Source organism: Glycine soja, chromosome 14 (genome assembly GCF_004193775.1).
Source record: "Glycine soja cultivar W05 chromosome 14, ASM419377v2, whole genome shotgun sequence".
Taxonomy (NCBI): domain Eukaryota; kingdom Viridiplantae; phylum Streptophyta; class Magnoliopsida; order Fabales; family Fabaceae; genus Glycine; species Glycine soja.
In genome coordinates this window covers 748,448-1,006,089 of record NC_041015.1, presented here as the reverse complement: position 1 = coordinate 1,006,089, position 257,642 = coordinate 748,448, and the positions used below count along the sequence as shown (strand labels likewise).

Here is a 257,642-nt window from a genome sequence, read left to right as displayed (position 1 = left end):
AAAATGAGATGTTGCTTCAAGCTGTTTTTCCAAGAAAACAGGTAACAAATTTACATTAAAGCACCATTGAATATATATTTTTCATTACATTAGATAATAAGATAATTTGACAAGGAAAGAAGAGGAACAACACACCCTCAGAATATCAAGTGAAAAATAATTTATTTGTAATAATAGGACAAAGACTAAGGAAAATTAAAATAAGATTATTGAAAATGATTTAGATTATAAATTCTTTGCATGTTTGGAAGACAAAACACATTGGTGTCATGTTTACCCTAGGGTTGAGCATGAGTTGGTTTAGGTCCAACTCTGACAATCTGGACCAATTTGATAAATTACAAAACAGGCTCAATTTTGAATGTTTTTTTGTCTTCAGGTTGGGCGGGTTATGGTTGAGTCCAAACAGGTTGGACCAATATTAGGCTAAGACACTTTGAGTTTTATTTTATTTTTCAAATTCCTACCTAATTTATTCATTAGCTTTGAGCCCATATTGTCAAGTCAAATTTTATCATCCAATTTTTTTTATTTTTTAATGTCCATTAAATTTTGTATTGGGCTCTTTAAATGGCCAAAATGCTAAAAAATTAAAATTAAACTCTTATGTCAGGTTGGATTAGGCATCGACAAATTAAAAATTTTGAACCCAAATTTGACCGTTAGAAATTATTTGGGACCGAATTTAAAACCCACTTATCCATTGACCCATCCAAATTCATTTTTTGTTCGGTTATGTTGGGTTCGGGTTGGGCCAAATCCATATTTAAATACAATAATACTCCTAAAAAAATTCAAATTTTTTATGCTATCTATCAAATACATAAGCTAATAAACCAAAAATAAAAAAATCATTATAATAAACATTTTTGTAAATCCTATTATTATAAATTGTTTCTCTTATAACAATTTTTTTATTTCTTTCTTTGCATGAAGATTGCAGTCAGTAATTTGTAGAAAACTCTACAGAATCCCCGAAATCAGTAGATCCAGGAATGCCGAAAGGTTTGGGCATTGGATTGGACCGTCATCAGTTGCCACCATCAAGAAAACAAAGAACCCATGAATGACACGTGTGACATAATTGATGCACGACCCGATTCCACCGAAAAATACTAGTCTCAACCTCACAGGAACGCACCCTCCTCCAACATCATCAAACCCCTCGAAATAGGAACACTACAGAATTAGAAGCACAGCAGAGACAGACTCACTCACACACACACAACGTTGTTACTTTGTGAGAGAGAGAGAGAAAGAGATTGGTTGTGTTCTGCTACTATGGCGAGCAACAGAGAGAGAGAAGAATCGCTGACATTCACAATCCCTTCTTCCTCTTCCCATTCTTCCCCCATCACCGTCTCCGACCAACTCGACAGTTACCTCGCCGACCCCAGAAGCGCCTCCGGAAGCTTCCAGAACGACGGCCTTCTCTCCTCCGGAGACGCCTCCGCCGCCGATCCCGACTTCGGTTTCTCCCGCCCCGATTTCCGGCAGAGCCCCCTCGTCGGCACCGTCGAGTTCTACCGACGCCACGTCTTCCTTTGCTACAAGAACCCCCGCGTCTGGCCACCGCGCATAGAAGCCGCCGAGTTTGATCGCTTGCCGAGGTTGCTCCATGCCGCCGTTGTCGCAAGGAAGAGTCACATGAAAAAGGAGGTACTATACTATACTCTACTGCCCCTTCCTTTTGAATTTTGTGCGTGTACGCTGTTTAAGGTAATTGATCTTAGCAAGCGTTGTGTCCACCTATATACACTATTTTGGCTATACCACTTTTCCATGTGGGATCTTCATCAAATGTATGTGTTAAGAGTTAGTTAATTGAATATCTGGTGAAAATGTTGCTTCGTCTTACATTGTGTTGGACTTATGAGTTCTCTCTTTACTAGACTCGGTTAACGATATGTGAGGGTCATGATGGGACTGAGACATCTAATGGGGATGTGTTGATCTTTCCTGACATGGTTAGATACAGGTGAGAGTATTGATCTTAAAGGTTCTCTGTTATTGTTTCCCTTTTTTTCCACTTCTTAGATCATTGTGGACAACAGGTTTTAGTGGAATTGCAGGAGATTAACACATTTTGATGTTGAAACGTTTGTTGAGGAGGTTCTTGTGAAGGATGGGGAATGGCTTCCCGGAACGCCTGAGGCATTGAGAGGTTCGTATGTTTTCGTGTGTTCGCATGGATCCCGTGATCGCAGATGTGGGGTTTGTGGACCTGTCTTGGTCAGTAGATTCAGCGAGGAGGTAGAGTTGCATGGTCTTCAAGGGAAAGTCTTTGTAAGCCCATGTTCACACATTGGAGCAAGTCAGTATGCTGGAAATGTCATTGTATTTGGACCTAGCATGAATGGAGAAGTCACTGGCCACTGGTAAGGAGAAGACCTGAATGGTTACTAAAACTGCTACTTTCAGTTACAGAAATTTTTATTTATTGTTTTAAATCTTGCAATACCATTGTACGATTGGTTATTATGTTTGATTATTTAACTAATTGATATTCTCCTCAATTAAAATATGCAGGTATGGCTATGTTACCCCGGATGATGTACCTTCATTGCTTCAACACCAAATCATAAAAGGGGAGATTTTAGATCCATTATGGAGGTAATTATTTCCTGTAATGCTTTATTTTTTAATGTTTTGGCTTAAAGGTTACGTCTTTAAGTTTCATCCTATAAAAGACTATATAGCTAGGCTTCTGTATATTTTCAAATTGAAATTGTGTTCAGGCAACAAGTGGCATCTTCATACCCTTTATCTGAAGATATGACAGCTTTGCTTCATATGCCTTTAAATGGCATCTGTGACCTACCAGTATGGTTGTTGACTGTTTAAGCTTTTTATTCACAAATTAAAATTATAAAGCATGTTTTCCAAACCAAGGACTTAGCCACATACAATTAACTCCTATTGTAATGTTATTTCCTTCTCCTTCTCCAAATTTTCAGAAACCTAGCTTCACCCATTACTTTTCAAGTACATTTCTTTCTGCCCCCTTTTTTGCGATGGAAAAAATTTGATGCATTGGGTGACAGATTCCCTCTTCGGAAATTGGCCTGCTGAAATTCTTTACATGGTTATGTATCAGGCTGATGGTTATGAAAACTTTGGAGCATAGTCGGTCCATGGAACATATGCTGACTTGTATGTTACTTTTTTTTATATTGCCTTCAGGGGTCAGATGGGTTTATCAGTAGATGAACAGAAGAAAAAGCAAGAACAGCGGCTTCTGTTGAATGACTTGAGAAACTTAGAAGACAGAACTCAAGGGTGTAGAGCTCAAGACAATTTTGTGAGCTGCTGCCAATCAAACGGAGTTAGCTGCTGCCAATCAAATGGAGTTGGCTGCTGCCAATCTAATGGAGACTCTTTTTTCTGTCAGAATCACGTGTTATTGGAAAGAAGAATGGACCCTGATGTCATTGAATCAGAGGCAAAGCTCTCAGCTGATGATAAGAGCAGTGAGACTGTGATTTCTCGGATCAATAGGATCAATAGTGGAAAAGGAGCTTCGCGCAAGTTTCCGTCCATTACAACTTGGCTCATTGGCTGGGAGCAAGAAGATACTTATGCAGCTCTTGCTGTTTTCTGTGCTGCTGTGTCAGTTGTCGTTGCCTATAACTGCTACAAACAATTGAGATAAGAGAAATCAACTTTGGCAGCATTATTAAGTGGTTTAGATACCTTAAGCCTTTACTATATCTGGATATTAGCTTCATGTCTGATATTAGTGCAGTTCTTCCTTGGACCAGTCCTTACTGAACTTGCAGGGAAACGATTGAGGATGTGTGTGCTTTAGTGCTTGCAGAGTATTATTGGCTGAGGCACTTGTAATATGCCAGTTAGCTTATTTTTGTACATATAAGAAACCTTAGCCACAGAATATTCAAATTTAATATTTTAACACTTTGTTTAGGTTAGGATTTGATTTGTAACCTTTTACAATTTAATGTAAAGCTTTTTGTGTTCCTCGAACTTGCTAGTTAATCCTAGAATTGTGTGGCGCATAGGTGACAAATGACGATAGTCTTGCCTGAACTTTCATACAAAAGAATGCAGCACCTTCAGAGAGTCTCTTACCCATATTGGGAACAGAAAATGAAATCATCTAGCACCTGATTGATGAATAATTTTCCAAAATGAATAGAAAATACCACCGTATGCAAAGATATTCAGGTTAATGCTAGCCCTAAGTTTTGTCAAGAAAAGGAGGAAGCATGAATATAATTGAGAAAATAAGTTGTAGTGTAGTTTATAACGGCATGGCCTTTTTTTATCCTAGGCTTGATATATTTGATATAAAAAGGAAAATTTTTGTTGCAGGATAAGAGTACTCATAAGTCACCACACTTGAGGAAAAAATATTTTCTCCAACTGTTCTATTGTTAGTTCCATGCATAATACTGTCTGGCAGACACGGTTCTGAACACTGTAGTTCTACATTTTTGTATAAATACCATACCATTAATTGTCCGGAAAAAAAAACTGTAACTTGATGTCATTCTTCCAAGACTGAACGAATTTACTTGCTCATCGTCCCAGGGGTTATAAAAATTAGATTAGAAGTTATTCACCCAGAAGGTTGTGGCAACTTGATGTAATCACTGTATATTACATTGCATCCAATAACTGAATATAACAACTGCAAAGAACAAGTAACTCGATAGGACCAGAATTCCCTGCAGTTTGAAAGTAACTGCAGGGCACTGCAGACATAATCCAATGCTCGCAAGTTTTTTTTTTTATCATATTTCATTTTGTTATTTAATCTATAATAATAATTTTGTGGAACTCAGTTTCTATAGTCTTGGCAATTTTGGCATCATCTGGGTCTGGGTCTGGCAAGTCTACATGGAAAGAATCCTGTCTGATTGGTAATAAGGACTCTATGAATATAGCTTGCTGCGTGATGTAATTATAGATTTGTTTATGGAAGACATGATCAAAGGAGAAACAATTTTCAGTATTTCCAGCTACATGATGTCGGGGCACCCTCGAATCCTTCTTTCTGCAAAAATGAGGGAGGGATGCATAGTCCATTACCTGTTCAAATTGATGAGTATGTCAAACCCTCGCAGTTGCAACAAATTCTAGGAAGAATGAAATAAATTCAATTTGGTAGTACTATTTTTCAAGTCTCCATCCATATCACAGGTTAATTATTAACAAGAACAATGGACAATATGACTTTAATTTAGTCAAGAGAACTAAAAGGAAAACTCATAAAAGATGTATACTATACGAGGGGTCATGCAGATAGTTAAGGGTAATGCTAATGTTTACCTTCAGTAATTCCTCCATGCCACAACCTTTCAGTACGTGAACTTTCCTCCTTGTTCTTTCTTGCAAAAGAGGCTTTACAACCTGCCATTGTCATTGAAGAGTTTAGCTGTAATTGTCAAGATTTTGATTGATCCGTATGAACTCCTTCAACATAAAATTGGCACAAACCTTCCAACACGCTGAGAATACATATGGAACATTAACGATGTAATATGCGTCTGTCTTTTCTGGATAGTTCAAGTCATCTATTGTAGATATAGCTGTCAAAAGCTGAAGGTGGCCAAACAGAAAGTGTCAACTAGGAAATAATCTAGTGGATAGATAGAGTGTGAAGAGAAAAACTTCAATAAATGCCCAATCAAGGAACGGTCATATGATTAAAAACATGAAGAGAAAGAGAAATAAGAAGTTTTTAAGTTACTGGCATACCTTCAACTGGCTCAGTGCCGAGAGTTTTAAACCAGTCATATCCAAGACTTTCACACAAGTGTCAATGTGTCGTCCATGATTCTTTGTAGCTGTTGGCTGCAATAAAAATTCCAATAAACAATCAGGGTGTCAGAGGATTTATGAGGGACAAAAAAAGACACTCTAGATACTCACCAACATCACTCGATCCCGATATTCGTTCATTTGGATGTGCGACTGTACATAATATTTGTCCTGAACAAAAACAACTGGCAATTTAACATCATGAAAAATAATTATGTAGTTCACATGCTACAAAGGAAAATGGACAGATAAGAAGCACTGAACACTGCAGCACCAATGTATTCATATGATTGTAAGGATAATATGGCTAAGAGATGGTATGTAGTCCTTACAAACACTTCATCAAATGTGCTGAGCCCAACACCAACAGCAATGACAGGTAGGCCCTGGCATAACTCAGCCAAAAATAAAATAAATTAGCAATCATGCATGTTACTTTATGTAAGGGATGACATCTTATTGATCATCTGCGATGTTTATACAGTCGCACACAAAGATGTCATCTCTTACACATCATTCATTCTTACAGGTTAGAGGCAGAGAAGAACCATGAGGGTAGCTGGGTAGGAGGAAAATAAAATAAATTTATGCCTGAGATGAAAACTTATACCTCCTTTGAGAAACCCGACATTCCTACAAGTTGAGAATCTCGCAAACGTCTGTACAAATCAGGGGGTATAGGCTTCTGTTAACACAAAAAAGAAGTAAAATTTAAACAATGATAGACATTTATGATCATGAATTCACAATGATTGAGAAATATGATAGACATCTAGTTTATGCTAGAAGTGTGATATGATCAAATAACTACAGAGACCATGTAAATTTCATTCTCGAGTGATAGTGATAACAAGGTTTATTTTATAATTTTTGCAATAACATGCATCTTTATCTCGTTATCTCTAAAGTTTGGTCCTTGACACACGATACTGTGAATTCACCCCCCTCCCCCCAAAAAATAAAAAGAAAAGAAAGCATGCATCCGTATCTCCATCTGTCACATAATGCTTAACTGCTTTAAGATATGTTTTTCCAAAATCAATAATATGCACAGTAAAGGAACTCACCGATAAAACATTATCAATCTCATTTTCCACTCTCCATTGTAAACAATCAATTAACTGTTATAGTTAAAACCGTCAGCAAAGTGTTCATATCCAATGATAACTCTATAAGCAATCAACTTGGGAAAATTTCCAACTTTTACTGCACACAATCTAACCATTTTATGTGCTTTGACAACATTCCCATCCCTTGCTTTGAGAAACCGTACTAATGTTTCTGTTGGATAGCCCCGGTGCATAATCTGAAATGTAAAGAGCAAGCTTTCATAACAGAATAAAGGAAACACTCATGATGATCAGCATCTATTATCATAATGTTCGCAGCTGTGCTTCAGTAAAGAATTCTTGCCAACGGTGAGGTACTGGTGATCAAGATCAATTTAGCAGCAAAATTTTAATTGTTTGGTTCAGAACTCCCACCCCAACTGAAATTTTTAAAATATAAATTGTGGCGACTTATTTTATCCAAGATGAACAGATACATTCATCAAGTTATAACTTCCACTGATTCTTTTTGTCATTATCTTTCTCAAAACCTAAGATCAAGTAAAACTAAGAGACTAAAGAGCCAAACCTGGAATGTGTTCTTCTGTTGCTCATCCACTACATTAAGAGAAAAGCGTATTAAAAAAAACATGGAAAGAATAGAAGATATTTGTCACTAACAAAACACTATTAGCAGAAAAGTGTATGCTAAATGCTTACAGTTTTCCATAAGGGACTGCAACTGCTTGATAGCTTCCTGATTAATAATACACATGTTGCTGTTTATCTCTGGTGACTCTAGATTGAAACTCTGAAACTAACTGGATGAGAAGTTTTGAGGACAACCTGTGACTCGGGTTTGAAATAATGATCTTTCAAACTCCTTTATGAAGCTACTGTCCACAAAAATTTAAAATGAACAATAGCATGTGAAATACAAAAAGGTATAGAATCTGGCTTTGTTTTGTCCACTTCACGAAGCCTGCAAGTTTCTTGGACTTAGTTGCAACTTCCCTATGAATTCTGAACTGAACTGAGTGATCGTCATTATAAAAAAAATAAAGAAACTGTTGAATAAATAACAAACACGGAAAGAAAATAAATGATTGTTTGGACTTTGGGGACGTTTCTATTTGTATAGGTAATAGCTTAATATATGTGCAACGGAATAATATAAAAACTTAATTTAAGCTAATATAAGGTACATATACGGAGATTAGGAAGTTTCATTTAAAATTTGAAAGTTTGGTAGTTGTTTTCCGAATCTTTAAAAGATGGAAAAGAATGTGGATTTATTTTATGAAAACGCACGTAGTGCTTAATTTTCATTAGATATATATACGATTACCTTTTTTCCTTTTGCTTGAAGTTTTCGGTGGTTAAGAATAGAGATGCTCACTAATAATGCAAAACGAAAGTAAGAGAGAAAAGAAAAACTCTGCAGAAGTAATTAAGACAGTGATAGATGATGCCAAATTGACAAGTTTTTTCCATGTTAAGGATCGATGCCTTGATATTTCAGAATTATCTAGTTCACTTGTTTAAAAAGGGAGATTCACTTCACTTTAATATATACCGAATAACGAAATGATACGGTGTGGCTGCCCAAAGAAGAACATCAGAATCTGTACTGTCTTAGTGTTATTCACACAGCCACTCATACATAAGTCTCACCTTGAATAAAAATGGATAAGTTAAAAAATCCGCAAATTAATGTGTTATTTGAAATTCACATAAAGAAAGAAAAAGGTGTATGTAACAATTATATGGAATTTACAATAAAGTTCAGGAAAAAATTTGTACCTCCAATTTGTGCTTATTACAACACATAATTTCAACCTATTATTTATTTATTTATTTGTAACATTGTCATGTCAAATGTTTACTACATTTGTTGAGGTGTCACTTTCAATCATATTATTTTATTATCTCATGTTTAAAAATCATGTCTCATTCTTTTATTACACTTCTAATTATCATAAGCAAAATTTACTCTAGTATAAGTAAATGGTTTCAAATTATCAATAAAGATTTGTTCAATCCATAAGGAATAAATTTCTATTTTAAAAGGATATGAGTTTAATTTTTGTTATTGGTGTAAGAACCTTACTAATGAATAATTTATAATTATCTTTGTAAGTGTTCTTTGATACTTCAAACATGTCATGACTATAGTGAATCTCGATATCTAATTCACCTAAACTAATAGCCAGCACAAAAAATAGTTTCAAACTCCTTTCTAACTAAAATTTGTTTGGTAGGGGAAAAGTTTTGAATTTTCTAGGAATTTTGGGTTGCGAATCTTAGGTGGTGCTTGGTTTAAGGGTTTATTTTATATTTTCATTTCTTTAGAAAAGATTGAAAATGTTGACATGTTATTATCAGTTGTGGGCTTATTTTTTAAAAATATTTCAAGAGAAAATGTTTTTTTTTTAAGTTTTAAACAAATATATTTACTCTTATTTTCTGTTTTCTTTAAAAATGAAAAAAAAATTCTCAAACTAAGTATCACCTTAGTTTCTCGTGCTTGGTATTTGTTTTAAGAGAATAAGATTTCTGGGAATTATTTCCTATTTTTTTAATAAGTTTCCCACAAATTTTTTTTCATAAGAGAGGTGATAACCTTACTTTCCTCGATTTAAGTTTTTTTTTATTACAATACAAATATTATGTTATTCTTATTAAATAGTAAATAATTAAAATAACTAATAAAAATATCACATAATTATCCATTCTTAAGAAACTTATTTAAATGTTTATGATGATGAATCAAATTTTACTCCTACAAAATATAATTCTCAAGATACATGGGAACCAATGTCTCGGAAGACCAAAATCATTTAAAGGATTAATTAATTGTTTTTCAATACACAAGACATTATGTTAAAAACCTCTAACCACATGCCAAAGTTATTACTTATTTGCCAATGGTTTCAAACTCTTAATCATCATAAACAAAAGGTTCGTGTCAGTTACAAAAATTGCTTGGTGCTAACAACATGTCACTCTTGACCAATCAAATTCAACCCAAGCCTTTGGGTGTTTGCATTTGAGAGGACATTTGAATAAGCATTACTTTTCTTTCTCTCATTCATAGCAACTAGAACCGTATATATGGCAACTTTACAAGAGCTTTTTCGTGCCTTCTGTTCCCATACACGTATTGCTGCCATGAAGTTCATTTTGGGCCTTTCTAATTGAAACTCTTTTCTCCAAGAGCAACCATTATCATATTACGTGTTTACGTTATTAATTTGAGATTTCGGTTCCTTAGGTATAAGATCACTAAGAATCCAATATCAAAAGAAAATTATATCACCAAGAATCATTAAAAGGCTTTTAATCTTTATATATGGTGAAAAAAATTGTGGAGTAGGTAAAGTGATTAGCTTTGAGCTAATTAACATGTGAGGAATCCTATTATACGCTGAAAATATAAGTCGTACATATAGTATATGATATTCACCACCTTATATATGTGCTTTACAGTATCTGATGCTGATCGTGAATCAAATATTGATGACCCTTCTTTCTTACTGTTTCTCAAAGTCAAAACTATGATGCCAGAATTTACTGTGTTTGAGCTAAAAAAAAATTAATAGGTGGTGCATAACATTTCTAGAATTAACGAGCCTAATAATTTTTATTATAAGTTGCCAGATGTACCTTTCTTTTTTATGATAAGCGAGGTGAATTAATGAAAATTTAAATTTTATGCATTTTCAACGAATTTAAACGCAAGTAAGCAATGTTAAAAATATGATGGCACTATGTGTCCAAATATTGGTTTAAAAAAATGGCACTAGCTACGTAAAAAATAGATCATAAGCAAGCCATATAACATTTCTTTTATAGAAATCATGTCGAATGGCACTTGACCTATTTTAGGTCCAGACTTCAGATTTCACCAGCTTCTCTCAACTCTCAAGCATGCTAAAATACTTCCAATTCAAGAATTTTCCTACTTGTTCAGGGAGTTAATCGTGGCGTTTGACAACTCTAGTCCTTCGAAGAGCTTGAAACTGAACCAGATGCAATTAGATAAGTGCTATTGTCATATGAATCATCCCTAGTAGCTATATATATAATACAAGCAGAGAACTGATTATTGATACACAGACAATAATGGGGGAGAAAGTAGAAACGATCATAATCATTTACAGATTTGATACTTGACTAGAGAGATTCAGAAAATACTGAGGCCTCATTAGATTACACAGCAAATTAGGTACATGTATGTAATACATAGAATATCCAACAATTCCAAATAAATTTGCATTTCAGACAGTAAAGTACTCCTTGATAGCTTCCAGTACCCGGTTTGCTACTTCTGGACCAAACAATCTGGGAAAGCTTGAACCAAGATCAATCTCAATGGTCTTGTTTCTAATGAGACCATCCCTTTTTTTCAGATAAGCTCTTTCTGCCTCTCCCACTTCTCGCTTGGCACAAGCACAATGATCCAACCAGATCCCCAACACTTGCTTGGAAATGGGGTCCAAATGGTCCCTGATGATCTCCTCCATGCGTTCCACTCCGCCATTTTCCGTCAGAACGCGAACCATTATGGCTGTAGGAGAGGAAACAGTGCGGATGTAAAGGGAAGAAGAAAAGTATGGTTGAACCTCTGGAACTCTCTCCAGAGTCTGCCTATGTTTGTCTAGTTGAGTGTCCTCATAGAAAGTTTTGAGGTCATCTGGCCAAAGCACAAGGTCTTTCCGGGGAGGCAAATCAAGAATGAGAAGTAGCATTGTTGGACTACTGCGGATCATTTCAAACACAAAATTTGGCGCATCAGTTGAGCTGTTAAGATAGGCTGAAAGACTTGTTATATCTAAGGACCCTCCTGTTGGTAGCTCTGAATGCACCCAGCTTCCCAACACAAAATCTATCTGAGACAAACACCAAAAAAAGACCAAATTCAGAACAAAACAAATGTCATCATTTTTCTCTAAACAAAATAAATCCATTAAAAGGGTGGAGAAAAAATGTCAGCAGTAGCTAACTAGCAAGAGAACGGAACCAAAACATTCACATCCCTAATCACATATATCACTTTCTCTTCCTTTTCTTTTTTCTGTTCGTGTTGGGCCTTTTCTCCCTACAACTATCCACCCCAAAATTCGAGTGTATGTTTATCCTTTTCCATTTTTTTTTATGTACAATGACAGCAATGAGATTTGATCTTAGGAACTCTTGCAAACTACTCAAACCCCTCATTGCTAGGCTGACCGAGTGGTTATGTTTACACTTTTCCATTGCTATTCAAATTAAAGCAAGAGTAAACCATCAATTTAGTCTCTCAACTCTCAAGTATTACCCTCTCTCCTAAATAGTTCTTAGAGTATTGGATATTCATCAATTTAAAGGAATTTTTCAATATTTGAAGGACTATTAAATATGATTTCTAATCATTTAGGGATCATTTATATAAATACTATAACTTTAGGGATAAATTTGATGGCTTACTCATTGAAGCACAGAAAAAGACAAAAGTTATACATTGCCCATTTGCTTCAGTATCTAATCCGGACATAGTAGCTTGAGTACCTAACTCTCAACCCAATACTCTGACAATGCCAATACTTGATCTAGAAACCCATATAAGCCACTAAAAAATAAGTCAAAACGAGATTGGCAACGGAACATGAACAATATAGGGGCTGGAAAAAAGAGAGAAAAAAAATGAAAACTTTGCATTGAAATTAAATGTGTTTGGTTTCACAAGAATTGATTCTTGGTCCACAATTGATTTTGGATCAATTTTTACATGTTTGATTTCTGAAGATTTCAAAATTGATTCCGGGTCCAGAATTGATTCAAGTATGAAGCGACTTTGCTTTTGCGTTGGAGCAAAAAAATTATATTAAGTTTTACTCATAACTTTCTATAATGAAAATCAATTTTGTTAACGCTAATCCAAACACGCGCTAAGGATTTTGGGAGGAGAAAGAAGAAGGGGAATTACCGGGGAGTCATTATGAGCTGCTCTAATATGAAGAGAAGCTTGGGCAGTGGCAGTTTGGCTTTGATAATACTGAACATCAGAGGGGAGTGTGCAAGGAAGAAGCTGAGTGTGAAAGCGATTCTCAAGCGTTGAGACGAGATCAACCATAAGATTCTTCTGGGCAGATGAAACGAACGGAAAGTCCATGAATTTGCTGCGGCCTTGGTTGTTGTGGGTCTCCTGATTCTCCATGAGAGAGCAAGACACAGAAAAGGAAGAAGAAGAAGAAGAAGGTATATAGAGATGGTAACGAGTTGAAGGAGGAGAAGAAAAAGATAAGAAGGAGAGTGGTGAATACCGGAAATGTTCACAGATCATCACTACAACAATGTCAAGTCCTTCTCCCCAACCTTTTAACTTTTAATCCTTCACGTCTTTCTTTTTCTTTTTGCTTCCCAATACATTTCTTTCTTCTTTTTTTAAACTCCTAACCAAAATTTGAATAAGTGATATTTAATATATAAAAAATAAATAGAGAGGGTAAATATAAAATAAAGAAAACTTGTAAATCGGTTCTAATTTAAATCTTCTTGTTTATATAGATAATAGAGTTTCCATTAAATAAAACATAAATATAAAGAAATTTTTGTAAATCGGTTCACATTTAAATTTTTTATTTTATATTACTTAAACATTTAAACAAATAATATTTTTATTAAAAATATCATGTTATCTTAGAACATCTCTCATAAGTGCAATTTAAGTAATTTGTTTTGAGTTGTATATAAGGGAGAGAAGGAACAACAGATAGAACAAGTTTTCATTGAGATTGATTGGCAGCATCCAGTGTTAGCAGTTTATAAGGGAGAGAAGGACTTCACAGAATTCGGAAGCTTAGTTCAACAAATAAAGCTTCGATTAGATTTGTCACCAAACTATGTTATTTGCTTTGTTACTTGTTAGGAAGATAAGCAAATTTTGTGGCTCATAGTCTTTTCTTTTCAGGGCCTCTAGTCTCAAATCTTGGTGACTTGGTTCGTGACCCCCTATCTCTACGTTTTAAGTTTTCAGAGGCATTGTGGGAGGGATTAGAGGTTGAGAAAAAGGGAGCATACGACCGGAGAAGGCCCTCGAAAGGATTGTTCACAATGAAACAATGTCGTCAATAAGGACGAAGAAGATCATTGATGGCGTCATTTGTGATGGAAGGAGCTCTTCTTTCCCTGGACAATGACGAGGTAATCGTCAGCTCAACATTGATGATGGTTTACTGATTACGGAGACAATAGGTTTCAGATCTCCAAGTGCTTTTGCGCTGTCACTGAACACGACTTTCATATCTACAATTATTTTGTGTATTTTTGTATTGATTTCCTAGATCTTAACAATGTAGACATTATTGTATAGATTTGTGACCAAAGATCTGAGTTAAATTGCACCCATGCATGCACAAAATCGCACATATGCACACACAATATTGCACACACACACAAGAAAACACTAGGGAGTGAGTTGTATTGTTATGGAGTTTTATGATGTATAGGAAGATAAATTAGGTTAGTTCTTCTGCCTTCAATTATTTCTTCTTGGAGAGCCTCATTTCCCTAGCATATGTTAAGCCCTCGACCAAACACTCTTTGAGATGAATGAGTCATCCCACATGGCCCCGCCATTTTCAAAGGCTATGGTTGTAAGACCCCAACCAAACCCAACTTACCCTAAGAAGATGAGGAAAGACAATTTGGCTAATATAGAACGGGACAAAAATGACCTTTTTGACAATTTATCCCTTACATCTAGCATCGGCATAAGGCTTCCTTCCTTAAGCATGCTCCCCTGAAAAAACATATGCTTGGAGACGAAAATGATGACTCTTTGGGATCTTATGTTCATAGCCTATGAAAATGGCGGTGGCCCTGCGAGATGACTCGTTTTTCTCTTATGTGTTTGGTCAGGCCCTTAAGGTAGGCTCAAGAAGTAGGGCTCTCTAGTAAGTTGTGTTTGGTTGGGGTCTTACGATAGTAACCTATGAAAACAGCGAGGCCCTATGGGATGACTCGTTTTGGTTGGGAGTTTAACGTAGACTAGGGAAATAGGATTCTCTTGTAAGTTGGGTTTGGTCCAGGTCAAATTGAAATATGTCATTGAATATTTGAAAATGACATTATCTAGACAATTGCTAATGGAAATTTAAGTAGACTCATAAATAAAATGGTTTTCAGTAGAATTCATATGTTCATGTAATAATCACACACTAATCAGCATGTGTTTATGAGTGTGTGTTATATAGATCATCTGGTGTACTATGATCTTGTTCGATGTACTATGACCTGTTTAATATAACTAGATATTAAAAAAATTATGACGCACCAACCTTCATTAAGGTATGTGTCTTCTTGTGCAAATCTTTCATATATTAATCTTTTTAACTTGTGTGAATTGTGATGTAAAGTATGAATCGTTATTTTATATATGTAAATGTATAGTTTACACTGATTTTGGTGCAGATAAAAGTAAGGGTGTTACGGCTCGGTTTGGTTTTTCATCAAAAAGTCATCTGACCAAACTTAAAAAATATGTGGTTTGATTTTGATTTAAAATAGAATCCGATCCAAACCAAATCCATATTTTATTATTTGGTTCGGTTTAGCTTTTGCATATTTTACAAAAATATCATTTCATTAAAATTTATATATTTTCTTTTCAACTTTTAAATTAAATTATATTAAAAATTGTTAATTAATAACAATATATAAGACTTATTAATATGTTAAACCTTCTATAATAAAAAATTGTCCAATTTTCATCAATTTTAAATCAAACATTTTAAAAAAAGTTGTCTAAAAAAAAGTGATATACACTATATAAATTTATATACATAACATTAGATAACATTGTGAAATTCAAGTGACATACACATAAAACACATAACACTAAAGTAATATAAGTGTTGTGGTTTGGTTGGTTTGAATCGATTTCAAAAACATAAATCGTAAATCAAACCAAACTGATCAGTTCGTGAAAAAAAATCATCCAAACAAATTTAAAAAGAATCAATTTCCTTCCGTACGTGATAGAATAGGCAATTTTTTTGTTTCAAGTGCATATAAAAGGATAATAATTTTCAATATTCAAATAATGGAGGCTTTGGGAGGAAAAAATGGAAGCTTAAATACCAAAAAAAAATGGTAGCTTCTAACTAGTGAGAGGGTCCGAGTGTTTATTTGGCAAACAGCTCATGCTAGATTGCCTACTAAGATGGGGATTGGGTTCTCCTTTTTGTTGTCATTGTCATTCCTTAGAAGAATATATTTTGCATGTTCTTTGCGATTGTCCGTCAGCCTTTAAACCTCCAAAGAAGAATAACAAATTAAAGAGGAATCAAACAATATTCAAAAAAAATATTATTAAGAAACAAATATAAAATTCACATATTGTTTAACAAATCACGTACATATTTTAACTCTTTTTTTGTCCATGACGGTTGAGAAACACTTATAGACCTATGCACATCGCGAGCGAAAGAAGGTACATATATAGCTTCTCCCCTCACTAAAATGGAAATTCCTTAGACAGACTTATCTCTGAACCCTGCATCTTAAAGTTCACTGCCACTAATGTTGGCATGGACCCCAATGGTGTTGAATGGAAATCTGATAAATGCAGCCAAGTGGGTACTTCTTTTCTAACTTTCTTTACCAGATTGTAATTCGATGCATTAATATTATACATTGTTGAATACGTCCACTTTCTTGCTTTCTTGTCCAACAGCTTTGCAATCCCTTAACAAACATCAAAGAGAATCACAAATTCCAGAAAGCTAGATGGCAAGGAAGGTCAGCGTGTAGAGGACTCAGCTTTGGGACTTCGTCATATTACCAATGAAATCAAACTATAGCATCATTTAAAGTATGCCATTTTTCATTTTATTGTTTCTATTTCTCCAGTAAGATATTCAGTTCACACATACTCATTTTATTGGTAATATAAAACTTAATTTAAGTTATGTATTTTATGTACCCCCTCGGCCTACTGATAGTTCACTCAAATTAAAAATTACATTCGGACAGGTACACTGTACATATACGGAGATTATAGCAAGTTTCATTTAAAATTTGAAAGTTAATATTAAAAAACTACAAGTTTGGCGGCTGTTTTCCAAATCTTTAAAAGAATTCGGATTAATTTTATGAAAATGCACCTAGTGCTTAATTTTCATTACATATACTTTAAACAGACATTAAAAATAAAACAAACTGTTTGAGATATCAAATTCTGAATCCTGCATGGTAGTACTAAGATTAAGATTGCTTTTTGTAAAGAATATTTATGGAGAAAATAAGAAATCAAAAAGGATATTTGTGGTATGTAAAAAAAATGTACTATTAAATTATGAAACCCTTCTTTACATTTTCCATCTCCTTAAATATTCTTATTTTTTTTTAGTATGATATCAATCATCAATCAATCTATCATATATATAATAAAATAAATAAATAAATTATTGAGAATAAAAACCATCACATTTAAAATATTTAAAATTACAATAAAAAGAAAAGGAAAATATTTCCAATTCATATTTGCTATATTGATATATTAATTAGGTTTAAATTGATTTTTCATTAAAAAAAAATCAGTCTTTTGTAAATTAAAAATAATAATATGTACAATACACGTACTAGTTAATCTTATTGAAGACTAATATATCAAATATCAAATGTGCATGAGTCCCTAATCAAAAAAATGTGCATGAGTATTTTTTCAAAAAAAATTATTTCAAACTGCCTTTATGCCAACTCATTCATAACAGACGGGCTAAAAAAAGTGAGAGAGAAGAAAGTCAAATTCTATTTACTCCTTAGAGCATATAGAATCAATTTTGGAGGTCAACTTAGAGTCATTAACAAGATTTGCTAAAATATAAGGATAGAACATTAAAATCCGCCTTATTTATCTCTTGTGATATTTAATGATGTAGTTGATTTGATCATGCTTACGTCAAACATGAATGAATTAACACCACTGAATGGTCCAGGAGGCACATGTGTACGTTTTCTGGAACGGCATGCTAGCTAGTGCACACGTCCCTATAAAATGATACCAACAACGTGAGGTCTTCGCGTGGGTGAACGAGGAAAGAGAGAGAGAGAGAGAGAGGGAGGGTTCAAGAACCAGATCCCGGTGCAATGGCTGGGGTCGTCGACAATCAGCACGACTCAAAACTTGGCATACCTGGTACTACTGTTACTACACCCCTTCATTTTTGCCAACATATTTCCTACGTTGTCTTGTCTGTCTTATATACTCAGTTAACATTCATTATAGTTTATTTTGATTATCATGCTGTAACATATATGCTATTTGGTGTTACTATCGTGCGTATGAGAATGAATTAATTGGTATGAAATTATTGAACCTTAAATAAAAAACTGCATTAAATGTTCGGAAAAAACATTATGGTCCATGATAATTCTATTCCGCTTGCGTGAAATTGTCTATTACCAACAAATAATTCTGTCTCCTCGGTTTTTTTGTGTTGTTGTTGTTGAAAGGGATCACCAACCAAGTGAAAGGGAGTGGTTTTTTAAGTTTGTTCAAGAAATTTGCAATAAAGAATTTTTCAAGTTCATCCACAGAAAACTTGTAATTTTATCGAAGTTGGTGAATATTTATTAAGATATTCTCTCTCTTGATCATAGACAAGAGTGCAGAGCCACGTTGAATTTGTATTTGTGGTGTTGTTTGTATATGCCTGTATCCTTTTTAGCGTGTACGTACGTGTGTGTTTTTCTTCTTCAACATTGCTATACGGTGAAGGTTGTATTGTATGTGTTGTTGTTGTAATTTTCTTTTATCGATAGATATTATTTTGTTTTTTGTTAACAGAAAAAGATAAAATTTGGAATCTTTTTCCTTTTCTCCTTATTTCATAATTATCTAAATAATCTTATATGTTGGTTTTGTTGTTGCAGATGAAAGTGAGGAGGTAGATGACTCTCCTATTGAGCAAGTGAGGCTCACCGTTCCAACAACCGACGACCCAACACAGCCAGCACTGACATTCAGAACATGGACTCTGGGGTTGGCCTCATGCATTATCCTCTCCTTTGTGAACCAATTCTTCGGCTACAGAACCAACCCTCTCTACATCTCCTCCGTCTCAGCACAGATTCTCTCTCTCCCAGTTGGGAAACTCATGGCAGCAACACTTCCCACCAAACCAATTCGTGTCCCGTTGACCAAATGGTCTTTCTCCCTGAACCCTGGCCCCTTCAATCTGAAGGAACATGCACTCATCACCATCTTTGCCAGCGCTGGATCTAGTGGTGTTTATGCCATCAACATTATCACTATTGTTAAGGCTTTCTACCACAGGAATATCCATCCACTTGCCGCTTTTCTCTTAGCACTTTCCACCCAGGTCAACATTCATTACTAATCATTATTCATTACTCTGCTCCTTCAATATATAGTAAAACATCTTTTGTTGGAAAAAAAGTTAATGGTATATATGGTGCATGGGTGGAAAGAGAGAGTGAGAAACCCATAAATGATGTGACGGGAGATGAAGAGAGAAATAGAGAAAAAAAAAAAGGTGAAAATGAAACAATAATGTTATTTAGTATGAAAAACACCTTAAAAAAATAGATTACGAAAAGTAGGGATATTCATAAAAAAAGATTTTTTACATTATCTTTGTTTTAAGTTTTTAATCAATCACGTCTGTTCTTAACTTTTTCACGAAATATTTTTGGCACTGAAGAGCATTTTCCAAAATGAAATATAAGAATATAAAAACTTGTTTTTTCTTTTTGTTTTTACTTTTAAGGCTATTAGTCAAAATAACAAGCATTTTTCAAAAATATGGTTAGTCAACTTTTTCCGATATTTCAGAAAACTCCATTTCATTCTTCTTCTTTAACCCCCTCTCTTAACTATATATTATATGTAATAAAATAGAAACTAACATATAGGATGTTTGAAGAAGGGTTAAAAAAGATTATTTTATCGATATTTTTAGAATATTTCTATTTCTACACAAACAAGAAAGAATAGGACTCGGACTCTAGCAAAAGACAAAAAATCCCCCCTAAAATAAGATTTTCATATTTAAATTAATTTTGTTTCAAATTATTTATCTTTATAGATATCTATTTTATTTTAGTATCGAATCCACTTTTCTTTGTATTTTACAATCAAAATTTCTATAATAGAGTTCTATTATAGAAAAATGAAATCTGCTAAACCGTGTCGTTGAATGTTTAGATGCTTGGTTATGGATGGGCTGGGATTTTCAGGAAATGTCTTGTAGATTCCCCGTACATGTGGTGGCCTTCAAACCTTGTCCAAGTGTCTCTATTCAGGTATTTAAATTTAACTATTCTTTCTTGTTTGGTGATTTTTGGCGTTTTTTTTTTTTTGGATATGTGAATGAAAAGGATTAATTACATGAAACTTTTAATTTTGGGATATTCTGTCTGTGATAATGACAGGGCATTTCATGAAAAGGAGAAAAGGCCTAAAGGAGGAAACACAAGGCTGCAATTCTTTTTCCTGGTCTTTGTAGCAAGCTTTGCTTATTACGTTATTCCAGGCTACTTTTTCCAAGCAATAACAACAATCTCCTTTGTTTGCTTGGTTTGGAAAAACTCCATCACTGCACAGCAAATTGGTTCGGGCATGAAAGGCCTTGGCATTGGTTCATTTGGCTTGGACTGGAACACTGTGGCTGGTTTCTTGGGGAGTCCTTTGGCTGTTCCTGGCTTTGCCATCATCAACATTCTGGTTGGATTTGTGCTGTTTATGTATGTTCTGGTTCCCATTTCCTATTGGAACAACCTATATGATGCCAAGAAGTTCCCCATCATCAGTTCTCACACATTTGATTCCTCTGGCGCAACATATAATGTCACTCGGGTTTTGAATGATAAAACTTTTGACATTGATATGGATAGTTATAACAATTACAGCAAGCTCTATCTCAGTATCACATTTGCATTCGACTATGGATTGAGCTTTGCAACTCTGACTGCTACTATTGCCCATGTTGCCCTCTTCCATGGAAAGTAAGCTTTGTTTAGTTAGTGATAAAATTTAAATATAGTACCATGGATAAAACTTAGATGGTATTCCATAGTTGTGTTGTTTTCTAATTGGATTTAGAGTTTCACCTCGACCATGTAATAAAAGATTTCATTAAAACACCTATAAAATTATTATCTATTGGTACTGATGATACTATTCTCCAATTCAAAGGTTGGCAGTGATTCTTAAGATAAAATACAACTTGGTCAACTTTGATTGGAGAACAATATGATTCACTAGTGTATCTAAATTTACATTCCATTTTTTTTTTATAATAAACCGTCTAACTTTATGCTTGTGACTATCTATTTGAAAGAACGATTTATCAGATGTGGAAGAAGACAACATCTGCACTAAAAGGACAACAACTTGGAGATGTGCACACGAGAATTATGAAGAGAAACTATGAACAAGTACCTGAATGGTGGTTTGTTAGCATTTTGCTTCTAATGATTGTTGTATCTTTGATAACTTGTGAAGGCTTTGGCAAGCAACTCCAATTGCCATGGTGGGGAGTCCTAATGTCTCTTGTAATAGCGTTAGTTTTCACTTTGCCAATTGGGGTCATTCAAGCAACAACAAACACGGTAACGTCCAATATTGTCCAAGTAGAGAAAAGTTTTTTGCATGCAAAATGCAACAATGCCTTGCTTGTTTTGTATGGCTTTCAAAAGGTTGTATTTTTCTTATTTTGCAGCAAGTCGGACTCAACGTGATTACAGAGTTAATAATTGGGTACATTTACCCAGGAAGGCCACTTGCTAATGTAGCCTTCAAGACTTATGGGTACATCAGCATGTCACAAGCACTCGGGTTCCTTCAAGACTTCAAATTAGGCCACTATATGAAAATTCCTCCAAAATCTATGTTCGTTGTGCAGGTAGGTATAGGATATGATAGGATGTAAATGCATGCAAATATGGTCTAAAACAACTTTTTTTTTAATCGCTGAGAAATCAAAATGGCGATCTTTTTCCATAAAAAAGGTGATCAGACAAATAAATAAATATTGTTAATTTTGTGTTCAGTTGGTAGGTACCATAGTGGCTTCAGGTGTGTACTTTGGCACAGCATGGTGGCTTCTGACAAGTATTCCACACATATGTGATGAAACAAGCTTGCCAGCTGGTAGTCCATGGACATGCCCTGGGGACGAAGTGTTTTACAATGCTTCAATCATTTGGGGAGTAGTGGGACCACAGAGAATGTTTACCAAGGATGGGATTTACCCTGGGATGAATTGGTTTTTCCTGATTGGCCTACTTGCTCCTGTTCCAGTGTGGCTGCTTGCTCGCAAATTCCCAAACCATAAGTGGATTGAGCTCATCAATATGCCCTTAATCATTGCTGGTGGTGGTGGCATCCCACCAGCCAGATCCGTCAACTACATAACTTGGGGATTTGTGGGAATCTTCTTCAATTTCTACGTTTACAGCAAGTTCAAGGCATGGTGGGCTAGACACACTTACATCCTCTCAGCTGCTTTAGATGCTGGTGTTGCTTTCATGGGTGTCATTCTCTATTTTGCCCTTCAAAATTATGGTGTTTTTGGTCCAATATGGTGGGGTCAAGATGCTGATGACCACTGTCCTTTGGCCAAATGCCCCACAGCTCCAGGCGTAATTGCTCATGGATGTCCTCTTCTCTGACCTCCATCTATTCTCTCACCTTCATCCATCCATTCATCTACTGTATATATACCTAACTTTTCATTTTATGGAATAATATTACGTGACATTTCATGTTCATTTAGTTCAAATAATTTAATTAATAACGATTTAATAGTTATTTTATTTTTAATAAAATTTTAAATCAACTATAATACCTGTGAATTATATAAATTATTTATTCACTAACATACATTTATAAAATTTAAACTGAATAATTAATAATATATTAAAATTTTAAATAATATAAAAAAATATAATTATAAATTTGTTCAAACACAACAAACTCACGGTGGCCACAAACATCTGAAATAGTGGGAAACCGATTTGATAAAAACATCCTCACCCTCATTGGCATTGTTACCTAATGCTACTACTTGCATATCACACGCTTACCAATCCTGCTCAAACTTGTACGCTTCATATTGATCAGAAAAGGAACATTTTTTCAGAAGATTAATCATTTGGTCCCGAGTAATCACTTATAACTGTTCCCCACTCCCTTTGTCATGTACACCCCAATTTTATTTTATCTTATGAATAAAAACATTACAAAACATAAATCTGAAAAGAAAACGCGTTGCAACCATAAAAACATAAGAAAACCATTGGATTAACAAAGATAATGGCCGTGATGGTTTGGTTGTTTCTACCAAGTAACAAAGTTCGTCACAACTCACAAACAAAGCAAAAAGAAAGTTTAAAAAAATCCACTTAAATATACCTACATCCAAGGAGGGAAAAAAAAAGGAGAGGCTCTGCAACCAAAATCCTTTACGGACTGGTGGTAAATATCCTGCTTATACAACTGAAAAAGCTTCATGAAGCAACTTTCCTAGGGTCAAAATATAGTCCCTAAATGTTCATCATTGAGAATCCAGCATATGCACCATAATAAGCCTCAATATCCTCCACTTGCAAAGTAAATAGGGCAAAAATGGAGACAAAGGGGCTGGGATCAGTTGAAAAGCCCTGGGTTTACCCAATCCCTGAAAACAACAGAATATGTATTATGTAAAGTCAGTTATAGCTGCACAGATAAATAAAATACTATGGAAAGAAAGAAATACTGCAAGCCAAAAGCACTTACTTGCTTATGTCATCGAGATGGTCATCAAAATCTACAATGTCATTCCACTTCTCAGATGCAATATAGTCCAACAAGACTAGATTTGCTGATGGCTCTTTGAGAGAGAATCGATTGTTCCCATCTGACTGAACCAACTTCCAGTTCTTAGATGTATCCCTAACATAAAGCTAAACCATAAGAAAAAGGCAATCTTGGTTAATGTAACTAACTAAAAAATGACTCTATATATGGGGGAACCATATATTATATATAGCATAAACCCTAGGAAGTTGGAACCATACTTATATAACAAGCAGATAACGAATTTCTTCTTTTATAACACCAAAAAAAAAGTGTTTTTGAAAGAACCATAAGATTTGTAACATTAAGAAACAAATGACAAGGAATCTTTATAATTAGTACGAATGTTGGATGAAGCCTTAAGAGCTAGCTGTTAAAAGGTTGGCAGGGGGAGAGAACCAAGCCACTTAAGTACAACAACAACAACAACAACAACGCCTTATCCCACTAGGTGGGGTCGGCTACATGGATCAACTTTCGCCATAATGTTCTATCAAGTATCATACTTCTATCCAAACCATTAATTTCGAGATCCTTTTTTATAACCTCTCTTATAGTCTTTTTGGGTCTTCCTCTGCCTCGAATTGTTTGTCTTCTCTCCATCTGGTCTACTCTCCTCACTACAGAGTCTACCGGTCTTCTCTCTACATGCCCAAACCACCTAAGTCTATTTTCCACCATCTTCTCTACAATAGGCGCTACTCCAACCCTCTCTCTAATAGCTTCGTTTCTAATTTTATCCTGTCGGGTCTTACCACACATCCACCGCAACATCCTCATCTCCGCTACACCTACTTTATTCTCATGTTGGCTCTTGACCGCCCAACATTCTGTTCCGTACAAAATCGCCGGTCTTACCGCAGTCCGATAAAACTTTCCCTTTAGCTTGATCGGTACCTTTGCATCACATAACACCCCCGATGCTTTTCTCCATTTCATCCATCCTGCTTGAATGCGATGATTCACATCCCCTTCAATTTCCCCATCATCCTGTATTACAGACCCAAGATATTTAAACCGTGTGACTTGAGGGATAATATGGTCTCCTATTTTCACCTCTGAGTTAGAAACCCTCCTTCTTTTGTTGAACTTACATTCCATATACTCCGATTTGCTTCTGCTTAGGCGAAAGCCATGTGTTTCTAGAGCTCGTCTCCAAGTTTCCAACCTCTCATTCAACTCCTCCCTCGACTCTCCAAGGAGGACTATGTCATCTGCAAAGAGCATGCATCTCGGCGCTATCTCTTGGATTTGTTCCGTGAGGACATCCAGAATTAAGGTAAAAAGGTAGGGGCTAAGGGTTGACCCTTGATGTAAACCAAGCCACTTAAGTACTTCACCGAATATCTCATACTACTTGAGGTGGGACTTAGGTACCTCATAATATCTGAGTCCCTATGAGAATATTCCTCTCTTTTGACTTATGAGCTATGATGAAAACAAGAGAAATTGAAGCATGACATTAAGCCTGAAATTTGAATTCTAGCCATCCAAGATGATACAAGTTACAACCAATGAAACCCCTCACATCTAAATCATATTCTAACGAGTCCACAGGTTTTCATGATTCTATTAAAAATAAGGGGTTATTTTAGTCCACTGACAAAAGCCCTTGAGGATTTCTATATTCATATAGATCAGAATGGTTTCAATTCTATACATTTGATGGTTTGATCAAATGTATCATCTAAAGAAGCCCAAATACAATTCATGGAGTGGATAAACACAATGATTATTGATCTTAATGAAAGCGGTATCCAGTACTGAAATTGCTAACCTGCATTATGGCACTACGGTCCTTGCTCTTTTTCAAAGCATCAAGCTTCTTGTTATCTAACTGCGAATAATTGAAGAAAAACAGAAAGACGATAAACAAAATAAGATAATTAAAAACAAAATTAGCAAAAAATAAAAATAAAAATTCAACAACAAACCAATAGAACGGCGGCTTCGGGAAAGTAGCGGCATATGTGGTCACCAATATTCTTCGCCACACCACCAAGCTCATTGTCATCGGATCTCTCATTCGCGTGAAAATAGCCCACTATGTTCAACCCTTTAGCAGAAAAATATTCCTCTATCTATCTCACAAAAAAAAATTGTGATTTAAAAAAAATCAGAAAACTACAGGCAACACAAAGCAAACAGAAAATCAATAGATGCCCAGAAGAAAAAAAGATAAACCCAGTTGATTAGGTTGCATGTTGATTAAGAAAGTATACATCTTTGTGCATAATTTTGTAAATTACAATATGGGGTCAGAATTGAATGAAAAATAATATATAATTGATAAAGCCCTATAGAAGAGAGAGAGGGAGAACCATGATGAGAGATATCTCCAACTGGGGAAGAAGAGGGATGTGAGAGTGGAAGAGAGGGACGGCATCGGCGATCTCGACGACGTCGTTGGAAGCGGAGATGCGACCGATCAAGACGCCGTTGACGGCGGAGGTTGGGTGTTTGAGGGAGTGAAGGATGAATTTGATGTAAGCGGTTTGTGCGATTTCGTACCTCAAACCGTTGCTACCCATGGCTAAGATTCTCGACACAAAGGTTTGAGGTTCCTGTTCTGTCGAACACAAACAGATGCAGATGCAATCAGCTACCACCAACTGTCGTGGACTTCGCACTTTGCCAATTCCCACAATTCTAACGATGTCGTATTGTCACTCATCCGAAACTACAGTTAACAGGCCTGGGTCAGTAGTTTTTGGACTTTAGCAGTTGAGCCCAATTACTTCAGAGCCCAACAATTATTTTCGCCAATTTTGTTTACTGTTTTAAAATTATTTAATAGGTTAAAGTTTTAAAATTTACGTTATAGTTAATAATCCTGCTTAATTTATGATAATATTATATTATACGTTATACGTGTCCTTTTTCTTTGTCTCACAATAATATTGAAAAAATGATTATTTTTTTGTCAATATTATCATAAAACACTTTTGATCAATACAAAAGAAATTATTATTAGAAGTATCCAAAGCTATTTTCCTTGTATTCTTAAATAAGGATTGAATAAATTCATTAATTTTTTTGTCATTCAGGTTCAATATTATTCTGAAAGAGAAATCTCAATATCATACAAACTTGAGTTATACACGATATCATATGAACCCAACTTATACAAATTGGTCAAATCACTTTAAACACATAAAAGTCAACAACTTCTACAAAAAAATAATCGACTTAAGGATAACTAATCTAGAAGTGGGACCTTAATTTCATGCAAATTATGATACAAACATAACTCGGACCATGAGAATCAAGTGTCCGTTCTCACCTATATCAGTCACTCTCAAGGATATCATAATCCCGTCGAGAGAGACAAGTTTCTCGACTAAACTAAGAAGGTATTCATGTTGAACGTGTGACACTCCTCTTTGGGTCACGCATCATATGTGTGATTACAATTGGATAATTGATTTTTCTGCCATAAACATGATATAAATCAGCAAACATTGGTATCATAACTAAGACAACATTCCATCTTAAGTCTTTATTAACTTTAACATCAAAGTCTATCAAGGCACTTAATTCGTCCATATGATCTCTTTCTCATCATCGTGCTTTGCTTCGAAATTACCATCACAATCCAATTATAGTTTATGGTCTCTCTCTAAATTGAATCTCTATCACCTAAATCGACACAAATATGTTTTTTCATAAGAAGTTGGTCATAAAAAATAACTTTTTATGATTTATGAACTTTTCTCTTTCACACCTTAATATTGTACAAATTTATGATTCTCATATATTTTCTCTAATTCTGATAATTGACATAGTTGATTTTTTAGTTCTAGTATTGTTGTATGGCGTTTCAAGAAGCCATGTTGGTTAGCCTGACCAAAATCCTTCATGATGATTGAAATATTGGTGTTACTAGGTCAACGAAACTATCCCAACGAAAAATATGAATACGTTAACAAAGAAAATCATAACACTTTTTATCCTATAATTAAATGAATTATATGTAAATTATGTTTAATAATTCAAGTTCATACAAGACTCATAAATTATTTGTTTTTATAAATTTTATTTAAATTAATGATAATAAGATAATTAAATAATTTATATTTTTATATATTTTAAACATATATAAATAAATATTGATGTACATAAATGAGCTATACAATAATTTGGTATTAATAAAAAATTTCCTAAATAAGATCCATGCGAAATGAATTTTTAATGAAACTTTCAATAAAATTGTACAATTTTAAATTATTAAATGATATAAGTTATACTAGTATAATTTGATTAATTCACATACACATGACTCTAATTTTAATACTTTGTTAATGCAATTTTCAGCCAATTAATTAAAAATTATATTAAATATGACACTTAAATTAAATATTAAGACTTTAATTTTTATTTATTATCACTAATTTTTTTTATATAAGAAACATAAAATAATATTTTTTTTATTCCAATTATAAGAAACATATGATTATCTTTTTAAATTTTACTGTCTAAAAATGTATTAATTGTTAATTTTTTTATTCTTAATCTTTCATGAGATCTGTTGATATATATTGAATTCTCATGAGAATGAATATATTTATTAGACTATTAAGAAAATAAGGTATATTAATTAGTTTGAAAACCTATCATTTTAAAAATAAGTATAACTTATAAGTTTTTGATACGAGTAATTTAAGAATAAAATTAAAATTTATGATGTTATTAATTAAAATCAATAAATTTAATCACTTTTATTGATACTATGAATTAGATTATTTGTCTTATTTTTAATTATTATTTTTGGTTTTTTTATAAAAAAAATCAATAAATAAATAAAAAAGAATATAAATTTTATAAAGTCAATGTACTTATTATTAATTATTTTTTTCTGGCTCATATCATTAATATTACAACAACTGATACAAATAAAAAAAATAATAAATATTACATTGAACAGATAAAATAAGAATTAGTTTTGGATAAATATATTCTTTTTTACAATAATTATAACAGGATGCAGAAAATATTTTATAGGACCTACTGTTATTTAAGCCTAAACAAATATAAAATAGATGAGATTTTGAAGCAGTTATTATTGAAATTTAAAATAAAAAAATAGGCATAGTAATGGAATTGGCGTATATTAATGATTCAAAGTGATTGAGTTGTGTTTTGATTGTAATAGTAAAAATATATAAGTTTGGGGAGCAGAGACAGTGTGTTCTTTGTTTCTTCGTTGGTGTGTTACAGAAAGATGAGCGGCGGTGGTGGATCTTCGAGTTGTGCTAGGGTTCCGATCCCAAACAATGTACGCAAAATCATCCAGGACATCCGTGAGATCACCGGCAAGCAGCACACCGACGACGAAATCTACGCCGTCCTCCGTGAATGTTCCATGGATCCCAATGAAACCGCTCAGAAGCTTCTCTATTTAGGTCTCTTATCTTCTTTGCGATCCGTTTCTTCTCTCTCTCTCTCTCCCCTACTTCCCCCACTTTTTAAGCTTCACTTTCACTGTCTCTGTTTGTTAGGGTTGCTGTTCAAACTTCACTTCATCTTTTCATGTTTTATTTATAAAAAAAATATATTTTAAGAAGCTGAGGTGAGGGGAGCTGCGTCTGTGTGTGCCTGTGGCTCTTTGGACATTGAAACTTTGTTCAATGTTTGGGAACAACAAGGAGATTGTGTATCAGTGCGCTTCGGGGAGATAAAAGCTAGTACCTTTGTAGGGTTTTGTTTATGTGACGAGGAATTAGCTATAATAGTTGAATATAATAATAATCTAATGATATTGTTGGTGTTTGATGGTATCTTATCTCTCAGGCTCTCTCGCTCACACGTGTTTCTTAACTAATGGCTTCAACACTCTATAATCATTTAGGATTTCTTGAAAAGAAATGTGTTATGGCATATTTGAGATTCTCTCTCTCTCTTTTTTTTAATGTTGAGTGTTTTTTTTTTTGTTCACAGATACTTTTCATGAGGTGAGAAGGAGACGTGACCGCAAGAAGGAGGTAAGATTCTCCCGTCCCTCCTTACTTGCTCTTGAAAGTTGAGTTGCTGAATCGGATTAATTTGGTACTTCTTCTGCCATTGAGGGGATCAATTGTAGTGGACGAATCTTTTATCTGTTTGTCCACTATATTGAAGTCTATTTATTATTTTGATTGTTGTGAGCTGCTAGGCAAGCTTTCATTGTGTCATGAGTTGCCATTGTGTCATCTTATGAGCACTGTGATTGGCAACTCCATGTTGAGATTCTATAAGAATCCTTGCTTTTTATGAATGTTTGAACAGTTGTGGTTGGTATAGGTTTCTACTTCCTGCCTATGATGAAGTGTGGGATCATGTGATATTATTGGCTGAGAGTAAAAGACTTGGGTCTTGTTTTATAATTGCATGTATATGGTTTTACTTTTTTCTGTGTGTTCTGTAGTTGTATATTTGCAGTTATAAGTAAATGTGCTTGCATTGTCCCATCTTTTTCTCCTTAATATTTTTTTATTAGCCTGAGAAATTTCTTTTATTTTTATTGTTGCAGGGATTGAGCAGCAGAGCTTCTGATGAGCCTAGGTTAAAGCAAGGCGGACAAGGGAGGGGGGGAAGGGGTGGTTCTGGAGGATATTCCTCTAACTTTCCTGGTACAATTTCCCCACCTTTTAGAGGTTTGACTTTGGGCTTTGTTATTAACTTACTTGTCTCTTCCATCTATGGAGTTTCGTTTCCACAAATGGTTACCTGGAAACCATCATTTCCCTGTCTCTTGAAAGAACAATACTTTTGGAATGCCATATTTTTTTAAAGATATTATCACTTGGTGATCCTTTCCTTCAATCACCTTCTTACTGAGTTTTTTTATCTGAATATTAAGAATTATGCTTTTATTTTGCTGCTTAATGAGCCCTATTACATTCCTTTTGAATCCAGCATGTCATGATAAAGTACCTTTCCGTTGCCACTATTTATCCTTTGATGTTGTTTTAGTTTTTTTTTTCATTGATTATTTTTATAAGATGAACTGCTTTAGTGCAGAGACCTGTCCTAAGCATCATCAAATTTCCTACTAGTTTATTAACTTGAAAGTTGTTACCCTGTCTTGATGTCTGTTGTTAGATGGTGGTGGTGGGAGGAACCAAGCTAATCGAAGGGAAAATGGAGTCAATCACATTGCAGAGAGAAGTCATGCTCCCTCTACTCAGCCATTTTCACAGAAAACTAAGACTAATACAACATCTCAAGCTACAAGGTAGCAATTTCGTTTCATATTTGCTTTAATTTGTTTATTTCACCAGATTAATTTTTTATTATGAGAAAATGTATGGTGGAAAGAAATGGCTTATTTATTCCTTATGTATTTGATAAAAAAGCAAAGCAAGACTCCAAAAGAAGTGACAGAAAGGTGAAAAATGACATCACTCTTATTTTCCTGTTTTGTGCCTAAAATTCTAGCCAAATCTCACATTGAAGTCATGCTTAAAATTTTATGTTGATTAAAAATCAAATTGTACTCTTTTTTTATTTCATAACTTCAATGTCTAATAATAATAACTACAATGAATAGAATAATTAAGAGCATACTTAATTTTTGATTATTTATTGATAATCAACTTGCTTGAAGTTTGACCTGCATGATCAACTTGATAACATCTTATATCTTATGATTGTACACCTGGATTGCTAAATGCATTTATATAAAGTTGTTTGTTGGTGTGATGAGAAATACACCAGTGTCACTATTGGCATGATTACTTATTCTTTTTTATAGTTAGATATATGTATCCTCTTCAAAATCATTTTTCTTAAATTGCAGAGTTTCAGCTGTTGCACCCCAAGGTGCTGCAAATCAATCCAATGGGAAGTCAGGTCATGATTCTGGTGGCCAATCTCCCATAGTTAGTGTACCTAAAAGTACTTCAGCTGCTAAGGACACTGGCCATCAAGAAAATGTCCAACCTCAAGCAGCTGTTGTTGCAGCAGCATCCTCCTCTACTCAAACCTTTGGCTCAGTTACCAGCTCTGACCAAGGAATGTCTGTGTCAAGTTCTGATCAACTTCAAACTTCTGTATCCGATGTTCATTCTTCTTTGGATCCTGTAGTGGCATCATCTGTCTCCCGGAGTCTTGGTGTGAGTGGTGCTATTAGTAGGGAAGTTGTGAGCAACCGAATATCTGCTGGACCAAATCATGTTAGAGGAAGTAAAGTTGTTCATGAAGTTAATGATTTATCGGCATCAAAGAATGAAAAATATGGGTCCATGAATTCAGCAAGCAAAACAAATTCCCCACAGAAGTTAAATGAAGTTGAAAATAATCATTTATCTGAACCCTCACAACTTCCATCTCCATCCCCAAATGATTCATTGAGGCCATCTTCCAGTTCTGGTAGCCAGTCACCTCTAGGTAAAGTTTTGTTTATATCTGTTTAATCTTATGAGTAACAGGGTTGCTTTATGTCCTGTTTCCCTCAATGTACTGGGTTGAAGTATTCCTTGAATTTTCCAATCAAACAATTCTACCATATGGATACTATCATTGCTCTCCCTACTAGAAAGGAGGACAATGTAAATTTTCAGAAGAGATAGTGAAGAAAAGCCCACAGAAATAGGAGGACTTAGGTCAGGAGAAGAACCTTAGAAACTATTTCTGAAGGTATTTTAAGTGAGAAGCAGCATGACTAAGCCTATAATTTAAATAAGCATGTCACTTGTATGGGTTCTGCTTTTGTGTGCTAACCCCCAAATTTACTTGCTTAGATACTCTTCCATGCTGGAAGGAATCATCCTGACAATCTAGAGTCACTTATTTATTTACTTACAATTTTTCTCTCATTTCTTTTCAATATATCTCTAATTATATCCCTTATAATGCCTTTTGGCGTGTTCATACATGTTTATAAAACAGCTAATACCACAGAGGTTTCAACTTCAGAAGCTTGTGTGCAATCTTCAGCAGAGTTGAGGCAACATGTTACTTTTCCAAACCATTTCCAAGTATCCAAGGCTTTAAAAAGTGGTCTGACATTTGGAAGCTTTGATACTTTAGGCCCAAGTGAAAAGTCCAACAGTGAAACTGATGGTGACAATAATGCTTCTCCTGCCCTTGAATTGAGTGACGAAGCTGCAACTTCAAGGTTTGTAATTCATTTGCTCCTTATGTGCTTTTGCCTTGCATATCAAATAACAGACGTCTCTCTCTTTATCTCCTTCCCTGTGTGTGTGTATGTTCCCTCTTGCTCTTTTTAATGGTTGTATTATCCTAGCTTTGTTCTCTTATATCAAACTTCTTAACAAAACAACTATAATCTGCCTAAAAGATAGTACTAGGAAAGTGGGAAGGTTCTATTTGGAGATAATATTATACCTTTTTCCGTGCTCTTTGTCAATCATAAGGCTGAGTTATTGTTTCTTTTATGAATTATTCTGGTTGAATTAATTGATTTTTCTTTGTTACCAAAGTTATTACTTGTGTCATGGTGTGCTCATGTAATTTTTGTTTTGATGGTATTTCTTGTCTGGATATAGCAATCAAAGTGCATCCTTGACTGCACAAGGAGATCATCTTGATTATCCACATTCTTCATCTTATTTGATTGAAAAGGCACCAGCTACAAATGGCAATCCTATAACTGGTACTGACACAAAGGTTGATCAGTCAAAGAAGGAGGTTTTGTTGGCTCCTGAAGGCCAACAAATTCCAACTGTTCAAACTGCTCAAAACTATGGTTTGAATTTCATTTCCTCCATGTTAGGCACTCAGCAAGTTCAATTTGAGGGAACTGAACCTCAGTCACAAGATACATCTCGCTTTCCTAACTTTGTTGTAAGTTTCTCCGTCTTTTACTTCTTAAGATCTTCCCCTGCTTAATATTTACTAAAACCGAATCTCCCTGTGTTTGAATGCTCTCTTTTCCGGTTTGATGTTTTGATATTGACCCTTTGTTCTTTTAAATTTATTTCCATTCATGAACTTGTAAAAAGTAAAAAGGTTAACATTTTTTTTTCCGAAGTTAATTTACTCATTCAAGTAGAAAGGATTAACATCTGTAAAAAGTAAATTATTCTTGGTATGACTTTTAAAGTAGTTATTATAAATGTCAACAAATTTATCATACATAGCTGTTTGTAATTGGATGACAATGTAAAATTCTTTGCCAAGTGCATATATTATTTATTATGACTATATTTTTTCCTTTTATATGATTCTATTTTTTTTTTTTTACTTTGTATTGCAGAATGCAAGTTCTCAGGCTGTGTCCCCTAGCCCAACTCCACCCCTGCAGAATTCTATACCTGTGACTCCACAGTCGGTTTCTATTTTCAGGCCACCATACCCTGCTAATTTCTTCCCATATGGCCACTATTACCCTCCAATTTATGTGTCTCCAATCCACCAATTTTTAAACCACAATGGTTTCCCTCAACAACCATCAGCTGGCAGCATGTATCTACCAGCAGCTGCTGGGATCAAATTCCCTCTCCCTCAATTCAAGGCTGGAGCCAACACAGGAAATGCAGCTCATATTGGAATTCCTTCTGGATCATTTATCACTCCACCTGTAGGATATGCGCCAGGTCAAACAGTTAATACTGGAAGCTCCACTGGAAATGAAGATCTGGTAGTGTCTCAGTTAAAGGAAAACCAGATCTATACAACAGGACAGCTGGTTGGTTTACTTCCTTTTTAATGTCCTTTTATTTCACCCATGCATATTTCTTGATAAAATAGGAAATTTTGTTCCATATTTTGGTCCCTGGTTTTCAATAGTATCAATCTTATTTTGTCAAGAGTTTATGTTTGCTTCATCAGCTTGAAATGAAATTCTTGGACTTTCTGGAGTTCCTAATCATATTATGTTTTTTTTTTGCTGCAGAGTGAAGGCTCTGCAGTGTGGATACCTGCTCCAGGCCAAGACATGTCCAGTTTGCAAGTTAATTCTCTGTATAACCTTGGCCCTCAGGGACAACATCTCACCTTCCCCCCAACACAGGCTGCTCAGGGGGCATTTGCTGGTATGTATCAAGCAGGGCAGACAATAGCTTCACCTTCAACCCTTTTGCAACAGTCTCAGGCTGTGGCTGGGCCCGTTGAAACTGTAGGCCCCCCTTCAGGATCTTATCAGCAGCCTCAGCCTGCACAGATCAATTGGAACTCTAATTTTTAGGCTGGAAAACATTTTCTTGATGCGATAATGTTCATATGCACACATGGTGTGCTCTGATGCAGAACGTATGAACACTGGCCTGATCTGAAGTGTAAATAAAAATGCGGCCAAAGAATGAGAAAGGAAAATTAGTAACTGTTTTCGGTGGGGATATTTGGTGCTAACGATTTTGAAGGGTGCTAGTTGCAGGTTTTCTTTTTCTATTTTTTTAATTAAATTTTTGAGCCTTAAGTTTTATTTATCCCTCACCTCTTTTACCCGAGAGAACATTTAGTTGTTGCTATATAAGAAACTTGGTAAGTCCCAGTGATAATATACTAAGCCAAGAATTGGTAGGTGAGATATACCAATTTTTCCGTTCTAAATTTCTCACCTGTATATTACATTTTGATATCAGAGAACATTGAATTATACAATTTTTTTTGGAGCATGAAAATTGTGATATTTGCTTTTCTTTAGCGCATTTCTAGTCTCATCTATAAGCCCTTCACAAGCCTTACCTGATTTTGCATGGAGGAACCAACATGCTTATGGATCTATTTTCTCTGATTCTTTTGTTTTGAAATTTTTAAATTCTATTTTCTATCCAGCATGATTCTAGTTTTTCTTTCAACACAACCAATTATTGAGAAAGTACTGTTTGCTACAGGTCTCGTGTGACAGCTTTCTTGAAACCTTAATAGTTCATATGCATTTAAAATTATCGGGAATCATAGAATTATATGCTTTTTTTGGAGCATGAAAATTGTGATATATGCTTTTCTTTAGCACATTTCTAGTCTCATCTATAAGCCCTTCACAAGCCTTACCTGATTTTGCATGGAGGAACCAACATGCTTATGGATCTATTTTCTCTGATTCTTTTGTTTTGAAATTTTTAAATTCTATTTTCTATCCAGCATGATTCTAGTTTTTCTTTCAACACAACCAATTATTGAGAAATTACTGTTTGCTACAGGTCTCGTGTGACAGCTTTCTTGAAACCTTAATAGTTCATATGCATTTAAAATTATCGGGAATCATAGAATTATATGCTTTTATTTTCTTCAATGTTAATTATTTATACTCTTAATAATTTGGGCTTAATTGTATTTTCGGTTCTGGTAGTATAGTTTTTAGGTGATTTTGGTTTTTCATATTTTATTTGTAAATTTTGGTTCATTTGTTAACATTCATAGATGTGGAGTTGGAATTCTGGCACAAGTTTGATGTGGGTCTTAATTTTTAATTATTCGATTTTAGTTTTATTTTTAATTGTACAATTTGGTGCCTGTATTAACTTGTTATCCATTATCATTATCCCTCATTTAAAAAAGGCAAAAAAAATAATATGTTAATTTGCATACTTGATCCCATGATTACGTGAGCGTGGACAATGACAATGATAAATTATAGTCTAATGTGTTTGGTATAAGTTAAAATTATTAGGTTTATTGCACTTTTGGTTTCTTTATTTTCTCAATTTTATGAATTGCATTTTTTTTTTGCAAATTTTATTTAATATTTTAATTATGTAATTTTGATCTATTAATTAACTTATGTATTTAATGATAATATTAATGTGATAGTATGGTATATGTGAATTTGTTGATGTGATATTGTCACATTAGTATTTTTTGTTGAATATTTAGATGTTAATAGATAACTTTTTTCCAAATCATATATGTTTAGTAACCCAAAAAATCCATATATTTAATCCAGAAAACTTCATCTTCTAATTTTTTTCCCACGAGTATTAGATGTTAAATATCATATCTAAATAATGTGACATTATATTTTCGGTTGATTATTAGATGTTAAATTAAAACAGTGAAGAATCATATTCATGTAGGAAATTTGGGAAATGAAATTTGCGAAATCAAGAAACTAGAGACATGAAATGTGTAATTAAGTCAAACTATTTCTTAAGAGAATTTGAGTACCATGGAGGGTGTGTAAGGATAAGTTAATTATGTTGCTCATACTTATTTGGTGTAACTTTATGCTAAATCTCAGATATTTTATTACATACTTGCATTTACGACACTGTTATTTCATAAATGTAATGGCTTTGTGTGTCAAAAGAAAAAAGAGCTTGAATACAATTACCAACCTGACTTGTGTTATTTAGATAACAATTTTCTATTAATGGCAATTTTTAATGTTATTTGAAATATTTTTATGCTTAATATTATACATAATTTTTTAAAGTATTCTTTAAATGAATTTAAAAAATAAAATAAAAATATTTTAATTGAATAATTAATCAAGGAAAAAATAATATTGATTTGAACTGTTAGTATTAGTTTGAATTATAATAATACTAACATTATTACTTATATTATGTATATACTTTATTTTAATAATTTAGTCATTCAATTTTTTTTTATTACAAAACTCTATAGTAATTTATCATTTGATATATGTGTGTCATTATTAAACAAAATATTAATATTTTAAAATTACTATACAAAATTTTAAAAAGTATTAAAAAATCTCCACATAATAGTTTTATGATGTTAATATTAATATCAAAAGAAAATTAGAGTTATACACCTGAGGTATTGTGTATTTATCCAAACATTTCTTATTTTTTAACCATTATATTTACCTTCCTCATAAAGTGTTAGTATAAGATTCGAGGTTATCGGAATGTAACATTTTCAAACAAAGTTGCTCTACCATCAAAAACATTAGATGGTGTAATGATTCTACTGCTTGTTCACTTTGTGAAAATGAGTTAAAGCTTCGAAATTAACGATTTGTTACATTCCCTAAATAACGAATACAATAGCGGCTAAATTTATCGTGGAAACTCCTCTGTTTTTTGTGGCTTTCATTTGCTAGACCGTGCTCGTTTCTTTTTTCTAACTTAACCAGACATCTCAGAGTTGTGTGTCAGTGGTGGTCGATGAACTTACATAAGATGTGTGCTAAAGCTAAAGCCCTTGAACATCATTTAGTTGATAATGCTTTTTTCATTTAAGAAATTAAAGAGACTGATGGAACTTTGTGAAAAGCAAGCTACCCTTAAAAAATCTCAACGAATTTCCATTACTGTCTATACATAAAGTTTCGCTAATTGCTAAAACCAAGGACTTAAGATGAGTGTCTGAAAAATGGGATGTTCTTGTATTCATGATTCATCATCTACTATATGACACAGACAATGGTGGTAGAGGTAGTGGTAGTGGTAGTAGTATTTACATTTGAATCTGTGGATTTGGTGTCTTCACTTGTTGATTTCGGCTTCGATGAAGGCTCCTGAGGCTCTTGCAAATTCAATGACGTGTAAACTGACATCCCAGAGAGAGCAACAACAGCACCACCAATACTCACAACCCCAGGATCTGACTCAAATAATAGATACCCTCCCAACAGAATCACACATGTTTTAAACTGTCCTAAAACAACATGGGTTGTAGCAGAAGTGGCCCTGCAATCATAGATTCATAGTGTCATGTTAGCTAGCAACATTAAAAGAAAACAACATTATGTGTCAAAAAATGGTGTTGGAAGAGGAATGTAGTCTCTGTACCCCAATGCCAATGCCCCTGACCACTGCAAGAGAAAACCAAGGAGAGCAGATACAAAAACTGCAGTTGAGTTGTTCACATCCCACTTGAAGGATAGGACTCCTGGTGGATCTATCCACGGCATCAATGCCCCGAGGAAGAAAACTGTGATCGGGGTTGTCTTCCACATCAATCTACAATCACAAAAGTTTTAAGTAAATAGTTTAATTAAGCACTTATTGAATAAATGTTGTATCGTGGTTATGTATAAAATCGAAGAGAAACCAAGGCTAAACAGTTTTTATATAAGTTGTAAGTTATTTTCATAAACTAAGTCAAATGCTAATACAAATATTTATGTTGTAAGATAAGTCCAAGTAAGTTTCAAATAAACTCTTCCAAATGCACTCTAATTAATATTACTTACGCCAGAGCTGTCCAGTTGCCTTGCTGTTGTAAAGTAGACCATAAAATCTTATTTATGGCACTTGGGATTATCCATGCAATTGCAATTAGAGCACCAAATAAGTTGAACTCTAAATCTGTTACAGTTGCAACAGCTACACCTGCTGACACGACAGCCAAAGCCAAAACCTGCATCATTGCAATGACATACATGATTAGTGCATTAAAAACAAAGAAAGGGGGTTGGAATAGTCCTTTTTAAGATATGTGAAATGGCTTATAAAAGAGTAGAAAAGAAAAAGAAGGGAAGAAGAGTAATTTCTCACCTTTTTAAAATCAATGGTGTTTCCAAAAAGAATGAACTCCGCAAGAACAATCGTTGGGGTAACAGCAATCTTAGCCATTTGGTAGAAACCAACACTGCAATAGCTGGATTGTCAGCAAAAAGTAAAGTTCCAAATCTTTTTATCATAAAGATGCTAAAGCAAGTGAATGAACCTGTTATACTTGAGGCTGGTGTTTGCAAGGCCAGAGGCAAAGGCCATAACAACACCAAGTGCAAATAAAGAAGAGAATGGAGTTGTTTTAGATGGAGGGGACACAGGAAGCACTGAGAGTGTCTTGAAAATGGCAAGGAGAAGCCATGCAGTGATGTAGTGTACAAATGTGAGGAAAATTGGAAAGTTGAAGCCAACTTTACCCATCACCTGTTAACAACATATACATGTAAGGGTGCTTGACAATCAATAGGCTTGTAATGACTAGTTGTGACATTCGGGTCATCACATTATATAATACATGATAGAAAAGAAGCAAATTGTACTGACCAATTTGTTTGCCATGATAATCCCAACAGAAACCATAAAATTGAAGGACAGTGCCACCACTGGTCCACAATATCTTTGCTGTTGGCGCTTGGCTCCTTCTGATGTTCGGATCTCATTGTAGAGAGAAGCTCTGAGTTCTTCCAGTGCTTTACCTGATATAGTTTCAATCAATAGCTGGATCGTACACCAAGTCTAGTTTATATTGGTATTGGGAACAAGGATATTGGAATCAATGGTAATGACTAATGAGTAATATCTTATAATCATTTCATTGCAAAAGGGAAACTTGTAAACATTGAATATGTCCCCAATATTACTCCAGGGCCCAAAATTAGCTTGTGTATAAAGTTAAAATCAACTTTTGAAAAAACTAATACTATAATTTTTACAAATTAATTAATGGAGAAACTTGTTTTTTTTTTCTTTTTCTTATTTTTTCTCTCCTACAAATACTTATGATAATTTTGTCTAAAGAAGACTCAAATAAATTGAGTTCTAATCAGCTGTGGAAATAAAAGAAGTGCATTATAGTTCAACACTCAACAGAAAAAGAAGACTGAAGCATAAGGGCAGATGCCAAAGAAGGAAGAATGAAAACAAGATGAATATTAGATCAAATTCATATACTTTCATTTCAAGTGTCATTTTTTTAATTGGCTACTGAGAACATCAATGCAAGTTGCAGAAAAATAAACAGAGAAGTGTCAGTTCAATTCAAAATCAAAATGGGTCTCAGAAAGTTTCTAGGATCAGTAAAACCATAACATAAACAACAGAGGTTATGAACGTAAAAAGAGAGAGAGAGAGAAAAGTAACGTAACAAACTTATAATTTACAACCGCCAAGGCCGGAGTATCCAATGATTCTTAAACGATAAATAGTATTTCACACAGAATGAGCAGGGGAAAATAATTATTAATGTAAGATTAAGATAGTTGAGCTCTATTCACCAAGAGTTGAACATGAAAAGTTCACAAGCCAATCCCAGAAAAAAGAAAAAAAAATACATGAACATAGGTAAAAACAAAAGTTGGATGTACATTATGCAAATTAGATATAAAACCACTCAGTTGCATGAAATAAAACTGAGTCACAATGAAATCAGCTAAGAAATTCAGAAAGACCTGCATCGCCAGCATCACTGTCTTTCCTTTTAATAAACTTTCGTCCTCTTCCCCACAGTGAATCCAACCACCCCATAACAATCTGGCCTATTCATGGACTTGGATCACATATTTATTCAAAATGCTAGACACTCTTTCTAAAACACTATTCTATACCAATTAGATTAAAGAAGCCAAAACAGAAAGGCAAAGAGAAAAAAAGGTCATATAAATATGAATTAATAGGCCATGTTGCTTAAAATACAATCAATGTATGTTAGGTGCTTCTGGGGAAACAGAAAATTGACATTCTTCAAGGAGGGATTTTTCAATTGCACGAAAATAAAAAAAGAAAAAGACAAAAGAGAAAAGTGAAGGGAATTTACTTTGTGTTCCAAGAGAACTTAGTATTTGATGAGAGTGCCAACAATTTGGCAACACGTGTCTCTCAATTCAAGCCTACTAGAACTGTAGGTGAAGAAGGTACTACTAGCATGCAACACCTGTCTATGATATCTGGTGTACTAGGAATTGATGTAACTGTTGATTTACGGGAAGTTAATGTAACATCATGAATTATTGTTATATCATTAGGAAATAGTCAAGACACTTGTAGCAACGACCACTATGCACTCTTTTAGTTTAGGTAAGATTGCCTAATCTTATGGATACAACGTTTGTGATAGGGTATATATCATCACTAAACTTGATGCAAAAGTTCCATCTTACTCTTACTGATCCAAATGCAGATTTGAAGATGTTCTAACAACCGGTTGGTAGCATTAACCGTTAAAGTGATGCAAACTCTGTTTTCTCTTTTGTAGATTAAACTAGTATTTTAGTCCATATATTATATGGGATAAAGTTTATTTTATTTAATTAAATCTATAAAAAAATGATTAATTTTGAAAATATAAATTATATTATTATTAGAATTTACACTAAATAAATATTGTTTAGTATATAAATTATAGTTTGTATTTATGATAAATATTTATATTGTAATATAAGATTATTTTGAATTTTTTATAATTTCTTTTGAAAGTTATAAATTTTAATTTAAAATAAAGATAGAAAATAAATTAAAAGAGATAAATAATTAATAAAACATGGATAAAGATAAAAAGAGAGTGTTTTGAGATGGTTGGCTTAATATCTTGTGAAAACAAATTCTTTTTTGACCATCTTAAATCACTTTCATTTTATTTTTATACATATAATTGACTTTTCTTAATCATTTATCTCTTTCAGTTTATTTTATTATCTTTATTTCTAAATTGAATTTCAATTTTTAATAGAAATTATCAGAAGTTAAAAGTAATCTTGTATCAGCATATAAATTGTTTATCATATAAATCTAAAATATAACTTATTTATTAAGTATATCTATTTAGTATGATTTGAATTACAATATAATTTATATATTTTAAAATGTTTATTTTTTGTAAATTTTACACACACACACACAAATTTATGATATAAGAATATACTAACAAGTTTAGTGTAATTTAGGTTTTATTTGCTACATTTGGATTGATGGTATAGATAGCCATCAGGGTTAGGTTGAATTCCTGAAATAGGAACCAAAATCTCTCATGGACATGGACAGTTATATCTTATTGTGATTCTGTGGCAAGGTCATTTTACTCCTAACAAGAAATGATTCACTATTCATGAGTATAAATTACTTTCCTACTACTAACACTTGTAATTTCATACTGTCCCATGAAAAAAATATTATACGAATTGGACTCAAACTACTTCGAAACACCTTTAATTTAAATTACAATTTTTTTATTTCCATTCAAAAGTTACACTCTCTTTGGTTGAATTGAAAAGAGAGGAGACAAAGAAACAAGAAATTTTTTGTTGAGACCACCACAAATTTGTTTTGCCCAAATTAGAGAAAAAAGGGCGAAAATAAACTTTCTATTATAAAAGGACTAAAATGATATTATGTTTATTTATTTGTCATGGTTCTCTCTATTTTAAGGTTATTTATGTCACTTTAGATACAACTTTTTTTTCTTAACACATAAAACTTTCTTTTCATTTTCTTTCTTATTAAACAATTAAAATATCATCCAACTTTAAAACAAAAAATTCATTCTCATTTTTTATTTATTTTCTTTTCTAAACTAAACAGAGTATTAATGTCTTTACGTTATACATTTCTTTTTCATTTTCCGAGGGTGGGGACAGGACAGGGTGCAAATTATACAATTTAGGTATCCAATTTATACTTTCAATTAACAAGTCCATGGATTCGTGTTGTGTGTGACAGTAGGTAGTTTTCATTCCGTTGTTCATATGAAAGGTTAAGGATGGTGTGTTGAGTCTTTGCTGAAATTATTTATTGACAAAGGGAGTCCACATGCCCCAAGTTTCCTTCAAGTATAAATTACTTCCACAAAATGTAAAGGGATCAATTAGTATTGCTAACCTTTTCTCAAACACACTTGGAGTTTTTAGTAGGTGCATTAGTGATGATATGATCATATTTTTAGTATGGTCAAATATTCTCTCTAGACTCATAAGTAAAATAATTGTTTGATATCTTAGGTTTAAGTATAAACAAATCTGATTAATTTAATCAATATTTAATGATATCATTCTTAAATTTTTTTTCATTTAAATGCAATTCTATTTTTAAGAACTTTATCTTATTTCTGATATCAAGTTCTAATAAAAAATATTATAGAAATGATTTTATTTTTTATTTGAGATTAATAAAATTAAATGATTTTAATTATCTTTCTTAATTAATATGAAAGTAATTATTTTTACTTATATACGAGATAAGAGAGAGGAAGTATAACTTAAGGATAATGGTTACAGTCTTACAGAAGTAATAATAAAAATTTTATTTGAGATGTGTTAAAAAAATTAAGATAAAGTGGGTTACTAGTAAACTTTTCCTTTTAAATTTCTTCAACGTCAAAGTGTATATTGTGGCATGACTGCATGAAGGATGACCCATGAAATGAAAAAACCAAATCACGACAGAAAACACAGATTTCGGGCCCAACACAACGGCTCTGCTATATAGTTTGTATAGCGTGTGCCACTGTGCCTGCTAACAAATTAGTTTGATTAATGCTACTTGCTTTCATTGTACTATCAGTTAGATACATATTATTCTTTTTCAGTTTTTCTATTCCTATCATATCTTAAATGTTTTTCACTTATATTTCTTTTCGAATCTTCTGAGAATTGATTGATAATATATTAATATGAAATGCCTTTAATCCTTTAATAAACACCTCTGTCTGTTAATTCTCTCAACAGTGCATTAAAGTTAATATTAATTATCTAAAATTAAAAATAGTTTTATTATCTATTGATCGTTAAAAAAGTTAATAAATGATAGACTTTCTACAAAATGACGGCACCAAAAATGTAATTGTAACATTTAATGTTACATTCTTTATAAATTTTTTAATTTCTAATTAACATTTCTAATTACATGTTAAATTTTTAATTTTTAATTTCTAATTAACTTATGCCTTGAAGTAATGGTTAACGAAATCAAACTTAGAATGTTTAGAAATATAATATTAAATTGTTTGCATCAATAACAAGACAATGACCATGATTAATTCAGACAATATTATCACACATTACTCAACCAAACATTAATGAGCATAATTAAAAAACAATAGATTGAACTTAAAACAAGGTGTCTACAAATTATACCCGTGACTCTGGTTGACCATCCCACAACATTAAAAGAGTCGTCAAATAGATTTACTGATTTACACATCAGTGTTTTGTGAGTAAAAAGTATACATGACAAATATTAGATGGCCTTCAAAGCACCAAACACTTGAAAAAGAGAAGTGAATCTACAAAATGGCATTGCCGTCACGGACATGACTGTTATCAATCACATAATTTAGCATATTATTCATTGTAAATGAACTATTTTTATTTTTTTGAATGAAACCAATTGCATCAATTTGATAGACCCGAGATTAAAGACATGCAGAAGTGTATTCCATAAATGTTCAATTACTTACCAAGCCAATTTATTCATGTTCTTGACATGTTCTTATGACGAATGATAATGGTTGAATTGAAAGGATATGTGAGAATAACATCCATGCCTTTCATGGACCAAGAACTTGTCATGAAAAGTACGTGGCCCACCAACTAAAATTCTGCCTCAATATATAGGCAAGGTCTTGGTCTGATGCAGTTGACTCACGGTATATATCTAAACTACATTATTAGACTACTTGGCTTCAACAAGTTCTCATAGAACCCAAGATCATGGAGAACAAAAGAGAAGATGAGATTGAGGACATGTCAATGTCACCTCCATCTATTGGCTCCATGCAGATTGCAGGGAGCAATGGCTTTGGTCACAGCATGGAGTTCATGTCTCAGGCATACCTTCCAAATATGTACACAGAGATTGACATAAAAGTTGAGGATTCAGGTTTCGACCAAGATCCCCCCCTCCCCATTTATCTCAAGGTAGAGAAAAATGGCTAAATTCTACAATTTCATTAGAATTTTCTTTCCACGTGCATTAGGAGAAATTATAGTATGGTTCAGGACCACCACATATAAATGGTTTCGGCCAATTTTCATGTGACATCTAATCGAGTTTTTCAATTTACAAGAGTCAATAAAATTCGGTTAGGTGTATTACATGAAAATGGGTCAGAACCATGGACATGTGATGGTCATGGACCATATGTTATTTTCTTCGATTGCATTAGAGCACAGTTTTTCTTTTTATGAGAATCATAGTTCTTCATGCAATGCTATTGAGGATCTTGATTATTTACCACTTAATATTGAAAATTGATTTCAATAAGAATATTCTCATCAACAGTGTTTTAATTGTGTAGTTATGATTACTGTCATTTGCTCTCAAAATTCTCATTAATTTGCAGTTTGAAGATGTAGAGTTCAAGGTGAGGGATAGCCAAGCGGCTCCCAATAACCCTGTGAAGACAATGATGTCAAAAGTAGGCACACAACACCACGTGGAGGAAGATAGATACAAGAAAATTTTGAAGAGTATCACAGGAAGCATTGGCCCTGGTGAAATTCTTGCTTTGATGGGTCCTTCTGGTAGTGGGAAAACAACCTTGTTGAGAGTTGTAGGTGGAAGATTAATTGACAATGTGAAGGGGAAGATAACTTATAATGATGTTCGATTTAATCCAGCTGTCAAGAGGAGGTTAGAAAGCTTCATAAACATCAGCATCCATGTCATGACATGTGCTTTGATATTTTAACAGAACATAAATATATGCTGATGTTGCACTCTTCTGTTTGTTTTGTTTTATTTTCTTCTTTTTCCGACTTATAGGATTGGATTTGTGACACAAGAGGATGTGCTTTTCCCACAACTTACAGTAGAGGAAACATTAATCTTCTCTGCATTCTTAAGACTGCCAAGCAATATGAGCAAGCAACAAAAATATGCTAGAGTGGAGAACACTGTCAAGGATCTTGGCCTTGAAAGGTGTGTTACATGTGATTATTGAATGCTCAAAATAGGTTCCGTAAACAAATATTGTATTTTAATTGATTCTTTGAATCTTCGACAGTTGACTAAAAATTAGTTACTATGATTTCGAGTAAGCTGCAACCAAAGAAAGAAATAAAACTGCTTCCCTAAATAATCTCTTGTATAACCATAGATGCCGCCACACAAAAATAGGTGGAGGATATCTGAAAGGCATATCTGGAGGAGAAAGGAAGCGAACCAACATAGGCTATGAAATCCTTGTTGACCCTTCACTGCTGCTACTTGATGAACCAACTTCAGGCCTTGATTCCACCTCAGCAAACAGACTCCTTCTAACTCTTCAGGGGCTTGCCAAGGTATCAGTAACTATATTTAACTGTCATTTTGATAACATGCTTCATTTCTATAACCCCACAATTTACTTTTGATTTGCCTAAAGGGTGGAAGGACCATAATCACAACAATTCACCAGCCATCCAGCAGAATCTTTCACATGTTTGACAAACTTCTTCTTATATCAGAAGGCTGTCCCATTTACTATGGGAAGGCTAAGGACTCAATGCAGTACTTTTCATCCTTGAGGTTCATCCCGGAAATACCAATGAATCCTGCAGAGTTCTTGCTTGACTTGGCAACTGGACAAGTGAATAACATAAGCGTTCCACAATATATTTTGAAAGATCAAGAATCTGTTGACTCTTCAAAAGCTGTTATTAACGTTAGATTTATGTATTATATAAGTCTTATATGCTTGTTCTATCTCATTCCTACTTAATAATTGTTCCTTTATTTTATGTTAGTATCTACAACTCAAGTACAAAGACACACTGGAGCCAAAAGAAAAAGAAGAGAATCATGGAGCAGCAAACACACCAGAACATCTTCAGCTAGCCATTCAGGTTAAAAGGGACTGGACAGTGAGTTGGTGCGACCAATTCGTTATTCTTTATAAGAGAACATTCAGAGCAAGAAGCAAGGACTATTTTGATAAATTAAGACTAGTTCAAGCACTTGGCATTGCACTTTTGTTGGGGTTACTTTGGTGGAAATCTTCTACCAATACAGAGGCTCAAGTTAGAGATCAGGTAGTTTCCATGATATTGATTTCAAATTTTTCAGGGCTGAGCTGCTCTACCTGTCTCTTCAACATTAACATTATAATGAACTACTATTTTTGGTGCAGGTTGGTTTAATGTTCTATATATGTATATTCTGGACATCTTCATGTATTTTTGGAGCAGTCTATGTCTTTCCATTTGAAAAGGTCTACTTGGTGAAAGAAAGAAAAGCAGACATGTATAGACTGAGTGTGTACTATGCAAGCAGCACTCTGTGTGACATGGTGGCACATGTTTTCTACCCTACTTTTTTCATGCTAATCTTGTACTTCATGGCCGGATTTAAGAGCACTGTTGCTTGCTTCTTCCTGACTTTGTTCGCGGTGCTTTTAATAGCTATAACAAGTCAAGTAAGCTATGTTGAGACTCATAATAAGTAGACGACGTGTCATCATTTTTGTTTGAAGCTTTAATGAATATAATGTTGTTAATAGGGGGCAGGAGAACTATTTGGAGCTGCAGTTATGAGCATTCAAAGAGCAGGGATGGTTGCTTCTTTGATACTAATGTTATTCCTTCTCACAGGTGGCTACTATGTCCAGGTATGTATGCTATGCACAAGGAGTAGCAACATTGTAATTTGTATGCTTAACTGCAACTTTGTCTCCCTACTTTCTCAATTTCACGAATTTTGCCTCTCAATCTTTTTTTTTTTCGTGAATTTCATCCCTACTATTTTAATTGTACAATTTTGGTTCATATGTTAACTTAATGCATTGTCACGTCAGCACATCCATGCCTTAACACACATAAACCAATAATTAGTTTGTTTTGGAAGTGACATATTCATGCATGATGATTTGGTAAGAGTTCAATTGTACTCGTTTTTTATTCAAAAGCTAGCTTTCCTTCACAGAATGCTTGATTGTGTTGCATGCAGCACGTACCGAAGATGATGCATTGGTTGAAGTATTTGTCGTTCGTGTACTATGGGTTCAGACTTCTTCTAAAAGTGCAGTATTCAGGAGAGCAACCATACGAGTGTGAAAGCGAAGGAGGGTGCAGGACACTGCAGAGTTCACCATCATTTGACACTGTAAACTTGGAAGGAGGCTTAACTGAAGCATGGGTTCTGGTAGCCATGGCTCTATGCTTCCGCGTGTTAGCTTACTTCTGTCTCCGCAGAAGAATTGACATTTGCAATTAGTCTCTCATGAAATGAACAACATGTCTTCTATGCTGTTGTTAACTAAACAGCAACATTTGAGAAAAAAAAGTGTGTCTCTGCTGGTGTCTACTGTCTAGTTGCCTTTTCAGGATAAGCAGTTGCTGAAAAAACACAATGCAAGAAAAAATTAATACTGTATTCAAGCTCTACCAAGTACCAACCATTTTAAAGAAATGTGCTTCATAACTGAGTTATGTTTTTTTACGGCTTATGCTTCAATCTACAAATGAAATTAATCTTTTTTTTTCTTCATTTCTTCTTTTGTAACAAAGATTAGTTGACCCATATACCATAAAGAAAAAGTTAAAATAAAATTTTGTTCACTTATTTACGTATTTTATTTCAGTTTGATCTCTTAAATTTAGAAAGCTATCACTTTAATCTCTTAAAATGTCTATGCTAAACTGAATTGGCCATTTTATTAGTTTATCATACTAATTTATTAACTTGCTAATATGTGGCAAACTGTAAAAAATGTAATGTCAACCAAAATTAACACTATTACTGACAAAAACCTAAGGATCAATTTGCTCTAACAAACATTTTAAAGGAAATAAAGTAATATTTTTAACTTTAGCAACCAAATTAAAAAAAAATGTAGATCAAAAAATAAAATTTTATTTAAAAAAGAAAAAAAAGTAGCTGCCCCATACTTTAACAACCTTTTAGTTAAAATACATTTTATTTGATCATTATGGTACATTAAATATTTTAATTCTTCTCCCCTTTCCGGTAAATTAAAAGGTAATTTTTCACATTTTGCTATAGAAGATATTAAAAAAACGATAAAATATTCCATAGGTTGATGGCAGAAATTCCACCCCCAAAAATTATATTTTGATTGTGCATAAGTTATATCAATTATGCTTTAAAAAAAAATTAGATAATCATAGTAGGTGATGACATTATTGTTACAATCTTTGTAATAGAATTGGACATAATTAAAGTTTTCACCTAATAAGACTCTTTTAAAGCCTTAAAAGAAATCTAACGATCGGGTCAATTATTTATCCCTTGATATATTTGTAAGATAGATAAGATTCAATTTTATAAATTAGTTATGGATTAGACCCATTGAATTTTGTCTCTTCTAATATTTTTTAAAATTAAATGCATTTTAGCATTTATTTAAATAAATAAATACTAAAAAGTACCTATTGATCTCATCCTTAAAAAAAATAAAATTTAAATTTATTGAGTAATAATTCAATTCTTCCCTAAAACACTCTTTTAAAATTATCAATAATTTCCTTATCATTTTCGATTAAAAGAAAAGAATTACATGCTTATTTTCTAAATCCCTTAATAACATTATATATATTTATTAATATGTTTTAGATTAATATTTATTCATATTTAGTATATTAAACTCTTCAGTAATATGGTGGTTAATTTTTCACTTTAACAAAAGAAAAACATATACACTTTACAGTAAGATTATACGCTATTGTTCGTGAGTAGAGTAATTTAAAGATATAAGATAAAACTATTAGTGATTACTTAATTAATTAATGGCTTACGAAAGCTCATACTAATTTAGTTATGAGGAAGATTAGGATGGCTTGTGAGGAACGTGAAGAATGCAATGCCGCAATGGAACACAAGACAAGACACGAACGAAGCCAAGTAGCAGTTCTTCCTCACTTTTTTTTCCAATCTTTTCACTTCATTTCATAGTTCGTACTATTAAAAAGCTGCAGTGTTCACTTTTTTACCACAAAACTTGGGAATCAAATGATACTGCTACTATTACTGTGTCTCTTTCTTTTATTAGCCATTCAATCCTGACTGACAGACACAACATCCTTAGCCAGCACACACATAACACAACACATTCATTCACTAACATTATTTGCACTTCACTTCTATTTCTTTTCTGTTCTGCGATGGAACTTGTCCCTTACTCTGACCCTAACTCTGCCACCACCACCCCACCGTGGCACGACATGTTCCGATCCGCATCCCTCCGAAAACCCACCTCCGATCCTCCTCCTCCTCCTCCGCCGCCGTCAAATGCCGACCAAAAAGTCAACCCCTCCTGCGACTCTCAGTCTCAGGCGCGCCTTGCCCTCTACATAGCCATGGCCCACGCCGGGCTCGCCATGGCCATTCTGATCCTCTTCTCTCTCTACAAACTCCTCCAACAGTACCTCAAACCCTTTCAATGGGCCGTTCTCTGTTCCATCCCTCTCAGACTCATTCACCAAACCATCGTTTGCTTTTGGTCTCACCCTCTCAAACTAGGCCTCCTTCACACCCTCCTCGCCCTTCCCCTCACCGTCTTCACGCTCTTCATTACAACCCTTGTTGAGATTCGTGAAGCTTCTCTCAGAACCCTTCTCAGGAAGCCGAAGCCTGAGAATGAGAATGACAACACAAATAAGCGTAGCGGCTTTTCCACCGTGCTTCGTTTGCTCTTGTCCTTTGGGGTGTTTGTTGCTGCTTATGAGAGGCTTGGTGCTGTTGGGTCTCTGTCACTTCTAGGATTAGGCTTTGTTTTCAGTTCCAAGAACATGGATTTCAGTTTCTCACTTTTCTTTCCCTCTGGTGCGTTTTTCACAAGAGGGGTATTGAAGAGGTTGAAAACCGTTGTGGCTGTTGGGTTGATTGTTGGCATGATTGTTGGGTTCTTGAGTGGGGTTATATTCTTCTCTTACAAGATTGGCGGCGAAGGGAAAGAGGCAGTGATTTCGCTGAAGGTTCGAGTGGAAGAGAACAATTACGCTGAGAGAATCGGTGTGAAGAAGTGGATGGAGGAGAATGATGTTGCTGGGATGGTGGATAAGTACACTAGTCAGTTTTATGAGACGGTTTCTGATCAGATTGATGGGTTGGCAATGCAGTACAATATGACTGAATTTGTGACGGTTATTAAGCAGTTTGTGATAACTGCTCCTGCTAGTGCTAGTGCTAACTCTTCTTCAACGAATTCGTTAATGGTGCCTTCACCATACACAGAAAAGCTCTTGAGTTTGAAGGGTAGGGTTAGGAATAAGGAGTGGGGCGAGATTTATGCAGAACTTGATACCCTTTTCCAAGAGCTTATAATTACTAGGGAGGATTTGGTTGAGAAGGCAAAAGGGTATGCGGTTAAAGGGATGGATGTTGGTCAGCGTGTTTTGGCTAGTGGTACAAGTGTGCTTGGAAGTGGTGCAAAGTTTGTGATCTCCATTTTGAATTCCATAGTCTCTGGTGCTGCGGAGGTTTTCAATTTTGTGTCTCAGGCAATGGTGTTTTTCTGGGTTTTGTATTATCTCATCACATCAGAGTCAGGTGGGGCAACAGAACAAGTGATGAACATGGTTCCGATGTCAAACTCGGCTAGGGTCAGGTGTGTTGAAGTGTTGGATAAGGCTATTTCAGGAGTCCTTTTGGCCACTGCTGAGATTGCATTCTTCCAAGGATGCCTGACTTGGCTTTTGTTTCGGCTATACAAAATACATTTCTTATATGTGTCAACTGTCATTGCCTTCCTTAGCCCTTTGCTACCAATATTTCCATCTTGGCTTGCAACAATTCCAGCAACACTACAGCTGGTACTAGAAGGCAGATACATAGTGGCCATTTTCTTGTCTGTTGCTCACCTTTTCCTCATGGATTATGGGGCAACTGAGATTCTGGAAGATGTGCCTGGACACAGTGCATATCTTACTGGACTGAGCATCATTGGGGGAATGGCTTTGTTTCCATCAGCTCTAGAGGTAAATTGTTACCCCTCCATGTTTTGATGTTCTGATATTTTTCTTTAGTGTTTAATTTTTATGCACTCTCATAGAGGTATGACTTTATTGTAAAAAAATTAATAAACTTATTTATCATATATGACAATGTAAAAACCCTTTATACTATGAGAGTACATAGACTATTTATTCTTTTCTTACTCAATTTGAACTAGTAATTGTCTTACATTGTCATTTTTTAGATTAACATAAAATTCCCAACCTATATTTGTTCTAGAATTTAGACTGGTTTGCCTGCACAACTTCGTTTCAAATGGTTATCTGCTTTTGTAACTTTTGTGTGTGAGCATGTGGGATCCAATGTATAGGTGTAGTAGCTCTAGTGTGGTTCGGCTTATTAGTGAACTTGTATGGATGCACTTTCCTTGTATTCCGTAACATTGCTGAAGGATTCTGTTGTTCCACAGGGAGCTATTTTGGGGCCATTGATAACTACAGTCATGATTGCTCTGAAGGATTTATATGCTGAATTTGTTTTGGGCGAACCTGATGACAAGGTAAAGGAGAAGGCAAATTAGGTTTCTATTTGTGTCTATGACTGTATATATTTGCGGTTGAAGATGTCTGCTAGAGTGCTACTACATTGTTCTTTGCCATTCTACCAGTGGAGCCTGTCTAGGCCGTCATTTGTTTGTAATTATTCTTTTCATCTATCATTTGATTATTGTGATTGATAAAATAGGACTTTGTTTTCCTCTTCTTCTTCTTCCTCCATTTTAAGGGTCTCAAATATTTTCACTTGGTGGCTATGTTTGATAGGTGCACCGATGCACCTGCGCATCTAGACCCACCAGCTCCATATATACAAATATATATCTTATTATTTCAAACATCTTATAATATCTTTTATTTTATTTTTTCTGTTTTATTTTATCACATCATAAATCTTATTAAACTTATATATTTCTTTTTCTCTCTAGGTGTTTAATGGGTGATAGGAGTATTCATGTAACATTTTTCCACTTTACCATATACGGCCTCTTGACTATATATAAACAAAAATGATTAATTTCTCACTAATTAAAAAAATTAATTGATATAATTTATATTTTCTAATCTCAAGTAAAAAATAAGGTTATTTTTAAAATAATTTTTATTGGAACTTGTTATCATGAATAAAAAGTAGTCATCGAAAATAAAATTAAAATTAAACGAAATGTGTTTTTAGAAATGATAGTATTAAATGTGAAAAAATTAGTTAGATTTACTTATATTTAAATTCAACATACAAGGTCTTTTTTTACTTATATATTAGTCAAATAAAAATATAATTTTGGAGACTATTTGCTTTTTTAGGTGTTTCATAGGAATTTGGGGGTCTTCATTAAACTTTTTCCATAATTTTGTCTGATATAGATGCACAACCTTCTATCAATATTGGTAACATAGTTTGTAGCGGAAGCTTTGCATTGCATATTATCCTCTTGTTGCATGTTCATAGCTTTAACAATTGAGCTATATCAAGGTATTTGCCATTCTCTCTCTAATCCGAATATTTGTAAAAGAGAAAAAAAAATCAACAATAGAATAGAATAGGCAAAGTGAACAAACAATTGAGCTATATAAAACGAATTGTAATTATTATTTGGTTACAAATATCAGCTCTATATTAATTGGATGTATTAATTATCATGCTTAAATATATTTTTAATTTCGAAAATATACTTGAATATCTTTTGGTTTCTAATAATTTTATTATTATTTTTGGTCTCTAAAAAAATTATTTTATATTTTCTTCTGTCATTACATTGACATGTTAATTGTAAACTCCACCATCTGATAGTAAACATACTGAGGACTTTAATAAAAAAAATATTCAGGGATCGAACGAAAAATTCAAAAATATTTTAAAAATCACTTACTAGAACCAAAATTCAGAAAAATCAAAGTATGCTTTGGACAAAAACTATTTTTGTCTAATTATTAAGAGCTACTATTACTGTCAGACATAAAGTCTAACTGTTCATACTTTTTCAATGGACCTAAGAAAATATGCACATAAGTACACAGAGTTTACGTTGGATCAGATATTCACAATTCACATGTTTAAAATGTCCAGAATAATTATTTTTAAGTTTGTTTTTACATGCAGGAAAAAATGTTTTTTTTTTACATAAAAGAATTTAATTTTGATACATTTTAGTCAAAAAAAATTTTACAAATTTAAATGATTAGGTTTGTTGTAACTAAATTAGTTACTACATTGGACTTTGTTGTAATTCCAATAAATGATGATATAAATGTAGCAATCAGTGAGGACATAATTACAAATAAGGATTAAATTGATTTTGTTTTTGCATAATAGCTAAATTGAATTTAAACTTGATATTTATCCATGTGTTGTGCGGGTTAAAAATATACGCTACAATCCTACAAAAATTAGGGATTATGTAAATAGGATATTTAAACATGTTTTCATTTAAAAACAATATAATATAAAAATTATAATTATATAAGTAGGATATATGTTATAATTTATACATGTTATAAATATGATATGTTTTGTAAGTGCTACGTGAGGTTAAATAATTAAGCATTATCCTGAATCGAAGGAGCACAGCACAAGAAACACATGGGATAGGAGTGAGGAGTCAAAATAACATCTACGGAATTTTTAAATGGAATTTTATAACAAGCAACATGTGTGTCAAGAACTTAATATCACGCATGTATATGTATGTACATCCCATGGCCTGCATAGACCCACCAAGTTCCTTTTAGAACAAAACCTTAAGTCCTGTCATAGTATTATTTGATGTATTATGCAGAAACTTTCCGTTGAAGTTATTTCTGATTTCTTTTGTTATCTCCAAGAGCTTAACTGGTTCTTAAGCATCACCTCATGATCCTACCTAAGGGACACAATATGATAGAACTTTCAAAAATCTTATTAAAAATATATGGAAAAGGGGAGAATAAATTATATTTCTATTATATAAAAAATGAAAATAGATAAATCAATATAATTATTGTAGTCAGTTTTGTAGTGGACCAATTGTTGTAATTCGTTGATCATTAACTTGAATTTTGAAAAAGAAGTTCAAATATATTCTAGCATTAATTAATTTTTTAGTCCTCAAACGGAGGTTTTCAATTTTTGATTTTTAAACTTTTTTTTAAATATTTGGTCCTTAAATAATTTTCTATTATTATAAATAGTTCTTCCCATTAATATTCTATGTTAAATGTTGAACTGTCTAATTAGTTACAAATATTATCATAGATTAGAATAAATTTTTACTCAATGTCAACAAAAATTAGGTGCATTCATGGCTGTTCGAAGCGTTAGACTCAACAAAAGTTCTTCTCTTTTCATTTTGTATTTAATAATATAATATTTTAATTATTTACCTAAATATAATAAAAATTATATAATATGTATGTGATATTTAATTGAAAATACTTCATCACTTAACAAAGAATATTAATGTCACAACAACAAATATTTTAGGGATCAAATTTTTAAAAAAATAATAATTTAAGAACCAAAAATTCAAAAAAAGCACAAGGACTAAAGAGTTAATTAATCATATACTTTATTATTCACAATATTATGATAGACGAAGCGGTAAGACCCGCGTTAGCAACAACTTTTTTTTTCCTTACTGTTTAATGAGGATACAATTAATTGAGAAGAGAAAACAAATTCGTGCTGTATAATTGTCTTGAAATCAGAAGCTGCATGTATGTGACTTTTACTCAATTATATTGAATATTTGTATGCGCGTACAAATCTAACCTACCCAACTCAAGCAATTCTTTAGTTACTATACAGAATTTGACATGCACCTTTTATTGGAGAACCATCCAAGTGTACTACTGTTCGAAGTTGGTCAAAGTCAAATAGTTTTTAATCGAGATGTTGGAGTTTTGTAATTTTTACAATAATTATTTTAAAAGTAAATTCTAATATAATTTTGTGACTGATTCACAGCATATAGTAACGTAATCAACCTTTTTGCTTTCACATGAAATTTATAGTTGGTACGAGGACAACCGGGGCAAGCACATGAAATTTTGAGGAAATTGGTTTGATTTCGCATACTTTTCTAATTAACATAATGAACCTTTTTGCTTCATTTTGTTGTTTAACTTTGAAGGCTTTTTGATTTGTCCGTGTATACATGAAGATAGAGTTTCGGGTTCAAATTCAATTGTTCCCATTTCTTATCCATTTTCCGAAAGTGATTGCAAGATACGTCAACACTAACACGTTGCATGTCTCACCGCCCAAATTGGGGTCAAATTTGATCCTAATACGTCACAACAAACTTAATCGACGTGTTTTATTTGTTAATTATGTGTTTTCTTTGGAATATAATCACTTCAGCAACACTTGCCAAATTCTTAATGGTTAACACATGGTTGAATTTTAGTCATTCAAGTAACAATATTAATTAACATGCTGATTAAACATCTCGCTGATTCCTTTTAGATTCCCTATCTGATTGATTTCCTTTTATGTAGCATTTAGTCGTGAGGGGTGAGCCACTTATTTTATGTTGATTTTAAACTTGACGGAACCTTTTTTCTTTTTTAAAAATTAAAAATTAATATTGATCCCAAAATGATTTTTCTCTGATTTAGAACTAAGGATCATATAAAATGTATATTTGAAATTTATACACTTTGCTCCATTAGTAAATTAACAACGCATGAATTTGACCTTTAATTTAGCCGTCAAAATTTTGGCCTCTAATTTAGGCTTTCCCACGTTTGATTTGGATTTATGGTAACCAAATAGAAAATTAGGTATAATTGATAGATTGGGTCGACAATTCTACGTTTTCATTTCTTTTTTCCTTTTAATTTTCCACCTATATACTTTAATTTTCCTTTTAAGGGCCAAGGTGTGCGTTGCAATGTTAATATTTTAGTGGTCTGATCAATGACCAATTCTACGTTGCAGTGTTTTTTTTTTTTGCAACAAAAAAACATGTAACCAAAAAAATCTCTTTGTTTTTTTTTTTAAACAATTTTAATCTCTTTAATTAGTTTATGCTTTTTGAATGACTAAAATAAATGGAGACTAACACTAGCTCTACATCAAGTGCATGTATGCACCAAAATGACCACATAGGAAGAAATACAAAAATCAATAGAAAAATTTAATTTAAGATGTTCAATGCATAGGTCCATATCTAGTTTCCAATAATTGCTTAGCAATATAATCAAATTTAGTTTTTACTTCTGCTAGCCCTACTTTGTCCTACATTAATTAGCGGATGGTGACCCGTTAGGCTTGCGTGATCCCACAAGTTAATTTGGAAACTAGAAGATTAGTTATGGGCTAATACGAATATAATTTATGAGTCAAATTAACGACTATAGAAATAATCGCAACTGATCGATGTTCTGTTAGCTAAACATATTTTTGACAAAGACCTATAATATTAAGTATAAATAAACTTATTCACTGTAGCACAAGAATATTGGTATTCATACAACTCTACATTCAATCATCTTTAGAAAACAACTAGTAGTTCCATCTTATTTCATCTGAAAAAAAATATTGGTGGGGCTGTTTAAACTTAGGTTAAGCCACTTATGAGGCCAGTGGCGGAATCAGGAAAAAGTGATAGAGAGGCAAAAATTTAACACATAAATCGACAATGATTTATAGAAAAAATTAATTTTTCTCATAATTAAATTATTTTATCTATCAAATTAAGAGTAATTTAAAATGGAATAAAAAAATAATTTAAAACCTAATAAATAAATGATAAAGCATATTCGAAAATAATTAACATAGTTGAGCCTGTACCAAAAAATTAATGTAATTAAAATCAATTAACGTATAATTGCTAAAAATTATTTATATCATATGAAATAAGTAGTTAATATTTGAAATCAAATTTTATTATTTTATACGCGTGTTGACTAGATAATACTGGAATATTTGGGGGGAAAAGATACAGATAATAACAAGAACTTATGGTAGAAATATAAAACTATAAACTGATCATCAACGTAAAAAAGAACAAATAGTAAAATTCATCGAAGGGGGGGGGGGGGGGGGTCAATATTAGAATTCATGGGAACGATAGTAAATTTTATTTACTCGGAAGGCGACTGTCCGTACTGCAGTGAACCTAGTTTGGCTCCTGTACAAAAGATTTAATCTTACTCTTAATTAACCGAAATTCAAAGATTTTTCTTCAATTATAACAATTTACAACAGGTAATAAAAAGAATAAACTTTGGAGTTGTGTGGTTAATACGTAAAACATAGAAATTATTCCTAGACACAAGGAGGGCCACACTACTCCAATGTGACACAAACTGTTGGTTGGATTAGGTGGCCAACCGTTTACCACATAATCCCAAAATATCAACTGTACCCGCCAGAATTCAAATCATGTTTTATGATTCATTTATCATATAAAGAATTAAAAGATTGAAATTTTGTTGGCCATAATATAAACAAATTCCCAGCGTATGTATCAGATAATAACTTCTAAGTCTTATCCACTTGATTTCAAAGAGAAATAGACTTCACTTTATTTTCACCCAAAAAAAATGTGTTTGTGATAATCTTCTGATATATAAAGAGACAAACAAACAATGTTAAAATAACTTTTTTGGGTCTCTCGTTTTATTTTTTTAGATTCAAGTTAAATTCCACTCAAACTAACAAAGTATTGGTAAGAAGGAAAAACATATAACAAACTTACGTGAACTAACAGATGCATTTTAAGGGAATAAATTAAATTGTTTTGAACTTATGTGAACAAAACTAAAACAAAAAATAAGATTACTGATCAAAATATTTTAGCCAACAAAGAAAGGGAGAGAAAAGAAGGGAAATTGGAGTCCAATTGCTTTCTGAGCTTGGCTTCATATAAAAATAAAGCCTAGAGGAAGTTGGCCAACGGTTAACTTCCCTCCAAACCTTGTGATTCCCTTCGAATCAAAGCAAAACTTAGCAGTTCGATTCTTGGTCACCCTCTGAGACACAACCTCACCTTCCTGACATATCCTTCACACCAATCTTCCCTTCCTCCTCTTCTATATACACTTCATCATCTCTATCCCCTCTTCATATTTTTTCTATTCTTAACCTTTCTCTACAGTATGTGTTTGCTGAAAGGATCATGTTATTGAAGCTTTTTGTGATATTTGTCTGATTATGTTGCTAGGAGTTAAAGGTGGTGCAGACCCAGAAAAGATCTTCCAATCAAGGTACTAGTTCCATCCATCAACAAAGTTGCCAATTGGGATGCTTCATTTTCAAGGTTCTTTTGATGCAAACCTGTGCTTTTAAGAAATTAATACTGCTGCTGGATTCAATTACTTGATCTTTGATACAAGTCTTTGACAAATTCTCAACACACGGGCAAAAGAGAACATTTCCAATGAATTCTAGGTGCTTCCTTGTTCATCCGCAACAAGAGTATAGCATGGTTCCATTTTCTTCAAATTCTGCCACAGAAGATAGAGTGGCTAGTGCTCGAAACAGGCCTCCACGTGTCACCCCTCCTTCCTTTATGGTTCGGATGGCCATGAGAATATCTAGAGCAAGATGGTTTACCTTTTTGAGAAGAGTTTTTCATTACCAAAATGGATCAAGGTCCAACCTTGGCTCCAACCCTTTCAATTCTAGCACTTGGATGATGCTGGAGTTTATTGCCTTGATTCTCCAAATAACAATTACAACGTTCACTTTGGCCATTTCCAAGAGGGAGAGACCTATTTGGCCGATGAGGATTTGGATTTCTGGATATGATATTGGCTGTGTTCTTAATCTGCTTCTACTTTATGGACGCTACCGTCAAATTTATCTAACTCAAGGAGATTCTCTCAGTCTTTCTGATATGGAACAGCAGAGAAACAATGAAGAAACCAGGTATCCTGTGCGCTTCAACAACTTTATTTCAGTCAATTTTATTATTAGTAATGGGTTATTGTACTCATTGGCTATATTATAGTGTACTAATGGCATGAGTATGCTCTAAAATTGGCTAGAAAAGCTTGATACCATCGTTTTGTTGGTTAAATATAACTGTTATATAAAAATAAATTGTTCTCCTTGAATTGATTATAAATAATATTTGGACAAAACAAGTTGGATTGTTGGAAGATAGGAAAATACCAAGTGTCAAGTAATCATAAAGTTATCGTAATTTTAATTTATTCTCTTAAAAAGAGCTTGGAGGAATCAAATACCCTCACATACCTTTGTCACTGCGATCAGTTCGTGGCATTTACTTTTGAAAGAGTAGAATCTTTTGTTTATTGCATTTTTTTTATCTAGTTGAGGATATAAATCATGTGAAAATTGAAAAGCCTAATATAGAAGTTTTACCAACTTCTTTTTCTATTAAAATGTATTGTAATTTCAAGTTGACGAAAACCATATCCAAGAATTAACAGTACCAAATAGGAACTGAAAAATAAATTGTAAACTCTATTTGTATTATATTGTCTGGAATAACTTCCATAGTCATTGATTCAATCAGAGAAACAAGTTTTTATTTTTATTTTTAGAGCCATGCAACCTTTTTGTGGTTGAAATTTGAAATTGTAATTTTAATTTGCACTCTATTGTACAGGATGTCACACTTGATGAATAAATGCCGGACTTCACTTGAGCTTTTCTTCGCCATATGGTTTGTGATGGGAAATGTTTGGGTTTTTGACTCACGTTTTGGATCTTTTCATCATGCTCCAAAGCTCCATGTGCTCTGCATCATTCTCCTTGCTTGGAATGCAATGTGCTACTCTTTCCCTTTCCTACTGTTTGTGTTGTTATGCTGCTGTGTGCCACTAATTAGCACCCTCCTCGGCTACAACATGAACATGGCCTCTTCCAATAAAGGAGCTTCTGATGATCAAATTTCACAACTTCCAAGTTGGAGACATAAAGAAGCCGGTGTCAAGTTAGAGCTTGGCAATGGCTCTGAAGGCAGTAAAAAATTGATCAATGAAGACCCAGTAAGTGGTACCATTAGTACATATAGACTACAAATAAATTAAACTTCTCCTATAAATTAAAATGAACTTATGCACTTCATGTGTTTTATGGAGAAATTTATAGAAATAGAGCTCAAGTAATGCAACCCAAAAATCTGAGACACAAAAATGACAAGTGTGTTGTTTACTAGCCCTTTGACTTGATATACAGCTAGCTAGCCACTTAACAGCTAGTAATGTAGTTGGGCATTTTTACCCTCAATTTGGATGTATGCTTTTAAGTTCCATTCATTTTAAGATTTGACATATTTCAATTTCTATTGAATTGATAGATTTGTTATGTTCTGATCTGCTTACAGGAATGCTGTATCTGCTTAGCCAAGTACAAAGACAAAGAGGAAGTTAGACAATTGCCCTGTTCCCATATGTTCCACCTAAAATGTGTGGATCAATGGCTAAAAATTACATCATGTTGCCCTCTTTGCAAACAAGGATTAGAGAGGTAGAAATAGCAGAAACAACAGTCAAAAGGATTAATCTTATTTGGTCACATGTACTCTTGATATTACCCTCAGTTTTTTCTTCTTCTTTTTCCTTAAATTTTGGTTTAATATACTTTACACGTGTCACTTGAGTGAGTTTGTATATGTACAGAATAGCTCACCAGTGACCAAAACTATAATGTGTGGTTGTAAGGAATGGATCCCATAACCATTCAAATTAGTGATTTTTCTTGTATTGTCATCTAAATACTGCGAGATAAGCATCTGCATCTCTGTAGGGAAAAAATTAAGGCAAGTAATATATTCGTTCCTTAATTCTTAAACAATAAAATGTCCATAATTTAGGGCTTTTTCCCCTAAAAAAGTTACCAAAAAAAATGTCCAGTCTTTAGTATAGTCTTTGTACACTTGCTACTTTTCGGCTTTCTACCAGAATATTTTGACTGCCATTGATATAGGCTGTGTTGATATCGAATGAACAGATATGATTTATTTTGCATATCTAATATTAGAATTCACAAAATTGTCAAACCAACGACTAAATAAAACCAAGTATTGGAATTCACTAAATAAAACCAACTACTAAATAAATTTATCCAAGTATTGTTATTCTTGTCCTAAAATAGCCTAAAAATTGTCAAACCAACCCAAAAAAAGCACAATAACATGAAGCAACAAGCAACAAGAAGGCATCATCGCTGTAAAATTAGCTTAAGATTGTCAACGTGACAATAAAGAATCAAAATGGTGAAAAATAAAGAATATCCAAAAGAAGTACAGCGTCACGGAAGCTGTAAAATTATTGCCAATCTGTCAATCATATCAAGGAAAAGACCTATCATAGTCATAGAATATCGTGTCCAACTAGGTTGAGAAGAAAAAACGCCAGCAGAGCATTTTGAGAACTTGTGGCCATAAATTGTTGATTGAAAAAATACCACATATTTGAAACAACAAAGCTGAGATGGTTAACGCCCAAGATTTGTGCTATCTAAGAGCTGAGTTTTTCTGAATCTTCAGAGGAAACATAACATCATATTAGGGACCCTCCCTCTCTACATTGTTGCAGAGAATACAAAGCCTCAAGTGAACCAAGCAATTCATCTGCGGAAGGACATCATATTTTGTACACGCCTTCTCAACTATCTAGGTATAAATTAATCACTTATATATGGCTTCACCCTAAAATCAACATTTACGAAGTATACATACATTATTCCTAGAGGGAAACCAATCAAGCTTCTTGTCATGAAACATGATTTAATGTTATTATCTCATTAGCATTTATGCATGTACCATGTCTTTAATTCGTGATATCTTGCTTCATAAGCAAATCATATAGTGGTGTTATATAGCACACATCCAAACAAAATCATAACACAAGGAAATTAAGATAAGCGCATCACAAGGTAACTAACTCTCTTCTTTGATCTCCATCATATGCATATATGTGCTTAGACACAAGGCATAGGATATATTATTAGCAATTAACACCTTTTTTAAGAATCTAACAAGTGCAGCTGTTATGTAAAGTCCAACCGTGCAATGATCTGTTTTACCTGCTGTTATGGCAAATCATGCAATGTCTTTAGATGATGATTGGCATGTTTATGATTCTGTTTCACCTGCCGTTATGGCAGACGTAAGCTCGACTGTGTTCCCTTGTGGTTTTTAATCTAGTTTCTTGGGGCTGATTGCCCCAGTCATTCATCAAAAAAAAAAAAAAGTGTAAAGTCCAACCATGCAATTATCTTGTTAAATTGTTTAGTAGTTGATTTGCTCAAATGTTAGAGCATTTTGATGGTTAATTCTTAATTGAATATGCATGGTCAGGAAAGGGATGGAGGGAAATATGGAGAAAAAGTCCCCTTGCATGAATGTAATAAAGCTGGATGGTAAAGAAATAAAAATGCCTGGCTTGAATATGGTTGTGTCTGTGTCACCAACACCTCAAGCTGCATCTGCATTGAAGAAGTCTTCGAGTGAAAGGAGGAGTTGTCTATGCTCACCCACCACACATGTTGGATCCTTCAGGTGCCGGCACCACCGTTCAGGAATGAGCCATGCTAGCTCTGTTGGCTCCAATCTCTCTGCAATGAGCTCCAACGACTCACTCCAATCTCAATACTAGCCTTGCCTGGCTTCTGTGCTTGAATATGTTGTGAATACTGCAAAGTTTCAATGGAAAGAACTCTCATGTTAACTAAATTACTTGTAATGAAATAAGTTTTTTAATAACAAAAATATTATTTTAATTAATTTTTTTTGTGGGATAAGCTTTTACTTGATTTATCTCTTCTACTTAACAAGTTGGATATACGGAGACCATTGTCTAGAATTATTGGGGCCTAAGAAAAAATTCTTAAAAAAGAGTTTAATAATCAATTATTAACTATATCAATTTATTTTATATATGTTAATTATTAAATTTTATGGATTTTATAAATAATGATAATAAAAATATTGTGCCATCTTTTTTTTATCATTCAGCACAACAAAACTAGCAGAATCTACATCTTCCAAGAGAAGCATTTGAACATCAGAAAGTGCTGCAAAACTAAAATATGTTGAGACGAAGACGCTTCACGTTCAGCTAAAACATCAGCATTTTTTACCTTCCGTGAGGGTATATATATTATAGGTGCATACGGATTACTACCTGTTTTTTTTTTTTTGCCGAATTGATGGATTATAACTTTGTTTCAAAGCAAAATAAATATTTATAAAATAAAATTATTCCTATTAAAAAGCAAAAATGTTGTGAGAATGAATTATGACAAGGAGTAATGCTATTTTTCAAAAACGAAAATATTCTGACATTGTTTAAATTTTAATATAAAAAAGAAAGTGACAAAATATATATAAAGGTGCTTACATATTTAACATAATGGTGCACTTATCTGTCTATTAATTTCTTTTATCTTTTAAATGAGTTTGAGAGAACAAATAGTAAGTTTAAAAAATAATTAAAGGGTAAAGCTCTTATCCCCACCTCAAAGTGATTAATTCCACTAAAGTAAAAACATTTTCATTCCCGAACTGAAACTTCCGCAATCAGCATACACGTTTATACGAAGAAAGCACAAATTCATTGGCCAGGGAGCGGACACAAATTTACCATAAAGAAACTACTACATACGGCACCTAACTAGCCAACGTTCCAAAATTTCGAAAATTCAAAAAACATAAAACATAGTAAAAAGACTGTTTCTCCAATCATTGTTTATAAAAACGTAACAGGCAATTAAGTCAGATTTAATCAACTTCTTCCATCTTGCTACCCTCAGCATCTGCATCAGCGTCCTCAAGAGGAGGCATGTCAGCATCTGCTTCACCAGCATCTTCATCAATGCTCAGTCCAAGCTTCAGCATCCTGTGAATCCTGTTACCGAAAGTGTTGGGATCATCAAGGCTGAACCCAGAAGTTAGAAGAGCAGTCTCAAAGAGCAAGAGCACGAGATCCTTCACAGACTTGTCATTCTTATCAGCATCTGCTCGCTTCCTCAGCTCCTCCATGATGGGGTTCTCAGGGTTAATCTCCATCGTCTTCTTGCTCGACATGTATCCAGCCATGCTGCTGTCCCTCAATGCCTGTGCTTTCATAATCCTTTCCATGTTGGCTGTCCACCCATATTCACCTGTCACCAGACAGCAAGGAGAATCCACAACACGATCAGACACCACAACTTTCTCCACCTTGTCACCCAACACATCCTTGATCACATGGCAAAGACCCTCAAATTTATCCTTTAGTTCTTCCTTCTTTTTCTTCTCGTCTTCGCTCTCATCAAGTTTTAGGCCTTCCTTGGTAGCAGAGACCAACTTCTTTCCCTCAAATTCCTTAAGCTGGCCAACAGCATACTCATCAATAGCATCAACCATGTAGAGAACCTCGTATCCCTTCTTCTTAAGCTTTTCAAGGAAGGGGGAATTCTCGACAGCTTTCTTGCTTTCACCAGTAATGTAGTAGATGTCATTCTGTCCTTCCTTCATCCTGGTAACATAGTCCTTGAGGCTGGTCATCTCATCACCACTCTTAGTGGAGTGATACCTGAGCAATTCAGCTAGCTTTGTCTTGTTCTGAGAATCCTCATGAATACCAAGTTTCAGGTTCTTAGAGAAGGCTTCATAAAACTTGTTATAGTCTTCCTTGTTTTCAGCAATTTCAAAGAACATCTCAATGCACTTCTTGACCAAGTTCTTCCTGATGACTTTCAGGATCTTGTTCTGCTGCAGCATTTCTCTAGAAATGTTGAGAGGAAGATCCTCAGAATCCACAATACCCTTAACAAAGCTAAGATATTCAGGCATCAACTCCTCACAGTTGTCCATGATGAAGACACGGCGGACATACAGTTTGATGTTGTTAGGCTTCTTCCTGGTGTCAAAGAGATCAAAAGGTGCCCTCTTGGGGATAAAGAGGACAGCCTTAAACTCCAGCTGACCCTCAACAGAAAAGTGCTTAACAGCCAAATGCTCTTCCCAATCATTGGTAAGACTCTTGTAGAAAGCAGCATATTCTTCTTTCGTAATCTCTTCAGGTTTCCTCATCCAAATAGGCTTCTGCTTGTTCACCAATGACCACTCGTGAGATACCTCCTTAATGGTCTTCTTTTTCTTCTCCTCCTTCTCCTTATCTTCATCCACATCTTCAACTTTACCCTCCTCATCCTTCTTCTCTTCCTCATCCTCATCATCAGAAATCTCCTTTTCAGTAGTCTTCTCAATCCAGAGAGAAATTGGATAGCTAATGAATTCAGAATGCTTCTTTATCAAATCCTTCAGACGGCGTTCCTCAAGATACTCAAGTTGATCTTCCTTAAGAAACAAAGTTATCTTTGTTCCCCTACCAAGGTTCTCACCAGATGTATCTCTTGTCACAGTAAATGAGCCACCGGCATGGGACTCCCAGACATACTGTTCATCATCATTGTGCTTTGTGGTAACAATAACCTTATCAGCTACAAGATAAGCCGAGTAGAAACCAACACCGAACTGCCCAATCATGCTCACGTCAGCACCAGCAGCCAGGGCTTCCATGAATTCCTTGGTCCCAGACCTTGCAATAGTACCGAGGTTATTCACCAAATCTGGAACATCAAACGCACAAGCATTAGAGAAAACAGACTAACTAACAAGCACAGTTGGCGATAATCTCACAAAGACTAACAAAATATTTAATCTTACCAGCCTTAGTCATGCCAATACCACTGTCAATGATAGACAATGTGTTGTTGGTCTTGTCAGGAATAATGTGAATGAACAACTCTGGCTGAGCATCAAGCTTGCTCTTGTCTGTAAGACTCTCAAATCGAATCTTGTCCAAAGCCTACATTGTTGTAAAGGTAATAACATATGTCAGCAATCAGATATAATGCCCAAAGAATAGAATAAGAGAAAACCTAAATAAAGCATAATTCAGAACAAATGCAAACGACCCACTCCCTTCCCAAATAGAAGAACCTATTAACAACATCAGTTTTGCCTCAATCAAGAGGCAATGGTTGCAGTTAAAAAAACGGCACAGTACCACGTAATTCTCACAAAACAGAGACAACAGGAACAGGGACAAAAATTAAGTAGCTGAAAATCATTAAATTTCAATTATGCTATTTATAATAATAAAGAGAATAATCAGCATTGCTTAACAATGGAAAAAGCACAATATCATAGCACGAACCCTAACAAATTTTAAAAAAAAAACACATCAATTGTTGTACTATGAAGACAGCAACAGGTAAACGCACGCAAGAGAAATCACGAAAAATAAAAGGGAGAAAAAGACATGTCCAACAAACCCGACATGTGTTTGAGCAATAAACATGAAAATAAAGAACGACCGCAGTAAAGGACGTAATCAACAAAAGGAAATAGAAAAGGCTAACAAGGATCGATAAAAATCTTACGTCAGAGGCATTGCTGATGAGCTCACGAAGAAAGATCTCCTTGTTGCTGTAGAAGGTGTTGATTATTAGACTGAGGAGCTGGTTGATCTCGGCCTGAAAAGCGAACGTCTCAGTCTCCGAAGCCATTTCTATTCAGATTCGGAAAAAGAGGGAAGGTAGAGAGTTGCAGCGAAGATGCCAAAACAGAACGAAAAGGAAGGAACGCTTAGAGAAAAATGGAAGAAAGTGGGGAGTTATATAGCAAGTGTTGGCTAGGGTTTTTATGTCTTCTAGATCCTTCTACGCTCCAACTAATCATCTTGCATCACCGTTTCGCCGTGGACCTGGTTTAGTTCGTTTTCAGCCATTTGATTGATTACAAATTATTCATATCATATAATTGAAATCAATATATATCAAATGATCTTGATGAAATTTAATAAATCTGTTTACAGAAGAAGATTAAATATATCTAGATCTAATAATTACGTATTTAGTAATCCTAATTCATGCAATTCTCACCAAGGATCACAATAAAAAAAAAAAAAAAAACAGTTTGTTGTCCTTACAATAACCTATGTCTATAAATAAGAAAAAGAAGATAGTGTGAACAAGATATGATATAAAGATGGTTTAAATTAGGTAAGATATAAAATAAGAGTTAGGATCTCGATATGTTTTTGGTTCTTCTAAATTTGTGTTCTGTTAATCTTGGTTCATATAAATTTTATTTATTTATTTTTAGCTTATGTGAGTTTGTACTTTTCTAATTTAGGTTATGTAAGTTTTTTTTTTGTCTTTTTTTTGTAAGTTTTTTTTTTAATTTTGGTTAATGTAAGTACACAATTAAGGAGACTAAAAATGAATATTGAATCCCAATCAACATGTTTAAGGAACAAATAACATTGGACCTTTTTTATACTTTTCATTTTAAACTGATTTAATTTGACTTTGTGTTTTATGATCATTTAAAATTTGATTATGAATGAAATTAATTTAAATTAGCATTAAAATTTAATGTAATTTTCTTATCCAACAAAAAAATTACCTATAGAAATTGAAACTCGATTTGTATCCATAATCAATTATTCATATGAGATTAAATATGTGAAGGATTATCTAAAATAACATTAGTTGATATTTCAACATGGTTTTAGATAATTCAACATAAAATCAAACACACACTTATAAAAGTGTTGGATTTTAGTTAAGTTTATATAAATGTTTCAATGTTTGGTATATGTCGGAAAATTATTTATGAACTCATAATGGATTTTTAGTTAAAGCATGTGTTAGGTAGGTTTACATTAGATGAAAAAAATTATATCAATTTTTACTATTACTTAAAATTTGAAATAAAAACATTTAATCATAAATAAAACACTTCATTTTAATAAAAAATAAACCAAAATTAATTTTGCAAGATCAATTTGATTGTAATTACCCTAAAGGTATTGAATGAAATATAAAAGTAAGAATTATACACACTCATATCAACACCTTATATTATAAAAAATTTGTGTATTTTTTCTATTTATTTCATTTTATCATCATGCCATATCACTTATTTATTTTACACTTTTTTCTCATTCTTTCCCAACTAATATGGAGTACTCCATGTAACATTACAATAAATTGTTACATGTGTTTTTTGGAGATCATTAATATTTACACTTATCTTTTTTTGTCTTTTGACTCTATGATTCAATGATATCTTTTCATATTATCAAAGCTTAGGTTAAATTTGGCATGGAATAAATGAAAAATACATGCAATTTACTTTGGACTAAAAGTTCACCCTTTTTCCTTATCAAACTTAAAAACAATGAATAGTAATATATATATATATATATATATTACTTAAAATAATTAAAAAGAATCCTATTAATTAGTTTAGAAAACTATTATAAATTTAAATAAATTAAGAATTTGTGTGTAAGGTAAAAAAAATTGGAATTTTAAGTATTAAAATGTGGTTAAATAATCATTTAGGATTTATTTTATTGTGTAGATAATTAAATGCTAGAGTGTTAGATTTAACTAAGTATTTTGGTTAGTTCAATTAGATTGTGAGAGTGAAGGATGAGGGAAGTTGCTTGGGGCACCCAACAACTCGAGTGAAAGGGCGAAAATGCCCTTCACCCTTTCATATAAATTCAACACAGTGACTCGTCTGTACGAGTCACTGTTCCTGTAACGTTTTCGCTTCTCCTTCCTCCTCCAGGTTTGTCTTCTTCGTTTCTGCCTCCTTTGAGGTAAGTGTTTAGGTTTCCATTTGAATTTCTACAGTTGTTGATGATGCATTTTGTTGGTTGTTGTTGATGTTTATTGTGTTTTGCCTCTTCCGTATGTTGCTTGTTGGTGCTTCTTCTTCTTCGTTTCTATCTTGTTCTTGATTGATGATGTATTTTGTATGTGAAAAACACATACGGATTGACAATCCGTATGAACCATACGAATCAGCAATCTGTGTGTGATTTTTAAAAAAAATTGATTTTTTCTGTTTCTGATAACCCATACGGATTGCCAATCCGTATGAGTTTTTAAAAAAAAAATTGTGAAAATCCTTACGGATTGGCAATCCATATGAACCGTATGGATTGTTGATCCATATGACTCATACGGATTGGTTTTTTTTAAAAAAAAATGATTTTTATTAGAAAAAAATAAGGAAAAACGAAAAATATTTATATGTTAATCATTTTATAAATTGTTTATTATTGATTTTTTTTAGTTTGTGATTAATTTGTTGATTATTGATTTATGTATCATTAATTTGTTTATTATTGATTTTATGAATGATTTATTTATTATTCAGTTTATCTAAGAAATGTTAGTAGGATTATATTATAATATTATTTTGTCAAATATATTTCAGAATGTCACGCTCTTGTGCGTCGTCATCACGTTGGACTAGTCTCAATGAGAAATTGGGACAACTTCTTGCGAATGTGCCTAGTAAGAATTAACATATAGTTACTTGAATGTTAATTCTGTTTTGTGCTTGAATGTCTGTTAATTGCATGAATGTCAATCATGTCAAAATTAAAAATGGAAGAGCACGGGGAATGGAGGGAATTGGCAAACATGATGCAGAATTTCGCAGCTTCACTATAGGCTTTTTTCCAGACCATTTATGCCAGGGACCAGGTCATGTTCATTTTGATTTAATTAACATTTGATTTTTTTGTTATTTTGTGTAACTAACCAACTTTATTTTGTGATATAACATGTAGATTTTCGGTGAAGTTGGTAAGGTATATGTTGTCAAGTAGAAGGACATACTGGACGGTGTATGACATTTGGTTGACAAAGACGAAAATTATTATAATGTTGTGTACAATAAAGATTTGGACCAACCAGCCATTATAGCAGGGTGGACAACACTACGAGATTTTTACCAGCTGATCGGAGATCATCTTGTATCCTTACATCATTATGATAAGAGTGCATTTTTTCTTACCATATTCAAGACCAGTTGTCTGCCCAGATCATTCCCAAAATGACACTCTTTATACCATCAAGTGTCAGGTCTTGTCACCTTTTAGGTTTATCTCACTGAGCAGAAAGTTACCTATAACAGTCTGGTAAGTAACTTCCTAATTTAGTTGTCAGCATTTTTTTATTTTTCAAGTTTTAAATTTCATTACATAAATTGTTGACAAAACACTATTCTTAATATCAGTACGTTCTAAGCGGCATGTATTATTTTCTTAAAGACAAAGGCTGGACTCATTTGCACTTGGAGAACGTTGCAGAATGTCAGTTTGTGTTCAATCATTGGAGGAAGACACTTAAAATTGGAGTTGGATGAAAACATTTCTGCAAAATCTTGTCCTTGAAAGCTGACATGGAAATCTTGTCCTTAATCGTGTGCTTTATTGGCTATGTTTATAAATATTTTAGGATTTCGAATATTTTAATTACTATGAACATTTTAATTATTGTGAACAGTTTATTTATATAATAGTTGTCTTATAATAATTGTTTTATCATGTGTTGATTCTAAATTTGTTGCAACTTATATATAATAGTTTTTTGTAATGTCTAATATTATCCCATTATTTTTGAAAAACTTTGGTCATGTTTTTGAAATAAATTATTTTTAATTAATGACTAAATTAAATTTTATCATTGCTAAATTTAACCAATTAGTAAATTAAAATTAATAACTAAATTTAAGCAATAACTGAATTAAAATTAATCATTAAAATTTTAGTTATTTTTATTAAAAAAAAATTGTAATCCGTATAAAAAAAAGGTCGATATCGGTATAAAAAAAAGTTGACGTACGTACGAGTTGACAATCCATGGCCATACGGATTGACAATCCGTACGTACGTCAACTATTTTTAGCACTCCTCTCATTTTCCAAACACAAAAACCGACCAAAAATCACCGTATACTCCTAAAAAATTCACGTACACCACCAGAGACCGAATACGCTTCCAAACCGCCCTTAACAAAAGCAACTTACACTAAGTTACGAAAAATTTGCGAAAAAAAATGACACTGCAGAAATTAAAAAATGTAACTGCTATTTGTAACCGAAAATATCATAAGAGTATTTTCGCTAATTGGAAAGTTGCTGGGTGCCCCAACAAAAATGCTGGGTGCCCCAAGTAACTCCCAAGGATGAGTCGTTGAAGCCCAAATAAGTGTGTTTCCCTTTTGGGTTTTTCTTCCTGCACCCAACACAAATTCTTCTATACCCAACATAATTATTAAAATTCCATCCTTATTCCTATTTGTTTCTTCTTATTTGGCTCATTGTTTTTTTTTTTCATACACCATTCTCTGTTTTGGTTGAGCTCTTCCTTCGTTGTTGTGGTTAGTTTAGTCGAGATGCTCGTGGTGGTTTGTTCGTAGTTCGTGGTGGGTGTTGCGGCAAAATGGTGGAGGAGGTAAGTGTTTTTCGTCAGCAACTTGAAGTTGGATCTATGTGAATCTGTAATATATATATGGATTGACAATTCATATGAAACTGACTGATTAACAATTCGTAAGTTTAATACAGATTAACAATATGTATGATTCATATGAATTAACAATCCGTAAGTTTCATATGGATTGACAATTCATAAATTTCATACAAATTGTCAATCCATATGGTCATACGGATTCTCATTTTGCATGTTTGGAGTAAACAGGTTCCAAAAATAAAAATTTACCATTGATGACACAACATTGCTCATGGTGGCGGAGAGAACAAGACTCGTGGAGGAGGAGAACAAACTCGCTGGAGGAGAAGAGACACGAGGAGGAAGCATGGAGGAGGAGGAGAGGCACAACGACAAGTGGCAAAAATGTTGGGTGGGTGCACGGTAGCTGGTGTATATCAGCTTTTAAGTGAAGGACGAAAATGGAATTGCACAATTAATGCTGGGTGTAGAAGAAAAGTTAAAGGTGCAGGAAGAATATCCCTTCCCCTTTCACTTTGATTTGGGCCGAAAGCACCTAAGGCCGAATCTGTCAACAAAAACATAACAAAAAAAAATACTTCTCACTCTCCTAAGTCTCATCAGTCGTAAGTCCTAACCCAACTACTTGCGCGAAGAGGATGCGTGAGATTTCAAGGAGTAATTATATAACAGTATTACGATACATTTGTTCAGAAACTAAAATAATGACAGTTTATTCTTGAAACCTACAATGGGCTTTTTTTATTTATTTATTATTGAAACTACAATAGGCTTTTGAACTGGCTGATCCGCTGGAATGAGATGTCTGACCTACCTTACAGTGGTAGAATCAATTTTAGGTACGTTCTTGAATAATTTTTGGTGAATTTTATGGTGTCATACAAGATATAAGAATTTTTTCTTTTTTTTTTTCGAATGCAGATTACACTTTAGATTTTTGAGTCATTTTTATAGATCTTACAATCAATCTCATTTAAATATATTTTATCAATCAATTGAAAATAGATATATTATAAAATATTTTTTGAAATGGGAGCAATTTTTGAGGAGGAATCCAACTTCTAAACTGAACGTGTATAATAGTAGATATGGTGAAGAGAGATTCTTGAACAATCCCATAAAGATGTTCTTCCGTCCAAACAAATGAATTGTCAGCTGAAGCTTGGAACCGACCCATGAACATGAACATTGCTGATTATCTAACTCTTCCTATGATCTCAATGTTTGTTGCCACCTAGATCGATCTGCGCAACAAATTCATTCGTGTTGCATGTATATAGGAACACAACTCAAGTCCATTGGTACAGCTTCGGGTACAATGGTTCCACAAAATTGACAAGACAAAGATACGTGCATGAGAAGATGTATTTCATGTAAAAAAAATAAAAACATATAATGACGAAGTATAAAATCACAATCACAATATATATACAATTTTCATAATGTTATATGTAACTATGTATATACCTTTTAAATGCTGGTACCGTGGTACGGAATAGTGCCTAGTACAGGTACAAGTATTGAGGAGTACCATGACAAATAGTAGTATTCATGCATCGTACTTTCTAATCGCAGTTAACACTTTCTTCTTTTCTAGCCAACATTATCTATCCAATTGATGGGCTACGGAAATCTGTTGCTTAATTTCTTCCGGTTGCTTCGTAGCTCCTTCCCTTCTCCAAAATGGAATGTAAAATAGCTTTGGCTTTTTTTATTAGATTTAAGTGAATGATTCATGCATGTCAGAGATAAAAGAGAAGATCTATGAGGGTTGATACAAAAAATACTAAACGGTTGAGATTTTGGTTAAAAACATATATATATATATATATGTATGTGGTTATGTGGACCTTAACCAATCTGAACAATTAATGGACGATGTAACTATTTAAGTCCTATATTTTTTTTTCTTCTTAAGTGAAATACTTGTTTCAAAGGGGAAATTGTAGTATAGCGGAGATCATTACATTGTCTATAATTTCCACTAATCTTCGTGTAATATGTAGCCGAATTTTATTAATTAATTATTTTCATGATGTGCTATGTAATTTATATATATATATATATATATATATATATATATATATATATATATATATCAATCAAAATTATAGACACATAATGGTTCCAAAAACTCTAGTTATTTTTAGTTTTATAGGGATTGAAATATGTAGGTCCAAGACCAAAACTTTGGCACGTAATGGTCCCACTTTTGTTTGATAACACATTACCTATAGGTTAAATTATTCTGGTTCGTGGTTTATAATTAATTAATAATGCATGACTTTGTTTTATTTTTGGAATCGCATACGAATCTTTGAACAATTTAGCGAGACGACGCTCTTAATTATGTTTCAGTGGACGCCATCACAATATTGATTCTACCTAACTACTGTTATCTCAAAATGACTTGTAGCTATCTTGATGATGGGAAGGAGGCCACTTTGTAATGATGACTGGAAACAGAGAATAGAACTAGTTTATCGATCATAGGCCATGATGAAAGTATATATAAGATAATTAATGAGAGCAAGATGATCCGATCAAGCTAAATTTTAACTGTAAAGATACATTGCAACCCTTGAAAATGATCCTTTTTCTACTAAAATAAATATGAAAACTTGTTTTGCAAGCTAATTTACCATTGGATGGTAAGTGCAGTTTAATTGTGAACTCTAACGAAGAGATGATCTTAAAATCAATGAGTTTCCACAAAAAATATTATAGTACGTAATAGATAAGATATTTACTCCTTAACTGGGCGTACAATTTTATAGATATTTACTCATACTTACGTAATATATTATTGTACAATATAACTAGAATTTGAAAAAAAAAGATATTTTTTAATATAAAATATGTAATTTTACTCAATTGGTATAGATAAAATAGAAATAAGAAAGGAGTTGTTTTTTCCAATGTGAGGTTTATAGAAATTTCTCTCCTCAGTATAAGGAGAGATTTCTTTTACGTAAGATCCACAAAATAATAGTCAGGTCATTTCTCATTTTACATGCTCCATCCCTTTTTTTTTTTAACCTAAGGATATAAATGTTATGATCTTTTTTATGCTGGATAAAAGTGTTATGATCTAAATAAGTTAAAAGATTTTTTTTTAATTTATCCTTTATCATTTCTATTTATCCAAACAAATTATTATTTATTTTACTTTTTTTTTGTATTTTTTAGCGTTCAAACAAAGTTATGACAATAAAAATGTCCTGCTCAGACTAATCCTGATGACTTGACATGCAGCAGGAGGATTTTTTTTACAAAAATAATCGTTTTGTTTTTTCAAATAAAAAATATTATTTTTCAAAATAAAATAAATTCAAGCACAGTAATATAATCAGCTGCTCTTGTCTGTAAGACTCTCAAATCGAATCTTGTCCAAAATGCCTACATAGTTGTTGTAAGGTAATAACATATGTCAGCATCAGATATAATGCCCAAAGAATAGAATAAGAGAAAAACCTAAATAAAGCATAATTCAGAACAAATGCAAACGACCCACTCCTTCCCAAATAGAAGAACTATTAACAACATCAGTTTTGCCTCAATCAAGAGCAATGGTTGCAGTTAAAAAACGGCACAGTACCACGTATTCTCACAAAACAGAGACAACAGGAACAGGGACAAAAATTAAGTAGCTGAATCATTTAAATTTTCAATTATGCTATTTATAATTAATAAAGAGAATAATCAGCATTGCTTAACAATGGAAAAAGCACAATATCATAGCACGAACCCTAACAAATTTAAAAAAAAAACACATCAATTTGTTACTATGAAGACAGCAACAGGTAAACGCACGCAAGAGAAATCACGAAAATAAAAGCGAGAAAAAAACATGTCCAACAAACCGCATGTGTTTGAGCAATAAACATGAAAATAAAACGACCGCAGTAAAGGACGTAATCAACAAAAAGGATAGAAAAGGCTAACAAGATCGATAAAAATCTTACGTCAGAGGCATTGCTGATGAGCTCACGAAGAAAGATTCCCTTGGTGCTGTAGAAGGTGTTGATTATTAGACTGAGGAGCTGGTTGATCTCGGCCTGAAAAGCGAACGTCTCAGTCTCCGAAGCCATTTCTATTCAGATTCGGAAAAGAGGGAAGGTAGAGAGTTGCAGCGAAGATGCCAAAACAGAACGAAAAGGAAGGAACGCTTAGAGAAAATGGGAAGAAAGTGGGGAGTTATATAGCAAGTGTTGGCTTAGGGTTTTTATGTCTTCTAGATCCTTCTACGCTCCAACTAATCATCTTGCATCACCGTTTCGCGCGTGGACCTGGTTTAGTTTCGTTTTCAGCCATTTGATTGATTAAAATTATTCATATCATATAATGAAATCATATATATCAAATGATCTTGATGAAATTTAATAAATCTGTTTACAGAGAAGATTTAATATATCTAGATCTAATTAATTACGTATTTAGTAATCCTTATTCATGCAATTCTCACCAAGGATCACAATAAAAAAAAAAAAAAAAACAGTTTGTTGTCCTTACCATAACTATGTCTATAAATAAGAAAAAGAAGATAGTGTGAACAAGATATGATATAAGATGGTTTAAATTAGGTAAGATATAAAATAAGAGTTAGGATCTCGATATGTTTTTGGTTCTTCTATAATTTGTGTTCTGTTAATCTTGGTTCATATAAATTTTATTTATTTATTTTTAGCTTATGTGAGTTTGTACTTTTCTAATTTAGGTTATGTAAGTTTTTTTTTTGTCTTTTTTTGTAAGTTTTTTTTTTTAATTTTGTTAATGTAAGTACACAATTAAGGAGACTAAAATGAATATTGAATCCCAATCAACATGTTTAAGGAACAATAACATTGGAACTTTTTTATACTTTTCATTTTTTTAACTGATTTAATTTGACTTTGTGTTTTATGATCATTTAAAATTTGATTATGAATGAAATTAATTTAATTAGCATTAAAATTTAATGTAATTTTCTTATCCAACAAAAAAATTACCTATAGAAATTGAAACTCGATTTGTATCCATAATCATTATTCATATGAGATTAAATATGTGAAGGATTATCTAAAATAACATTAGTTGATATTTCAACATGGTTTTAGATAATTCAACATAAAATCAACACACACTTATAAAAGTGTTGGATTTTAGTTAAGTTTATATAAATGTTTCAATGTTTGGTATATGTCGGAAAATTATTTATGAACTCATAATGGATTTTTAGTTAAAGCTGTGTTAGTAGGTTTACATTAGATGAAAAAATTATTTCACAATTTTACTATTACTTAAAATTTGAAATAAAAACATTTAATCATAAATAAAACACTTCATTTTAATAAAAATAAACCAAATTAATTTTGCAAGATCAATTTGATTGTAATTACCCTAAGGTATTGAATGAAATATAAAAGTAAGAATTATTACACACTCATTCAACACCTTATATTATTAAAAATTTGTGTATTTTTTCTATTATTTCATTTTATCATCATGCCATATCACTTATTTATTTTACACTTTTTTTCTCATTCTTTCCCAACTAATATGGAGTACTCCATGTAACATTACATAAATTGTTACATGTTGTTTTTTGGAGATCTTAATATTTACACTTATCTTTTTTTTGTCTTTGACTCTATGATTCAATGATATCTTTTCATATTATCAAAGCTTAGGTTAAATTTGGCATGGATAAATGAAAAATACATGCAATTTCTTTGGACTAAAAGTTCACCCTTTTTCCTTATCAAACTTAAAAACAATGAATAGTAATATATAATATATATATATATTATTACTTAAATAATTAAAAAGAATCCTATTAATTAGTTTAGAAAACTATTATAAATTTAAATAAATTAAGAATTTGTGTGTAAGGTAAAAAAATTGGAATTTTAAGTATTAAAATGTGGTTAAATAATCATTTAGGATTATTATTTGTTGTAGATAATTAAATGCAGAGTGTTAGATTTTACTAAGTATTTTGGTTAGTTCAATTAGATTGTGAGAGTGAAGGATGAGGGAAGTTGCTTGGGGCACCCAACAACTCGAGTGAAAGGGCGAAAATGCCCTTCACCCTTTCATATAAATCAACACAGTGACTCGTCTGTACGAGTCACTGTTCCTGTAACGTTTTCGCTTCTCCTTCCTCCTCCAGGTTTGTCTTCTTCGTTTCTGCCTCCTTGAGGTAAGTGTTTAGGTTTCCATTTGAATTTCTACAGTTGTTGATGATGCATTTTGTTGGTTGTTGTTTGATGTTTATTGTGTTTTGCCTCTTCCGTATGTTGCTTGTTGGTGCTTCTTCTTCTTCGTTTCTATCTTGTTCTTGATTGATGATGTTTTTGTATGTGAAAAAACACATACGGATTGACAATCCGTATGAACCATACAGATCAGCAATCTGTGTGTGATTTTTAAAAAAATTGATTTTTTCTGTTTTGATAACCATACGGATTGCCAATCCGTATGAGTTTTTAAAAAAAAATTGTGAAATCCTTACGATTGGCATCTCATATGAACCGTATGGATTGTTGATCCATATGACTCATACGGATTGGTTTTTTTTAAAAAAAAATGATTTTTTATTAGAAAAAAATAAGGAAAAACGAAAAATATTTATATGTTAATCATTTATTTAATTGTTTTATTATTGATTTTTTTTAGTTTGGATTAATTTGTTGATTATTGATTTATGTATCATTAATTTGTTTATTTATTGATTTTATGAATGATTATTTATTATTCAGTTTATCTAAGAAATGTTAGTAGGATTATATTATAATTATTATTTTGTCAAATATATTTCAGAATGTCACGCTCTTGTGCGTCGTCATCACGTTGGACTAGTTCAATGAGAAATTGGGACAACTTCTTGCGAATGTGCCTTGTAAGAATTAACATATAGTTACTTGAATGTTAATTCTGTTTTGTGCTTGAATGTCTGTTAATTGCATGAATGTCAATCATGTCAAAATTAAAAATGGAAGAGCACGGGGAATGGAGGGAATTGGCAAACATGATGCAGAATTTCGCAGCTTCACTATAGGCTTTTTTTCCAGACCATTTATGCCAGGGACCAGGTCATGTTCATTTTGATTTAATTAACATTTGATTTTTTTGTTATTTTGTGTAACTAACCAACTTTATTTTGTGATATAACATGTAGATTTTCGGTGAAGTTGGTAAGGTATATGTTGTCAAGTAGAAGGACATACTGGACGGTGTATGACATTTGGTTGACAAAGACGAAAATTATTATAATGTTGTGTACAATAAAGATTTGGACCAACCAGCCATTATGCAGGGTGGACACACTACTGAGATTTTTACACAGCTGATCGGGAGATCATCTTGTATCCTTACATCATTATGATAAGAGTGCATTTTTTCTTACCATATTCAAGACCAGTTGTCTGCCCAGATCATTCCCCAAATGACACTCTTTATACCATCAAGTGTCAGGTCTTGTCACCTTTTAGGTTTATCTCACTGAGCAGAAAGTTACCTATAACAGTCTGGTAAGTAACTTCCTAATTTAGTTGTCAGCATTTTTTTATTTTTCAAGTTTTTAATTTCATTACATAAATTGTTGACAAACACTATTCTTAATATCAGTACGTTCTAAGCGCATGTATTATTTTCTTAAAGACAAAGGCTGGACTCCATTTGCACTTGGAGAACGTTGCGAATGTCAGTTTGTGTTCAATCATTTGAGGAAGACACTTAAAATGGAGTTGGATGAAAACATTTCTGCAAAATCTTGTCCTTGAAAAGCTGACATGGAAATCTTGTCCTTATCGTGTCTTTATGGCTATGTTATATAATATTTTTAGGATTTCGAATATTTTTAATTACTATGAACATTTTAATTATTGTGAACAGTTTATTTATATAATAGTGTCTTATAATAATTGTTTTATCATTGTGTTGATTCTAAATTTGTTGCAACTTATATATAATAGTTTTTTGTAATGTCTAATATTATCCCATATTTTTTGAAAAACTTTGGTCATGTTTTTGAAATAAATTATTTTTAATTAATGACTAAATTAAATTTTATCATTGCTAAATTTAACCAATTAGTAAATTAAATAATAAACTAAATTTAAGCAATAACTGAATTAATTATTATCATTAAAATTTTAGTTATTTTATTAAAAAAAATTGTAATCCGTATAAAAAACAAGGTCGATATCGGATAAAAAAAAGTTGACGTACGTACGAGTTGACAATCCATGGCATACGGATTGACAATCCGTACGTACGTCAACTATTTTTAGCACTCCTCTCATTTTCCAAACACAAAAACCGACCAAAAATCACCGGTATCCTAAAAATTTCACGTACACCACCAGAGACCGGATACGCTTCCAAACCGCCCTTAACAAAAGCAACTTACACTAAGTTACGAAAAATTTGCGAAAAAAATGACACTGCAGAAATTAAAAATGTAACTGCTATTTGTAACGAAAATATCATAAGAGTATTTTCGCTAATTTGGAAAGTTGCTGGGTGCCCCAACAAAAAATGTGGGATGCCCAAGTAACTCCAAGGATGAGTCGTTGAAGCCCAAATAAGTGTGTTTCCCTTTGGTTTTTCTTCCTGCACCAACACAAATTCTTCTATACCCAACATAATTATTAAAATTCCATCCTTATTCCTATTTGTTTCTTCTTATTTGGCTCATTGTTTTTTTTTTTCATACACCATTCTCTGTTTTGGTTGAGCTCTTCCTTCGTTGTTGTGGTTAGTTTAGTCGAGATGCTCGTGGTGGTTTGTTCGTAGTTCGTGGTGGTGTTGCGGCAAAATTGTGGAGGAGGTAAGTGTTTTTTCGTCAGCAACTTGAAGTTGGATCTATGTGAATCTGTAATATATATATGGATTGACAATTCATATGAAACTGACTGATTAACAATTCGTAAGTTTAATACAGATTAACAATATGTATGATTCATATGAATTAACAATCCGTAAGTTTCTATGGATTGACAATTCATAAATTTCATACAAATTGTCAATCCATATGGTCAACGGATTCTCTCATTTTGCATGTTTGGAGTAACAGGTTCCAAAAATAAAAATTTACCATTGATGACACAACATTGCTGCATGGTGGCGGAGAGAACAAGACTCGTGGAGGAGGAGAACAAACTCGCTGGAGGAGAAGAGACACGAGGAGGAGCATGGAGGAGGAGGAGAGCACAACGACAAGTGGCAAAAAATGTTGGGTGGGGTGCACGGTAGCTGTGTATATCAGCTTTTAAGTGGAAGGACCGAAAATGGAATTGCACAATTAATGCTGGGTGTAGAAAGAAAAAGTTAAGGATGCAGGAAGAATATCCCTTCCCCTTTTCACTTTGATTTGGGCCAAAGCACCTAAGGCGAATCTGTCAACAAAACATAACAAAAAAAAATACTTTCTCACTCTCCTAAGTCTCATCAGTCGTAAGTCTAACACCAACTACTTGCCGACGAGAGGATGCGTGAGATTTCAAGGAGTAATTAATATAACAGTATTACGATACATTTGTTCAGAAACCTAAAATAATGACAGTTTATCTCTTGAAACTACAATGGGCTTTTCTTTATTTATTTATTATTGAAACTACAATAGGCTTTTGAACTGTGCTGATCCGCTGGAATGAGATGTCTGACCTACCTTACAGTGGTCGAATCAATTTTAGGTACGTTCTTGAAATGCTATTTTCAAAAACGAAAATATTCTGACATTGTTTAATTTTAATATAAAAAAGAAAGTGACAAAATATATATAAAGGTGCTTACATATTTAACATAATGGTGCACTTATCTGTCTATTAATTTCTTTTATCTTTTAAATGAGTTTGAGAGAACAAATAGTAAGTTTAAAAAATAATTAAAGGGTAAAGCTCTTATCCCCACCTCAAAGTGATTAATTCCACTAAAGTAAAAACATTTTCATTCCCGAACTGAAACTTCCGCAATCAGCATACACGTTTATACGAAGAAAGCACAAATTCATTGGCCAGGGAGCGGACACAAATTTACCATAAAGAAACTACTACATACGGCACCTAACTAGCCAACGTTCCAAAATTTCGAAAATTCAAAAAACATAAAACATAGTAAAAAGGACTGTTTCTCCAATCATGTTTATAAAAACGTAACAGGCAATTAAGTCAGATTTAATCAACTTCTTCCATCTTGCTACCCTCAGCATCTGCATCAGCGTCCTCAAGAGGAGGCATGTCAGCATCTGCTTCACCAGCATCTTCATCAATGCTCAGTCCAAGCTTCAGCATCCTGTGAATCCTGTTACCGAAAGTGTTGGGATCATCAAGGCTGAACCCAGAAGTTAGAAGGCAGTCTCAAAGAGCAAGAGCACGAGATCCTTCACAGACTTGTCATTCTTATCAGCATCTGCTCGCTTCCTCAGCTCCTCCATGATGGGGTTCTCAGGGTTAATCTCCATCGTCTTCTTGCTCGACATGTATCCAGCCATGCTGCTGTCCCTCAATGCCTGTGCTTTCATAATCCTTTCCATGTTGGCTGTCCACCATATTCACCTGTCACCAGACAGCAAGGAGAATCCACAACACGATCAGACACCACAACTTTCTCCACCTTGTCACCCAACACATCCTTGATCACATGGCAAAGACCCTCAAATTTATCCTTTAGTTCTTTCCTTCTTTTTCTTCTCGTCTTCGCTCTCATCAAGTTTTAGGCCTTCCTTGGTAGCAGAGACCAACTTCTTTCCCTCAAATTCCTTAAGCTGGCCAACAGCATACTCATCAATAGCATCAACCATGTAGAGAACCTCGTATCCCTTCTTCTTTAAGCTTTCAAGGAAGGGGGAATTCTCGACAGCTTTCTTGCTTTCACCAGTAATGTAGTAGATGTCATTCTGTCCTTCCTTCATCCTGGTAACATAGTCCTTGAGGCTGGTCATCTCATCACCACTCTTAGTGGAGTGATACCTGAGCAATTCAGCTAGCTTTGTCTTGTTCTGAGAATCCTCATGAATACCAAGTTTCAGGTTCTTAGAGAAGGCTTCATAAAACTTGTTATAGTCTTCCTTGTTTTCAGCAATTTCAAAGAACATCTCAATGCACTTCTTGACCAAGTTCTTCCTGATGACTTTCAGGATCTTGTTCTGCTGCAGCATTTCTCTAGAAATGTTGAGAGGAAGATCCTCAGAATCCACATACCCTTAACAAAGCTAAGATATTCAGGCATCAACTCCTCACAGTTGTCCATGATGAAGACACGGCGGACATACAGTTTGATGTTGTTAGGCTTCTTCCTGTGTCAAAGAGATCAAAAGGTGCCCTCTTGGGGATAAAGAGGACAGCCTTAAACTCCAGCTGACCCTCAACAGAAAAGTGCTTAACAGCCAAATGCTCTTCCCAAATCATTGGTAAGACTCTTGTAGAAAGCAGCATATTCTTCTTTCGTAATCTCTTCAGGTTTCCTCATCCAAATAGGCTTCTGCTTGTTCACCAATGACCACTCGTGAGATACCTCCTTAATGGTCTTCTTTTTCTTCTCCTCCTTCTCCTTATCTTCATCCACATCTTCAACTTTACCCTCCTCATCCTTCTTCTCTTCCTCATCCTCATCATCAGAAATCTCCTTTTCAGTAGTCTTCTCAATCCAGAGAGAAATTGGATAGCTAATGAATTCAGAATGCTTCTTTATCAAATCCTTCAGACGGCGTTCCTCAAGATACTCAAGTTGATCTTCCTTAAGAAACAAAGTTATCTTTGTTCCCCTACCAAGGTTCTCACCAGATGTATCTCTTGTCACAGTAAATGAGCCACCGGCATGGGACTCCCAGACATACTGTTCATCATCATTGTGCTTTGTGGTAACAATAACCTTATCAGCTACAAGATAAGCCGAGTAGAAACCAACACCGAACTGCCCAATCATGCTCACGTCAGCACCAGCAGCCAGGGCTTCCATGAATTCCTTGGTCCCAGACCTTGCAATAGTACCGAGGTTATTCACCAAATCTGGAACATCAAACGCACAAGCATTAGAGAAAACAGACTAACTAACAAGCACAGTTGGCGATAATCTCACAAAGACTAACAAAATATTTAATCTTACCAGCCTTAGTCATGCCAATACCACTGTCAATGATAGACAATGTGTTGTTGGTCTTGTCAGGAATAATGTGAATGAACAACTCTGGCTGAGCATCAAGCTTGCTCTTGTCTGTAAGACTCTCAAATCGAATCTTGTCCAAAGCCTACATTGTTGTAAAGGTAATAACATATGTCAGCAATCAGATATAATGCCCAAAGAATAGAATAAGAGAAAACCTAAATAAAGCATAATTCAGAACAAATGCAAACGACCCACTCCCTTCCCAAATAGAAGAACTATTAACAACATCAGTTTTGCCTCAATCAAGAGGCAATGGTTGCAGTTAAAAAAACGGCACAGTACCACGTAATTCTCACAAAACAGAGACAACAGGAACAGGGACAAAAATTAAGTAGCTGAAAATCATTAAATTTCAATTATGCTATTTATAATAATAAAGAGAATATCAGCATTGCTTAACAATGGAAAAAGCACAATATCATAGCACGAACCCTAACAAATTTTAAAAAAAAAACACATCAATTGTTGTACTATGAAGACAGCAACAGGTAAACGCACGCAAGAGAAATCACGAAAAATAAAAGGGAGAAAAAGACATGTCCAACAAACCCGACATGTGTTTGAGCAATAAACATGAAAATAAAGAACGACCGCAGTAAAGGACGTAATCAACAAAAGGAAATAGAAAAAGGCTAACAAGGATCGATAAAAATCTTACGTCAGAGGCATTGCTGATGAGCTCACGAAGAAAGATCTCCTTGTTGCTGTAGAAGGTGTTGATTATTAGACTGAGGAGCTGGTTGATCTCGGCCTGAAAAGCGAACGTCTCAGTCTCCGAAGCCATTTCTATTCAGATTCGGAAAAGAGGGAAGGTAGAGAGTTGCAGCGAAGATGCCAAAACAGAACGAAAAGGAAGGAACGCTTAGAGAAAAATGGAAGAAAGTGGGGAGTTATATAGCAAGTGTTGGCTAGGGTTTTTATGTCTTCTAGATCCTTCTACGCTCCAACTAATCATCTTGCATCACCGTTTCGCCGTGGACCTGGTTTAGTTCGTTTTCAGCCATTTGATTGATTACAAATTATTCATATCATATAATGAAATCAATATATATCAAATGATCTTGATGAAATTTAATAAATCTGTTTACAGAAGAAGATTAAATATATCTAGATCTAATAATTACGTATTTAGTAATCCTAATTCATGCAATTCTCACAAGGATCACAATAAAAAAAAAAAAAAAACAGTTTGTTGTCCTTACAATAACTATGTCTATAAATAAGAAAAGAAGATAGTGTGAACAAGATATGATATAAAGATGGTTTAAATTAGGTAAGATATAAAATAAGAGTTAGGATCTCGATATGTTTTTGGTTCTTCTAAATTTGTGTTCTGTTAATCTTGGTTCATATAAATTTTATTTATTTATTTTTAGCTTATGTGAGTTTGTACTTTTCTAATTTAGGTTATGTAAGTTTTTTTTTTGTCTTTTTTTTGTAAGTTTTTTTTTTAATTTGGTTAATGTAAGTACACAATTAAGGAGACTAAAATGAATATTGAATCCCAATCAACATGTTTAAGGAACAAATAACATTGGACCTTTTTTATACTTTTCATTTTAAACTGATTTAATTTGACTTTGTGTTTTATGATCATTTAAAATTTGATTATGAATGAAATTAATTTAAATTAGCATTAAAATTTAATGTAATTTTCTTATCCAACAAAAAAATTACCTATAGAAATTGAAACTCGATTTGTATCCATAATCAATTATTCATATGAGATTAAATATGTGAAGGATTATCTAAAATAACATTAGTTGATATTTCAACATGGTTTTAGATAATTCAACATAAAATCAAACACACACTTATAAAAGTGTTGGATTTTAGTTAAGTTTATATAAATGTTTCAATGTTTGGTATATGTCGGAAAATTATTTATGAACTCATAATGGATTTTTAGTTAAAGCATGTGTTAGGTAGGTTTACATTAGATGAAAAAAATTATATCAATTTTTACTATTACTTAAAATTTGAAATAAAAACATTTAATCATAAATAAAACACTTCATTTTAATAAAAATAAACCAAAATTAATTTTGCAAGATCAATTTGATTGTAATTACCCTAAAGGTATTGAATGAAATATAAAAGTAAGAATTATACACACTCATATCAACACCTTATATTATAAAAAATTTGTGTATTTTTTCTATTTATTTCATTTTATCATCATGCCATATCACTTATTTATTTTACACTTTTTTCTCATTCTTTCCCAACTAATATGGAGTACTCCATGTAACATTACAATAAATTGTTACATGTGTTTTTTGGAGATCATTAATATTTACACTTATCTTTTTTTGTCTTTTGACTCTATGATTCAATGATATCTTTTCATATTATCAAAGCTTAGGTTAAATTTGGCATGGAATAAATGAAAAATACATGCAATTTACTTTGGACTAAAAGTTCACCCTTTTTCCTTATCAAACTTAAAAACAATGAATAGTAATATATATATATATATATATATTACTTAAAATAATTAAAAAGAATCCTATTAATTAGTTTAGAAAACTATTATAAATTTAAATAAATTAAGAATTTGTGTGTAAGGTAAAAAAATTGGAATTTTAAGTATTAAAATGTGGTTAAATAATCATTTAGGATTTATTTTATTGTGTAGATAATTAAATGCTAGAGTGTTAGATTTAACTAAGTATTTTGGTTAGTTCAATTAGATTGTGAGAGTGAAGGATGAGGGAAGTTGCTTGGGGCACCCAACAACTCGAGTGAAAGGGCGAAAATGCCCTTCACCCTTTCATATAAATTCAACACAGTGACTCGTCTGTACGAGTCACTGTTCCTGTAACGTTTTCGCTTCTCCTTCCTCCTCCAGGTTTGTCTTCTTCGTTTCTGCCTCCTTTGAGGTAAGTGTTTAGGTTTCCATTTGAATTTCTACAGTTGTTGATGATGCATTTTGTTGGTTGTTGTTGATGTTTATTGTGTTTTGCCTCTTCCGTATGTTGCTTGTTGGTGCTTCTTCTTCTTCGTTTCTATCTTGTTCTTGATTGATGATGTATTTTGTATGTGAAAAACACATACGGATTGACAATCCGTATGAACCATACGAATCAGCAATCTGTGTGTGATTTTTAAAAAAAATTGATTTTTTCTGTTTCTGATAACCCATACGGATTGCCAATCCGTATGAGTTTTTAAAAAAAAAATTGTGAAAATCCTTACGGATTGGCAATCCATATGAACCGTATGGATTGTTGATCCATATGACTCATACGGATTGGTTTTTTTTAAAAAAAAATGATTTTTATTAGAAAAAAATAAGGAAAAACGAAAAATATTTATATGTTAATCATTTTATAAATTGTTTATTATTGATTTTTTTTAGTTTGTGATTAATTTGTTGATTATTGATTTATGTATCATTAATTTGTTTATTATTGATTTTATGAATGATTTATTTATTATTCAGTTTATCTAAGAAATGTTAGTAGGATTATATTATAATATTATTTTGTCAAATATATTTCAGAATGTCACGCTCTTGTGCGTCGTCATCACGTTGGACTAGTCTCAATGAGAAATTGGGACAACTTCTTGCGAATGTGCCTAGTAAGAATTAACATATAGTTACTTGAATGTTAATTCTGTTTTGTGCTTGAATGTCTGTTAATTGCATGAATGTCAATCATGTCAAAATTAAAAATGGAAGAGCACGGGGAATGGAGGGAATTGGCAAACATGATGCAGAATTTCGCAGCTTCACTATAGGCTTTTTTCCAGACCATTTATGCCAGGGACCAGGTCATGTTCATTTTGATTTAATTAACATTTGATTTTTTTGTTATTTTGTGTAACTAACCAACTTTATTTTGTGATATAACATGTAGATTTTCGGTGAAGTTGGTAAGGTATATGTTGTCAAGTAGAAGGACATACTGGACGGTGTATGACATTTGGTTGACAAAGACGAAAATTATTATAATGTTGTGTACAATAAAGATTTGGACCAACCAGCCATTATAGCAGGGTGGACAACACTACGAGATTTTTACCAGCTGATCGGAGATCATCTTGTATCCTTACATCATTATGATAAGAGTGCATTTTTTCTTACCATATTCAAGACCAGTTGTCTGCCCAGATCATTCCCAAAATGACACTCTTTATACCATCAAGTGTCAGGTCTTGTCACCTTTTAGGTTTATCTCACTGAGCAGAAAGTTACCTATAACAGTCTGGTAAGTAACTTCCTAATTTAGTTGTCAGCATTTTTTTATTTTTCAAGTTTTAAATTTCATTACATAAATTGTTGACAAAACACTATTCTTAATATCAGTACGTTCTAAGCGGCATGTATTATTTTCTTAAAGACAAAGGCTGGACTCATTTGCACTTGGAGAACGTTGCAGAATGTCAGTTTGTGTTCAATCATTGGAGGAAGACACTTAAAATTGGAGTTGGATGAAAACATTTCTGCAAAATCTTGTCCTTGAAAGCTGACATGGAAATCTTGTCCTTAATCGTGTGCTTTATTGGCTATGTTTATAAATATTTTAGGATTTCGAATATTTTAATTACTATGAACATTTTAATTATTGTGAACAGTTTATTTATATAATAGTTGTCTTATAATAATTGTTTTATCATGTGTTGATTCTAAATTTGTTGCAACTTATATATAATAGTTTTTTGTAATGTCTAATATTATCCCATTATTTTTGAAAAACTTTGGTCATGTTTTTGAAATAAATTATTTTTAATTAATGACTAAATTAAATTTTATCATTGCTAAATTTAACCAATTAGTAAATTAAAATTAATAACTAAATTTAAGCAATAACTGAATTAAAATTAATCATTAAAATTTTAGTTATTTTTATTAAAAAAAAATTGTAATCCGTATAAAAAAAAGGTCGATATCGGTATAAAAAAAAGTTGACGTACGTACGAGTTGACAATCCATGGCCATACGGATTGACAATCCGTACGTACGTCAACTATTTTTAGCACTCCTCTCATTTTCCAAACACAAAAACCGACCAAAAATCACCGTATACTCCTAAAAAATTCACGTACACCACCAGAGACCGAATACGCTTCCAAACCGCCCTTAACAAAAGCAACTTACACTAAGTTACGAAAAATTTGCGAAAAAAAATGACACTGCAGAAATTAAAAAATGTAACTGCTATTTGTAACCGAAAATATCATAAGAGTATTTTCGCTAATTGGAAAGTTGCTGGGTGCCCCAACAAAAATGCTGGGTGCCCCAAGTAACTCCCAAGGATGAGTCGTTGAAGCCCAAATAAGTGTGTTTCCCTTTTGGGTTTTTCTTCCTGCACCCAACACAAATTCTTCTATACCCAACATAATTATTAAAATTCCATCCTTATTCCTATTTGTTTCTTCTTATTTGGCTCATTGTTTTTTTTTTTCATACACCATTCTCTGTTTTGGTTGAGCTCTTCCTTCGTTGTTGTGGTTAGTTTAGTCGAGATGCTCGTGGTGGTTTGTTCGTAGTTCGTGGTGGGTGTTGCGGCAAAATGGTGGAGGAGGTAAGTGTTTTTCGTCAGCAACTTGAAGTTGGATCTATGTGAATCTGTAATATATATATGGATTGACAATTCATATGAAACTGACTGATTAACAATTCGTAAGTTTAATACAGATTAACAATATGTATGATTCATATGAATTAACAATCCGTAAGTTTCATATGGATTGACAATTCATAAATTTCATACAAATTGTCAATCCATATGGTCATACGGATTCTCATTTTGCATGTTTGGAGTAAACAGGTTCCAAAAATAAAAATTTACCATTGATGACACAACATTGCTCATGGTGGCGGAGAGAACAAGACTCGTGGAGGAGGAGAACAAACTCGCTGGAGGAGAAGAGACACGAGGAGGAAGCATGGAGGAGGAGGAGAGGCACAACGACAAGTGGCAAAAATGTTGGGTGGGTGCACGGTAGCTGGTGTATATCAGCTTTTAAGTGAAGGACGAAAATGGAATTGCACAATTAATGCTGGGTGTAGAAGAAAAGTTAAAGGTGCAGGAAGAATATCCCTTCCCCTTTCACTTTGATTTGGGCCGAAAGCACCTAAGGCCGAATCTGTCAACAAAAACATAACAAAAAAAAATACTTCTCACTCTCCTAAGTCTCATCAGTCGTAAGTCCTAACCCAACTACTTGCGCGAAGAGGATGCGTGAGATTTCAAGGAGTAATTATATAACAGTATTACGATACATTTGTTCAGAAACTAAAATAATGACAGTTTATTCTTGAAACCTACAATGGGCTTTTTTTATTTATTTATTATTGAAACTACAATAGGCTTTTGAACTGGCTGATCCGCTGGAATGAGATGTCTGACCTACCTTACAGTGGTAGAATCAATTTTAGGTACGTTCTTGAATAATTTTTGGTGAATTTTATGGTGTCATACAAGATATAAGAATTTTTTCTTTTTTTTTTTCGAATGCAGATTACACTTTAGATTTTTGAGTCATTTTTATAGATCTTACAATCAATCTCATTTAAATATATTTTATCAATCAATTGAAAATAGATATATTATAAAATATTTTTTGAAATGGGAGCAATTTTTGAGGAGGAATCCAACTTCTAAACTGAACGTGTATAATAGTAGATATGGTGAAGAGAGATTCTTGAACAATCCCATAAAGATGTTCTTCCGTCCAAACAAATGAATTGTCAGCTGAAGCTTGGAACCGACCCATGAACATGAACATTGCTGATTATCTAACTCTTCCTATGATCTCAATGTTTGTTGCCACCTAGATCGATCTGCGCAACAAATTCATTCGTGTTGCATGTATATAGGAACACAACTCAAGTCCATTGGTACAGCTTCGGGTACAATGGTTCCACAAAATTGACAAGACAAAGATACGTGCATGAGAAGATGTATTTCATGTAAAAAAAATAAAAACATATAATGACGAAGTATAAAATCACAATCACAATATATATACAATTTTCATAATGTTATATGTAACTATGTATATACCTTTTAAATGCTGGTACCGTGGTACGGAATAGTGCCTAGTACAGGTACAAGTATTGAGGAGTACCATGACAAATAGTAGTATTCATGCATCGTACTTTCTAATCGCAAGTTAACACTTTCTTCTTTTCTAGCCAACATTATCTATCCAATTGATGGGCTACGGAAATCTGTTGCTTAATTTCTTCCGGTTGCTTCGTAGCTCCTTCCCTTCTCCAAAATGGAATGTAAAATAGCTTTGGCTTTTTTTTATTAGATTTAAGTGAATGATTCATGCATGTCAGAGATAAAAGAGAAGATCTATGAGGGTTGATACAAAAAATACTAAACGGTTGAGATTTTGGTTAAAAACATATATATATATATATATGTATGTGGTTATGTGGACCTTAACCAATCTGAACAATTAATGGACGATGTAACTATTTAAGTCCTATATTTTTTTTTCTTCTTAAAGTGAAATACTTGTTTCAAAGGGGAAATTGTAGTATAGCGGAGATCATTACATTGTCTATAATTTCCACTAATCTTCGTGTAATATGTAGCCGAATTTTATTAATTAATTATTTTCATGATGTGCTATGTAATTTATATATATATATATATATATATATATATATATATATATATATATATATATCAATCAAAATTATAGACACATAATGGTTCCAAAAACTCTAGTTATTTTTAGTTTTATAGGGATTGAAATATGTAGGTCCAAGACCAAAACTTTTGGCACGTAATGGTCCCACTTTTGTTTGATAACACATTACCTATAGGTTAAATTATTCTGGTTCGTGGTTTATAATTAATTAATAATGCATGACTTTGTTTTATTTTTGGAATCGCATACGAATCTTTGAACAATTTAGCGAGACGACGCTCTTAATTATGTTTCAGTGGACGCCATCACAATATTGATTCTACCTAACTACTGTTATCTCAAAAATGACTTGTAGCTATCTTGATGATGGGAAGGAGGCCACTTTGTAATGATGACTGGAAACAGAGAATAGAACTAGTTTATCGATCATAGGCCATGATGAAAGTATATATAAGATAATTAATGAGAGCAAGATGATCCGATCAAGCTAAATTTTTAACTGTAAAGATACATTGCAACCCTTGAAAATGATCCTTTTTCTACTAAAATAAAATATGAAAACTTGTTTTGCAAGCTAATTTACCATTGGATGGTAAGTGCAGTTTAATTGTGAACTCTAACGAAGAGATGATCTTAAAATCAATGAGTTTCCACAAAAAATATTATAGTACGTAATAGATAAGATATTTACTCCTTAACTGGGCGTACAATTTTATAGATATTTACTCATACTTACGTAATATATTTATTGTACAATATAACTAGAATTTGAAAAAAAAAGATATTTTTTAATATAAAATATGTAATTTTACTCAATTGGTATAGATAAAATAGAAATAAGAAAGGAGTTGTTTTTTCCAATGTGAGGTTTATAGAAAATTTCTCTCCTCAGTATAAGGAGAGATTTCTTTACGTAAGATCCACAAAATAATAGTCAGGTCATTTCTCATTTTACATGCTCCATCCCTTTTTTTTTTTAACCTAAGGATATAAATGTTATGATCTTTTTTATGCTGGATAAAAGTGTTATGATCTAAATAAGTTAAAAGATTTTTTTTTAATTTATCCTTTATCATTTCTATTTATCCAAACAAATTATTATTTTATTTTACTTTTTTTTTGTATTTTTTAGCGTTCAAACAAAGTTATGACAATAAAAATGTCCTGCTCAGACTAATCCTGATGACTTTGACATGCAGCAGGAGGATTTTTTTTACAAAAATAATCGTTTGTTTTTTCAAATAAAAAATATTATTTTTCAAAATAAATAAATTCAAGCACAGTAATATAAATATATAATTATTTTTTAAAAAAATGGTCAAGAAAAATTAAAAAAAAAAGCACTAACCTCAAGAAGACCCAAAGCTAGCCAGTTTATTTAATTGCAAAGTACTAACAGCAAAATACCTTGGCATACCATTCATGACTGGTGGGTGGAGTTGATAGGACACGTTCAAAGTACTGCGGTTCATATATGTAAATTAAAGGATGATATTATTATATTCTAACTTTCCATGCACACATTACATCTAATAATTTATAGCATTTGGAAAGTGATTTGGGAACAGAAACCAGAACTTACGGATATATTTAGACAGCTATGAATTATGATATGATCAAACAGTCACTTGATTTAATGTGATTTTCTTTAGGACCACTATCTTTTATCAAAGACGAAGTTTTTTCAAGCTAACAATATGTAGAGTGAAACTGACTCTTTGGAATGAGACTGAAATTGAAGACCATATTTTTCTTTTAACCGAGAAATGATGTTTTGTACGAAATCTATCTATTCGCACAGATAATATAAAATGACGTGATGTTAATTATTTACTTTCCTGTGCATTATTCGTTATTTTGTGTATCTTTTCTTATTTGGTGATTAGTAACAAATTCGTTCTTTTATACCAAACTATTAGCACGAAATATCACAACTATATGTATCACCAAACTATATAATCCATTAATAGGTTAATATCATTTATTTTTTTTGTTGGAGCTTTAGAAAGATTATATTCTGTATAATATATCAAAAAAAGAAAGAAAGAAAGAAAGAAAGCAAGAAAGATTATATATATGTATATATGGGCAAGCAATAAAGCTATGTTCGGGGATATGGCAAAATCTTTTTAATAATGGAACCACTGAGAGGCACACGGCATCATCTTCATGGAGGAAAAACAAGCCAAAACTCACTGGAGCACTTTGAAAGGTTTGAAAAATTAGTATAGTGAAGATCTAGAGAAAAAACAATTAAAATTAATGGATCCATATATGACTCAAAGCATTCACTCATTGAGTGGCAATGGTCTCTAAGCCCCCTTCACATTGAATTAATTTGCTCATGCGGTAGGTGATAAATCTCAATTATAGAGAAATTGCTTAGGATGTCGACCTATATGGTCTTATCTCTATGATTTCGGGAAGCAATCACAAGTTGGAGGAATTGGCCAAATAATTAGAAAGAAACAAAGATTTCAATTGTTTTCTAAATAGTAAAGGATTTGTGATATTGATCAGGGATGGAGCCTCCCAAACGTGTGAATTCGGGAAGTGTAACTTGGCAATTCTTCTTACATGATTTTTGATGCTCATGGACCCTGTGGCTTATTAATTAATTAATATTATGTTGATGGGATTTCATTATTATGTCACTAACAAATCATGCTTGTTTCGATCAATCCGTGTTATTATTGGGGATTCAAAAGTCCACTTGATGTGCATCGAATTCACCACTTGCTGACTCTATTGCACGTGTGCCATGCATTAAGGACAAAAGTTCCTATGATGCTATACTAGTAGACCTCTCAAAGGGTCCACCTCAATGCAAATCATAAAATGTCTCGCTATCTTTCTCTCTATTCCTCTCATATTTCCAGAATTTGGGGCACGGGGAAGCCATTCTGTTTTTATTGTATGATTACACTTGCTTGTATAATTGCCAAAGAGCTAATGTTGACTAGATAGGCAAAAACAACAAAAATAAATAAATAAACAAAAAAAAAGAGAGCTTAATATTGTGAAGATCATTAATCATTAATTTGATAAAAATCGTGTTAGAGATTACATGTCTTTTTTATGTAATAAAACAATATTCAAATTAAATAGGACTAATTTAGATAACAAAATTCTCCTTCGATATATTTAACATAGTTAAATACTTAATATTTAGACTTGATATCACTTATTAAATTAGAATAATTTCATACAGATTGATTCAAATTATTATCGATCAATCTTGTAAGTGACATGATATTAAGCTTTATTTTAATTATTATGAGTGGAATTACCTTGCTCTATAATGGCCAACTTCTTCCATACACATCAATGGCCCATCTTCCAGCACTAGTACGTAGTAGAAGTTGCGGCTATATCAGTGATAAGATGGCTACCGACAATACAATAAGAACATGGACAGAAGGCTGATATTGTAATCGAATGGAGTGGTGATAATGTGTTCGTAGGCAATATTAGTGCGCTGCTCTATTAATAATGTTTAGTCACTCGTACTACATTTATAATTTGTGACCACTATATTGTTGGTCAAATTTGAATTTTCCACTGATGTTGTTCAAATAGATTATTGATCGATATTCTCCTCTCGTGAGCATGCATGAGCTCCTACCTAGCTAACAAACAACCTATCACTAAAGAGAAGCTACTTATCTTACAAATAATTACAACTCTCTTTTCCTTATGCAATTAATTTGTTTTCCCAAAAGTAACAAAAGCTAGCTGAGGGCTGACACTCACTTTTAATAAACAAATATTGGAGAACCAGGGAGCTTGGGGGGGGAGTATTATAATCATGGAAAGGAATATCACATAATATGTTGATAAGCAATGCTTCAATCTAAACATAAGGTGCACCACATTATGACAGCCTCAGCAGCATGTATAGGATTAGCTTTTTAATTATTTCCATAGAAAATCCAGCAATGTTTTGTTTCATGTCATGTGCCTGGCTATTTTCTTTGTTAGGATTAGCTTATGACTTATTCCTCATGTTTTTTTTATTCAAATGTTGGTGGATCCATGTAGTACGATATACAACAGCAGGAATGTGATTTAGATTTTAAAAAAATACGATTATTCATATATACAAATAATAATTTTCGTTCATGTTTGTCGAAAACCGTCGTGGTATGATTCACATAGATAATGGAATTCAAATACTCAGAAGGAAGAAGGGAAAGTGTGTGTGGGTGGGTGGGGGGCAGTAAAAAACGAAAAGAAAATTAGTAATTTTTTTAAAAAAAAGAAATTCTTGAATTTAACAGGCAAGCATGAAAGTAAAAACTAAAAATGGGTTATAAGATATGTTAATTAATTAAGACAGAATCACAGAAAGGAATCAACAATTATATAACTTGGTGTAAATGGGAGTGATAGCTAGAAGCGTTGCGTAATTACATTTTTCAAGAGGAGCTAATTATTTATCTATGGTTATTTATGATTTTTTTTGTTAGAGATGAAGAAACTTATAGTGGAAGTGGAAATCATCACCACATTTTAGTTCCTATTGTCTAATCTTTCTTTTTCATTTACCGAATTCATCTTGCATGGGATTACCAAGTGATCCAAAAGGGCCTTCTTGTTTTTCATAGCTATTGGGTGAAAAATGACATCATGCCATACGTGTAATGTAAACTTGATTGTTCATAAGATGCCCCCAGGGGAAGCCTTTATGACTTGCTCTCTTTTTCTTATGGGGTTGGATATAGACCTTTATGACTACTTTTTTACAAAGAGATTTAAAGCCGACAATTAATAAAATGGTGGGGTTAGAGGATGGATCGTTTCATACTAATGCAAGAATTAATTTCCATCCATGTATACATGGTGCATTTTGTCTCTTCTTTTTAATGTCATTGGGGTCCCTTTATTCACCCTCTTTTGCCTCGTTGATCTCCCCTTTACCATGAAATATTGCTTTTTCTTTTCTATAAATCTACTATCATCATACATCATAATAAATTAATATGCTTACTTTGAAATTCCATTATTTTTTTTGTATGCACAACCATCTCTAAATTAGTAAAAGATTAAGTTTAGGGTCAAATGTATGTGGACTATAAGCCTATATCTATGCACCTATTCGGTTCTAAACCGTTAAATTAAAGCTAGTCACATTCATTGAATTCAATGAATCAAAAGCTGTCAATTACACATTACACGAATGCATATCATAAATAAAACTTGTCCTAAGTCTACAGTTTCGATTTGATGATTCATGATGTATTAGGGGTGTAGATGAAACTTCCCCATCGATCGATTATCAGCAAAATGAAGGAGATGGTAGATGGGACAATTGGCGAAGATTAATTTTGACAGTATCATGCAATTGCAAGATTCATAATGCACAGAACAGAGTCATAAAAGTTCAAATTAGATAAGGCATAAGGATCTTCAGTCATCTTCAAGATTCATTTATAAGATAGGTGGGGAAAGCGGTACCCTAAAGTTGTGTGTGTCTGGAAAAGGTTGATATAGCTGTAAATGTGTCTAGAGAGTAGAAACAGCGCGCGCGCACACACACACACACACATATATATATATATATATATATATATATATATATATATATATATATATATATATATATATATTAGTTATTCATTTACTTTTCTTTTTAATAATTATAAACAAACTTATTAAATTGTTTCATAGTGCTTAGGTCTTTCAGATGGAGCCTATTATTTTTAAAAATGATTGTGTCTAAAGAACATAAATAAAAGTGTCTTTAGCTTTAAATTTTAGTGAATTATGATGATTCTATATTTTAAATTAAGTAAAAAATTATTTTTTATACATAGACAAACTTATTTTAGGATAACATTATATTTCAAATTGAGAGTAAGGGATCCAAAATAATTTTATGTAGGGTGTTTACGGGTACGAGTTATCCTCTAACCAAATTAATTTAAACCGATTCAAATAGTTTGGATTTGATCATTTATGTATTTGTATTAAAATCGAACCGAATTAGTCAAAATCGATCAAATTTTTTAGAATTATATGGTTTGACTTTAGGTATTAGTCTATTTTAGAATATTGTGTTGATGATATTAAATGAATCAATTTTACTACTTTTAGATATTTGATGATATTGTGTTAACTGTATTGAATATGCAGATGGATCATGATAAAAAATAGTAATTCTAAGAAGAAGAAAAAATATCAAATTTAAATGGGTAACATGATAGCCAGAATCAAATCGTTCATAAATAAATTAAGTTGGATTTCAAAAAGATTATAAAATCGTACCAAATTGATCAAATTTGATTGAATTAATTCTTGAATTTGATCAAAATCCACTGACAAACACCCCTAATTATATTCTCTCAAGATATTTGAAAGGTTCAAATTTAAATATACGTGTGTTAAGCCATATGGATTAGAATTTAATTTAAATATATTGATAATATATATTTTTATATTATAATCTAATTATAAATTTTCATAAATTTTTATGTATGTAAATATTATTAATTTTTATAATAATTATTTTAAAAGTTATATCGATAGTAAATTCTAATTGACTGATCCCGATCGTAAACGAATTACACTGAGAATTTATGGAAATTAATCTCTTGTCAATTAAAAATAATTTCAAATACGTTTATTTAAGTAATCATTATAAAAAAGTTAATAACATATCTTTATAAAGTATATATATATATATATATATATATATATATATATATATTAAATTCTTTCTTTTAAGTTTTGTTCTCTAAGTATGGTGAATAAGATATATACTGGATTAGGGATCGTTGATTATCTTGGCTTCCAATTTTTGTTTGTTTAAAGAAGAGTTGCATCATTTGAGTTTTATATGGACTGCAGACTCCCGAAGACACTACAACAGAATTTCTTTTTGTTTTTCTTCTCCTTTGTCGCATTAAACGTACAAGCCTTAATTACTTTCTTTTCAATAAGGTAATCATAATCCTATTTATTTTGCCATGTCCCATCAATCTAAACTTTTTTTTCTTCTTTCATTGAATCCCATCAATCTAAACCGCCTCTATAGTTAAACTTGTTACGGTACGTACTGTACAAATTAACTAACTATCTGTTTATTGATTGAATGTATAGTTCTCTTTTTTATATTAAAAATAAAAAATATGTTACAAATTGTTGGTAGTTATCTACACTACACATGCACATGCTTCACCCCAAAAGCACAAAATGGTTTTGACATTCTTCCAATTGATGTTGAAAATACCTTTTACTTCCAGAAGGCATCTTCAAGTAAATGGCAACTATGGAACACGTGGCTTCTGTACCTGTAATTCTGTCAACACATAAAAACAAGAACGAATTTTTTTTTAATCTCAGTATTTTCTAGTTTTAAACCGTGACACATGATGACCACTTTGGTGCAAATTAAGAAGGTAGATTTATGTATTTAATTGGACTTTTTTTTTTGCAAGTTATCTAGCTTTGATTTGCGGATAATTCCTATTCAATAGTTGAATCTACTGTAAATTTGTACCTTCCACTCTTGGTCAGCATACCTTTCATGGTTTTCTTTTTATTTCTTTAAAGCAAAGACCACCAAATACTTATGACCAGATCCTGCACATATTATAATATCGTTCTTCATGTATTCCCTTGCTTCCATGTGCACTTCACTTGTCCATGAGATTCCTCACGCACTCCTTCATTTAAGTATATATAAACAAACCGAAATGGGTCTTATTATTATTTGTGAACTAAATTATGTCCATTTTGCTCCTATAAAATTAATCACCACGAATATCTCAGTAATTTGAGTAAACTTGACACCAATCATGGATACCCAATTTAGATTTTGACAATGGAAACAAATCCTTTCGTTGCACTCTTGATAATTTGATCCAAATATGCAAGTTAGTTGCTTAAAGTTCAGAAATTCAAAGGGTAGCATGCAGCAACCACCACATCAGTGGCTCATAAAAAACAGCAGCCACACAAAAACGATGGACCACAAAATGGGCCTAGCTAATTAAAGGAAGAAATTATCTCTTTGATTAACCGGACAGAGAGCTATTACACTCAACCATCAAACTGTCTATTCTGTTTGATTAATCATCCATCACTATCTAGAGCTAGGTAAGATAATTACATTAATAACCAATTTCAAAAAAGTGCTAAAAGTCATTCTCCGTTCTATATTTTACTAGCCCTAGTGCTTACTTAGCCATGCCTTGTTTGCTGCTAATTAATCTCAACAGTTGAATAAATACACGAAGATGAAAAGTAATTATTATTACCAAATTAAAGCAGGAAACAATATAATATATGTGTCCACGTGGGGAACAAAAATGCAAAATCTTCTTTACATGATTTTCACCCTCCACCAGTTTCATGTCTCACGGTTCACTATTAATGAAACACTATCTAACAGGAACTAACAAATTGGATTACATTTAGATAGCAAATTTCTCAAAATTTCAACTCACTACTTGACACGTTAACCACAACAAACCAATAAAAAAGAGGAGTTTACCAACATAGTGTAGTATGATTGACGGATAACTATGCTCCTTAAATATATGGTCAGAGGTTGGATCCCCAGAGTTTATGCGTATGAATTAACATATATTGGAAAAGGTCACACTCTTAGATAGATTTCAATATAATGAGAGATTAGTCTTTCACTCTTGTCTAGAGATACCCTAGGTTCATCTTGAAATAAATAAATAAAAAGAGAAGTTTAGCTTAATAAAAATCAACAAACATCATCATGGGTATGGAGATGTCATTGTCATTGAACAGGAGCTTATTACAACAATAAAAAAACAAGGAAGCTAGCTCTTCTGACCAGAGCTTCTTCTCTTCCTCTATAAAAAAAAAATCATAGAATTTCCCCCTCTACAATCCCAAAACAGATCACCACTTCTCTTCTTTCACAGCAATGTCTGTCATCTTAAGAAATCTGTCACTTCCTCCCAAAATCTTCTCCCTCACCTTGCTTCTCTTATTAAACTCTCTTTTGTTTCCATGCTGTTACTCCCTTAATGAGCAAGGCCAAGCTCTATTAGCATGGAAGAACAGTTTAAACAGTACTTCAGATGCACTAGCATCTTGGAATCCTTCCAACCCAAGCCCATGCAATTGGTTTGGGGTGCAATGCAACTTACAAGGAGAGGTGGTTGAGGTAAACCTGAAGTCAGTGAACTTGCAAGGTTCACTACCTTTAAATTTTCAACCCCTCAGGTCCTTGAAGACTCTTGTCCTCTCAACAACCAACATCACAGGCATGATTCCAAAGGAAATTGGAGACTATAAGGAGCTCATTGTCATTGATCTCAGTGGCAATTCTCTCTTTGGTGAAATCCCAGAGGAAATTTGCAGACTGAGCAAACTGCAGACTTTAGCTCTGCATGCCAACTTTCTTGAAGGCAACATCCCATCCAACATAGGAAATTTATCAAGTCTTGTGAATTTAACACTCTATGACAACAAACTAAGTGGTGAAATTCCAAAGAGTATTGGCTCCTTAACTGAGCTCCAAGTGTTGAGAGTAGGAGGGAACACAAACCTTAAGGGTGAGGTGCCATGGGACATTGGAAACTGCACCAACTTGTTGGTGTTAGGCCTTGCAGAAACCAGCATTTCTGGGAGTCTTCCTTCTTCAATAGGGATGCTGAAAAAAATTCAGACCATAGCCATTTACACAACTCAGCTGTCAGGCCCTATCCCAGAAGAGATAGGGAAGTGCAGTGAGTTGCAGAACCTGTACTTGTATCAGAACTCCATATCTGGCTCAATCCCAATTCAAATTGGAGAGCTCAGCAAGCTTCAGAATCTTCTCTTGTGGCAAAACAATATAGTAGGTATAATCCCAGAAGAGCTTGGAAGCTGCACACAGCTTGAAGTCATAGATTTGTCAGAAAATCTTCTCACAGGTAGCATACCAACCAGTTTTGGTAAGCTATCAAATCTGCAAGGGCTTCAACTGAGTGTTAATAAGCTTTCAGGCATTATACCTCCTGAAATCACAAATTGCACTTCCCTGACTCAACTGGAAGTTGACAACAATGCTATTTTTGGGGAGGTTCCTCCTCTTATTGGCAACTTGAGAAGCTTGACTCTCTTCTTTGCATGGCAGAACAAGCTCACAGGAAAAATCCCAGATAGTCTTTCACAGTGCCAAGATCTTCAGGCACTTGATCTCTCTTACAACAATTTAAATGGTCCAATACCCAAACAACTTTTTGGGCTGAGAAACCTCACTAAACTGCTGCTTCTTTCCAATGATTTGTCAGGCTTTATACCACCTGAGATAGGTAACTGCACAAGCCTCTACAGGTTGAGGCTAAATCACAATAGATTGGCAGGTACCATTCCATCTGAGATCACCAACTTGAAGAATTTGAACTTTTTGGATGTGAGCAGCAATCATCTTATAGGGGAGATTCCTTCAACACTATCCAGATGTCAAAATCTTGAGTTTCTGGACCTCCATTCAAATAGTCTCATTGGCTCAATTCCAGAGAATCTGCCCAAAAACCTGCAGTTAACTGACCTCTCAGACAACAGGCTAACAGGTGAACTGAGTCATTCCATTGGTTCATTAACTGAATTAACCAAACTCAACTTGGGAAAGAATCAACTCAGTGGAAGCATCCCAGCAGAGATCCTATCTTGCTCCAAGTTACAACTTCTGGACTTGGGAAGCAATAGTTTCTCTGGAGAAATTCCCAAGGAAGTTGCTCAAATTCCTTCACTAGAAATCTTTCTCAACCTTAGTTGTAACCAGTTTTCTGGAGAAATCCCAACTCAGTTCTCCAGTCTTAGAAAACTTGGAGTGCTTGACCTCTCCCACAACAAGCTCTCAGGGAACTTGGATGCTCTCTTTGACCTTCAGAACCTTGTTTCACTGAATGTTTCCTTCAATGACTTCTCTGGAGAATTGCCTAACACACCATTCTTCCGGAAACTCCCTCTCAACGATCTCACAGGAAATGATGGTCTCTACATTGTTGGTGGTGTTGCAACTCCAGCTGACAGAAAGGAAGCCAAGGGTCATGCCAGATTGGTTATGAAGATTATAATATCCACTCTCTTATGCACCAGTGCAATACTAGTACTTCTCATGATCCATGTCTTGATCCGTGCTCATGTTGCTAACAAAGCACTCAATGGAAACAACAATTGGTTGATAACTTTGTATCAAAAGTTTGAGTTCTCTGTTGATGACATTGTCCGGAACTTGACATCATCCAATGTGATTGGCACCGGAAGCTCTGGAGTTGTCTACAAGGTCACAGTTCCAAATGGCCAAATACTAGCAGTTAAAAAGATGTGGTCATCAGCAGAGTCAGGAGCATTTACTTCTGAAATTCAAGCACTAGGTTCAATTAGGCACAAGAACATCATCAAGCTTCTGGGTTGGGGATCCAGCAAGAACATGAAGCTTCTGTTTTATGAGTACCTCCCTAATGGAAGCCTGAGCTCATTAATTCATGGTTCAGGAAAGGGAAAACCAGAATGGGAGACCAGATATGATGTTATGTTGGGAGTGGCTCATGCACTTGCATATTTGCACCATGATTGTGTGCCTTCCATATTGCATGGAGATGTCAAAGCCATGAATGTTTTGTTAGGTCCTAGCTATCAGCCTTACCTTGCTGACTTTGGCCTAGCAAGAATTGCAAGTGAAAATGGTGATTATACTAATTCCGAGCCAGTTCAAAGACCCTACCTTGCTGGCTCCTATGGATACATGGCTCCAGGTACTTTTTTCACACTAAGTTAGAATTAGTTATTTTTCAGTACTTGCATAACCCCTTGAAATAGTACTAATTTTTTGTTGTTTTGGTATATGTACAGAACATGCATCTATGCAACGGATCACTGAGAAGAGTGATGTGTACAGTTTTGGTGTGGTCCTACTTGAGGTCCTGACAGGAAGACACCCCCTAGACCCAACACTTCCTGGGGGTGCACACTTGGTTCCGTGGATTAGGAACCACTTAGCTAGCAAAGGAGACCCTTATGACCTTCTTGACCCAAAGCTGAGAGGGAGAACTGATTCTAGTGTGCATGAAATGCTACAAACTCTAGCCGTGTCATTTCTATGTGTCAGCAACCGAGCCGAGGACCGTCCATCAATGAAGGACACTGTTGCAATGCTCAAGGAAATTCGACCTGTTGAGGCCTCAACCACAGGTCCTGATGTGTTAAAGGGAGTTTTATCAGTGCATACTTCTCCAGCACCTCCTATGAAAGGTGTTTCACATGGAACTTCTAATTGTTCCTTTCATTTCTCAGAGGACTCAATCTGTTGAGCAAGCATGCAACTCCTAGAGAACGTATGATTCATAACATGTGCATACAAATGGAATGTCAGCTAGAGCTGGCCAGAAGAATTACTAGAGATGTTCAAATGTAATCCAAGATATGTAATGCATATTTCACGAATCCATGTATTCAATTTAAATAATAATAATAAAAAACATTCTAGAATCTAGAGACTAGAGCCTTTCACCCAACAAATTAATTAAGTTTCAGACTAGTTGGTTCCTCAATCGGATGTGAAGGTCACCTTGGCCTCATTGATATCTTTGTAACCTTTGTGCTTTTACCTGAATTCAAATTTTGATGTTCTTATTTTAGTCTTTGTGGTGAATTAACCAACATGGAAAGCAATTGATGATAATTTCCTGGTCTACAAGTGCTGAAACTTCTCAGATGTTACTGCCAACTGGGGCATTTCTAATAAACACAGTAGACTTAAAAGTCCATTTTGAATAAACTTCTACATAAGTACTTAAAAGAGGGAAAAAAATTGAACTTCTCTCATCTAACTTTTCTAAAAACTGGAGCCCATAAGTTGATTTTAACCTATTGGACAAATTTAATTCATTTCACCTTCTTATTTTTTTTCTTTTATAAGGCAAGTTTATCCAAACAATCTGTCAACAAGTGATATTAATTACAATGATTGGAATTCTTTTGGATATTACACACAGAAAATAAGATTCTTAGACTACATCTCTCTCTCTCTCTCTCTCTCTCTCTCTCTTTCACTTATTCACACACACGCACGCATACTCAAGTCAGCCTTTCAATTCCACATGGTCCCACGTTCAATACCTCACATGTCCCATGTGCTGTCTGAAAGAGACTTTGCATTTGCAACAATTGGAAACTCCTTCAGAAGCACATATTAAGTTTGGAATGAATGAAAGTCTGTGTATCTTAATCACACACACATGTATATGCAGGACCATTATTATTCTGGAAAAGTGAAAGGTAACATGTAAAACAGATAGACCAGTTAGTCCTGCAGCATATGCAGATTGCAAATACGAACAAGGGAATTTTTTTTATCATTTGCAAGGTTCACAAAATTCTCTGAACTGACCAAAAAGCTTATTCAATTATATCTTATAAGATTCTTTCTTGAACAACTTTTTGGCATTTCTAGGAAGAGTAAAAAGAGGACTGGAAATAATTAAGGAGCAGAGTTTGTGGCATTGCATTATATGTGAAAAGAATGAGTACGAGAATGACGATTTAAGTACATTAAAATATCCACAAAAAATAAAGTAAATTAAAATGAAGTTGCAAGAAGATTTCAATTATTTTATACTAATGAATGTCTTCAACAATAGGAGGAACACAAGAAAATTAGAGCATGGATTTGTCATAAAGTAACATTTCTTCTCATCAAAATATTATTTTCCTGGTTTTCCTTTTGACGGTAAACACTGAAAATTGTATTATGAACAAATTTTAATCCTTTTATAATAATATTTTCATTTATTAGATTAAAAATATTTTTTTTATATTTTCAAATTATTAAATGTATTTACTTTTTCATTTAAAACTATTTTTTATAAGTTTTAGAAATTTTGATAAAAATATTGTAAAAGGATATAACATTTTATTTTTTGTAAATCCATCCATTTATTTTGTACTAATTTGTAATCATCCGTGTATTTGTACTAATTTGACAAGAGGAAACTAAATTCCACCCTTTAGTTTTCTTTCTTTAAAAAAAAGAAAGATGAATATTTTTCAAGCAACACTAATATGGTTAAATTTTATTTTTAATACATTATTATTGTGAACAAAATTATGTTATTAATCAATTAGATAATATTTTATGTGTGACTAATAAGGTAGTTATAACAAAATTACTAATTTTTAATTATATAATTAATTAACAGTATAAAAAATATTTACATTGTCGTACGTTCTAGTTAAATTCATTTAATTAACATATTTAGTTGAAAATTTTCTACAAAAATATTAATTAATATTCTCTTTTTGATACTGCTTTTGTTATTATAAGAGTCTCAATAAATAACTTAAATTTACTATTAATTAGTAAAGTCCGCATTAAATTTAACCTAATAATAAATAATGTATTAAAAATGTTTCTAAAAGCAAAACTTAAAGTCGATAGGTTTCTATGCAATTCCTCATAAATATGTTCCAGATTTTAAAAAAGAATAATCGCAGTTTACACAAATTTTATGGTTTAAGGAAAAACTTAGTGCACATTTGAGAGACCTATTTCTTGAGGGAATAATTGCTTATTTTTCATAAGCACTCTTTCAAAAAAGCTATACCAAACAAACAATGTGAAAATAAAATGATATATTTCAAACGAAAAAATTAAATAAAATTCTGCGGTGCTATTGAAGAGTTCTGGTAACTGCAAGTCTGCATCCAACTAGCCCTTTAAGTCTCCTACGCTTTATGAAATAATTCAACACATGCCATTATATCATATCATTAATGGCACTCATTCTGCTCTAGAATCCTGAATGCTAGTTGATGAATGACTGTTATTGGATAGGCATGTTGATAATCTTTCTAGCGTAAGCACACATTTAAGATAAGCACACGCATCAATTGTTTCTGGATCATATCATATCACACCATATCTACAAGAATTGAAACAGTGGACTCACAACAAGTAGCACCTACTTAGTGGTGCTTGCTGCTTTTGTCTCAGCCTCAACAAGAAAAAAAAAGGTAGCATCAATGTACCCAGACAAGTGTAGTCTTGTGTGTTCAAATGCCACATGGCCTTGAGCAAATTGAAGCAATGAACTACAAGTTTTCTTGCAACAGCATTAAGAGCCAAAGGAGGCTTCAACCCTACCATATTACACACTACATTTTCAAGAAACATGTATGGAGCCCACCAATGAATTTCCAGATTGATATGAATGTTGGATGTCCCAATTGTGCACTATGGAGAATTCTGGTCCTGCCTGTCTAATTTCTTTAGTATGATGTTAATGACATTCCAGTCAAAGCCACGGTACTGAAGCCACCGAACAATTCGTGATTTCCTTGTCTCCTTGAGTACATTCTGACTTCTGAACCACTGCTTTGAGGCCTGAGTATAAAGATGATCCATGGAATGTTTTGACAAGCCAATAACTGACTTGTGATCTTCGGCACAATCATTGTCCTTAAAGACCACTTCAACTGCCTTCTCAGCATCAGCTTGACTAACTCCCTTCTTGAACAGTGCCTGCCACAACAATTGCAATCCATCACACAAAAGTATCTCCCTTGGATGAAATAGCAAGTATATATTGGCTATTGAGCATTGAAGGCATGTGAGGTGAAAGGTCTGTGCCTTGGCCTTGCATGGCCCACAACAACAGTAAAGAACCTTTAAGCAAGCACTGCTTTTGTGCATCCCTAGTGTGTTTGGGGCATCTAAACTTAAGGAAAATGATGAAAAGAGAAGATTGAAGCCTTCAATCAATCGATTTTACCTTTTCTGGAGGAGGGGAAGGGATTAGACTCAATTCAATCTAGGCAATTTTTGCATATTTGGAAAAAAAATAATCAGATATTTTTAAAATGAAACAAATTGAGCCCTCAACAAGTAGCCAAGTAATAGAAGAAATTATTAGATCAGATAAATTACAAGAGAAAAGAATTGGGTCGGAACTTTGCATTTGTTGAACAATTCGCTATGAAAAATAAGCCAAATTCTGACACAAGTCAAGCAGGCAAAAGACATAATTAAACTTCAAAAGCTTTTAGATGTAGGGAAAAATCAAAATATAGATTACATGCACAAGCTAAATTTTCAGATACAGATAATTACATAGTAAATGATATATTATTATTTTAACATTGTCCTCCTATGCAAGTATACATTTTCAGATTTTCACATTTGTGTTCTCAAAAAAGTAATTGTGGAAAGGAAAAAAAAAAGTGAATGCACACAACTCTGCCGAATTAGCAAGATGCTGTCACAATGCACATCATCTTTTTCTCCTAATTCTATATTCTAGAGTTAAAATGATGATGAATTTTAGAAAGCACAATATAAGCATAATGCTAACACAATTATTTCCTCTTCTGCACTGCAATGGGGTTAATAACAAAACACGGGGAAGAAGTATTGATCAAGAAGAGAAAAAAACAGAATGGAACAGGCAACATGTAAGAAAGCAAAAAGTAATAGGACAAACAAAAAATGCAAAGAAGATTAACTTGTTTGATCCGCCTTGGCCCCCAACTTGATGAAGTCCATCTAGATTGAGAAAATGTTTCAGCGTACAACCTATCATTGATGAACCCTCTAATACAAAAAAGGTTAAACCAATCACCATAAGTAAACATAAAGTATAAAAATGTCTGCAAACTCAGTTTATAAATGAACTTGAAAAAGCATATTTTGAAAAATACTACACAATATCAAATTAACATGATATAAATGGGTATATGCAAACTTTCAAAAAAAATTGAGATGCATGTACCAGACAGTTTATTCTGAATAGAACAGAATTACTTTATCTGCATATATAAACTAATAGTGTTTGAATTAATATAGAATTAATCATAGGATATACTCTTTTTTTAAAAAATTCAGAGTCTCTATCCTTCCTAAAGCAAGAAAAGTTAAATGGAAAAAGAAAACATGTTAACTTCATATAAAAACTGTGGATCTGTTGTTTATCAGCCATTTTCAAATGCATCCTTTATTTGAAGCTTTACTTGCTGTCAAACAACTACATCCTAAAATGGAAAACAAAATTCGATTCCCAAAACAAACTCCACAAGTAATCACCCTTCACCACAAGTGACCTGGTAAAATTATAATGTCAAGGTAAAAGCAGAGATCATTTCCTTTCCATTCTACAATATCTGCACACTTACATAATTTCCTTTTTATTATAAGTTGTTTTGAATACAAAATAAGTTAGTCCAAACACATAGAATAGGTGACACTTTTTTCGGGGGGAGAAATAATTGCCTTTTTTTTCAAAAGCACTTTCAGGAAGCCCGAAAAAAAATATTATTTGATATTTCTGCAAAACAAGCCATACCAAACACACTTTAAATTTCTTGATTCCTTTTCCCTGTTTTCTGAAATCCAAATATGTTATATCCATTTGCTCTTTAATGAAAAAAGGTGGAAAAATAGTTCATCAGTTTCTGACACACAAAATAAATTAAAATGAAAGAATAAGTGTTGTTACGTGCTGTAAAAAAAAGTAAACAACTCTATGCATATATACTACATAAGACTTAAATTGGTAAATGACCATATGTCGAATTATATAAGATGGGCCACTCAAATTCTCAAGACATTCATTCTTCCTCAATATCCAGTTATCTAGCCATTTTCCTCATGGAGACCCCATGACTGAATTAATAGTTGGCTAGAGCTGCATTCAAAGTCACCTTTGTGATAGCAATTTGTATCTATAATTGCAGACATCTCATTTTTAAGGCCAGAAATCACATAACATAACATATATTACTCTCAATTTGTTGTAACTGGGTAAAAACTTAAAGGAAACCAAATTTAGGAAGTAGTTGTTTGGAAGCAATAAAGCTTCAAGTAAGGAAGCAATTAAAATTGGCTAATAAACAATAACTACCACAGTTTTTATGTAGTTAACTACATACCTTCTCTGGAACTTGTTTATCACTGCCTCCACTGAATCAGGAGAGAATCTCTTTCCAAGCAATTTCTTTCTCAACTCAAGTGCTGTGAGTGCCCTATGGAACAGAGAGACAAGCATGCTTAAAAGAAAAGACTGAATTTTTACATTTAAACATGCACACTCCTCTTTCCAAAAGGGTAAAGATATTAGTTTACTTATAAGCAAACTCAACTCCAAGAAATTCATTGTCAATGACAATTTGCTAAAATGTTTCCAAAGGCATGCCAAATAAGCCTTTGTTCTGCATAACCTCACTCTTCAATATAAAAATATACAAACAACTTCAATCAAGTTGAAATTTCTAAAAAAAATATATGGGATATTTGTAAGTAGATAGTGAGTGCAATGCCAAAGTTACGTACTACGTTTTAAATTTGTCTTTTAGCTTTCATGTTGAGCCTTGGCACTATAGTAAGGTTTTTGCCTTGTGACTTAACTGTCACAAGTTCAAATCTAAGAAACAGCCTTCCCTTAAGGAGATAAGGATGCATGTATGTACCCTCCCCAAACTCAAATTAGATGAAATACTTGACATTTTCTTCAATTTCGTAATGGAAGAGCTGAAAGAAGGTAAATACTTGACACACTGGGTAAAAGGAAGTTTCCTCAACAGGGAAAACAGCAACAATTAACTGCAAACTCATAATAGCATGGCAAAAATTGATTTTTGTTGCACTTAAAAAAATGAACAAACATTATGCTCGCCCATATTTGGTTCAGAAACTCTTCAATTGGATTGACAATACAGTTTATAACTAGTCTAGCACTGAATAAATTCTATTTCTGGGAGGAGGGAAGGGGAGACAACAACTAACCTAGATGCAAGTAATTTAATAGCAGCTTCCTCGACATCACTGGTAAATTTGTCAATTTGTATCAATTCCTGGTCACAAGAGTCTCCTCCCTCATGGATTGTCAACTCTCCAACCTCTTCCATTTGATCAAAAGAATCTAAGATCCACAAATTACAATGCTCAGAACAACTTCACTTCTTAGATATACAAGTTGTAAGTGCTGTTTCATTTCTAATCATAATGTTTGGTTCCGCAGCAGAATATTCCATTATAGCAAATTGATAGAGAGAAGCCACAAGTTTTAAAGAGTTAAAACAGGTTAAAACAAGATAATGAATGTAAATTTTTTAATCGGTGAAAACAAACATACAATGTGAATCACTGAATCTAGAAGCATGAACCTATTATCCATCCCCAATCTTAATGGTAGAAGGAGATCGATCCTATTAGAACCTGGAGAAAATTAACTTTAGTTAACCATAAGACAAACACCGCTTCTCCTTTCTTTCCCATTAATTTCTTAATAATCGTCATTTTTTTTGTAAGAAGCTTATTTTTATTCAATTTATCAATTACAAAGGCCATCAATCACAAATCACAATGTAACCTCAAAAGCGTGAACAATCTCTTATTACTTTTATGGCTAGCTGAGTTTATCGAGTACCACAATATAAGAACATTGTATCACCACACTTAAATCCGAGTCAACAATCCCATGACAGGCATCAAATTGAATTAGAATGCTTAAAATCACAAATAAATTTATTGTATTTAGCTATACGTAGTAGTGACGTAGTTCCCCTGCATCCTGCATAGCGAAGCACAACTAACTCCCAAATGATGAATCAAAACCATATCATATTAGATAGAACATAGAAGTTCACCTTGTTCACTGTCATCAAATAATAAGTCAGGGCAAATTTCATTCGGGTCTTGAGAAATTTCACAATGTGCAATTGTTGCCTGCACATCTTTTCCACCATTTATCTTGAGCACATTAACATCAGGACAGCTACAATATCCAAGGCTTTTCACTGGCAGTGCAGTTTCAAGTATTTTCACCCTGCAGGATGTGCTGGAAATGTACCTAATAGGAACAGAAGAACTATACTCTCTTCTCTTCAAGCAGACAATCTGAAACTTCCAAATACTCCTATTTTTTTAATACCAAATTAAAAAATAAATAATTAGAACAATGGTCGAAATGTTTCAGAATGTATAGAAAGCTGAGGCTTATATTTATATGTAAGCGGGGGGAGAGACAGAAAGAAATTGAAGAACTTCCTTCAACCCAGTAGAATGCTTCCAATAGGGTAGCTAAACTAGAACTCCATTACTCATTTACTCTCACAAGAATCAAGCTTTTCTGCCATTTTGTTTCAGTAACCAAAGAAGGTTTAGAGATAAAAACGAGAGAGAGAAATTACCGTTGAATTGAAAAAACGCGACAGGGAAAGTGGGACGAGATGTTGAAGCCGATGTTTGCCGCGAAACCTGCCATGTTCATGCAACCATAATTTGTGCCTACCAAACCAAGGGGTTCCCCATTTTTGGTTCGTTTCTCTCTCCTCTGTTTTTTTTTCCAAATTTTGTTTTCCTGTACGGGGTCCTAACATTTGGGTCGGCCCGGATTAGCCCTCGTGGGCTGGGCTAATTTTGAATCGGGCTGATTTCCCCAAACGGGCTGTCTGGGCTTGGCCTGTCACTCTCTGACAGTCAGCAGGCATCATGGGCATTTGTTTCCTACACCTTCCAATTTTTATTTCCAAAATTAACTCTGGAATGTAATTGGAAATGCAGGATACAATAGTCGGCATAATGACATATTCACAACTTCAGACTTGAACCAATCTCCACTCATATTTTAGAATCAATTTTTAACAGGTGATAAGGGATTGGATAGTATGCATAGATTATGGGTTCTAACTTTTTGTAGGACCATATTAAATTAAAGAAGAAGAAAAATTAATGAGTGCTTGTATGAGGACACATGATAAAAAAAAATTAAATATATTATTTTTATTAAAAGGAAAAGTTTATTGTATTGAAACACAAGTTGTTATCTAAAGTGCAATTATAACAAAATATAGATGGTACAACTGGATCACCTTTTTTTCAAGGAATGTAAATTCTTGTTAAGTAGTAATTTGGCTTGACATCCAAAAAAGAAGTAGCTATATCTAAGGGGGGAAATAAGAGTCTTCTTTTATTTCTCCGCAAAGAAATAATTATACATTCGAACAAGCTGACAGGAGTTATTTTGCTAAAACTTTTTTAAATAATTAGAAACATCAATAAGATGGTGTTATCATGTGTGTGTGACTAAGTAATTGTTTGGAAATATGTTTAGTTTAATTTAATAGTCAATTCATCCTTCCCTTTTCTTCTACATTTGTGTATTGAGATATGAAAAAACTTATGTTTAGAAAGGTATAAATAGATTTCGAAGTACATCCTAATTCAAAAGATACATTTTATGATTTAACTTATTATAGGTTATATCCCAAAAATTTAAGCTAATTGTTTAGTTAGTATTTTTTTCTGGTCATATATATCAAATACCTCAAGGAAGAAAAAAATAAGAAAGGGGCAAGAGACACTGTTTTCAATAATTCTATGTCAATGCTATTAAAGAAAATGTATGAAAGTAACACTTTTGCTTTACTACCAAAAAAATCAAGAACATACAATGAATCTCAAGCAATTCTCCAAGCATACAAATAATGGCAAAAACCTTGGGTGGATGAATTATCCTCTAGTAATTCATGTTTGCTGCTACCCCCACCTCTTTCTGGGCATTCTATGCTATTAAAATCGCTAGTAGTTTCCAAAAAGACTGGCTTGAAAACAAAGAAAGCAGGGCCTAAACCAAGGTCATTGGTGAAAAGCCAATCATGAACATCCCAAAAGATTTGCACAGGAAAATTATTCACCATCACTATTTCATTCCCTCTGAATCTCCAATGCAAGTTCATTATTCTACTGGCCAACATCCCATCTATGTTAATCCACATTTCTGGATCATCAGGCCCAGAAAGGGAGGTCTCAATCACAACGTCATGTTCTATCTTACCATCTTCTAGAATGGCTCTGGTACAAAACATTTTCTTCCCATACACATTGTCTCTCTTGCACAACAAGGTAGCCTCATCTAGGGATGGTTTTGATTTGGTTCTTTCAAAAGCATCCTTCTCCAAATCTCCCAACAACAAAAGCACCTCTTTCTTGTAAACCAAGGCAACGTAATAACCTGAACAAGGCTGGGGACTTGTAGCGGAGAATTCTGCACGCCGAAAATCCCAAAAAATGTCTACTCTTACACCTGCTATTTCAAATGATCTAAGACCCTTTTTACCCCAAGACTGTCCGGATCCCAAATCAATCTTGCAGGTGTACTTGTTCTCTTCCAAAGTGTTGTCGACGCTCATGGAAAGGAAATGATCTATGGGGTCCTTGCACCATGAAATTGTTATGCTTCGTAACAATTCTGCTACTTTGGTTTGATAAACAAAGGTGACAAAACTCTGAGGGGCATCTATTTTCATGGCTTTATTATCCTTGCATGTTGTTTTCTTCTTGGAATGTGGTTCTGGAATGGCTAACATCACAGATTCTACAAGAAAATTAGTCATTGGCTATATAACTTGGACAAGTTTGTATTAAGCTTGCAAATGTATATGACTTTCTTATTTTCTTATATGATCGATAATTGATCCTCTTTGGCCTCTAATGATCAGAGAGAATTATAATTGATAAACCCATCAGAGATGCTTCTAATAATAGAATAATGAACCATCATCTTAATTTCACATCTTATTGGTTCAAAACCTGAACAGCTTCAAAGGGATTCTTAATCACAAGGTTAAATGACCAATGAATCGTAATGTTGAGAAATTATGTGAAAATTAAGACACGCTTTGAGGAACAAAATCTAGGTTGAGGTTGTCAATGAGATGTCACCAGAGCATTGATGATCCTTTTTATTGCTTTTATCTATTAATAGATTGATGTCTCTCTCAAATTGAAAGATGAAAATGAAAATAAGTTGCACTTCTAACTTTAACCCTACTAGAGCCGCTTTCTGCATTATTTTCAACCTAATTAAATTTAGTAAGTGTCACATTTGGAAAAAAGGCATCAAAGGAAGGCGTTGGTCGAGATGTTATCAGGTTTTAATACAGCGTGCTTTTGGAAAATCCTTCCATTGTTATTATTATGTAAATACGTTAAATTGAATATTCTGATGAGGTTGAAATTATATTTAATATGTGGAGTTTGGTGATATGCACACAGACCACGTTTTCAGTTGGTGTGCATTAGTAAGGTGAACCGAAAATTTAGAACTAAAAAGTCAACCTTATATTTTATTTTCATAAACTCTTTTTAGGAATACTAGAGATAATTTTTTGTTTTAAAAATAAAGAAAAGACGTATTTCTCTCTCATACTTCCTCTTGCAATCACGCTCAATAACATTTTAATTTTTATGTCAAAATAAATTTAATTCGGTGTGTGCATATGGTGAGAATTGGAATAACAACTGAGATAGTTCCATATTTATGCAGAGGATATTAGCAAAACCGTGTTGTGTGCAAATCAGCAAAACGGAAGCGGCGATTGAGGATGATTTGTCGAAGGGGGTGCAGTCCAGATCCGAAAACACGTAGGAGAGAGAAGCACTTAATAAATTACGTCAAAAATTACTATAGTATCCCAATAATGAGATAGATTATTAGGATAAAAGATAAAGTTGGCTTTTCTGTTGTAAATTTTTATGCACCTTGCTATACCAACTGAAAAAATGGTATATCCATGAGAGAAAACCATATATGCCAAAAGTTATAAAAACTAATTGAATATTCTGATGAGATTGAACTTAAATTTATTTCTAAAGCAATAATAGACATCAATTATCATATTGGAAATCATCATCTTGTTGCCTCCAATTCCTGGTTATTCTTTGACCATTTCCTCTGTTTTGGCAATAAGTAAGTAAGTAATCCACTAATTGAGTCTCTAACTCACTGACCCAATATGGACCGGGTTGTAAGCTCTTCATTTTTATAACCATTAAGTACACATGTAGCGTCCTATAGAAATTATAATTCAATAATTCCGTGGGGGAGTTACGGGAGTATAAATATAATTTGACTGAATGTGAAACATGTATACGCTAAAATCTGAAAGTTGATATGAAATGGAATGCTAACAGTAGAAGCTTTTCACAAAAATAATAAAAAATACAGGACTAATTTGTAAAATATATAAAAAAAAAATACAATATTTTATAATAAAAAAATATTCAACCTTGTACAATTGTAATAACAAGGTTTTCAATAAAAAAAATTTACCTTCCTCCATTACTTTTGTTGAATTTGTAATGGGAAGCTGAATTCATAAAATGCAGTAAATATACCTCTTATCAATGTAGCACAACACCTCAAGATTTCAGAAGTATAATGACATCCAAAAATTTAAATTACAAACGAGCAACATAACACGAAAACAGAGGAAGGTCGCACAAACTGACCTCGAGACCTCAGTCAACAAAATTATGTGAGCCGGCACTCCAACATGAACATCAATAGTTGTCACTGTACAAAAATAAATAATTATCAAATTTTAAGCTGAAATCCTCAAGAGAAAACAAAAAACTTCCCACGTGGCGTAGATCGGCTCCTTCTAAATTCAGGCAATGTAGTATTGGTGCCCTCCTTAAGATTGCGACCTGTACCATGTAGTAAAATTTTGTTTTCAACTTTGCTGGACAATAAAGGCTCAGCTGCTTGCATTATTCCTCTGCATGTGACAACAATACTCATTTATCAATCAAGCTATGAATAATGTCATTTTCAATGAGAAGAAACAAATCAACGAGCATAGCATAATTTTTTAATGATTCTTTAAGCCATACCTTGATCCAATGTTCTGAGAATTCCTAGAGATGTTCTGATGTATCTTTTTAATATTTACAACACCATTGACTGCAGACTCCATGAGGCGTATATCATTTTCTGACTCAAAATAATCGCTTTTCCGAGGTGCCTCCATGGTCATTTCTCGGCCAATTTCCATGTCAGAACCAGGTATCATATCAGCCTTTTGAATCCTAAAGGGCAAGTGCTGAAAATGCTTAAACTTGGCCTTACTTTCAGCCTTGTTTTTCCTAGTACCACCTTGTCTTACTGAACCAGGAGCTTGCTTGATTTGTTCCTCTTCGTGTTCTTGATGAACTTTCCTGGAGTTGACCTTCTGGTGGTTGAAGAGAGTTTCATTAGTGTTATCCTGCTTCACTGGCTCCTGTGAATGCAGATTCACCCTTGAGTTATTGCCTGTAGATGAGGCCATTGGCATTGTGACAAGCAATTTATTTACTAGTACTCTAGTTGGAAATGGATGCTTTAAGATTGGTTGGTTGTCTGATGTGTCACTTTTGACCTTGCTTTTAATGACAGACCCTCTATCAGTGGATATTGATCTCCTCCTGACTGGAGGTGATGGTGATCTACCTTTCCCTGAGCTCACTAATTTTTCTTCAGCTAGAAGAGACATTTTTGGCATGGAGTCCTTCTCTATAAATGTTGAGGGAAATCTTGACCTTCTTTGCTTACCCGAAGAACAAGTTTTAGCCTGTAAATATAATTTCAGATTTAGAGAGTACAAATTACACTTCATTGTGATACAATTTCCTAATATAATTTGACACAAATTTATCATTAAAGTTTATATAAGCATGCAATAACCTCAGAGCTTCTATCATCCATGGGTCTTTGACAATTTTCAGGCTTCATGTTGTCACTGGTACCATTTTTGGGCAAACGGAAAGGTGAAACAGCTCTTGGTGCTGCGTTCTGAGATTCTATGGCATTTCGTGCATTCCCAGCTTTCCATTGTTGTAGTTCAGTTTCCTTCCTCTCCAATGCTGATTTGATATTTGATATCTATAAAATTCTCAAACTGTTATAATATTGGCTAAAGTTAACTTTAAAATTGCTCTAGTTATGACCAAAAACCAAACCTCTTCCTTTAGCTCCCGAATTTCTCCAGTTTCTTTATTAGATTGAGCAGCACCAAGTTCAATGGTTGCAACCCTCTCTGCAAACTTAAGTGTGCTAATTGTTTCTCCAAGAGCATTGACTTCAGGATTTATATGAACAAACATCAAAGTTTTTGCATGGCCACCTATTGATATAGGGGAAAAAAGCACAGGTTAAGTTGTTTTATACAGAAATTAAAAATATAAAATTACTATGGCATTATACAAATACATTAATATTTAAATTGCAATTCATTAATCAACCCATCTCAACCCCTTCCCAACTAAAAAACAATTAAAACAACAGAGGGCAAAAATCTGTAGTAGAAAAAGATGGTGGTTGAAGCTGAAAAAGAAAACAATCCCAACTTTTAATGTTGTTCTAGCCTATTATAATGAGGAATGTGTACAGAGAAAAAAAAATCAATTTAAGTCTGCTTGTTACCTAATGAATCTTGTAGAACTTGTGTGAGCTTGCTATTTCTATAAGGAATATGTGGACTCTTTTGTGCCAAAGCAGAGATAACATCCCCAAGTGCAGAAAGAGATTTATTTATATGCTGGGCCTCCTTTAGTCTCTCGCCAACAGCCTCAGATTTGTCCACTCTCTCACTTCCAGCCAAATCCACAAGATGGAGACAACCCTTAAGAATGGAGTTAGACACTAAGTCCCTCCCTCTGACATGAACTGTCAACACACTGCAATTGGATGGTAAAGAAATCTATTTAAGAAAAATATATTATATGGTTAGAGTAGCCATCAATATTTATGAAGAAGAAATTTTACCTATGAGAACGGCTGCTTCGCTCATTTAGAGCTGTAGCACCAACAGCACGATTCTTCTGACCAATTTTCATTAAATCAAGAACATCTTGAGTACAATTAACTGGGACTAAAGATGCATCAGGCACATTAAGACCATTCAATTGAGAGTTGTTTCGTATATCTAATGTATGTCTTGTTAAGGAAATGAACAAACCAAAAAAATATATCATATTGTTTTTTTTTTTTTGGAGTATGCAAAAAGTTTTGATATACAGAACTGAAAAATGATTACAATTTAATACAAATACAGAAAGTATGGACTTGAAGGATATCTTCTGTTAGAGCCATCGCTGACTAATAAATCTCTCACTTGTTCATTGTATATTTCAATCATCTGGACACCAACTTCATATTTTATGGCATCTGCTCTTTCCTTTGAAATATGAAATAAGTCACGCAAAGCCCTATAGTTTACACCCCATGTCTCTTCAGTCATCAGATCAGGGCCACTCTATCCAAGCAGTAAAACACACATGCATGAGAAAAATGATAAGACAATATTATAATGATTTTGTGATATCACACTTTCAATGTGGTTAAGGTTTGATCAAGTCCATAAAGAATACAATCAGTTTTCTTTGTGCTGATGAAAACATATTTAATAACATACAGGTCTTTTTAAAATTTTAATTGTCTCCTTTTTAAGAAGAAACATCTCCAAACCAAGATAAGATACTAACTAAAAGAATTGTGTACCATAACAAATCATAAGATTCTTGATTTCAAGTATCCATAACATGCACCACAAACAATGGACAAAAATCTACATTTTTCTACTAGTACATGAAAAGAAAGTCACCAATTTCACTGCAAAACACATAAATACTGATCTTTCTTATGAGGCATGCAATAAAAACAGAGAATTTAAAATGAGGACAACACTTAAATTTAAGTAAATGCATAAAATTGTGATAGATTGCTTCTATGTGATAGAATTTTTATGTATGTAATGTTACCATTGTGTAGGTCTTTCCTGACCCAGTCTGTCCATATGCAAAGATGCATACATTATAGCCATCTAAGGCGGACCTAACCAATGGTTGAGTGTCAGCATATATTTGCTCTGCACATGACAAAGAAAAATCATCATAAAAGTTTCAAGTGAGAAGATATAAATTTCAAAAAAGATTATTTTATTTGTAACAAATACATTACATATGATATCATGATCATTATCATTTAACAATCCATTATACAAATACTCGTTTTTGTTCATTCTTCATTACATAACCAAATCTCTATTATCTAAAACAATATGTCAAAAAATGTCCATTATTATTTTCAAATCTTTACTATATTTACAGATAGTCATTTAGGAATAATCACATAGAACAAAGTATTTGCTGGCCCTATACATTTTGCAATAATATGTCAAAAAATTAAAATACCTTGGGTGGTACTTGTTGCAAACACCTTATTGAATGAAAATACCCTTCTAGCATCTTTTCCTTGCTTATGGGGATTCATAATCATTATGTTTCCATTGTCTCCTATATAATCTACAGTAGATTGTCCATTTGATTGTCCTGGTAAGAATGGCCTCACTCTGCAGTAGACCCTAATGGCTCCTGTAAGGAAGCAAATCTATTAAAATACATAAATAATGTAAGTAGATCCTTGACAAAGCATCTCGGATTCTAGTGTACCTTTCAGATCTTGTACTTGATTGTAAAGAGAGCGATTCTCCTCCAAGACTTTATGGTAGGAAGAGGAGGCCTCTTCAAGGCTCTTTATATGACTCTCTAAGAAGTACATAGAACTCAACTTAGCATTATGAAAGAATATTGCATTATAAAAGATTTTACATACATGAAGAATATTTTTCATGGAAAAACAAGTCTTTGGATCATTACCAAGCCTTCTCAATTCTTGGTCCCACTTGGATTGAATTTGTTTGACCTCCAATTTTATCTCTTCATAGAAGTACTTCAGTTTCTATAGACCAGGGAAAAAAACACCATTACAGTGAATGATGCTAATCTAATACCGCATGATAAATCTTCTAAAGCAGTACATTGGATTTCCCAATTTTATACCTCGAGCTCTTTTTGCTGGGCATCACTTATTTCAGCATGCTTGGCAGAATAACTGGCATTGTGCTGATTACTATCGCGTTTTCCACCGCAAGTGCATAGTTTAGAGAATTCATTTGATGCCAAACTACGTCTTTGATTTAGATATAATGTGATAGCTTCTATGAATTCTCTCTTGGAGAGGCAACCAGTATTGCCTTTCAATATTTTCCTGAGGAAATGTCCAAGCTGCAGACAATTGTTGAATTTTAGGTAACCTTACAAACACTGAAAGTGATTTTACATTACAAACGTGATAGCAAGACAAAAAAGATGCATTAATTTCTGAAGTACCTGAGTGCCTTGAGAATCAAGCAATGCAGAAAAATCATTGACAACCTTCCTGAGCAAAGTATCAATTACCTACACAATTTCACCCAATCACAAATAAGATTGCTGATCACATGAATCAAATGAATCTCCATGCATATATTTAATTTCTCAAAACAAATTTCAAACAACAATCTAATTTGCCAGTCCTAAAAATTACAAAAATCATACCACATAGGAAAGGATCTTACCTACCATTGCATTCAAAGGCAGATCATCAACCCCATCAGCCTCTCTGAGGTAAGCCAGGAAAAGTTTGAGTCCAAACTGATCAAAAACAGAAGCCAAAGCATTAACAGCTTTGGTTTCTTCAACTGAAACCTCTCCAGACAGATGAAGAAACTGCGATGACTCAGTCTCATCAACAACACTTTCAGTGCCCAGTATGTTGGAAGAAGACCATTTAGGGAAGGAAGTAATCCTGACAGTTCCACCATACCTCCACACTCCAATCCCACCCGATAGCTTCCATTCATAATACCCTTTCAAACAGAGAATGCAGTCCACAACTTTGCTCGACGAACCCCCCTACAAAAAAAACTCAACCCCTATGATGCACATATATCATATCCAATACGATACAATTTTCTAAAAATATATAAGATACAATACGTATAAGATACACATATAGATATGTATAAAAAATCATAAAACATAATAAATATATAATTGCAATTCTACAAATCCAAAGAACATACTTCTTATATATTACTAAAAATAAAATAAAATTATAAATGTCAGAAAGCGAGTTAAGAGTCTAACCCAACCCTACAAAATCAGGTTTTAGGGAGCGGATTGCTCCCCACTTATATAATGTATCTCGGCACTAACTTTAGACAATGGGAGACTTTAACATGTCTCCCTTTTGCGCACAGTTACTCACCATGCAACACACCTCTGAGTCTAGGGTGATCACAATTTAGGTGGTTTTTCCAACAATAAATCATTCTAATCATAAATCACTTCCTATCCTATTGTCTACAAATAAGAATAATTTCCATCTTTGGTTCATGAAAGAGACAATGTTTCTTGAAATTCATGCATTGGACATATACACATAGCCATAGGTGAAGTATCCAAACAGATACGAAATTAAAGTATCGGTGCTTCAAAATTCAACCCCATTAACAAAATAGAGCAAAGTTAGTATCTTGACGTGAAAGGAGAGGAGGGTCATGGTCACCTTTTCCAAATCGGAAGCTTCGAAGGTCAAAAGCTTCATGTCATTGACAGCTTCGAGAAAGTTTCGCATGTTCTCGAAATACTGAATTGCAGACTGGGCGGGCCCCTCCGAAGACTGAACGGCGACGTTATCGACCACCGCATTGTCGACAACCTTGACGACAGCGCCGGGGTTGACTCTGTTGAGGACGTTGCAGAGAATGAGACCGTTGCGGAGTGCGAGGCAGAATTCCTCTTCGGAGGGTTCTTTGGAGAGTGATGAAGACGCGCCATTGTCCATTTGCCGAAGCCATTCTGCTGCTACGTACCTCCTTGAAGCTGATTTCACAAGCATAAACAAACAACATTTGAACAACAAACAACAAAGAGATGGCGGGTAATGTCCAATTGTCTATACGCCACCGTTTCATGCACACTTTTTCTTTTTCTTTTTTCTTTTTTTTTACAATAACACAACATTTTTTTAAGAAGAGAATTGATGGATTTTATTCAGATGTGCTAGATAAATGTTGTATATTTTTTTATATTAAAAAAATAAAATTAGAACTTAAAATCTTGTGCACACTTCCCAATTTTCACATTTTAGAACAACCTTTTTTACAACAAGAACAACCTTAGTGATAGTCTTTCGATCAAAATTTCATTAAAAGAATTTTAAAATTAAAAAGTAACGCTATTCCTTTTTTTTAAAAAAAAAATCATGTCAAACTTGCATTAAATTTCTTTGAGAAGGTATAGTGGTGATTCATAAGAGAGAATTTTTTTCTTAAATTAATAAATAAATAAATTTAACATGTCTACTCTCATTTCATACTCTCTCAAGAAATGTTACCAAAAAAAAAATACTCTCTCAAGAAATGTCGTTTATTGTTATGCTTTTGACTTTGAATTCTGTTAACTTCAATTACAATCAAAATATTTATGAATTCCGATTAAACAAAGGACAAAGTTTGAATTTTAATTAATCAAAGGTTAAAGTTAAAGTAGTCTAGTCTTGATTGTTATTTACAGCAGTGTTGCATTAAATGGGTAACAAAATCATGGTGTTTCCTGTTTGAAATTAGGCCATATTACTTTGTTAAGTCAAAGAATAATTAATTGTAAAGTACTGTAATAAATACTAATGTATTAACTTGACTTTATTTGAATACCATGTAAAATTACTTATAAAATAGGGTTATAAATTTAAAAGAAAATATTAAACATTCTTCATTTAAAGTTTTACATAAATAATTGCCGAAAAATTAAAAATAGATAAACCTACACTAAAGTGAGTTAACAAAAATGTTATCCCACCAATAGAACAAGACTTTGGTGGGTTCTTAAATCTTAATTTCAATCAGTACTAGTTCTTAAATTAATAGAATAGTTGGCACATATCTTTAGACGACCAGGCTTGAAATCACAAAATTTGAATGACAATCTCAAAGGCCCACGCCACCATTGAATGCTGGTGGGCTGGGGGAGTGATCCCATTTTAGAGCAACACAACACATCCCAGGCAATGCATAATGCGCTTTATAATTTCGTGCTCCACGATCTTTTCATTTGTCCTCTGTCCCATTCTTTTTCTCTTTTCCAGCCTCACTTTGTTTAATCTAGTTACACTTATTATTCATTATTTGTCTTTATTTTTACAGTACTTTTTTCCCTTTTTCCTTTTCTTAAACAAAGAAATAATGTGCAAGTGATAATTTAGTAGATAGAATAGAAAAGAAAATGTAAGAAACAAATCAATTTCGCTAAGAAAACCAAAGGAAATGGGGAAAAAACACAAGAAACTTTTTCTATGACTATAAAGAAACATTATTATAATGCCAAAAAAAAGAGAAACATTATTGTGAAACAATAAAACGTTGTTCTCTTTTATTTAAGGGTGTTTTTTTAATTATAGGGTATATTTTTTAAATGCGTATATATGAAAAATATTATTAAAAAAAAGAGTAGTAAAGATAACTATTTATGTTCAAATAATGAAACTTTTCCAAGAAATGTGCCTGAACTCAAGCAACAAGCATGTTTCATTATTTAATCTTAACAGAAGATTAAGTCTTTTTTTGCGGGGTATTAGTATAAGTATCACTTGTTCATTATTCCTAAATGGGTCTTTGGATTTATTTTTTTTGGAAGAAATATTATTAACTACTTCAAATTAAACACAGATAGTATCAGTGCTTTCTAGTTTCAGTTAGCTCTAAAACTAAGTTCTCACCCCCCTGTTTTGGTTCAATCTTGGGGGACAACCTTAAATTCCTATGCTCTCAAAGATATTATTTTCAGAATACAAATATTAAAAAGTACTAGCTGATAAAATCTAAGTTCCCAACTCATTGTTTATTTGTGATTAAGCATTAGATGACATAATCGTAATCAAAGTTGATACCTGCTTCCTCTGCTTTTCTCTGAGCCAATTCATGATCGTTGATGGTCTCCTCCGTTACACTGTGTAAAGTCTCATTGTTGTTACATGCTGAAGCCGCCGAACCTTTCAAATTCAATCCTCTCTTAAGAGGAGATATGAAATTAGAGTTTGGTAAGGTTTCCTGTGGCATGTTTCCCTGCAACACCAACAGTTGGAGAAATGCTTCAATGCAGTTCTTAATATAGTATTAGAATCCAACCACCGAAAAATAAAATTCAAATTGTTTTGAGTTTAAAAAGAACTTGGCATTTAAAATACCTGGGAAAGTGAAGCTTTGGGTTATGAAGATCGGATCTGAGGCAGAAGCGTGAGGAGAAACAGGGTTCTCGTGGATTTGATTTGATGATGAATGAGCGTTACAGAATGCGAAGAGGCTTATATTAAATGCTTGGTTTGAATGTGGTGAGGGTTGAGAGAGAAACAGAAAGAAAGAGAACTTTAACAAAACAAAAAACCACCTTAAACTTGAACTTGCATTTTGAACGTTGGTGTCTCCGTCACTCCCGTGTCCTTGGGGGATCACGGCGTCTTAACGGCGTATGTATCCGATGTGGCGTCTGATTAGGTGGCAACTGTGGTCCTTTGTGGGACCCACGAACGGCACGATTCGCCCTGAATGACGTCGTACCAAAATATTGCCTTTCATAACTTTTTTGCTCCCCAAAATTTGCTTTCTTTAACTTTTAAGAGTTTTAATTTAAAAAAAAAATAAAAATAGACACAATCATCACTTGGTTCCAATGAAAGAAAACAAATATAATTAAAAAGAGAAATTTCAATAAAAATAATAAGTTATATTTTTTTATAAAGATTAATTATCATTAAAATTAGTAAATACTTTACCGGATGATATAATATGATAAAACAATAAAATAGAAAATAGAAATGTTGATAGAATATTTAAGAAAATAGAGCATTTAAAAATTATTGTTTTTATTTTTAAAAAATTGTTTCTCCCAACGTAGTTGCATGTTTAAAAGTATATTTATTTGGCGGATTAAAAGTTTATTTTTTAGAATGTAACATCTTTATGTTTGTAATAAATTTTGAAAATTATTTTTTTGGTGAATTGATTCCCGTAAATTTTATAATTATTTGATTTTTTATTTTTATTTTTGTATATTTTTATTCCCATAAAGATGGATGAGAATATTATTTCTATGGAAATATGGAAAGATATTATTTTTTTTTTTTGCGAATTACAAGCAAAAAGAGGACTAGAAGCCTCTAACCCTCTATGAAACGAAACATGAGCTATATCAGCTCTAAGCACGTTGACAATACCATTGTAAAAAATATTATACTCTTTTTGAAGATATCTAAAGATATTATCTAATTCATATGTAACTTTCATTTTAATTTTTTTATTTAAATTATTTTAAATTTTAAAAAAAATTATAAGAATATTAAAATGTAATCAAAAACACTTTTAAATATACATGAAAATATACTCCTAATTAACATATTTCTTAGAATATGATTCCTACGAGTATAATATCATTATGTGAAATAAATGCTCCTTAAAACTCAAACACTCAAGAATGTTGATTAAGCTAGAAGAATACCACGTTTGGTACATACTTCTAATTCATTAAAATATTTTTAAATTTAATTTAAAATAAAATTGTCAATTAAATAAATAAATATTTAAAATATTTCATGGAAATGTAGGATTCCTACCCTTTAGATGGGAATATGAAGATGAAGAAACATGTACACTATGGATTCATTAGAATGAATTATCTCTAAAAATATTTTTTATTACCTTATACTCCCTCCATTCTAAAAAAATTATTTTCCCAAGTTATTTTACACAAATTAACAAAAATCAACAAATAGATGAAATAGAACAATATTTTTATAAAATTAATCTTGTATCATCATTAATTCATTTATAAATTTTGTTGTTCACCATTAATATTATAAAGGATATAAGTGAAAAAAATATAATTAATGTGACATTAAAAAATTAAAATGATAATTATTTTTAGATAATTATTTTATGTTACACCACAATTAAGAAATGGGACAGAGGGAGTAACAACACATAAAAAAACACATTTTCATTTTCATAACACATTTTCATTTCCATGTTATTGAGAATCCAATAAGATTTTGTGAAATAAATGTCCTCTTAAATTTGACTATTAATGAAAAAACTAAATATTTTTTTCCAACTTTCTTTTTACATTTCATATCATTTTTTTAATCTCTCTCCCTTTTTGTATAAAATCATTTATTTACATATTAACATTTACCTGTTTTCCTCCTTTATTTTCTTATACTTCTTTCTACGGGTGTATATTTTCCAATATATAAATATATTTTCAAATAATTTTCAAGTCAGGTTAGGAGTAAATACAATTTATATGTAAAACAACTGACAAGTATCTCATATATTGTATGGTATCTTTAATTTAAGTAAAAAGCATGGAACGTGAAGAAATTAAAATTATAAGATAATAGTATATATATATATATATATATATATATATATATATATATAATTTAAATACATAAATAAAATGAAATTATAAGTATATCTTTTTTTGTTTAAAATACATCATATAATATATTTTAGATTTAAGGAGAAAAGAGCAAAATTTTCCCGGCCTGTTGTCAAGTTACCACAGTTAAATTTAGTTTATTTCTGCGTAACTCACCACAGTTAAAAATAAAAATTGATAGCCAAGAGAGATTATGGGACCTATTGTTGACGGGGAATAAAGGCATATGATAAATCTATATTCTATCCAGGACATGCGTTAAACATGAGAGCCAAAATGTTCCAAAATTCAAACATGTTTCCGAACGTTGATTCCCCAATTTATATATGTTAGATGTTTGCTTCTTTTTTTTTTTTTTATCTATCTATTTACATATAAATTAGATTTTTGTACAAGTATTATTGTATAATTTAATTTTAAAAACAAAATAAAAAACAAATATATAATAAAAAGATATTTTCATCTGACACAGTACTTTAAACAAGGATACTTAAAAAACAATACCTGCCATTAAACAAAATACAAACAATACTTCTTTGAATTTTTTCTTGAAAAAATCGTGGAATGTGGACGGACAGACAGACCTGGTGTCTCAATGGAAAATACTTTATTCGTTGTTTAAAGATTTTTGTAATTATTTTTCTTAATTTAATTTATTTTTTAATTACTTTAGTTGATTAGCAAAATATTTTGCTCTTTAATAAAAAAATGAATTCTTATTTTTAAAAATAATAAATAAATGGCTTAAGCTATTGTTTTATTTTTATATGAATAAAAAAATAAACAGAATAATATGATTTGTTTTATGTGACTGAAAACAATGAACTAAGATTAGAGGGTGTGATTCCGAGATCACCATGGAAGAGTTGTTGCTACTCGAACTAATTTTAGAGGCCCATGTCTAACAGTTGCAGAAGGAGAAGATTAAAAAGATTAGAGAAATTGATAAAAAAAAATGGTAAAAAAAGATAATTTAAACATGACAATAAAAGGACGGAACTAAATAATTAGAGAAGTTAAACATGAATGATAATAAATAATAAAAACATGAAAATAATAAATCCATGAAGACATTTAATGTTTTGTTTTTGGGTCCATAAAATTATTTATTTTTGTTATTCTAGAATGACCATCTTGAGTTGTAGCATTTGATACATGATGCTTATAAACGTTTCAGGTCCAATAACAATTCCTGGCGTAATATTTGTTAGATAAAATGTTCAAATTAGCGCCCTAAGCACAAGAAACTGTTTAATTCAATTATGACCTGTGGGCTTATTCTCCCAGGGAATAACTATTGGCACCCTCTTAATTGCTATTTACCACAATACATTAAAAAGATGCATATACCCTTATTCCTTCCCCTACCCCTCTATTAAGACACACCTTAGTTAGAACACCCCCCACCCCCTTTCCCTCACTTCTTAGTTTTTCTTCTACGTTCTTGACCCCTTTATTGTTTTTGGTGTCACACCCCCTTTCCCAATCCCTCTCTTCCCCATTGAACTTTCCCTCCATCACACTCTAATTTTGTTGAACCAAAGTGTTCTAAAATTCCATTGATTTTGACTTCACAAGAGAGCATTGCAAGCTCATTTTTTCTGTCTTAAAGATTTGATGGAACTTGTTTTCGTTATATACCTAAATGAGGTGCACAACAAAAAAAAGTTTGTCATGTACCCAATCAAATACACAACATAAATAAGTTTTCGTTATGTACTTGGAAATCAATGTATGTTTTTATATGTTTATTAAATTTATATTTATTTTGCAAGTTTGTTATGTTGTGTACATCATATATTGGACAAGTAGGTCAAGTGGGCTCTAGGGACAACACAATAAGAGTGATAAGTTGCCATGGCTAATGATACAAAGCTTGACTACATTGTTGAGCGAGGTTGCTCCTGCAGTGGAGGAGCAAGAGGCATCATACCCAATTTTAACATTTATTAATATTTTCTCAAGATTTGATCTAACTTAATACTACAAAATCAATTTATGAGATGAAGGTTATTCTTCCTCTTATATATTTTTATTTGTAGATATTATTAGTGTGTCTTAATATTTTCTCATAATTTGAGATTTGATCTAACTTAATTTAGTCATATTTTTAATTGATGTGGGATTACCATTTTTTTTACATAAATATGAAAATATTATAATTTATCTTTTTCATAATTTTAGTTTATTGATATTTTTATTATCAACCTTAATAAAAATATAAAGTATGAATAAAATAAAACATTAATATTTCTTAAATGCAAAAAAATCTTAATAAAGGAAAACTTATAAAATACGTGTACTTATTTTAAAAGGAAAAGAATATTCATACACTAAAAGAAAATATTACATAAATAATTGAATGAAAATAGTTAAAAACATAAAATGATATTACCTCTAATTCTATATATAAAAAATATATGATGAACCATCAAAATCAATAAAAATGATAATCACATTTAATATTATTATAAATTCAAAATTTATTATAAAAATATCATTAAATTTAAATATTATAAGTAATATTCACATTTAATATGTGAGTACTCATAATTTAATGAACAAATATCTAGTAAATGAAATTAATAATAAATTAAAGACATAAATGAAAGTTAAATCTAAATAAATTTCAAAATTAATTATTTTTAAAGGATTTAAAATAATAATTTCTTATAATTAAGAGGAAAGAAAATATCAATCTGTTGCTTACAATGTCCATAAGACCAGAGATAATAATAGTACTCCATTAAAATAATCATGTCTATAATTATTGGACTAATACTAAATGATCATTTAACTTAATAGTATAGTTAAAGTGTTAAACCCAAGAGAATACTCTCGATTTCAACAATTTCGATTTTCAAGGCATGAATGAATTGTGAATCAGGCCCGAGACGTGGATGACAATTAGTGGGACCCAAATGGAGGCGGGCAAGATGAGAAGCAAGACGGAAACGACACGACCTACATCAAGAATAATGTCATTTATCTTATAACAAATTACAAATTAACAATTCTTTTATTTTCTAAATATTATAAAAAAAATCAATTAAAATATAAAATACACATATTTATTTTTTTATGAATAAATACTATATTCATAAATAATAGTATAATATTTTACATTATATTCAATAACAAATTATTATATGTATTTTATTGATTTTTAATAATTAGCTTAAGAGTCTTAAAAATAATTTTTATTATTTGAGGATATAAAATAATTATACTGGATACGGATGTTTATTAAAAAAAATACAATGAAGAATTTTAATTTTGATTAATTTAGTATAATTTTTTCATCCTATTAACTAATTAAGAATTACATTTAAAATGCTTATTATAAAAAAATTAATTTCGATGTATGGTTAGTGTTAAATTTTTAAAATTTCTAATGAATTAAAAATCATCATAAATATAATTCTTAAGATTATTAATATAAAAATTGACAAATTTAATGTGCATCATAGTTCATAATTAACAATAATGTAAAATCTCCTTAGCTGGTTGGGGGACAATATAAGAGAATGGAAAAAAATGATGGAGAACAATATTCATTTTCTTCTAATTTTTGTATCCTTCTAACTAAGGATTTGAAGGGATGAAGAGAGAATTTAAATAATTTAAAGTGTCCTAAGACGTAAATTATCCCAACTTATGTTTTAAAATTTAAAATTATAACTGTCTGAAAGTAAATTAATTTTTAAAATTTCATACTCTCTTATGAACCAAATAAAAAAAAAGGCTACATTGATCTCCTTCCTTTATGAAAACCTTTCTTCTCCTATTGTCTCACCCAAACAAAATGTCTAATTAAAATCCCTCTTCTCTTTTTCTTTCCATTAAAATCCTTTCTCTCCTTTGAACCATTTAGTCTCAATTAGTCCCTTTGTGTTGTGAGAGCATACTTCATACACTATTTACTATATATATATATATGCACAATAGATATTTTGATATTTAAAAACTAACTAACTTCTTTTAAAATTTTAGATAAGTTTTGTCTGGCATAATAAATTATTTTTCCAACACAGTTAGAAAAAAATTAATCATCTTTAACACACACTTCCTATAAAATGAAATGAAAACAAAATACTTAATTTTATACTATTTAAAGTTATTAGTTAATTTCATTTAAAAAATAACTACATTCTTTAACTACTTTTAATCATATTAATCAAAGATAATTTTTACATTTGAATTGAATTAAGAATATCCTTAGAATAATAATTTAAATAAGATTAAATTAGTTGAAATTAAGTCCACGAAAAATATTATTTTGCTATAATTCAGTTCATTAAATTGGACATTCCTTTCTTAAATATTTTTTTTAATAGGTCCTTTCTTATATTTAAGTCCACAAAAAGTATATATTTTTTGCTGTAAAACTATTGATATTTAGGGTTAATATACCTAGATTAAGAAATATTTGATAAGAATAAAATATTAATGTATTTAGTTAGTTTAAAATAAGAATAAATTAAAGTATCAATAACTTTAGAAAGGAGGTCATATATATTAAAAAATCTGTACATTATTAAATATTAATAATTAAATTCATACTATCAAAAAAAAAAATTTAAAATAATGAAAGGTGTAGAAAAGGAAGGAAAGGGCCTTAGGCCAGACATGAGATTCAGTGTGAAGGTGGATGCTCAAAATATTAGATCCTGCGGGTGTGGGGCCCTCAAACAGAAGACACATTAAGTCATTAATTAACCATACCACACTCCCCTGTCTCCCTACCACTTCCATACCCATACGCTACGTATACTATTTGATTCTATACCAATTCCCAATACACATTGTTCTAAGAAATAAAAAATATTTTTAATTTAAGAAATTATTATATAAAATATGCTATTCCATAGTTTATTTGTTTATATCTTTTTAACAAAATACACGTATGATTGTAAGAGTATTCTGTTATTTGGCACAGAATATTCATGCCTTGTTTCGCTTATGATTTATTTTTATTGAAAAATCCAATTGATTATTTTTAATAGAATTTTTTTTTAATATTATTTTTTCATTCACAAATCTTGAATCCCTACTATAAGCGAATTCAAGAACACTTGAACTAATAACTTATTAATTTTATAAGGAATATTTTATATATGTTTGGAATAACAGTAAAAATTATATTATTTGAATAATTAATTATATGTACAGTTAATTATTTGTATAATTTATCATAATCATGATCAATTTTTATTTGAGTAAGTTTGTTGAAAAGCCATTTAAAAGTAATTAATTTTTTTGAATGCAACAAAAAATCAGCTTTTATATAGTAAAATAGTATAAAATATAGTCGAAAGAAAAAAATAAGCTGTAAAAACATCTTATCTTTTTATCAATTTTTTCTTCTTCTAAATCTAAGCTAGGATCCCAGACAACAATCTTATTTTATAAACAAAATTATTTTCTAAAAAAAACGGAATTTGTAGAATATAAGAAGATTAATCTTCTTTGAAGAGCTAAAGGTTTTAAAGGTAAGTTGCCTTTTTTAACTTGATTTTCTTTATACACAAAAATTAAAATTTGAACCCTTAGTTACTTGCTCAAGGAATCTAAATCCATCACCACTTGGACCCATTGCTTGTTGATCATTTGTTTAAAAACTTAATTGCACTTTTGATTTTCTAGGTATAGCAATTGTGAGCATGGTTAACCCAAAGGTAAAAGAATTAAAACTCAATCTTTAGACCCACCAACAATCTTTATTATTAGTTTTATAAAATAAAAAAGATCTCGCATATTGACAAAAAAAACTAACAAAAAGACTTAATATATAAATCTCATTCAAAGTAAAAAAAATTCTTAAAATTTACTTTAAGTCCCACACAATGTTAAACCATTCTTATTGTGTGATTTTGATCCCAAATATTCTAATTACACAAATGATATAATTGCATGATTTTAGTCTTTTGGTCAATCTTTCATTATTACATTTCTAATAGACTGTGTTGATATAACATTGACTCGATAATTATATATTTTCCAACACATATATTAATGTGACTTAAGTATACTTTTAGTCTCTCACAATTACAATACTTATTAGAATTACAATACTTATTAGATTAAAAGTATAACTAAGTGTACTTTTAGTCTCTTACAATTACATGTTAATTATGACTTCACATTATCTCCACATATCATCCTCAACTCAAGTGCTACCTTAACAAAATATATTAGGGATTGTTTGATTCATGAATTTAATTATATTTTTTGAAGTTTGGAGGATACTTGCAACTCAATTTGTGCAACTAAAACCTATGAACCAAAATTACCCAATTACCTTGAAAGATAAAGAATGCAATTAATTCTTATATTTAATAACATATTTAATATTTTTTTCATTTGCATTCATGAACACATTAATGAAATCGATTAATAGTTTTAAATAAACTTTGGACATTAGCACTTATTCATATTGGTTATGATGGTAAAACTAACGGAAAAAATAATTGAAAGTTGGAAAGCTGGAAAACTAGTTAATAATTAAAAACTAATTTTTTTAAGTTAATTTATTAAATTATAAGTATTTAATAAAATTAACCGAAACATAAAAGAACTAAGATAAAAAAAAAAAATTAAAGATGAAAAGAGAATAAAATCAGATGTTAAAAGTTTACCGTTTAAAAAAATATTATTTGAAATAATATTTTAAAAAATCATAGAAATTACTTGAAAAAAAAAGTTAGAAGTTATTTAAAAAATAAGTATTTAGTTAGTAAAAAAATAAAAATCAGCGTAAATGATTTGTCCGTAGCGCATGTTTTTGGGTGAAGCAGTGTAGTACTTTCAAGTTTTAATTCAGGATGGAAGAAGGTGGTAATTTGAAGATCCCGTGAAGATGAAGGTCTCTACATCTCTTTCCGTTTATAGCTCATTGGACGTCACTATATATATAAACTAAAAAAAAAAAAAGGTAAAAAGGCAGCGTCTGATAGTGCACCAAATAAAGCATCATATCTGTCTCTCACCGATTATATATAAATATATATTTTCCCTTTTTTCTTTCTTTCTTTCGCTCCGCTCCTCTTTCTCTATTTCGTACAATTCTAAGTTCATCAGGTACTTTTTGCCATCGTTCAGCATTTGCTTATTTGATATTCTCGTCTCGTCATTTATCTGGATCTGGATTTCTTAACTTTTAACTGCATTCATTCATTCATCACTGCTATCTCTGTCTTTAGTACAATGGCTGCGCTAATTCGCTCACGTTGGAACTGAACCAGTTTCAATTTATCTGTTTGTTTGCACTTTGCACGCAAATATATATACTCTCTCTCTCTCTCTCTCTCACACACACACACACATATATAACCTCTCGCTGACTCTGGTTGGATGGATTGTTACGTGCACCACATGGTGATGATATCATGTCTTTTGTTCATCGGATCGGATGGAAGCGTGTCATGTATATGTCGATGATGTCCTGATTAATTTGATTTGATAGATCATGGCGTGGAGAGAATGAGATTGGAAAATAATTTTTTTGTCCATTACTTGAGGAATTTACAATAACACTTTGGTTTTATTGATTAAAAAAGCCCTTGGTATATATGTAGATGGCTGTACGAAGTGATTTTTTTTTTTTTTTTATCGATAAACATTAGTTGTTAGTTTGGTTACAATGTTAGTGAGAGTCTGAAAAGGAATTGGAACCTGCAACTTCTCTCTTCAACTACAAAGTTAACCTTATAATTCTTGAAGTGAACTTGATGACAAATGATGCCTCCTAAAGGGTGAATCCATCTAGAGCATTGTTCTACTGGCTAGTCTTTTAGTGAAAATTAGTAACATTACCAAAGAGTGAAATGGTTGGCTTGATCCAATCAGACAAATTTGCAAGCTGTTAAAACTATTGTTATTCATATTCTTTTATTGACTAGTATTTGCATGTTATTGATTTCTCTATGATTTTCAGGTATTATTTATCCAGGTCTTTGCCTATGGGTACTAAATCAGCTGTTGACTTAATGGAGTCTTTATCCGAGGTTCATTTTTCTGGATTTCACATGGATGGCTTAGAGCAAAGAAAGGCTGGCACAGAGCAACCAACCACTTCAGCAACTGACATGTATAAACAACCTTTTGTGATAGGTGTGTGTTTTTGCATTCCAAGCAGCCTATGTAGTCATAAATTCCTGATTTGTCTATTTGTGTCCTGGAATTCAATGTTTGTACTTGGTACATTTACTTTGTCGTGTGTTTGTTGGGTATCATCTAATGTATAATAGGGTACTAAATATATTAAGTTTTTGGGATGATATAAACTGAGGTTCTAGATCCCATATGTGGATTGTGCTGTTCTGTTTGGCAGAGAAATCTCAGCAGCTTTCTTTTTCCTCCCCGTATTTGCATATGATTCAATTGAGCCATTAGTTTTTGAGTTTAAGTGAAGAAGAACAAAGTTAGCTTTGAAGACTATCATACTTCACAATTTATTTTATCTTCTCTAAAAGCTAATTTTAACTTAGGCATAAATTAATTTTATCTTATGAGAAAATTTTATTTCATTTTTTCTTCCATAAGTACTTACGGAGAAGTTGAACCAAATAAGATCTAGTCCATGTTCTTGCACCACAATTTCATTTCAGCTGATCATTCCTCTTACTTGGTCATCCTACAGTTGGAAATTGTGGTTAACTCACACAGCTAACACCTAATCATATAAAAGAAGAGCTTCCCGCAAACTCACACACTTAACATTGAAGTTTTCTTTGTTTCAAAGTTTAGAAGAACGAGTTTTGAAAATAAGATCGTAACAACTTTTTATGTCTTAATTTCACATCTTACCAACTTTTATTTGGTATCTACGATTCTAATTCATTTTCTATTTACTTTTTGGTTTGGGTATGTGACAGGTGTTGCTGGTGGAGCAGCATCCGGTAAGACATCAGTTTGTGATATGATTGTTCAGCAGCTTCATGACCAACGAGTTGTACTTGTTAATCAGGTATCCAATTCTTGCAAAGTACCAATCGTCTATCTCATTTTGGTGTAGATTGAAACGGTAGGAATAGATTAGAAGAAAAAAAGAAAGATAAAAGAGAAAGTAAATGTAATAAATGGTGAGGTAGAAAAGAGAAAAAATAAAGTGAAATTAATATGAAAGAGAGAGTATCTGTATGCTTGTAATAACCATTGATTTTTTCTAAACGTACTGGGGAATGGTGATCAAATTGAGAATTTATAAGTATATAAGTCTGTGAGTCAGATATTAAGGGAATACAACTAATAGTTTGCGGTTAATGCTTCAAGCCTTATAAGCATCCTGTATCCTCCATTATCTGAATCCCCTTGGTATTTTGTTCGGCCTTGTTTATTGGAATGATTTTATCATCTTCGTCTTATATTTTCATTGCAACATTGACATTCTATTGGCTACCATTCACCAAAATTTCTCCACCTCTATTTCTTTTTCAAGTCAGATTCAGTATTATGTTGTTCTCAACACCTCTTTTATCATGAACATGTATGTGTTTCTCCCTCAAAATTTCCATCCAAATATCAATGATTTTGTCAACAACAGAATACATTTGAATACACCATTTTTTAGTTGACAAAAGTAAAAAATTCGTTGGAAGTATTTTCTAACATTTATGCTGTTAAGCCATCTTCAATGGGATTGCTCTTTTGGCATTAAAAGTGTCTAGTAACTCGAGTCTTATTCTTCGGGTGTTGGAGAGCAATTTTCATGGGTTACAAAGAAAGCACCGTTACTATATGAAACAACTAGTGCTTTCTACTTTTTAACGAACTCTAATTAGAAAGCACTAGTTGTTTTAACGGACACTAATTAATAAATAATTTAGATTTGTGTATTGTTTATAAATTAAACTACGTTTTCATAATATATTACTTTATATTTTTTTCACATATTAAAATTATTATTAATTTATAATTGATTTTATTTATTTAAATTATTAGTACATAGTATTTTTTCATGTATTCTAAAAATTAATTAATTAAAAATTAGCGCATAGTTATTTGGAAGTGAACATTTTATGGAATTAAAATTTATTATATATTTATTTATCACTAAAACAAATGACATAAAAATATTTTAAACTAAAATTAAGATGAATAATAAAATATAAAAGAGAAAGATCAATTGTGGAGCCTACTTTTTAGAGTTGATAGATTGGAGAAATTTTTTATTGAATTATTAAAGTAATAAAACATTATGTCAGTGAGGAAGTGAAAAATTATAAAGTATTAATTATAGCAAATCGTGTGAGTTGCTTGAAGGAGATGCCCTTAACCTTTTATTTATTTATTACATATTTTACTTGTTCCTTTTGTACTTTGGCCTTCTTTTATCTTTTTTGAGGGTATGTGTTCCAGAATTTGGGTTGATGTTTCTTATTGTACATGATGATACGTTGAGCGTAATAAATGAATTATTTATTTTACAACAGGATTCTTTTTACCATAATTTGACTGAGGAGGAACTTACAAGAGTACAAGATTACAACTTTGACCATCCTGGTCAGTTCAATTGTACCCATTAGTCTCTCATTATTAATCAGTAACTTTCTCTTTACATTAAGACATTATATAGGATCATCACTCAGGAGAGGATTGGATAAAAAAGTCCGGAGCTACATCAAAATCCTTCTTTAGATAGTCTTGTTTTTGTTGTTTCGGCCTTCTCTTGGGTCCTTTTATAAATAAAAAATAAACAGAGAGAGAAGAAATTATATAGGATGAAACATGCACTAAATTTATTTGGATGCTTGTTTTATTTCCTTTATTCTAAATCTACTTATTCTCCTATATCTGGAGTTCTGTTTTTCCTAAAATGCTTTTTGAGAATTGGGTTAGAAAGCCTAAAATAATATTCACGTTTTAGTATTGTTTTGTTTTTATCAGGTCTTATATTTTTACGTAGATACTTAAATTTCTTGCAAAACAAGTTCAATACATTCAATGAGTATCAACTCCATCTTTCTTACTCTAAGAATGCTTCAGGAATATCAAGGGTGGTGTCAGGGAAAAATTAACCTTTGAAAGATGTAAAGCAGAATTTACCTCAAAATTAGCTGATTAGAGACATGAAAGTGTTAATGAAATTCCAGAGCTAGAATATTCTCGCATTTAGCCTAGAGATGAGTATGGTTGGTGAAACCACTGCAAATTTTACATGTCAGAGTGTTACTCAAATTGTGTTATATGCATTATGAGCCATTCCAAAGGTTGAACAAAAGTTCATTTTGTATGGTACGATACTTGAGTACCTAGCAAGCATAATTAGTATAATACACCTAAAAACTGATAAGGTAGCAACTTTTGATATGGAAATTTTAACGTTTAAATTTATATATATATATATATGTGTGTGTGTGAATGAGGGTTCGTAGACTGCTATAGCTACTTTATTCCTAATGTATGTTGTTGATGTCATCAGAAGCTTTTGATACTGAGCAATTGCTACGTGTCATGGACAAGTTGAAGCATAGCCAAGCAGTAGATATTCCAAAGTATGACTTTAAGGGTTACAAGAATGATGTTTTTCCAGCAAGACGGGTATATGGAACATTCAACTTTTTATTAGTAACTTTACTACTCGTTCTTGAAATGCTTAACAGAACAGGCCAAGATTGATATAATTTTCTATTTTTGAGTTTTTATTATCATGCTAAAGAATAGTTTTTTATTGCATAGGCTTGACATGACAATGATTTTCATAGTTGAATACGAATACTTTGATGTACTAATGATTGCCAAATCATGCAGTACATGTTTCTTCTTGCGTTTTATCTCCATTAGAGGGGAAATTATATGGAATACAATTTCAGCCATACTTCCCTTTTATGCTGGTTTAATGTGTTTTGCAGGTAAACCCAGCGGATGTTATTATTTTGGAAGGTATCCTTGTTTTCCATGATCCACGAGTGCGGGCATTGATGAATATGAAGATATTTGTTGACACAGGTCCCTTATTATTTAAGTTCCAATATAACTTTTATAACTTACTGTATTGTATTTTTCTGCGGCATTTCTTACTATATGGATCTGTTGTCAGATTCATTTTCCTTTTAGCCCCATGGACTTAAATTTCGCCCCTCCTAATCCACATTATGATATAGGAGAATGCATATTCTTCACGTTATCTACAAAAATGCATATTCAAATTATGCTAATGACACTATATCTTCATCTTTTTTTCCCCCCATTTCTTTGTTGGTTTCTATTTTTATTAATAATTGCCTATGTCTTCCTTCTAGCTATTTACAAGCATGCATATTTTATATCTCTTTGTTGCACTACTAAGTTATGCTATCACTTTACATTGTGAAATGTTCAGTGCAGATGCTGATGTTCGTCTGGCTAGAAGAATTAAGCGTGATACTGCTGACAATGCTCGTGAAATTGGAGCTGTGCTTGATCAGGTAGCTACCGTCAGCCACACCATTTGCACTTCCATTATCATATTTTGATTATCTTCTGGTTTTTTTGCCTTCACGTTTCTTACATGTACTGCATTTCAAGACTTGGAAATGTTGTTTTAGTTCATGTTGCTGAGAGGCTGTTATGAAATTTCATTGATTAGAAAACATGTAAGAAGTCAGTTTTTATGAAATTAAATCTTCAATGATCTGTTTTGAGGTTATGATTATAAATCAAGCTAACATATTTCGTTTTTTTTATGTCTACCAATATTAGTAATTCCCTTTTTTTTTTTACCGTATATTAGTAACTGTTTCTTATAATATATACTTGATGCAGTATTCTAAATTTGTGAAGCCAGCTTTTGATGACTTTATTCTTCCCACCAAGAAGTACGCTGATATCATTATACCCCGTGGAGGAGATAATCATGTGGCTATTGATTTGATTGTACAACATATTCGCACGAAGCTTGGTCAGCATGACTTGTGTAAAATATATCCTAATTTATATGTCATTCAGTCTACTTTTCAGGTACCCCTTTCTTGTTATTTATGGTCTTTATCAATCATCCCATCTTCCCCGTTAATCTGGAACTTCCAAATTCGATTTTTTTTTTTTTTATTAAAAGTTGAATCATCACGATAATTGCTTCGATGCAGATACGGGGTATGCATACTCTGATACGTGATTCTCAAACAACGAAACATGACTTTGTATTTTATTCTGACCGTTTGATTCGTTTGGTATGTAAATGGGGTTCATTTGTTGCTCTTAATATTAGTGATGGCATGGCATTTTCTTCAAGCATTTAAATTTCGCCCACTTGACCAGGTTGTAGAACATGGCCTAGGGCATCTTCCATTTACAGAAAAGCAAGTAATCACTCCAACTGGTAAGCTGTTCTTTTTCAATGATGGTTGCCTTTGCTTGTATTTTATGTGCCTCTAAGGATGCAATATTCTCTTCTCATTGCACTAGAAAGTGTTGTGGATGATGTGCCTGTTGGGTATCTCTGGTTTCTAAAATCCTGCCATATTATTGTCACAAAAATGAGGAGTAACATGAACTACATGTTTCCAGCCTTGTTTTAGAATTGTCTGTCTTAGACCACTTGAAACTTCCAAGTTGTCCAAGACATAGACATAATTCAGCCAAGTTGGAAGGACTACGAATAACTTCTGCTGTCTGAATTCCCAATCTAAGAAATGCTTCATAGAATGGGAAACAAAGGGGTATCATATTATTTTACAGTAGAGAGACATGTTCTGTTCATGATGTTAATTGCTGCGATTGCCATACTGAAAATGATAAACTTTCCTGTCTGCATCTTAGCTGATATTCTCCTTCAAATATTTGCAAAATAGAATTAATTTGTTTCACGTCTTAACCTTTTTATGGTCACAGCTAAGCTAATACTTGTCCTTCAATGCAGGATCGGTATACAGTGGCGTGGATTTCTGTAAGAGGTTGTGTGGTGTCTCCATCATCCGGAGGTATCGTTTTAGTCCAGATCAGAAGTCACTTGGGCATTTGTTTAAATATTGTTATCCTTGCTACAACAAAGTTTTGACTAAAATATTTTCTTGAACATTTCAATAAAGAGAAAGATCTATTGTTGATTTGGGTTTATAATTACCAAATTGTTTAGATTGCATATGATACTCTACTTGTTTTCCTTGAAAATATTATCCAACCTATATTCTAAGAAACTAGTTCTTCTTTCCTAATTACTCAGTTTGATGTGAACCTATGATCACTGCAATTTTTTATAAACAGAATTTGTCCTTAAATTTGATATGCAATCTAATTTCAGTGGGGAGAGTATGGAAAATGCTTTACGAGCATGCTGCAAAGGTATCAAGATTGGGAAAATTCTTATTCATAGAGAAGGTGACAATGGTCAACAGGTTTGTCATTTGCGTGTGCTTGGGTATACTGTTTTGATTCATTTCATGATCACTAACTTGTCCTGTTTTTTTTGGTGATTCACTAACTTGTCCTTTGATTATTGAGCAGCTAATATATGAGAAGTTGCCTAATGACATCTCAGATAGGCATGTATTACTGCTGGATCCCATCTTAGGCACAGGTTTGTCATTCTCGTAATGTTTATTTTTATGGTGTTTTTTTATGTTACTATACGAACCCTCAGTAGCCAACTGCTACTTAAGTTACATAGCAGTTAGCATGATAAGGGTATATAAAAAAATTGATATTTAATTTGTTGGTTTTCATTTTGATTAACTTTAGAATATCTTCGTCTTTAGGTAATTCAGCTGTTCAAGCAATTTCTTTGCTTTTAAAGAAGGGTGTACCAGAGTCCAACATTATATTTCTCAATCTCGTATCAGTAAGTTACTTGTGCCTGTTGTTGTTCCTCTGTATATCATATATCTTGCCATTTCTTTGTTATTTTCTGTTGCTTCTTTCTTTTCTTGTACCTAATGATTTGCATATATATATATGCTCTCATATTGCCAGGCACCTCAAGGTGTTCATGTGGTCTGTAAAAGATTTCCAAGAATAAAAATCCTGACATCTGAGATTGAGATTGGTTTGAATGAAGATTTCCGTGTCATACCTGGCATGGGTGAGTTTGGGGACCGGTACTTTGGAACAGATAATGATGACCAGCAGGTGGTACCCCCTTCACAGTAGTTATACTTGGGAGGAAATTCACAATATTTTTTGGTTCGTCATCATTAATGAGACCTTTACTGCGGAAGGGGGAAATAAAATTTGCTGAATTAAGATTCTGCTGGGCTCCGAGTTATTGTTCTAAATCAATTTTGATCATAATATTTTGTTTGATTTTACAAACATATGCATAATCGGAATATTCCAAGGCAAATTTTGTATTACCTTTTATTATTATACCGGAATTTTTCTTTGAACTTATTCTTTGCCGGACACTGGCTTATCAAGATACATGTTTACCGTCCAGAGATTTTTACTTCATAGATATAAACGATTATGTAAGTTCTTTAATTAAATATCTATCACTCTCAAAACTGAGAATATATAGCGAGGGTAAATTGCATGAAGATGTAGCTTGAGGATGGAACTTGATTCTGAAAAAAAGACAAAAAAATGAATAAATAATGTGGCTGAGACATTGTTCTGCAAACAATTTTCATAATAGCCTTTAGGTTGATATCTTAATATGTAAAGCCAAGTCCAAGAGGGTGACGGGTGAGAGCTTTCCACAAAATTTCCTTGTTATATATCATGAGGTGAGTGGAATATATATTATTGAAACGGAGGATGAGGTGCCACTTGGGCAAGGGAAGGATCACTCGTTGCTTTATCCAAGAGTGATAACCTTCGTTAGGCTAATCACTGGACACGTGGTTCCTTTGCATGGGTTGGGTAGATACCACTTGGTATATTCCTTTGAGATTTTTATCTATATAGCTTTGGTCTGGCTGAACTCCTTTTTCGTGCTGTTGTCTGTTATCTGTTTCCCGCCATATATCCAATAAGCTTTAACCATGTCTGCCTTTGTTGGAAAGTACGCAGGTAGTATCTCATATCTCCTCCTCTTCTCTTAATATTACTCACTCTTACATCTCTCACCCACACGTAAACAAGAACATTTCTTCATTGAATGAAGTACAAGCTTGTCAAACATTCCACTTTAATGCACTGATTAACAAGAAACGAGTAGCCGAGAAATGCATCATCATATTCTCATTAGTTATTGGAACATAATCTCAAATTATAAAAGATTCATTCATGTCTAAGAAGCTCCTTCGAAGTCTTTTATATGTTTACAACTCTTAGACTTTGGTTTCCAAATGGGATGTATGTTATAACTTACATCAATTCCAGATGAGCTTATCAAGAATGCCAAGTACATAGCCACACCTGGGAAGGGCATCTTGGCAGCAGATGAGAGCACTGGCACCATTGGGAAGCGCCTATCGAGCATTAACGTTGAGAACATTGAGGCCAACCGCCAAGCTCTTCGCGAGCTTCTCTTCACCGCTCCAGATGCCCTCCAATACCTCTCTGGTGTCATCCTCTTTGAGGAAACTCTTTACCAGAAAACCTCCGATGGGAAGCCTTTTGTTGAGGTCCTTCAAGAGAACAATGTCATCCCAGGCATCAAAGTGGACAAGGGTGTTGTTGAGTTGGCTGGCACAAATGGTGAAACCACCACTCAGGGATTCGACTCTCTCGGAGCTCGGTGCCAACAGTACTACAAGGCTGGTGCACGCTTCGCCAAGTGGCGTGCAGTCCTCAAAATTGGCCCAACTGAGCCCTCTGAGCTTTCCATCCAGCAAAATGCACAGGGCTTGGCACGCTATGCCATCATTTGCCAGGAGAATGGCCTTGTGCCCATTGTTGAGCCTGAGATTTTGACTGATGGGGCTCATGACATCGCCAAATGTGCTGCTGTTACTGAAACTGTGCTTGCAGCTGTTTACAAGGCACTCAATGAGCAGCATGTCCTTCTTGAAGGAACTCTTCTCAAGCCCAACATGGTTACTCCCGGCTCTGATAGCCCAAAGGTAACTCTTAACATTTTCAAAATCATACATCCTTATGTATGGATACATTCTATAGTTGAATACTTACTAGTCTTTGAAATAAAATTGGAATGAATGAAGTATGGTGCAATATTGTTGACTTCAAAAAAGATTTGTAGACACCTTATATGCTATTTGACACAGATAAAAGGAATAATAGAGGTATGATAAATGATATGATGTGATAGGAAGAGAGAAAAGATAGGTGTTGATGGAGCATTAGTAATTAAAGGGTGTCTAACTATCATTGTTCGATTAACTTGGAAGTGAATGTAAGTTGGCACTAGTTAAAAATCTGGTCAGTTCGAACTCTCACCTTCCACATAGGTATGGATTCAAATTTCCTTGAAGCCACTTTCTTGCTTGGTGTCCAACCTTCTTCAGGAAGCTCTCTTGGAGCTTAGATGCTAGTTAAGTAGTTGCAATTAGGTGAAACTACTGGTGTCTTCCAGTTCTACCACTTTTTTGAAGAAAAAAAAATATACATATTATTAACTTGGAAAAGAATTTAATTTGTGTGCATGCAGGTACCACCAGAGGTGATTGCTGAGTACACAGTTCAAGCACTCCGCAGGACTGTCCCAGCTGCGGTGCCAGGGGTTGTGTTTCTGTCTGGTGGGCAAAGTGAAGAAGAAGCTACCCTCAACCTGAATGCAATGAACAAGTTGGAGGTGTTGAAGCCATGGACTCTCTCATTCTCATTCGGGCGAGCACTGCAACAAAGCACACTCAAGACATGGGGTGGAAAGAAGGAGAATGTCGCCAAAGCTCAAGAGGCATTTCTGGCAAGATGCAAGGCCAATTCTGATGCTACTCTGGGAAAGTATGTTGGTGGAAGCGGAAGTGGCTTGACTTCTGAGAGTTTGTATGTCAAGAACTACAAGTATTAAACTTCTAAAGAGTGTGTTTGTTTCTCCTTTTGAAAACGTCAATCCATGCTTTTGGTTCAGTCACGTTGAGGTCTATAAGAAAGTATGACAATGGAGAAACAAACATACTCTAAATGGACTTGGGGACTGATTCGGGGTGGTCTGGCATATGTATGATACAGCCTAAGAAGCATTTGCTTCTGATTAACATGCTTATTTTTGGGTTACATATTTTTACAAATATCAGTTATTATGTTATAGGAGCCAATTTTAATGTCAAATGGTGATGGTGCGTACCACTAAAAAATAATTGTTGGAGTGAGGCTGGTATATATTGTCAGAAACAGTAATATTATACTTTATAAAATGTGCAATTACTTAACACAGGATGATGGAAAGCAGTCAATTATATTAGTCCATGTAATAATGGCCCCATACTTTTACCCGTCGAACATTCTTTAGCAGCAGCTAGAACAAAAGGAATTTGAAGGAAAAAAAAAACTAGAAAGAAAAGAATCAAAGAAAACAAAATAAGATTTGTTCAAATGGACATTCATCAATTATCATTGTACCACCTAGTTACTGTCTGCACCTCTTACAAATTAATGATTTAGCTTCAGAGAATTCAGATAATTAATTTTCTACAAATTATATTTGATAGCACAAAATCCGCTGTGGTGTTAACCATATATAATAGTAATCTTGGTGGGTCATATATTCTGCTCTATGTTTTAGAGGCATTTTCTTTTATATATCAATATTAGTGCGAAATATCATCGATTTTATTGATGATTAATCTCTATTTGAAAATCTAACTAGTCACTTTAGTAGGATTTCTCCTTTTAATTATATTTTTTTTATCTACAAAACTTGAACTAAGACTTTACAGAAATAAAGTCCATTATTGTTTTGTGTGTGTGTATATATATATATATATATATTCCATTTTAGGTTTTAGAAACATTTTCTATTATATATCAACATTAGTGCGGAATATTATCGATTTTACTGATGATTAATCTCTATTCAAAAATTTAACGGATCATTTTAATAGGATTTCCCCTTTTAACTATATTTTTTTTATTCACAAAACTTGAATTAAGACTTTACATAAATAAAGTCCAATATCATTTAGACTCATGACTTATTAATTACTTCAGTTTTCTCTGAGCAAACATGTATGTACATGTATGTACTTTTTGAGGCTTGTTATTTTATCTTAAAGGATTTTGTTATCCAGCCTACAATTTATAAACAGATCCAAATCTTTATTCTCTCCTTCTATACTAAGATATACCACAAGATTAATTAGTTGATTTGATATTTCAGTATCAACCTCTTGACCTAAAAAACGTAATCTTGATTGATAAAGTCAATTGATTAGGATTAAACTTTTTTTCCTTAAGAGTCGTACATGCCCCTTTTGATGCATACCCATTGTGTTAGGGGATTGTGAATCCTGCACTCCCTTATTTGAATCCTACACCTTCCAAGCAATTTGGTAAAGACCAAATTACCCTTATGAGGTCACTTTCCTTCCCCAACCTTTCTAACACCTCATTGGCTCTTTCACCTATCTCATTCCGCCCAACCTGACACCTCCCAAACCCCAGAAGTGTGACAAAAGCCTTGCGAAGTCCTTCTTCACCCTCACGCCCCTCCTTCCTTTGTACCTTCCAAAGTCCTTGCACCCTCCTCATTGGGCTATTCCGGAATAGGAAAAATACTATTCCAGACTTTAGAAAGGGTAGTTTGGGAGTATTTTAAAATTGGGAGATGTGCAGGATTCAAATGTCTGCTTTGCCAAAAAAGAAAAACTATCGTAGTAAATAAAAGCTAGGAAGATTCTGGATTAAGAGATGATTTTAGTGACAATATAAAAAAAAAAAGTGAGTTCAACCAAGCCGGCTTTTCTGACATTTGGGGTTGTGTCCACACATGTGTTTCTCATCTCAAATAATACGCTTTTATATGTGTCATAATAGAGCAGTAGATTTCCACCCCTCCAGTTTCACTTGCCAATTCGATAAGTAGTAGTAGTGCTAGTGGATCAGACGTTACATGATATGGGTTGGTTATGGCATTGTTGAAGAGTAACATTACAAGGATATTCCCTTTTTGTATAAAAAGAAAATAACAATGGATATTCCGCTATATGCTTTAGTGGCCTTTGAGCCAACATATATATGAAGATTCTGGATTAAGTCATAAAGTTCTGTATTTATACTTTTGAAATCTTAGTTGATACCACGTCAATGATCAACCTCTCACAAGTCCTTTTCTGCTTTTAACAGTCAAAAGGCATTCCAATTAGTGCAGCTGACATGACCCAATTAAGGAAATAAAAGAGAACAGTATCAAAAAGTTAATTCAGCAAAAGCGGGTTCTGGAAAACAAACTAGTAGATGAAGATAAAATAAAAACTCCATCCACAACATATTTCTGGTATGGAAGGGCTTCAACACCCTCCACTCAAGTCTCTATTTACAAATAAAAACAATAAAATATCAATTAAAATCATATGGTATATATATATCCTCTAATATTCTCTTTTTCATTCCTCACAAAAAAAAAAAATCATATCACTGTTTTGCACACTGGTATTTACCATTAGCTATATCTCCTAATTAATAAAGTAGAAAACTAGAAAAAAAAAAACCCACAAAGAATTCTATCATTTTTGTTGGCTCTTCATCATCGGTTTGTTATGCATTGTCTTGCTACTAGAATACCAGCTGGAGGACTAGTCATCTCTATCTGGCATGTGCTATACAGAGAGTAAGATAAATGGACAAGGCCAATATTGAACCTCACCTTAAATGTTCCCCTTGCATTGTAATTGACCCTGTTATTCTCCACTTGCCTTTGAAGTTTTACACCAACATCTTGCGGTAAAAACACCAAGCTTGATATCAAGTTCACTGATTGCAGCCTGGTTTCCCTTGGCCTTTGAGTGAAAGGCTTGATTGTTTGTGAAGACACGAGTCTGTCTGAGTAGAAAAGCTCAATGTTCAAGGACTCAAACCTCAGCCCAATTCTCCTGTTAGGATTGGAAAAATTTGCAAGGAGAGTGAATTCACCATTGAGGTACTGTGGTGAGTCAAAGTACACCACATTGAGGCTTGCATTGGGAATGTCAAACGTGGGGTTTCGTGGTTTCATGGAAAGGTAGAGAATCAGTGTTGCAATTCCAAAGAAGATAAGCACTAGGCTGAATATGAAGCACAGTATTGCAGCACACCATATAATTGGTTTTGTCCTTTGAAGTCGAGGTTGCCTGAAAATTGCTCTAGTGTTGGCAAGGGAATTTGGTGCTTCTGATTGCTGAGAATGTTGATTCCTTGGTTGTTTTGGTGTGCCAAGTTCTTCTTCGACAGAGGCTAGCATATTTGAAAAGGTGCACTACTAAAATAGGCCAATGGAAGTGAATGTGGGAGAGATAGAAGTAATATGTTTATTTATTCTAAATGGGGTGATGAATCAATGGAAGTGAAGAGGGAAAAGAAGCTTTTGTAGTTGAGTAATAATAATGGAGGGGACAATGTGTTTTTTTTGGTATTATCAAAAGGTGACACAGGTGAGCTAAAGTTTCACCACGTTGATGTTTTAATTTTTAATATTTATGCTTTTTGGTATATATGCGGCAACGTTTGGGAGGGTCCTAAAAGAATGACTTCAACAGAGCTCCCTCACATTGATGTTTTAATTTTTAGACTTTGTCAAATGTGAATGTATATGAGAATAGTCAGTTTGATTAAGGGCTTAGATTATGGGTGTATACCAATTATTACCATGGTTTTGTCCCTTGATATCAAACTAAGGACGTGCTGCGTTGGATGTTTAAGCACTAAGAAAGCATGGCAGGTGGTAAGTGAGGCCAGCCGGTAAAGGTTCATGTTTCATTAAAAGCAAGAAATCAATCAATCATGTTGGATAGTGATCCAGCATGGGTGAGCTTTCTGCTGAGTCTCAATCACAAATGGTTTAACTAGTGCTCCTTCTTCTATTCTATTTGACCAAGATAAGGTCCTTAAAAGCAAGTTGCTGCCTCGATTATATAATGTTAATAGGGGAAAATGATAACTTGAAGCACCTAAAACCAAAAGCTAAAATATTAAAATTGATTGTATGCTAGTGGATTTTTTTTTCTTAAATCATGTTAAGACTTTAGAGGATGAGAAATTATAATGTACTATATAACTGTGTTATGGACTGAAAACCAGAGATAATAAATGATGCAAAAATTACACAGACGTGAGACAAGTAGAAGAGCTTACAAATCTATAGAAGTATTTCATTTTTTTTATAGGCCAATAATAAGTATTTCATGGAGAAAATTTCTTCCTTCTATGGGTGACGTTCATCCTCTATATCTTGTGTTTGCTCGTGGGAATAAATTTTTCTTTCAAAATTTGTCCATTTTTTATAATTGCAAAATTATATTTACGGAATATCTACAGTAGTGTATTGGATACACAAATTACCATGAAAAAAGAAAACAATCTTCTCCTTCCACAAATGATCGTCTCTTCCTAGGCTTCCCCATTTCCTAGAAGGCTAGAATCGACCAGATCGCTGCCTACTCGATTCATCAAAACCAAACCATTACCCACCACATTTGGACCAGATTCGGTTGGGAATGTCAATTTCATACTTGTAATTAACTACTAATTATTATTTTTTTATTAGTAGAAAATAGAAATCAAAGACAAATAAGTATTAAAAGTTTACAACAATTCACATTCTATTTTCCTGAGTTAAACTATTCGACAATTAATGAATTTAAGTGTATAATTCTAAGATGCAAGAAATTGACAAATGAAGTGTTCTGACTAATGGTAAGTGTGTGACCTTAATTTTTAAGAGATACGATTTTGAGAATTATAAAAAAAAAAATCATTCACAATAGGTACTTGTTTAAGAATTCTTAAAAAGTTATAATTACTATTACACCTGTTATTTTTACACTATAATTTGTTTTTTTAAATAGTATTGTACACATAAGTTATTGAGATGAGAAGAACTTTTCAACTTAAAGAGAAGACACACACACATATATGATTTCATTGTTTACCTTTTCATTCTTCACAGTGATGCAGATGTAAAAGAAAATTAGTGAGTGGGGAGAGATGTGGTAAGTATGATTCAGAAGACTTTGGATGATCCAAATGTGATTGCTGAGGTTAATGAAAATCTTATTACTCTTATTCCTAAAGTGGAGCACGTGATTAGGATGAAAGATTTTAGGTCAAGTAATGTCTCCTATAAAATAATTACAAAGATTTTGGCTCATCGTTTGAAGCCTTTTATGGAAAGATTAATCTGCCGGTATTACTGCAACTTCATTCCCAATAGATAGAGTACTGATAATATTGTGATTGCTCAAGAAGTTTTTCATTCTATGAGAAAGAAGAAAGGAGCTAAGGGGTGAATGATCATTAAAATTGATTTGGAGAAAGTCTATATATGACTTGAAATGGAAGTTTGTGAATGATACTTTGTATGACATAGGTTGCCTGGCCAAGTCTATTGATATTCTTTGGAATTGTATTTCCTCCCCCAGTATGAGAATGTTACGAAATGGAGAGTTCCTTGAGGAGTTTGATCCCATGCTAGGTATTAGATAGGATGGCCTTATTTTTTCCTATCTTTTTGTTTTGTGTATTGAAAGGCTTTTCCAATTGATTCAAGTTAAACCATGTTATTTTTTATTTATTTATTTAAATCATGTTTTTGTATATACAAAATCTTACTAAAAGATTAAGTCAGCTTCACTCAAACTTACCCAAGCTGCTCAGATTTGGGCTTAAGGATTGTAACTGATTATATAACTCTTGGGTTGGGTTGCCTTATCCTTTCCTTCCTTTTTCTCTGGGCCTTTGTGGCCCCTTGTTTTCTTACGACCAAAACTAAACTACATCAACATTAATGATAAATCACATAATTTATTTTAAAATTTATGAAAAATCGTATTTATAAGAATGTATATATAATTTTTTTATCTGAGTTGTAGAAAAAATTCTAGGTTATCAGCGATAGGATAGCTAGTGCCAGATATACAGGAGGAAATGCCCCTCAAAAAGAAATGAAATAAGGAAGAATAAACTATTTTTCTTGTTCTCTAGAATCAATTGAATTTGGTTTTTCTAAGCAAAATAAAAAAGTGATAACATCCGAACAATATGTGGCGGCTTCTGGACATACTAGTATCAAGCGTAGTGGTTCAAATGATTCAAAGGATTAATCAAGCATGTATGGTTAATCGAGAATGTCAAACACGCAAAGTAGGAATATTAAGTAGGAAACCATCACAACAAGAGTCTATACATGTGGAGCACGACTCAAACAGACAGACATAGCCACGTAATTCTTTTGAAAATCTTCATCCTCACATAAGAAGAGCGATGCAATCCGAATCCTTATCCATATCCATTTCTCTCGAATCTCTTACTCTCACTTCGGGCTGATTCATTGAGATTCAATAGTATATGACTATATATTGATGGTCTGAATTTGATTTTACATTCAGATAAAAATCAAATTTATGAACTAAATATAGTTCAAATATCGGTATTTACCCCTTTGATGTATCATCAATTTGTTACTTAGACAATAAGATGTTTCAAAGTTTAGGAAACAAAAGCTATTTATTTAATGCTGTCAAAAAAGAAAAAAGCTATTTATTTAATATTTGAATGAACAGCAAATGATTAACGTGATAACAAAAATTGGTAAAAGAAAATGACTTTTCAATTACTATATGTTAACATAATTATTTCCAAAGAAAAATAATTAGAAAAGCATTGAGTTTTTTCTTCAAATAATTAATTAATTAATTATTTTTTTCTAAACATGGATTCTGCAATTCGCTATTTATAAAACCAAACTCGAATGAGATAAAGATGATCCCCGAAGAGAAACAGAATAAATAGTAACAGCATTGTAACAAAGACAATTGAATATTAAATCAAACATGAATCCCAAGAAGCAGGTAATTACAAATATGAACCCTAACGAATACTAATTTATAAAAGGAAACAAACAAATCCCCAGAACAATTAACAAGAACGAAATGGAACAAGAGGATGCTGAGAACTAGAACAATGGCGGCGGTGCATAACCGATGAAAGGCCTTCCTCCGCCGCCGCAAGAATCGCAGAAACTAACAGTGTCTTTGATCTTGTGGAATCCATGCTTGAACACTCCGAACCCGAATACCAACCCGATGGCGATCACCACCAGAACCAGACACGTGCAAAGCATGCAAATTCTCCCCCCACAACACATCTTTCCCCAGAGATCGATGAAAACACCAAAGTTTTAATCTTTTCCTTCTGGGTATCTCGGATCCGGGAAATTCGGGTGCTGATTCTGTTGGGGAAAATTGTGAAAGATAATGCGGAATTTAAAAGAAAAGGGAAATAGGAAGAAGTGTAAAAGTGGTAAATAGAAGGAAGGGGAGGCAACATTGGTGTCTCTTTCATCAATTCAAGACGTTTTGATTTGACGCTTTTGTTCGCTTATAAGGAAAGCTATCATCTAATCCATTAAAACAAGATTCCCTTCAATAAAATAAAAAAGGAGCAAAAAGAAATTTATCTTTTTCTCAACTTTTACGATGCCCCATATCACATAAGTAAAACTGATAATTCATTCCATGTATTTAAAACTAAAGGATAGTAACTAGTTTAGGAACATATTTAAATTTTCAAGACAAAATACATATATTTAAAATTAACTTTTGATATTCAGTTTCAACTGTTAAATGAACGAGGGAATTATTTAACAAGCATAGAAAACCACTAATTTAAGTTGATTTGAATAGATTCATCTAGAGAGTAAAAATTATTTAGGCTTCTGTTTGTTTTTTTAATTATTCGAATTCAATATCTTAAAAAATGTTTGTATAACTATTTTGTAATGTTTAAATATTTATGAGTGAGGAATATTTTATGAAATCATCAACATTTCTTCCTTTAAAAAAAAAAATGAAAACGTGAACGTTTTGTTGTCAAGTTTGATGGGAAACGTGGAAGGTGATGCGTTAAAGGAGAGTGGTGAAGTGGTTGAGTCCGTTACAACAAGAAGCTTTGGGAGGCTATAAATTTGGTGATTGGTCCATATGCTGAAGTTGACCGTGGGCGGGTGGCGTTAATCCTGAAAGATACTAACCACTTACTTAATCCTCATATGCTATACTTTAACGTCTCTTTCTTCCATTTTCAATCACCAATTCCAGTTTTTACAATGTAGTATTAACATAAAGAAAGTAGTGACGACAAACCTATTTTTTTTAAAAAAACAAATTATTTATCTATTTTTATAATTTTTTATAATTTTTAAATGAATTAATTATTTTTTTTATCTTTACTTAATTATTTTCTCTCCCCGATCATTTATGAAAATCAATTAATATCTTTGCCATTAAATTTGTTTTGATGCGAGTTTTATTAATTTATTTGAATAAAATTTCATTTATTAAGATTTGTGTAATATTTATTTAATAAAAAAGTGCATTAAAAATTTAACGCACCTTTCCCGACAATCAAAACATAACTAGTAGTATTAACTAATGCCCGTAGCTGAAATCTTATTATATGGGCCCATAAAATATGGGCTTGCTACGTAAAATGAAACAACTGTAGTAAAAACGGGTTAAGCTTACTCTTTGACCCAAAAACATGACCCACTGAGTTGTCCAACACCGAAATAAAAAAATTCAAGCCTGATAATATTCAATATTAACAGTTTAAGCTCTTGTGATTTTATTGTTTTTCTCTCGTTTGAGCCAAGAAAGGGTGCTTCTACTTCTACCTCTGCAGCACTGATACACCCATAAACAAAGGTTCATGCCACGACCAAGAAATTGAATAGGTGTCAACACATATATCAATTTTTTTGCCTGTATGTTTTTTCTCTCTCTCTCTCCATTCTATAAATTTCATTAAAAAAATAGGTTTTTTTTTTTTAACTAAGTGATCTAGTTTTTTTTTAAAAAAAAATAATTCGTAGTTTGTACTTTGACTTCGTAATACATTTTGTGGCAAAGGTCCAAAAGAGTTTGTATTTTAATTTTTTTTAAGTCGCCGGAAAGTTTTTTGGTGGCCGATAGACGTATGGTTTTGAAATTGCAGCAGAAATTTCTCCCAAACGAAATGGAAAAAATGACCTGGAAGCAGCACTACATAAAAATGAAACAGAATTTACAGAATCATTCTTCTTCTTCTTTTTTTTTTTTTTGCCGTGTAAATTTGTTAATGTCAGAAAATATATTTTCTCGTTTTTCTTTCTTATACTTGGAAGCTATCTACCAGCACTGGTCCGTTTCCCACTTACGGGTCTGATAGTAGAATCCGGAAGAGCCATTCGGAGCAGCAACCAAAGACGAGAACGAGCGATTATCATCGCGCGCCGCCATCAACGACAGATCATACAGTGCTCTCGCCGACGGATCCGACAGCGTCTCGTAAGCGTCGTGGATCTCGATGAAGTCCCGTTCGTCCGATTCCGACCGACGGAGCGCCGAATCAGGGTGATACACCTTCGCAAGGTTCCGGTATGCCGACTTTATCTCCACCGCCGAAGCGTTCTGCTTGATCCGGAGCACCTCATAGAGGCTCGCCGCTCGCCGGGAATCGATCGCCGTCGCCGTGAATGCCCGAATTGAGATCCTGAACGGAGGCCGGAGAGTCCTGCCGGCACCGGTGAGAGGCGTGAGATTTAGGGTTCCCGCCATCGAAATATTTTCTGAGGTCTTCTGCGCAGAGGGGTATAATGGGAAATGAAAATGTTGCGTTTGTTGTTGGTTGAATTTAGCTTTGTTTTGTGCAGTGCGATGAGAGTTGAGAGAGGTTTTTATATGGCGGTCAAAGATGGAGAATGGCACAAGATAGAGAGAAGGGTATAGTGGTCATTTAAGTGGCACCAGGTATTGGTGTTGGTGCACAAGAGCAACTGCGTCTTGGTTTTGCAAAAGGTTCTAGAAGCTGTCCCACCCCACGTCGTCTTTTTTTGGTTGAGAAAGTTTTAGAATAATTGTTTTTTCGCAACGTGTTAAGGAAAATGAGAGATGCGTATGGGTACGACAAAACCAGGGAAAATAAAATAAAGTGAGTCGTGGAGGTTAACTAAATATAAAAAAGGAGATACAAAAATTATAATTTTTTTTTTTTTATGAACCATTTTGAAGTTTGATTCCGTGTGATAGCCTCTGAGTCTCAGGAGTCAATTATACATGTTGAATAATGATATTTAAAATTCGTATTTGAATTCAAGATTGTGCAATATTTTTCTTTTTCTCTTTAATTGGCAGGTGCTTTGCGTTCATATATTGCGCCTGCAAATTATATGGCAGCCCTTATGCCTTTTTCATGCTATCACCAAGAATGTACCGATAAAATAGAATAAAAGGCATTGCTACTAAGGTTTTGAGTTATATACTTGACAAATCTTCTTCACTTGCAAATTTTGTTCGCCATTAGCACCTAAAATTGCAATTAATGTACTCATTACATAGATTGATCCATCTAATGTACAACAGTGTAAAACAATTTCAATCTTTAATAGCATATTAAAAGTTGAACATTTAAGATGTTGAGCATAAAGGGGAAGAATAATACTAAACTGATCTCATATTCATAAAGTAGAAAAATGTTAATCATATTTTGTGTAACATTTTCTTCTCAATATTTTCTCTATTATTAACATTTTTTATTGGTTATTATCAATTTTGGTGAATTTAATATTTAAATCAAGAGAGGTAATCATTAAATGATAAATAAATTCCACCAAAATTAATAACTTCCAACAAATTTTTGACAATCATAGAAAAAATGTTAAAAAGAATGTAATTGACATTTGTCTCACAAAACATACGATGTTATCTTTCAGAATAGTGATATATAAGAAAAAGTTTTTGGTATCGTAGTTAATATGTGTTGAGAAAAAATCAGCATGTTTAAGTACTAAATTAATTTTGGCGCCAGCTAAAAAAGGGAAAAGGGAATTTAAATTGATAATTCACTGGGGATCAAGATCACTGACTGTTCAAATGGAGCAACGGGTCCATGCAGTTTTGAATCCAACAGTGAATAAATTTTAACTTATTATTTTTGTAATTTGATTTGTAAGGGATTGATGCAGTTGAAGATTCAACTGCAGAAGTTAGAAGAGTGAGGGGACACTTTCTCAATTACTGTGGGCGTCGTTGACATTATTAGTCTGGTAAATCACAACCAACGTGCTCATATAATTCACTTTTTTCTTTTGTGAATGTGCTCATATAATTCACTAATCCAGTAGCTTAAGGCTGATAAAAATAATCAGTGGCTTAACAGAGAAAAACCGTGTACTCGCCCAAATAGGTATGCACGGTCACTATTTTTGTTAGAAAAACAAAAAACAAAAAGGTGAAGGGTGGAAGTTCTCTGTATTCTAAGATAAATTTGGTATAAGATTATAAGTCATATATTCACATTCAGTATCCACGAGTCAAATCTTGATTCATTTTGGTTTTGAAATTAAATTAAATTCCACAAGTTGCATTGCCAGCAGCGACGAAATCACATATATCAGAAGCATTAATTTAGCATAATCATGCATACAAATGTGAATGTGGGTGTACAGATTCCTATTTGAGAGATTGATTTTGAAGTATGAAGAAGGCGACCATTCACCCAATTGTGGCATGTGGCTAGCTCTATTTGACAACTATTTTTCTCCTAACTCTTGTCTCGCGATGTCCATGCAACATTTCAAATGATTGTCACACCCTCGTCCTTTACTCCAACACTCATCAGATGATACCCTTGAATAGATAGCCTTTGTCCTAAAATGTCAGCAAATACTATAAGATTATATTAATTTCATCTAACTGATTAATTTTCCCTAACTAATAAGTATGCATATGCAGATGCGAGAATAAAACATTCAATAATTTATACAAATATTTTTAAAAATAAAATTGAAGGTTAGACAAGTATATAATCAATTTATATAGTTTATTGTGTACAATATTTATTAATTATTATAAATGTATTACAATGTAAAAATAATTAATTATTTTTACAAAATAGACATCTCACATATCATAAGGTCTCACCAACTAGTAGATGTGCATTTTATGCGCCTTAATAAAAATTAAAGATAAAAATGTACATCAAAATGGGATATATTATAATGTTAATTATATATTTAGACAATTCCAAACTTTTATCTCAAACACCGCCATTGTTGAAATGTCTAACAATCAAGGCTTAAATCCAATCCTGAATCCATCTTAACAACAAATTCATTAGATTTAACACACTTTTTTTTTAAACTTTTCTTTAATTATAATAATGTTTTTGATGTCCTTGCCTGTTTCTTTTAGTTTTGACGGATGTTTCTTGAGCCTTGTATTTTTGTTCCTGAAAAATGATCGTTCAATCCCTTCTCACTTGTCACGGTAATTTGACAGCGTGCATGCAACCCCACTACTGCTTGAATTTCTTCTGTAAACTAATTGAACCGATGCTAATTGTTATCAATGGCAGAAAGTGTCATTGCTTTGCATCAACATTTGGCTTACCCTGCAAATGGATAAACAAAAAAAGAAAATATTTTTCACTAAAGAATAAACTAGAAAAAATAAAAAAGAGAAAGATAAAAACAGAAAAGAAGGCTAGGATAAATTAAACATAGCACTATACAACCAGTGTGATCATTTGATCCCTACAGGTCTGCACATTATATTGTTGACCACCAAATGTGTTAAAGTTCTTACCTCGACAATCCTGCGCATTATATCATGGACCACCAAATGTGTTAGAGTTCTTACCTCGACAATCTTGATTCAAAGACATCAAAATTCATTTTGGGGCCAAGATTGCTTCTCCGACCTCGTTTCTCTCATGACTTTCTCTTCTAACTCTTGTTGTTGGGCTAATGTCATCTCGTTAGCGGTTATTCTTCTCCAGCTCTCGTCATACTTGCTCATTCTTCAACTCTCTCGAAATGCTTCCTCAACATTGATCAATAATGACATTGGAAAAACACTAGGTGTTGAAATATTGACGGGAAAACCACTTGGTGTAAACACAACCTAAAAATGAACTAATGTTAGCAAATTTTTTTTAATAAACAACACATTAAACAAATGGGTCTCTTGATAGGAACATGAAGAAAAACAAGTGTTACCTTGTAATAATCATCTAGCAATGTAGGCAATTGTGGAAAAAGGGTGCCATGTTGGAGATGGTGTCCTTTGATTTTGGCAATCATGATATATGAACTCCATGACAAAAAGTTGGAACATGAACAAAAATAAAAGGAGAAAAGACAAAAAAAATAGTATCAATGTATACTAGAGTTTGAAAGTGTGATTAAATAAGTGCAAGGGGTGAGTATTTGTAGATGCATTTCATTTTATCAAATATTGAGAATTTATCAAATTTATCGTTCAACACTTGAAAAGGAAACTGAATTTTGACCGAGAATTTCTCTTATTTTTCAACAAAGATTAATTATAAGTTTGACTAGGAAAACTTGAAGCATTAAGTACAAATAAATATTTGATAAGTTTTAAGGTTAAATTGCAATTTAGGTAATTTATATAATTTAAATATTAATTGACGTAATTATATTGATTTATATAACTATATTAAAAATAATTTTTATATGAAAATCAATTTACAAAATAATTTATTTAAATAACTTATATATTAATTTGTGAATTTTAATTATAAATTGCTAAAATTAAAGTTAAAATATGTAAATTATTCAAAACAAAAATATATAAAATTAAATCAATATATATATATATATATATATATATATATATTAAATTTTCTTAGTTTATACATTTTTATAATTTTAAAAAATAATAAATTTTCTATTACTATAACATTGATGCAGAGTATTTTTTTCAACTTTACTAATGAGGATTCTCTGGTAGAAAACTTGATCATTTTTAATGAAATCATTACTTCTAATTACTTTTTTTCGTCTATTTAAACTTAAGATTTTACTTAGAAGGACCAAACCAATCACTTGTTGGTAAAAAAATAATAATAATAATTCTTGAGTAAAGTTAATTAAATAAAATTATTATCTTAGTGTTTGATTATCTTATTCTGAATATACGAGAAATTAACTGACTTGATTTATAAATAAAAGAACTAAAATAAAAAAAAAATTATAAAAAAATCAAAATTATAATTTTTAAGCGAATATTTTCCGTTTAAGTTTTTACTTTTTACTCAATCAACTTTTGTTCAGCCGTTGATTAGCTCATGTTATAAATGAATGGCTGAAATGAAATAATTTTTATTCAGGTGACCAATATTACGGCTAATAATGTCAAAGCGTTGTAATGTTAGGGTTAAATGGAGTAAGCTTCAAAATAACTACATTTACTATTATAATTTCAATTTTTACAATATTGTATCTTTTATATATTTTTAATTTCAATATTGTATAAAAAAATATAAAAAATGTTTAATATTTTTATTTAATAAATAAAATTTAATAAAGAATACTAAGAGAGAATTTAAATTTTTTAATTCTTCAAGTCCAATGTATTTGAAGTTTTCTTTTGGGCTGATCACTCATTATTTAAATGGTTAGATAATAAATCCAACTAATTTGGTATTTGGTGATAACTTCTTAATGTTTATTATTTATTTATATTCTGTTAGTTTAAGAGAGAAAAATAGGAAATTTCATTAAAAAATATAATGGGAAAAATATATAATTCTTTATTTTGTTAAAATATAAAAAATAAAATTTAATGATTAACTATGAGTAATATAAAAAAAATATTATTTTTTAAAAATAAATTAATATAATTATTATTAATATAATTTTTAAAATAATTATTATAAAAATTAACAAATTTACTCTACGTTATGATGTTTTTATTAGATGATAGCTTTTTTTCTAATTTTTTTTACACTTCTTATTGTCTAGTTTTTTTCTAATTTTTTTTACACTTCTTATTGTCTAGTTTTTTCATCTATGCAATTAAATTCTAGGAAACAAATACCAAGTCAGATCTGAGCTGTTAACGAGTTGTAATCTTATCATCCACCTCACTGTCATGCACATTGTTCTGAGTGATGTCGTACTCCTCGATTTTGTAAACATGAACCATTCCTGCATTTTCATTATTTTTAGAATTTAGTCATGTATTCACGATATAAAATATAAAATATTTTTTATATTATTAACTAAAAATTATTATTAATGATTTCTAAAATAATTATTATAAAATTAATAAATTTATTATATATATAATTTTGTGATTAAATAATATAAACTAAAATCTACTAGTTTAGATTGTAAATTCATAATCCATTTTTTCTTATTTTTATTCGTTTAATTAATCTAACATGTTGCATAAAAAAATAATAATGTAACATGCAAAGGCATTGAATGAATTGAAGTGAAAGACATGCACAGCAGAGCCTCAACTCAAATTGCACTATAAATATCAGAGAAATCGATGCCACTCCATGGGATCACGCGTGCCTTCGTTGTACTGGATCATTCATCGCCTTTCACCCGATTACCGGTTTTTTTGTCTGATCAAAAACGATTTTTCTCGAAAAAGGTGTCACGTGGACCCAATCTTCTATTGCCACGTAGGTTATTTCACCACTCACGACGCATAGATTTTTCTTCACCCGATTGTGATATGCTGCTTCGCCCTCACATCACTCCATCTACACTTCAATGCCATTATCATATCCACTCAGCGAATCAACGACTCTCGAATCTCAAGTATCACTATTGTGGGCTCCACACACAATTTGCTGTGCTTAAGAATTTGAGGGAAAATTTATGTCAATTACTATATTTTAAGAATTGTATAATAGTTCAATTTGCAATTCGAATCTTTAATAAATAAGAAACGAGTAATGTAATAACAAAAGATTAATCAGTGCACTATTTAAATAATGAAAAGAAGATTGTCATTGAAACTTGAAAGATGTGTGATTGCAGTGTCCTTATGCTTTTGAATGTCTCGAGTGATGCTTACCTTTCTGATTAGCCGATCTTTTAACCACAAAAGACAAAAAAAAATACAAAGTATGCCTTAAATAAATGACAAAAAAGAGAGAGAATTTTGTCTGGGAGTGACTAGATTGATTGCATGGTGTTGATAATTCATAAATTATGGATCAATGGTAATAGTTCCTAACAAATTGGGCACCCTGCTGACACAGCTTTACGTGTTATTATCATTATCCTGTAACCTGTTGCTATAAATACCCTTCCCTTTCCTTCCCCTGCTGCATTAACTCATTTGGATTTGATTTGGAACAAACAACAATAGAGGGGTTGTGGTGCTCTGTGTGCTGCAATTTCCTTTTGAGCTTGTGTTTGATTCATCAAATCATCAAAGATGACTGTAGGGGCAGGAATATCTGTTGCAGATGGGAACTTGATGGTGTTGGGGAACAAAGTGCTGAGCCATGTCCATGACAAGGTTCTTGTTACCCCTGCATGTGGTGGTGCTTTGCTCAATGGGGCATTCATTGGGGTTCAATCCCATCACAAGGGTAGCCGCACAGTCTTCCCAATTGGCAAGCTTCAGTATGTACTCTTCACTTTTCTTCTTCTTCTTCTTGTTAGTGAAAAATAAAATCTTTGTAATTTTGGGTGAATGCTGTATTTTTTGTTGTTGCTTGTCACAATCAGGAAGTGCATGTGCATGTACTGGATTACTTTTGATGTTTCTTATTATGTGTGTTGGTGCATAGTTAATAATATTTATTTTAGGATAACTGCAATTCTGATCCTAGGATGATGTTTTTTTATTTATTTTGTTTCAGGGGGTTGCGATTTATGTGTGTTTTCCGGTTCAAGATGTGGTGGATGACGCAGAGAATGGGCACTTGTGGACAAGAAATCCCCATTGAGACGCAGTTCTTGCTCGTTGAAGCACACAATGGCTCTGATATTGAAGGAGGAGGAGACCAAGGCACTGCTACCTATGCAGTTTTCTTACCCCTTCTCGAAGGAGATTTCAGAGCAGTTCTTCAGGGGAATGATCAAGACGAGATTGAAATCTGTGTGGAAAGTGGTATGTGATCTTCAGAAGAAGAAACATTTCATTAGTTTATTCACATATATCATATATGTGGGGATTTTTTTGCTGTTTCGCAAAGTGATGAAATTTGTATCTGATTTCAGGTTGTCCTGCTGTGGAGGAATTTGATGGGACTCATTTGGTTTATATTGGGGCTGGATCCGATCCTTTTGAAGTCATAACAAATTCTGTCAAGTGAGTTACAACCTTTCAATAAATTTCATCTATGTTTTCCCCTAATTTTTAGTTTATACCAGTCATAGAAATCTACAAGTAAGGCCTTCGGGCTGGGATCATTCACTTAGTTATTACAAAAATTGAGTTTTAAAGTTTGTTAATTGAAGTTTAATCTTCTGAAGTAATATTTTTGTTTTAACATTACTGCACTGCACTTTTGGATGTACAGTGTTTTATATGTCTAAGCAAGTCAAGTTATTGATTTGATTTTATTTTCATTTTTTGTAATTTTTTTCAGGACTGTTGAGAAACACTTACAGACCTTTGCACATCGCGAGCGAAAGAAGGTACATAGCTTCTCCCTCCCTAAAATGGAAATTCCATAGACATTCTTATTTCTGAGCACTGTATCTTAACGTTCAGTACCTCTAATTTTACTTTCCCCAACTTATATTTAGATGCCAGATATGTTGAACTGGTTTGGATGGTGTACATGGGATGCTTTCTACACTAATGTCACTTCAGAGAATGTGAAGCAAGGATTGCAGAGGTGGTACTTCCTTCCATGGACAATGGACATAGTTATGAGATGTACGGCATAACATAAATTTGTGACTGTTACTTTTATTTTTTATTTTTGCAGCTTTGAGAAAGGTGGAATTCCTGCTAAGTTTGTTATAATTGATGATGGATGGCAATCTGTTGGGATGGACCCCAATGGTGTTGAATGGAAATCTGATAGTTCAGCCAAGTGGGTACTTCTTTTCTAAGTTTCATTATCAGATTGTAATTCCATCCATTTTACATTGTTGAATAAGTCCATTTTTGTGCTTTCCTGTCCAACAGCTTTGCAAATCGCTTAACAAACATAAAAGAGAATCACAAATTCCAGAAAGATGGCAAGGAAGGTCAGCGGGTAGAGGACCCAGCTTTGGGACTTCGTCATATGACCAATGAAATCAAACTAGAGCATAATATAAAGTATTGCCATTTTCATTTTATTGTTTCTATTTCTCCATAAGATATTCAGTTCACACATAGTACTCATGATCTTTGGAAAATCTTCCCCAGGCATGTATATGTGTGGCATGCAATAACAGGATATTGGGGGGGTGTTAAACCCGGGGTTCCGGGCATGGAGCACTACGAGTCAAAGATGGCCTTCCCTATCTCATCTCCTGGAGTTGAGTCAAATCAACCAGATGAAGCTTTGACAACAATTGCCATCAATGGGCTTGGCCTTGTGAATCCTGAGAAAGTTTTTCATTTTTACGACGAACTCCACTCATATTTGGCATCTGCTGGTATTGATGGTGTCAAAGTTGATGTTCAGAATATCCTTGAAACTCTTGGAGCAGGACATGGTGGGAGGGTGAAACTTGCAAGGAAATACCACCAGGCATTGGAGGCATCAATCGCTAGGAACTTCCCTGACAATGGAATCATTTGTTGCATGAGTCACAACACTGATGGATTATACAGGTATGGATTGCTTATAAAACTTCAGTGAATGCTTTTATTAACACAATAACAATAGATTTATTTATTCATGATGACGATTTTCTTTATAAATTTACTTGTGTAGCGCAAAGCGTTCAGCTGTTATTAGGGCATCAGATGATTTCTGGCCAAGAGACCCTGCATCCCACACGATTCACATTGCATCAGTGGCTTACAATACTATTTTCCTTGGTGAATTTATGCAGCCAGACTGGGATATGTTTCATGTAAGTTACCAAATACAGGATCCTTCCTTCTTCTTTTTTCATGAAAAAAAAATATGTACTTGCTTCTGCCAGAGCTAATTAACTTGTGCAATATGCAGAGCCTACATCCGATGGCTGAATATCATGGTGCAGCACGAGCTGTAGGGGGATGTCCAATTTATGTCAGGTGAGTGGAGCTTGTAGTAATTTGTTTTTCAGTACTTTTTTTTATTTGATAAATGATATCTTACCTTTGGATGTTGTTATATTGTGCAGTGACAAGCCCGGACACCATGATTTTGATCTTTTGAAGAAACTTGCACTACCTGATGGTTCTATATTAAGGGCTAAACTTCCAGGACGACCAACAAAGGATTGCTTATTTACTGATCCTGCCAGAGATGGAAAGAGGTAAAGAATCCAAAATGGTTTGGCTACCTATATAGTTATATACTTGACCAATTGATGTAGTATCTTACTTTTTACACTCTACTACAAAATATAGTATGCATGCTTCTTTATATTTGTATTTTACTTAACTCCTTGGATGCTGCTTTTGCAGTCTTCTGAAGATTTGGAACATGAATGATTTTTCTGGAGTTGTTGCGGTATTCAATTGCCAAGGAGCTGGGTGGTGCAAAGTTGGCAAGAAGAACCTTATCCACGATGATAATCCAGGCGTTGTCACAGGTGTCATTAGGGCTAAAGATGTTGACTATTTATCCAGGGTAGCAGATGATAAATGGACAGGAGATGCCATTATTTATTCCCATCTTGGTGGTATGTTTTTCGGCTTTGACAATGACACTTGTAAAGATTACAAAAGTTAACCCAAATTTTCTTGTTTAATGGCCTTTTTATGATGTCAATTTGCAGGAGAAGTGGTTTACCTTCCAAAGGATGCATCCATCCCAGTTACCTTGAAAACCAGAGAATCTGAAGTTTTCACAATAGTTCCCGTGAAGGAATTGAGCAATGGTGTCGAATTTGCTCCTATTGGTTTAATAAAGATGTTCAATTCAGGAGGGGCTGTCAAAGAGTTTAATTGGGGATCTAATGAAAGTACAAATGTAGCCATGAAAGTCCGTGGTTGTGGCCAATTTGGTGCTTATTCATCAGCTCAGCCTAAGTTGATAACAGTTGACTCAGAAGAGGTAGAATTCAAGTATGAGGAAGAATCTGGATTGGTGACTATTGATTTGAGAGTACCTGAGAAAGAGTTATACCAATGGAGCATTTCTATTGATTTTTGAATCAGAGACTTTGTCTCAAGATGAAGGGGTTTAGAGTTATAGACTTGATGTATCCATAGTTCGCAACAATATGATGAGCGTATGTAGACCAATGGCAGGAAATGTTAGAGGTTCCCTGTAAGGAATAACCAGAAGCAATGAATGAATATCACGAAGTTCTCTACCTATTTTTTGTGATATACTTAAGCAGAATGTAAATGCAGCCTTTGCATCGTTCCCATACAGTATGAATTGGTTGCTCTTGGTTTCATTATGCCTCATTTCTAAGAAGTTCATTGTAGTTTCGTTAAGCTAGAAAAGAAATATACGGATAGAAATGCATTAAGATTAGCCCGCATATCCTTTAAATGGAGAACTAATTGATTTGATAAATTCAAAGATTACATACATGTCTTCAATTTTTTTATGCTCCACTGCAAATATTACTCAAGGCGTTTCTGCAAGTATGCAACTCCTATTCTGATATGCTCTCATTGAAAGCAGTTACTGAGAAATCCACATTGAGAGCAAGTCCTTGTTGGGTTGGTCTAGGACTCTGAATGAATCCTCTCAATCTAACAAGTACTTCTGAACAAACCTAAGGACTCTGCAGGAGACAAATGTTAAACAAAGCACCAAATATTTCCTCTATGTAAGTCTGATTTAAATGCAAGCATGTATCGAAAATAAAGATTCAATGATTATAGCACTCCCTAGGAATTCCAGCCTCACATAATGGTGGCATGAGTCTAGAGTAAAAGTATATAAATTAAAGAATCAAAATTACTAATAAAATTAGGCCTTAACTATGCTTTAGCAAACCATTTTATCCCCAAACTAAATTCATTAATAACTAGAACAATCCTTGCACTTTTTTTTTTCTTTCTGATATAGCTTGATAGAGTGCAGAAAAAGATGGAAGAGCTTTTTGTCTCCATTCTTGCACCTGTGAAAGAAAACAGAAGTCCAGTACCAAGATTAAGAAACCAAATGCAAGGCAAGGACATGTTTTTGGCCTTTTGAGCACCACATAATAGACCACCAAATGAGTTCATTTTTTTCTTTCTGTGACATGAGATCCCTACTACACAATGCCAAAGTGATTCACTAGAAATGCCATCAATCACATTTTAAACATTTTCAAGTGCACTAATGCCGAGCTTACTAGCAATAGCCTAGGCGTTTCCTTGTTGTTGGGCTTTTTGCTAATCCTTTACACCAAAAAAATTGATGCAAATTCTCCAAATCTAACCCAAAAAATTCATTAATAAGCTCCCTCAGAAGATAAATGATAATTTTTTATGAAGTCTGCGATAAACTTAGATAAATTTATGGTACTAAATTGAAATCGGTGCTGCTATTATAATATCAAGTAATGAAATGAATAGCATGTTTGGAAGCTGAAAAGCAAATACCAATCAAGCCTTCCTGCCCAAGTTCTAAAACCAAGAACACTGTAATATTTTTCTTTTTTTTAAGAAAAAAGTGAAAAGAAGGCATCGGCCCCAGCCCACAGCCCATAGCCCACAACCAGCTTGTGTTTTATTTATTTAATTATGGGTAAATAATCAAATTTGTTTTTAAAAAAAGTGACAAATTAATGTTGAAAGATGAAAAACACAAATTTAACCTTTAAATAGGTAAAAAGTGCTTAGTCTCGTGGTTAAATACTTAAATTTATAAAACCATTTTAAGTTCTAATGTTTAAAGATCAATTTGATAATATTATATTTTTCGACGACCAATTTGAGTTGCAAAGTTTAAAGATCAATTTGTTAATTTGACTAATTTATTATACTTTTTATATATTCAAGAATTAAATTTAAAATTTTTATTCTTCAAGAACCTTCAATGATGAATTTGTCTTGTTTCATCTTTAATCATTGTTTGAGAAATTATATTTATATAAATTTGTACAACAATGAAAGAAAAAGGTGTAAAAATTATATGAATAATATTTGAGGGTAGAGAAGGGTATAACATTGGAGTTTCAATACAATGGTTAGGCCTACAAAACGACACGTCGGTGGTGGGAATAAGCGTTTTAGTAGTTGAGTTTGGGTTTCGCAAAACAAAACCTTGGTTAAACCCTGAACTCAAAATTGCATTGCAATTTGTAGGAGAGAAACAGAGATGTTTGGTAGGGGAATGGTGTGGTCAGTGTTGAAGCGCGGCAAAGAAGCATGCAGAATTCACAAGCTATGCCTAAGAGGAACGCCTTTCTCTTCTTCTTCAACACAACCACCACCTTTCAAGTTCTTAACCCCTCCCGTCGCCACCCATTACATTCATGCTTTCCGATCCCAACTATTCCCCAAGGTTACCTCACTTTCTCATCTGGGTACCCTTCAATTTTCAATTTTTATCCCTTTTAAACTTGTATGATCTTATGGGTCATCATCTGTTCCTTTACTTTTTATATTCACAATCACTCCTAATTCTTTAATCTGTATGTCATCCTCGGAAAATACCCACTATTCTTCCTTTTTAATCCCTCCATGATGATGCTATTATGTGTGAATGATTAGTTACTAGTTACTACTATATCTAGTTAGTTCTGAGGAAATTGTGTTGGGATGATGCTTTTTATTTAGGGTCATCATGTTCATGTGCCACAAATGAGGAACTTTTCTAAGATGGTGTCTGCTGAACAAAAAGAGGGATTGAAGCTGCTAGTGAGTGGGGGTTCTCGTGCTCAGAAATTGGTTGGAATATGGCTCTTTGGGTCAGCGGCATGGGTGTTCAGCATGGTGGTGCTTGGGGGTTTAACCAGACTCACTCGATCTGGTCTTTCAATGACCGATTGGAAATTCACCGGCACGCTCCCTCCTTTCTCAGATGACGAATGGTTGCAAGAGTTTGACAAATATAAGCAGTCACCTGAGTACAAGCGGTAAACTGAAAACACTTGCTACACCTTTTTAATTTCCCATTAACTTATGAAATGTACCAAGGGATTTTTTTTTTTTTTTTCTGCGAGAAAAGATAGGCATTCCTGAACACATGTAAATATGTCTTCTTGAAGTTGGCTGACTAATTGTTAATGATTGAAATCAAATCATAATAAGCAGATGATTAAAAATTAAGGAATAATGTTTTAAACAACTGTTCTCAAACTTTGTCATAAAATTAATGCGGTTAAATAATAGTTTAAACTTATTCGCTGCAAGAAAAATTGGCATGATTGTGTGTTTCAGAGTATGGGAATGATAATTAATATGACAGTGATGGAGAATAATTGAAGGAATAGATCTTCTGTAACTTTGCCCATGGACAAGCTTGTTTTACCTTTCAAGTTCTAATTCCAATCTACAATTTTTAGTGCTGATCGTGTATTTATTGCAAGAAAAACAAGGGAAGGGATTGGTTAAGTGGAAGTGAGTTGACACTCGGTCTCAAAGAGCTTAGCAGTTCTTATGAATGTCATGATGATAATTAGTTTTGTGCTTGTTGCAGTGTTAACAGAGGCATGAAGATTGAAGAATTCAAATTCATCTATTGGATGGAATATGCACATCGGATGTGGGGAAGGGCGCTAGGAGTTATGTTTGCTTTGCCATATTCATATTTTCTTCATAAGCGGTATATTACGTTGAGATTAGGACTGAGACTCTCTGCTCTGTTTGCTCTGGGTGCCGGACAGGGTCTTATTGGTTGGTGGATGGTCAAAAGTGGTTTAGAGGTTGAAACATAAATAATATAAATTCCTCTCTTTATTTGAAGTTAAATTGACCAGCCTTGTCAGATTCTAATAACATTTTCTTTCTTTAGGAGCCACCATCTGAATATTCTCAGCCAAGGGTAAGCTCTTATCGTCTTGCAGCTCATCTTACATCAGCTTTCGCTATTTACTGTGGCCTCTTTTGGACTGCACTTTCTGTTGTTATGCCTGAACCACCAGCTGAATCGCTAACATGGGTTCGTGGGGCAGCTAAAGTGAGGAGACTTGCATTGCCTATCAGCGTACTTGTTGGTCTTACTGCTGTCTCTGGTGCATTTGTTGCTGGAAATGATGCTGTATGTTCTCGTATTCAATAGTTTCTTGCCTTTCATATTTATACTTGAAATGATAATTGAGCCTTTGGTGAGGATAAAGATAATCATTCTGCTCACATGTTTATTCCCAGGGGCATGCTTTTAATACTTTCCCAAAGATGGGTGATACATGGATACCGGAAGACATTTTTGAAATGAAGCCTTTGATTCGGAATTTCTTTGAGAATACATCAACTGTACAGGTAATCCATGCTGATATCTCTGAAAAGCTTAAATAGTAATAATACCTTTGTTTTCTTGATTTTTTTGGATGGATTTTTATTATCTTTTCAAGAATTGAGAAATTTGAACTGAATGAAATGTTTTGAAACACTTTGTGAGCCATTATTGTTGGATTGGTCAGTAGTAAATTTATCCTCATAAGTGTGGTTTGGCGGCCAAAGTTTTCACAACATGAAGTTCTAATTGGTGTTTTGCATTGCTCTGAACAGCTTGATCACCGTATACTTGCAACTGCAACTCTGATTTCTGTGGGCATTTTATGGTGGTCAACAAGAAAGCTGGAGATACATCCTGCAGTACGATCTGTGATTGGAGGTGCTGTTGGCATGGCAGCTCTTCAGGTCTTAATTTCAATTTCCAGTTTTATATACTTTATAATAATTATCATTTTGTATTGTTGTTTCTAGCTAGCTCTCTGCCTGTCAATATATTGCCTCCTTTGTCGAACTGAGTACTCAGACCTGTTACTCGACGTGTTTTTGTCTGATTCTTCAACTAATTGAAGATGATGATGATAAATAGATAAAATAGAAATAGGAAGAAAGACTTTATGGTGGTTGTTTTTGTTAGTAGTCTAGTATATGATTTCCCAGAGGCTGTTGTCATCAAGTATATAATGTAATTAATTTTGCATGGTTTCAGGTCACCTTAGGAATTTCAACGCTTCTTTCATATGTACCTGTTTCACTGGGCACTGCACATCAGGCTGGAGCCTTGACACTTCTGACATTTATGTTACTTCTTAATCACACGGTTCGAAGACCGTCTTTGTCCCTTCTCAAATCTCTGCCTCAAGTTGTCAAAGCACACTAATTGTTTCCCGGTATTATATTGCATCAAGGATTAGACTTTTTAAGTTGACAAAATCTGTGACTATTATTTTTTCCATGCTAAATTTTGTGTTGAGCTCCTTGTCCAATTTTCCACTGTTGGAATCTTCTGTATTTGTTTTGTACATTTGAAGCATGAAAATTCATGATGATGCAACCGATCTGTTGATTATGTAATTAACAGATACATATTATTAAAAAGTATAACCTGTGATCGGAGGAAGAGAATAAAAAATTTGTAATTTAACTGATCCGTTAAATTACTGTTTGTCTAGAATACAAACAGAATTACAATTTTTTTTGCACAAGCGAAATTTTATAGCTAAGATACCAGAAACCAAAGAATAATATGATATCCAAGGTTTTTCCAGGGTGGAGCCGTGGAGGCTACCTCAAATGAATATTTTGAAAATGAAGCAGCTAAACACTTGAGTTGGTTTATTCAGACTTATAACTAACCAAATTCAAGCTCACAACAGAGTTCAATTCCACAATTACAGCATTATCACTATATAGAAATCTTAAAAAAGCATAGGACGCTATTTATTTTTTTTATCACAAGTTCAACATCTTATTCAGCACAACTTTATGCTACTGGAGAGTCTAAATTGGCCTTAAAATACCCATAAAGCAACATTAAAATCACAAAGAACATGCTCACCATCAAGGCCAATTTCACCAATGAACGCGATGTTATTTGGAATAAGGATTTACAAGCAACTCAAGTGTATTGGAACATATGATTAATTTATACTAAGATAATAAATTTATAAATTAAAGCAACTCAATTTCACCATAAAGGGAAAAGACAACAAAAATAATAAATTAAACTAAGATTAAAATTTATAATAGTATATTGGAACATATGACCGTATGGGAGAAAAATAAGCACGGGTGAACAATCATGTTTAATTTATTATGAATTGGCTGCAAAATTCACTTCTCCAAACAAGGTTCATGAAATGGTCAACAACACTCTCACCAACCCTCAGATGACAATGATCATTGTCAGAATAACAATTTTTTTTTCCGGAAAGGTAGAAGAAACAATTTTTGGGGTGTCGAAAGCAACAGCCTTGGATCAGATGCTTCTTCCTTTTATCAAACAAACAAAAAAAATCCATGCAATAGAATAAGGCGTTTTGTTTTTGTGTATGTGTCAGTGTGAGTGATAGAGAGAGAGAGAGAATAATATCCTTTAAAATTTAATTTGAATTAAAAATATTTAACATAAAATATATCATGAAATTCAAGAAATTATATTTTAAGATTTTAATAGATTGAGTTGACTTAATTTTATTTTATACACTAATGTTTTGGACAGACAAGTTTAAGTTAAAAAAAAACAATTCTGTCAAAATTTTAAGTCAAATAAAAATTAAGCTAAACTCATTTTAAGGCGTCGACGTCCCTTGGAAAACTCATTCTTCACCCTAAGTAATACGTATGACAATCTGAATCTGAAATAAATTGATGTCATGTAATTTATACTTTTAAAGAAAAATAAGTTAGTTATACTTTTTATATTTATAGTTAATTCAATTAACTGTTACATGTAAATAAGGGACATAGATATTTAATTTTTAAAATATAAATAGTTTTTTTGATACATCAGTAATCATCTAGAACTAAATTTAATATTTTATTTTATTTTGCGATGAGTATTAGTAACTTACATTGTGGAATAAAAGGGCACTACGACGTAGGTGGTTTATGATTTTTCGCGTAAAAAGGCTGTTTCCACTTTCTATAACAGTTCGACGCTAAATTCATATTATCTTATGACGTGGTTGAATGAAAAAAGGTTCAAGCTATCGAAAAAAAAAATGAAAAAAGGCTCATGAATACTAGAAAGGTCAGAAACATGGATTAGGTGTCTCGTGGATCTTCGAATGAAGTTTATTTGAGAGGCTTGCTTGTGTATATATATAAATATAAATATAAATATGTTACGCCTTCGAAAAATGCTTACTCATAATAAACCCTTTTGATTATTTTCATTATAATTCTTGTGCCCTGTGTGATTTTTGAGAAGCAAATCGATCAAGCTTGAAGGGATACAAAAATGAGTGAGGAAGAAATAGATTATTCTGCCATTGATTCAAGGCTTTCCTTCCCTTGACGTGACATTTAGGAGAACTGGATGGTAAGTGGTAACATCTGTTTTTAATCAGTTATAATATGAAAGCTTTATTTATTTCTCCCATCAGAGTACTTTTGTATATGTAAAGGCATTACTTTTCTTCTTCCTCCTTGGAAGTTCTGCCATTACTTTTCTCTGCAGCCAGATGGTATTGAATTTGAACAGCAGTAGTGAGATTTGGACTGACTGGTGTGTGAATGGCCGTTGGTAGCACCTTTGTCTTTTCTAATGAGTGTGGTGTTTGTTGAAATGTATAACTAATTAAAAATATTTAATAAAACTGATATCTTAAACCTTTAATGAAGGAGTTTATATCAATATTCTTAATTATCATGTTACATTTTTTTCAATCATAAATTTTAAGTCCAAGTGATGGAAGTTAAAGATGAATATAGTAATTGACACATTTTAAAGTAATTGACCTTTCTAATATATATATATCAGTTAAGTTACCGTTAACGGGCTGGGCTAGCCATAATACTTGCTCAGCCTAGCCCAATTTGCAAGTTTAAATGTAGACTGTTGTTTGGAATTTGAATCTTGCACTTCCTGCATCCCTCCATATTTGTTTGAAAATATCAAATTACCCTTCTCTAACCCTATCATTTTTCTATTTGTGCCAACTACTCCCATGACAACACCTCCTTCACCCTACGACAACTTCTCCTTCTTCATCGTGACCTCCTCCTCACCAGTCACAATGCCACAAAATGTCCTCCCCCTTCCTCCTTCCTCTGTGTGTCGCCATTGAAGGTAAGAATGTGATTCGAAACATGATGTTTTGTCTTCTAAAATGATAATTTTAGAATGTTTTATTATTTTCAACTATTATTTGGGAGACACGATTCTGGAAGCTATATAGTAGTCTTATGAAATGGTCATTCTGGAGCATAGACTAAGTTCCAAAATAGGCTTCAACAGACCTTATTTTTTTTAAGGAGAGTATATACGTTATTTTGAACAGACGTTATTCCTATTGAGTTAAAAGACACTGGTCCAACCTGCTACATAGGCCACAGTTTATGAGAAATTCTGGTTCAGCGAGGTAGACATTTTGGCATAAAATACGTATATACTTTCCTTTATTTGATGATTAACAGGTGGTCCATCTGAGTCTGAGAGGCAACCGCAAAATATATTTACCTAGAGATTTCAAAGCATTTAATCTAACAATTTATTTTAATAGGAATTCATATCTACTTTCCTTTACCACCATACTAATTCAGTGGTGGGGTGCAATAAGTCCTGGTGGAATTTTGGTGCAGCATTTATGTGCAATTGGTGAAGGGCATAATGGTATTAATATATCTAGTGGGGACAGTATATTGTTATGGTTAGCTGGGTAAAGATGTATGACATTGGTTTTTTGGTTGGGCTTCATTTATGTTCTGTGGGGGGGCGTTAATAAGGTGTAACCTTTGTGGGTGCTGCACAAAAAAGACTATATACTTTATCTTTGCATATGGGTTGGCGGTACCCCTTGTACCTATGTTAATTATATTAGTTTTTTCTGATTAAAAAAAAACCCACCGTACTAATCTTGAATGTAGTTAGATAACAAAATCCTACATGATTAAAATCATGGGTGATGTTATTGGGACAGCATTTTAAGCATACAAAAACTCATTTTCTTGCACTGTTACCCTTATCTTTTTATCTATGCTATGGCACAATACCACATCAAAAATTTTCTGTGCAAATCTACATGCAATTCGATGATCAATTAGTTTGTGTTACTAAAGGGTTCTCCCTGCCAACTTTGGTATCAGTTCATTGGAATCCTAAATAGTGTTAATTATAGTACTGTTTCTTTTCTTGGTGTCTATTCTCTAGTCTAGAATAATCAAGTTAGTAAATGGGAAGTTTACAAAGTCCCATAAAATTAGCACAATCCTCGCTTACGATAAGGAGGAGCCAAATGATATTCCAATCAATTAAAGTAGCAAAAGACATTACTCAACTGAATAAAGATGGTGCTTTTACGCAAATGATTCTACATGTTTTTCAATGGAATCACAAATTTTCTCCAAGTTCCTTGAGCTCGAAGTGAATGAAGCTAAACGTTAGTGGGCCTTAGCCCTTAGGTGTGATAAGGAAGGGTTGAACCATGTTGCTAATATACGTTCATTTTACGCAACCGATTCTAGTTCTACATATTCTTCAATGAAATCCAATATTTTCTATACGCTCCTTGGAGTGAAAGAAGAAGCTACACGTAATGGGCAATAAGTATGATAAGCAAGTGTTGAAAATAGGAGCATAAAACGCTCTGGTCTTCCACGTTTGGCGTGCTTTCAACTTCAATGACAAAACCAATATAATTTCAAATATCCACTCACTTAGTTTTTTGAAGACTGTCATTTTGAAAATAATTCTATAGTAGTATTATATTGAAGCACAAATAATAGAGTCCTTCTCGTACGGGATATGCATAATGAAAAAAGAGAAAATTAACAATCTCTTGTCTCTCTTTTTGAGGGGGGGGGGGGGGGGTGAGGGGGGGGGGGTGAGGAATTATTAGGTGGGTCAAAACTATTATCATTTCATTAATTAATTATCATTTCATTAATTAATTTCCACGTGACATGTATGTAATAAAATATTATTAATTATTTTTCATAAATTGAAAATTTTGAATACATGACACTTAAAAGTTAGAGGAGACTATGGATACGTGGTGATCTTAAAGGTATGAAGTATTGTGATGTATATAAAGTTTGTACTCAAAAACTACGAGAAAGAGATGATGTTGGAGTGTTTGGTGTGTTGACTAAGGTGAGCAATACTCGACATGATGTTAAACATAATATGTAAGTTTTCTAAATTATCTATTTTGTACATTTTCAAATATTCTGAATCTTCCTACATTAGCCCCACTATTTCACTCACGTACCTCTGGTCCTCTGATAGATACTGATTACTGAATCATTTTCACTATGTTGAGCATTGAGAGAATATATTCCACAAGAACACGACAGCTCCATTATTAGAAAGTTATGATGACGAGTGCATATCTTTTATCAAAAGGCTACCACAGTCATACACCATGCAGTTTCAAACTTCAAAGAATCTCCTTCCTCTTCGCATCATGTTCTGGCCTGTATTTTTTATAATGAAATCTAGTACAATAAAGTTTTCCTGATTTTATGCTGTGTCCTGTCGTTAGTAATGTCTGTTTTAGTACACACCTTAATTATCAAGAACATGGCTTCCAAAAGTTTTAAGAAACTAGCTATTTTAATTTTGGTTTGGCACAGACACACATGCTTATCAGCATAGTTTAGATTTATTTACACTATTTCCTGCAACTTCTTCTATGCTGCTAGTCAATTACTTAACTTTAGGAGAGTTGTCGTAGACATCTTCCTTTTTAATTTAATAAGCATGTTACATGCAAACCAAAATTATGTAGTTACCAAACAAACATAATTTTGAATTCAAGTAGGTGCCATATAGTTCCTTTGATTGTAGTTGGCTGTAGACTGTACAGGGAATTCAATTGCACTGAACTCCATGAATACCAATTGAGTTGGATGCTTGGATAAAAATGGCTGTTCAAAACTCTCTCCAAATAACTAGAAGTGGTAGTGGTGGTTATGACGATGACGGGCGTGCTAAAAGGACTGGTAAAAATCTCTAGGACCATTCCATATTCATATATATGAATTTGACTCCTGAATTTTAGTTCTTCCATCAATTTTATCAGGAACTTTATGGAGTGCTGTGGCTCATATCATCACAGCCATTATCGGTGCTGGTGTTCTGTCTTTAGCTTGGAGTACTTCCCAATTGGGATGGATTGCAGGACCAGTTTGCTTGCTTTTTTGTGCAATTGTCACCTATGTTTCTTCATTCCTCCTTTCCGATTGTTACAGAACTCTGGATCCTGTAACTGTGAAAAGAAACTACTCTTACATGGATGCTGTTAGAGTCTATCTTGGTAGTTCCTTGTTCTTGTACAAGCACTCTAGTCTCAAATTCAGGATATGGTTGCAGTAAAATGCTACCGTATTTTATGCCAACTAATTATGTTTTCTGTTAGTTTAGGCAATAAGAGGACATGGTTGGCTGGTTCCCTTCAATATTTGAGCTTGTATGGGGTTAGTACTGCTTATGTAATTACCACAGCAACCTGTTTGAGGTACAATTCCCGTTAAATCCCATGTAAAATGAGAAGATCATTGTTTATATGCAATTTTGAGTTTGTGTTGTAGTTTGTTACTTGTATCATTTGGTGCTTTTTTTTATCTCATGTAATATTAGAGGTACTAGTCTACCTTAATGATATTTGTGTTCATGTTCTAACAATGTTTGGTCTGTTTGGTCTTTCTACAAAATGCAGAGCCATATTGAAATCAAATTGTTATCACAAGGAAGGGCATCAGGCTCCTTGTAAATATGGGGATGTAGTATATATGATGCTGTTTGGACTAGTTCAGGTCATAATGTCATTCATACCAGATCTCCACAACATGGCATGGGTTTCAATTGTTGCGGCCATAATGTCCTTTACATACTCATCTATTGGACTTGGACTTGGAATCACAACAGTCATAGGTAAGGTTCATTTTCACAATTAGAATTTAAAGTGTTGTTTACTTGTCCATTCAAGCCTTCTGATCATTGAAGCAACAAGATGAAGGAAAAAAAAACAAGTAATATTATTCTAAAACACAAACGTAGCTGCTAAAAACATACTAAATGCCAAAATATATGGAATGTGGAATTAATGAAGAAACAAACTATATTTTGGTTGCTTTTGCAGAAAATGGAAGAATTATGGGTAGTTTAACAGGAGTACCGGCTTCAAATATTGCTGACAAGTTATGGTTAGTCTTCCAAGCAATTGGTGATATTGCCTTTGCCTATCCATACACAGTCATCCTCCTTGAGATACAGGTACCCTTCATATTCCAATTGGGTGGGAGAGGAACGTGTAAAGGAGAATTTAATTTAAATGCACTCACAAGTAAATTGTAAAGATATTTCATGTTGTGATTAATAATAAATTACTATTTATGGTAAGTTTGTTGACTTATAATAACTATTTTAAAAGTCGTATTAAACATGATTTATTATCAGTTGACTGCAATTTTATTTTTTTACATTAACAGTTTATAGAAATTAAACTCTAAAAGAAGACACAATTTACAGCTGAAGCCAAGTATTGAATTTTTTTTTTTTTTTACTGAAGGACACTCTAGAGTCTCCTCCACCAGAAAACAAGACCATGAAAAAGGCCTCCATGATTGCTATCCTCATTACAACATTCTTCTACCTCTGTTGCGGATGCTTTGGATATGCAGCTTTTGGAAATCAAACACCAGGGAACCTCTTGACAGGGTTTGGATTTTACGAGCCTTACTGGCTCATTGACTTTGCGAATGCTTGCATTGTTCTTCACTTGGTAGGAGGATATCAGGTACTAGTGCTACTAATCGAAGTTCACATTATATACATAAGACCGTAACTTCTTATTAATCAATTGAACTACTACATTCTTTCTTAATGTAAAATTAATGGAAATGATGGTATTCATACCGAAAGCACAATTGTAACAGGTAAAAGTTACCATAAGGAAGAAATTAAAACAACTCATACAAGAGAAGTTCTAAATTAATACATTACTAGGAAAGGTTTGGCTGGAAACAGTTAGCTTCCTAACTTAGCTTATGAAATGCTCCAATGACATTTATTATAAAAATAAAATAATAAATATTAAACTATATGAATTCTTGTCCATATGCAACAATATCTGAATTCTTTTCATGTTACCAGACAAATCATAGTTGTGATTCTTGTTTATGATCTTTTGAACAGATTTACAGTCAGCCGATCTATGGAGCTGTTGACAGATGGTGTTCAAAAAGATACCCCAACAGTGGATTTGTGAATAATTTCTACCAATTGAAACTGCCTCGGTTGCCAGCTTTTCAGCTAAACATGTTCAGGATATGTTTTAGAACAACCTATGTGGTTTCCACGACTGGACTCGCTATCCTATTTCCTTACTTCAATCAAGTTATAGGAGTGTTAGGAGCCTTAGGCTTTTGGCCATTGGCTATATATTTCCCTGTAGAGATGTACTTTGTGCAGAGGAAAATTGAAGCTTGGTCTAGAAAATGGATTGTCCTTAGGACCTTCAGCTTTATTTGCTTTCTGGTGTCATTAGTGGCCCTCATTGGATCACTTGAAGGAATCATAAGTGAGAAACTAAGCTAATGAAGGGTGCTTCATTTGTTTGAGTTTATTGTCTTGTTGCCATATCTTCCATGTAATTCAGTTTCGCATTAATTCTATTACTATTTACTATTGAGAGTTAATAAAGGGGATAACAATTATGTGGGGATGTGTCAAAGTGAAGGCGTTGTGGACGTGGAATAGTTCTGTTGGGTGAAAAACTCCCTTTAAAGAAAGTGTAATGCTACACAAACAACTCCACATAAACTTGTTGATAACTGCTAAATATCTGTGAATTTATAGGAATTAATTAGTCAAATTTTGGCTTAAAATTAGTTATTTAGCAGTTATTTGTAATTAAAAGTGAGAAAATTAATTTAAATTGAATTTCTGGTTGCAGATACGAAAAATAAGGTCGCATTTAGCAAAAGTGGCACAGAAAGGAAGAAAAAAAGAAGAAATTCTGAAGCAGACCCAATCCAATAGGGGCGCTCAGCGCGCATCAGGCGCTAAGCGAGCAACTAACTGAAGGCGCTGAGCATGGCGGAAACCGTTGCGCGCGCTAAGCCAGCCAGGCGCCCAGCGCCCGATCCAACAGACGCACAGGCCCAGCGTGCATGGCGCGCCCAGCGCGCGATCTGAACGCGCTAAGCGCGAGGTGTGGCGCTGAGCACGACTACGAAGGCCCATAAGCCCACTTCAGCCACTATAAATAGAGAGGCAGTCCCAAGGAAAATTCATTCCATCTCAGAGCATCACTCTCAGTACTTCAAGCCTGAGTTTTCTTCCCTCTCTATATTCTTTGTTTTGTTTTGTTAGCCTAGCCTTTCTTTCATCCCCAGTTGTAAGCCCTCAATGGCCATGAGTGGCTAAACCCCTAGCTAGGGCCTGGCAGGCCTAAAAAGCCAACGATGTACACTGAGCTTCAAGAGTTATCAATGCAAAAGAATTTATTCCAGGTTTTTCTGTTCTATTTCTTTTCTTTTATTCTTGCATTCATTCTTAAATCTCTTTTTGGGTTTTAATCGCTCGGGAGAGGGTAATTCTCAATAATATTTAAGATTCAATGCATGCATCAGTTTTAGGGGTTAATCGCTTGGGAAAGGGTAACACCTAATAGAACATCTAAAGAAAAGAATCATTGGGTTAGCATTGCTAGGCATAGAATGATAACTCACTGCCCATGCATTTAAGCAACATCTAGAACTTAATCTTAATGCATTTTAATTATTGAATCTTCGCAAAGGCATTTGGGAGATAGGTAGTTAAAATAGGCTTGCCAACGTGAGACATCAGGGGCAAGTAGTCAACAGATGTGGGTAGAACTAATACCATTTCATTGATAATGAATATCTTATTTACATGCATCGTAGGCCAATTGGGTTTGTCTGGTCTTGGCATTTCTATCAATTGTTTTCCCTTTACTTATTTGTTTTAGTAATAGCACTCTTTACTATTCTTACTTTCATTTCTACTTTACTCCCACTTACAAATTGAGAGGTATTGAAAAAGTGCAATAAAATCCCTGTGGACACGATACTCGGACTTCCGAGCTTTACTACTTGTCACGATTTGGTGCACTTGCCAAAGTCTTAACACTTGTATTGATTCTGGATTATTAGATTTAGCTCAAAATTTGTGTAATGTCACATTAAACTTTGTTTTACATTGACATAACATAAAGTCATACCAAATAACTAGTTTCCTAATGTGTTGCTTAAAAAATTAATAAATATTTTTTATTAAAAAAATGTTGAAAGGCATCGAAAATCACTATAGTAATGCATTAATAAGGGTATACAGAAAGATGAATGTCAAAATGTCAGATGCAAATGCACAGTTTAGGAATTGAAGGCCCTCGTTATCTTAATCATTCATATATTACTTTATCATTAAGATTAACACGAGTGCCAACACGAGCGTACTACAACCTAAAAGAGAAAAGAAAGAAAGAACCAATGGGAGCTTTTCAAAATTAAGAAAAAACACAACCCTCGGCAATAGAGAGTTCTAAAACAATCTACAATCTTCACGAATTAATAGACGGTATAAAATCAATTGGTCATCTTTACCAAATGCTTTATATCCACAACAAAAGTTCAGTTGTAGTAACATTAGAATTCAATAAGTAATACTAAAGCTGAGCATGACTATGATTTAACCAGGAAGCCAAGAGTTACAAAAGCATAAAATCAAATTATAAAATAACTCGTTCATGCCACAAGGAAATCAATATCCAGCTAGTAGAGATAGTAAATTGACAACTTGAGTGAAAATATCTTCCCTGACAGCATAGTTAGTTTAAGGAAAAACTTAAACATGGCTAGAAACATCAGTATATGGGCAAGTTTAATGCTGCTGCGATCCTGATGTTGATGTTCCAGATTCAGCTGGGGCATGTGCAGCCTGTCCAGACCCTGGCTGCATAGAATGCTGATAAGGATGATTTGCAGCTGGTGTCTGGGATGGAGCCACTGCAGCATTGTATGGAGATGCGTACTGTTGATAAGGGGAAACTGGTGGCATATAACCATATGGAGGATAATACTGATGATGATATTGGCCAGGTGGAGGTGGCATCATTGGATGGGTATAATTTTGCATTTGCTGCTTGTCCGAACTAGGCTTGTTCTCCCCTGACCCAGAAGGCCCACCAGGAGGACCATCTTGAGATGCAACAAGAGCACCCATTCTTTGAGGATCCATTGATGGGTAGTAGCTTCTTTCCTGCTGAAGAGGTGGTGGTCCTGGTGGATTGTTATAGTAAACCATTCCTTGTGTTTGGTCCTGGTTCTGCTGCTGTGATATCACTGCCCGAGGCAACAATCCACTATGAGCCACAGAAGCCTGCTGCCTTGCTTGATCAGAGCCATCTGACTCAGGTTTCGATGTCTGAGGCCTGCCCCACATCAGCTTTAGCCTTAGGCCCTTAATGACCAGTTTGTTGGAGAGTTCTTCAGCTGCCTTTTCTGCACCTTCTCTGGTTGTATATGTTACAAAAGCACAAGCCCGTTGGAGAACCATTTTGATGGATTCGATTTCTCCGTGCGCATAGAAGTGATCCCGCAAATCCTGCTCAGTGACCCTAGCATCAAGTCCACCAACATAGAGAGTTTTAATGCTCTCATCTTCAGGAGCCTCCAGAGTGTTCATCTCCCCTGCCTTGCCAAGTAGCTTCAAGGCCACTGGATCATTCACCCTGAACGTTTTAAAGCATGAACAGCAAACTAATGAAGTCAAAAGCATTAAGCAAAATTAAAAACACCATCAACTAGAAATATCATCAGAATCTGTAGTCACAAGGAAATCATGCAGAGAAAACTAAGAATAAGTAGAGGATGCATTAATATGAGATTGAAAAGGAATGATCTTTATACACATGATGCACAAAAATATAGAACCAAAAGGTTATCCTCACAATAAGATATTTGATGGCTGTTGACTGTCTGCTATATCATTTTTGGCCAAGATGGAAAATTAAAGGTAACATATTATAAAGGAATCATCCTTCCTCCATGTCAAAAAATTCTCTTTCTAAATATTGACAAGTAGCAAAGTACAAACAAAACGTTCTTAAAAGTACTAAAAATTACAGGCTAAGGACAATGCAGGCAAGATAAGCCATTCCACTTCACTAAATACTGAGAACAATACATTACACGACTTCAGTTTAGCCACATATAGAAGGCAAAAAAAGAAAGCCAAAATTGCAAGTAAGTGGAAGTTATTAGCCACTTTTTATTAACATAATGACACCGAGCTCTTATTGCAGCCCATGCTACTGAATCAGCTGCCTTGTTTTTTTTGTAGCAACAATTAAGAAAACTTAGTAAGCAATAAAATTTCACCACTTTGGATCCCCAAATATTAATGTCAACTAGTGGTTTTGACTTGTATATCTGACCCCACTTGGTGGAACAAGGCTTGATTATTGTTGTTTAAAACAAAGCTTCCTACAAGTAAAACTATCACATGACTTTGCTGGAAAAAAAACCTGCAAGCTTATTATCTTAGCTACATAATAGTTACTCACACAGAACAACCACAAAAGAACTAAGTGAGTGCCTAATAAACCAACAACTATATCCATCACAGAGATAAAAAATGCTTGAGTTGCTGCCCAGTGCCAAATGCCAATGCATAAAAAAAACTAAATTGGAAAAAAAAGAGCAATTGAAAGAGAGATTGAGTAAGAAAAGTCAAAAGAAGGAAGTCATTTTTAACCATACATACCCATAATAACGATCTTTAATATTTTGTTGAGACAATTCCCCAGTTTCTGGCATCTCATGTCTATAAGGGCACTCAGCTCCTCTGGTACACTCACCCCTAATGTAGAAACTGCAAATATGTGCCCGGTTTCTTTTGTAGTATGGTGTTGTTCTTTGAAGCTTCAGGATAGTATCATTTGGGCGTACTTTACCATAAGAGGATTCATAATCTATACCAGCTCTAGCCTGCACCATGCTTTTATTCTTAGTAAAAGGATCACGGTCAAGTAATGGCCAAAGAGAACTGAGTCAAAATAGTATAGTCTTATAGATTCTAAAAAAAATGGATAAAGACAATTTGAAATTTTAATAGCTGTTGTCAAATGAGAATGTGAAAATTAGAGTTCCATGGTTGAGAAATTCTTCATGTAAAAAAAAAAACTCCATAATATTACAAAAACCATGCAAGCCACAAAAATAACAATTCACTCATGACTACATACAGAATGACTTTAAACCCATAACTAGTTTTCCAATCATTAATTATGTTCAGCTATCATCAACTAAAACATGACTTAGCATGAGAAAAACATACCCTACGGTCGTGCTCTTCAGCAAAATACTCCCGATTAACATCACTTTTTGGAATGGCATCATGGGAATCAATATTGAGAGCTGTGTCCCGGACTTGAACTGGTAGTCCATACTCAAGATCCAGAAGGCACACTTGACAGACATTTTTCAATTTACTACATGTCTGACAGATCTCAGTTTTCTTATATCTTGCATCTCGACCAGGTCTCCATCTAAAAACAGTGAATGGCCGTGTACAAATCTTGCACTCCTTGTCATACTCAGCTCTTGTCTGCACCGAAAGATAAGCATAATGAAAAGCAATTGAACAAACAATTGGATTCCCACAATCTCATCTTTAATGGAAGATGCTGAAATCTGAAAATTATTAACTAAGCACATTCATGGACTCCCTCGACACCATAGTTTTTCATAGTACACCAGTAAATCAACTATACCATTTTAAATTTCAACATTAACTACTCTGTGATAAAAAAAGCTTAATGTTTCATACTTCAAAGATGAAAAAATTGAAATAATTAAGCTCTTTCATTTGAAAAGCCCTAGAAGAATTAAGCTAAGATGCTCCAGGAATCCAAGTTCACACATTTGAAAACAAAACCATTGGCCAGCCTGAATAACATACAAGGTTTTAAACTTAGCAGTTGCCATCTAGAAATTTCTCATTCTCAGGATAAAAATACTGCAAAGCGCAAACCAAAACTATTGAATAAATTAACTCTTCAATTCTTAGTAGCTGGTCACATGACGAGGTTCCACACATCAAAATCTGACTCAGTTCAGTTGTTCCTTCAACCTTTAATTCCTCACCAAACAATCATTATTATTATTACTATAACTATTAACATTCAAACAATAACTCATTCAATCTCGCAAGAACAAAAGAGAAAAATAAAAATAAAAAACCTAACAAACGAAGAGGATTCGAAACAGACCATTCGAACATAGGGGCTGTCGCCGAGGCAGGATTCGCAGATGATGGGGAAGTCGGAGCGTTCCCAACCGTCGGCTTCGTGATCTCTGAGCAACCTATGCGCCATGCTTAGGGAAATAACGAAAAGCGCTCGCTCGTTGAACCAAAATGGAAGCTGAAGAAGAAGAAACAAGATATTACGGTTCTGTATTTAGCATGAAACGGAAGGACCCCATCGTATAATTACATGATTAATTATGACAAAAATAATCACATGATATAATCTTATATGCAATAATAGAATTTTATTTTATTTCTACATACAATTTTTATATTTATACAATAATACTCTTTATTTATATTAATTATATTTTTGTGTTAGCAAAAAATATAATAATATTCTACTAAAATATTTATTTGATTAAATTAAATTTTTTAATTTAATTATCAAATAAATTATTTTTTTTACAAAAATTAAAATATTCATTTATATGATTTTCATCAGTTTAAGATTAAATTAGTAGTAATTAATTATAATTAATTTATTAATTAAAATAGATGTCTATCAATGTTTCTTAACATTCGGATAATGAAGACAACTCTATCAAACTCTAATAAGTTAATATTATGATTAATCAGTGAATGACTTAAAAAAACTATTTTCTTTTTTCATTTAATTGTTTAGTCCAAGATTTTAATTCTATCATAGAATTTCAAATTCATGACTTAGTGTTGATGTATTCAGATTATTGATGTTCTATTCACAATAATTTTATGATCAAGGATAATTAAAATTAAAATTATAAATGACTTAATTTTTTATTATCATGATCTCTATTATAATAACAATTCTTTAATTTTAATCAATGATTTGTCAAATTAATAATTTAATAAAATAATAAATATGATAATAAAATAAAGAATAATTTTTTATTAAGATTATAACAGGATGAATGGAATCTTGAATATACATATTTATTTCTAATATCATTCTCTATGAATAAAAAAGGTTTAAAACCAGTAAGAGTGTATAACTTTTTTGAGAATAACATATATCCCAAAATATATTATCATAATCTCTTAACAAACATGAAAATATTAATTATCACATTCATATTCGTGGAAATAAAAGAAGATGACGTGAAACAATTATTTTCTTAATTATTGAAGTTTTGTTTGATGTTTATGGAAATTATCGAGCAATGGCAGCTTTGCTGGGTAAGGGTAAGGATTATTGGACTCTAGTTCGTGATGATTGGATTTGGGAACTTTAGCGATGATACATACTCTTTGGCACAAAACAAGGTTGAAGTAATCTCCTCTTTGTATGTTTTAAAATAATAAGAAGCAAGTTTTGATAATTGGATATCTATTCTTGACATGGATTGTGTTATTACTAACAGGTATGATGTTGTGTTGGTTCACTTTATCCAAGTCTGCTTTCCACTTAGTAGTCAACCCTCAACCCTCATTTCTTGCACATGATTGAATCATTGCTATTGGATAGGCTCACGGTTTTCACTTTGTGCAAGTATACATTTTTCAATTATTTTGTAATTTTTAGCATTGAAATTCTATCAATTTGTTTGCTAACCTTATTTAATTGTATCATCTTATAGGCTTATTTAAGGAGGAAGCTCCCCTAACTCTTACTGCACCACAAATGCATAGATACTACGGTGACAGCTTGAATCACATACAACAAACAAATCAATTCTTTATTTCAAATTAGAATAGATGACTATGTAATAGATATAACTAGAGATTTATTGTAATCATTTTTTCATTTATATTTACTTCTTCATAATATATAGATTGATTAGTTAGACTTATTTTGAACTATGATGATTAATGCAACGGAATTGGTTTTGGTCTTGTCATTTTATTTTTTGTTTTTTCAATAGCAAAGTTTGTCTGTCAAAAAATACTGGTATATGTCAAAATACACAGCAGAAATGCATTTATGTTGTGGCTATTGCATAATGGAAATGTGTTGCTGTTGTGTGAGGGAATGCACCTAGATGCACAACGAAAACAATTTTTTATTATGCAATACACAAGAAAAACATGCTTTCATGGTGTTAGGAGGCACGATCTTCTAATGGAATATCATTTTCGTTGTACATCAAGGGCACACTCCTGACGCAACGGAAGGGAAACACGTCTTGAATGTGCCCATTGCATAATGGATTTTGAAAAAAAAAAATAACAAACACAATATGAGAATAAAAAGAAGAAGCGAAAATGGGGGTGGGAATAGCAAAGCCCTTGGGTTAATGGAGGATGATGCATGAAGTTGAGTTTCTTTTTCGTTGTTGTTGTTTCCTCTATCTCTATACTACGTTGTTGTTTTATGGTGTCATGCTCTGTTCTCAGTATTCCTCCAGTAGGGTTTTAGTTTCAGACTGCATTCTGTTTTGCTGTTTTTAGTTTTAAGTAAACTCCTGCTGCATAGTTTTCAAACTCAAGAACATCTCAGTTCTTCTCCAATATCTATCACATTTGTATTATTTCAACTTTTTAAGATAAACGGAGAAACTTAGCTGTTGAATGTTGAACTTGGTTATTATTGTTTCTTAGAAAATTGTCCTCTTCTAGGCTTTTGACTTTTACTCCCTTTCTCCTACAGCTGTAAGCAAAGATATCTGATCTCATGCCACTGCCCTCTTGGAAAATTAAATAAATTCATTAGATACACTTAACATTTTACCATCACTTATATTTCCTACAATATTTAATTATATGCAGATTTTTTCACCTTGAATTCAGTAACGTAATAAGATTATATCATGTATTTTAAGTTTTTAACCACTAAAGTTGGCGAGTAGTTTATTAGCCTTTTGTTTACAAAAGCCCTAGTTTTAGTAACAGTGGTAAATGCCTTATTGGTTTGTCATCCAAACTGAACCTAGTTAGTGCCTGGTTATGATGGTTAGAGTCACTTGATTGAGTGCTAAGATAAGAATGCCTTAGGCATTTGTTTAGACATATAGTGCTGCTTAAATGTATGCACTATATGGTTTGGTTAGAGTCACTTGTGTTCTGGTTTCTTACTAACATTGTATAATCAATCTGATCAGCATTGCAGCCATGTTTTTGTTAAGAGCATTTAGACAAACACTTTTTGCCGCTGCTGCTGCCAGAGTGCCAGATCAAAACCTTATGCAACCCCCTTCAGGAGTTCTTTGAGGCAGACAGGAGCCATGATGATGACAAACCTGTTGTATATGGTATGCACTAGGCACCTCTTTTGTTCATTTGGATTTGGGATGACAATTTTTCTCTGATTTTCATTATGATCAGACTTGTCTAGTACAAAAATTTCTGATTTTCTTCATTGGCCTTTGAAAGTTGTGCCGTTTTTTTTTGCTCTGGTTATGAATCTGTTTACTTTTTTATTTATTTGTTGTTAGGTCGGAGTTGGAAGGCATCGGAATTGCGTCTAAAATCTTGGGATGACCTTCATAAGTTGTGGTATGTGTTGTTAAAGGATAAGAACATGTTGATGACTCAACGTCAGATGCTTAATGCACAGAACCTGCGTTTTCCTAACCCTGAGCGCATCCCCAAGGTACTACTTCACTTCTTTTCCCTTGTTCTGTGTTGCACAAATGTTGCTCTTGGCCTTTTCTTACCCTTAGTTATGCCAACGTTTGGCATAGAAAAATCACAGAAGTGGTGCTTTTATTTTCTTTTCATGAACAGTGTTTTGTATAGTTTTGATTAGAGAGAAATCGAATGTTGCCTGTTAAACTCTATAATGGATAGTGTTGAGATTATAGGGATTTAGGTAGGAAAGGAAGTAGAGAGAATATAAAAAAAAACTTCGTACCTCATTGCCCAGAGGCTCTTCGCTATGCGAAGGTATAGAGGAGGGATATTGTACGCAGCCTTACCCTTGCATATGCAAAGAGACTGTTTCCGGATTCGAACACATGACCAACAAGTCACCAAGGCACAACTTTACCGCTACACCAGGGCTCGCCCTCAGAAAGAATATATAAATTAATATTTTTTTTTGTTACCACCCTAATTAGGGTCTTAATTCCCCAATGATACATTAAGATATTTCCAAAAGCTTGAATCCTTGTGGATTGGTTATGAAACTAATCCTTAGCTGGAGCATATAGTTTCTCGTTCTTTCCCAAGAATATATTATGCGGGAATAGAACTTATTAGAAACTAATATTCTGATAAATAAGGAAACTAATCAGTAATTCTGTGAATTTATTTTGTGAAGTCAGGTGAGAAAGTCAATGTGCTGCATCAAGCAAGTACTTACCGAGAGAGCAATTGAAGAATCGGATCCAAGGAGATCTGCTGAGATGAAGAGAATGATAAATGTTCTTTGATGACTTGAAATGGATCTGTTCCTGATGGCATATTATTGGCTATGTTGTTAGAATGGGACATTCTAAGAATGTAAGATTGCTGACTTGAGGCAGTTTGTCCTAAACATTGTTCACAAAAGTTATTGATGGATTCTTACTTGATTTTGTTTAAGAGGCAGTCTCAACAGAAATCTAATCGACCATTTATTGTTCCCAGCACTCTAGTTATTTCAAAAAGTTGCATCTCATTTTAAGTCACCCCTTATTTTTCCATATACGAGCAAGTATACAGTGGTTTCCAGGACAAAACTCCGGTGAACCAGTGAAACATATGGTCCATTATGGACCCATATCTTGTGACCAGATTATAGAAGCTTTTTTTTTTTTTTTTTTTATAATCAATACTCTCATAAATAAAAATATTCATTCTTATAAAATATCGTGAGAACAATAAATATTATACATTAAAAAAATAATAATAAACACAAGAATTTAATGTAATTCAATACTTTTGCCTACGTCCATTGAACCGTCACAAAAATATTTCACTATCACAAAAATGATTACAAGATTGTAACTTATCTCAACTAAATAATGTATTACTTTACAAACTTAAATATCTCACTCAATTATTACTGATAATACTTTCTCACACAAAGACATTTTTTCTCTTAACAAAATGACTTTAGTTTACAATCTCTTTTCTCACACATTTTCTCTTCATATGTGTTATATATTTCTCTACTAAGAAAAAATCCTCACCAAGTAAATTATTTTGAAAGTTGAAATAAAAAAACCTGCAATGCAATCTATACTTAATGTTAAAAATTTAGTAAAATACAATCTTTTACTTTAAATTTAATCATTTATAGGTTAATGATAAAAAATTAATTTTCAATATACATCCAAAAGTTTGTTTGGAACTCTACTTTTATGGTTGCGTTTATCATCTTAAAATATAATATTGTTTTAATCATTTAGTCTCGTTCTATTTTATTGTTGCGTTTATTACACGGAAATATATTTTATGGGGAATATTGTGTGATCTTTGATTTTATTTTTTAAATTAAAAATGTCATTTATGGATCATATACTAATATGTATAAAACATAAAACAAAAAATTAATTATATTCCTTTTTTGTTTTATTCTATTTTATCTATCAAACATTTTTTTAGTATTTTTTAATTATGAAAAATAGTATTTTCAAAAAATAAAAAATACAAAAATTAATTTAAAAATACACTTTAAATCCTAAATTGTTTTTTCGGGTTATGTGTATTGTACTAAGGTCTAATGTGCAGTACTGTCCTGTGTAGATTTTGAACATGGAACATGTTTCTCGTTCTTTGTCAAACAACGATGCGAGCAGCCCAAACCAACAACAAACACTTAGGACTGTCTCAGAGTGCGAGGACTATCTTCTATAAAATCAATGGAAGAAAAAAAAATAATTGAACTAAATAAATAAATAAATAAAAACGAGCCTTGTTTCTTAATGCATTATCAAGGATCTAAAAGGAAAAATTATTTACTGTATAAATCATAAAGAATGAAAAAAAAAATCATAAATAATACCATTTTTTTCTTTCCAATTAAAGCATTTATTTCCCTTTAACTTTCTTAATCATTAATCAATGTTGTTTTCATTAATAATCAGCGTTTGTAAAAAATAATAAAGAAACAGAAGATATTTTATTTGGCTGACTAGTAGTAGCAGCCTTCGGCTTTGCCAGTAATTACACATGGGCTTTTGACATTTTTGCAGAAAATTCCAAATTGTGTGTTCCCATTTTCTCCCTCTCTCTGTGGTCTCGGGAAATGAAGTGACAAGATAGCATCTGATCTGATATAGGTGTGAAGATGGATGTGGCAGCTAAGTCTGAGTCAAAGGACAACCTTCCCTTGTTACTCACCCAATCTGCTGACCCTCTCAAAAGGACAGGTTTGTGTTGTGTTCTCATCTTTGTGCAGAAGTGAAGTATAACTAACTAACTAACTAACTAACTCACTAACATGTGATGAAGGGACGGTGTGGACAGCAGTGGCACACATAGTGACAGGGGTGATAGGATCGGGAGTGCTGTCTCTGCCATGGAGCACTGCACAGCTTGGCTGGCTTGCAGGCCCATTCTCCATCCTTCTCATTGCTTCCATCACTCTCTTCTCTTCTTTTCTCCTATGCAACACTTATCGCCATCCCCATCCCGAATATGGTCCCAATAGGAGTGCCTCCTACCTTGATGTTGTTCATTTGCATTTAGGTACCTACCATGTACAGTTCCCTTTCTTTTCTTCTACAATATAACATCATATCCATGCTACCACCACCAACAAGTGGTTGGTGGTGATGAGGGATTAACTCACCTTTGTGAACGATCGAGAATACTCCTTACAATTACTCATTTGGAACTTTTAATATGGTTCTATATTGGCTGGAATTTTATTTATAAAATAAGATCCTCTTTCGGTGGTAACAGGAATAAGCAATGGACGGCTCAGCGGCCTTCTTGTGAATATAAGTCTGTATGGTTTTGCAATTGCCTTCGTCATCACAACAGCTATCAGCTTAAGGTGTGTTGATTCATCACTTATCTTACTGCTTCCTCTCCTGTTATGTCATTTCCTTTTCTTTGTTCTTCTTTTCATCCGTTTGTGCAAAACAAGATTTTTACACTGGTACTCCACTAAGGAAGCATGAGTCTATCCCAAGAATCTCACCCTATGATTGCCAATATTAAACTTGAACTGCTATTTTTATTTGTGGCTGCAGAACAATCCAAAATTCATTTTGTTACCACAACAAAGGGCCTGAAGCAGCATGTGAATCTGTAGATGCATATTATATGCTGCTTTTTGGGGCTATCCAAATTGTTCTCTCACAGATACCCAACTTCCATAACATCAAATGGCTGTCGGTTGTTGCTGCAATTATGTCCTTTACTTATTCTTTCATAGGAATGGGGCTTTCCATTGCTCAAATCATAGGTATGCGTATGGGGAGTCTTTGCCTAGGCTCACAGCTTATGCATGGACGTTTGCTTGAAAAATATATGTTGGACTAATTATTATGTAGAAAATATAATTTTATGAAAAAAATTTGCTCAGAAAAAGGACATGCTGAGGGTAGCATTGGAGGAATCAGTACCTCCAGTGGAGCTGAAAAGCTATGGCTGGTTTCTCAAGCACTTGGTGACATATCATTCTCATATCCGTTCTCCACAATTCTTATGGAAATACAGGTACATACCCCGTGAATTCAGATAACCAGAGGGGGGGGGGGGGGGGGGGCGGTGGGGGATTTTACCTATTATAAAGACTGATATAATCTACTGCAATCTTTGAAGGATACTTTGAAATCACCTCCACCAGAAAACCAAACCATGAAGAAGGCCTCAGGAATAGCGGTCACCGTCACTACATTCGTGTACCTCAGTTGTGGAGGTGCTGGATATGCTGCCTTTGGTGATAATACACCAGGAAACCTTTTAACAGGTTTTGGATCCTCCAAGTTTTATTGGCTTGTGAACTTTGCTAATGCTTGTTTAGTGGTTCACCTAGTTGGTTCATATCAGGTACATATAAATATAGAGATACCATGTCAATAATTCTTAGTATGGTGCTCCCATTTTATATCTCTTCAATTCCTATATTCTCCATCACCTGTCTTAGGGTAGTGTGTTATGAAATCATCATATAGTCTACTTGTATGTACTATTATACATTATAGAAATTAGAATGCATGTTCATTTAAGTGTGATATACCTTGTTTTGGTGCAGGTGTATAGCCAGCCTCTTTTTGCCACTGTTGAGAATTGGTTCCGTTTTAGATTCCCAGATAGTGAATTTGTGAATCACACATATATGTTGAAACTCCCGTTGCTTCCAACCTTTGAACTTAATTTTCTCAGCCTGTCTTTCCGAACTGCTTATGTTGCATCAACAACTGTGATTGCAATGATATTTCCCTACTTCAATCAGATTTTGGGGGTTCTGGGTAGCATCATTTTTTGGCCATTGACCATATATTTTCCGGTGGAAATATACTTGACTCAGTCCAGTACTGTATCATGGACGACTAAGTGGGTACTGCTTCGAACTTTCAGCATTTTCGGCTTTTTATTTGGATTGTTCACTCTTATTGGATGTATTAAAGGTATAGTAACTGAAAAAATAAGCTGAGAAGCTTTGAGACCTCTCCAAGGAATTAGACTCAGGTAGCCTACATTTTTTTCTTCCACTTTTCTCGTTGCAATGGCCTTTCCACACATTAACTCAGTTAGTAACTTGGAACCATTAGATGAAGACACGATCTTTATTGAACTGTTGCAAATGCAAGGAATAGGAGATTGCACTGAATCCAGTTGGACATTAAACGTGCAGATTCTCTCATATTTTCAATAGGACTAGTGGTTCTGTATTTGGTCACATGCGGAAGGTATCCACTACTGAATGAATGAACTCAAACTCAACATTTCTACTTCCTCGGTTCTTCTTCCACTATGTTATACAAACAAATTGAAAGTGGACTTTTTTTTCTATTTCGTGGGGAAATTTTCAGCTCTAATTGATTTTTTGTTTCAAGTCTTATCGATAATATTTAGATTAAGCCAAGCTTGCTATAATTATAAGCTCCTCACAAGTGACCCTTCAATGTTGTTGACCTTTTACTTCAGTAACTTTGGTGGAACCCGATCTTAGCTTTGGATAGGATTCCCTTTGGTAAAAAATACAGTATTTGATGTACTAAACAATCTATTCCCTTTGTTTAAATTTATTGTTAAACTGCAAAACGTGCATGTTCTCTGCATTTCCATTCAGAGCATGACAAAATTGGAGTATTTCAAGAAACGTGAAGCATTCTGTGTTTGATTAGCCAACAGTTACTGCAAGTTTCGTTAACGATATAAGATCAAACATTCAAACTTTAGTCGAACTAATGACCTGATGACACACAAAAGAAAGGTAAAATGTCAAAAGCCTAAGAAGAAGCGAATACAATCATGCAGCAAATCTCTCATATGATGTCTCTTATTTAACATTAATAACCGGTGAGTTACATAAAATAAAGCCGCCATAGGAAAGCGAGTCAGTAGATCAAAGAGTTTTTTTCATCAAGTCTTCTGATTCGTTGGCTTGACTTTGCTCACTACTATCTTTGTACAAAATGAAAAAGAGAATTTAATGAAGGACGGGTTGATTTCAACAACACAAGTATGATGGTCCAATCAATCATATTCTTCTCCCCATATCATGAACAGCAGAAACACAGCCAAGAATGATTTGCCGCTTGACATGCAAATTGCCAATGTTTACAGATAGATAACCAAGGTACTCAACCTACTACTACACTAATTATGTACCAACCTCAGCATCAAACTCCATGCAATGGTTTACTGAATAGCAAGACGCCTCTGTGAGGTGTGCTCCGACGAGATGCTTCCCCGTTGCTGACCTGAACAGTCCCCTTCCTCCGCTCTTTCACCCGAGTGCAAACAAGAAGTAGATGATGACTGCAAAACATTTGCATAGTTGCGTTCTTCAAATCTCTCATGCACTTGAGATCCTCTTGCACCTTGTTGCACACTAGGCGAATTCCAGGTCTCGGCAGAATCAGAGGGTAGTGATCCAAAACCAGATGAACTAATTGACCGTGACAATGGGACTTGGCCAGTACCCATATCCTTTTCCTCATTCATGTGGTTTGAAGCCTCAACTTCAGTTTTCTTTGCAAAACGCCCTCCATTACCTCGTGCTCTTCTTATAGCATGCTGATGCCGGGATTCATGAAGATAAGGCTGTGAAGAAATAGAAGTTAGTATAGTATGCCCGAGGATCACAGATTTGCATGTACACAATATTAAGTACACAGTATTATACTAGAAGCCAATCTGTCTCATTGAAAACAAATTTTGATTTTTGACACATGTTTGGTGTAAACCTGAATGAAGATAACATCTTATTCTCCTTAATTTATTGAGTCTTCAAGATCCATAGCATTTCACATTTAGGTAAAGCAGCACTCTTGTTAAAATCTTCTACTGATTTTAAAATGTTCAACGGTTCAGAGGTTACTAGATTTCCAATTATCTTACTTTGGTATCCTCTGTAGATATAAACACAGTTAAAATTCCTTCATGACGAACTAAAGTTTTAGCTCTGCAGAAAGGAAATTGGTTGTAGAACAATGTAAAATAAAATAAGGGAACAAATATCCCAAACCTGAAATGTGTTGAGATATCACTTTCCAAAATAGATAAGGAAATTAACTACAGAACTATAGAGTAACAATCATGCCCACAGAAGCATAAGCTGGTGGACATTTGTACCTTTCTGACTTTTATTAATTTCTTTTCAAGCTCTGCTTTGGCACGAGCCTGTCTTCGTCTCAGAATTCCTTGGTATTGTTTGGCATTCACATAAACAGGCTCTTGAGCCATCTCAAGGGGCAAAGCCATTCTGGCATGAGGCATTCCTATAAAAGGGGCGTATCCCTAATAGTGAAAATATAATATGGTTATATACCATTGCAGTGATATCCCAATGTCACCATTGTTTGAAACAGGAAAATAAACCAAATTGCATGAAACAAAATTATCATGTAATAAGAATCTATCCTTCAGGTTTATTCACAAACTACATTTCTAACCAGACTGATTTATGGGAAATGCAAAACAGTGAGTTTGACAAACTACATGTAAAAAAAATTTATGTATGAGCACTGGTTAGTCTCACATGCCAACTGTTGGTGCACATGTGCTATCATCATGCCCCCGTAATAAAGATTTGAAGCACATGCCTGTAGTAAAAGAATTTGAAGCATACTAGGATCCATTACAAAAGCATGCAAGATTCGACAATAATTTTTCCAATAATTGAATTTTCATCATTGACATGCAAAAATCAGCAAACATTTATTCTATTAAACATAGTCATAAAGCTATGATCTTTGCACCCTCTCTTCATGCTAAAAAATAAAATAAAAAATAACAAAAGGGCAAAGCCTTACAATTGAGTGGCCAACAAGTTCCAGTTGTGGAGCCTGTGTAAGGCAATCATCACGCACCAAAGGTGCAGATGATGAAGAATGTTGCAACGCTTGGTAGTCTTGTCCATAATTTCCTTCCAAGAAAAGAATATTGTATTTCAGTATCCTCGTAACCTTGTAACACTTGGACTAAAATAATAAAAATCAAATCAACATAATACGGGCCACTATATATAAGCAAATTTTTTCTTTCCTTATTTTAATGCTTATATTTTTCTTTACAATAAATCTAAAGCACCTGATTGATTAGGAGCAGTGGGTTGTGGTTCTTTAGTGGCATCATCATCTTCTTCACTGGATTCTGAATCACCATTAGGGCGTTCAAGTGAAGATGAATTAGATATATTCACTCCTGACATTGCTTGGGGGACAGGATTGCACTGAATACCTCGCCACCAGGGTTCAGAATAAGATTGGTTAGGTGCAAAGGAACGTGGATCAGACCTCAGTTGATTTGCAGTTTCAGATTTGGATTGCATATCTTATCTTCAGATCCCTAGCTCCCTACAAATGAATATTGGATTACAAATTTTATTCCTTACGCTAAAACAAAAAAAAGGCAAGATAAATAGAAGTGGATAATGACAGTGGTTATTCCCCTTTACAATAAGAGACCCTCCAATGGAATTAAAAAAATGGATAAACAAGGTATTTCTGAAACAAAATCACGCGAAGTGAAAACTATAGCCATAATTGTCTCAGGAACGTAGATGTCCAAATCTTCTAGAGGTACAAATTGATCAATATGATATCAAGCACAACTCACAGAAAGTTACAATAGTGCTACTGCTAGTTCATAGCTTCATTAATGAATGAAAGGCTCTTAAAATGCAGCATGCTGATTGATAGTAAAGCCACATTAAAAAGTTTCATAGCCTCATATGTGTAAAGTTATAAGACAAGTGCAACTTAAAGAAAATTGAGAAACCCATATTCAAAATTATTAAAATTCATCATGAAAAGGTAATACTTGTTAAGCAAACAGAGGCTTAAAACAAAAATAGTTTCCATTTTGGTCTTACTTGATCTTCAGCAGGAGCCGCAGCTGTTTAAAGGTAAATATAAAATCTTTCAACTCTTGGTCAGTGCCCAGCAACCAAATGCCCCTAGAAGAACAAAATCATAATCAGCAACAGTTGTTTCTGCCATATATTTAGTCACACAACCAAACAGCACCAGGTGATATACTGATATTCCAACATGCAACCATAGCTATTGTTCACATAAGCGGATACACACTAGCTAGTGAGCTACATTTAATAGAAAACCACCAAAATTTGGAGTTTATCTGATCCAAGTACATGCACCAAAATCCCAATTCTCCCACATTTGCAACCAGAAAAACATTCACACATCACATGCCATAGAAAAAAAATAGGTTTGGGTGATACCTTGCCAGAATTCACACATGCAGACACAGAACCATTCCACTCAGGTTACATAAAGACTTCCCCAATCAAGCAAATACTAACCCTAATCCTCAAAATCCCCCAAAGACCAAATTTCCCAATTGATCAATTAAGGAAATTAAGGGGGTGGAAGGCAAATCAAAGAACTTAGCTTTCTCTATAACTAGAATTTGGGGTGTTGAATGTTGATATCTCACTTCAGTTGTGATGTAAGAGGATAAAGGAATTCATTCATGAGTCAAAGTGAAAATAAAAAAGTAAGAAAATCTTAACAAGACTAGCAAATGTAGTCCAGTGTTGGCTTGCATGTTTAAATTTGAAGTGACATCTTGTGATGACGTCAGCATCACGTTTCACGGAGAGGGGAAGGGTGGGTGAGGATAGCAGAGCCCCTGAAGAAGGAAAAAGGAACACAATTTCTGGGGCACGTGACACGCACTTGACTAGCAGAATCCGGTGAACGCGTGGCCTAAGGGTGGGGACCATAGCGTCCGAGAATTGACAGCAATGAGAGACACGTGTCCATTTTCCTTTGCAAACATCTTTTTTTAGTTTCCTCGGATCAATAATTGATTCTCCACCATATAATAATATTTTCTTTACTTTAAAAAAGGGGGAAAGCTGAGCCTTACCTGCCAGTGAGGACTGAGGTGACACTTATTATCACGTCACAGCCCATAAACAATTCAATTTATTATTTTATTACTCACTTCTAAATTAAACAACTTCAGATTGCTTGCAAAACGTGGCAGCACTTTTTTAAGTCCTTGTCGTTTTTTTCTTCTTCTTTTTCTCCGAGTAATTTAAGGGCTTCGTATATTTTTCTTAATTATTTTTAAAAGTACTTGCCTTTTATTTTATTTACTACTATGCAGTAAGAATTTACCTTTTAATCATGTTTGTTTACTTTGTAGGGTCGAATTCAGTTCGGACGATATCCATTCCCTTTATTTATATATATATATATGATTTACAATAAGTTGAATGCAAATACTAGTTCCACGTGGAAGATCACAAGAAAGTAGTTTTCTTTCTGGTATAAAATCAGAAGAAAATAATGAATTTACTCTATAAATTTAAATGTGTTTCAATTTTAAAAGTGAAATAATATAATAATTTAATTATTTTATAATTATATTGTAAAAATTATAAATTTTATAATATTTAAGTTTATAAACAATATTTTGAATAATTTAAAATATAAAAATTAATTAAAGTAAATGGAAGTTATTGAAATCAAGCATTATTTAAATAATTTCTATTGTATTCTTAAATAAATACTTTATATTATATTGACACTAATGTGCGATGAGTTGTTATACGTATTTAGTATTATTTGTGAGAAGAAAATATACTAACTAATAAATAAAAGTTACGCTTTGCCCACATATCAAATAGTCAACAATTAGCTAATGCTTAGTGGCTTTCTATAATGAATCCTTTTACAGGTCTACAAGGTATTATTATTATTATTATTATTGCCAACAACAACGGTGAGTTATTAATGTTGTAAGCATACTACCAAGTTTGTCTAGTTGTTACCATGTGTCAAAGTCACTCTTTTTATTTTCGTTACCTTAATGCATATGTGTCTAGACACATAACATACATGCATCGAACTCGCTATTCGTCCATATATATAATATCAATACTATACGAAATTATCAAGAAATGGTTGTTATTGTTGGCATATTTTGCTGGGTGTTGTTATGTGTCTTGGGTTGAAGTTGAATATTTTTGGATTTTGAATTTTGTTTATGATGGTGTCGTTTTTAGATGTAGACACGTCGTAAACTAACTAGCAGGTTTATCTAGATGTTGTTATGTGTCAAAGATACCTATTTTTTTAGTTGGTAGTAAAGCCATCTTTGTGTGTCTAGCTAGACACATGACATGCATGTAGTGAACTCGAAGTTGTTTTTCTTTTGGATCTTGAATTTTGCTTATGATAGTGATGTTTTGTCGACATTCATGTGCACTCTCAATATATATATATATATATATATATATATATATAGAAATGTTGATGTGGTTTGGAACCCACTTATTTAACTGACAAGTTAACCTGATCAATATTAAAATAATTAAATTTGGTAATGTTTTAGAACATCCTATATATTGTGATAATTAGCTTCCAAAGATATCACTACTTTAGGGGTTAATTGACTAAATTGGAACATTTTTAGAAACTTCCAACCAATATAGGATTATTTTCAAATATTAACCATATGGGATTTGTTTTGACTATTGATTTAAATAACATGCCAGTCAAAGTAATTTTTTTCATGACATGCAAGCATTTTTGTTTTTTTTTTAAAAAAACATTCAACTAAAAGTCTATAAAATATTTATGTTGGACATGCTAATTAATCAACTTATATGTCCAACATAGACACTACATAAACTCTAAAACATTTGCATGTGTATCATATGTACAACTTAAACTTATCAGAGATATAAATTATTCGTGTTATCAATATTAATTATATAAGATTTAATATATTTATATTCTAATAATAATAATTTTTTATTTTTTTCCATTTTCTCTCTTTCACTATCTGCTTATCATGAATTGTAACACAACTTGCAGGCACTATTGGCAATTTCAATTATATTTTTTCAACACAAAATAATTACATGCTACCTTTTCGCAATAGCGCGTGTTCAGGTTGCACTGTTGCTTCCCATTTAGTCGCGTTATTATACACTAAAAAGTAAAAACGCAAATGGTAGTGGCGAACTGGCTTATAAGCTCCATGTCTGCATGATGAACTACGAAGGTATAAGACATGTTTATATTTTATCAGTAATAGAGTTATTTAAAAAAATATATGTAAAGTTACTTATATGTTATATGATTACTTAAACATATTTTTAAACTAAGTGGATCTAGCAAACTTTATTTTAGTCCGTTGAGTTGTTGTAAACTTTTTCTGTTTAAATTTGATTTTTATAAATAAAAAATATATATCTTAAATTTTATTTTGTACATCAAAGGAATTTTTTTTATTAATTGAAAATTAATCTCTTTCAAAGTTGAGAGATTACTAAAGTGGATATAACTATTTTCAACAATTTTTTTTCATATATATAGTAAGAAAATTAAATCATAATCCGTATGCTTAAAAAACTTATTGTCTGTCAACTATATGCCAAATTTTGTTAGTTTCTATATATTGTATTTAAATTTACACATGATTAATTCAATAGGTCAGAAAGTATGGATTCTGGCCTCTATAATATGTACATCTTTTAGGCCCATTTTAAGAGATCATATAAATAAATAAATAAAGTTAAAAATTTTGTAAGTACAACTACCCCCACACAAATAGATCTTGGAAAGAATCATACATCCTTATACAAGGATATTCCTTAATTATTTCGTTATACATGTACAAAAATATTACCACATATCACATATGGCACACCACACACAACATTCAATTCGTTTCTTTGATCTATTCCTTTACTCCGAATAAGGTTTCAAAAGATATTCTACGACTATAATTTTTAATTTTGTTTTGTTAAGATTTTTGAAGTATTTGTAACCGTAGTTATATATATATTTATCTGTAATTTTTTACAATATAATAAAACGACGAAAATACGTACAATCGTAATTTAAAACCTTAATTCCAAAGTATCTATCTGTGTGCATGAGTACATTTACACACGTAAGGGTGTAGCTACAAATAATGATTATAAACCAAGTAGCCAAAAAAAAAATAGTAATATTCGGGGGACACTATATAAGTATAGATCATCAATTCCACTACTCTTATTTTATCAGAAAAATAAATTCCCGTATGAGAAATTTCTTGAGATTCTCATTCTCCAACCAGAGAGACCCCTTCATTGGATTTGCATAGACTGTGGGACCGAACTCAGAGACACGTATAGTACAGTCACATATCTGACAAAATTATTTCAGATTTTTAATAACAGTTCACTTTGATTTCATTTGTCTGTTTGAAAAACCAAAAACCAAAATACACACACTTATTAGTGGGATTTAGGCATACCAATTACAGCATATGAATAAAAAAAATACCAATTAGAAATTATTGCCCGGAATTAAACTCCTAAAAATACAGCCTAGATGTGTCAAAATACAATCAATACATCACGAAATACTTTCTCCATCTCATCTCATTATATTTTGGTTTGTCTCAAAACATGTTTCATTTTATAAAATTAAATATATTAATTATTTTTTCCCATATTATATCAATTCGTTTATTGGCATATGATCACCTGAATATTTTATAGAATTTATAATTATATTTTAACTCTTTAATTTGATAAGATTAATTTTGCCAACGAAAATCATTTTATCATTATTGATGGAAGGGTCTTCTACCCACACAATTTTTTTTAAAGACAAAAGGAACGTAGCGACTAACTAAAAATATCAAACTTATAATCATCATCAGTTGTGCAGAAGAAATTAGTAGAAGAAAATAAAATAAAAGATGAAATTGAACAGAAAGGAAGTATATATATATATATATATATGATAATATGATCGACTTTAACTTCTCTCAGAGCAACCACTTGACAAACTATGTTTTGTTTTGTAGAATTCCAAGCTATGACGCTCAAATCTAAAACCAAAACCACTATTCTTTGCACTCATCACAGCACCCTTCAAATTAAGGTCAGAAGATATATCTTGTATATATAACAGAGAAAAAAGAAAATAAACTAAAAATCTATATCTAGTTAGGAGAGCACACGTACCCCTAGCTAAATTTAGAGACAGACAAATCCTACAAGTTGTTACCCACCTAAAGTTAGCAGAAAGATAGGGTGAATAACTGTTCCTAAGATCAATCACTACAAAATCCTCTAAAGTTCTCAAAGCATATACCTCTCATTTGCAAGAGGTGTAGAAAAAACTAAAAGCACATAACAAAAGTCCATGCATCTTCTAAAGTGTCACGAGATCGTCTACTTATATATATTAATTAGCAAACAAATGAAACGGGAAGATCTTGAAGAGCAAAGCAGAAGAAGGTCTCTAAGTCTGGTGGTGCAAAGAATGGTTAGGGTGATCTACGCAAAGAGCAATTAGAAAGCACCCTTGGCTTCTTTGGTGCTGGAGGGCATGTTGAAACTTCTGCTATCTGAAACTTATCACCTTTGGGAGTGGAACACACAGCAGCATCCATGCCCCTTTTCTTTGGTGTTTCTTGTTTTCTGCTCTCTTCACGCTGAGTGAGTTTTGTTCATTGATCCAAAGCTATTCAGCCACTGTCACTGACTGCGAATTATTTAATTGATTAAGAGCGTTCAAAAATAGGAGCGTTGTTCTCAGAATTTTTTGTCTTCTAGTCCACGTGGCATCACCTAATCTAATCAGAATCACACCACCCCTCACAGTTTTCAAATTGCTTTTTTGTTGCTTCTCAATATATAGGATCCTAGAAGTTGTTTGGACAGACGTGCGTCATGCATTTGCTCCTATACATTAATTCCTACATATATTATATGCATATCATGTCACATTTACCACTGTTGAGGTACAATAACCAACAATTTTGTGCAAGTTCTAATCAATTTTGGATAGGTAAACACAAGTCAAAAGGAGTTTTCATATAAATAAAATGATTGACTAAAAAGGTTGGGAGGAGAGGGAAATGGAAAAAAAGGGTAAAAGAGTATAGAGTTCATTTATAAGCTTTCATCTGCTTGCTTGTTTAAAATCTTCTAAATTCTTTTAAATTGGGATAACTTTAAAATGTTGATTAAAAAGGGGGATTATTAGTGATTACACAATAATTCCTCATTTTATACTCATTCTAGTAATATTCAAAAACAAGAAAGAGGTTTAACATGAAAAGTCAAAACGTTTAGCTCATTCTTATTCCTCATTAATAAAAAAGACAAATGTTAAGTTAATCACTATATCCTAAAATTATCAATGAACAAACTTAAAATAAAAATATTTTTATTAGGAGACAAAAAATTACAATATACATAATTATTTTTTAAGTTCTCTTATAATTTATGTAATAAACATTTTTTCCTTTAATTTGTTAATTAATATCTTAATATATTAAGAATAATGGTTAATAATATCCTTAAAAAAATTATAAGAAGATCTTCCTAGCTCTAAATTCATTGAGATGATTAGAATCTTCTGAAAATAATACTTGAACAATTCCATTATGTTATCCTTGGTAGTTGCTAGCAGGGCAATAGCCATGTATGTTCAGTTGACTCTTTTCCTTCATCATATTTAAATGTCACGCGCGATGTGTGTGCGTGGATTGGTGACAAACCCAAGTGTCCAACTAATTGAAAAAGGCGACGTAATTAGTTTGAAAAATTTGGACCTCAGAATAATTGTTTGGTGAAGATTCAGTTAAAAATCCGAGCTTGGTTTTCCAAAAGAGCATGCATCTTCCATCTTTCATCTGTGTTTGAGGATAGGATAGGATGGTGGGTGGTGTATCTGTGGCGGTGGAGTCGCAGAGTTGCCCACGTTTGTACGTGGATGCTCTGCCCACCACCCCTAGTATGAGTGTTTTGTGTCTCAAGAGGAAGCACTTGCTGAGCCTCACCACTTCCTTCGTTCAGAGTCACAGTGTTAATACAATTTTCAACAAGCATTGCAGACACAAGGAGAAGACTAAGAGACTCACTATTGTCAATGAGCTCGGTGGTCAATATGAGGACACTTTTCATGATGTCAAAAAGGTACTAGTACTTAACATAGTCACTCCCTTCAGAAATTATTAAATAGTCCCAAACTATCATGTGTTAGGAATATTTCAATGGCATGTGAATGAATGTTTAATTAATTAATTGTTTTGCTATGAGTATATAGTATACTACTATTCCTTGCTTGCAATTTGACTGACTTCATATTTAATTTGGATACAGCAAATACTCAATTATTTCACATACAAGGCTGTGAGGACTGTTCTTCAACAGTTGTATGAGATGAACCCACCTCAATATAGGTGGTTCTATAAGTAAGTGAAATCTATGTTGTTGTAGTTATATTGCTAATTTCCACTCAAACTTCTATGCTCTTCTGATTACTATTTATTTTAGTTTCAAAAATATTGTTTCCATTCAGTCACATGTTAAGTAAGCTTCTAAATTGTTGACTGATTGAACTTGTGAAAAAGAGAAGATTACATACATTCAACCGTAAGTATCTCTTTTTTTTTTTAATTATTGTAAAATTAGAATACTTTATGTGCGTTTACTACTCTCAAAACTTGCCACTGCCAGCAATGGAAGTGCTCTGGTTCGGTATGATTATTATACTTGAACTGGTATCTCATAGTTAGATTCTTGATCCTAGTTGATTTCAGTCAATCTTTCTTTATGAAAAGTCTAATTAGAATTCTCTGCAGTTGGGGAATTTTCACATTCACGCATTCGACTAATCAGTTGAATGAAAATCGGACAGACTCATACTTTATCTCGATGAATCTAGCTTAAAATATGTATCCGAAATGTAAATGTGTGAAAATTTCCATAAGAAGTCTTGAATCTTGATCGATAAAGCGGTCAAGTAGTAAATCCACATCGATACCTTTCGCTATTTCTAGTTTTCTACAACATTTATTTGGACCTTAATAGATTATTACAAGCAAATAATAAAGTTAATTAACTTTTTGTACACATAGTATAATTGTGAGTTGTTTTCCATGATAACAGTTTCGTTGCAACAAACGACCCAGCAGATGGGAAACATTTTATACGATCCCTCGCAAAGGTATGTACTCTGCTCAGTTATATCATTTGTTGAAAATTTTCAGAGAGTAAGTAGTTGAGTCTTTTGTCTTTTGATTGCTCTTGAAAATTTACTACAATTTTGTGAACTATTGAATGTTTAATTTTTTGAAACAAAAAAGTACTATAAACAACATTTCAAGTGCAGCTCAAGAGTTGCTATTTTAAGCTGCTTTTTCTGTTCATTTTCTTCCTATGCCAAATGTTAAACTGCCACAATGTTTTCCAATACTTATGCTGGTTAAAAGAAAAATCATCCTCGTGAGCATGCTGTGGTCTTTTTGCAGTGCTGAAAACACTTTAAAATAAGCTACTACCGAATGACTCGGTGTATAGCTTAATAAACTACTGATCAGTTTGTGTTTCCTTCCATTCCACACCTCCAATTTTCATGTCTAATGCCTTTGCACAGGATATATTATTCATATAATTTTCTATAAAAACATATTGTTTTGATAATTATGTTTCACAATGTGTTACCTGATAACATTGGAAATGATGTCATTATGTTTTTTGGCTCGATTGGTAGGAGCAACATCAACTTGCTGAAAGAGTGATGATAACGCGGCTTCACCTTTATGGCAAATGGATCAAGGTAATTGAACTCAAAATTATCGATGTCAATCATTTCGTTTGATCTCCAAGGCATGTGATAATCTTCTGTAAAGGGGTGATGCACTCAAAATTATAACCTTTCTTCACCTCTTATTGCCATGCAGAAATGTAATCACGCTGAGATATATCAAGAAATATCTGATGAAAACTTGGAGTTGATGAGGGAACGGCTCATGGAAACTGTAATATGGCCTTCAGATGACACAAACACAGAAAAAATCGGCTGATAAGTTAGGACTTTCGATCTCTTCTTTTCCCTTCAGTCTTTTAATCTTGCCTCTCCCTAGTCTATCTAGGTTTAATTTTGGTTTCAATGGCAATCTGTAAATTGTGTATATCTCTATACCTTTCCATATACGATCCCTTATTTAGATAGTTTGAAATGATGAAGGATTTACAATAGCGATTAAAAATTTTAGGCATTTGTTTGAGTGTAACCAATCGCTAGAATCTATTAGCCATGTTAGCTTCCGAAGTTTATGGAAAAGTAAAGAAATTATCTTTTTTTTCCACAGGGTTGGTTTACTCAATACCAATTGTTTCTTTATTGCACGATGTATGATTCAACCTCAAGCAGAATTACAATTATCACGAACAGAAAAAAAGTAGAAGTGCAGTTTAATTGAAAGTAATTTTCAAAAGTTAAAAACATTCTTATTTTCAATTATTAATTTTCCTCACCAATAAATGCTTATTTTTTTCTAATTTTATTAAGCAAAATAAAGTTCTCAAAATGTTTTGCATATAAAGAAACAAAATTAGACTATCATTAAAAAAAAAAACTGAAGACATTATTGTATTTTACTTACTACTCATTTAACTCAAAGAAATTACTCAATTGAAGATTTTTTAAGAAAAAATGATACAAGAAATATTTTAGATTCATTCTTTAAAGAAAAAAAATCAAACAGAAGTGAGAAATTCCAATTTAATTCTTTTACTTGTATGCTACCACTGTACAAAACAACACATGCAAATAGCATGAACACAAATTGAGCAATAGATCTTATGTTATTCTTTTTTTGGGGGGAATCATATCTTACTCTTTTGAATAATAACAAGTTGATTGTTTTCACCTTTCAAAATTTAAAAACTTAAATGCCTCTTATTTCAAAAATGAAATAAAATATAATTGGACTACCTTTAAATTAAAATAAAATTATATTGATGGCTATGTATATAACATTAATTAAATGCAAAAAAACAACATCATTTTTTAAATTATATACCTAAAAAACATTTTTTGTAAATTTTTACGTTGTTACGTATAAAGTACAAGTGCTAAGTTTGGTTCGCAAAGAATGTTCATAAAAACATCACAATAATTTACAAAATACACCTCAATCATTACCCCTTGACATGTTGCTTACACATAGAATTCAACCATTTGTCAATATCCCAGCATCAGAATGAAATTGAAACTAAGTTCTAAAATTGGCATTTACTACTCATAGTACAATACTAAAGCCTGTAAATCTACTTCGATCTTCCGACTTACAAGATGTGAGCAAAAGAGAAAGAGACTTCGGGGCAACCTGGTCAGGAGTGCTTACAAAATTGAAAATCTTTCACACTGCTCTGACTGGTTCAAAAAAATACAAGTAATTATATACACCTGCAAAGCGAAACAAGAAAAAAACCATGTATCAATTTGACACAGTAGAACATGATACATATTGTTAAAAAACTTCAAGAGAAACATATTATTGATAAACTAGTACCAGAACAAAAAATAAATCTAAAAACAGGGGCGAGCACATATGAAAAATAATGAGGAAAAAATAAATCTTAATCCCCAACTAAAAGACTACTTCGCAGTTGAGCCTAAATAAATATGAACAAATCTCAAAGATAGAAATAGAATCATCATCTTTATGAAGTGCCTATATAGGAATATTTAACTACAACCAACTTTATATCATGTTAACCAATTAAAGTTAAGCAAGTATTAACAACTAAATAACAGTCAACAATTGCAATTTTCAATAGCATATTTGATAAAGTTTGCCAGTGGCCTGCATAAATAGAATAGAAATGAACCTCTAGGAAAGACAGCAAGGAAGTCACTGAAATACATCCACTGAAGCATACCATACTTGATGCTGAAGCACAAGGCCGATACACCTTACATATAAGGTGGGAATTGGGAGAAAATAAATTCTATCGAGATTTCTCTTTGCCTGCAGCCCAGGGGCTTTGAATGGAGTAACTGATTACAATTAACTATCACCAGAAGTAATAATCTGCCCAAGTGCTTGTCTTGCACGAAGCTGCATCAACAATTTTTTTTTTTACAAAATGACTAAGTATTTCCTCCAGACTCGAATATAAGCAAATCTAAACTCAGGTATGGTGGTCCAAAATATAAGTAAATCTAAACTCAGGTATAGTGGTCCAAAATATAAGCAAATCTTAATTGATTCCACCCTATTTAATGAAATCATTCCCAAAATGCCTTTTATTTAATTCAAATTTAATTTTCAACAACTCCTTTTGTTCTCATGATATCAATCACATGGCTTTTAAAATGGAGTATTCCCATTTGAAACAAGTTCCCCTAGAATTGAAGTCTTCCATCAATTAGCATGAACGATGATTTAGGAAATGAGATTTAAGAAAATTAAATGAAGTTAACTAACATTCTTAATTAGTGTGAATTAGTTATTCTTATGTTTGAGTCCAAAGAGAGTATAGAACAAGACCAGTTTGAAATGAAGATTAAAAGACCTGCACATCCATGCAAGGATCGTTGACCATCTTCTTGATTTGAGAAACAATGCCTACCATTACGATGACGACGAGAAGGCCAATTTATTTATTTTTAAAATTAACGGATAATAGAGACTAAGAGAAATTGGACTAGTGTTGTTGAAGCTGGACCCCATTCTAGAATTTCGAAATTTTCACTTTCCGTTTCTATCTATACTCTTTTTTATAAATACTTATTTTAGTTAATTGTGAGGCGTTGACAGTAACGTCTTTGGATAATCAGAAATAAATATAAAATAAAAATGTGATTTTGATTTTGATATATCATCTAATTTGTATTATATAAAAACTAATCTTTTATAATTTGATTTACAATTTTTTATATTTTTTAATTTATTATCACAATTTAAATTTTATTAATTAAATTTACATAATTATTATGTTATATTATTTTAAAAATAATTTTAATTTTTATTAATTTTAAAAAACATATTTTAGTTAAAAATAATCCTTTCATAACACAATAATATATTTTTATATTTAATATTAATTTTAAATAATATTTGGATATCTTTTTTAACATACAAAGATAATATATGTATCTTGATTACAAAACAAAAGAAATATCATAAATTATTTAATGTTTATTACTAATTATTATGAAAAAAATACACTATAAATGGCATACTATAATAATTAAAATTTAAAAAATATCTATATAATATTAAACATCCATTACATAAAAATAATATAATTGTAATATGTTATTTGATTCAATTTTAATGACAAGATCCAAAAATTGAATCAAACCACTAAAAATATACTGTTTTTGAAATTTTGTTTTTTTAATTTTCAGTTTAAACATTTCTGGGTTTTTTTAATCAATTTCGCGTGTTTATAGAAATTTTGTAACGCACATGAAAGAATTTAGTAATATGTTATCCTATGATATTGAATTTTGAATGTGCATATATTATTGTTATCCTATGATATTGAATTTTGAATGTGAGTTGTTACTTGTTCTAAAAGCACAAAAGCAAACTATAATGAAAAAGTTAAAGGAAATGGGCCACGACAGCTTCTAGTTGACTCTTAATGGAGCATATTTGGATCTCTACACGTGTTGTGTCAATGCCTTGACTTGGACGCATCGCTTGGAATGTTTTCCAAGGCCAGAATGTGTCATTCCTCATTGCCTAAAGTATGCACTACATTTTTTAAGAACATATCGTTAATAAATTTCAAACCCATGAATCTGTCAACATATCTCAAGCTTACTATTTCATTCGGGAACAATTTTCGTATGGTCTCTTTCAATTGTTATCGTTATTTAAGTTCCAACACCTAAGTGTTGTTTTATTTAATCAAATATAACTACACAAACTTCAATTTTGCCTCCCCCAATGAGAATAGTACTTTTGAAAAGAAAAAAAAAGTTATATTTTATTACATTCACAATTATAAAATACCCAAGTTTTCTTGATTACATTCTAAAAAAAAACATATTTTGTATCAAATTCAGTTGTCTAGCTACTATTCCAACACATTATTATCAAGTACATGAACCGTAAACATATTTTATTTTCCTTTATATCATTATAGAAAGTTGTTGATCCCATTCAATGGAGAAATATAAAAAGAAACCCAGATAAGTGGGAGACAGAATTAATACTAGGAACTTCAAGATCCGAGATCGAACTCCATTACTCCATGTGGCAACTGGCAACAATATTTAATCAAAATAATTCATCATGCCAGTTCCCACTAATTTTCTGCGCCCACTTCAAAGCATTATTTTTAGCCCATGTGAACTTCATTCTTATCCCTCAAATTTTCAACACTTTCGTTTACTTATTATAGGCTAACTGCAAATATGTCATCCACTTAATTTAGATCTACTTGTGATCATATAGTGTGTCAAATTCATTGATATCTCTATCTCATTTTATTTATCACTTTTTTTTTAAAAAAAATATTAATTAGTTTTATAATAACACTCTTCGTTGTGATATAGGATAGAGCTGGGATGATTGTGAAGGTTTCACGTCCAAGGTGATTTCTCCTGCAAGCTAGTGTTACTTTGATGCAAGTAACACTACTGACTTAAGGTTAAAGGTGGACGCATTCTCCATAACACTCTTAAAAAATAAATAGACTAGTAAAAGTATAACTACAATTTTATAAGCTAGGAATTTAATTATTTAAGAAATAATGGTGTTTTAATTAGATAGAATTATTTTATTATAAAATTAATATAATAAATTAATTTCTTAATATATGTACATTATCTTAAATAATAAAATAAGAAAATTATGTAAACTATTGTTCATTTAACAATTTGTTATTACTTAGCTCAAAATTGACAAGTGGTGATTTTGAAAGAGTTTAATAAGCATGGATAATAGTTTTCATTTTTGGTATATAATTATTATAAATAAAATAAAATAATGATATACGATATATTACTAGTTTTTTTTAGAATACTCTATATTAATATAATATCTGTAATATCAACAATGTTGAATTAAATGTTAATAACTTATATCTCTTAATTATTAGAGAGAGAGAGAGAGAGAGTACTCCATGCAATCCAAAGTGCGAACCTTCAAATAGGAGGGTGTGTCTTCCCGTGCCAGTTCCGCCACTCTACCAACCAGTCCAATTTCCTTTCCTTTCCTTTCTCTCCATTGGACACTGCCTCTTGTCTCTCTCAATTGGCTTTTCTTCCCTTTTCCTTTATTGGGGCTGCCTCTCTGCAATCCACAGATAACTTAGATTACTTCCACATGCTCATCTCATCATTCCCAGCTTTTCATCAGAGTGGTGAGAAACTAAATTGCCCTTTATTGCTTCCTACGCTTTTCTAATTTAATATGTATATATGTTGAACCATATTTATTTTATATTCTAGCTATCACTGATTGCGAATTTGGAATTGCTTGCTTTGGAAGTTCTTTTATTTCTATTTTTGTAATAACTGCAAGTTTTGTGGGTGTGATTTGTGAAGGGAGATGAGAAGAACTGGCCGAGCTTTAAAAAAAAAAAAACTGCTCTTGTTTTTTCTCTGAATTTGGGTGTGATGGAGTTCCCTTCCCCTACTATGCGAGTTTGGACCCTTTTCTTGTTCCTGCTACTTCTGAAGAGTGATGTTGTGCAATCGGCTTCTGATTCCTTGATTGGTCTTGGAAGCTATGACATTACCGGTCCTGCAGCTGATGTTAACATGATGGGGTATGCCAACACTGAGCAAATTGCATCTGGGGTTCACTTCAGGCTGCGGGCTCGGGCTTTCATTGTTGCTCAGCCAAAGGGTAACCGGGTAGTGTTTGTGAACCTCGACGCTTGCATGGCTTCACAGCTCGTAGTCATCAAAGTAATTGAGAGGCTGAAAGCAAGGTATCAATAATGACTTCTTTGCTCTCAAGAAATTACTATTATGATAATAACTTGTAGAAATTATGGAAGATTGATTATATGGGAGATTTTCTTATATATCTGTGAGTGGCAGCTGGACCACCCGGCCAAATAAGCTTCTGTGGCATAGTTGACCAAATAACTGCCTACGCCTTTCAGGCTAGGAGCTTGAGGGACTATGGACCATTTGGCCGAGTAAGTAGGTCGTAGATGGCTGACCTACACTTGTAACTCCGAGGAGCATTTACTATGGCCAATTCACTCTAGGGCACTAACAATGGAGAGGCCCTAAGGCTTTAGGAGTCAACGGACCTCTCGGATCTTAAGGCCCAATATAATAAAGGTCTAGATCCTCCTCACGCATGACTAAGGCACCATTCACTCCACCCTCCAGAAAAAAAGGCAGGAACCATAGAAGGACACACTTGTTAAATAGGCATGACTAACCCAGGTCACACTAGGGTATGCTTGGTAGAGTCTCACCAGGGTTTCTTGAGTTCACATTGAGCTTTAGGATTCTCCGGCGATTGCGTTCTCTAGCATGAAAAGCGGCTGATGTTTCCATTTAATTTGTTTGATCCCTAAGTTTTGTGCCTGATTTTGTACTTTATTTTGTTTGACAGATATGGTGACCTATATACTGAAAAGAATGTGGCTATTAGTGGAATTCACACTCATGCTGGTCCTGGGGGTTATCTCCAATATGTTGTGTATATTGTGACATCTCTTGGATTTGTTCGCCAGTCATTTGATGTCATTGTTGATGGCATTGAGAAAACCATTGTTCAGGCCCATGAAAATCTCCGCCCAGGATCAATATTTGTCAATAAGGGTAAGGGAAAGACTTTTCATTCCTTTTTTGTCCTTTCTCCCTTGGGTACTTATATTTATATACAGATGTGAGCACAGGTGGATAATTTAAATGTTGTGTAAATTATTATAATTATGGTAGTTTTTGCATACTGTTGAAACATGTCAGAAAAAGATGAAAAACAGCAAGAAGCAAGTTGCACCAACTGTCTAGAAATAAATGAATGAGGCAAGCCTGACCTTTTTCTTATAGGATGTAGGGTTTTCCCATCTTTACTTTTCCTGACATCGTTAACTTTATTAAGAATTTGTTTAGTAGTATTATTTTAAAGCTATCAATGTGATTTCTAGTAAGTGCACTAGTTGGTAGTCATATGGTTTAATTATTATGTCATTTCTCCCTCTCTTTGTTGATAATATCGCATGGTTTGAGATAAATTATCTTCAACTTGCAGGAGAGCTCTTAGATGCTGGTGTAAATCGCAGTCCTAGTGCTTATCTCAACAATCCTGCTGCAGAGAGAAGCAAATTTAAGTATGATGTTGATAAAGAAATGACTCTGTTAAAGTTTGTTGATGATGAATGGGGTCCTTTGGGAAGTTTCAATTGGTTTGCTACTCATGGTACTTCAATGAGCCGAACAAACTCATTAATTAGCGGGGATAATAAGGGTGCAGCTGCACGATTTATGGAAGACTGGTTTGAGCGAAAAGGGTCTGTAAGAATGGATTCGGTTGGATTTGAAAATGATGGAATCCCCCGAAGAATTTCAAACATAATTCCCAGCCTTCATGATAATCGTAAGCTGTTTGCTTTTGGCTACAATGCATCCATTGATAAACTAAGTAGCTTCTTTTCCATTACAGTATGTTCATTTAATAGCTTCAGAATTTATAGGTTTATATGCCATGTGATGTGGGTCCATTGTTCTAGCATGTTTTTGCCTTGCAGGGTAAAGGCTTCAAATGTGGTTTGACCAAAGGATTTCCCCCCTTTTGTGTTAGAAATTAGAATATATAAAAACATCTTATCATATTTTAGAATATATTTGATTATCCTTACAGAGAAATAGTTGCTGTAGAAAATCAACAAGCCTTAAAACAGTCCAAAAAGTAAGAGCAACCACCAAACAAGAGGAAAATTTGTACTTTGGCAACGTGCTGGATTGCCTTGTGTAGTTAGTTACATGTATTCTGAACTCTGATCTGGTGCTTCTGAGTTTTACAAGTCTTCTCATAAAAGTCCTAATATTGGTGGAGTTAATGGAGCTGTCGACGAACAAGACAAGATGTAAATACCCTAAATGACTGATGGAGCAAACTAATGAAACATACATGAATGATATCTTGCTTTATATATGTGGTATAAATAGTTTATCAATAAGGTGAATATATGATGATAATAATAATAATTAATAAATGAATACGTTTCTAACCCCACTTAAATTTATTGGTCCAGACCATGAATTACTGGAACTTGCTGCCTCATTCCAATCTCCTCCTGGTAAACCTGCAACCAAAACTTCAAGCGTTGCTAGACGTGTGAGAGGTGTCCTTAGGCAGGTTGACAAGCCTAGATTTGTTTCTGCATTTTGTCAAACAAATTGCGGTGATGTTAGTCCAAATGTACTTGGAGCTTTTTGTATAGACACTGAACTACCTTGTGACTTCAATCATAGTACATGTGGAGGAAAGAATGAATTATGCTATGGCCGAGGACCTGGGTAATTTTTATTGCATGCTCAATGTTTCTTTGTTTTTTTTTTACAATTTTCCTAAGCCTTTATGGTTGCTAAAGTGCCTCCTATAAACTGATGTTGCAGTTATCCAGATGAATTTGAAAGCACACGTATTATAGGGGAGAGACAATTTAAAAAAGCAGTGGAGCTATTCAACGGAGCATCTGAACAGATTAAAGGGAAGGTTGATTTTCGACATGCTTTCATAGATTTCTCCCAGCTTGAGGTAAATCCTTCTAAAGTAGGAGCTTCTGAGGTTGTAAAGACATGCCCTGCTGCAATGGGATTTGCATTTGCTGCTGGAACAACAGATGGACCTGGAGCTTTTGACTTTAAGCAAGGTGATGATCAGGTAACCACTGATAAGACCTTATGCTTACCTATTATCCTGGCCTTGTATTCTTAAATATCTTTGAAACTCTGCTTATTATTTCTAATTGTATGTCAGGGAAATCCTTTCTGGATGCTGGTCCGTAACTTGCTTAAAACGCCAGGCAAGGAACAAGTAGACTGTCACCGCCCAAAGCCCATTTTGCTTGATACTGGCGAAATGAAGCTACCATATGATTGGGCGGTAAGTTACTCGTGATGTTCTTTGATGATGGTAGTTTCATGTTTCTCTTCACCCATTTCTGCCATAAAGATATGCTACCATCACAAGGCATCTTTTTTTCAAAGGAAATATTTCTTCATTTGGCCCTGATTGCAAATGCTCTCACTGCTGAAACAAAGAGTGTGATTTTTTATAACTTCTACTAATTTGAACCTTTATTTGCTCATGTTCATTTGCAGCCTTCAATACTTCCTATCCAGATCCTCCGAGTTGGGCAGCTTGTTATTCTCAGTGTACCAGGAGGTATGAGCTCTTATTTTTAATTTCTTAAAATGATGTTATTGTTGGAATTTCTATCCTTTGCATTTTGAAACATTTAAGTTTCAACATCAACAACCTTGGTCGAATGAGAATATATGGAATCAGAGAAAAAAAATATGTTGAACTGTTATTGGGATCATAATATTTTGATGATGTCTATTCCAACAATACTGGGTTCAATTCAAAGGATGGCTGCGTCTTAGTTATGCGAGTCTCTCACTATTTATTTTTGTGTGTCTAAATGTTTTAAGATCCGATATAATCCAAATGTGTTGCTTAATATGTTGTGCTATTATATTATATATTTGTATGGTCATTTTTTTTCCTTGCAGATCTATATTTATATTTTTATACAAGTATTTGTGAATTGTGAGACAATCTAATCTGGCCTATGTATTTCTTTGGGTGCTTCATGCTTCCTGTAATTGTTTTTACTTCTGACAGAATTTACAACAATGGCTGGGAGGCGTCTTCGTGACGCTGTGAAGACAGTGCTAAGTGGTAGCAAAGGCTTTGGTAGCAACATTCATGTTGTTATTGCGGGGTTGACTAATACTTATTCACAGTATGTGACTACATACGAAGAGTACCAGGTGCAGAGATATGAGGTCAGTTACAACTGTTGTGGAAAGAGACATGAAGCATGCAGCAAACCTTTTTAGATTGCTATAGCAAGAGTAAATGTAACATTAGTGGAAATTTACATTTTTAGGGATGCAACTTATCATCAAATAACATAACTTCATATTGGCAAGAGATGTAACCATTATGTGCTGCTTTATTTAACTTCAATTTTCATGTTATCAGGGTGCTTCCACGCTGTACGGTCCACACACACTGAGTGCTTACATTCAGGAGTTTACGAAGCTTGCACGTGCTCTCATCAGTGGCCAGCCTGTAGAACCAGGTCCACAACCCCCTGACCTCCTTGATAAGCAAATAAGCTTATTAACACCAGTTGTGATGGATGCAACCCCTATTGGTGTAAAGTTTGGGGATTGTAGCTCTGATGTTCCCAAGAACTCGAACTTTAAGAGAGGTGACATGGTGTCTGTTACTTTCTGGTCTGCGTGCCCTCGTAACGACCTTATGACTGAAGGTACATTTTCCCTGGTGGAATTTCTCCAAGGAAAGGATACTTGGGTTCCTGCTTATGATGATGATGATTTCTGCCTGCGCTTCAAGTGGTCTAGGCCTTTCAAACTCAGTTCTCACAGTAAAGCTACCATAGAATGGAGAATCCCACAGGATGTAACTCCTGGTGTATACAGAATCAAACATTTTGGGGCTGCAAAGGGCTTGTTAGGATCAATTCATCACTTTACTGGTTCATCTAGTGCATTTGTAGTTGCATAGTAAAGGGGGGGGGGGGGGGGGGCATACTGATTGATTAAACGTGTTTAATGGTTCGAACACCATTACTACTATATTGTGGTTTATTGTACTGAACTGTGGCAGAATACATTAAAATTAAATCAAGGATGATTCCACCGGATATCATTTGTCTCCTTTCCTAGAAATTCTCTGCAACTTGCCAATTTCATTATATTTTCATTTGAGTGAACATAATAATTTATCAGAGTAGTTAATCAAGTCATTTGTGGCTTACAATTGCTCTTATAACATTGCTAATTACTCCCATCTTTAATTGGTGATACATGAAAGTTTTTTTGTAAGTTCTTAAACTAATTATTTTTAGTAATTATTATATAATTTCGGACCGTCATGATCTTGGTCAAACTTCACTTCACGCGACACATATAATTGAATTTTATTATTTTTTGGTGTAAACTAAAAAAACTCAATTATACACCATATGGAAATTGCTTAAGATCGCGACCACATAATGATCTTGAGCTAAACAAATTTTCATATTATAAATCGTTTAATTTTGTGAAAATTGATGCATTTTTGTGTTTTTTAAAAGGCTTTTAGTATCATTTTTTTTAACAGCATTAATATTTAGAATTATCCTTATTAAATGTAGAGTTTAATTTCTATACTTTATTAGCTTAAAGTTTTTTTTATTGTAAATTAATTAAAAACCATGACGAGTAGATATAATTTGAAGGTAATTATTATAAATGTAAACTAACTTTTTATATATCACAATTTATTCTTTAAATATTTGAATTATAATTTAGTGGAATAAAGGAAATAAACAAAATTTAAAAGTAAACTCGATTTATTTATACTTATACGACGACGTTTAACAAGAACGGTTTTCTAGTCTATGCTATCTGCTACACTAGGAAGAAGAAGAAAAAGCAGCAGCAGCATCAGTGTTGAATCTCGTTTTCCCAGCAGAAGAAGAAAGCAAGGGCACTCACATCTTCTCAGCTGTGAGTGAGAATTTGGAGAGTAGAAGAAGACGCAGCTGATTGTGGAAATGTCAGTGCAAGATTACCTGGACAAGCACATGCTTTCCCGAAAACTCGAAGATGCCGTCAATGCCGCCGTTAGGGCCAAAACCTCCGATCCCGTTCTCTTCATCGTATCTCTCTACCTCTCATCATCTCTTTTCATTTTTTTCCCGTTTCTCTCATCGGAATTTCTCAGCATGCGTTTTTCCGGTGACCGCAGTCGAATCACATGAGAAAAGCTGTGCAATCGGTCATAACGAAAATCAAGGCGAGACAGATCCTCGATAGCAGAGGAATTCCAACCGTCGAAGTCGACTTGCATACTAACAAAGGCGTGTTCCGCGCTTCAGTTCCCAGCGGCAACTCCACCAGCATGTAAGCCTTTTATTTATTTATTTATCAATCGCTCTCGTTCAATTATCGATTTGGTTTGTTAATGATTCGTTTCAGGTATGAAGCTGTTGAGTTACGCGACGGTGACAAAGGAGTGTATCTCGGAAATGGCGTGGCTAAAGCTGTTAAAAATATCAATGACAAAATATCTGAGGCGTTGATCGGTATGGATCCTACGCTTCAGTCGCAGATTGATCAGGCCATGATTGACCTCGACAAAACTGAGAAGAAGGTAATTTAACGTCTCTCTCTTTCTCTCCCTGCTATGAATTCAATCAATTGGCTGTTAATTTACCGTATTACATATTGTTTTGTTCAATGCTTTGATTATTTTACATTTCCAAATGAATTTGGTTAGTGATTAGGAAAAATGCTATGAAAAGGTTGAATAGTCTTATAGTATGGTTTTACTGTCTTTTTCATTAGTCCAGGATACATAACGTTTAGCTTTTCTTAGTTATGTTGATGGATACAATTGGGTTAGTGCTTGCTAGGTTGCTACTCGGAAACAACTCTAAGTGGTGAAGGTCGTAGTTTTCCTTCTCCATCTCCATATATTTTCACTGTTCTATTTTTTCTCTCTTCATTTTCCATTTCTTTTACAAAGTGCTCACTTAGGCTAGTGGGAGAATTTGTTTGGCTGTTGGAAATATGATAAATTCATACAAGATATTATGGAAGCATTAGTTGCATACTTGCATTTCACTTAGTATGTGCATACTTAGTTTCCTTTTCAGTTTTTAATGGTTCAAGTTCATAATATATTTTTTTTAAAAAGATAATTCCTAGTGACTGTCTTTCTTCTATATTCTTCGGAGAGCTTGATGAAGGCAGTGGGTGTCATTGATTTTTATATCAAACACTTGTTGCGATCAGATACTAGCGCATCCATGTTTGAATAATTCATCTTAGCAATATAGTTCTCCGAATTTTTGTAAGATTATATATATATGTGTGTGTGTGTGTGTGTGTGTGTATTATCTGTTCTGTTTCTGATTTTCTCTGCAGGGGGAACTTGGAGCCAATGCTATATTAGCTGTGTCCATTGCTGCTTGTAAAGCTGGTGCTGCAGAAAAGGAGGCATGGCTCTTTAACAATTAATATTTTTATAAGTTCATTTAACTTTTAATCTGGAAAATAAGTATATATGTTTGAGTCATGATATCATGAAAATAAAGACAAAAATATACAGGTTCCACTTTACAAGCACATTGCTGACCTGTCTGGAAAAACCAGCCCAACACTTCCTGTTCCTGCCTTTACTGTCATAAGTGGTGGAAAACATGCTGGGAGTAACCTGGCCATTCAGGTGTAGTTTCTGTTGAAGTTTAATTTCTTAGACATTCTCATTAGTGTTTTAATAATCTTACCTCCATTAGGGATGTGTTCCTTTCCTCTAAAGAAACTAATGAACAGTGAAATTAAATGACAAATGTTCAATTATTTTTGTTGTAACTAACACCTGTTCAATTATTTATGGCATAACTTTTGCAATTTATTATTGTGTTTAATTCTGTTCTTTATTTTCTGAGCAAGCAAAAACAGATATAGTTTCTTTTTAATCTGTGTTTCTTCTGCTTCATAGTGATTTAAACTCTTTTAATTATGAAATCTTTCTTACGTAATTCCTATTAGGAAATCATGATTCTCCCAATTGGAGCAAGCAAATTTGAGGAAGCATTGCGAATGGGCACCGAAACCTATCATCACTTAAAGGTGGTTTTGCTTTATTTCTTCTTTTTTTACCCAATCCTATTGCTTTTACTTTCTATCTTTAGGGATTTTTTTTCTCCTCATAATTTCACTCATTGCAATGTTTCCAAACTGGAGGGCGAGCCCTGGTGCAGCGGTAAAGTTGTGCCTTGGTGACTTGTTGGTCATGGGTTCGAATCCGGAAACAGCCTCTTTGCATATGCAAGGGTAAGGCTGCGTACAACATCCCTCCCCCATACCTTCGCATAGCGAAGAGCCTCTGGGCAATGGGGGGGCAATGTTTCCAAACTAGAAACGTATCAAGTTTAGTTGCATTGAGTTTGGTTACATTGTCGTTTACCTGGCTTATAATGATTTAGATCGGTAGATCCTATGTTATTACTACTTTAGTCTTCCTTTGTTGTTGCTTACTGTTCCTACGGTGGTGGTATTTGGTTTTAATTGATTTGACAATCCAATCTGTTGTTTCCCAGCCCATATATATGTTTTTTGATCAATGATGGATTAAAAATCCTAATAGCCACTTGCTGATATCGTGTTTAAGCTGATACATTTATTTATTGTTGATGACAAAAGGGCAGGCTGTCATTACAGAAAAATATGGTGCACATAACTGTAATGTTGGTGAAGATGGTGGCTTTGCTCCTAATATCTCCAGGCAAGCTTTTTATTGGATTTCTACAGCTTTTGAAAATTCTTTACTGTTAAATACAACAATAAAGCCTTTCCACTTTATGGGGTCAATTACATGTAACCACTGCACCACAAATTTCTGTAAAATTCTTCACCATTAAATGAATAATATAAAAGGGGTAAAAAGTCTCCATTTTAGAAGAAAGGAAAGAAAAACAAAAAATATCTCCAAACTACTGGTTTTACTGCTGTAATTTCTCTTACTGTCTATTGTGATTTCTTGGATACATTGATATGATCTCTCTGTTCCTTTGAAATGTATGATAAATATGTGATGAAAAGAATTTCATTTGTATTTTGCCTCTTAATCTTACTTGCACTTTCTTTTAGTCAACATTTTGAACTGCTGCATGTTATAATTACCATGTTTTCTTCTACATGGTAAATGCATGTTATGAATTATGATTACATCTGTTTTTTAAGATTAATAAAACCAGCTAGTGTCCTATGTGCATGAATATTTTTAAATTCAGGTGAAATATAAAACTAGAATCTAAGATGTTTAGATTAAAATATAAAAAAGTTAAAGTTATAAGCATGATATGAAGAATTAATTCCAAAGAATATGGGTTGTAAATGAAAAAGAAGAGAGAGTAGATTAATAGATTAAGTTAACTTTCAAGAGAATATATTATCAAATTTAATATAAAGGGGTGGTTGTATTAATTTTATGTATTTGCTTTTGCTTATTGTTAATGTTATTTGAAGCTAATTATCTAAATTTTTAAGCAACTAAAGATTTAATACCAAACTATTATAGTTTTTTAAATATAAAATCACTTGATATTTATGAAATTTGCACTTGGCTAATCTTGTGACATTAAGTATTTTTCCACTCAAATAATTCTTGTTATATTAAGCATTTTGATTTTACTTCTACCTTTTAGCTGACTGTGTTTAAGTATCATCAGCTTTAGAGAAGCCCTGGATCTTGTGAAGGAGGCCATTAGCAGAACTGGTTATAATGAGAAAATAAAGATAGCTCTTGATGTTGCTGCTACAAATTTTTGCATAGGTATTTCTAAGTTTCTCTCACTTGTGTGCTTTTAGATTCTTAAGAAGATGGAATTTGGTGATACTTGCTTTACTATTTTGCATATAGCTATTGTAATGAGAGACTGTGTTGCAGCAGTGCTATGCTAACTGCGTCATTTATGAAAATATGAACCATTAATTATCTTTTGCTGTCGTAGCAAAATAAAACTAGTCTTTCTAAGAGATGCAAAAATAGCACTCTTATTTGATAATAGTACTTCAATAATGACATAAATACAAATGACCATCCTGGGCCATGGTAATATGTCATCTTTATATTCTATTTAGGGGTGTCATTTCAGCTTTGTTTCTGAATCTGGTAACTCTGGTTTCACAAGTATTATGTGACCCAGTATGTGGTAATTTTTTTTTTTTTTGTGGGAGGGGGGGGGGGGGGGGTGTTACAAGGTAACCACTTTTGGATTGGTTGAGTTTTCATACTGTAGAGAATCAGAGAGATAAAATAAGGGAGAGATAAAATAAGGGTTTGTAAGAGTTAGATTTTAAAAAGCCAATAGGATGAGCATGATGAGCGACTGTTATGAACTTTAATCTGTAGAGCTTGTTATCAACTTATTGTCATAGTTTATCATTTTAATGTTTTATTTTTAATATTAATACTAGATAATTAATTTATATGGAAAGTTGCTGCAAAATATTATAATATATAATGCTAAGTTGCTAACAGCCTCTAACACCTTTTTCTGTGATGCACCCTGCCTCATCTCATGGTGTTAAAACCCCCTAGTACTTTTTGGGCACCTTTTGCCTTAGAATAATTTTAACCAGTTTTTACTGTTGTGTATATGTGTTTTCCCTGATATAGGTAAAAGATATGATCTGGACTTCCAATCTCCTCAAAAGTCTGGACAGAATTTTAAGTCAGCAGAGGATATGATAGAGTTGTTCAAGGAACTATGCTCTGGTAAACCAGTTTATCTTAGTATTTTCCTGATGGGGGACATTATAAATTATTTAGCCTATGCTTTGTGTTTATTTTGGATTTTTCTTTTTGAATTTGTAGAATACCCTATTGTGTCAATAGAAGATCCATTTGACAGGGAAGATTGGGAACATATCAAGCATATCTCAAGTCTTGGGATTTGTCAGGTATTATTTTTTAATCAATTAATATTTTGTTTGAGTTAATGTGAATTCAATCTCTGTCCTGGTTAACTTGTGCAGCCAAAGAAGATTGATGCTATGAAGTATACCTTATCATTTTGGAGATTACATGATATTTTTTAATGATAGCAATGGATATTTTTAATAGAAAATAATAACCAACTGATTGTTAGTGTATCAATGCCATATTCACTCATTAGCAGGCTATGTGAACAAGGGAGGAAAAACAATATCATATAAAATTGTTGTCTTTTGTCACATTATTGGGGTTGTGAGCATTAGAAAGGTTATTTGCATATTACCACCGAGATGCTAAGTTTATCTATTGGCTACTGATTGGAACTTCTGTTTTTATAGTTTCCCTTCATTTTGAATGGTTCTGCAGGTAGTTGGGGATGATCTCTTGATGTCAAATGCAAAACGCATTGAGAGAGCAATAACTGAGTCTGCTTGTAATGCCCTTCTTCTTAAGGTAACTTGCTGTTTCTTCAATTAACTTTCAAGTGTTTGTTTTGCCTAATGACAAATTTAATCTTATCATGTTTTAATTTTTTGATATTATTTTGTTTTTTAATAATAAATAGTAAACTTAGTTGTTCATGGACTGGAAGCAATCTTGTTTCAGATCTAAGTTGAGGTGTTGGATATCCACAAATATCATTTTCATGGAAATACAAGATCGTAAATTACAAAGTTAGTTTATGTAAAAGAGAAAGAAATCTAAACATAGCTTGTCTGTAATTTAGTTTTGCCACTTTTTATTTATTTTTATAAATCATTTGGGAGGGTATTTTAAATATACTGCTCTGTACTTTTCCTTCTTTTTTATTGAAGAAAATAAACACTGAAAATGTGGTGATTTACCATTGTAATCTAGGTCAACCAAGTGGGAACTGTTACAGAAGTCATTGAAGTGGTGAAGCTGGCAAAGGAAGCACATTGGGGGGTGGTAACATCTCATAGATGTGGAGAAACTATAGACTCTTTCATTGCTGATTTATCTGTTGGCCTTGCTTCTGGTGTAATTAAAGCAGGTGCTCCTTGCAGAGGAGAACGGCTAGAAAAGTACAACCAGGTCTCTATCTGATTCTTATGCTGATGGTTTTACTGCATGCATTATGGTCATGATTCTTGAATACTTCAAAAAAATTCATTTACCAAACTTATTTTGTCAACTCACCAATTCCTCTCCCATGGAAAGGTGGTGGCAGTTTTCTATGATAGGTGGTATATTTGTGATATCAGTAGTGTTTAAGTGATGATTTTATAACCTGTAATTTTGTTCATTGCTGGTTGTAAATATGCTAATTTGTTCTGTCGTTTTTTTGCAATAGCAGTCGTACTAGTTAGTACCTGTAATCTGTAGATGTTATTCCTCTTTAGGCTTCTCACCCTATGTGGCTTGATGGCAATATCTGTATATGATTCTCTTAATAATAAAATGCATATTAAAAGCAATAGCTGAGTCTCATGTAGAGATGAAGTTGATATTTGTCGTGTATGTATTCTCGTTTGTAAAGTGAAACGAAGGAAAAGCATAACAGTTACCATCTGAATTTTGATAGTTACTTCGGATTGAGGAGGAGCTCGGAGATCAAGCAGTTTATGCCAGTGAAGATTGGAGGCAATAAGAATGAAAATTTTCTTCATATCGGTCTTTAAGATATGCTTTTCTTCTTGAAGTTTGATACGTGTGGTTGAAGTTCATCACTGTACCATATTCATCAACTGCTGATGTTCTATTGCCATTACTTCAACTTTGATCGTTTTGTGCTATTGGGCTTTGGAGAATGTTTCAACGAGTATTCAACAATCTGTACAAGATAGTGCGGCCTGTTTATTTATCTATTGTTATAGGGGATAAAAACTTGCACTAATTTAATGCTGAAGTTAAAATTGTTCTGGGCAAGTGATATTGATTATAGTCATCCAATTCTTCGCATTGCTTATGTTCCAGCGCACCTCCTTTTACAGACCTGATATATCATTAGATAGATTTTATCATTTTTACCTTCTTTTTTGTACTTAATACTTTCTTGTGCCTTTATAATTTAAATTGATATGTGATGAGCAATGGAGAAAGGGAGGCTGTTTGGTTTCCTCGCATTAATGTTTTTCATATTTTTTTCTCCCAATATTATCTAGACATTTTGTAATATTTTTTCAATAAGGATTAACTCGGTATGTTTGTTCTCTTTTAGCATAACAGAGTACAGAAGGCAGAGAGATTAATACCCTGAAATTTATGGAAGTCGATAAACTTGCAAACGTTACGTCCCATTATCAACTTGATCTACCAAGTGTACCTTTTTGAAGTCCTTTCCTTCACCGATGGACATCCTTTGAAACAATTACCAAACTAGATCGTGGCAACACTTTTTTGTATTTGGTTTTCATCACAGCAAGGGAGATTCACAATGCTTTCTTTACTGTTCTGTTAGTATTTGCGCTTAAAAATATACGCCTTTGGATTTTATTCATGATTGAAGATGCCTTTTCACTGTATTTGGCCGTAATTGGAAAAGCACTTATAAACCAAGAGTAGAAAGTGCTTTCCAACCGCAAATGACAAGAAAACAACAGAACATCAAAGCTTGATTCCTTTTAGCTACACATGAACCCCAGCAAACACTGTTCGTGCCAGGTCCTACTTTATATCAAATCCAGAAAACGTGTGCAAAAAATAAAGCGGCAAGTGAAAGCGAACACAACCCATCTCGGCAGCAATTTTGTACACAAACACAGCCGCCGGCAGCTCCTTTGACAAGCTGATCGATGGTGAGTGTATCAGATAACAGCGTTGCCTTCCTGAGCATGTCCACACATCTCATTTCAAATTTCAGGCTCACAGGCTGAGTCATCTTTATCAGAGTGACTTCAAAAGGCTGCATAAATAAACAAATAAATAAATTCCACCCATCAGTTTAAATCAATCGATCGAAGAAGAATCCTAACCATAATATTCTGTTATTAGGTGAATTGAGAAACCCACATGCAAGAGAAAGAGAAAGAGCAATTTGGTGCTAGTGTGTACTATAAACATGCAATTAATTAATTAATTAGTCAACATGTGAACATACCTCGTGCTTGCGGAGTACAGTTGAAATCCCAAAATCTCCAATGGTGCTAAACATGAGAGTACCCTTGTCGGTAACATGAATGCTAACTACAACATAACAAAATATTAAAATGAAAGAAAAAAGAAAAATAGAGAAAAATGGAGTAGCTAGGAAGCAAAACTACGAGTGTCCCAAATAGAAGCGGATTAATGAAAATTAAGCTGAAGGCATCTCAAGAATGGGCACTGCCTCGGGAATATTGAGCTGCAGGTACCCACTACCCAGTATCGTCGTCTATATTCATCTTATTTTCAGATATGATAATGTCTTGCGCTACACAAATTAATTAAACAGTCTTTAGAACTGAACAAGATGAAGGTGACGACTAGCGCTCCTTCTAGGGCTCTGAGGGTCATCATGGGATCACTAGTGCGTCGTTCAAGTTCACAGGACACCTTAGTGACTTCAAACAGAATAAGTTTAACTTCCTGTGCGTCATAGCAGTCCTAACCATCTTAATTTGTTATTAGGTGAATTTCGTACACAGTAAGTAAGAATTTGGTTTGGTGCTAAACATAACAAGATCTTACCTTGTACCTGCACCAGAGTATATCTCCTTCTCCTTTCGTGCTAAACTTCACACCCTCCTCTGTAACTAAAACACAAACACGTATAGTCGGAAAATGAAGCCAGGTGAATGCAAATTTTAATCAAATTGGACTTTTTTTTCTTTTTAAATTGGACTTACTTGTCCTATAAAGACAAACATCATAAGTAATTAAAGTTAAAAAAAAAAAAAGATTTCTCCTTCTAATTTGTTAACAAAAAGACAATGGTTAAAATTAGTTTTTTTTTTTTTAATTCTATACTTATTACTTTTTTGTGCCTTTATAATTTAAATTGATATGTGATGAGCAATAGAGGGAGGCTATTTGGTTTCCTCGCATTAATGTTTTAAAAAAAAAATTCTCCCAATATTATCTATACATTTTGTAATTTTTTTCCTAATAATAAGGATTAACTCGCTATTTTTGTTCTCTTAACATAACATAGTGCAGAAGGCCATGAGATAATACCCTGAAATTTATGGAAGTTGGTAAACGTGCAAACCTTACATCCGATTATCAACTTCATCTACTAATTATACCTTTTTTAAGTCCTTTCTTCACCGATGAACAGTTTTTATATCCTTTGAAATATTAATTACCAAACTAGATCGTGCCAACACTTTTTCATTTTTCGCATTAAGTTAAATTTAGTAAATTAGTAAATGGTAAGGACTAAAATAGATTACTAAGAAAATGTAAGGAATATCAAAGTAACAAAATTTATAAGAACCAGAATTATACATAATTATATTTACAGAAACTTAAAACATATTTAAGTTTATGTTACGTATGTTGATTACACTTCTCTCTTTTATCTCGATCTCTATGGATGTAGCTAGATTGGGACATTTATGTTCATAGATGATTTTGTTCCAGTTTCTATATGTTCGTGTGAGACCATAGAGAGTAATGATTTTGTTCTAGTTTCGTGTTACCTATAACCTATCTTGTGGTTGTTGAAGAGTAATGGCACCCATCTAACATGCATGGCGAAGCCAGATTGGTAAAACCACCCTTTTCAGAATCAAAACCGCACACCAAGGGATTGAATAGTTGTCACTATCAGCAACCTCGGCGCTCCTCCCCTTCTATTGTGTAGCATTTTTCTTCATTCTTAAAATTTTTGTACGAACACTTGGGAACCGTGAACTTTATGGAAGTCCATATAGCTTGCAAACATTACGTTTCATTATGGAAAAAGTTTTTTTTACACCAAACACCAATTGAAAACTTGAGAGAATTAGAGAAAGAAAGATTAATATGATAAATAATGTGATGTAATAGGACGGAAGGAATAAAAAGAAATAAAAATTATTGATTAAGTCTTTAAAATAAAAGTTTATAAAAAATTAATATCATCTCCCTTGAGCTACTAATTATACTTTTTAAGGTTATTTCTTCACTACACGGCTTGTGAGTTTTTATTTCACACACCCCTATTTCCATTGCTTTGTGATTTTGTGTTATACCTAATTTCGTTTGGGGAGTTGGGCTTGGTATAACTTTCTAACCTTTCCTCTCCGCCTGCACACTGCAATCATATCTATAAAGTAATTGATTTCTTTAAAACTGTTATAAATCATCACATAAGGGAGAATGAATGAAACTAGTTTTTTTTATACATGATTTTGAATATCTATGAAAAAAAAATTCTTAAAACCCCATGAAAATTAAATAATATAAATATTCTTAAAAAATATTATAAAATAAGGACAATTAATTTGATAAATGTATAAACAAAAAGTTACTTCTCCACTTCTCTGCCCAAGTATAGAAACTTGTTTTTAAAGGTGGGTTTCACTTAGAATTCTTTTATCTTCCACTATTTTGCACAATTCAAACGTGACAACGATTGTAAAACACTAATACTTGAAGTTTACAATCTGGTGCTCTTTCCATCCATCCGTCCGAATTCTTACGAAACAAACGTACCATTAGTTAGATATTGTTTATGATTACTCTGTTTGGCGGTAAGTGGAAAAGCACTTATAAACTAAAACTGAAAAGTGCTTTACATATATACTCTTTTTCCTACCACAAAGGACAGGAAATTAAAGACAAAGTAAAGCAGTCCCAACATCAAAGCCTGATTCCTTTTAACTACAGAATATGCTACATCAACACCAGCAAACACAGTCATGTTCTGTATTTTTACAAAATGTATATCCATTAATGTGCAAAATAACGTTGTCAGGGAAAGGAATGCAACTATACAAAACGTAAAAGAGTACCATATTCGTTAACCCACGAAATATCTTCCTACAACCGACTTTAAAATCCATTAGAACACCTAATATTCAGGTTTAATTGGCTTCAAGTAAAAGCGAAGATGACCCTTCTCACCAATCTGGTACTGAAACACAACAGGCAGATGCAGCTGGTTCGACAAAAAGATAGTGACTGTATTAGACAACGGCGTTGCCTTTGTGAAACTGTTCAAAAATGTCAATCCAAAATTCAAGCTCACAGTCTGAGTCATCTCTATCGCAGTAGCTTCCTCATCAGCCTGTATGCATTAATTGCATAAACAAATACACACATTCTAATCTCACAGAGAGTAATATAAGCCCAAATTACTTATTGTAACGTTAACCCTCATGAAAGAATTTGGTGCTAGTGAACATGTTACCTTGTGGACGGAAGTATTGTGCCAGCAGAATATAATTGAAGTCCCAATATCTCTTTTGGTGCTAAACCCCACACCCTCTTCGGTAACCTCAATGGAAACTAAAATACAGCAACACACATATGACAAAATTAATTAATTGCAAAGAATGAAGAAGCAGCAAGGATTAGAAACATGCATGCAAAAGAAAATGAACGCAAAGTAATGCATGCATGGAAATGAGAAAATATATATATAGGAACGAATTACCAGTGTCCCCAAAAATAGAGAGGTCAGTGCAAATCCTTGAAAACTTAGCTGAAGGCATCTTAACAATGGCATGGTAATACTGAGCCTCGGAATGAATGAGAACGGGCTTAGTGTCTATATCCACCAGATTCATCATAAAATGAGATATCAGGTCTTGGGCTATAACACACACAACAGCACACGAATCTTTAGAACAGCAAGCTAGCTTACGTTCTATCTTTTCATTCATCAAGAAAAGGGAAATGCATAAATCTTAAACTAACAAGAGAGAGAAGGAAAACAAACGTATTATACGTACAAGGGCTTTCGATGATGAAGATGGCGAAGTGGGCGCCATAGTCGGCTTTGATGGTGATGGTGTCATCTTTGGCGGCGGAACGGAGGATCTTGGCCATGTGGTTGAGGTTGACGCCGAAGGAGATGGTGCGGCAGAAGTATCAGAGCGGAGGAAAATCTCCGCCATTGCCGTTTGGGTGGGGTCCATGGCTAGCAGGGAGAAACCAGCGCGGGAGAAATTGAAGTTTGCACAGTTCACCGACATCTCATTTATGGCCTCAACCATGTGCTTCAGGACTGAACCTTGCACCCGACGAGCTTCCACCATCTTCTTTCTTCCTTAATTAGGGTTTCTTTCTGTTTTCGAATGAACGAATAACGACCAAATGGAATGTCCTTTATATACTGCAACATTCCTCACGGTGCGTTGCTTTAATTAATTCCCGCCATTACCAATTACCATATTCACTTAAATACTTAATTGATTTTTGTCTTCTAATCATCTGATTTTACTGTCTGTACTTAAATACAAGATTCATTTAATTATAAGGAAGATTGGGTTAACATATACAATTCAAATAAAAACAAAATTAGTTTATTTTTCCGTTAATTCTAAAATTAGTTCATATTTTTTAATTATGCTAATCACATTTTAAAAAAATAAGCTTTTTCATAAACATTACCATTCTGTTTTTTTATTATTATCTGAGTAACTTAGTTCTACTTTTTTTTTTTTTTGTAAAACAAACTATATTTAGTTAAATATTTTAAAATTTTGTTAACATTGCATTGGATCATGCATGATAACTTGCACTTTTAATTTTAATCCCTCACGACTGCAATATCATAAGAGACAAAAAAATGTAATTAAGTTGGACAATAAATCATCAACATGATATCTTATAACGTCAAGTTAACAATATTTATTAAATACACGATCCATTTGACAAGGAAGATTGGAAACATACAAGGTATATCTTAAGTCTTGGAATTTGTAATATTATATATTTTTCTAATTTTTAATCAATGAATGTTTTGTTTGGTTAATGTGAATTCAATCTCTGTCCTTGTTGAGTTGTGCAGCCAAATTGATGCTATGAAATACTAGCAGGCATTATCATTTTGGGGATTACATGATATTTTTCAATGATAACAATGGAAAATTTATAATTAAAAATAATAATAACAAACTGATTTAAATGTATCAATGCCATAATTTTTTATCTTCACTCTCACTTTTTTTTTATTGAATTTCCTATATTACTTATGTAGTTATGTCCCTTCACACCCTCCATTCCTTCTCACCCGTTTCTCTTCTCTCCCGTTCGCACCCCCTACCCCCTTCCCTTCAATATTTGTCATTGGTCGTCATTTGTTATTTGATAACAAAAAAATACAATAAAATGTTAAATTAGTGTGCTATAAAATACACGAGTCCTAAAAATAACAATTAAGTGTGGATTTATTCGATTTTAAAAATACTAACCAAAAACTTATTCAAATGAATCTATTATAAAACAAATAGTAAAAAAAATAATCAGTTTCATTGGCTTTTGTTTCTTTTGGAAAAATATTTAAAATAATGTGTTTAGGTATCATTACTCTAAACTCAATTATCTTATCACAATCCATTAATGCTTTCCATGGCTTGAGAACCCTTCCTTTCACATATATATTAACACTCATGTAAGTGCGAAGTACAAGATCATGATCACAATCTCTTAAATAATAGATGCTGCAAATCAAGATATTCATTTCAGAACCATCTCTTGTGTCTCATCACGCAAGAAACACTACTATAGCTTAATAAGAATCCTATATAGTTTCATTTGTTTAGGACAAGTAACTAAATATATTAATTACCATTCGGTAACACATTTATATGGCCATTGCAGCGAACCTCTTCAGTAACTTCGCTTTTCATCTTGGTCTCGACCGAATCAAGTGGATCTACTGTTTCAAAATTATATCTCACATTATAGAAGCAGAATGGTCCCATCCCGTCTTGAGATGAACAATCGATGAAAACAATAATGAAATTTCCCATAAAATTACATCTTTGGTTACTTTTGATAATTCATTTCACTTTTTCCTAGAAAATCACAACAACAAAAAAAATAAAAAATAAGGGTATCATTAACTGCTTTGTGAGTTTGATCTTCTGTGATAACATTGAATTGCGAAAAGAATAGTAATTTTAAAACATCTACTAATTAACTTTTCAATTTGACAGTTTGACTAAAAGATTCTGTTTGTCGTGAATCTTAAAAGGCCCAATATTTAGTAGTATCTTTCTATTCATCCAACGTTGTTGTGGGGTACATTGTCAACAAAACTCGTAATGATTGTTTGTTATAGCTGAAACACTGAGTGCCCAGTGAGAGAGGAAATCCTTAAACTGTATAGGTCAAATATTTTAATTTATGAGATTTTAAAAATTCTTCATCATTTATTGCTAAATTTAGTATAAAAAAATCATTTATTTAAAATCATTATTTTGACTACCGTTTTGAGCTAACAACTAACTTGTAATATACGTGTGTATATATATATATATATATATATATATATATGTGTGTGTGTGTGTGTGTGTGTGAAGCTACAATGTGATTTTTAGAATTCTTCACTGGTTTTTAATTTTGTAAAAAGAAAACATTTATTTCAATTAATTTTAGAATCATTTTGCATAAATGAATACTGAAATGAATGATATATATTTCACAAAATTTAAAACTAACTAACAAAAAGATTTTAAAATATCAAACACTAAAATGTCCGGCTAACTAATATAATGAACTAATAATTTATTTTACCTTTTATATTCGGGGAAAAGTATTAGCTGCAATAACAGATAACACATTCGAGAATGAACCGCATCGTAATAATCACTTCAATAAGGCTATCGTTGGTTATATATAAGACTTTTTTTATAAAAAAAAATTATAAGATTTTTTTCTATTTTTTAAATGTATTAATTATTTTTTATATATTTTTATTTAATTTTTTCTTTAAATATTTAATGAGAAATAATTAAATAAATAAATAAATAATAATAATTTAAAAATAATATTACCTGATAAATTTAATATGATTAAATATTTATTTTTAAGAAAATTAAATTAGTTAAAAGGATATACAAATGTATCACAACTTTGCATATAAGTCCTGCTAATTAAGCAAACATTAATTTGATCACTTTGAAACACAGCACTTAAATTAAGTCTCTATATAGCCTCAGTTTCTAGCCATCAAATAAACTCTAGCCTTTAGAACAGACCCATTTCCAAGCTTAAAACCGGGACTAACTGAGAAACCAACAATCTTTCGAGGAGGCACAGTCCCACCAGCAAATTTCAGCACACTCTCCATGTAACGCGGGTGGAACTCAGCTCCAGCACTTGCCTCAAACTTACTTGGCACAGGATCAAACGAGAACGCAACCAAATGAAGCAACCACACTCCCTTTGCCACCCCCAAAAACTCTTTGTAAAACCGAGTCCTTGGATGTTTCCCTTCAGAGACTACACTGTGCTGCTCCAAATCACCAAACAGTGACTCCTCCATCTTGGGGTGCACAATGGAAAGGTACTTGTTGGAGCAGAATTTCCCAAAATTACACGTTGCTAAAACTCCTCCAATGAGCTCAGAAGGGTCCACGGACTTCATGTGGCAGTATTGGCTGAAGCAATCGCCGCGAAACTGAGCAGGGTTGAGGAGGGAGGAGAGGGTGCTATTATCCATGTAGAAACTCTCGTGATCGAATCCTTGGAGCATTTTCTTGTAGATGTAGGATTCAAGGGCGTACTTGGCATGAAGAGTTGAGACCGTGGTTGAGGTGGTGGTTACTGAACAAGTATTTTTATTATTATAGTATTTGTCGGTGGTGGTGGCTGAAGCTGCTCCCATGGAACGAACTGCGGCATCCATGTCCCATTGTGCGTCGTGCATGAGCGAGAAGAGTAGAGATGTGAAGGACTTTGATGCTTCCTTTACTTGCGCCATTGTTGCTTCCAAGAGTTCTGGCGGGGATGGTGCTGCTACAAACCCTGCCGCTATTTCATGACACCAATGTCAAAACGTTGCAATTGGTATAATTAAGATGCTCTTCTTTTTTTTTCTTTTTCTAGACATTGAACAAGAAAGTTAACATATATACCAATTGAATTTTCTGGCTAACCAAACACAATTTTTATTTTTTCTAATATATGTATACAAAAGAAAAATGTTTTTTACAATAAATTGCATAACAAATTTTACAAGGAAGAAAAAAAGAGAGAAAAATATAAAATATAATAAATAAATAAATAAGTGTTATTGTATATATTATATGAATAACATAAATCACCTAAGAAACTCTACTAATTAAAATGAGTAGATTGCTCTTCATTAATTATTGAAACTACACCATAAAAAATATTACACGATTCTATATATATATATATATATGTCAATCTTCATTTGATACACCACTGACTGGTATTAAATTTTTTATTATAAACGTATAAAAAAAAAAAACTCGACTGTATATGGGTCTTGGATGAATTGACCCATCTAATCATTTTCCGCCTGGGTCAATTTTAAAGTGAAAGTGATCGACTGAGTTTTTCATTTCAAAAGTGAACTGTGATGTATTAATTTGTTTTACCTTGAATATGACTATTGGAAGCAAGGTTTCTCTTTGTGTAAGGCTGAGCTTTGTTTTGATGAGTTGAGAGGGTGGCAGCACACTGAAGCTTCTCTTTAAGATTCTGAAGTTGCAAATCCTCTTTCATGAGTAGTGTCTCGTAGGGTGCATGCCCTCCTCCTCTCCTTCTACCCTTGCCTTCTTCAACACTACTCACACTCCCATGGAACCTGTCCCTCAACAGAGCAAGCTTCTTCAGCTGTGCCACCACTGCCACGTCAGCCTCCCTCAATCTCTCCGGGTCCCACGGGCAGTGTGCTTCCTGCAAGCTCACGTACGCACTCTTCATTGCCGATACCGCTTCGAACACCTCCTCCATTAACGCCCTCATCTTCTTCAACTTCTTTTCCTCTCTTGAAACCTTCAAACCCATCACCATTTTTTCTTCACCGTAGTAACCTTCTTCGTTGGCATCTTCGTCTTCGTGTCTGTTTCCTAATGAGCCGCTGTGGTACTCCTCTTCCCTGTCGCCGACGTCAGACCTGTGATCGTCGAATGGGTGGAGGAAGCAGGAGGTGGTGACCCTTTGGATCAGATCGGAGAAATTCGACACCTTTCTGGTCATTGCTTATTGCTACGTAGACGTGTTTGTGCGAAAGAGAAAAGAGGAAACATAAGAATAAGAAAAAAGATGGTGGCAGCTGAGGTGGACCACGGAGTGGGGTCAGTGAGTTAATAATGCTGAACTAATCAAACAATGTAGGCTCCAATGTAACAATTAATAACCTGTCTTTTCACATGTGATTTGGTGCTTATAAATACCGACTTTGTTTGCACTTATTTGTTATTTTTAAAAATTAAGATGTTTATAAATATGTACTTTTTTTAATTTTCATATATATATATATATATATATATATATAACTTAGAATTAAGCATGTCATACAAATGATAGCTATCCATGTTCAAAATTTATTAACTTGTTTTACTTCTAGGCCTTGTTCATTCTTTGAGCCATTTTGGGCCCACCTTTGTTGAGCCTGCACCATCTATCCCAAAAATGACTAATTCAGTTGATAGTAGTTTCTCTGGTGCCTAAGTCAGTATGGCAATTATAGGTTGCTTAAGGTTTTGGTTTATATAAATTAATGTTTTCTATTTTTTAAATTTTTTTTTTAATTTTGGTTCTTTTAAAATATTTTGCTTATTTTTAGTTTCAAAAAATTTACATTTTTTTAATTTTGATCCGCATAAGATTTTAATTTATTCATTGTCTTTATAAATTTGTATTTATATGAATTAAAATATAAAAAATATACACTTACAAAGACTAAAAATGAATAAATGTTTTTTACAGGAATCAAAATTAAAAATAGAAAAATTTATAGACTAAAATTAAAAACAAATATTAACTTATATAAGAACCAAAAATATATTTAAAGAATTATAGGAATGGCTTCCGTCATGGGTAATGGGCTTGAAAGATGTTCTCGAACATTTTTTAACGTTTTAGGCCAATGTTTTCTTCTTATTGTGCAAAAAAGTAGTAGTTATCTTTCAATGCCTACTTGTCCTATTTTTTAGGGAAGTGCATTTGACCATGTCATGTTGTTGCTTTCGTCGTGCGTTCACACAATTTGCGCCTTCTTGAACACTTGAATCACTAACCTAATTTTAATGGATCCTAACTTTGTTCTAACAATTCTAAGTTTGCTATTAGCTGTCAGGTATCATTTATCAATCGTCAACGGCTAACCGTCAAAAATCAACGATCACCCGTCATCAATTGTCAGTTGTTATATCAGGCATAAGTTCTCAACTATTGGATATTAGATGTTAGTTATTAACTGAAGTAGTTGCCTCAACTTCTATTTTGATAAGTTAATCCAAACCTAAAAGGAAATTTGAGGTGGAGCCTTTTTAAAATTAATAAAAGTAAAAAACAATTAGAGACCTTGTAAAAAAATAAAAGTTTTTTCTTGTCCAACAGAGTTAAAATCTAATGCATTAAGTAAAAACACATCTTAGTTACTACTACACCAAATTAACTAATAATAACAACCGTATAAAGAAAAATGTTAACTCTCTTTAATAGTCTTTATCTCTAACATTTTCTCTATTTTAAACTAAAATAAATATACTAAAAATTATAAATTTTGGTGAATCTCACTTCTCATACCGTTCTATCTTAATGTTTTATTAAATTAATCTTTTACTTTTAGACCAAGGATATTCCCAAGTTAAAAAAAAAATCTTTTTTTATAAAATAAAATGAAATATACACGGGCCTTGTTATTGCCCATCTTTTCCCATACGTAACCCTTTTCCCTTTGAAATGTAATAATAATATTGGACTATTTGAGTGAGGCACGTAAGCATTACAAATTGAACACTGATTCTAGAGAAAACTTTCACTAAACTTTGTTTTGGCATAAAAACTTGCACCAAACTTAATTTACACAGTTTAGTAAGAAAATATGCCCCGCATTCTTCTTAATTTTTAAGAAAACTAATGATACCTTTTATGAAACTACTCCTTTCGGTAACAAAATTGATATAAAGTTAGACTCAAGCTTAGCATCACCGATTCACTAGAAGTCATTGTTTTCACTCCTTGTTAGCTATGCCTCCATTCTGCTTCCAAAAGTTCGATAGTAACGATTATCGTATCATACAATTGATGACCAACCCTTAACTTGAAAACTTCATGAAATCGTCCTTCTAGAGGTGCTACACAGGTGAATTGAACATGGAATTGTATTGAAAGAAAGGATTTAATCAATGCACTGATGGCATTCACGAGCAAGATACCTTATAAAGAAATTTTGCACCCATTTTTAATAATTACCACCCTACTATGGTTGGTGGCCTTTAAAGAAAGAAAAGCAAATTGAATTGCTGCCAATCCAAAGTTCCAAAACCATAACACCCGAAATACCAAAAAGAAAATATAAATGAGAAATTTTTTTACATAAATAATATATATAAAAAAAAAACAAGAGGTGTACCAATTCCTCCATCTCAAAAAATTATTAAGTAGTTAGGAAATATAATAGTCCCCATTAATTCCCATATCACATAAGTTTAAAATATTATTATTTTCATATAAATTAAAAAATCTAAATATATTATAGAGAAATTGATCAGAACTATATATAAATACATGTTAATCTCATAGTATTTAATATTTCTTCTGTAGGCTGTAGCCCCCACTAGTCCCCTCAAGTCCGTGCTTGAAAGCTACAACCCGTATAAGCTCGTGTATGTCAGAGAAGTCCATTCCTTTCATTGAAGCCGTGATACCTGTGTGGCATACAATTGCTCCCATGGAAAATGAGAAGGCAACCTAGTCAGTGCATGGTTCATCTTGCTAAAGAAACAGTACAAGAATGCAATGCCAACCATGTGATCATCTTGCTATGGCACTCTTTTTTTGTTAACCGTGATATGTGTTGAATAACAATATACTACAAGAAACTAAGGACAATTATAATAAAACAAACTCATCCACTCATCCAGCATTAGTTAAATAGATACCCTGAACTTTGAGGCGTTTGTTTTATGCCATTTTTTTCTATTAATTTCTAGCAATACGAAATTCATTTTTATTAAAAGGTTATGAAAAGAGATTTTGAAGTATCTTTTATTTGTAGCAAAGTTACATTCCTATGTCTTTGGTAACTTTTACTCTCACAGTGAAGAGTGAAAAAATGATATTCCTTAAAACAAACTCCCCCTTAAGATAAGGGCACAATGACTATGCACATCCACAAGGGACACCCAAATCAGGTTAGCAAGAAGAATGGATATGGATCACATGATTCCCAAATGTGTAGCATATATTAACTACTCACTTAAGCACCAAACGCCAGAGAAAGCCTTGAACAATTTCACTAACTATCAGTCCAAACGAACTGCTGTTTTGTATTTTAAATACAATGAATGACCATCTAAAATTTTCTTTATGCTTATTTTTTTCTTCTTTAATTTGTCTTCAAAGCCATATGGTTCAACAAATTTAGTAGTCCTCGAAATGTCATATAGGTTCATTAACATAATTTCTTGTCACTATTTTGAAAGCATTCCTCCTTTTGCTTCGTTAGCTTATTTTGCTGACCCTTCTGGCTTTATGACTCTAAGGCCCTAGCTTTTTTCTTTTTACTTTTTGGGCTTTTTGCCCCAAAGTCGGTCCAGCATTTTTATCATTGTTTTATAACGAGGAAAAATAAAATAAAATAAGTCTATAATTACCGAGCCTTTTCAAGTGCAAGCAACTCTATTTTAAATGGTTTTACTTAGTAAACTGTAGCTACCCACATATATATATATATATTTATTAGCATATTCTAATAGTATTAAATTGGTTTAATCCAATTAACGGGTGTAACTCAACTGACAAACATAAGTCAAATTTGTGGAAGAAAATCTAGATTTAATTTTCAAAAAATATAATTTTAAGAAAGATGAAAAAACTTTAAATATAAGTAAGTTTCAAACTAAAAATTAATATTATAACCAGTTGGAAGCTCATGAGAATCTCGAAATCCAAATAAAGAATCAAATGCCGTAATTAAGTTGGTTGGAAAAAAAGTGAATTAACCCAAATACAATCCAATCATTCAAGAAAAAAGAAAATCTTAAAAATTGAGAATCAAATATACCTAGATATAGAATAGACCGAGACAGATGCATGGGGACGAGATCTGAAGTGATCTCAACGGTGGTCATTCAACCATGAAATTACCCTTTCATCTCCTTCGAATAAAAGAACGGTTCAAATTGCGAAATCGTTCCTTCCACTTGCAATTTTGCATCTCTATCCTACGAAAATGTTCTTTGTCGTTATTTTTCCCCCAACGACAGATTTTTTAATTTTTTAAATAAATTAAAAAATCATCTACCAAAGTATCTAATAGTATCTACACTATACGGCACATAATAATAGCCAACACCATTTTCATATTAACAGTGTCACAAACCAATTCTGAACCACACACTCACTTATTTGTTTCTTTCAACCGAGACACTCACAAGTCACAACACACACACACATAGCAATGGCATCTATGGCGGCTATAGGTTCTCTCAATGTTCCACGTTCTGCTTCTTCCCGTTCATCCTTTGTGGGAAGAAAAAGCGTTCCACGCAGCCTTTCCTTCTCTGCATCACAACTTTGTGGAGACAAGATTCCCACAGATTCAGTTTTATTGGCACCAAAAATAGGTCGCAGTCCAGTTATCGTTACTCCTAAAGCAGTTTCTGATTCCCAAAACTCACAAACGTGCCTTGATCCCGATGCTAGCAGAGTTCGTTTACCTCCTTTCTTCATTTTTTTTTTTTGTCTCTGTCTTTGTTCCATTGTTACAACATAAAATTAGTGAGAAATTTCAAATCCCCAATCATATGTTTATTAGGGTGTATTTGTGGATCAAATTCAAAACAGGGATTTTTTTTTTTAGATCACAATAGTTTGAATTTTGATCTTGTGATATTTGTATTGGATGTGGATTGGTTCTGGTTCTGATTCTGATTCCAATTTAAAATGTTTATAGAGTGTGCTTGGCATTATACTTGGAGGTGGTGCTGGGACTCGGCTTTATCCACTCACCAAGAAGAGGGCAAAGCCAGCTGTTCCTCTTGGAGCTAACTATAGGCTTATTGATATTCCTGTTAGCAACTGCTTGAATAGCAATGTCTCCAAGATCTATGTTCTCACTCAATTCAATTCTGCGTCGTTAAACCGACACCTTTCTCGTGCTTATGCAAGCAACATGGGTGGCTACAAAAATGAGGGATTTGTTGAGGTTCTTGCTGCTCAGCAGAGTCCTGAGAATCCTAATTGGTTCCAGGTAATGCCAGCACTGCCTTGACTCTAAATTTTGGTACCTTGCGATGATAACTGTTGTTGTCCCTTGATTTGATGTTTTAACAAACTTGGTGTGATCATTGCAGGGTACTGCAGATGCTGTGAGGCAGTATTTGTGGCTTTTTGAAGAGCACAATGTTTTGGAATTCTTGGTTCTGGCTGGTGACCATTTGTATCGAATGGATTACGAGAAATTTATCCAAGCGCATAGGGAAACTGATGCTGATATCACTGTGGCTGCATTGCCAATGGATGAAGCGCGTGCCACTGCATTTGGTTTGATGAAGATTGATGAAGAGGGGCGTATAATTGAATTTGCTGAAAAGCCAAAAGGAGAACAGTTGAAAGCTATGAAGGCAAGCCCATATAAGATGTATTATATGTTGTTATTTATCTGGAAATTATTACCTGAACAATTGCTTAAAAATGCCACTTTTCTTTTCTAGGTTGATACTACAATTTTGGGTCTTGATGACGAGAGAGCAAAAGAAATGCCTTATATTGCTAGCATGGGTATATATGTTGTTAGCAAAAATGTGATGTTAGACCTGCTCCGTGAGAAGTTTCCTGGTGCAAATGACTTTGGGAGTGAAGTGATTCCTGGTGCTACTTCTATTGGAATGAGAGTATGTGTTCCTTCCGGTTGTTTAATATTACAAAAACTTTCCTGTTATTTTCTTGCATGGTAAATTTAGCATGCAATTTTTTGAGAATATTGTACGGCATGTTTGTGTGTATTCACAGGTGCAAGCTTACTTGTATGATGGCTACTGGGAAGACATTGGTACAATCGAGGCTTTCTATAATGCAAATCTGGGAATCACCAAAAAGCCTGTGCCTGACTTCAGGTAAATTGCCTATTTGATATATCCATCATATTGACAAATGTATTTCAATGATAGTGTTTTGTGGTTCTGATGTTTATGTGTTCATGCGTTTTGGCATATTGATTGCAGTTTCTATGATCGTTCATCTCCAATCTACACCCAACCACGATATTTGCCTCCCTCTAAGATGCTTGATGCTGATGTCACTGATAGTGTTATTGGTGAAGGATGTGTGATTAAGGTAAGCATTTCAGAACCTTCACATTCTACTGATCTGCTCTGTACATGAGATTTATACAATTCTTAACAAAGATGTCAAATATAATGAGATTAATTTATTTATAGGAAACTAACCTTGTATTCCATACTTTGTGCCATAGAACTGCAAAATTCACCATTCTGTGGTTGGGCTGCGATCTTGCATATCAGAAGGTGCAATTATTGAAGACACGTTATTAATGGGGGCAGATTATTACGAGGTAATAATGTGGCTAAATAACTTGTGCTCGGTTACACCTAGTATTTCCAAGTTTTAATAGCCAACAAGGAATGTCAAAGTGGTTGAAAGACTTAGATGAATTCATCGATTGTGAGTTTGCAATTGCATGTGGATAAGATTAATAGGATTGGCTTTAGTTTGACTAGCAGTTCTAACTGCAACATTGGTTTTCTGATTGTTGTGTTCCAGACGGAGGCTGATAAGAGGTTTCTGGCTGCCAAAGGCAGTGTTCCAATTGGTATAGGCAGGAACTCTCATATCAAAAGGGCAATTATTGACAAGAATGCTCGAATTGGGGAAAATGTCAAGGTTATAGCATCTTCTATTATATACAATTTTGTTCGTTGTTTTACATTCTAAGCCATTTTTTCCCAAGACAACAGGTGAGGCATAGTAGCTTTTAGGTGATTTTGGCATTGTTTTGTGAATCAAAATTGGAGTTTCACCTCAATAACCTACACAGTTAAGGTTTGATGGTTATTGAAGTCAAACTTAATTATGATTGAAGATCAGTATCAAAACCACTTAAGAAACTATCTCTTTTATATGTTAACATTGATTGACAAGTTGTTGGTTATGTCCAATAATTGATAATTTTAATATTGATTGCATATTTAATTATAAAATTTGTGTAATTTTATTTCTATTTAATTAAAGATCATGGTAGATTTCTAATTAAATATGCAATCTAAATCATTAAATTTATCTGGTGATTGTGGTTAAATATTCTCATTTCTCACAATGATACAATAATTAAGACTTTTTAAGTGGTCATGTGACACTAACTAACTTTTAATCTTAATCATTTATATTTGGTTGTATGGTTCAAATTTATAGATTTGATTTCTCACAGTAAAAAATAGTTTTCATTTAATATGTCTCCAATATATTTGTGTGGACATATCAATTGAGAAAAGAATAAATGTTGACCCTTGGATTTTATCATGAATGATCAAGATTAAAATATACAGTCATGTGCTTATTTAAAAAAATTCATGTAACTACTTTAAGTAATAATCTATCTTCAAAAAACTTTTAGTCTCTATCATGAGAATGATCACTCATATACAATTGTATGACTTGGATTTGCTCTTCATTGGGATAAAAATGGCTTTCTCACTAAATATATCCATGTTTTCTTTTCATACTGTGTTGCCATACATTGTTTTCATTCATGTGACATGTTACGAGATATTTTAAATCTAATCTATGGTTTGTTTCCAATTCTCAGATTATTAACAGTGACAATGTCCAAGAAGCTGCAAGGGAAACAGATGGGTATTTCATAAAAAGTGGGATTGTCACAGTAATCAAGGATGCTTTAATTCCTAGTGGAACAGTCATCTAAACACAACCACCTCCCCAAAAAATTTCTTGTACCCCAAATCCTAATGGTGACTGCGAAGCTCATTACCACCGCAGGAGAGTTTATCAAGCTCTGCTTCCACGTCTAAGATAGGCTTTTGTGTTTCATGATATATATTTTTGGGCAGTGGCTTGTAAATAATAGCGGAAGAGAAGGCCCGCTATGAGCAATCACGCTGTAAAGTTCGTTAATCAATTCAATAAAACAAGTTTCTTTATTTCGTACTAACTATACTATACACGCATGCTCTTTTATAGTAATATATTGCAAGGGTGACCAAGTTTTGGTTGGACAAATTTCAGCTAAATATGGTTGACAGAAACAAAAATGCAAATAATGACTAAGCGACTAAAAGACTATATTCCGCTATGTTATTTGGCACGTCCTCATAATCAAGGATGGAACTTACCTCAGAGCAAGGTGGCCTCCATCAAGGTTTTATCATCTAAAATAATTGAAATATTACTATAATACTATTTATAAGTAAACATAATATGAATTGCCATGTTAAAAGTAGAATTTAAATTATATTGTCAGAAGGGATTTAAGGAAGCGTTACAAAGATATTGAAAAATCTTCTATTAAGGAAACAGCAGCTCTATACGGCCTAATTGGGCGATCCAATATCCCCGTCCAACAATCATTCGCCATTGGGTGCTACCATTGGCCCAATTGCTCTTGACCCCTATCAGCTAAGTATAATTACCAAATTATCCTTCCTCATCCCACCTTACACTCGTTGCTAGGTATTTTATTTTTTGTTTGTGGTCAAACGAAATCATGATTCTGTTGTAAAATTTCGCATGACGGAATCACAATTTTGTTATTTTTGATGTTGTTGATGCACAACAAATACGTGATTTTATTATGCAAAATTTGATACTTCCGTTATACATTTTTTTCAGTGGAAAAATATTAAACAGAAGTTTGATTCTGTTATACATTTCTTCTTTCCTAGAACAAAATCAAAATGGAATTATGATTCCACTGTACAACGAAATCATGCTTTCATATTACCCCCCACCCCCGCAATGAAATCTTGTTTTTATTGTATATTTTTTCTCCTACCTTAAAAGCATTACATCATCATGTTTTTATTGCACAAAAGGGTGTGCTAATGTTTTACACATTGGAATCACGATTTTATTGTATATTACTGTTTTAATTGTTGATAATTTTAAAAAAAAATATACTCAAATTCAAGTTAGAACTAAATATATAAAAAATGATAGATCAAAAGAGATAAAAAAAAAATTAAGTTAAATGTTCATTCAATATTAAAGCATAACATGATATATCATATGTAAGTTAGAAATATATTTCATTTTGAAGATAAAAAAAATATATATTTAAAATTGATTCATGATATCCATTTGTAACTTAATAAACCATTCACTTGATATTAAAAACATAAAAGAATATATCATATGCATGCTGTTACGAGAGTAGAGTTTATCACTTATGAGAGAAGGGAGGGGAGGAATAGTGAAAATATGAAAAGACAAACAGTGGCACACATTTATATTTAGATATTTTTATTAAATTCCTTGTATAAAATAGTTAATTTCATTCAAGTTAAAACTTTAAAATAAAAGATATTATTATAAATTTATAGCTCGACACAAGGTAATTAAAAAATTTAAGATATAAAAATAATTATAAATTAATAAAATGTATAATGGTTAAGAAATGAACAATATATCGATCTAAAAAAGAAAAAAATATAAATAATCATTTTGGTCTTTAAACGTATATATTGGTGACAATTTAATTATTGAAAAAATAAAAATTTTAATTTAATCCTTAAATGTGTAAAAGGTGTGAGATTTACATTTTTGATATAACTTAATGACTAATTAGTTATTGAACTTTATAACTTAGTGTCAAATTTATTCTTGAAAAATATAACTTATTATTAAACTTAGTTTTTTATATCGTTAACATTGAATATTTATTAAAAGATAATAAACACTTAGATATTACTAAATTATATTTATTTACTGATATAAAAATTGCAAGTATTAAAATGTAGAAGCAACCGCAGACTCTATGACGGAACATTTTGTTAGCGGCCAAAATATTCAGTATAAGCAAATCAGAAATCAGTTGCTAATAGCAATTTGGGTTTTAGCACCACTACGTTCGGTCTCTGAATGGCTAAGAAAATTAGCGACCGCTTCACTACCTATAGCAATTGATTTTTAGGTAGCCAACGAGCATTTTTTGTGTGCACATCTGTGTAGAGAGATGAAGAGATAAAAACTTTAATAATCATGTAATAATATTGTAAAATAGTTTTACACTATCATCAAATTGTTATAAATATGACTTTCATGATACTACATAATTGGTATATTTTAGGATATTCTTAGGTTATAATTTGTTAACATGCTCATATTGAAAAATTAGAGTGTTTACCTTAACAAATCTCACAAATATTTATTAAGGTACACACCCTTATTTTTTAGTGATTTTTATAAAAGTTACATTGCTTCTTTTTTTTGTCAGTGTATTGTATCATCAATTTTGTTCATCACTCATCTGTGTTTGAAAATTTGACAATTCACCTTTAGTTGAATCTCTCTTGTAAATCTTATTTTCTCTATTCATATTGAATATGATACCTTTTAAGTTATCATTTGACTTTTAAAAGTTTTTAATCTTATTTTTTTATTTATAATTGTATGATATAAATTCATTTTTATTTATATTAATAAAGTAAATTATATTCACACCCTTTAAGTTTCTTCAAACTACACATAACTTGGCTGCTATTTTAATGTTTGCAAAAAAATCGTTTAAAAAAGATATATGATGTAATATTTTTCAAACAATTAAAGTATTTTAGAGATAAAAAAAATCGTGTGCAATCTAAAAAAAAATCTCAAAAGTATCAATATAATTTATTCTCTAATATACAAATCACTTTCTCATTAGATAAAATTTTAATTATATATAGATAAAGAGAGGAGGGATCAAATTACACCAATGTAACTTTGACAATTATTATACTATTTTATAATTTTCATCTGAATAATATTTTCTTAAAGCTCATTGTTGAATTGAAAGTTACTTTTACACGTATCACATATACAAATTTTGATATCAATAAAAAATCATTTGTTACTTTTTTCACATAAATTAAAATCGACGTAATACAAACATTTCAAAATATACTAAAATATTAATTATTTGATTACATTCTTGTTGTTACTTAATTTTGACAAAATTTGACACAAACAATATTAATAATATATAAATATAATTCAATGAGTAAATCAATAAAAATCACATCCTATAAAGTTATAAAAATAATATAATAATTATCAAAATTATACCAATGTAATTTAATCCCTCTTTATATATATTAACTCAGAAAATTTCATAGTTAAAAATAAATTCTTGAAAATGTGAAATCTTTCAAGAAAATTGATATCTTCTAATAAATAATCTTCTATACATAATCAAAGATGAAACCACATTAGAATAAGACATGATTGTCTATCAATAACAGTGATATTAGAATCCTGAATATATTAACTGTAGATACAACAGGCTAATCACTCGAACAAAGAAGGGCAGTATTCCTGCACTAATTTTTTGAAATGTCATATTTAAATGAGTTATAAAATAATTAGTAGTTGTTATTTAAATATATTTCTTAAATTTTCAGTATAAAGTTAATATTTGATAAATACACCTTAAAAATATTATACCCATAAAAATACCATGGAAATTAATTCTCACAATGTATGGTAATTGGCTCCACAGCTTAAAGTTGTGGACTGGATTGTTTGATTTAAATAAAAAGAATACTAAAGAAAATATGTGACATTATAAGTTAAACCTAGTCAAATAAATATAAAACCATAGTAACAAAATTGATAATTCATTATTTTCTGCAATTTAGTCATAATATTTTTTAAAGCGAAATAAAAATATAAGGCCAAACCACAAAACTCGCACATTAAGGCATGAAATTTCCATACTGTAAAAAAAATGGCATGAAATTTCCACACATACACAGGGCATGAAATGATTTGTCACCTTTATCACCAAAAAGAAAATTGATTTGTCACCCTCGCACTTTATATATGTTAAAGGATTGAATGCTTAATTTATTATCTCATCTGAGACTTATAATTAAAAATATACATATTTAATATATATATATATATATATATATATATATATATATGTCGTATATTATAAAATTTACTTATTGTTGTGAAACCTTTGAAGGATTGATAAATTTAATGTTTCTTTTCCTTTATTTATTCCATATATCATATAATAAATATTTTTTTTATTAATTATATATCTAAACATGCAATATTGTAAGTTGTTATTATACGGTGAGTTTGTTTAAAATTATTATTAAAATAAATGTTTATTTTAATAAAATAACTTATTTTCTTTTTTAAAATTATTTTTACTTAAAAAAATATTTTTTTCCTTATTTTATGAAACAAATTCTATCTGCTACTTAAAAAATCACTTAGATAAAAATATTTATTTTAATGTTTTTTTTAAGTTTAAATAAATTCATCCAAAATTTAACAAAGGTGTTTTTGTATAGTTTTTAACTTTTTTACCCTTAGAAATCGATAATATTAAAGGTTTATAATAACTAATGCATGTTGTTGAATCATTTGAATTAGATCCACTTTTAGATATAATTTTTAATTTATGATTAAAAATGTTATATAATGTTAAAAAATTATAATTAAAATCATAATAAGTATTTTTTAGGCTCAGAAACCGCTCTAAACCTTTGACCCATTTGACTTCGCCTTCTCTCTGTGTATGGACTGCAATACGATGTCTGTGTTGGTCTGTTGTCTGTTCTGATTTTGAATGTTCATTGTGTATGTGAAAATTGTACTTGGTGTACCTCACTCTGTAACATGAATTGAATTGAATAGTATAAACAATTTATGTATCTTTCATCTTTTTTTCTCTAGTCATGCGAACGAGGAGTACGATAAATTTGGCTCCGAATTATTACTTTCTTGTTAAGTACAAAGTTTATATAGTAACTTTTTAGAAGCCAAACAGTACTATCTTTATTTGTTTTGTTGGTTGAAACTATAAAACTAATCATCAATAACTAAAACAATATTATGTTTTTCTTGTTTTATTCTTTTACAATTTTACAATGGGATATCTTTTTTAAAAACTAAATACGTGTTTGGTTCCACTTTAAAGATCCATGTTCGGAGCAAAATCACATTAAAAGTGATGCAAAAGCAATTATTTATTATGTTAGGGTTAACGTTTTGCAATTTTTAATGTGTTTCCAAACACACTGTGAGTCCAAAATTTAATGTTAAATTATAATTTAATATATTTTAATAGCTTAGAATTAATTTTATCAAAATTAATCTTGCTTAATTTTATAACAAACAGTCCCAAATTTGACGAATAAATCTTGACAAAATAAACAGTGTTCTTTACATATATACCATGTAGAAGTTGTAGTACGTACTCCGATATCATAAATATTAAAAGTCTTAGCTGTGATACACGGATCCAACCAAAAAAAAAACTATGCTACTTCCACTAAATTGACAAATACATTGATGACAAAATAAAAGAGTGCTGTTTACGTAACGTAACGTATAGAAAGTCATAGTACGCCAATATTCTAGTGTTAGCTATGCTACTATCACTATATGACAAAAACTTATCATTGTGGGTAGAAAATATGAAAATGACTCTGAACATATGAAAGCATTTGACAATTTCATATCAATACACAGACGAAAAAATAAATCTTATTATTTCTTATTTACAAATAATACTTTAATGGTCATTTTAGTAGGGAAGAATAAAGAAAAAGAAAGAGAAAACTTTAATGAGCCTCATACTTTCACCACGTTACTTTAAATTGCCAATTAGAAAATATTGAACTAACTGATTCATACATTTTATGATTAACAGTAAGATAAATAATAATCAGTATCTTAAAAATATAGGTTAAAGAATTAAATATTTTTATTAAAATACATAAAATTGTATTGTTGATAAAAAAAAATTGTGTTCTCTTATAATTTTTATAGCAAATACTCTTGTCATTTCAATTCTTTAACTATATTTTGAAGACCCTGATTAGTAAAAGTGTTTTGAGAATTTCTCATTATTTGTTTATGGAGAAGTTAATTTTAATAAAGTAGTACTCTTAAGATAATAAATCATTTAAATTTGTTAAACAATACTCAAAATAATAGTAGTAGTATGAATGAGAGAGACAGAAGCTGACAGTGCTACTACTGCTCTCTAGTGCCTAGTCTCTCATGCTTTTGGCTGTCACATTCTGCCATAGCTTCCCAGCCAGCCCTGCTGTGCTGTGCTGTGCTGTGCTGTGCCATGGCTCCACCTTCGATGTTCTTGTTCTTTGTTCTTTCCGCATGTGATTAAGAATTTAAGACCTCATCACCATTCTTTCTTTCTTCAATTCCCTATTTCACCTTGCATTGCATCTTTTTAGACACTCCCCACCACCAACCAACCCTCCTATGATTTTTCACTACTACACACACAACAACTCCGATATCGTATTTAATATGTAGTAATAATTTTTTTATACCAATATCACATTCCCCTTAATAAAATTGGATTCAGATCACTTAATAAAATCTCATTTTCAATAAAAGGTATAATTATTCTATTATATAAAAAAAGAAAATTTTGCTAAACAATTAAGATCTTACTGTGTGGCGGTTGTAGTAGTTGTTCGTTTTTTAGTTTTCAAATTTATATTTGAAAATAAAATATATTTGGGTAAAAAAAGAGTGAAAATAATTTTTGAAAAAAGTATTCTAACTTTAACATTTTAGATATTATCGCATCTTCTTCGATACTTTCGTCCACACTCTCCACCTCCTGCAAGTATTCAATTTAATAAAAAGGTGACAAAAGAGGCTCAAACAATTGACTCGGCCTCTGTCTTAATCCACATGTTGAAAAATATAGGATTCAACTCTAAATTTTGATTATGAATTAAATTTGACTTTTTTTATTAGGTCCGAATAAAATAGGTTTCTAGTGCGTTTAGACCTCATTTTAGAAATCTAAAATAAATTTTGACTTTTTAACTCAACTTGTTATAAATTGTGACCCAAGTCAAGCATGCAAACGACCTAACTTGAAGCACACTCAATGAATTACGTCTTGAACTTTAATCTCGAGCACAAAATAAATTTAATTTTTTTAGCCTAATATGGTCATGGAACGATTTGGGCTTAACCTAGAAAAGACTTATGCAAATTGGTATTTCACAAAACTTTGATATTACTTTGCAAACCTTGAATATGGGTAGATTTTTTGGTTTGACTCCGTGTAGCCATATTTACATTTCACCTAAGTCATACCTAACTTGATCTCGATTAATGTGATGTATTGATTGTTCCTTAATGATTTGTTTGGTTGTGAGAAAAGAATGAAAGAAAATAAATGAAAAGAAAAAAAAAAGAGAAATAGATAAAAAAAAATAGGATGAAAAGAGAAGCCATTTTGATAGAAGAGAAATATGATGAAATTGAAAATAAATATTTAAATTAAAGTGATTTGATAGTAAAAATAAATGTTATTATTATTATTATTTGGTTTTATAGAGAGAAAAATAAATTATTAATAAAATAATTTGTGATGACAAGAGTGACAAATTATCCTCTCTTTTTTTGTTTTGTCTACATGTGGTTGTAGAAAAAGAGCAACGCACAGAACGAGACAATTTTTTTTATATTTCTTATCACACTAGCGAAGAGATGTTTTTGGATGAGACCCACAACAATTTTAAAAATTTCTTCACTATTTTGATCTCGTTTTTTTTAAATTTGAATTGAATATAAGTTTTATTTTATCTTATTCATGAAATGCAAAACTTAACTTGTTTGATGAAATGCAAAACTTAACTTTAAATTTGAGCATAAATTAAATTTGAGCATGGTTCAATAAAATTGTGATTTGGGCTTAGCTCACAAAGGTATGACAACTTAAATATTTTTTGTCTTGTTTTACTCTTTTAATGATTTTTAAAAATAAAATTATAAGATTGACTACAAGATTTTAAAACTATAAAAATAAAATTGCAAATATAAACTAGAAATTGAAAACTACTTTTTTAAAATCTTATAAACTTAAGAACAATATCACAAAAGGAGCCTAAATTCAAGCACGGATCTACTCCTCCGAAATTATATATACAGAGTAAAGAGTTTGTTAATGTACACAGATTTTTTATTTTTTTATTTTTTGAGTATGAATACTTTAATAAGTTATAATTAAAAACTATCTTATAATACATCAACTAACTGCAGGGTAATATCCTCTCCATTTTTTCTTCTTTTCATTTCTTTTATTACTTAAGTTTTGGTAAAATAAATAAAATGAACATGTTACACGTTAAAAGGAGAGTATCATTTATTTTTTATGACTACAGAAATAAAAGAAATGGAGTGAATTTTTTTCATGAATGAAGTAGTTTGTTAACACATTCATATTAAAAAATAAATATGTGTAAATTAGTAAATGCTTTAAGATTTGTTAATGTTTAAAAATACTTATTTTTTTTAGTATGAATTGTATTGACAAATTATAACTATAGATTGTTTAAAAATATACTAATTATGTAATTTATTAATACACTCATATAAAAATAAGTGTTTGTATAAATTTCATATCTATATATATACGGGTTAAAATATGTTTTTAATCCCTATAAATTATGAAAAGGTTTGAAATTTGTCTTTGTAAAATTTTGGATATATTTTTCGTTCTTATAAAATTTAAATATGTTGCTTTTTGGTTTGGAGCTAGTCTTAGGACCGAATCTATGTGATAATTTTTTTTACATTAAAAAACGGTTTTGTCTTTTTCACCTTCATCTTTTTCGACCTCTTAAACTTTCTTCGACGTTCGTCGTCATCTTCTCTTTTGTGAACTTTCATTTTCTCTCTCGTAAACATTCACCGTCCACCTCCAAATTGTAACCTGATATAATTGCAGATCTGGAGCTCATCGGCGTTGGGGTGGTCCAAGTTTGTCGACGTCTTCATCTGCAAGGAATGACAAGTGCCGGTACAAATTATCCATGTTGTTGCTAGCATCAAGGAGTGTCAACAACCCCAAAATATGCTTTTGGATATGTGAGAATTGGACATTAAGTGCTTTAATTGCTGCATTTTTATGTTCTCCATGTTCCCTTTTTGTGATCTTTATGATCCTACAACTTTTTTTGTATTGTATTGAGCACAATAAAGAACCGCTCTGTGTTCTATATTCTATTGTGCAATTGTATCATGTCATAGTTCGGAGATGAAAGGTGAAGGTTTACGAGAGAAAAGATGAAGAATAACGTCAAAGAGGTTGAAGAGGGTCGAATAGGTGAAAGAAGATATAGGTTAAACTAAAAGAGATCAACGAAAATGAAGGTGAGGAAGACGCATCCTATTTTTTTAAAAAAATGTCAAAAAAATTGTCACCAGGTTTGGATAACCCAAACCTCGTTCTAGCAAAAAAAAAAAACAACACATTTAAATTTTGTAGGGAATTTATTATGGTAATTTATTATGGGGCTTAATTACAAAAATAGTTCTCCTATTTATTTCAACTCACTAATTTAGTTCCCTGTAATTTAATTCACCAATTTAGTCTCCAATCCTGAAATTGGACATTGACTATTAATGGATAATGTTGACTATTCCGTGGAATAATCTTATTGGATGTTTAAAAGGTGTATGAAATTTAACCCTCATTGATAATTTTGACCAAATACCAACATCATTGATGCCACCGTCGCCAGCCCTATCAAAGTCGAAGGAGCGTTAAACACAAACTTCCCTCCTCCTCCACCACCACATATATCATTAGAAGCAATATTATTATTATTACTATTCCACGCTACCATGTTTTTAGACCTAATTCCAGCAAATAGTATGTGCTCATTGTTGTGGTGATTCTGGTGAAGCAAAATCGAGTCTTGCAAGGACTGAAGCGAGAGACGCAGGTCTTGGCTACTGGTTATGGAAAGCAAACCCTTATTGTTATGAGGAAAAATGATCTTATCACATCGTTATCTATCAGAAGATAACTCGAACCTCCACCTTCATTGCACCGAAGGTTCTCGTTAAACTGGTGGAGAATTTTAATATAGGGTGATAGATAGGGTTGGGGTTAGGTTTGTCTGATTCATCGTCGTTTTGAGGTACAAGGAGAATGAGTTTTCATGAAGGAAGGTAGATAGTCAACGTTATTCATTAATACTTAATCTAATTTTGGGATTAGAGATTCAAATAGTCAGATTAAAAAAAAAATCAAAAAATTCAATTGATAAATTAAATGACAGAAAAATCAAATTAATGAGTTGAAATAAATAAAAAAATTATTTTTACCGTTAAACTTTATTGTGGATAGTTGTTTCCCACATGTAACTTGTGTGTGGCTATGAAAGCTGCTCACGAGATGCATTTCGGTGGTCAAGACTCCAGTGATCATATTTTGATTCTTTTCAAATGAAAGAACGATTTGATGGGTACGTAAAAAGAATAATACTTTTCACACATGACTGCATTTGCCTCTATCAATACCGTACTTTATTCAACAGAATAAAGTTTAGATACAGAAAAAACTCGTCGCATATCGAGTAAAATAAAAGGGTAATTATATTCATATTTATTTTAACCTGTTTCAAAAAATAAAATAACTGCAGCAAAAATATTTTGTGAGAGGGAGGCAAAGGTTTAAATCTTTATTCATCTCTTTAAAAAGAAATAAATGTAATTTTTTTAAGTATTTCCAAAATTGAATTCCTTTCCTAGAATATATTTTCTTAAAATTTTGTTGGTAATAACAAACACTTATATTAATTAAATTTAAAATAAATTACATTTAATTTAATTTTAAAATAATTACTTTTTTTAAAAACTTTAAAGAAAAATTGAATCTGGGTAAATATTCATTTTACAAAAATTCCCTAAACGTTTCTATTTGTAACAAGAGAACGAAGAGAAAAGAAAATTGGAAAATCAGGAAGACAAAAGTGGAAACCCTGAACATGCTTAAACTTCCTAAATTCTGCTTAAAATATATAATTGTTTTTTTAAAATATTTAATCATTTAAAAATATAATATATTTTAAATTAATTTCAAATTATACATATTCACTAAAAAAATCCGTAAAATTAAGTATGGGTCAGATATTAAGTAAATATAAGATGTATATGTATAAGTATGTGTAGGTAGTGTTGTTCTGTATAATGGTCCAAAACAATATATTTAAAAGTAAAAGAATTATATCCAAACTCGTACATCAATTAGAGTAAGATTGCTTATGTTTAATCAACAATCTTAAATTTTATTACATGTTTGCTTATGCATTTGGAGCAATGATCGAGATTCATGTCCAACAGGAAACAAGAAAAAGCAACTTTCACTTAAGTAGGTCTTCAACATGCAGAGACATGAACTTGTGTTAGAAAATGAGTTTCAAGTACATACTAAGAGATGTTTGGTTCTTCAGTGGGCAACCTCAAACACGCTTTTAGAGCACAAAACTCAGTTTCAACAGATGTTTGGAAACCCCTAAAAATAAGCCTTGCACTTAAGTTTGACTCCAATCTTTTGCTTTTGGTTTTGCTTCTTCAATTTCTGTAGGGGCTCTTTATGAAATTTAACTTCCAATTTTAACCCTCTCTCTTTTCAGTCATCTTTCATTATTGTTCCTTCAGTCTATTGTTTAGTCTGTATATGCATATAAGGTGGGTGTGCGGTGTGCCCAATTTTAAATGTTGCACACTCTAATCAGCATCAATATAAAGCTGTTACACGAAAAATACCCAACCATCAACACAAAATTACTAAATGCACCCCCATTCCACTACTGAGACCCAAAACAAAAACAAAAACAGCCATGTCTACACATATAATATGAAACCAAAAGTCTCTATCATTACCAAAAAAATAAAATCTCTGTTAGTCTTGTTATTTATAAATCAAGTTATTTAATATTGTTAATATTTTTTAGTGATTTATTGATTATTTTTAACAATATATTACTAGTTCTTATTTAATAATACATTATGAATTTTGTACTTCATATCCTTTTAAGTAATTACACATTTAAAAATAATTTTGATTAATATTATGTAAATAAGTTTCATTTCGTCAAACATACTTTTGAGCAAAGAAATACCTAAACATAAATGTCATTGTATAAATTCATCTTTTAAAAATAAACAAATTTAAGTTTTCTACATATTTTTGATTCAATTTTAAGTTCACAAACTTTAATCCAAATACACACTAAGTTTTTGACATACAATTGTGTTAGATATTTATAAGAGTCTATTGCATGTAATAATGTCATCTGATTCGAACATTATCTTTCGGCATGAAAAATATAGTTAGTATAAAAAAATAGTTATGAAACATTGCAAAGTTTTGAAGTGAGGATTTGATATAAATTCCTTTTTTTTAAAAAAATATGGACTCATAATATAAATTGTATTTAAACTTAAATACTAAAAAGAAAAGAAACAAAATGTACTTTTATGAGTTGTGACACGAGAAAATAATGAATGTGAAGGGGGGCATGAGGTGCGTTGTTTGGAGGTATTTAGGATGAGATATTTAATTTTGTTTTTTCTCTTGTTGATGTGATATTGGTTTGGGTTTCTTCAAGATTCATGCAAATAAAATTTGTATGAATTTAAAAAATAACTTAAAAATAAATATTTTTTTATATAAATACTTTTTTGAGAAGTGAATCTTAAAATAAATAGAAAATTACTTTTTTAAGAAAAAATAATTTAAACAAATATATTAAAAAATATCTTTTTATTTTGTTAAAATAAATATTTATTTTAACAAATAAGTTTAAACAAATCGGTGATAAAACTGCTGAGGGATGACTTTCTAATATACTTCCTTGGTCACTATCTTTATTTTCCGTTGTGTAACTTTGTGTTTTAGGGGTTTTATTCAATTGAATACGTAGAACTAGAATATAAAATTAAAAAATCAATTGGATATACCTATTCTTGTTTTCTTTTGAATTTATACAGTACTTAAAAATTCTAATTTTTAAATATGACGTTTATTGATGAATGATATTTGAAAAATTAGGTGTTCACCACCATTCTTTTGAGATGGAATATTTTCGAACGCAGGTCAAGCTTGGATGGAGTATCTATAAGAACTTTGAGGCCAGGATACAAAAAGATTATAAAGAAAAGAGGGAGCTGAGTACTCCAAACTCTAAAGCTAAAATGATCCGTGAAATAGTAATTTTTTCCTTAAACAAATTAAATTAAATAATATAAATTGGCAGCAGTGACAAATGGAACCTTAGTGTTGGAACTAGAAATTCTTTTTCTCCTTCAATAGAAATTTCAGGGGGACAAAGAGCAGAAGATAAAGATGTTATTCTATTCAAAAGTTTCAAAGAATAAAAGGTAAAGGTGATAGGATTAGAATCTTGACTTCACGAAGATTTTCTAATGATGTAAAAGTGAAGAGACTAGGTCCAATAACGGACCTGAATAAGTAAAAAGGTCCAAGACTTTTTTCTTTCTAAAGGTTATAATTTATATGTACACATTCTATAGAAACCTCATTCTGATCAATAGAAGTAAATAAGGTACAGAAAAAAAATTAGGAGCATTAGAGTAAATCAGGAAACCCCAGTTCAATCTGTCCGTGCACTTACACTCAAGAAAACTCAAAGCAAAGAGTTGCAAAGTTATTGATCTTTTCGCTGTTATGCATGTGCTTCCAACATCAAAACCTGAAACCCGAAAAAAATTCCAATAAAAAAAATAAAATTGAAACTATCATTGGAAGATATAACTTTTTTCCAAACCAATAGATTCTATACTCTAGATAGTCGATTGTGAACGGATAATAATTATTGTAAATCATATGTATTGGTCATAATAGTGGCACAAAAATGAGGGACAGTAAATTCACGCTCACTTTTGTCTTTGCGCTTATTGGTCTCACCATCCAAGATTTTCTCTGTTGGAAACAATTAAAAGGAAAAAGGCCACGTTCGCTAGTGTTGCAAAACTTAATTGGAATTTTCGGAATGAAAGACGCTCAAGTGTGGAAAGCAAGGCTATAGTTAGATATTGCACTCTATTACCATATGAATTGTATGAGAATCCATCCTTGTTAAACATATCACTTCAAATTTTACATATGATGTTGTAAGAATTGGTATTAAGATCCTACATTCGAGATAATATAAGAAATTAGCTTCTCTCAATAAATATATTTGATAAACAAACTTAAGATCAAATCCTTAATCATATACTTAATAAATAGGGTTATATGTTAATTATGTTGTAATAACTAGTTTTTTTTTTTTTTTGTTACAAGAAGAAAAGGCCGAACCAAAAAAACTAACTACAATTAGTATAAAATTTAAAGTTTAAGGTTTATGGCTTAATGATAAGAGTTAAGTACGATAGAACAAATTGTTCATGAATTTATAATTAGCTTAGTTTAATTTAGGCTTAATTATTTATTTGACCCTCTAATTTATTTTTCTTATTATTAAAAAAATTAATTAGATTTTTTATTTTTAAATTTTTTAATTAAGTCTTTTATTTTTTAAAATTTATTAGCTCATGATCGTGAAGATCGGCTCAAGTTAGTTGCATTGAATCTTCCCACCGAAAGTGGGGGAATAAGTGTCGAATCTCACCTTCCCTTGGTACATCTAAATTCCGACCCAGTGTTCCATATGTGAAAAAAAATATTTTATAAAAAAGTGGATAATTTTTAGAAAGAGAAATGATTATCATTTGCTACTAGCAGTATTTTTTTTAACACTCTCTCTCTGTAGCTCATTGGTATTCTCTTTCCCAAACAAACGAAAGCAAAAGCTAAATACCCTTGTAAGGTAAGGTTTTATTATTATTAATATAAAGGTGTTTCTTTTAAATTCTGCCTCAAACACCGCCGGCAATTTTGTAATACAAACATGCGCTTTATCTATTGAACTGAATTTACTTGTAGATTTGAAGGCAGTGATAAAATTCTACAATTGTATTTTATTTGGATAATTTTTCATAAATACTTCAAAGCTAAAAAATAAATTAAATAAGTTTATTCTATTATAAGTTAAAAATGGTTTATAAATTTTTTATCTCGTAATTAAAGATAAAATGAAAAAAAATTCATTTAACTTTTCAAAAAGTTGATTTTATTATAAGCGATTTTTAACCTAAAAG

General features: G+C 32.8%; 30 protein-coding genes, 3 long non-coding RNA genes and 3 pseudogenes across 42 annotated transcripts; 19 read left to right on the top strand and 17 right to left on the bottom strand.

The window, feature by feature from the left end:
* The first annotated feature begins 1,174 nt into the window (after window positions 1-1,174).
* LOC114385385 lies at window positions 1,175-3,984 on the top strand. The gene is made up of 5 exons (XM_028345440.1): window positions 1,175-1,659; window positions 1,893-1,978; window positions 2,073-2,378; window positions 2,530-2,613; window positions 3,184-3,984. The coding sequence occupies exons 1-5, from the start codon at window positions 1,282-1,284 to the stop codon at window positions 3,650-3,652; spliced, it is 1,323 nt and encodes a 440-aa protein (XP_028201241.1). The 5' UTR covers window positions 1,175-1,281; the 3' UTR covers window positions 3,653-3,984.
* A 387-nt stretch (window positions 3,985-4,371) lies between these two features.
* On the bottom strand, window positions 4,372-7,968 carry LOC114385386 (SEC14 cytosolic factor-like). Of its 2 annotated transcripts, XM_028345441.1 has the most exons (11): window positions 7,554-7,968; window positions 7,423-7,451; window positions 7,007-7,090; window positions 6,852-6,905; window positions 6,395-6,469; window positions 6,117-6,170; window positions 5,896-5,955; window positions 5,722-5,817; window positions 5,461-5,562; window positions 5,293-5,373; window positions 4,372-5,052 (listed from the first exon to the last, which is right to left on the bottom strand). In XM_028345441.1, exons 1-11 carry the CDS (start codon window positions 7,606-7,608, stop codon window positions 4,774-4,776), a joined length of 969 nt encoding a protein of 322 aa, XP_028201242.1. In that variant the 5' UTR covers window positions 7,609-7,968; the 3' UTR covers window positions 4,372-4,773. The 2 variants fall into 2 exon arrangements, with proteins under 2 accessions (XP_028201242.1, XP_028201243.1); XM_028345442.1 differs by lacking the exon at window positions 6,852-6,905.
* Window positions 7,969-10,863: 2,895 nt separating this feature from the next.
* LOC114383322 (red chlorophyll catabolite reductase, chloroplastic-like) lies at window positions 10,864-13,230 on the bottom strand. Its single transcript, XM_028342973.1, has 2 exons — window positions 12,802-13,230; window positions 10,864-11,725 (listed from the first exon to the last, which is right to left on the bottom strand). Exons 1-2 carry the CDS (start codon window positions 13,156-13,158, stop codon window positions 11,114-11,116), a joined length of 969 nt encoding a protein of 322 aa, XP_028198774.1. The 5' UTR covers window positions 13,159-13,230; the 3' UTR covers window positions 10,864-11,113.
* Window positions 13,231-16,302: 3,072 nt separating this feature from the next.
* LOC114382987 (oligopeptide transporter 1-like) lies at window positions 16,303-22,613 on the top strand. Its single transcript, XM_028342550.1, has 9 exons — window positions 16,303-16,450; window positions 16,552-16,689; window positions 17,816-18,015; window positions 18,753-19,201; window positions 20,047-20,144; window positions 20,274-20,846; window positions 21,182-21,452; window positions 21,563-21,745; window positions 21,894-22,613. The coding sequence occupies exons 3-9, from the start codon at window positions 17,967-17,969 to the stop codon at window positions 22,512-22,514; spliced, it is 2,244 nt and encodes a 747-aa protein (XP_028198351.1). The 5' UTR covers window positions 16,303-16,450; window positions 16,552-16,689; window positions 17,816-17,966; the 3' UTR covers window positions 22,515-22,613.
* Window positions 22,614-23,112: 499 nt separating this feature from the next.
* LOC114383005 (ER membrane protein complex subunit 8/9 homolog) lies at window positions 23,113-26,326 on the bottom strand. Of its 2 annotated transcripts, none has more exons than XR_003660367.1 (5): window positions 26,004-26,321; window positions 25,617-25,763; window positions 25,460-25,519; window positions 23,623-23,778; window positions 23,113-23,521 (listed from the first exon to the last, which is right to left on the bottom strand). XR_003660367.1 is itself a non-coding variant. In XM_028342575.1 (5 exons), the coding sequence occupies exons 1-5, from the start codon at window positions 26,211-26,213 to the stop codon at window positions 23,491-23,493; spliced, it is 615 nt and encodes a 204-aa protein (XP_028198376.1). In that variant the 5' UTR covers window positions 26,214-26,326; the 3' UTR covers window positions 23,113-23,490. The 2 variants fall into 2 exon arrangements, 1 of the variants encoding a protein (XP_028198376.1); XM_028342575.1 differs by having other exon boundaries at window positions 23,623-23,789; window positions 26,004-26,326.
* A 2,497-nt stretch (window positions 26,327-28,823) lies between these two features.
* LOC114384750 (GBF-interacting protein 1-like) lies at window positions 28,824-35,246 on the top strand. 2 transcript variants are annotated; one of them, XM_028344517.1, is made up of 9 exons: window positions 28,824-29,084; window positions 29,620-29,663; window positions 30,191-30,290; window positions 30,763-30,895; window positions 31,460-32,049; window positions 32,551-32,779; window positions 33,171-33,468; window positions 33,881-34,312; window positions 34,520-35,246. In XM_028344517.1, the coding sequence occupies exons 1-9, from the start codon at window positions 28,904-28,906 to the stop codon at window positions 34,808-34,810; spliced, it is 2,298 nt and encodes a 765-aa protein (XP_028200318.1). In that variant the 5' UTR covers window positions 28,824-28,903; the 3' UTR covers window positions 34,811-35,246. The 2 variants fall into 2 exon arrangements, with proteins under 2 accessions (XP_028200318.1, XP_028200317.1); XM_028344516.1 differs by having other exon boundaries at window positions 30,191-30,314.
* Window positions 35,247-37,794: 2,548 nt separating this feature from the next.
* On the bottom strand, window positions 37,795-40,945 carry LOC114383632 (nucleotide-sugar uncharacterized transporter 2-like). Its single transcript, XM_028343339.1, has 7 exons — window positions 40,661-40,945; window positions 39,537-39,688; window positions 39,208-39,416; window positions 39,036-39,129; window positions 38,732-38,898; window positions 38,328-38,498; window positions 37,795-38,225 (listed from the first exon to the last, which is right to left on the bottom strand). Exons 1-7 carry the CDS (start codon window positions 40,734-40,736, stop codon window positions 37,943-37,945), a joined length of 1,152 nt encoding a protein of 383 aa, XP_028199140.1. The 5' UTR covers window positions 40,737-40,945; the 3' UTR covers window positions 37,795-37,942.
* A 3,916-nt stretch (window positions 40,946-44,861) lies between these two features.
* Window positions 44,862-48,665, top strand: LOC114383111 (ABC transporter G family member 26-like). The gene is made up of 9 exons (XM_028342703.1): window positions 44,862-45,118; window positions 45,544-45,833; window positions 45,966-46,121; window positions 46,300-46,483; window positions 46,567-46,845; window positions 46,928-47,212; window positions 47,311-47,595; window positions 47,680-47,787; window positions 48,126-48,665. The coding sequence occupies exons 1-9, from the start codon at window positions 44,912-44,914 to the stop codon at window positions 48,390-48,392; spliced, it is 2,061 nt and encodes a 686-aa protein (XP_028198504.1). The 5' UTR covers window positions 44,862-44,911; the 3' UTR covers window positions 48,393-48,665.
* A 1,319-nt stretch (window positions 48,666-49,984) lies between these two features.
* Window positions 49,985-52,985, top strand: LOC114385141. The gene is made up of 2 exons (XM_028345132.1): window positions 49,985-52,114; window positions 52,561-52,985. The coding sequence occupies exons 1-2, from the start codon at window positions 49,994-49,996 to the stop codon at window positions 52,669-52,671; spliced, it is 2,232 nt and encodes a 743-aa protein (XP_028200933.1). The 5' UTR covers window positions 49,985-49,993; the 3' UTR covers window positions 52,672-52,985.
* A 5,920-nt stretch (window positions 52,986-58,905) lies between these two features.
* Window positions 58,906-61,884, top strand: LOC114385344 (E3 ubiquitin-protein ligase At4g11680-like). Its single transcript, XM_028345384.1, has 3 exons — window positions 58,906-59,999; window positions 60,706-61,087; window positions 61,426-61,884. The coding sequence occupies exons 1-3, from the start codon at window positions 59,509-59,511 to the stop codon at window positions 61,570-61,572; spliced, it is 1,020 nt and encodes a 339-aa protein (XP_028201185.1). The 5' UTR covers window positions 58,906-59,508; the 3' UTR covers window positions 61,573-61,884.
* A 619-nt stretch (window positions 61,885-62,503) lies between these two features.
* On the top strand, window positions 62,504-63,828 carry LOC114385345. Its single transcript, XR_003660859.1, has 2 exons — window positions 62,504-62,719; window positions 63,403-63,828. It is a non-coding gene; the product is annotated as an uncharacterized LOC114385345 (long non-coding RNA).
* A 743-nt stretch (window positions 63,829-64,571) lies between these two features.
* LOC114385387 (heat shock cognate protein 80) lies at window positions 64,572-68,055 on the bottom strand. Its single transcript, XM_028345443.1, has 3 exons — window positions 67,476-68,055; window positions 66,757-66,898; window positions 64,572-66,659 (listed from the first exon to the last, which is right to left on the bottom strand). The coding sequence occupies exons 1-3, from the start codon at window positions 67,599-67,601 to the stop codon at window positions 64,825-64,827; spliced, it is 2,103 nt and encodes a 700-aa protein (XP_028201244.1). The 5' UTR covers window positions 67,602-68,055; the 3' UTR covers window positions 64,572-64,824.
* Window positions 68,056-82,280: 14,225 nt separating this feature from the next.
* Window positions 82,281-85,506, bottom strand: LOC114384788 (annotated as a pseudogene). Its single transcript, XR_003660773.1, has 3 exons — window positions 85,182-85,506; window positions 84,464-84,605; window positions 82,281-84,366 (listed from the first exon to the last, which is right to left on the bottom strand). The product of XR_003660773.1 is annotated as a heat shock cognate protein 80-like (transcript).
* Window positions 85,507-100,877: 15,371 nt separating this feature from the next.
* LOC114385434 (LRR receptor-like serine/threonine-protein kinase) lies at window positions 100,878-104,751 on the top strand. Its single transcript, XM_028345510.1, has 2 exons — window positions 100,878-103,869; window positions 103,967-104,751. Exons 1-2 carry the CDS (start codon window positions 101,046-101,048, stop codon window positions 104,422-104,424), a joined length of 3,282 nt encoding a protein of 1,093 aa, XP_028201311.1. The 5' UTR covers window positions 100,878-101,045; the 3' UTR covers window positions 104,425-104,751.
* A 2,228-nt stretch (window positions 104,752-106,979) lies between these two features.
* Window positions 106,980-112,449, bottom strand: LOC114383121 (regulatory protein RecX). Of its 2 annotated transcripts, XM_028342717.1 has the most exons (6): window positions 112,295-112,448; window positions 111,752-112,020; window positions 110,889-111,024; window positions 110,036-110,128; window positions 108,614-108,701; window positions 106,980-107,633 (listed from the first exon to the last, which is right to left on the bottom strand). In XM_028342717.1, exons 1-6 carry the CDS (start codon window positions 112,372-112,374, stop codon window positions 107,346-107,348), a joined length of 954 nt encoding a protein of 317 aa, XP_028198518.1. In that variant the 5' UTR covers window positions 112,375-112,448; the 3' UTR covers window positions 106,980-107,345. The 2 variants fall into 2 exon arrangements, with proteins under 2 accessions (XP_028198518.1, XP_028198519.1); XM_028342718.1 differs by lacking the exon at window positions 108,614-108,701 and having other exon boundaries at window positions 112,295-112,449.
* Window positions 112,450-116,259: 3,810 nt separating this feature from the next.
* Window positions 116,260-125,173, bottom strand: LOC114383595 (kinesin-like protein KIN-14F). The gene is made up of 17 exons (XM_028343291.1): window positions 124,993-125,173; window positions 124,696-124,870; window positions 122,314-122,630; window positions 121,326-121,658; window positions 121,095-121,163; window positions 120,765-120,989; window positions 120,582-120,663; window positions 120,375-120,470; window positions 120,117-120,296; window positions 119,685-119,791; window positions 119,001-119,179; window positions 118,690-118,854; window positions 118,348-118,601; window positions 117,885-118,048; window positions 117,610-117,807; window positions 116,781-117,496; window positions 116,260-116,665 (listed from the first exon to the last, which is right to left on the bottom strand). The coding sequence occupies exons 2-17, from the start codon at window positions 124,862-124,864 to the stop codon at window positions 116,503-116,505; spliced, it is 3,417 nt and encodes a 1,138-aa protein (XP_028199092.1). The 5' UTR covers window positions 124,865-124,870; window positions 124,993-125,173; the 3' UTR covers window positions 116,260-116,502.
* Window positions 125,174-134,182: 9,009 nt separating this feature from the next.
* LOC114384490 (uridine kinase-like protein 3) lies at window positions 134,183-142,594 on the top strand. The gene is made up of 15 exons (XM_028344162.1): window positions 134,183-134,321; window positions 135,178-135,353; window positions 136,118-136,209; window positions 137,675-137,744; window positions 138,664-138,782; window positions 139,094-139,190; window positions 139,569-139,648; window positions 139,986-140,180; window positions 140,309-140,392; window positions 140,481-140,541; window positions 141,082-141,142; window positions 141,463-141,556; window positions 141,666-141,738; window positions 141,917-141,999; window positions 142,131-142,594. Exons 2-15 carry the CDS (start codon window positions 135,203-135,205, stop codon window positions 142,305-142,307), a joined length of 1,437 nt encoding a protein of 478 aa, XP_028199963.1. The 5' UTR covers window positions 134,183-134,321; window positions 135,178-135,202; the 3' UTR covers window positions 142,308-142,594.
* Window positions 142,595-143,041: 447 nt separating this feature from the next.
* Window positions 143,042-145,432, top strand: LOC114384491 (fructose-bisphosphate aldolase, cytoplasmic isozyme 1). Its single transcript, XM_028344163.1, has 3 exons — window positions 143,042-143,168; window positions 143,481-144,163; window positions 144,709-145,432. The coding sequence occupies exons 1-3, from the start codon at window positions 143,141-143,143 to the stop codon at window positions 145,069-145,071; spliced, it is 1,074 nt and encodes a 357-aa protein (XP_028199964.1). The 5' UTR covers window positions 143,042-143,140; the 3' UTR covers window positions 145,072-145,432.
* Window positions 145,433-147,434: 2,002 nt separating this feature from the next.
* Window positions 147,435-148,534, bottom strand: LOC114384524 (uncharacterized protein At1g08160-like). Its single transcript, XM_028344220.1, has one exon. The coding sequence runs from the start codon at window positions 148,435-148,437 to the stop codon at window positions 147,745-147,747; it is 693 nt and encodes a 230-aa protein (XP_028200021.1). The 5' UTR covers window positions 148,438-148,534; the 3' UTR covers window positions 147,435-147,744.
* Window positions 148,535-151,968: 3,434 nt separating this feature from the next.
* Window positions 151,969-152,552, bottom strand: LOC114383728. Its single transcript, XM_028343462.1, has one exon. It carries the CDS (start codon window positions 152,335-152,337, stop codon window positions 152,146-152,148), a length of 192 nt encoding a protein of 63 aa, XP_028199263.1. The 5' UTR covers window positions 152,338-152,552; the 3' UTR covers window positions 151,969-152,145.
* A 1,534-nt stretch (window positions 152,553-154,086) lies between these two features.
* On the bottom strand, window positions 154,087-154,950 carry LOC114384290 (chaperone protein dnaJ 11, chloroplastic-like). The gene has a single exon (XM_028343952.1). The coding sequence runs from the start codon at window positions 154,784-154,786 to the stop codon at window positions 154,358-154,360; it is 429 nt and encodes a 142-aa protein (XP_028199753.1). The 5' UTR covers window positions 154,787-154,950; the 3' UTR covers window positions 154,087-154,357.
* Window positions 154,951-161,317: 6,367 nt separating this feature from the next.
* LOC114383028 (probable galactinol--sucrose galactosyltransferase 1) lies at window positions 161,318-165,640 on the top strand. The gene is made up of 13 exons (XM_028342608.1): window positions 161,318-161,625; window positions 161,865-162,115; window positions 162,226-162,316; window positions 162,597-162,645; window positions 162,757-162,848; window positions 162,942-163,049; window positions 163,145-163,279; window positions 163,370-163,780; window positions 163,884-164,025; window positions 164,124-164,191; window positions 164,281-164,415; window positions 164,567-164,784; window positions 164,881-165,640. The coding sequence occupies exons 1-13, from the start codon at window positions 161,435-161,437 to the stop codon at window positions 165,255-165,257; spliced, it is 2,268 nt and encodes a 755-aa protein (XP_028198409.1). The 5' UTR covers window positions 161,318-161,434; the 3' UTR covers window positions 165,258-165,640.
* Window positions 165,641-167,259: 1,619 nt separating this feature from the next.
* On the top strand, window positions 167,260-170,586 carry LOC114383029 (cytochrome c oxidase assembly protein COX15-like). The gene is made up of 7 exons (XM_028342609.1): window positions 167,260-167,555; window positions 167,831-168,129; window positions 168,693-168,918; window positions 169,008-169,253; window positions 169,364-169,474; window positions 169,724-169,855; window positions 170,157-170,586. Exons 1-7 carry the CDS (start codon window positions 167,370-167,372, stop codon window positions 170,325-170,327), a joined length of 1,371 nt encoding a protein of 456 aa, XP_028198410.1. The 5' UTR covers window positions 167,260-167,369; the 3' UTR covers window positions 170,328-170,586.
* Window positions 170,587-172,304: 1,718 nt separating this feature from the next.
* On the top strand, window positions 172,305-178,836 carry LOC114385443 (probable amino acid permease 7). 4 transcript variants are annotated; one of them, XM_028345522.1, is made up of 9 exons: window positions 172,305-172,490; window positions 173,183-173,240; window positions 175,978-176,113; window positions 176,194-176,427; window positions 176,535-176,628; window positions 176,830-177,044; window positions 177,253-177,386; window positions 177,682-177,909; window positions 178,308-178,836. In XM_028345522.1, exons 3-9 carry the CDS (start codon window positions 176,035-176,037, stop codon window positions 178,707-178,709), a joined length of 1,386 nt encoding a protein of 461 aa, XP_028201323.1. In that variant the 5' UTR covers window positions 172,305-172,490; window positions 173,183-173,240; window positions 175,978-176,034; the 3' UTR covers window positions 178,710-178,836. The 4 variants fall into 4 exon arrangements, with proteins under 4 accessions (XP_028201323.1, XP_028201321.1, XP_028201325.1 ...); XM_028345520.1 differs by having other exon boundaries at window positions 175,969-176,113; XM_028345524.1 differs by lacking the exon at window positions 173,183-173,240.
* A 1,880-nt stretch (window positions 178,837-180,716) lies between these two features.
* On the bottom strand, window positions 180,717-184,612 carry LOC114384796 (zinc finger CCCH domain-containing protein 25-like). Its single transcript, XM_028344592.1, has 4 exons — window positions 184,408-184,612; window positions 183,474-183,743; window positions 182,901-183,124; window positions 180,717-181,866 (listed from the first exon to the last, which is right to left on the bottom strand). The coding sequence occupies exons 1-4, from the start codon at window positions 184,510-184,512 to the stop codon at window positions 181,017-181,019; spliced, it is 1,449 nt and encodes a 482-aa protein (XP_028200393.1). The 5' UTR covers window positions 184,513-184,612; the 3' UTR covers window positions 180,717-181,016.
* Window positions 184,613-187,202: 2,590 nt separating this feature from the next.
* On the top strand, window positions 187,203-188,883 carry LOC114384314 (annotated as a pseudogene).
* A 1,558-nt stretch (window positions 188,884-190,441) lies between these two features.
* LOC114384753 (probable amino acid permease 7) lies at window positions 190,442-193,508 on the top strand. The gene is made up of 7 exons (XM_028344522.1): window positions 190,442-190,660; window positions 190,743-190,979; window positions 191,196-191,289; window positions 191,489-191,703; window positions 191,824-191,957; window positions 192,063-192,290; window positions 192,496-193,508. The coding sequence occupies exons 1-7, from the start codon at window positions 190,579-190,581 to the stop codon at window positions 192,895-192,897; spliced, it is 1,392 nt and encodes a 463-aa protein (XP_028200323.1). The 5' UTR covers window positions 190,442-190,578; the 3' UTR covers window positions 192,898-193,508.
* A 211-nt stretch (window positions 193,509-193,719) lies between these two features.
* Window positions 193,720-197,528, bottom strand: LOC114384754 (nuclear transcription factor Y subunit A-9-like). Of its 2 annotated transcripts, XM_028344523.1 has the most exons (6): window positions 197,155-197,523; window positions 196,786-196,869; window positions 196,002-196,267; window positions 195,725-195,837; window positions 195,045-195,209; window positions 193,720-194,513 (listed from the first exon to the last, which is right to left on the bottom strand). In XM_028344523.1, the coding sequence occupies exons 3-6, from the start codon at window positions 196,240-196,242 to the stop codon at window positions 194,109-194,111; spliced, it is 924 nt and encodes a 307-aa protein (XP_028200324.1). In that variant the 5' UTR covers window positions 196,243-196,267; window positions 196,786-196,869; window positions 197,155-197,523; the 3' UTR covers window positions 193,720-194,108. The 2 variants fall into 2 exon arrangements, with proteins under 2 accessions (XP_028200324.1, XP_028200325.1); XM_028344524.1 differs by lacking the exon at window positions 195,045-195,209 and having other exon boundaries at window positions 197,155-197,528.
* Window positions 197,529-203,512: 5,984 nt separating this feature from the next.
* LOC114383512 (chaperonin-like RbcX protein 2, chloroplastic) lies at window positions 203,513-206,053 on the top strand. The gene is made up of 5 exons (XM_028343194.1): window positions 203,513-203,874; window positions 204,061-204,152; window positions 204,850-204,907; window positions 205,454-205,519; window positions 205,644-206,053. Exons 1-5 carry the CDS (start codon window positions 203,614-203,616, stop codon window positions 205,764-205,766), a joined length of 600 nt encoding a protein of 199 aa, XP_028198995.1. The 5' UTR covers window positions 203,513-203,613; the 3' UTR covers window positions 205,767-206,053.
* A 772-nt stretch (window positions 206,054-206,825) lies between these two features.
* Window positions 206,826-207,860, bottom strand: LOC114383270. The gene is made up of 2 exons (XR_003660448.1): window positions 207,580-207,860; window positions 206,826-207,154 (listed from the first exon to the last, which is right to left on the bottom strand). It is a non-coding gene; the product is annotated as an uncharacterized LOC114383270 (long non-coding RNA).
* Window positions 207,861-210,805: 2,945 nt separating this feature from the next.
* Window positions 210,806-216,581, top strand: LOC114384736 (neutral ceramidase 1-like). Its single transcript, XM_028344492.1, has 10 exons — window positions 210,806-211,071; window positions 211,256-211,644; window positions 212,286-212,494; window positions 212,928-213,272; window positions 213,931-214,195; window positions 214,295-214,562; window positions 214,659-214,784; window positions 215,003-215,066; window positions 215,529-215,692; window positions 215,892-216,581. Exons 2-10 carry the CDS (start codon window positions 211,328-211,330, stop codon window positions 216,438-216,440), a joined length of 2,307 nt encoding a protein of 768 aa, XP_028200293.1. The 5' UTR covers window positions 210,806-211,071; window positions 211,256-211,327; the 3' UTR covers window positions 216,441-216,581.
* Window positions 216,582-217,299: 718 nt separating this feature from the next.
* Window positions 217,300-224,527, top strand: LOC114385020 (cytosolic enolase 3-like). The gene is made up of 13 exons (XM_028344947.1): window positions 217,300-217,578; window positions 217,668-217,822; window positions 217,898-218,072; window positions 218,849-218,920; window positions 219,033-219,149; window positions 219,476-219,556; window positions 220,135-220,211; window positions 221,158-221,261; window positions 222,108-222,206; window positions 222,306-222,391; window positions 222,792-222,878; window positions 223,284-223,481; window positions 223,972-224,527. Exons 1-13 carry the CDS (start codon window positions 217,474-217,476, stop codon window positions 224,035-224,037), a joined length of 1,422 nt encoding a protein of 473 aa, XP_028200748.1. The 5' UTR covers window positions 217,300-217,473; the 3' UTR covers window positions 224,038-224,527.
* A 359-nt stretch (window positions 224,528-224,886) lies between these two features.
* Window positions 224,887-226,145, bottom strand: LOC114385021. The gene is made up of 3 exons (XR_003660824.1): window positions 226,056-226,145; window positions 225,487-225,572; window positions 224,887-225,291 (listed from the first exon to the last, which is right to left on the bottom strand). It is a non-coding gene; the product is annotated as an uncharacterized LOC114385021 (long non-coding RNA).
* Window positions 226,146-228,181: 2,036 nt separating this feature from the next.
* On the bottom strand, window positions 228,182-229,571 carry LOC114383457 (annotated as a pseudogene).
* A 2,796-nt stretch (window positions 229,572-232,367) lies between these two features.
* On the bottom strand, window positions 232,368-234,516 carry LOC114384626 (protein GRAVITROPIC IN THE LIGHT 1-like). Its single transcript, XM_028344332.1, has 2 exons — window positions 233,870-234,516; window positions 232,368-233,276 (listed from the first exon to the last, which is right to left on the bottom strand). The coding sequence occupies exons 1-2, from the start codon at window positions 234,471-234,473 to the stop codon at window positions 232,459-232,461; spliced, it is 1,422 nt and encodes a 473-aa protein (XP_028200133.1). The 5' UTR covers window positions 234,474-234,516; the 3' UTR covers window positions 232,368-232,458.
* Window positions 234,517-238,886: 4,370 nt separating this feature from the next.
* On the top strand, window positions 238,887-242,634 carry LOC114384785 (glucose-1-phosphate adenylyltransferase small subunit 2, chloroplastic). The gene is made up of 9 exons (XM_028344573.1): window positions 238,887-239,154; window positions 239,401-239,697; window positions 239,801-240,070; window positions 240,161-240,340; window positions 240,459-240,562; window positions 240,671-240,782; window positions 240,922-241,020; window positions 241,230-241,349; window positions 242,272-242,634. The coding sequence occupies exons 1-9, from the start codon at window positions 238,906-238,908 to the stop codon at window positions 242,386-242,388; spliced, it is 1,548 nt and encodes a 515-aa protein (XP_028200374.1). The 5' UTR covers window positions 238,887-238,905; the 3' UTR covers window positions 242,389-242,634.
* Window positions 242,635-257,642: the final 15,008 nt, after the last annotated feature.

Bases quoted from the DNA above. Each gene is read 5' to 3' on its own strand.
- LOC114385385 (XM_028345440.1), top strand. From the start codon at position 1,282: ATGGCGAGCAACAGAGAGAGAGAAGAATCGCTGACATTCACAATCCCT. The intron at 1,660-1,892 runs GTACTATACTAT...TCTCTTTACTAG, and splicing joins AGAGTCACATGAAAAAGGAG to ACTCGGTTAACGATATGTGA. The intron at 2,614-3,183 runs GTAATTATTTCC...TATTGCCTTCAG, and splicing joins ATTTTAGATCCATTATGGAG to GGGTCAGATGGGTTTATCAG.
- LOC114385386 (XM_028345441.1), bottom strand. From the start codon at position 7,608: ATGTGTATTATTAATCAGGAAGCTATCAAGCAGTTGCAGTCCCTTATG. The intron at 6,906-7,006 runs GTTAGATTGTGT...TAACTATAACAG, and splicing joins TTGTCAAAGCACATAAAATG to TTAATTGATTGTTTACAATG. The intron at 6,470-6,851 runs GTGAGTTCCTTT...TTGTGTTAACAG, and splicing joins AGATTGATAATGTTTTATCG to AAGCCTATACCCCCTGATTT.
- LOC114383322 (XM_028342973.1), bottom strand. From the start codon at position 13,158: ATGATCTGTGAACATTTCCGGTATTCACCACTCTCCTTCTTATCTTTT. The intron at 11,726-12,801 runs GTAATTCCCCTT...TGTTTGTCTCAG, and splicing joins CAGCTCATAATGACTCCCCG to ATAGATTTTGTGTTGGGAAG.
- LOC114382987 (XM_028342550.1), top strand. From the start codon at position 17,967: ATGGCTGGGGTCGTCGACAATCAGCACGACTCAAAACTTGGCATACCT. The intron at 19,202-20,046 runs GTCAACATTCAT...TTGAATGTTTAG, and splicing joins TCTTAGCACTTTCCACCCAG to ATGCTTGGTTATGGATGGGC. The intron at 21,746-21,893 runs GTAGGTATAGGA...TTTTGTGTTCAG, and splicing joins AATCTATGTTCGTTGTGCAG to TTGGTAGGTACCATAGTGGC.
- LOC114383005 (XM_028342575.1), bottom strand. From the start codon at position 26,213: ATGGGTAGCAACGGTTTGAGGTACGAAATCGCACAAACCGCTTACATC. The intron at 25,764-26,003 runs GTTCTCCCTCTC...TTTGTGAGATAG, and splicing joins TGGAGATATCTCTCATCATG to ATAGAGGAATATTTTTCTGC. The intron at 23,522-23,622 runs GTAAGTGCTTTT...TGTTGTTTTCAG, and splicing joins CATCTCGATGACATAAGCAA to GGATTGGGTAAACCCAGGGC.
- LOC114384750 (XM_028344516.1), top strand. From the start codon at position 28,904: ATGAGCGGCGGTGGTGGATCTTCGAGTTGTGCTAGGGTTCCGATCCCA. The intron at 29,664-30,190 runs GTAAGATTCTCC...TTATTGTTGCAG, and splicing joins GACGTGACCGCAAGAAGGAG to GGATTGAGCAGCAGAGCTTC. The intron at 33,469-33,880 runs GTAAGTTTCTCC...TTTGTATTGCAG, and splicing joins CTCGCTTTCCTAACTTTGTT to AATGCAAGTTCTCAGGCTGT.
- LOC114383632 (XM_028343339.1), bottom strand. From the start codon at position 40,736: ATGGGGTGGTTGGATTCACTGTGGGGAAGAGGACGAAAGTTTATTAAA. The intron at 39,689-40,660 runs GTCTTTCTGAAT...AAACTATATCAG, and splicing joins CAGTGATGCTGGCGATGCAG to GTAAAGCACTGGAAGAACTC. The intron at 39,130-39,207 runs GTTCATTCACTT...CAGCTATTGCAG, and splicing joins ACCAGCCTCAAGTATAACAG to TGTTGGTTTCTACCAAATGG.
- LOC114383111 (XM_028342703.1), top strand. From the start codon at position 44,912: ATGGAGAACAAAAGAGAAGATGAGATTGAGGACATGTCAATGTCACCT. The intron at 46,122-46,299 runs GTGTGTTACATG...GTATAACCATAG, and splicing joins AAGGATCTTGGCCTTGAAAG to ATGCCGCCACACAAAAATAG. The intron at 47,788-48,125 runs GTATGTATGCTA...TGTTGCATGCAG, and splicing joins CAGGTGGCTACTATGTCCAG to CACGTACCGAAGATGATGCA.
- LOC114385141 (XM_028345132.1), top strand. From the start codon at position 49,994: ATGCAATGCCGCAATGGAACACAAGACAAGACACGAACGAAGCCAAGT. The intron at 52,115-52,560 runs GTAAATTGTTAC...GTTGTTCCACAG, and splicing joins TGTTTCCATCAGCTCTAGAG to GGAGCTATTTTGGGGCCATT.
- LOC114385344 (XM_028345384.1), top strand. From the start codon at position 59,509: ATGAATTCTAGGTGCTTCCTTGTTCATCCGCAACAAGAGTATAGCATG. The intron at 60,000-60,705 runs GTATCCTGTGCG...TCTATTGTACAG, and splicing joins AGAAACAATGAAGAAACCAG to GATGTCACACTTGATGAATA. The intron at 61,088-61,425 runs GTAAGTGGTACC...ATCTGCTTACAG, and splicing joins AATTGATCAATGAAGACCCA to GAATGCTGTATCTGCTTAGC.
- LOC114385387 (XM_028345443.1), bottom strand. From the start codon at position 67,601: ATGGCTTCGGAGACTGAGACGTTCGCTTTTCAGGCCGAGATCAACCAG. The intron at 66,899-67,475 runs GTAAGATTTTTA...ACAACAATGTAG, and splicing joins TCATCAGCAATGCCTCTGAC to GCTTTGGACAAGATTCGATT. The intron at 66,660-66,756 runs GTAAGATTAAAT...TTGATGTTCCAG, and splicing joins TATTGGCATGACTAAGGCTG to ATTTGGTGAATAACCTCGGT.
- LOC114385434 (XM_028345510.1), top strand. From the start codon at position 101,046: ATGTCTGTCATCTTAAGAAATCTGTCACTTCCTCCCAAAATCTTCTCC. The intron at 103,870-103,966 runs GTACTTTTTTCA...GTATATGTACAG, and splicing joins CTATGGATACATGGCTCCAG to AACATGCATCTATGCAACGG.
- LOC114383121 (XM_028342717.1), bottom strand. From the start codon at position 112,374: ATGAACATGGCAGGTTTCGCGGCAAACATCGGCTTCAACATCTCGTCC. The intron at 112,021-112,294 runs GTAATTTCTCTC...TTAAAAAAATAG, and splicing joins CGCGTTTTTTCAATTCAACG to GAGTATTTGGAAGTTTCAGA. The intron at 107,634-108,613 runs GTTAATCTTCTT...TTGTTGTGGCAG, and splicing joins GGCCAAGGCGGATCAAACAA to GCACTGTTCAAGAAGGGAGT.
- LOC114383595 (XM_028343291.1), bottom strand. From the start codon at position 124,864: ATGCCACAGGAAACCTTACCAAACTCTAATTTCATATCTCCTCTTAAG. The intron at 121,659-122,313 runs GTGACCATGACC...TTTTTTTTGTAG, and splicing joins AAGCTTCCGATTTGGAAAAG to GGGGGTTCGTCGAGCAAAGT. The intron at 118,602-118,689 runs GTAAAATTTCTT...ATCCAATTGCAG, and splicing joins CGAAGCAGCCGTTCTCATAG to TGTGTTGACAGTTCATGTCA.
- LOC114384490 (XM_028344162.1), top strand. From the start codon at position 135,203: ATGGGTACTAAATCAGCTGTTGACTTAATGGAGTCTTTATCCGAGGTT. The intron at 136,210-137,674 runs GTATCCAATTCT...ATTTTACAACAG, and splicing joins GAGTTGTACTTGTTAATCAG to GATTCTTTTTACCATAATTT. The intron at 141,143-141,462 runs GTATCGTTTTAG...ATCTAATTTCAG, and splicing joins GGTGTCTCCATCATCCGGAG to TGGGGAGAGTATGGAAAATG.
- LOC114384491 (XM_028344163.1), top strand. From the start codon at position 143,141: ATGTCTGCCTTTGTTGGAAAGTACGCAG. The intron at 143,169-143,480 runs GTAGTATCTCAT...CATCAATTCCAG, and splicing joins CTTTGTTGGAAAGTACGCAG to ATGAGCTTATCAAGAATGCC. The intron at 144,164-144,708 runs GTAACTCTTAAC...GTGTGCATGCAG, and splicing joins CCGGCTCTGATAGCCCAAAG to GTACCACCAGAGGTGATTGC.
- LOC114384524 (XM_028344220.1), bottom strand. From the start codon at position 148,437: ATGCTAGCCTCTGTCGAAGAAGAACTTGGCACACCAAAACAACCAAGG.
- LOC114383728 (XM_028343462.1), bottom strand. From the start codon at position 152,337: ATGTGTTGTGGGGGGAGAATTTGCATGCTTTGCACGTGTCTGGTTCTG.
- LOC114384290 (XM_028343952.1), bottom strand. From the start codon at position 154,786: ATGGCGGGAACCCTAAATCTCACGCCTCTCACCGGTGCCGGCAGGACT.
- LOC114383028 (XM_028342608.1), top strand. From the start codon at position 161,435: ATGACTGTAGGGGCAGGAATATCTGTTGCAGATGGGAACTTGATGGTG. The intron at 162,317-162,596 runs GTGAGTTACAAC...AATTTTTTTCAG, and splicing joins GTCATAACAAATTCTGTCAA to GACTGTTGAGAAACACTTAC. The intron at 163,050-163,144 runs GTGGGTACTTCT...CCTGTCCAACAG, and splicing joins AAATCTGATAGTTCAGCCAA to CTTTGCAAATCGCTTAACAA.
- LOC114383029 (XM_028342609.1), top strand. From the start codon at position 167,370: ATGTTTGGTAGGGGAATGGTGTGGTCAGTGTTGAAGCGCGGCAAAGAA. The intron at 168,919-169,007 runs GTTGAAACATAA...TTCTTTCTTTAG, and splicing joins TGGTCAAAAGTGGTTTAGAG to GAGCCACCATCTGAATATTC. The intron at 169,254-169,363 runs GTATGTTCTCGT...GTTTATTCCCAG, and splicing joins TTGTTGCTGGAAATGATGCT to GGGCATGCTTTTAATACTTT.
- LOC114385443 (XM_028345524.1), top strand. From the start codon at position 176,035: ATGGCTGTTCAAAACTCTCTCCAAATAACTAGAAGTGGTAGTGGTGGT. The intron at 176,114-176,193 runs GTAAAAATCTCT...CAATTTTATCAG, and splicing joins CGGGCGTGCTAAAAGGACTG to GAACTTTATGGAGTGCTGTG. The intron at 177,045-177,252 runs GTAAGGTTCATT...TTGCTTTTGCAG, and splicing joins TGGAATCACAACAGTCATAG to AAAATGGAAGAATTATGGGT.
- LOC114384796 (XM_028344592.1), bottom strand. From the start codon at position 184,512: ATGGCGCATAGGTTGCTCAGAGATCACGAAGCCGACGGTTGGGAACGC. The intron at 183,744-184,407 runs GTCTGTTTCGAA...CTTTCGGTGCAG, and splicing joins ACAGCCCCTATGTTCGAATG to ACAAGAGCTGAGTATGACAA. The intron at 183,125-183,473 runs GTATGTTTTTCT...AGCATGGTGCAG, and splicing joins CTGAAGAGCACGACCGTAGG to GCTAGAGCTGGTATAGATTA.
- LOC114384753 (XM_028344522.1), top strand. From the start codon at position 190,579: ATGGATGTGGCAGCTAAGTCTGAGTCAAAGGACAACCTTCCCTTGTTA. The intron at 190,980-191,195 runs GTACCTACCATG...CGGTGGTAACAG, and splicing joins TGTTGTTCATTTGCATTTAG to GAATAAGCAATGGACGGCTC. The intron at 191,704-191,823 runs GTATGCGTATGG...AAATTTGCTCAG, and splicing joins TTCCATTGCTCAAATCATAG to AAAAAGGACATGCTGAGGGT.
- LOC114384754 (XM_028344523.1), bottom strand. From the start codon at position 196,242: ATGCAATCCAAATCTGAAACTGCAAATCAACTGAGGTCTGATCCACGT. The intron at 195,838-196,001 runs GTGCTTTAGATT...TTTTCTTGGAAG, and splicing joins CACTGCTCCTAATCAATCAG to GAAATTATGGACAAGACTAC. The intron at 194,514-195,044 runs GTACAAATGTCC...ATTTCTTCACAG, and splicing joins AATTAATAAAAGTCAGAAAG to CCTTATCTTCATGAATCCCG.
- LOC114383512 (XM_028343194.1), top strand. From the start codon at position 203,614: ATGGTGGGTGGTGTATCTGTGGCGGTGGAGTCGCAGAGTTGCCCACGT. The intron at 203,875-204,060 runs GTACTAGTACTT...ATTTGGATACAG, and splicing joins CTTTTCATGATGTCAAAAAG to CAAATACTCAATTATTTCAC. The intron at 205,520-205,643 runs GTAATTGAACTC...ATTGCCATGCAG, and splicing joins TTTATGGCAAATGGATCAAG to AAATGTAATCACGCTGAGAT.
- LOC114384736 (XM_028344492.1), top strand. From the start codon at position 211,328: ATGGAGTTCCCTTCCCCTACTATGCGAGTTTGGACCCTTTTCTTGTTC. The intron at 212,495-212,927 runs GTAAGGGAAAGA...TTCAACTTGCAG, and splicing joins ATCAATATTTGTCAATAAGG to GAGAGCTCTTAGATGCTGGT. The intron at 214,563-214,658 runs GTAACCACTGAT...ATTGTATGTCAG, and splicing joins TTAAGCAAGGTGATGATCAG to GGAAATCCTTTCTGGATGCT.
- LOC114385020 (XM_028344947.1), top strand. From the start codon at position 217,474: ATGTCAGTGCAAGATTACCTGGACAAGCACATGCTTTCCCGAAAACTC. The intron at 219,150-219,475 runs GTGTAGTTTCTG...AATTCCTATTAG, and splicing joins GGAGTAACCTGGCCATTCAG to GAAATCATGATTCTCCCAAT. The intron at 219,557-220,134 runs GTGGTTTTGCTT...ACAAAAGGGCAG, and splicing joins AAACCTATCATCACTTAAAG to GCTGTCATTACAGAAAAATA.
- LOC114384626 (XM_028344332.1), bottom strand. From the start codon at position 234,473: ATGACCAGAAAGGTGTCGAATTTCTCCGATCTGATCCAAAGGGTCACC. The intron at 233,277-233,869 runs GTAAAACAAATT...GTCATGAAATAG, and splicing joins TTCCAATAGTCATATTCAAG to CGGCAGGGTTTGTAGCAGCA.
- LOC114384785 (XM_028344573.1), top strand. From the start codon at position 238,906: ATGGCATCTATGGCGGCTATAGGTTCTCTCAATGTTCCACGTTCTGCT. The intron at 239,698-239,800 runs GTAATGCCAGCA...TGATCATTGCAG, and splicing joins AGAATCCTAATTGGTTCCAG to GGTACTGCAGATGCTGTGAG. The intron at 240,341-240,458 runs GTATGTGTTCCT...GTGTATTCACAG, and splicing joins CTACTTCTATTGGAATGAGA to GTGCAAGCTTACTTGTATGA.